Source organism: Lepisosteus oculatus, chromosome 11 (genome assembly GCF_040954835.1).
Source record: "Lepisosteus oculatus isolate fLepOcu1 chromosome 11, fLepOcu1.hap2, whole genome shotgun sequence".
In the NCBI taxonomy this organism is placed as follows: Eukaryota; Metazoa; Chordata; class Actinopteri; order Semionotiformes; family Lepisosteidae; genus Lepisosteus; species Lepisosteus oculatus.
Window position 1 is genome coordinate 28,907,133 of NC_090706.1, and position 281,835 is coordinate 29,188,967.

Sequence of the window (281,835 nt, forward strand, 5' to 3'; positions counted from 1 at the left end):
AACAGGGAGACCGAGGGCCAGGTGTGGGGTGAACAGGAGGGCCCAGGGCCAGGTGTGGGGTGAACAGGGAGACCGAGGGCCAGGTGTGGGGTGAACAGGAGGGCCCAGGGCCAGGTGTGGGGTGAACAGGGAGACCGAGGGCCAGGTGTGGGGTGAACAGGGGGGCATGTGTGTTGCACCAGAGCAGTACTGGATCACTGGCCCACAGCTCCTCCTCTTCCTCAGGACCTTCAGGCAGGGCTGGCCGTCCTGCGGAAGAGGAGAGGGAGCAGGCAGAAGGGATAAGGAATTGGGACTTGCGCTACAATGACTAGTAGAATGGGTTCTGATAACAGCAGCGCCGTCTGGCAGATTCATTGCACGGTGCTTCGTTAACGTTTTAAATAATTACCCGATTCCAGAGACTTATCCTGCTGCAGCTGTCCCCTGGGTGTCCCCTGAAAGAACAAAAGGAAAACAGCACCTCCATTGAATAATCGCTTTAAAAACTGCCCAGATAGATTGGAACTACAAGCTACACACAAAAGCACCCCACAGATTTTATTCCCAAACATAAAAAAGTCAGATGTTGAATCCCAGAAAACAGGTGTTCCCAGGAACAGAATGTTTGCAGTTTGAATAAATGTGCAGATTTAGGTGTGGATTGTGCAGAAGGGTGTTTTGGCTGGGATTTAAACCCAGGGATTAGCTTTCAGTACACCACAGGAGACGTCAAGAGACAGTCCCTACCTCAGCGGGATATTCAGGCAACAGCTCCCATTCTCCTGTCTCCTTAACTCATAAACACGACGGGGATGGAACTCCTGTAGACGACAAGAGATAAAGTAAAAATTGTGAGATTACTATCCAGACGATGAGTAACAAACACCCCAGCTGTGCTACTGACTGCAGCCCCGTGGTGTGATCTCACACAGGGACTGGCTCCAGTGGGCACGCTGGGCCCTGCACTTTTCTCACAGAAGATCAGGCACTCGACAGGGTCCCATATCAAGAACCCTTTCCCCAAAGACAACTGTGGAAACCCAGTCGAAAAGCTTTCCTGATGACCACGGGGAACGAGGATGCCCACTTCAGAGGGACAGAGAGCTAATAATATGTCAGGAGCATCCGAGTCAGTCCCTGCACACACGTACGCACAACCCACACGCATCTCCACACACACACACAACCCACACGCACTCTCACACACACCATTATTATTATTATACACTGAATAGCACTGATAATCTCCTCAAAGATCTGCGTTTTCAGAACCATGTTGTCCCTACAGGAAAGCATTCAAAGCTGAGAGCAGGTATAAAGACCACACTACTGTAGTTTTGAATAAGTGTGTATATATACTGTATTTTATATTTAACCCATCTCTTCTGGCATAATTTTTCAGAGGCCAGGTTGTGAATTATTGGATAAAGAGCCTTCACAGTGTGCGCTACAGAATTCAGTACTTAATTAGGATAACCTTGCAACTCACAACACACAACTGGAAACCCAATGAAGCTCAGCAGGTGTGAGCCTGGTCAGTACTTGAATGGGAGACTCCTGGGAAAGCTTAGGCTGCTGCAGGAAGAGGTGTTAGTGGGGCCAGTAGGGGGTGCTCACCCTGCAGTCTGCGCGGGTCCTAATGCCCCAGTATAGTGATGGAGACACTATACTGTTAAAGAGGTGCCATCAGATGAGATGTAAAACTGAGGTTCTGACTCTCTTTGTGGTCATTAAAAATCCCAGGGCGTTTCCTGAAAAGTGTAGGGGTGTTACCTCAGTCTCCTGGCCAAAATTCTCCCTGGCCTTTATCAATCATGACCGCATAATTTATAATAATATGAACTGGCTTCATCACTCTGCTCTCCTCCCCATTGAAAGCTGGTGTGTGTTTAGTGTACTGGTGAACTCTGGCTGCCATCGCATCATCCAGGTGGGGCTACACACTGGTGGTGGAGAGGAGTCCCCATTACCTGTAAAGTGCTTTGAGTGGAGTGTCCGGAAAAACTCTACAGGAGTGTAAGGAGTTATTATTAATTACGTTAAGAATTTCTTATAACTTGACTTATTTATATTAAACATATATATTATTTATATGACGTATTTATTCCTTTATTATATAAAACCCTACAAGGAAATGTGGTCAGGGATATTTATTGATGCATCAGGCATGAGGGTTAGGATGAAGGTTCAAAGGGTTCACCCTCTGGCCTGTACAGTACACTGTGCAGTACTGTTAACAGCTCTGTAACACAGGTCTGTACAGTGTTCTATGGTAAACTGCTGCAAGATTGATTGATTGATTGATTGATTAGCCAAGGTGATTCAGACCCCCCAGTGAGGCAGAGGTCGGCCTGAATAAGGGGGCTACACTGTGCTATTCATACCTTTCCAGGAAGTGACATCAGTCAGGATTACAAGATACTGCAGGAAAGGCAAAGAACCTGCTTGCTGTCATCCCTCCCGAACCTTCATTCAAAAAACCATTCACTATTGACGGATCTACAACCTATCCTTTTTGTGCTCTGGCTTTTTTCATAAATAGTGGCTTGCATGTGTCATGACATTACTGGCATTACACACTGTGGTGTCGCTCCCAGCAGTTTGATTTCATTGTCTCCGTTCCGCTGATCCGGCGCCTGAGCTCTTCGTATTGTTTGTGCAAGCGTCGTGCAGACGCTCAGCAGCAGTGGCTGTGAAAGGAGAAGTGTGTTTGGTGGTTCCGGTGCCGGACGAGGGGAGCAGTCTTGCGTCCACCTGGACCGGGCCATGAGGAAGTAGTCCGTCTGTCTGGCGCTGGGGTGGAGAACTGGAGAGTACTGCTGTCGGCTCACAGCAGCATGGCCCTGGCCCAGAGCCTGCAGGGAGAAGAGACAACCAGCCATCTGGCCAACCCGTACAGTCCTGGGGGGTCGTGACGGACACCGGGGTGGAGTACTGGCTGGGGGTCCCAGCTAGAAGGTTGTGGGTTCGAATTCCAGGTGGATTATTATGGCTGCCAAACTGGCCTGATAAACATGCCTGGCTGTCCAAAGGATATCATACAGACTTTTCTTTGGATAAAATCAGCCAAAGAAATAAATATTAGAAACTTCAAACATCCGCACAGCAAAAGTGTTTGGGGAAATAAACTATTTCATATTGCAGGTTTAAAAGGTATGCTCTCAAGGCACTTATTTGGCTTAATTAGTGATTGACTTAGGCCTACAGTGGACCACATTTGTGCCCTGAATGAAAAATGCTAAGCAGATCGATGAAGGAGGAACTGACCAGGAATCCCAGTGTGTTTGTTTTTTTTGTCATCGCTGTCAGCACCTGTTTCTACAGACAAGGCCCAGATGCTACAGCAGATCTCTGGCCAGCAGCCTCAGACGCCTTAGGAACTTCAGAGTTCTGTGATCATTGTGTAAGACTTGAAACGCCTACACATTTAAATAAGTAAGTTTAAATATAGATATGATCTCCCGATAGCGAAAGCTAAAAATACTAAAATCATACAAATTCAAATTACATCATAACTGTATTTACTAGCAATAGTATAAACTATTATATAATATATAATTATAAATTAAGGCAAGTAAATGAAAGCATGATGATGTTTATTATTATTATTATTATTATTATTATTATTATTATTATTATTATTATTATTATTATTATTTTATTATTATTTTACACAGATTGTGAAAGACGATGTTATCTCATTCTGACACAGGGAGTATTTCTTCCACATGCTCGCAGTCCTCGGAGTAGTCCACACAGCCTTCCTGCTGGCCGTGAGCACAAGAATTCAGGCTGAACAGGCTCTCCCAGCCAGGTATCCTGCCGCTGGGAGACACAAGCAGACCAGCACCCTTCACATCCTATCGATAACTGCGTCTCTGGAGAATCCCTGCAGAGCACTGAGGCGTGCCATACTCCAGCCTGGTCTTGACTGGCGTTGCTCTTGGCATTGAAAGACTCACCTGACTGCAGGAGCTGTGCAGACAGCAACACTGGGGCGTTTGGCAAATGTCCGGCCTGTTACTGCCCATCCCAGAGTTCCCGTCTGGCTGCGACGATCCAGAGAATTAGAGCTGGCAGCTTTGGATGAGCCAGATACACCGTGGCACAGTATGACAGGAAGTGACATGTGAGGCATACCTATTCCTCCCTGCCACAGCCAGGTCCTGTTTTTTTCTCTGCGGTTCTTCATGATGTTTTCTTTGAAATTCCCCTCTCTGCTCTGCAGAGAATAGGCCTGATGCCCAGCTCTCAGTCTCGCAACCTGTTGTCCATGTGGAGCTGTGTTCAGAGTTTAGAAGCTGTTCACTGGATTGAAGGGATGCTGATCATTATAATAATAATTGCTAACACGTATATAGCGCTTTTCTGGACACTCCACTCAAAGCACTTTACAGGTGATGGGGACTCCCCTCCACCACCTGTGGATTCAATTTTCTTAATCAGGGCCAGTTATCACAGGTGCCCCAATTTTCAACGAGCCCCAGGTGAGACCGGATCTCAGTCCATAGCAAGACCATCGATTTGAGCAGGGAGAGGGGGTGGCACAGTGGTCAGCCTGGGGTACTATATGTGTGGAGTTTGCATGTTCTCCCCGTGTTCAAATGGGTTCTGTCCAGGTACTCCAGGTTCCTCCCACAGTCCAAAGACACACTGGTGGGCTAAACACCATGGGGGTCAAATTAACCCCTATGCGAGAGAAATAAAGCAAAATGTAAGTTTTAATTCCCCAATTTAATCTAAAACATTTGCGCTGCCGGTGTGGCCACTGTCATGTGGCAGCCCGTGTGAATGTAACACAACGTTTACGTCAGCACAAACACGGGGTGAGTCGAGCGGGAGCCCAGAGGAACAGGGACTTGACCAGCGGGAAGGACTGAGCGCGCCTTGGTCTGAGCTGAAGGACTACGGACTGGCAAACCTCTTCCCTGTGGCACGGAGGGTCTGCTCGTTACGGGTTTACCGGACCACTAATACTGTAGCTCTTCTCGGCTGGACAGGTGCTAGCGCTGTCAAGAGTCCTTGAAGAACCTGCCGACACTCCGACACAAGACCAGGACTGGACATGTGTTACCGTGTTGTCCTATAGCTCTGCTGGTGCTGTTTTACTAAATAAATATGTAGTTCAGGTGGGTTCACACCCGAAGAAGGCTCCACAGCCGAAACGTTGTGCTTTCTCTCTTCTCATTTCAGCATGGAATAAACCTATTACTAAATAGTAAAAGTAAATATGTTAATACTTCCAGAATTGGAAGAAGAGAACTGTCTCTTCAGTGACGTGTTTTTTTATTCGCAGAGCATGAATTATGTGAATACTCCAAGTTAAACTGCAATCTGTGGTTTTTAAAAGTGACCATAACTCTCACTCGTCACGCAGTTACATGTCAAAACGGGTACATGCCTAGAAAAAGAACAAAGCCCTGATACATTAGAATTTGTCGAACCCACGCTAGAAGGCGCCATCTTTCTTACTGCCCTCACCCCCCCGTTGCACCCTGGGTATTGTAGTCGCTGTTGTGTGCTGGGATATGTAGTGCAGCGGTTTGTATCATCATGCCCTGAGCCAGCGTTTGCTGTTCACAGGCGAATATGGCTATACGCTATCTACGGACTGTTCGGAAGAATTTGAACGATTTAAATAGATTAATAGCGCTCTCTGCAAGGAGCCACAAGTAAGTATTATCTCTTTCATTCTACCGAGACTGCAGGCCAAGTTTTGTGGATCTTGTGTTGGGGGGACGTGTATATTTTTGGTGGGTTTTGTGTTTCGCTGCTAGGACGCAGTCGGCTGCTCTCCAGCCTGCCCTGCAGGTCTCCGAGCCGCTGCAGGGGGTGGGCAGGTTAGGCTGTACGCTCGCTAAGAGCGTTTAGCACAGTCCCAGGTTCGCATCATACGGTTTTTAACAGACGAGCATGAGATTTTGGCCTGAGGCGCCGACAGGAGCAGAGCCGGGGCCGCAGAGACGATGGGATGTTCGGCTCTCCGTGCCGCCGGCGAGCTCGGCCGCCTCACCAGGTGCACTTGGGTCTGGTATAAATTCTCCCCTTTCGCTTAGGACTGCGGCTTTTAGCTAGATAGCATAAACGAATCTCGAAACTTCACAACTTAAATGGGATTCCGCAACACCTGGTGTCATTTTGCATCGGGTGGCTCTTTAAAAAAATTAAACGCGAAGCTCTTTTTTTTAATCGCTATGTACCGAAGCTATTGTGCTCATTCAGAGGGGTCCTGCGTGGTCCTTTCGCGGCTCTGTTTTGGTCAGAAGCGGTGATATGTGGGGCGATGCTGTGAAATGGGAGAGCTGCGGGTGCGAGTGTCCGTGGGCTCCAGCCTCGTGACTGCGAGCTGGTCCGGTCGGGGTCGCGCACCGCTCCGTCACATGACGGGTTCATCCCCGGCGCTCGGGCCCAGCTCTGGAAAGGTTGGCCGCCGTTTCAGCTAAAGTATTTCTGAAGTGAAAACACGTTTACGCGTATCTTGGGGGTGTTTCTGTAGAATATTTACTTTTTAAAGGGAATTTCTCGCCTGGTTTAAATCGAAGAGTGATTTAAGTGTATGCCAACGTTTAAAAAAAAAACACGTCAGTGTGTGTACCCAGGTCAGGGTAAAGAAATCGGTGCCAGTTTGCTTGGTCTGTGTGAAATCGGCTGCTGTTGCGGTTTTCCCAGTGGAGGAATAACGGCCTTGTTGCCGTGGCTGTAGGAGTCCATTCCAGCAGCGCCGCGGCACACGTAGGCTCGGGGCGCGAGGCTCTCTCGCTGCTGCTGCCCCAGCTGCTCCGGTGGGCTCGCGGAACTGCACGCGCGCCGGGCTTCTTCTGCACTGCGCCCGAATCCTCTCCTTTCGCGAGCAGCGACGGGCGATTCGGGGGATGTTTTGCGTGTGTTAACCGTAAACTGGGGGCTGTGGCCGGGTCGGGTAGAACCAGCTAGCTTCAAAGTCCAGAATCAGGTCCTTGAGGCAGGACCTAGTGTCCGAGTCTGAGCAGCCAATTAAACAGTTAGTCAGACCCCTACACAGTGTTGCTGCCAGTCTTTAGCAGGTGATTACTCCCAACGCTCACGTTTTTAAAGCTGTGGCTACTTTCGATACACCTCAGAGCCGGGTTACGGATATTACTTACAAATACCGTTTGCAAAGGAGAGGCCGCAGGCCGGCAGGTGCTGTGAGTCACCCTCAGATCGACTTTCTAAATAAGGGGAACAATTTAGGATTTATCACTGACGCAGGTAGGTTGTGCACTGAGGAACATCAGAGATCACCTGAAATTAAAATCCTAATGCCCTGCAGCTCTTGGAGGGACACAGCTGCATATTATGCATTTATGTTGAGCTGGTTAAATGATGATGCTGATCTGAACTTGTGTGTGTGTGTGTGCCCATTCTGAACACGTTAGGGCTAACCGGACCTGTCGGGCCCACTGGACTGTGGTTGTCCAGAGGCAGGGCTCGACTCGTTGAACACCGATACACAAATCGGACAGCCTTCAAGGTGTCCCAGTCATGGCGCACTTGAACTTCGAAGGTGTTGTTGGCTACTAAACAGCACTCCCTGCATTCTGGAGGAAAAAGATCATTTTTAATGTGCCCCTCCGCATTTTAACCGGCGTGTGTAATTTAACTTTTCATTGCAAGAAAAAAAAAATTAACTGCAAATGAAGGAAGTTCCACACGCCCCCACACTGTGCTGCAGTTGAACCCAGTGGGCACAGTGCAGGAAGCAGGACACACGCAGGAAGTGGTAGCAGTTTAAATACAAGTGATACGTTTATTCCATGCTGAAAAAAAAAGAAGCAAGAAAACACAATGTTTTGGCCATTGAGCCTTCTTCAGGTGTGAGAAAGGGCAGAAAGCAAAGGTAGTGGGAGAACAAAGGCTGGGAGAGAGGAGGAGTGAGAGGCGGGAGCAGGGGACAGAAAGAGAGGCCAATCAGGAGGTGTGAAGTCAGGATAGGTGTAGAGAGGTGTGAAATCAAACTTCCAATGAATAGAGAGAATTTAGAAGAAAAGTAGTCTGTCATTAAGAGAAGGGGGAAGGTGTGATCCTAGCTGCAGGATAATTTTGATTTTGGTGGTCTTTCTGATGTAGGAGTTGGGAAAACCGTCTTTGAGAACACAGTCGGAGAGATTACAGTGGTCGTGGCCATCAGAGGTGAAACGAGAAACAATGGGCTTGGAGAGATCTTTCATCTTCAGTTTAAATACGCCAGGTTGTCTGCAGACGTACAGAGGATGAGCTGATTCTTGTGAGACTGTTGCTGATGTCAAGCTCAACTTAAGAGTCCAACTGTTTAATGTTGATTTGTCTGCTGGTACTTTGCGTGGGTGGTGAACAGGTTAAATCGGTTGGCCTTGTGGTTGAGCAATAAATTAGGATGGGCTTCATAGAAAGTTTCAGCAATATTAAACCATTTTTAGGCAAAAAGAGGTTATTCAATCCATTTGGCCTGGTGGTTAGCATATTGATCTGAGGATTATCCACCTGTTTTTTGAAAGGGTATCAGCCTCAACAACATGGCTGGAAAGCTTGTTCCACTCTCCCACCACCCTTTGTGTAAACAGTTGTGTCGTGTTCTCAGTTTTCAGTGCATGTCCGTCTAGTTTCTTCTTGTGCCCCCGATGTGTTTCACTGAATGGCTTGACTTTGTTGAGGCTTTTGGTGGCATTTTAACCAGTGTTTTGCAGGAATGCTGTAGGAATACTTTTGAGATTGATGGTCTTGACAGAAACAACATACCTTGGGAAGCAGCAACCCTGACACATTTCCACAAAGGGAAATTTAGATTTTCATGTTGTTGAAATGTAAGCACTTTCCGTATGAATAAAAACTGTCCGAGAAATATTTTGGGAGCAGTTTAATGTATGAAACATACTTACTGTGTATTGATAAAGTACATCTCACTTGTTTTTCAAGTGAGATGTTGTCAGAATTGTTGTCTTGTTGTCAGAATTGTTTTTATATTTGGATTTGTGGTATATTAGTCTCTGGTTTGAGGAAATCACAATGCTTTGCAATTAAGGACAGTAATCCCTTATCTTAAAGGTAAATATACTACAGTACCTTTTTATTTCTGTCTGAGTCTGTGAACTGAGCTGTGTCCCAGGCACACAGACCAGCCTGTTCTGTAGTTTATTTCTGTGTAGGTGTGAGTCTGTGAACTGAGCTGTGTCCCAGGCACACAGACCAGCCTGTTCTGTAGTTTATTTCTGTGTAGGTTTGAGGCTGTGAACTGAGCTGTGTCCCAGGCACACAGACCAGCGTGTGCTGTAGTTTATCTCTGTGTAGGTCTGAGTCTGTGAGCTGAGCTGTGTCCCAGGCACACAGACCAGCCTGTTCTGTAGTTTATTTCTGTGTAGGTCTCAGTCTGTGAGCTGATCTGTGTCCCAGTCTGAGTGTGGGCTGTAGTGTGAGAGATGGTGATGGAATTCCTCGCATGGCAGGGAGATTAGCTCATAGCTCGTGCTCCATGCTCTCAGGAGTGTGGGATTTGTGTTCTGGAAAACAGCTCTCTCTTTCTCCTGTTTAAAGGCCTCCATAGCCGTGTGCAGGACATGAGAAATGGGACAAGCACTGCTGCTCTCACCAGGGAAGTGGGAGCTTGTACAATGACATTTCAAACACTTGGCAAAGCTGTAACAGCAAGCGAGAGCAATTATAAACGCTTATACTAAAGGTATTATAGACGTTTGCGAATCCATGATCATTTTTTTGAAGATTCACTGTCTGCAGCTCTATTGAGTTTCCTCCCCCAGTAGGATTGGAAACTGTTGTGGTTCTGGCAAGAATTCAGACTCTGGAATTAGATGATTTTAGGAAAGATTGTCTAATCCCAGAGTATTTCTCACGGTGCCTCAGAAAGGGCATCTCTGGCTCTGCCTCTCTTTGTTGGCAGTGGGATCACAGCCTCACAGGATCACAGTCAGGTCTGCCTGTGTCCAGTTTCTCTGTTGAGGCTGTGGTCATGCCTGTCCTCTCTGGGTTGCCCGGCCTGTCTGTTTCCCCTGATTTCTGTGGCCAGGCTGTGGTTAACGCGTCTGCTGTCCTGTAACCTGGTCAGATACCCACCTTTCTAGGGTGCTGTAGCATTCCAGTTTGTGTTGTCTGTGTGTCCCAGTGAGGTGAGCTAGAGCCATTTGTATCTGTCATGGTGGGGGTGCTGGCTGTTTGTATGCTGACCTCAGAGGAGCAGTTTGCACTGCAGGCTTTTATCAGTTCCTGTGCTCAGACCTCTGACACAGGCCCAGTGATCTCTGCATGACATTTATCAGTGTTCATTTATCATTTATCAGGGTTTTGCATTCCGTAAATATTGCACGGGTGTGTTACCCTTCCTTTGCATCAATGCTTTTTCCCAGCTTGTTAATTTTCAGGGGCAGAATTGCCTTTTACTGTACTGCGTCGTTGGGCAATAGTGGGTGCAGAGCAGGAAACGAGCAGCTTTTTCCTGTTCCAAGCTTAAAGAAACAGTCTCATAGTCTCCTTGGCTGCTGCATTTCTGAGCAGAATCCCCCCTCGGAGGGTTCTGGTGACCTTGTTGTGTGGCTTACTGACACTCTCCTGATCTTTTTGGATCTGGAAAGCTAAGCAAGGCTGGGACTTGTTAAAAGCAGGCTGGTGCTGTCAATTGTTTGTGGACCAGTAGGTGGCACTCTTCCCTTTGCACCACAGTCTCCAATCAATTGCTCCAGTATGATGACTGGGGACTGATGCCCTGTCCATCAAATGAGACCTTAAACTGAGGTCTGTACTGCTTGGTCAATACAGATCCCAGGGCTGTTTGTAAAAGTAGGGGTGTCACCCCAGTGTCCTGGCTGAACCCCACTCCGGTCTTGTACAGTTTCTCTCTCCTCCCCTGATCTGTGTGCAGTGGGGCTACAGGAGGACTGAACCCCACTCTGGTCTTGTACAGTTTCTCTCCTCCCCCGATCTGTGTGTCATGGGGTGTAAGCAATTATTATTATTAATCTTGTATAGTTCCAGCTTGCTGCCGCGCAGTAGGCTGTGACAGTGCTCATGGAGGGCGAGGAGCTCCCCCCAGGAGAAATGTATAGTCTGCTGGGGCGGCAGAGGGGGCTGAGGGGGGGCGGGCACCTCCCTCATTCTCGAGTTTCAGATGGGAGGCATTTCGATTCCTTTGCAAAGGCTGGGTTTGACCAGGAAGCCCAGGTGTGCGCGCAGCTCCTTGGATCCTTTTACAAAGCAGCCAAAGCACTGTAAACTCCGTCGTAAATTCCCCTGTGCGTGCGTGGGCCAGATGTCTGCTTCAGAGTTCAGTGAATTGCACAGTCTCACAGGCACTTGAAATTTCAGTTCTGTTTGTCTGCACGCTACTGTTGTTCTTCCCGCAGGAAACACGTTGACTGTGACAAACAGCGAGGCACACACCAGTCACGGGGATCAGGCTTCTTGAGATGAATTGAGGTTCCTTTAAAGTCCCACCCTGGGGTGTCTGGGATAGAAAGGCCTAGCCCTGCTGGTGCCAGCCTAGATCAGTGGTCCCTGCGCTTGGGTTGGCTTGTTTCTCTCTCATCGGCAGTGTAGCTCTTGCTTTAACTGGATCAGCTGCGGACACAACCTGCTCCACGGAACTGCTGTTGGGCCGTCACGCCTGCTTGATCCTGGCTGTTCGGTGCGAGTTCAAATGTGAAGCCAACAACTCAGCTGTAAAACTGCGGGTGCTTTCTTTCAGTGTGTCTCCGGTTTTAAGTGTTTGATCTCCATGGAGAAGGTTACTGATGCTTCTCAAGTTACAAGGGAGACAGACCTGCGCAGGGCAGGCCTGGTAGACCGGATCTCCACATTCAGAGAGGCGCTCTGAGCCGATACAGACTGGACACCCCAGAGCAGCCACACTTGGTTTCTAAGGGACAAGTATTTCAAGACGGGGGCACCTGGGCTGTCCCCGAAGGACGTGAGCCTTTGGGGATCGTGCCCTGGAGAGCTTTACTCCTCTTCCACGCGACGGGGCGAGGCGCTGATGGAGCAGGAGCTGTGAAAGAGCAGTGAGAGCAAAGGTGCTCCCTCTCTGATAGCCTCGAGGTGTCCTCCAAAAACAGGGCTTCCAAGTGGAGTCGCTTCCATGAATCTTTTCAAATATTTTCATTTGTCGCACCTCATTGAGAAAATGGCTCAAATAAGTAGTGAGCCGAGTCCTGAGGAATGGTTTTGATTTTCTCCAGTCTGTTTCAGTCCGAAGGCCAGTGGCTCCACTCTTTGCGGGCTGGGCTGGGCTGGGCTGGGCTGGCTCGTTCAGCCTGCTGCCTCGCTGGCGTGTGATTTACAGGAATGAGTCCTGCCCCCGCGAGGGCAGCGGCAGCATGAGCTCAGCACCCTGCGCTGCAGTGTCGTCTCGCGTGCAGCTTCCTCCTTCCTCCTTCTGGCAGGACGCCCTGCCCGGCCTGCGATGACCCTTGACAACCGCGCCGCGCAGACCGCTTCTGCCCCACTTCCTTGTCTGCACGCTCCCCGCTGGCCCGCTGTTTCTCTGCGTCAGCCTGTGGGGGGGCAGCCGGCGCCGAGCTTGACGTGGGTGTCTGGGTCTGGGGCAGTCGGAATTGTGTGGGGGCTGCGGATTACCTTGGGGGTCCGCAACCCCCCCACTTTGGAGACATCCCATCCGCCGAGCTGACAGTCACCCAGGGAGGGCGTGTTGGTGTTGCACCCCTGGGTGCTAGGGGGGCTCCTGTCCCCAGCGGTGCCGCTGCCACAGCGGGGTGTCTGGATCAGCAGGCGGGGTGGGGGGGGGTAATCGGGGTTCTGGAAATGCTCGGGGCGCGAGATCGCGGTGTTCTCGTTTCTCGGCGCTGGGCCGAGAGGTGGTAGGGGCTGCCCTCTCTACCCGCACCTCTTGGCTGCGCCCGTAGTCCTGCCCGCGGCTCCGGCGGGTTTCCGCTCAAGCCCAGACAGTCGGAATCGAGGGTGTGAAGGCTTTCATGTGGGAGCAGCACCTTCAGCATCAAGCTTGGATCCATTTCAGTTTGTGATGTTTTCTCTATTCTTCGCCAGTGTTTTGTGCTGGGCAGCTCCCGGGTGATGTGGGAATAAGGGGGAAATGTCCGTGGCCCAGGAATTGTTCTGCTCCGAATTGAAGTAGCGTCTCTTGAGTGATCTGTGTCTTACCTGACCCCCCCCCCGCCCCTGTCTCCACAGTGCCCCCTTGTGTCTGTACAGCACCGCGGCCCACCAGCGCAGCACAGGCGACGAGTGCCACGTGGACGACGCCCCCGAAGAGCAGACCCAGGCGCTGACCATCAGGATGCTGGAGATCAGGTCCAGCAAACTGGAGGAGCAAGTCCGCGACCTCACTGTAAGAGCCCAGCGCTCGGCCTGGTGGGGCGGGGGGGGGCTGGCAGCCCACTGAAGCCCATCAGGTGTGAGCCTGGCTAGTACCTGGATGGGAGACTCCTGGGAAAGCTGAGGCTGCTGCTGGAAGAGGTGTTAGTGGGGCCAGTAGGGGGCGCTCGCCCAGCGGTATGTGTGAGTCCTAATGCCCCAGTATAGTGACGGGGACACTGTACGTTAAAAAAGCAAGGTCCTCTCTGTGGATTTTAAAAATCCCAGGGCATGTTTCAAAAAGAATAGGAATATTACCCCCAGTGTCCTGGCCAAACTTCCCCCTGGCCTTTACCAATCATGGCCTCCTACTAATCCCCATCTCTGAACTGGCTTCATCACTCTGTTCTCCTCCCCACTGAGAGCTGATGTGTGGTGAGCGTTCTGGCTCACTATGGCCGCCGTCACGTCATCCAGGTGGTACTGCACACTGGTGGTGGTGGAGGGGATTCCCTTTACCTGTAAAGTGCTGCAGTGTCCAGAAACGCACTTATATTATTATTATTAATATTATTATAATCATTTAAGTGCTGGTGGAAGACACACTTCTAATGTAACCCCTGCTTTCAAGCACTTATTTGCATGGGCCTGAGCAGAGAATGAAATGATTTAATATTCATGTATTGCAGTCTCCTGGGTTTCTCAAGCCCCCTGTCTTCTGGGAACAGGAAAGATTGTCCTTTTGATTGTCGACTTCTCAGCTCAGTTGTGCTGCCTGCCTGGGGAGAATCAGGGTGTGAGACTGAGCAGATGTTGTTTTTGTGTGGTTGAATGTCAAAACGTTTTGTTTTCTAGGAGCGTTACCAGAAGGCCTTGGCAGATTCCGATACAGTTCGGAGGAGGACTCAGAAGTTTGTTGAGGACGCCAAGCTGTTTGGTAAGCAGATTGATTTTTTTTTTTTCAGGAAGCACTTATTCATCTTTCCCCCTTGAAGAGGTGGCAGGCGAGGGTGGTGCCTTTCTGCTCAGGCTGATCCTGTGGAGCCTTTTAAAGGGGAACCGCAGTCATCATTTCTCAGACTGGTTCTTAAATCTCGGGAACAAAATGAATTCATTGACGTCACAGACAAATTTTGCACATTTCAAATTAAGCATAAAATTGTAACCTTTGTCAAAGTACTGTAAGTCACAATGTTGTTGCAAACTCGCATTCAAGCTCCCTTCCTGCTCACTGGTCACTGTAATGACTGGTGTACTGTGATGTACGAGCACATAAGTACAGGTTGTGTAGCAGACATTTCACTGCAGAAATGTTCCAACATGATCTGCATGCAGAGTCTCGAAATGGAAAGCAGTATTTCTGTTGGATTAAACAGATGTTTACAATGTTATAAGGTGCTTCACCTCACCGGAAGCTTTGTTGCCTCATCTCAGAATATAGCGCTGCACTTACCTGGAAGTAAGACCTATTCTGTGATATAAATTGGAAGTTTACTGTGTACATTTCACTTTTACTGTGGTTTGAAATTCACTCTTCAGTGCTGATTCTTTCTAACCCCATTCGGCCCATCCAGACCCTTTGGTAGTAGTTCATTGATCGCAGCATCTCATCCAGCTGTTTCTTAAAGTAAGCCAAGGTATCGGCTTCAAGCATGTGGCTGGGCAGCTCGTTCCACTCCCCCGCCACCCTTTGCGTAAAGCAACGCCTCCTGTCCTCCATTTTAAATGCAGTTTCCTCTTGCATCCTAGGCTCTCTGTATCCTTTGTCGTTCTGAACTCGGCTGGGTTGTCCGTGTCGATGGCTCGAACCGGAAGGGTGCAGACTCGCCTGTCGCAAAAGAGCGAGAGAGAGAATAAGAGCTGATTGGCTGAGCCGGGCGTCGGGCCAGTGGGTCCCCCCCCCCCGGCCTTGTCTCACAGGCTGTGCTCTCCCTCCGCCTTGCAGGGATCCAGAGCTTCTGCCGCGACCTGGTGGAGGTGGCGGACATCCTGGAGCGCACGGCCAGCGGCGTGGCGGCCGAGGCTCCCGGGGGCCGCGGCCCCTCCCTGCAGCGCCTGTGCGAGGGGCTGGCGCTGGTGCAGGAGAGGCTGCAGGGCGTCTTCGCCAAGCACGGCCTGGAGAAGATGAGGCCCGTGGGCGGGCGCTACGACCCCTACGACCACGAGATCGTGTGCCACGTGGCGGCGGAGGGCGCTGTGCCCGGCACCATCTCGGTGGTGAAGCAGGAGGGCTACAAGCTGCACGGCCGCACCATCCGCCACGCGCACGTGGGCGTCGCCCTGGAGACGCAGGAGCGGTGACCCCGATCTGGACCTGGGGGTGCCACCCCCCCCCCCCCTCCCCCCGTCAGTCTCTGTCCGTGTCTTGAGTTTATTTATATTTAAGGATTTTTTTTCTCTCTCTGTAAATTTGCTTTTTGTCCTTCTGTACAGTTTTATAGAGAAATGTGTATATTTTTTCTTATTTTGGGGGAAACAATGCGTCTTCCTTTTTTTCTTTTACTTGTGCAGAATAGCTGCTGCCGTCTGACCCTCCTGCCCCTTGTGCATGGGGGAGACTCTTGTCTTTACAGTCCAGTCGAGGTTAGTTGGGAAATTGAATTTATTGCACCGAATAAAAGTTTTTAGTACCAAGCATTGAAAAATGTGTGAGGAATGTACAAGTCAAGATAGAAGCAGCTTGTGTGGGTCTCTCACATTCAAATCCCTGTGCCACAGGCTTCTTCAAACACATTCCTGAGAAGCTGAGATGCAGTAGGTTTTAATAACCAATTGAATCAGCAGTTTCTAAAGGCTCTTCTGCTTGTATGTTTCTGTAAAGCTCTATAGTCCTGTTTACAGCCCATAGCACAGAGACCCTGATTGCTGCTGCTGGGCTCTGTAATGTTCAGATGGTGTGGTTTTCCACCAAGTCGCTCTGTATCTGTTAGAGCAAAGGGTTAATGGAATTAGACATCTTCCTGTCAGCTTCATGACACCAGATCCCTAACTGGGCTGACTTGATCCTTGGTGTGAGCGTGTTGTGTGATTAATAAGGGCTGAGCAAGCAGTAGCAGTCATCTGGACAAAGTTTGCTTCTTTTTTGTGCGATGTTCTCAGGAATGAAGTCTTTAAAACCAAAAGGACACTCCAGTTGCTTCTAGACTCTTGTGGGTGGGACAGTTGAATAGGGGGGTGGGGGGGGATACTGGAGGTTGTTAAACTGGAATAATTTTCCTGCCATCCTAGAATGATATGGACTGTCCACTGCTTCACACTTTTGTACCCTTGTGGGATTGGAAAGTTTCTTTAGCATTCATCTCAGGCCCTGCATGCTGCTTTACACTAAACTACAACAAGCTGGTACAATTTGTGCCAAAAACTTTTGCTAAACGGCAGGGCTTCTACAGCTGGCATCTTCTAAGAGGCATTCCACTCTGCTTTTTTCCTGTGTAAGGTTTTTGAATGTAGTGGTTTTCCCATTTTCTGGAATTTGTAAATGAAAACTGTAATATGTCAGATTAATCTGCAAGATAAAGCATTTAGAAGGACAAATTGCTCCTTAGATGAGATCTTTAGGTGCAGAACTGGTAATGTCAACTGCCAGGGCTGTCCCTTTGGTACAATGGCTTGTACCAAGCCTCTTTCATGGACCAGTTCTTTCCAGGAGCTGCAAAAGCAGAGTTGCCAGTTATATTAACTCTTTCTGGACTGAACCAAATCACTTAATATAGTGCTTTCCAGTTTGTTTTTGGTTTATGCTTAAGCCTCTTTGAGCATAGTGGAAACAAATTCCTCGTGGTCCATACCAACAGGCATTCTTACTTTAAGGGGCAATAGCTAAACATTACCAGTTTTGTTTAAATGTGTTCAATATTTTATTTATAAAGCCTGTCTTCTGTACATAAACTTGTATATCTAAATTATGAAGACTTTTGTTTGTACAGAGATCTCCAAACCAAAATGGAACAAAGTGACTTTAGTACTACAATAAAAGCAGAGACCATGGAGCTGTGTGCATTGTTATCATGGGCAGAAACAAGGAAGAGAAACCAAACTCAGAATAATAATTTATTAGAAACTACAACAAATACTAAAAATGAACAATGCCTGTTTAACAGGTGGGCATCACAACTTCGGCCAACTGGGTGGTGTTAAGTGCCACAGCATCCAGAAAACAGATGAAGGATCTCAGTCTTCCTTGATCTCACTTAACAGTGGTTGACAGTTTAATGTAGTTTAACTATTAAGCAGCTTACATGAAAAACTCATTACCAATGCTTAAAAACAAACAAAAACAAAGCTTCAGTCTTCAAACTCCATTGGAGGCAGATCCACAGTCAGCTCACTCACCGTCTGCAAGAATGAGTCCAGTTCCGCAGACCAGTCCTCTGCAATACAGATATCACTCCTAGTCTTAGCCCATTCACAAGAGATTAAGACTGGAGTAGCAAAGTCAAAACATTAAGAACCTTTCTGGTAAAGGTCACTGAATTACCAAGCAGTGCACAATAAGGTTTATCACTTCCAGTTATTACAGCTTGACTACAGTTTAAAGAGGTCAGGTCATTGACCATAGGTCACTCACTAGATCAGCACCTGCAGCAAAGCCAGTTGCATATCTAGTCTTGTGAACTGGAGTCTTAATTGTGCAGGAGGCAAAACACTTAAACAGGTGGATTACACCTGCTCATGGGCTGACAGCATGCAATCTGGTCAACAGCCAGCCCTGTTCACCATTTTAAATCAAACGGGGTTTGCTCACTTCAAAACCTACGGCACTGGTTTCTGCAAGAGGGTGGCAGATTCCCCACTCTACAAAACACCACCCCTACCCCCCCCCCCCCCCCCCCACACACACACCTTTTGGTAAGGTCAGAGGCGACAGCTGCATACAGACATCCAACAAGTGAAAGTCATCCTCCTCTTCCACAGTGGGCGGCACTGCCAGCCCTGCCAGGCACAGGTGGCTCAGGCGCTGCTCCTCGGGCACATCGAAGCTCTCAAACTCTGATGGGAGACCAGGACCATCAGCCCCAGAGAGCGAGTAGGCAGGAACCCAAGCAACAACAGTCATGTACAGGTACTTAAACAGATGGAACAGACTTACCGAGTTCAGGAACAGGTGTTCAACTAGGGGGGTTCAGGAAGAAGCTATCTGGCACATATCCCTTCATAGCCCCCCCCCCCCTCTCAAAACACACAGGAAGGGGACCTACCCAGTGGGTTATAGGGAATCATCTTCTCCACCTCGGGGTACTCCTCTTTCTTCACCTGTCGGGGGCAGGCCTTCACCTCTTCTTTCAGCTGGGGGGCCAGGCAAACGGCTTGATTAATTCAACTGAAACCCAAACACCAGCCAGAGGCTTCGACCCATGTGAAGCATCAGTAGGATTCCTAATGCAGGTGACCAGTGCTTTCCACAGGATACGAGTCCTTAGCAGGCTGGGCCATGCCATCAAAGGCAGTGCTGGGTTTGAGCGGCAACCGGAGTCTTCATTAAAGGGGAACTGCAACACTTTTTATATTTTGGGGCTAGAAAGAATCCGCATGGAGAAGTGTATTTCAAACTGCAACAGTAAAATGTACACAGTAACTGCGATTCAAACGAGGCAACAACTCCTGGTGAGGTGAAGCCACCCTTTTACATTGTAAACAAACAGGCTTGTGAATACATCTCTTTTAATCCAATAGAAATATTGCTCTTGGCTTCAAGATAGTTTTGCCAACCCTGCATGCAAAACACATTAGAACATTTCTGAGGTGAAATGTTTGCAGCTCAACTTGAACATTACAGTACGTGTCTCGTTGCAGTTAATAGTGAGCAGGACCCAGTCACAGCACCAAATTTTATACACAACCTTTAAAATTTATGAAGTGGTCAATTAGGGAGGTAATTTGTCAAGTCACATAGACTGGAGCTCTTAAGATCTTTTCTAAAGAGCTTTCAGTCCTTAAGGACTATGGTTCCTTTAATTGATCAGTAGCCATCTGATCCAGAACCTAGGCTGAAGAGTCCAAGACTTGTTTAAGATATCAGGCACAAGAGCAGTGTCAGGTTTGTCGATGGACTCCAGGTTAGAGCAGGAGTGAAGTATCCTACTGGCACTGCAAGCTGCCTGGTAAGTGTACCTTAGTCGAACCCACACGTGGCTCCTTCTTCCGGACAAGAAGGGGCAGGGAGGGAACTGAGCCAAGCGCATTGACTGTCTTCCGAGCCGAGAGCATGGGGGCGCCGGTCAGGAGCTTCCCAGTGTGAGGCGTCTTCAGGCATCTGTCAGCGAGCAGATCTGCCAACAGAGAAGCTAGTATGCCACAGACTTCATGATAATCCCTTACACTAATATAGCACTTCTCTGGACACTACTCAAGACGCTTTACAGGTAATAGGGATCCCCTCCACCACCACCACCAGTGTGCAGCCCCACCTGGATGATGCTCCAGTACCCTCCCTACACACCAGCTCTGAGTGGGGAGGAGAACAGAGTGATTAAACCAGCTCAGATATGGGGATTATAAGGGGGCCATGATTGGTCAAGGCCAATGGGACATTTGGCCAGGATACCTCATATTGAATTGGTTAAAGGGATCTCATCCAGCCACTTCTCCAAATAAGCCAAGACATGGATGCAGTAAATGAGACATTACAGCAATCTAGGCTTTATGAAAGAGATGCACTTCAAAAGATACAGCCATGGAGTGGGTTTATTAACAAAGAATTAATTTCAGCACCACTGTTAGTCATTTCGTTTTACAAAGGACACATTGGCAATGGTCCTGTATTCATCCCAGCACTATTCAGCAGGTAACGATACCTCCGCTGATGTGGCTCGGAAAAGAATATCGCCGTAGCGACGCTCTGAAACCAAGTACCCTTCTTCTAATTAGTTACCCTCGTAGTCTATCAATCGAAATCGATGCGCAATGAATAACACGGGAGGGCCCGACAGCGGAGCGGGGGTCTCACCTGGAGCAGACTGTAGCCTCACCCGGTTCTTCGCGGGAGCGGGCGTCGAGAGGGAGCCGTTTTCCTTGTCGGTATAAATCGCCAGGGACATCTCTGAAGAAAAGAAAAAAAAACGAATCTGTAGTGCACAACAACAAGACGAGTATTAACAGGTAGGACACTTAAAACAAGCGATTCCAAAAGAACGTCCCACGTGGGGTAATGGATAAAAAAAAAACTAATCTTATGTAGTTCAAGAATGTAGCTGCGTACGTCACCATGCGTACGCGGCAAAGGAACAAGTTAAATGTTTATTCCACGCTTAACAGGGAAGAAAGGAAACTCGACGTTTCGGCTGTGGACTATATCTATAAAACTATACCTTTGCTACTACCCGCCTCATAAGGACGTATTGCAGCTTTATTTTTTGCTCCAATACTGCAAAAACGTTTCGATTTCATTACAGAGAACATTTTTAAACCCCCCTCCTCCCCACTGCGTTACTTACCAGCGTACTAAATTCAAAGCTTCACCACACAAGCGCCACTCTCCGTGGGCTCTCGTTTTAAACAATAATCCGCGCTCCCATTGGCTCTCCGGGGAGCACGAGGATGCAGCTGTTTCGAGGAAGTGACGACTGTCCGCACCGCCCCCTTGCGGACCGGGTGTGTAACGCGACCGACTGAGGCTGTTTTCATATCGCCGCTTTTTTATTGCTTTCACACAACTTGCTCGGTGCAAGCCAGCGCCTCCGCTTGTCATCTTAGTGAAACCTGACGGAGGGGTAGACGCCCGGGCTATTGGCTCCAGTGCAGTTCATCATCGCCCAGCCGACTGTTCTCCTACCGGTGTAATTCCTGGTGCGACACACTGCTTTATCACTTTTATCGACTGGCGCAGGAAATAATTTCTTAAATCACCGTGTAAATCAGGACCCGCTTGAATAGCGGAATGGTCCTCAGATCCATTAACAGCTGGGTTGCGGACAGTATAAAAATCACTCCATTTATTTTTAAAATTCTAAATCACTGGGCAGTAATTATGAACCTGTAATAACAACGAAGTGGTGAAAAGAGCAGATTAGAAAGATGTAAACATTCAAGAACTATGGTATAACTTTAATTGAGTCAAACGAGCAGTTAAGACGGGAGTATACGGCTCTTTCCAGACAGCGAAACCGGGGGACCGGGAGCCCTTACTGACGCAACAGTTTGGTAACCGTCGGATGAGCGGTTTTAAACAGCCGGCGGATCTCACTCGGGTTTCATCTCTTAAAGTTAAAATCAACGCAAGGAGGCCAGTGGGCATTCTGATAGCACACCGATGGTGGCGAAGCCGCCGGAAACAGTATTAAAGTTACCAATAAAGTTGCGGGTATTACTAACATTATCACTACGGTTTAGTTTAAATCCTCCAGCACTATAGGTGCTTCATTTGCAGATTTTGCCACTAAGACATTAAAAATAGAATAAGTCAAATACAGATTTTCACGATAAGTGTAGGAGTATTTATAGAATTTAATTAAAAAATTTAAAAATGTATATTTTTGTGTTACTGCTGAACAAACTTTAAAGCACCACCACGCAGACGCCCCCCTTTGAATGACGTCAGCGCGCAGGGTATCCTGGGAATATGGCGGCGTTGTGCGGTGGACTGTAAATACGACACTAGGAGACGATAAACTGACCTCAAAATATATTGTCAGTCGAGTTCGGTAAGACATATTTCTACTTATTATGTATCTTACACGTCATGTTTTACGCGGATTTCGCGTCATAACGTCATGTGTTTCATTTGAATGCGCTTCCCCAGGTCGTTTACGCACAACGGTTGTGTAGCTGTAGACGGAAGGCCAGTTTGTTATGGATGAACGCTTGTGAATTTAATGTAAATCTATGGCATTTGGAAGTACGTCGTTTGTTTTGCAGTATTCGAAGATAACTTTCCTGTAACTGTTAAATTCCAGTATCGCTACAGAACACGTGTTTCCCCCTGTTAGCCGGGGAAGTAGCTGGTTTCAAACCTCGGAGCTTCTCCAGTTTCTGCCCAGAAGACGGAGAGGAGGCTGGTTTATGAACAGTCTGTTTCTGTATTTGTCTTTCTCGGCCTCTTGTTCATCTCCCAAGTCCCCTCCCTTTCTCTTCGAATACTGCAAAGGAAATTATCATCTCTCTCGCTCTGCGACTTCGTTCACGGGACTCAGTAGGTCAAATTGGGGAACTGGTTATCTGACATTTGCTATATTTCTACATGGCTGTGTTTTGTTACAGCTGGTAAAAGCTCCACAGCCGAAACGTTGTCTCTTTTTACCAGGAATAAACCTGTACCCGTTCCTTTGCAGTCTACGTATGCTGACACTGCTACCTACTTGAACTTCTGTATATTTTGTATACTAACGATTGTAAAAGCAAACGCACAAATACATATCTCATCGATAAAGTCCTGGTTGGGTTATTAGGGGACTCAGAAAACCATTATGGACCCGTTCTAAATGACTGTACTAAATGGTGTAACGAGTTTGCACTTAAATGTTGTCAAAACGAAAGGAGCTGGTCATTGATTTTCAGAATAATGCAACATCTCTCCAACCTACAGTAATTAATGGTCAGACTGCAGGAATCGTCACTGACTAACAAGTACTGGGGGTGGTCATAGACAAGAACCTGAGTTGGGACAAATGCTGTGAAACCGTTTATAAAAAGTACAACAAAGACGTTTGCTAAGAAAAACTAAGAAATTTCTAGATAGATAGGACCATCCTAACAATTTCTACAAGTCTTTTATTAAAAGTGTCTTGGCATACTATCTCACTTGCTAGTGTTGAAATGAGTACCATTGATTGTAATAGTTTTCCCAGCCTAGTCCAAATAAATAGCAAATTAATTGGAGGAAATCAGCTCACCTCACATATCCTCTACAAGCAAAGCGTGCAAAGAAATGCTTTGTAATGCAAAGAAAGCAAAGTGTATTATGGATTGTGTCCCCAGTTGTAATACTCATAGACACAGGAAATCTTTCAACCCCACTGAAATATCTAATATCGTAACTGTCTTGCCGTAACAACCACCACTTCTTGGTTGGTAAAATTTTGTCTGTCCTTGTGTTATGTTGGAGTGTGGGGTAAAACTAATTTCCCCAGTGGGACTTGAAAGGTTGAATTGAATTGAATAATCCAGTCTCTCCCACCCTCCTCCTGCAGGTGGCGCTGAAACAGAAGAGCCATGTCAGCAGGGACTGAGGGGGTGGTGGGGCTGGAGGAGCCCAAGAAGATGACCAGGGAGGACTGGAGGAAGAAGAAGGAGCTAGAGGAGCAGAGGAAGCTGGGAAATGCCCCAGCCGAGGTGGACGAAGAGGGGAAGTACGTCACGCAGGCCAAAACCTTACAAACTGTCAAATAAAGGGTGGAAATTTGGAGCCGAAATCCAAAAGCATTGATGTGCTGCTGGGCATCCTTTGGGGAAAGCCAAGCGACAGGAGAACAAGAGTTTTTTTTGAGGGGGTGCCGCAAGATGCATGCTGTAGGATTTTGTGTGTAAGCTAAGGGCTCTTTATATCCGCAGCTCAAGAAGAGCTGGGAGATGCTGTGAAATTAGTCTAGTTAAACCAGATGGTTCCTGGCTTAGCTCTTAAACACTAAATTAGAATGACAACCTACAACACACCAGCCCTCCAGGACCAGATTGGCTGGCTGTAAACCTGTTTAACTTTAAATATGAATTCATTACATATGCCCCTGCTGATACTAACCTACAAAATACCGATGAGGGGTTTTGTGCAGAGGATAGTCAGTGGAAGTTCGTGACTTCCATTGCTTAGATATGTTGCCTTTTCCTTCTTGATACCAGTTCTAGTAACTTTCCAGGTGTTTTTTTTTTAGAACAAAGATCTTCACATCTCCAGCCCATGGCTTTGGTATCCTCTGCCATCTTTGTGAAATTTTTATACTTAGCATATATGTGATCAAGACACGGCTCTTGAGCATCGCGTCGCACCATTACAGGTTTGCAACGTTGGTCTAAATGAAATTGCTGACCTTTCATTCTTTTTCTAGGGACATCAACCCGCACATTCCTCAGTACATCTCCTCCGTGCCTTGGTACATCGACCCCTCCAAGAGGCCGACCCTCAGGCACCAGAGGCCACAGGAGGAGAAGCAGCCGCAGTACACGGCCATCGGGGACTGGTACAAGCGGGGCGTGCAGGAGGTGAGTGCTCAGCGCGGCGCTGGGGTGCTGCTCTGTAGGTAGCCCATCCCCTCAAATCACACGAGCCTTCTTTCCCGTAGGTATTTGCCCCAGGCGAGAATGTGATTCACTGTTTTCTGAAAAGTCACATTAAAAAAATAATAATAATAATAAACGTTATTTTATGTAGCGCCTTTAAAGGTGGTTTCTCAAAGCGCTTTACAGGATGACAACAACAATAAATAAGAAGAATACACAAGATGAAACACAATTACAATATATAGAGGAGACCGTGGATGGTGGTACTAAGAAAAGCAGAGGGGTGAAGAATGCAACCAGTTCAGTAAAGGCTTTTCTGAAGAAGAGGGTTTTGAGCCTGGATTTGAAGGAGTTCAGAGAAGGTGACTCTCTGATATCCTTGGGGAGACAGTTCCAGAGCCTTGGGGCATAACAGGAGAAGGCCCTGCCACCCCTAGAGTGTAGACGGGCTTGGGGGACAGTTAGGAGAGCAGAATTAGAAGAGCGAAGGTTGCGAGGTGGGGAGTAGGGCGATAATAGTTCAGACAGCTACTGAGGTGCCAAGCCTTATAAAAATGAAGGGGGGCAGAACTATCACATTTAAGGGAGTGGCAAAAGAGAGAATTTCTGGGGAATGATAAATGTAGTGTTTATAACTGATGTCTTAGGCATTAGGCAAAGAAAAGTACAGAATTGGGACGCTTGGCTTGTTAAGCTGAAACAAAATGGTCTATTAGAACATTTTACTGCTCAAGCACTACTTGTCTTGTAATCTTCAGTCAGGCCATTTATTATCATAAGACTGAAAAATGTTTTTGCTGTGTGAGGGATGGTATACAGCATTTGTGAGTGTTTTTTCTTTTGGCGTAGAAACCTGTTACCACGAAGTATCGGAAAGGGGCATGCGAGAACTGTGGGGCGATGACGCACAAGAAGAAGGATTGCTTGGAGGTAAGTGGGAACCAATATTCCATGGTCCTGGTCGGGGGGAAAGATAGTTGGCTGTTTCGTTTTCTTTCGCCTTCTGTTTCTCCTTCCTGAGCCTTCCCGAGCTGGCCTCCGTCGCCGGGTGGCTAGTCAGAGCGAGGCAGAAGAAAATGGCCGCGCCGCTGTCCAAACGATCAAACGGGTTGTCTTTGCGCCCCGTCTCCCCAGCGGCCCAGGAAGGTGGGAGCCAAGTTCACGGGCACCGACATCGCGCAGGATGAGCACAGCCAGGTGCAGCTGTCCCTGGACTACGACGGGAAGCGGGACCGCTGGAACGGGTACGACCCTGAGGAGCACATGCGCATCGTGGAGGAGTACTCCAAGGTGGATCTGGTGAGTACACTTCTGACACTGTGTAAACATGGATCTAACTCTTTATACGGCTGTACCTCTGTCTGACACCATGTAAACATGGATCTAACTCTCTATACTGCTGTACCTCTGTCTGACACCATGTAAACATGGATCTAACTCTTTATACCGCTATACCTCTGACACATGGTACACATGGATCTAACTCTCTATACCTCTGTCTGTCACCGTGTGAACATGGATCTAACTCTCTATACCTCTTTACTTCTCTGTCACAGTGTGTATCTTTAAAAATATGTACAACGCCTCTACACCTCTGCCTGACACCACGTGCATCTGTAAAAATATGTACACCCCTCTACGCCTCAGTCTGATGCTGTGAGCATTTTTAAATATATACATATTTTAATTATGCTCCCGGTTATCCGGTGCTTTTTTGAAAACATGAGTATACCAATTAGGCATTTTGTGCTAAGGATAATTTCACAGTCAGTTTCTGATTTTTGTTGCCTAATTATGTTTTATTTTCCTTTTTAATTCCAGTTGTAATAAGCTTCATAAGGGTTTTCCAGAACAAAGACTTGCAAATCGCCAGACTTGTGTGTCTGTTCTGTGTACGTTAACAGATAGACGGTTTCACACTTGTAGCCCCGGGGACTCAAGAAAGCGATGCCTACTGCATAGCAGTTTTGAGCATTTTAGTGATTTCCAAGTTGCAAGTTTCAAGCTGATGTCTTATCAGCGGGGTTAATTAACGAGGGAACAGTTGGCAGCCAAATTGAGGAGCATGTCAATAAAATAATAGCTGCAATGTCTTTGTTGCTACCCTCCTGTGAATTGCCTGGCTGTGCAGATGTTTAGTGTCTAAAAGTGGTTCTCCTGTTGGTTGCTTTCAGCTGACTTGGATTTTTTTATTCCATTATTCGCATAGGCTAAACGCACTCTGAAAGCACAGAAGCTACAGGAAGAGCTGGCTTCGGGGAAACTTGTGGATCAAGCGGTATGTTTGTTCACTTTCATTTTAAGAAGCTCCTGAAAAAAGCTGGGAAACCTGCTTAAGGCGTTAGAGTTAAATTGAGTACAACAGATGAATGCCATTGTTTCTGCCCTGCATGTTGCCCTTACTGTTAATTGAATGGTGTGCGTGTGATGTCCCTGCAAAGGCGCACATAATAGTCATGCATTTTAAAACCCGCTTTGGAATAATCAGATGTTTTCTTGTCTGGATTATTTGACTTTCTCTTAAAAATATATAACAAAAAAGCCTACATTCCAAAACCATTCATGAAAGTAACAGGTCTCACTGGCCAATATAAAACATGCTTTAGCGAGTGTTGTGTTTTCATGTTCATGCTGATTGCGAAGCCTTTCTTCCTGAATGATTTCTGACTGTGAGTTTTGTTAGACTGGATTGTTTGTCTCTGCTGTCAATGCACCAACATGCCTCAGTCTGTTTTCTGTAGTGTGACAGCTGAGCATGCATGGAGAGTTAGTGCTGGACTTTCCCAAGGTTGAATGCGTTTGCTGACAAGCCTGTTGAACGAGTTTGCTTTCCCCATGCATGTTGATCAATCATGCTCTCCTTACTGCAGAGCTCATCCAGAAAGCAGTGGGGAGAGGATGAACACAATTCGCAGACAGTAAGATGGTTTAATTCAATCAACCAAAGAAACTGTTCTTCAGAAAAAGCCTTGGCTTCTCTTTATGTTGCAAATGGGGGGAGGCACTGCACAGAAACTGATGTTTTAATATGGAGATCTGCCTTTTAAATAACTACAGGTGGACACTTAGCAGTATACGTGCTTTATAATGAATATTAACGTTAGCTTGTGCTGTGTTCCACCCTTGGAGAAACTAATTGGAAGGAGAATAAATCTTGTTGCAGTAGTATTAAATATATATATATATTATTTAAGGGTGTGATTTGAATTTATTACATGCAGTTTGCCTCTCAGTGTTTAAACTTGGGGTTTGACGTTGTCTCAACATGTCTTAGCTGTTAAGCGGTGCTGTAAACTGTGGTGCCTGTCTCGCCATGCCTGCGGGCAATACTGTGGTGTTGTGTGGACAAAGGGGGAATTTGGCCTTGGCTTCTCTGCAGGAGAGGGAGCACAATAGCGAAGATGAAGATGAGGACAAGTACGCTGATGATATCGACATGCCGGGCCAGAACTTCGACTCCAAGAGACGGATCACCGTCAGGAACCTGCGCATCCGAGAAGACATCGCCAAGGTGACTACTTTTCCCTGGGTTTAACACGGGAAATGTCACTGTATGGGTCGAGATGCTGTTTGATCCTTCGTCCATGTAAATATTTGTGTGTGTCATATATTTTTTTTTTACTGAATGAATAGCAGCTGGAGGAGTCACAGTTGGCTAGCCATGCTTGTGTAATGAGTTAAAATAATTCAATGCAGATGAATACATTCAATACAGAAATCTTAAGGGTACAGTTTTACAAAGGGTGTCAGCATCTTAAGATGATGTTAATGCTACACAAATTTACCTTTCCATGTTTTTAAATGATGTCAGTTTATGACAGTGCTTAGCATTGCTGCCTCATAGCACTGGGGCCCCGGGTTCAGTTACAGACCTGTAGTTTGTATGTTATCCCTGTGTTCCAGTCGGTTTCCTCCCACAGTCCGAGGACGTACTGGTAGGTTAACTGGCTTGTGGGAAAACTGACCCTGGTGAGACCCTGTGATGGATGGGCGTCCCATCCAGGGTGTACCATGCCTTGGGCCCAATGCAATAGGCTCAGGCTCTCCCGCAATCCTGAAATGGATAAAGTGGTTAGAAGATGGATGGATGATGTCAATTAAATTTTGTTACAATTGTTACAATTAGCAATTACCCTATTGCTAATTGGTTTTGCTTTCTTTTCCCAGTACTTGAGAAATCTGGACCCCAACTCTGCATACTATGACCCCAAGACCCGAGCCATGAGGGAGAACCCTTATGCAAACACTGGGATGAACCCAGAAGAGTGAGTGCAGTGCTTCGTCTCTCCGTGTGAGACTGCATCCTTTCAGGGCACATTTTATTCCAGGTTTTTGTTACACTCTGCTCATTAACCAGTGAATTAGACACGGTTTACCCGTGCAGTAAGCCACAGATCTTTTCTCTGGCGTGTTTCTATGTCCTGCAAAACCTTCAAGGTGTCCGTTCTTGATTTTTGCAGAGTGGGCTATGCTGGCGATAACTTTGTGCGCTATACAGGGGACACCATAACCATGGCCCAGACGCAGTGTGAGTATTTCCTCAGCCCTGCTGTGCTGATGCAGTGTTCCTTTCGGCAGATAATAAATTAGATTCCTACCCAAAAACTGCTGATCAAGACATTGGAGCCTAATTTGTACTGTGGTGTTTATAGTGCCAGAAATGGAATAAGATCTTTGCCGCAAATAAAATTTGATCATATGAGGTGCAGACTATTGCACTGAATAAAAAAACGTCTTTATGCATATCATAATATTGTTTGAGCTACTCTTTCATCGGTTGTTTTTCACTCTAAGTAAAGTAATGGGCCTATCCAGAACCTGGTGCTGAGTTCTGTGTTAGTGTTTGCAGCCGGTAAGATCTGGAGTGTATTGAACCGCCCTGCAGTGGGAGTGTTGTTTCCACCTGGTGCAGCAGTGCCCTGGGTGTTGAGGAGTTGCAGGGTGGAAGATCTGGGCACAGCTTGTGCATGGGGCTGACGTGCTGCTGTCCTCTCTCTCCCCGCGGCAGTGTTTGCCTGGGAGGCCTACGAGAAGGGCTCCGAGGTTCACCTGCAGGCCGACCCCACGAAGCTGGAGCTGCTGCACCAGTCCTTCAAGGTGAAGAAGGAGGATTTCAAAAACCAGCAGAAAGAGAGCATCCTGGAGAAGGTACGGTGCTTTGGAACAGCCACTCTTTCACATCCGCGTGCCGAACCGCGGAGTCCATCCGGGACTGGCGCACAGGAACTGCCTTGGCTGCCATCACACAGTTTTTCTCACCCTGAACAACCCTGCAGAAAAGGAACTCAACTTAAAAGTTGTGTTTTGTAGGGGCTTAACATCACAAACCCAAACTCATGTTGTAGTAAAAAGAACTTTCTAGTGTAAATCACAACTAAGCGCTGATGGAGAAGTTAGTATCAGGGTGAGCATGGGTAAGTCACTGATAATTTGGGGGTTAAAAAACAGCTGTTTCAGCCAAGCAGCATTTCTCCACCCATGGTCGCTGGGTCTTCTATAGTCCTGAGGCTCAGTTATGCAAATTCTCATGTGCTACTGAGTCCTGTCCCGTTAACCAAGAGAAAAATGAAGATGCATGCAGACAAAAGCCCCAGTACTTAGGAGAGCAGACACAAACCTGTCCTAGTATTTGTGCCTCATGGCTGGAAAGCGCCCCCTGTGCGCGGCGTCAGGTCCGCCCGGCCGTGCATGAGAACACAAGCAGCGACGAGAGTTTGTTCCTCTGCGCAGTACGGCGGAGAGGAGCACCTAGACGCGCCGCCCCAGGAGCTGCTGCTGGCACAGACGGAGGACTACATGGAGTACTCCCGGCACGGCGCCGTGATCAAGGGCCAGGAGAAGGCTGTGGCGCGCTCCAAGTACGAGGAGGACGTGCTCATCAACAACCACACTGTGAGTCACGCCTATCCCCGCTGTTCGCAGTCACTGGTGTTTGTAGTCGTCTTCCTCATGTGAAGCACAGTCATTCCCTCGTCTGTTCCAGATCAAGACGCCACCAGGGTGAATGACAATTATTTCCAAGAGCCTCAAGCTGAGGAAGTGTTCTGTTCACTTCACGTTGGCATCTGGGATCTCTTTCACTGCAGTGCCAGGCTGTTCTCTAGCATGTTAAACGATTGGGGCTGGAGCTGACTTAAGGAGTTGCAGCTGAGGCCCAGGTGGTTTCTGTGATCCGCTCGGAGCAGTTTCCCCAGTGATTCAGATTGGTTTCTCCGTCTAAACTGGAAGTGGCTGGACCTGGAAGAGCCTCCCTCAAGCTGAAAGACCTATGGGCCGTGCGTCACATTAAAGACATGGCGTGGGTGAACTTTTCAGGCTGCTGTTGTCTTTCAGTGTATCTGGGGGTCCTACTGGAAAGAGGGCAGGTGGGGCTACAAGTGCTGCTACTCCTTCATCAAGCAGTCCTATTGCACCGGGGAAGCTGGCGTACAGAGTAATGTGAGTACAGTGCAGCAGCACCATTCCTTTATTACAAAACACCTCTGTATTTCGTATGTGTACATCATGTAACCTGCAACAACAGTTGGTCTGAATAATACTGTTGTTGCTGCAGCGGATGAGTTCTGTCTGCACTTGAGAAAATGTCAGTCAAATGTTAGTTTTCCTCTTGTATCTTTTGGTTTCTGTTTCACTGTTCATGCAGGAGATATCTCTGGGCTGGCTTGGTCAGTATCCTTGCAGATTTTTATATTCTACAATCTATGACTAAAAAGGTTCAGCCATGCCTGTCAGTGCATAGCATTCCTTTAAGCTTCAGAATGTATCTTCTCTGGATCGATTTGGAGAGCAGTGATATCTTTTTTATAAGTTATTGGCATTTGGGAAAACTGGCCCTGATGTGTGTGTCCGTGTGGCCCTGTGATGGACTGGAGTCCTGTCCAGGGTGTATCCTGCCTTTAACCCATTGCATACTGGGAATAGGCTCCAGCTCCCCTGTGACCCCTTATTGAATAAAGTGATGAGAACAAGGAAGAACATGTGAGTACCCTTTGACTGTTTGACAGCACAGTTTTCGCTGACCTGTGTGCACCTGTCTTTTTCCAGACCAACCCTGCCTGCGTGCCGTTTGAGGAGGAGATGAGTCAGCAGCAGGAGGAGCCCAAGTCATTATTGGAGGTCAGTCTCGGCAAAGCAGCCTTCCCAGATCAGAGCTGGAACGAACCTTGTTTCTGCTGTGTTAGCTCGGGGGCTTAATCCAGTTTCAGTCATGAGCTGAAGTCGCTGTCATTCTGGCTGTCCCACAGATGCACCAAGAGAAGATGATGAAGAAGAAGAAAAAGAAGAAGAAGCACAAGAAGAAGGACTCGGACAGCAGTGACGAGGACGATGAGGCGACGAAGAAGGAGAAGCTGAAAAGGGTACGAGTGTTGGAGGGGGGAGTGTTGGTGTTGGGGTGGGGGCTGTCCTGTGTGTCTTCTGGGAGACGAGCACAAATGTTGTTGGGCTCCGTGATGAACATCAGCCCCGGGCCCTCATCTCTCTCGAGAGGTGTAGCGTCGTCTGTGTGTGCACCCTTATATGCATGCCCACATGCTGCTTACTGCTTCTGCTCACCTGGGTCACAACGTGCCATCGTACACATCGGCACGATTGTTTATTCCCAGTGCTGGTCCTGGAGGCCACATACCTGCTGGTTTTCATTGCAGCCCAGCTTCTTTACCCGTTTGAATCCTTAATTAAACTGACAGGAGGCTATTGTTTGGAAATGGTCAGACAGCTCAAATGAGTCTTACTATTAATTGAATTTAGAGTTCTTAACTGAGGGCTGGGTTAGAATCCAATCCGGCAGGTGTATAGGTCTGCAGGACCTGCACTGGGTTCCCCTGGTTAATCGTGTTGTTGCTGTCATTCAGTTTTCTGGGTGTAATCCAATCACTTTGAAGTTACAGACACTGCCTCCACGTGGGCTAAAATGGACTTTTGTCCAACCTATTCTGAGACTTGTGCCCATTTAGGTGATCAGTCTGTGTTTTTGGCTCGAGTCTCTGCTGTTCTCAAACGCTCAGGCATTCTCTTATGGGTGTTTCTCTGCCCAGTGGTGTGCTTGCTCACTCTGCACCGCTGGCTTGAAGAATTCCGCCATCCTGCTAGCAGACGTCATGACCGGAGTGACATCCACATTAAGGCTCATCACTTTATCTACTTGGGTTAGATTGACACGTATAACTTTTGACAATATTCCCCTTTGCACATGTAATGCGAAAGAAAACAAATAACAGACAAACAAACTTTCTATATGCCCTCTCACACACAGGAACAGAGATGGGGGGGGTCATATAGAAAATCCAAATAACTTGAATTACTTTTTCGACAAGTTCTGATTGTTTGCTGTGTTCTAGCTGGGTGAGTACCAGCCAGAGGGCCTGAATGGCCTGTTGCAGCCCGTTCGAGAATGCTTTGCCACTGCGTCTGTAGTATTCTTTTAGGGGATTAATCGACTGAAAGCAAGGCAGAATTAATAGATCATTCCTTACACTTGTATAGTGCTTTTCTGGACACTCCACTCAAAGCGCTTTACAGGTAATGGGGACTACCCTCCACCACCACTAATGTGCAGCCCCACCTGGATGATGTGACGGCCATAGTGCGCCAGAACGCTCACCACACACCAGCTCTCAGTGGGGAGGAGAACAGAGTGATGAAGCCAATTCATAGAGGGGGATTATTAGGAGGCCATGATTGGTAAAGGTCGGGGGAAATTTGGTCAGGACACTGGGGTAACACCCCTATTTCTTTCAAGAAACACCCTGGGATTTGTAATGACCACAGAGAGTCAGGATCTCAGTTTTACATCTCATCTGGGGCCTTTTTACAGAATAGTGTCCCCCTCACTATACTGGGGCATTAGTACCCACTCAGCCCGCAGGGTGAGCGCCCCCTGCTGGCCCCACTAACACTTCTTCCAGCAGCAACCTTAGCTTCCCCAGGAGTCTCCCATCCAGGTACTGACCAGGCTCACACCTGCTGGGCTTCATTGGGGCTGCCAGCTGTGAGCTGCAGGGTGATATGGCTGCTGGCAGAACAAGCCTCTCCCGCGAATAGGTAAGATATACCCATGGGGGTCCCCCGGCCTCACCCTGCGCTGGGCTCATTGCAGGCTCTCAGCGCGGAAGAGGCCCGGCTGAAGCAGGTGGACGAGCTGCTGCAGCTGGACGAGCGCAAGAGGCCCTACAACAGCCTGAAGGAGGTGCGCGAGCCCACGGAGGAGGAGATGGAGGCCTTCCGCATGAAGAGGTACAGGCCCGACGACCCCATGGCCTCCTTCCTCGGACAGTGAGGCGGGGGGGGCGAGGAGAGGACGCCCGCGGGTCCCAGCCCCCGTCTTGGAAGCTGGGCCGGAGGGTGCCCTTCTCCCAGGTGGTCACCAAGCGACCGATTCTTCTGACTTTCGCGGAGGCAGACGTGACCTCACAGCACGCTGTCGGCCAGGCTGCTCCGGTTTCTCGCTGGCTCGGGGATACTCGCTCCCATTTCCTCCAGTGTCCCCGGAGAAGGAGCGAGCCGGATCTGGTCTTCTCCGATTTTTCTCTCTGTACCCGCCTGCCATTTGTAAATCGCGTGTGTGCCAGGAGATACCGTGCTTCGACTGGACACTTGGATGCTTTTATTTCCCCCCAAAAAAACTGTTATCTCACAGGTCATCTTACCAAATGGAATTAAAGCATGTTGTTTACGATGTGTTGTTTTTGCTTGTGTGGTTATTAAACTTTTATTTTTTGTAAAACGTTTAGCTAAGAGTGCATTTCTAGCGGGAGAGCGCGGCCTGTCTCTTGAAGCGGCCGTGACACCCGACAGTAAAATAAGTGTGAACTTCGCAGAAGTGAGGCGGAACAAGGACGGCTGCATTTATGATGATCAGCTCTCTGACGCGGGTTGCTTCCCCGGGCAGAAAGCGATGGTCAGTAAGCGACATGGGGCCTTTTTCCCCCCTTGTGCAAGCGAGTTACACACACAGGGCGGCGCGCACCTGCGGACCCGGCGGAGACGCGCGGTTCTGCCGCTCAGCGCCGGCCTGCCGCTCCCGAGCCCGGAGCCCGGAGCCCGCCACGTCACCGCTGTCTGCCAGGACGAGAGAGCAGCCTGGTCGCCTGAGCTGGAGTACGGATGGTGCTCAGTCCACTGTAACACAGTAGCCCCTTTTCGGTGTGGGCGAAGTTGCATCTATAGAAAACGAAGCTTAAAGTGGAACTCTCTCGTCTTTGTCTAAGACGTGTTTAAGACCGGTTCTCAGAATAGAAGACGTTTTGTTTTTCCTCCAGATGTTTTTTTTTTCCCCTAAATCTTTCCTTGGCTAGGTTTCCGAAAGCCCTGCGAACCTCTTGACAGACATCTGGTGAATTTCTCTTTCCAGCTGAGTCAATTAATTCCAGCTTTCTGGGTTTGGCGATGTCCCTTCGCAGTTGCTTCTCTTTTTACCCCCGTGTTATTTATTCTTACCCACCAGAAACGACAGCTCGGGTAGTTTCCGGGTGTGAACTCCGGATTTGGGTCCATGAGGTCGCGTTTACACGCTGCCCGTGAGGTGTCCTTGTCGTCCATCGTCAAGGACGATCGTTTCGATCAAACTGAGCGTGTCCAAAATGTGTGTAGAACAAGCTCATCACCGACGATTTGAAATAAATATAGTTTTAAACAAAAATCGTAGATGACACGATTTCCATCGTCTTGTATTCAATCTGGCTGGATCTAGCTACGCGCAGAGACACTGACTTAAATAGATGGGATAATAATAATACGCTAAATCGCAGACGGGCGTTTTAATGATAAAACTGAGGCATTCTTAACTCGGATATTGTTCCCTTTACCAGTACATGCGGTTTCTATTCTACAATCATAATTTCCAATCCCCTAAAGGCTCGGAACAGCACTGAGCTGTTGCATAATGTTGAAAGTATTTGCTGGCAAGAAGGCAACGTAATTATAATAATATAAAAAAAAAGCCAGGAGAGGGGTTAGGGTTGCTATTCGGAGGTTGGCGTTTAACATTTGTGCTTTGCAGAACCGGACCCGTAGGAACGAGAGCGCCTCTCTCCCCTCCCTGTCTATGCGTAAAAGGGGGGCCCGGGCTTTGCTTTCTCCAAAACGGTTTCAGGGCTTGCCTCTAGCCCCCAAGGATCCTCATCTTATTTATTTTTTTAATTCAGAGCTGCAACAACGAACAACTTAACCAGGTGAAAGGTTGACCGCTCCGCCGCAGTCCCGCGCTGTTGTATAATCTGTGGACAGGACTGGTGAGGTATGTAGCCTATTGGTCTCCAGCTTCAGGACGCAGTTTAGTTTTGACTTTTACAAGAGGAACTTTCATGCAAGGTCTTTTCTGCTCATGTTCTGTTTCGTACTAAAAGGGTTTTATTTTTTGCACACTTAACGTTGCGCCTCAGTGCAACCAAGCTCACACTTGGGCTCCGCGCGGGACGTGAAGAGCTTTCTTTTGAAACTCCACAGGGTAATATCGCATGGAGCATCCCTGTCTTCACGGACTCGAGTGTGTTCGACAGATCCGCTCGAATTGAACATTGTATTCTACGGAACGTGCGTAGAATATATTTCCTAGCAAATATTTGCTAGGAAGCGGTATGTTTTCGGCATTTAGCACACATAACTCATTCGGGTGTTGTAGTTGTAACCCACATACTGTACTTATGGCTAAATAGTTCATCAGGGTGTCTAAACGGTGTGTTTCTTGAAAGAAGCCACGATGCCAACTTCAACAACACGGTCCCACAACTCTTTGCTTAGAGAATCGCCTATAAAGCGTTTCATGCATTTATTTATATTATTTCCTGCTCTGCCGAGAGACACGTTGTATTTTCAATTTACAGAGCGCCCGGTCTGTTCGGAATGACGTCTTGTGTTATTTGAACAATGTGTCTTTAAAATGCCTGTAGCATCACGTCACTTCTCAGAGCGTAACCCCCTCCTGGAGATCTCTGGGAGCAAGCGGCTGAGCTCGGCCATCTCTTCATCTTTCAGCGCGAGTGAATCGTCCTGGGTGTGTGAGAGGGAGAGATCTGTGCGCATTTGTCCAGCAAAGCAGGACACAAAACAATCTCGTTCATTTAGCAAACTGAGCACAGAACTTCCTTGAGCTAGTTCTCAGGAATAAGCAGCAGGGGGCAGCACAGGAGCAGCGCCGGGCGGTCAGTGTGCTTGCTGTGATCTGTTGCTTGCGCCGAGACCGTTCTGTGTGTTTCAGTGACTTGCCCGTCTCCTGCCGCAGCTCCCATGATGCTGTGCCCCGTCGTGCTGGCCTGCCTGCTGCCCTTAGCAGCCCATCAGATCGTGAGCACGGCCAGCAGGAAGAGCAAGGTGCTCACCATCGACTCCTCCCAGCTGGCCTGCAGCCTGCCCGGGCCCCCGGGGCCCCCCGGCGTGCCCGGAGCTCCAGGGGTCACGGGAACCATCGGGAGGATGGGCTTCCCGGGCAAGGATGGCAAGGACGGGAAAGACGGGGACAAGGGAGAGAAAGGGGAGAGAGGTGAGGAGGGAGGAATTGTGGGTCTCCCGGGACGAAATCTGCCCCCCCACCCCTGGGCTGTTTCCTTCATTTTGCACCTGCCTAAGTCCTGGAAACCCATGGTACATGTGTCTGGAGTAGCAGACTATGGGATCTGTAATTCGAGACAAGGATGATCCATCCGTGCGGAGTCTGCATGTTCTCTCCCGGTTTGGAGCAGGAGCTCTGGTATCTGCCCATTTGCCAGATATGCTGGCTGGGTTAATTCTCAGTTACCCATGTGTGTGTACATGCATGTGCGTGTGCGTGTGAGTGCCATGCAATGGACTGGCCTCCCACTGAGATGGTTGTCCTGCCCAGAGCCCTGTGCCTCTGGTATACGTCCCAGGTTGCTGCACCCCTTAGCAGGAAGAAGTGGCAGGTAGGTGATGGGTGGTCATCAGGTGATGACAGTTCAAGCAGAAAGACCGCGGACTGAGCCTTTTGGCCTCGAGCAGCCGTGTTTTCTTCCTCTGGGGGGGTGGGTGTACACTGTCTCAGACTCTGGGGGCTGTGCCAGGCTCAGACACGAGGTATGTTTGTTTGCATATCAGCAAGGGGCCACAGCGCTGATCAGTGCAATTAACCCAGGCTTCTGTCTGAGACAACTCGCACTTAAAAATGCAGCGGGAATCCAAGAGTTACATAGCCTGGAGTAGCATGTTAAAAACTTTACAATTTACCTTTAAGGTTTCTGAATTTTTTCACTTATGTGCTTCATTAATTATATATGAGCATCGTGGGCAAGCTTTTTGGACTCATGGCCCACAGGTTGTGGGTCCGACTCTGTTGTACCTGTTAAGTGAGGTACTTTACTGCAGCTGCACCAGTCCAACCAGTTGTACAGCTGGGGACCAGCATTGCTGGGGGGGGGCTTTCAGTCCTGGGGGCAGTTAAATGCTCTCTGGTCCGACCCCAGATCGCTCCCGGTCGATCCATACTGACGAGCCTGAGCCTCCAGTCTGGACTTGAGCTCCTCCTTTGTGCGTGAGGCTCCTGACGGTTGAAGCCATCTTTATTCCAGGTCAAGGACCATCCCTGACCAGGACAAGAGGCCTGGCCGGGGAAGGATGCCTGATTTCCTATTGTGTTGATTGGTTTCTCGTGAGAGGATCCCTATAAATCCCAACCAGATCACAGCGCCTGTGGAACTGGGCTCGCTCAGCTCTGAGGTGCCTGCTGTGGTCTTCAGGAACGCCCCGCCCCCCATCCTCAGAGCCCCTCCCGGGGAGATCAGTGACGCGCGTCTCTTCTTGCAGGGGCACAGGGGCGGCCAGGGAACTCTGGGAAGCCTGGCCTGAAGGGCCGTCAGGGCGTGGTGGGGAAGGCGGGACCCGGCGGCAAGAAGGGCCCCCGCGGTGATCGGGGGCCGGCGGGGGCCGGCGGGGCCAAGGGCGAGGCGGGAGACAGCGGCGGGGCCGGGCTGCCGGGGGGCTGCCTGTGCGGCGCCACCCTGGCCCGCTCGGCCTTCTCGGTGGCCGTGTCCAAGAGCTACCCCAAGGAGCGGCTGCCCATCCAGTTCGACCGGGTGCTGCTGAACGAGGGCGGCCACTACAACGCCAGCGACGGCAAGTTCGTCTGCGCCATCCCCGGCGTCTACTACTTCACCTACGACATCACCCTGGCCAACAAGCACCTGGCCATCGGGCTGGTGCACAACGGGCAGTACAGGATCAGGACCTTCGACGCCAACACGGGCAACCACGACGTGGCCTCGGGCTCCACCGTGCTGCGGCTGCAGCGCGGCGACGAGGTGTGGCTGCAGATCTTCTACTCGGAGCAGAACGGGCTCTTCTTCGACCCCTACTGGACCGACAGCCTCTTCACCGGCTTCCTCATCTACCCCGACCAGGACTTCCTCAACGAAGTGGAGGGCAGGCCGCCGGGGACGGCCTAGGGCCTCCGCCCCCCCCCTCCCCGTTTTCCCCCCGCGGCTTCTTTCAGTGACGTGCGGAAGGACTGGTTCGGCCCAGAACCGGAGCAGCGGACGATACGTAGAAAATTATTTCGAGGGGAGTTTCCGCGCAGGGGGCCCAGCACAGCGGCTCCGGCACAGCTCAGTTCTGCAAGGACGATCTGCCTGCAGCAGGCCTGGTGCCTCTGGTCGGCTGGCTGTCTGTACTGTAGGGGAGCACCGACAGCGGGCACAGGGCGGGTGAGAGGTTTGGCAGTGCAGAGAGGACATGGTACATTTAGTTTCCCTGCCCCCCAAAACTGCAGGGGTGCAGAGCCCCTCAAGCCGGGAGCTGCAGTCCTTTCTTGTTAATTTGCCAGTCGATGGAAATGTAAAGTGTAACAGATCATTGCAAACTAGAAAATATTATAATCACAAGGTATCATGACACCCAAGAATGATGTGCAACTTTCAGTTCTTGTAAGAATGACTTACAGACTTCTTAAGGTTTGTCTTCTTGGTTGATTTTCCTGGTCTGAAATTTAATTGTAATTGTTTTTCATAATCATCATTTTAAAAAGCCTTTGCAAAATCACAACCCAGAACTGTGACTTAGATATATATACTATCCTTCCACTTTCTGACCAGCCCACTTCGGGTTTGCAGGGGAACCAAAGTCTGTCCCAGAAAGCAAGGCAGGGTACACCTTGGACAGGACACCACTCAACTCCACAGCCACACAGACCCAAACGCGCACACACTCACAACAGGGCCAAATTTTCCAGAAGCCAATTAACCTGCTTTTTGGATTGTGGGAGGAAACTGGACCAAACCCACATGAACATAGAGAGAACATGCAAACTCCACACAGACAGCACCCCAGGAAATGAACCCGGGGCCTCAGAGCTGTGAGGCAGCAATGCTAATTATGGTGCCACATGCTACATATACATAGGAACAGGTGAAGGTTTATTCCATGCTGAAAATAAAAGAAAACAGACACAACATTTTGGCTGTTACATAATAATAAGTTACACTTATATAGTGTTCTTCTGGACACTCCACTCAAAGCGCTTTACAGGTAATGGGGATCCCCACCACCAGTGCGCAGCCCCACCTGGATGATGTGATGGCAGCCAGAGTGCACCAGTACACTCACCACACACCAGCTATCAGTGGGGAGGAGAACAGAGTGATGAAGCCAGTTCAGAGATGGGGATTATTAGGAGGCCATGACTGGTAAAGGCCAGGAGGAAATTTGGCCAGGATGCTGGGGTTACACTCCTACTCTTTCTGAGAAACTCCCTGGGATTTTTAATGACCACAGAGAGTCAGGACCTTGGTTTTACGTCTCATGCGAAGGACTGTGCCTTTTTATGGTATAGTGTCCATGTCACTATACTGGGACATTAGGACCCACAGAGACCGAAGGGTGAGCGCCCCCTGCTGGCCCCACTAACACCTCTTCCAGCAGCAGCCTTAGTTTTTTCCCAGTCGGTCTCCCATCCAGGTACTGGCCAGGCTCACACCTGCTGGGCTTCAGTGGGGCTGTGAGTTGCAGGATGATATACTACATGCTGCAACCTTCTCATTTTTGAGGGGAGAGTTTTGTTTCCATTTATAAAAAAGCACACATGGCTCTTATGTTGAGGAGCAAAGATGAATAAGAAAGGTTTCCAAGGCGCCTTGTTCAGCCTGTGGACTTCGCTGTTTGGAACCCTGACCCACCCAGCAACCATTTCTGTTTGTGAGAGCCTCAGGGCTCTGTCGACAGTCCTTAGCCACGCCAACAGCCCCCCTTGAGCTCTCCCCCTGCCCAGCATCATCCAAATCCTCAACCCAACCTGTAGCGTGCAGGGCGTTCACCCACGACTCGAAACAGTTCACCTCCAGATCGCAGCAGTGCTGAGTCAATCCTAGTCTTGTAGCACTTGTGTCAGCCTGGCTGATAGCCACTGTTGTGGCGTCTGGCCTTTGCCTTTCAGCCAGCAGTGAGTCAGAGGCAGGGCCAGTGCCAGAGCTCCAAACTGAGTCCTCTTGTCTCCCTCAGAGGAGATTACGAAGGGGTTTGATGCCGTCAGACCAGGACAACAGTGAAACTAACAAGTTACTAGTACAAGTGAGGTTGGGTGGATTAGGACTGGAAATGATCACACTTCTGTACTGTGGTGCTGGGGAGTCTTCTCTGGAACAAGTTGCTCTGCTGCATTTTTATGTATATTAAGGGCTGGGAGAGTGTGGAATGAGCTGTCCAGCCACATTGCTGAGGCCAAGAACCCTGGCTTTCTTCAAGAAACAGCTGGATGAGATCCTTCAGGCAGGACAGGAGGCACAGCCTTACACAAAGGGTGGTGGGAGTGTGGAACAAGATGCCCAGCCATGTTGTTGATACCCTGGTTTCCTTCAAGAACTACAACTATAAAACTACCAAACTGGCTAGCTGACACACATGGCCGTCCTCTCATTTCTAACATTGCTGACACTCTGGGAAGGCAGGTTGGGCAAACTTCTGGAAACTATAAGTTAATGATTATAACAAGTTCTGGGATGGGAGTACTCTATGGAAAAGCAAGTTCCTGCTCTCCTCCCCTGATCTGTGTGTCGTGGGGCTGCAGGAGGACTGAGCCCCACTCTGGTCTTGTACAGTTTCTCTCTCCTCCCCTGATCTGTGTGTCGAGGGACAACACTTCAGTGGGGTCAATGAAGTGGGCCCCCTATATGAAAGAATAGCTCTGGACTTTATAGATTTTTGTCTACGAGAGGAAAGGTTTGCGTATGTGAAACATGGGTTTCTGGGCGATGCTTGACCGAAGCCCTGGAGCTGTGTTTGTAGTCTGCCGAGCTCTTGAAGACTACAGTTCCCAGAATGCCGTGAACGTCCTTCCCATCCCCTGCTGTGCAGGTTCATTCGCCGGCTCCTCGGCGCTGCGCTGGAAACACTGCCATTCCCATCCACAGCGAGTAGAGGAAAGGGTCGGGAGTGGGGGGGGAGACCACGGCACAAATTCTTGGAAAAGTACAAAATCTCCCACTACCCCGTGTGGAACTCGGAGCTCCGGCTTTGCGTCTCCCGGGACGGAGGAGAGTTTTTCCGCCCGGTTTTCCCTAAAATCAGGAGATACAAAGAAACTTCCACGCGGGGATTGGTGATTTCAGGATGTTGGTCTGAGACAAAGGGTCCGGCGCTGCGGTTGTCTGGCTGGGGAAGAAGGGTAAAGCGTGCCTTTTCTCTCTCCTCTCTTTCTTCGGTGTGTACGTGTGTTTTTCTTCCTGCCTAACGACCGTGTTGCCCGAGCCAGCCAAGTTGTATCCCCGTGTTTCAATCTCAAACTCTTCAGAAGAGCAGTTTTACAGGTATTTGCGCGAAGGCAGCCCTTCAGTGGGTAGGACGGCTTTTGCGAAATAAATAAATAAAACGCCTGTAGTTGGACAGAAACTGCGAATTCTCACAGGCGCACTTTTAAACCGATCGAGCGAAGCCTATATTCGTGCTTAATTTCCAGTTTTGCGAGACGTAGGTGCTCATTGCTGTTCCAACTTCATAGTTATGCGGTTATGGTGTTAAATCCCATTTGTAAGCACGGACCGGTTTAAAACGCCTTTGGCGTGGCCGTGGGGGGTGGCTGAGGGCTTCAGTAACAGCTGTGAGTACTTCTCCCGCACGCCGGAGCCGGGCAGCGTGAAACTCACAGACATTTAAATGCCGAGTTGTGTGAGACCCAGGGGGAGGAGGAAGGGGTGTCTAAGATCTAAGCTCGCTTGGGACGCTTCAAAGGCGAAAACTTGTGCGGGTTGATCCGCGTCAAGAGCACTTTGACCATTTCCGCTACGGCCGTAAAAACAAAGCACTTAAACTTTATGAACGTGTGTTATTCAAATGTTTGTTCGGGGTTGTGTTTTCTGGCGGAATAAACGTCGGCGGCCGTTGTTTTAAAAGACCGAACAGCACTTTTCGGTGGCGAAAATGGTTTCGACGCGGTTATTCGGGATTTTCACAGTGAATGACTGACGAATCTGGAGCTCGTCGCGGTGTTTCCTAAAGCAAGCGAGGTTTCAACCCTGGAAGTACAGGCGAAGTGGTCCTTCATGTGACAAGGCCAGCGGGCTCCGCCACTTGCAAGACCTGCTACCGCGCAGGTTTAGCTCCGAGCCGCGGCGGGCCGGTTCCTCAGCGGACCTGGCGCCCCGGTCTTCTGTGTCCGGCCAGCGCCGCGCAAAGAGCGCTCTGACGCGGCCTCCCCACGCTGTGATCTCCGCAGGGTTCACCGGCCGTCCTTTTCCCCCGGGCTGGATGGGAAGGATGGAGACGGAAGGGCAGTGGTGGAAAGGGCAGCTGGCGGCGGACATCCATCAGGCTCTCCGCATCAAGGTGAGTCGGACCCGCCGGCCCGGAACGTCTCGGCGGGACCACCGGTGTGGCTTGACCGCGGCCAAACGTGGCTGCGCGTTGAATTCTAAAGAGAAAACTCACGATAAGTGTTTTTTCAGTAGCCCTGTCGGTCCTGGCTGGTTTTGACCACTAAAATGAAACGCGCAGTTGTCAATACCCCCTGTCTGACCTTAGTGGTGGTGTTTGCGGATATTTCTAACTTCGTTGGGTCTAAAACGGCGCTAAACTCCTTGGTTCGGCTGACGGTTGGTGTCGTACTTTTAATGTAACATTTCTGTTACAGAGGTGTTGGGGGTCCTCCCCCGTTTTGCGCAAAACATTTTGAAGACGAGTGACTGGAGGCAGAAATGTCACTACAGAGACAGATGCGAGCTCACAGCCGCCGTCGCCTCCTCCTCCTCCCTTCCCCCCTGCTTTGTGAGAGGTCCGGCGTGCGCCGGGCAGGGAGGTGTGAGGGCAGCTGTGTGGTTTTGCGGCGGCTGTCTCGTTGCGGCTGAAGTGTGAATTGTCTGGGGTCCTCACCCCTGTGTGAAGTCACCGCTCTCCTGAGGCCGATTCGGTTCGAAGACTCCAAAGCCCGCCAGCTTTCACTGAGGAGCCCTGCTCACGGCGGCGGTTCTCGCTGTGCGCGGTAATCCGTAATGCCCCCCCCGCCTGACCGGGGGCCGAGCCGAAGGGAGTTAGACGTGAGGGAATGCGGAGGGGGGGGTCTCCGCTCACCACCACGCAATTGCTCGGTCCAGACGGAGAGCTGGGGCCGAGGCAGAGACCCAGCGCTGCAGCTGCTCATGTCCTTCGGGCTGGGGAAGCACGCGTGTGTTTGTTCAGCGCGGTGGGCCGAGGAGCTGTCGGGAAATATATTAACGGTTCAGCCGGGGAGGGGGTGGCTCTTTCCAGGAAAGGAGAGCAGAGGGTAATTGAAATGACCCTGGCTGCCCCGTTTGTTCTGTCTGGGACGCTGGGAAGCTGGAGCTGACGTTGCCCTGTGACGGACGGCTGGCGCGCACCAGTGAGCAGGGCGATGCAGTTGGAACAGGAGGGCAGAGTAGAGTTGGGAGCCAGCCTAGGGGATGTTTTTTTGTATGTTGTGGAAAGCTGTCAATCGAGAGTTGTGCTGTTTGAGTTTTCTTGTCGCCGTGCTGAAGGTACTGTCTGCGTGGAGTTCGCATGTTCCCCTTGTGTTCGTGTGGTTTCCTCCGGGAGCACCAGTTTCCTAAAGACAAGCTGGAAGGTCAGTTGGCTCCTAGGAAAATTGGCCCTGGTGTGAGTGTGTGCCCTGAAACAGTCTAAAGTCCCAACCTTGCGCTTGTTGCTTGCTGGGCTAGGTCGCCCTGTACTGGACTCTGTACTGGATGAAGGGGTGGATGTATGTACGGTGCTGTATTGACTCTGTATTGCTGCTCAGTTGTTTGATGCGTTCGGTGCCGGTGTTGAGTGTGCCTTGCAGTCTTGAGAACGTCAGAAAGTCCGAATGCTGGGGTGCTGGTCCAAACCTGGGTGATTTTCTCTGATTCTCTGATTGTGTTGGGAACAGCTTCCATCTCCCTGAGGAAGCAGGAAACGGTGAATTCTGGCTATAACATTCACCCTTTACTCAGATAGTTGCCCCAAAATGGAATTGAACCCAGATCCCTTGAGCTGTGAGGCAATAAAACATTTTATGAGAAAATGGTCTTCAGGATGAGGGTACTTGTCCCATCTTCTTATAACAATATACAAACAATACAATATATTGTCATGCTATATATATATAATGCCAACATAGTTACATTATAATCCAATGTTATGGTGCCTTTCATCTGAAAGTGTTTGACTTGCTTTATCCCAAGGTGAGTTAAGGGTCAACTTTAGGTAAGACAGTGCACAGATCAGGGGAGGAGAGAGAAACCAGCTGAATGAAGGAGAAACTTGAGGAAGGATAGATTGTATAAGACCAGAGTGGAATTTTACAGCTAGTGCCATGGGATCTATGATGACCTTTTTCTTCGTGGTCTTTTAGTAATCTTCATTACAGTGAAAGTCCAATAAAACATCACAGATCACAGTGTGAGTGTGGTAAGGCCACATGATAGCCAGGCGTTGTCTGTTGACCTGAAGGGACAGGAAGGTTCATTCTGATAGGCTGTCCATCCCTGCAACTCTGTTTCCCCGAAGACTTCACTTTGATCGGGGAGCTTCTTCCAGTTTGACGTAATGCTTCTGTAGGACTGATGGAAAATTTCGGGTATCTCCTGCCTGTGGCCTTAAAAAACCCTGTGCCCTGGTTAAACTAGCGTGCATCTACCCTCACCACCAACAACAGTGCAATACACACACACACACGTCCGTGTGAGCATCTGCGTCAGGCCCTACACCCTGCCTGCAGCTCCGTTTGCAAGCGCCTGCAGGACAAGAATCATACTTCAGTGTGAGCGTCTCTGTCTGGCCCTGCTCTCAGGCCGTGGGTGAGCTTGGAGTTAGTCTCCTTTGCTCTGCTCCATGCAAGGTAGTGGGGAGGAGGATATACGTTGCTGGGTTTCTGGTGTGTGACAGTAGCCACAGAGTCTGGACACCTATTAGTGTTCTGCTGCCGGGAAAATGTTCCGAGGTTCAGAATTCAGGGATGTGGCCTTATCCGTTGGTGAGTTTACAGTTCTGTTAAAAAAAAAACTTGACTCCAAAGCGAGAGCACCAGCACTCAGGCATCTCGGAGACGGATGGGATTTTTTTTTCTTTCCCGAATACGATTCCTCTTTCCTCAGCCCTTTTCCTGCTTGGTGTGGTCGGACTGAAGCTTTTCCCACAGACCCCTGAAAAATGATGGAGTAGGTAGCAGGGGGTTGGGCTGAAGAGGCCGACACAATTGGCAGCTTGATGCCAGAGGGCTTTTACAGTAACTCTATATTATAATGACGGCAACTGAACCCCTCATGGGAAGCATTCAATTCTAACGCACTGTTTCCACATAATGAACTCTGGTTTTCGCCCCCGAGAGGATTCGTGTGTTTTAAGAGGATGCAAGTGGCAGATTGCCTTAATTTAGACTCCCTTTTGTGTTCCACACTTCTCTTAAGGGAAGCCTCTGCAGTTGGCCCAGGGAACTCTTGCTGGGCATCACCCAGCCCATGTTTTTAGATGGGCTTGGGGATTCAGCTTTCTCTGCAGACTGTGGTTCAGACAGTGTCCCTGCCTGGGTGTTTTGACGAGCCAAGCTTTTTTTTTTTAAATTCCCCATCCGGGGGCGTGCCAACTAAAGATGTCCCGTCTCTCTTAAGGACAAGCGAGAAGTGTTAAAAAAAATCCAAAGGTGGGCTGCTGATTGGCTACCTCCGGCCCCCACCCCTTAATGAGGTGCATGGAGGCAGCCCACATACAGCACGCACGTCGCTGATCTAAACATCGTTAGTGCTGTGTTGGCACCGCCCAGAGAAGCCTGTGTTGCATGGGTCTCTGGGATGTTTGACCCTCTGCCCTTGTAACCAGGGGGTTGCAGGTTCAAATCCCAGGTGAGAGCCACTGCCGTTGCCGCCTTGAGCAAGGTGTTTTGATCAAGCTATTCCCACAAAATGACCAGCCAGATGGATAATCAAACGGTGATGCTGGCTGGTGTGCACACAGCAGTGAACCGAAACGATCCATCATCGCCAGTGGCGCCTCTCCTTCATAAATCGCACCCTTATAGTTGCTTTGAATGGCACTCGGCAATGATGTGCCACTCACTGTTCGCAGGGCATAGTGTTAACACTACGTAGCTCTCTAAATTATGTTCCATTAGTAAGAAACCCTGGGTTTGATTCCTGGGATGCTATCTGTGGGGAGTTTGCATGTTCCCCCTGAGTTCACATGATCCAAAGTCACTGGTAGGTTAATTGGCTTCTGGAAATATTGGCTCTGGTGTGCATGTTTTGCGTCTGTGTGGTCCGGGATGTATCCTGCCTTGTGCCCGTTGCTTGCTGGGATAGGCTCGGGCTCTCAGTCAGAAGACGGCTGGAAGGATAGTGAGGAGTCGGGGCTGCCCTGGCGGTGCAGTGAGAGAAGTTGGTAGCCCTGCGCGAGATGGTATCGGCCGCGCTAATCCGCCGCGTCCCAGCGCACAGCTGTGCGATCCGCCACTTCAGCTCCGTCACAAAAGCACCACTGTGCGCGAGAGAGAGTGACAGATGGCGAGTAGAAAGGACCCGGGACGGACGGCAGCCGGCTCCCGCCGCCCGGCCTGGCCAGGCGGGACCTGCCAGGCGCCCCCGGCTCCGCTGGGGCTCCGTGTCGGGGATCTGGGTCGTGGAGACGGGCTGAAAGACCCGGCTCGGTGGGGGGGGGGGAGAGCAGACAGCCCAAGAAGGGCCTCCCGTCAGTGCGCGGGGGGGGGACTGCACAAGGTTTGAGCTGCAGAGCTTCAGTCGGGTGCTGAGCCACTGTCACCTTCTCAGGGGTTTGTGGGTAAACGATGGGAAAGCAGACCACTGGGATAGACGAAGCTGGAGGAGGGTACAGCTGACCTACAATGAGGCTACACGTGTGGTTAGAGGTGTTAATTTTCGCAGTTTTTCGTCTTGAAATTCAGTTGAGGATTAAGAATCTGCACTCCGCTGGCTGTTACCATTTTTCTAACCTCGGAATAGAATACCAGAACTTGTGTTGTGAGCGCAGACGTCCGAATCTCGGCTTATTGGAGCTGCTCTGCAGGCTGCCCACCTGTTTCATGGCCTCTAATTACAAGGTTTGCAGGAAGCGGCCTGCAGTGTTCAATCATGGCCACATCGGCTTGTCTTATCAGAGGCAGGAGATCACAAATCCCCCTACAGAGAAATTTTCTTCTTTTTACCGTCTGGTGCTTCCCTGATAAGGTTACAGAGACGCTGTAGGTTTTTTTTTTGTCCTCTGCAAGTCATGACAATACTGTTTTAAAAAAAAAAACCGTTGGAAAACAGCCATTTCCTTTCATCCTTTTAAACTTTTTAAAGCAGTTTGTCATTGGACCTCTGAGTGAAGTGAGAAACTCCAGATGTGAATGAGCTCCATGTTTAAATCATTATCTCGAGATCAAGGATGCTGAAAAGCCCTTGAAAATCTACCATGTTGATTGAAAGAAAAGGCACACTGTTTTAAATGCAGCGCATTGCTTCTTCTGTGTACATTATTTATTTGCAGTCTCGTTACTGCTTATAAGTTAATTGCTCCCCGATATGAACTGGGAAAGTATTCCTCAAAGTGACTAGGAAACCGGAGTTTTCATCTCGAAGAAGCACATTTCTTTCCTGGATTTTTAGTGAGCCAGTAATCCATTTTGAGGCTTAAACAAATGTGCCCTTTGAAATCTGTGTTTTTTTTCGAAGTAGCTGTGATTAGTATTGGGGCGCCTCCTCATTTCCTGCTCTGAAATGTACACAAGACAATCCATTCAGCGACCCAGTTGCTCGAACCCGAGACCGGCTGCCAGCTTTCAGAGCTTATTCAAGGCGAAGGGCGAGTCGGGTGTATCCAGTCCCGTTAGGGGAGCCTGAGTTCCTCCTCTTAACGGGTCGAGCGTGGTTTTCATCCCAGGTCCTGGAAGAAGATGCTCCCGGGGGTCCCTGGACTTGGGTGCAGTTCGCATGTGCACCCCAGTTCTGAAAAGTGCCCTCTTGAGCATCAAGCAAGCCAGTGTCCTCTGAACAGCCGAGCGGATTCTGACCCGCTGTATGATGGAGATTGAATGGAATGACATCAGGCCCGCAAGGGGCTAATAATATCCTTACACTTATATAGCATTTTTCTGGACGCTCCACTCAAAGCGCTTTACAGATAATGGGGATCCCCTCCACCACCACCAGTGTGCAGCCCCACCTGGATGATGCTCCAGTACACTCCCCACACACCAGCTCTCAGTGGGGAGGAGAACCGAGTGATGAAGCCAGTTCAGAGATGGGGGGTTATTAGGGGGTCACGATTAGTAAAGGCCAGGGGGGACATTTGGATAAAAACATGTTGAAACTTCCTATGAACAGGATGTAGAGAAGACTCCCTTTGCAGAGAGTTTTAACCTGTGCCATCATTAGTAGGCCTGCTGTCTGTTGAAAAGCCATCCCCTTTTTGAGAGTGAGACAATTCTCCAAGCATATTGCATTTCATTGCAGTTTGTACACGAACCTGACAGCTGCTCTGTGATGGGAGTCTGGTCCGTTTCCTTGGGCCGGCTGGTCTGCCGATATCGTACTGCCCCGGGTGGGCGGTGAACTCTGTCAGTGGTCAAGAGGGGACGCAATTTTAGGTGGGGACGTTAGTGCAGAGCTGGTCCTGTCCTGGTTTCGCCAAGGGATCGTTGAGAGCAAACTGGGTTTTGTTAGTCCCCGGCCCCGCCAGTCTCCTCCCACGTCATCGCCGTGTGCTGTGCTCGAACCCGCTGCCGTTCCCCTTTAAGCCGGCTTCGTTGGCCAGTCGTAAGGGTGTCCTGGCTGCGGTCTCGATGGGAGCCCTGAAATCCCGAGGATGGGGTGCAGTTTGTCCCAAAGCTTCCCCAGCAGTGAGCTGAGGTCCGCTCTAGACCGCTGACCCGTCTCGTCTTGGTTCCGACGCTCGATCCCGCAGGAAAGCTCGAGCGGCCGTCTTCCTTTTTGCAATTTTATCGAATGTTTTATTTCTTCCCAGCAGTTTGAATCTATTTTTCCTCGAGCCTAGGCCCTGAAGAGCTGCAGAACGGGTTACTCTTCAGTCGCGGCTTTGGCGGAGAAGTCCCCGCGCGGGCCTGAAACACGCGTTGCGTGAGGGTCTCCACCGCAGGCAGGGTGTAACTCGGATTGCCCCCCCCAGTCCTCTCGGCACGAGCCCGGGAGCAGCGCGGACAGCAGACCGGAGCGAAGGACTCCGAGAGTCTGGATGGGCTGGCAGCCGTCCGCGCTGGGGGAGGGGGGGTGGAGGTTTTTTTTTTTACTGCAGCCTCTGCTTCTGTTGCCTTATCTGCTGGTGGAAGCGCCGCCCCCCCCCCTTGCACCCGGCTCTGAAACGGGCTGGTATGTCAGGAGATGGTTGAGTGAGGAGATCAAAGATAACAGCAGCTAGCGAGGGGGGGTCTGACGAGCCCAGTTGGTTGAGTCTGGGGGGGGGCGGTGGTGTGTGTGTGTGGGGGGAGGGAGCCGCCAGAGAGCCCTTCCAAAAGTCACCTCAACAGAGCGTTGGCGAAGCGTTGAAGAGGCTGACCGGGCCCTTCTCTCTGCTCTGCCCGGACGCCTGCTCCACCAGCCCTCTGCTTGATTCACTCCGTGTTTGCAGAGGCATCCCTGATGTTGGCTTCCTGCCTGTAAAGTTTGTAAGTGTTGGTTTTGAAAAGGAGGCCCAAGTTGCTCGCTCCTCCCCGCAAGCACACACACACAGACAATTAAGGTGGTTGTTCCAGAACTTTCCCCATGTCTCCCACCGGGCCCCGTCTGTGCGGCGTTACCCCCTTGAACAGCCCGCGCTGTCGGGGCGCCCTGCCTTTTCTGTCGATCTGACGCGCACCGTCTGCTGCGAGAACCTCCACGTGTCTGTGGAGTCTTGGGGCGCGGCTACACCAACACTCCTGATGACCCCCCTCGCCTCCAGTCTTGGGGTGCAGCCGGACCACCTCTCCTGACCCGCTCGCCTCTCTCTCTCTCTCCCTCCTCCCCCCACCCACCCTTGCAGGAGCTGAAACTGCCGGCGTACCGAGCCCACTCCCCGCAGATCGGGATGCGGCGCTACTTCGCCGACCTGCTGGCCATCCTCAGCAACCGCTACCAGCTGTGCCCCACGGCGCGCCACCTGGCCGTCTACCTGCTGGACCTGTTCATGGACCACTACGACGTGGCGGTCAAGCAGCTGTACGTCATCGCGCTGTCCTGCCTGCTCCTCGCCAGTAAGTGGGGGAGGAGGGGGGGTTCTCTCGTCTCGGGAAGCATGGCGCCAGTTGTATCGATCGTTCCGAAATCGGTTGCGCCTGACGTGATTTTCCATAAGGTTTCTTGCGTTGGTACAGTTTTATTGATGTTAAAAAAAGTACTGTGGCTGAAGGGTGAGATGGCTGTGCTGCTTCTGGGATTTGAACCCGCAGCCACAAACGTGTCCAGAACCCTCACCCCCATGGTGCTACAGCTGTGTTGGGAGGGAGGTCGGTCCGTAGATCCTTACTCTTTCTGGAGAAGCGCTGCTGTGCAGTACAGCATTCTTGCTTATGTCCTATTTCGTTTTGTGCAGTTGCTCATCAGCAAGGAGAGCTGTAGATTGGGGGTGGAGAGCTCTTGAGTGCAGTGTGTACAGTGGCGCCGTCTGACGAGTTGAAGTGCAGAGCTTGTCTTAAAGTCCTGCAGGAACGGACTTGTCTGGTCAGCTCGTCTAGAGCACGCGCCGCTTTAGTCTCTCTTAATGCTGCCCTGCTGCAGGGTGTCTTAGCTTTTGCAAGTTGCTGCACTGTGTATGTGGCTGGACTTCCCAAAAACAGAAAGAGTAGGCCTCCAAAAAGGCTAAAGGTAAAGTTGCTCACCTGATCCCAGGTTCAAGCCTGAGTCAAGTCACTAGGCTGACTCTGACTGGGGTTCCCCACGTCAAGTGGCATGCAGCTGTCCCCCGAGTGCTGTTAAGGAATCTCTGTGCTGTCAGAAACACAGCGCCCCCATGTGGCAGGCCAGGGGCTTGCCTCTCCTCTGGTGGGGGGGCTGCGCTGCCTGTGACTTCTTAATAAAACAAGAGGCTGGAAGGCGGGCAGGGCAGAGCAATCGCACGTCCCATGCGTCTCGGGGTTTGTCACTCTGAGCCCAGGCGTCCGCAACACAAACGTCGTCTCCCCTGGATCTTCCAGATGGGGTGTTGGTCAAAAGTCTGTTCTGAGCTTTTTCAGAAAATACATCTCAGTGTGGCGGTGGACAAGGAGTCCCAGGATAGTGTCAATTCTGGCCTTTGTCCACACACAGTGGTGTGTAGGAGCCAGTTGGCCCGTTCAACAATAATTGCTGTCTTGGCATTTTGCAGTAGTCGTTCGCTGCATCCCTTGCCAGCTTATCTGACCCTCTGGTTTGCCCGAGTCTGAGATGTTCCTCTTCTCCGGGACACCAGGAGCTCGTCAGTGTCGCCATGTCGGTGGGCGGCCGGCCTCGGCGGTGGCGCTCCTGACTGGGGCTTTGTCTCCCCTGACAGCCCCCGTTAATCACGCGAGACTCTTATCACAGACGCGCACCAGAAGGGAAACGCGGCTCTGGGAGCTGGGTAATTAGCGTGGCAGGGAAACGAGGAGGGTAATAAGTTATCCAGCAGACACGCTGGAGGACTGCGCCGAGATGGGGGAGGCCCGGCTGTGGTAGCGAGGAGGGAAATGCTATGGCTTCCTCCGGTCCAGGGTGTCTCATTTTTCATGCGTTTGCAAATGCAAAGCATTCCGTGCGTCTTGAATTCTTAAAGATCGTTCTGCAGGAAAAAGAATGCACAAAGGCACTAACGGTATATGCCATTGAGTTCCTGCTCAAGGTGTGAAAGTCGAGTCTCGGAGCCTGGATTAAATCAGGGCTGCGACCCGTCCTGACGAGATCATCGGGCTGGGAATTTGAAGCAATCTGGCCTGCCCGCTGGAAGTCTAGGGACATCAAGTGTTCGGTGCTACTGGACTGTGGAATTCCAGTCCCTCTGGAGTCTCCAGGCTCGGGAGATGCCTTGCTGATCTATAGGGTTAAAGCCACACCAGTGTGGTTAAATCAGGGCAGGATCCAACTGGGAGATCCTGCTTCTCGGTGAGGGCTCGAGGCAGTTTTCAGGGAGTCTTGTGCAACTCTTTAATGGGGGAGGGGAGAGGTCAGGCTAACAAACCGTGCTCGGCCCGAAATCCCCCAGTCAAAAATTGGACTCGAGCGCGTTCTTCGCTTTGCACGGAGAGTATCCGTCGGTTCTGCGATCTCGGCGGAGCTCCTGACTTCCTGGGCGTCTATGTTAGATGGTTTGGTGTGGCTGGGGTTTTGGCATTTGCGTTAATGACGGCCTCACTGGCTTTTCCGATCCCCTCCCAGAGCCGATGCAGTATGAAGGGCGCCATGTTTGTTTATTTGTTTTTAGTTGGCACCTTGTGGGCAGGGCTGGCCGTGCCAGCGCAGCTGGTTAAGGCCCAGGGTTTTGCCCCGCGGAGGGGGCGGGCGCAGCGTAATTCAATCAGTCTGTGTAGGAGCGGGTCGCGCCTGCTGCTGGCTGTGTCCCCACTCCCCCCTCCATTGTCAGCCCACCGTCTGCGCAGGACTCTGTGATGGGTCTGATGAGGGGGGGCAGCTGGAGGCGATCGGAGTGGCTTTCACAGGAGGGGCGGGGGGCGCCGGGGGCGTGCAGGGGAGGGGGAGAGTGTTGGGCTGGGGGGCTTGATGCTCATCGTGGACAAGCCGATCGGATGTGGCAGAGCTGGAGGGAGCGAGAGTCCTGGGGGAGCTGGTCCGTTTTCTACTCCCAGCGGAGCTTGTAGGCTGTTTCCACCCTCGCAGGAGCTCCGTTGAGCTCGGAGCTGGGGGGGGCGCAGGGCTCTGTCTCCACTGAACTGAATCCCCATCCGGCTGCAGTGTGCCCCCCTGGCGGGGGGAGGGGGGGGGTGCTCGGGCTGTCAGGAGCAGCTGGGGGGGGGGGCAGGAGTGATGGCCTATTTAAGGCAGCGAAGTGGGGTGGCGCTGTTATTGCTCAGGGGGATTCAAAGCTCAGTTTTGCTGCAGTTTGGATTTTGCTCCAGCGTTTTTACAAAAAGTGCCTAAGAATCCAAAAGGCTGGCCAGAAATCCTGCTCCGTTAGCCCAGCGTGGACAAAGAGCTCCTTCTGGAGAGCTCCTAAAGAGAAGCTGATCTCTCTGGCGCCTGCCCTTCAACAGTCTTAGTCCTGACGCTGTAATGGTACCTGCGTTAGGGAGGGGAAAAAAAGCTACACTTCAGAAAACCCTTGTCCCCAGACCCATCAGATACACACACACACCTTCCTCGCGTACTGGAAACACAGCTTTTTAAAAAAAAAAACACGGAATCTGGAAATGAAAGGGAGACCACCCCCCTCTCCTCCCTGTGTGGCAGTGCGGCTGGCAGCAGCGACTCCGCCAGCCGCCGCCGCCGCGTGTGGACGGGGGCAGGCCGCTGTTTTTGTTCCGCTGACGGGGGTGACGAGCTCAGAAAGAGCCCAGCCTCTGTGAGGGTCCAGGGGGGCTCCAGGGCGCCCGCCATGTGCTTCCGGGCCCCATTCTGAACAAAAGAGCGCCTCACGGGGAACCCCCCCCCCCAGCCCCTCTTGGGTGGGGGAGCTGAAGGGCAGGATGTGTGCCGGTGGGGGGCTGGGTATCGTCCCGGGCACGAGGAGAGAGGTTCGGGCCCTGGGTTAAGTGACGTGCCCACCTGGACCCCTGTGTGGGACAGAAGCGGACCTGTGCAGTCTGATACATTTTCCCCCAGCTCTGCACGCCTCCGTGAAGCTAGTGGCGGGAGAAAGGGGGTTTGTGGGGTGACTTTTATTTGCGTTCTCCAGCATGCAGATATTTGTTTTGTTTCCCCTCGGCTCTTTAACAAAAAAAAAACGGAGGGAATTTGACCAGAAATTGAAATGTTGGCTTCAACCAAAACGGGCGTTGATCTTCCAGCAGGCGTCAACATGCGTACCTCCGTATCTGGGGAGGGTCTGGGGGATGCAGTCCTGTCTGCTGCTCCCAGCTTGCCAGTGTCCGCCCGGCTCTGCCCTGACCAGGAGCTGGGAAAAGCCTCGATCCCGCTGTAGAGCTCCAGAGATGTTCTCTCCGATCGGCCGGGAAGAGAAAAGGGAAAATGCTGTCTCCCAGCTGCAATTTCAGTTAAAACTCCAGTTCGTTTCTAGCTGCCTCAAACACGGGCGGAATAGTGGAGCTGAGGGGGTGGGCAGCTGTCCAGGGCTGGGCTGAGGAGAGAAGGGCCAGGAGAAACTTGAGTTTAAAGTGTCCCGTCACGAGGTCGTCCACCCTGCGGGAAAAATGGCAAAAACAACAGGATAAAAAAGGAAGGCTTTTAAATATGGGCTGTTCCACTGCTTGTTGCTCCTGTTGAGTTGTGGCGGGGGTGGGGTTGGTGGGATTTCTGTGTTGAATTTACCCAGCGGGGAGCCGGAATATGTAGATTAGTCTGACCGAACTCCACCGTGCCTGTTAGGGAGATAATCAGCTTGGGGCCCTTCGGAAAATACTGCACAGAACAAGTTTGGACAGCTCTGAAGACCCTTTTAAACGGACTGTCTGGAGCACGCTTTTCCCTTGGCTGCTTGATCTGTTTTTAGATTTTGACAGCGCGGTAGGAGTGGTAAAACCGAGATTTGCAGCTCCTGAATCCAAGCTCCGATCCCGCTTTCCAAAAAGACGTCCATAATCCTGGCTTTGTTTTGCGCTCAAAGTGGCGGGCGCTAATTGGTTTCAGCAGTCTCGCCTTTGCAATGCAAATGAACACGCAGAGTGGATCAGGGGAGCATTCCCGAGGCAGAGCGTCCGAAAGGCGTGAAGGTGTAATTAAAACAAAATCGCTGCATCGTTAAATAGGCCTGGTGTCTGCAGAGGCTGCAGGAGGGGTCTTGTAAAGGGGGTTGTTTCCTGATCTGGGGAAGTTTTGCTGCAGTCTGGACTTGGCTCCTGCGTTTTGCAAAATGTGCCCGGGCGTCAGAAAGGCACTGGCCGGAAATTCCGCTCCGTTAAAGAGCTCCTTCCTGAGAGATCCTAAAGAGACGCGAGTGTGGAAGATGGAGAACAGTAGATGAAGGTGAAAATAAGAAACCTCATTGGGGAAAACTGGAAATTCCTAACTGCTGCAGGGGGGTGGGGGGATTGCGGGACAGGTCATTAATTAGCTGGGAAAAGTCGCTCTTCGTTGAGAAAACTCATCATGGAGGGAATGCTGGGAGTCTAGCCACATGGGAAATGAGCCTGCAGCCCCTAATATCTGAACTCGAGAGTGTTCTCTGGCCTGGATGTCCTCAAGTCCATAGCCGTACACTGGACCTGGTTTGTGCGGGGTGTACACATCGCCCCGGATCGGGGCATATCCTTTCACGCCCCTGTTTTAAACCTTCGTCTCGTTCCCTGTGCACTCCTCAGACCTCCTCTTCCACCTGGAAAACACTTACGCGGATGCACAACTTGTATTCCCTGTAGATTCGAGTGTCCAAGAGAGAGTGCTCCTGATGACGAGTAATGTTTTTCTTTCTTGGAGGCTTTCCTGGAGCACACTATGCGTTTTTGAGGGGGGCCTGTAACGACTCTGTGGCCGATCTCCTCCTCTTTGAGACGCCGATGTCTGTCCCCTTGTGCAACTGCAGGAGGGCGCCTCCGTCATCGGCGCCTGGAGCGAGGGACAGGCCTGTCGGGGTTAAAATGCTCGACCCCTCAATGAGGGTCTTGGCCGCCAGCGCGCTGGTACAGTACAGATTCCCTGTGATCACGCAGATGTGTGGAGCAGACCAGCGTCTTTTGTGCAGAACTGTACCCGGTTTCAGAGATGACGGTGTCGCGTTACAGCACACATTCCAGGTGATGTGAGGGAAGGTGAAAGGAATGTTACACCCCCACACACACACACACTATCTGTCTCTGACCGGATCTCCCGCCTGGAGATTCCCTGTAGGAGAGCTCGGAGCGCGGCGGGGCTGTGCGGTCATTGAGAATGCTGTCGAGCTGCCCCTCTCCCAGGAACGGGATGTTCACTTTTTTTCATTTCCAGTCTTTCACATCTGCCAGCTGCCCTAAGAACTCGTCAGACATTGAGGCGTTTTGTGGTGATAGAAAAGGTCATAATATCCTGATTTTAATGCAAGGATATTTATTTTTGCAACCTCACCTTGAGGTTGTTGGGAGGGCTGACAGAGAGCAGTAGAAGAAGATGTAAACGGAGGACTTAAATGAGAAAATCGGAAATTCCCAGTTGCTGTGTGAGGGCCTCTCCACAACTGTTCCGAGTTTTTCCTGGTGCTTCTTTCTGCTCTTTCTACACTCTTTGCTAGATTTGCAGATTTAAAACATTTTGGGCCATTTTTGCTTCTCAGTGGGATGGGGTGGGGTCTGTTGTCGATTCCTGTGTCAAGGCCTGTAGCTTTTGAACCGCACTTGAAGCTCACTGGAAGAGATGGGAGCGATCCAGCTGATCCCTTGCAGTCCCGCGTAAAACAAAACGCTTTTTCTGAAGAAGCGTTTTCCCTGTTGGCAACTCCCGCAGCTTGAAGGTCAGATTTGGAGTAGATTTGTGCCCGTTTCCCCGTAAAATGGGTTTGAAACCTTCCACTGAAAAGCAGATGAACAAAGCACAACGTTCATTCCTCTAGGGACAGGGGTTTTAATTTTTCCAGCGGTGGTGGCGGGAGAAAAAGCCCGCAAGGGCCCGGAACAGTGGACCTGGTTCTGAAGTCCTGTCGCCGGGCCCTGCTGGTCTCGTCTCCCGGATTCTGCTGGGCCGTCTCGGACACGTTCCGAAGCCTTGGTGCGGGGGGTTTCGCTGTTGGGAAGCCCTCTCCTCGGCTCGGATGAGTCGCCCAGTCGCGCAGCTGCTGGGAGGTCATGTTACAGCGGGTTTCACAGCCACCTGCCGGAAGGGAGGGACTTTCTCTGCTTGCCGATAAGAAACGGGCAGATGTGGGTTTGTGTTGGCAGCGAAGTTGCTGCTAAACTGGGCTGACTCTCCCCACAGAAGATGGAAGCGTTAGGCTGATTCCCCGAGGAGGAGAGATGGATTGGTACCATCCATCCATCCATCCATCCATCCATCCATCCACTTTCTAGCAGCTTCGCCCAATTCATGGGGGAGCCTATCCCAGCAAGCAACGGGTGCAAGCCGGACCACATCGGGGGAGCCGGTGAGGAGGCTGCCAGTCCAGTAGGGGTTGAAGAAGAGCCCGTTCTGCTCCGAGTAGAAGATCTGCAGCTGAACGGGATGGGCAGCCTCTCCTCCGGGGAGAAGGCCGAGCGGGAGGAGCAGAGCCTCTTCCATCTTGAACGGAGATGCATCACGCCCCCCCCCAGTCATCAAGTCATCAAAGACACTGACGCACCTCATCAGAATCACCAGTGAAACTCGGGCCAGAGGAGAGGATGCGCGCTACATGGAAGACCATTTCAACTTGAGAAATGGAGGCCCTTCTTTACAGAAAGGGTGGTAGGAGTGTGGAACAAGCTCTTGTTGAGCACATAAGCCATGTTGTTGACGCTTCTTTTAAGAAACAGCTGGATGAGATCCTGGGATCAGTTAATGTACGACCAACCAACAGGCTGAATGTGCCGAACAGCCTCCTCCTTGTTCATATTCATTATACTGTGGAAGTTTTTATTAGTGAAAATTGGAGTCATATGGTCATAATTGTCGTCTACAACCAGCTGTCTTTGACTGCTAGCCTCAGTACCCTACACAGCCTTTTGCCCCAGCTCTGCCCTGCCCTTCCAAGGGTGAGCTGCTGTTTGAGAATTCAGGCTCAGGGTGGTCTGGATGGCTGATCCTTCTCCAGCCTGCCTGGAGCCTGCACTCCTCCCTGTGTGCAAAAGTCCCGGTCCGCACTACAGACACCTGGCACACGTGACTGCAGTCTAAACACGCCTGCTTTTACATCAGCCACCGCTTGGCATCTTTTTGATGTGTAATTTTCAGCCTTCGTCATTTGATTCCCTTTTTTTTCTCCTGGAACCTCTTAAGTTGGAGCTTGACATGTTTAACCATTTGCAGCGACGCGTTACTTGTTTGCTTCCTGTGTTAAAAAAAAAAAATGATTTCGCGTTGGTAAGCCCTCTGGGATTTCAGCCGGTCTGTGTGGGACTCTGGACCGGCTCCAGCGACTGGGTTCTGCCAGCTGAGGAAATCCCAGCGAATATTCTCGCTGGTTCTGGGGCTGCCACCCGAACGTGCGGACCTCACGCTCTCTCTCGCTGGGTGTCCGCAGGAGTCTGGACGCCCTGGAGCCCTACGGGTTCTCAAAACCCTTTCAGGACGGGGTCCTGCCTGCATCCTGGGGCCGAAGGGGTGAGAGCTGTCCACTTCCCCCTCACTCCACACAGAGCTGCTGGCCACACCGACCAAAGGAAAACTGTGCCAAGAGGTCCCCTTTTCTTCCTTGAGTCCATCTTGGTCCCAGAAAATACGCCCTGATAGACCAGTCCACTAGCACTTCCACCCCAGCTGTTTCCTGACCAGAATAGCACAGCACACGCTGCAGCGGTCTGCCATCAAACAGACAGCAGCACTTTAATACTTGTAGTGGCTGAAGTCAGCATGCGTGACTACAGCCCCGGAGAACCCACTGAGTCGTGTATTACAGCTTTATCAGTGGAACAACTTGGCAAGAGCTAGTAAATGTCCAGTAGGAAAAGGGTATCTGAGTTATTAGCTGTTGGACTGATGGGGGGTAGTAAATACCTCATCTGATTTACTCGGAGATCATCCTGTTTGTTAGTGCGTACGCTGGAGGGCTGTGGTCTTCTGGGCTCTGGATGGCTTGGGTTGAATCGGCTGTCGGCTGCTTGTCTGGACAGTCCTGGCTGCCATGTCCTTACTCCCTGAGGGTTGAGTGGACAGAGGGTATTGCGTCGCTGTGCTGGCTGGTGGGCTGGGTATGACCGAGACTTTGCCCCAATGCATCATGGGCCTCTCGTCCTAAATGTTGCCCCTGCTTTGACAGGAATACGCTGCCCGCTCCAGAAATGTCCCCCACACACGTGGCAACGCAGGTTGAGGGGCCCCTGGGGTACAGCAGTGAGGCTGCACCCCTCCCATGTCTGTTCGACACTCCAGCTGTGCCAGGAAGGAGAGGAACCTTTTATAAAACGGAGCTTGAACAGATGGGGCATTTGTTTACTTTTTCTAGGAAAATGAGAGAGGAAGCCACCTGGCCCATCAAAACCATTTGGTTTGTAGTCCTTTTTAATACTTAAAAAGACATGATCTTGGCTACACACCAGCTTGTTCCACACTCCCACCACTCTTTGCGTGAGGTGGTTCCTGTCCTCTGGGTTTACCGTTAGTGTCTTTGAAGATTTTGAATACTTGCATCAGGTCCCCTCGTAGTCCCCTCTCTTCAAGACTAAGGAGATTCAGTTCCTTTAGCCTCCCAGTAGAGGATATATGAGATTCAACCGAGACGCTGTTCCTCCGGGAGCAGGGCTGGGAAGCACTCTCTTCCGCTATCGCAGTGCAGGAAATAGACGCCTGCAGGGGTTCATGCATGTTAAGGTTGTCCACCATGGAGTTTGTGCTGTACGTCCCAGCTGTTCACGCCAGGATCAAAGGGTCCCTCCAGCCTGTGCTCGAGCTTTTATTGCCTTGCGAGTTGCTGGACGGTGTGAGCCGAGCTGGCACTGTAGGAGGAGGAGGAGGAGTTGTAGTGTAATAAACCGCGGCCTGTGTGCAGGGGCGAGACTCTGGGCAGCTAACAACACTGGGAATTTGTTAGGGTTGGCCAAGGTGTGGCTCCGGAGCCCCAGAACTGCTCCAGGACGTGGAGCTGGACATTTTTTGTCCTTGGATGAGCGACTTGACCCACATTCTGCCACGCACAGGCCTGGTGTTTTTCAGTAAGGGAAGAAAAAACGCACCCTGTCCTTCTGTGACCTTCTGTACTACAGCACTGAATATTCAACACCCCGCATTTGTAAAAGACGCTCGATGAAGGCTGAGGGTGCTGTAGGACATGTAACGGCACGACAACACGGTTGTTCCGCCAGCACTGAAACGGCGATCGTGGTAAATCCCTAACCCGACTCTGGCCCGAGGCGTTCCATTTCACGGTTTGTGAGCTGCGGGGTTTTGTGAGCCGGTTGACAGCAGAGGCATCGTCGTTACCTGCCCTGGGTGAGGGCAAGAGGCCCACTCCTGAAGCATCCTGCCCCGGGGGCATCCCCCTGTGATGACCGTGCCCGGCCTGGGAGAGGTCCGCGCCGGTGTGGGTGGAGCAGAGCCAAACGCGAGAGCCCTAGCTCTTGTCTGGCTCCAGCTCCCCCTGTGGTCCCAGAGTTGCCGCTGGCTGTACTGGGAACAGGCCACCATCGGGAAGGGGCGATGTCGAGCCGCCAGTCCCCAAGAGAGAGGAGGGAGGCAGTGAAACGGGAGTGCCCGGAGAGGAGCTGTGCACGTGTGGGAACGTGCAAGCTCCACACAGACAGGTTCCCCCGATCCAAGAATTTTACCCGAGGGCCTGGATCTGGGAGACTGTAATACTCATCACCTGACCCTGTGATTCGCAGTGTGCAGACCTGAGCCTGCATCCTGTGCTGCTCTAAATTGTGAGGTTTTTTTTCACCCATCTATAAGAAATTAGCATTTTATTCTACAGTGCCGGCGTTTGTGCAGTTTATAGGGGACTGTGGATCAGTAATTGGATCACAAGACCCCTCCTCCCCCCTCCACTGCTTTGCCTAAGGGAGCATTAAGGAGCGCAGGGGCCATCATTAGGGGGTGGCTGGGGTGTGCAGGTTGTGTAATCTGACCCCCCCCCCCCCTCCACTGGGGGGGGGAAGGGGCCCCGGCTCTTTCCCCACTTGGGTTAAAAGGCTGAACTCTGTAATCTGATTGGCCGTGAGGGATTGTGAGGTCACAGAGCTGTTGCTAGGAGAAGTATATATATGAAGAGAGCCCCCCCCCCTTTCCCCGGGGGGAGTGGGCGGAGCTATAGGATCCTAATAGTTTTCATCCTCATTGAATAATCAAGTAGGCTTCAGCTGGCTGTCTCCCAGCTTTTTTTTATGCCGTTTTATTTTGAATGTCCCATTAATTTTAATATCTTCAGCCCCTCCGGGGGTTTCCAGACTAATACATTCCAAATGAATTCCTTCAGTAGGCGAAGAGCCACACGCCTTGTTTGAACTCGAGTGCTGTAGGGGTCTCTCGTGGGTAAAAAAACCTGCTGTGTGTTTCGAAAGCTCCCCGTTTGTACAACGGGAGAGTACTAATTGCCGTCTTGTTTACAGTGTGTGGACGTGAGCGCTGTAGTCCTGGGCCGGCCGTCATTCAAGAGCTGTTAATTAAAGACAAACCGGCGCCGCGGTCTGTGTGAAGGCTTGGGCACGCCTGTTTGGCGAGGACGGACATCTCCGACCGTGAAAAGAGGGTTGCCAGGAGAAAATGCGTTCCGTGTTGTCGGGGAGCCGGAATTCCCCCCTTTTAATTAACATTCACGGCCACGCACGTGCCCTGTGCTCGCTCCCGCCCCCCCCTGCACGCTGTTCCGCGAAGGATCAGATGTGAGCCAGTGAGTCGCCCCTATTTGCCTGATCGATGTCCCCGCATTATTTAAAAATGCAAATGGCGTCGCTTCTTGCACCTGCCGGCGGGGCGGACGGGACAGGGCCGCTCCTCTCGGGTGACTCGGCTCTATTGTTCGGGGCTCGCTGGCCTCTTTCAGGCCGTCCGCGACGTCACCTCGGCGGAAAGAGCGCGCCTGTGAACCGGATCAATAAGGGGGCAGTGGGCATATGTGCTTTTACAGCTGAGAGGGGCCTCCCCCGCTCCCCCCCGTTTTATGTTCGTCTGAGTAGAGAGATTGGGGAATTAAACTCGCTTCGGCTTCATTCGCCCTGCGGACTTTATTTAATTATTATTAATTGTATTTGACGCTCTTATCCGAAGCGACTTCCGTTTATACGGCTGTTTTTTTTTTTTTACCGGAGCAGCTCAGATAAGGCAGTGTGCTCAACGGTATGACAGCAGTTTCGAACAACCAGCCTACCCTGTACACCTCCATAGCCCTGAGCACTGCTCCACACCGCTGCCCGTGAGAAAGAGACGTGTTCATTAGGCTGGCCAGGATCTTGAAAAAGGCCAAGAAGGACGTTGATGAGAAATGTTGGCATGTGTCTCTTAAATGCCCACAAACTCGCCTGGTTGGTGTTAAGCCTTTTTTTCCTTCCTGGGTGGTTCAAGCCATTTTAGGTTGGCCCAGAAGGTGTTGGGTTCTGCCAAAGCCTGGAAACCTAGAAAGGCTTTTGCTCGGTTGTTGAGCACTCACCACGCCCTTAGCCCGTGCTGTTTGTAGTTCCCTGGACACCTGCGCTCCTGCTGCGGTGTGAAATCGTGAACCTGATCTAGTTCTCTCCTTGTTGTAGTGGGATTTTTTTAATTACAGGTCTTGCATGTGTCCTGCCTTCATGAGGCTGCATAGGCAAAAGGTTGATGTGGTGGGTCATGTGATGAAAATAAAAACCCAACCTAACATTGACCGTTATCAAGAGGTTGACTCACGGACAGTGGGTCACAGATGGAGAGGTTTACACAAAGGGTTGTGGGAGGGTGGAACAAGAAACCAGGGTATCAGATTCAAGAAACAGCTGGATGAGATCCTCCAGTCAGGACAGGAGGCACGTCTTTACACAAAGAGCAGTGGGAGTCTGGAACAAGCTGCCCAGCCCCGTTGTTGCATATCCCGGGCTGGTCTGACCACGGCTCCCTCTCCCCCCGGCAGGTAAATTCGAGGAGAAGGAGGACCGCGTGCCCAAGCTGGAGCAGCTGAACGCCCTGGGCTTCATGTGCAGCCTGAACCTGGTGCTGACCAAGCGCGACCTCCTCAAGATGGAGCTGCTGCTGCTGGAGACCTTCAACTGGAACCTGTGCATGCCCACCGCCGCCCACTTCATCGACTACTACCTCCACGCCGCCATCCAGGACAGCGACCTGCACAACGGCTGGCCGCTCTCCTCCCTCCCCAAGACCCGGGCCTTCATGGAGAAGTACACACACTACTTCCTGGAGGTCTCCCTGCAAGGTAGGAGGGCCAGAGCAGGGCCCGCACGGAACTGGTCTCTAGGAAGAGTTGTGGAGGCACTGGGCTGTGTCTTCACAGCACAGGAGTAAGTGTTTAGTCAGGCAGGTGCAATCTAATAACGTTCAGCACTAATCTGGTCCAATCTCAGGTGGCTGCTGTATGTGGCGTGCGTGGACCAGTAGGTGTCACTCTTCCCTGTGGATCAGCATTAGCAAAGGATGGTGACACAGTGCAGTAGGAGGTGCTGAGGTCTTGACCAGTGTCTTTGCTGAACCCCACTCTGGTCTTGTACAGTTTCTCTCTGCTCCCCTGATCTGTGTGTCGTGGGGCTGCAGGAGGACTGAACCCCACTCTGGTCTTGTACAGTGTCTCTCTCCTCCCCTGATCTGTGTGTCATGGGGCTGCAGGAGGACTGAACCCCACTCTGGTCTTGTACAGTTTCTCTCTCCTCCCCTGATCTGTGTGTCGTGGGGCTGCAGGAGGACTGAACCCCACTCTGGTCTTGTCCAGTGTCTCTCTCCTCCCCTGATCTGTGTGTCGTGGGGCTGCAGGGGGACTGAACCCCACTCTGGTGCTGTACCCCCCCCCACAATTTGATATTTCACTCAATTGGGCCCTTTATCTTTAGACAGCCCGGCGCGCATGCCCCCCGACACTACGCTGTTCTGTTGACGTTGCCGCGTTGTTTGCATCTGACTCACTGGAGTGCGTTTGTCTCGTGTGCGTGTGTGTGTGCGCTCGTCCGTCTGTCTCCGCCCCAGATCACGCCTTCCTGAGTTTCCGGCCGTCCCAGGTGGCGGCAGCCTGCATCGCGTCCTCCCGGATCTGCCTGCAGATCTCTCCCAGCTGGACCACTGCCCTGCACCTGCTGACCGGCTACACCTGGGACCACCTGACGCAGTGCATCGAGCTCATGCTGCTGTAAGGCCCCCTGCTCCCCCGTCTTCCTCCTTTTCGCTCCAGCGCACAGCTTGCTCTCCGTCCTCTCCGAGGAGGGTGGATCCGTGGCAGGAGGAAGGAGAATTGGAAAGAGCCGAGCTCGTGCGCTGGGGCAGAAAAGCGATTCATTAGAACAGAGTAGAACAGAACAATTTTACTGGAAGGTGCTCGAAGCCCCGATGTCTCGCTGATGTCCGGTGCATCGCTCAGCGCGGTTCTGCACAACGATGCTCGGGCCGCGGTGAGGGTTCAAGCCGCGTTTTTCTTCCCGTTTCCCCACAGAGCCCACGACAACGACGTCAAGGAGGCCAACAAGACCAAAACGGCCCCGCCGGCCGCGCAGACGCCCCCCCTGGCCCCGGTGCAGAGGCAGCCCCCCGCCTCGGCCCCCCAGCAGCTCCTCTTCCAGCCGGTCGGCTACACGCCCCTCTCCCAGCACGCCACCCCCCTGTCCCAGCTGCACGCGCTGGCCGACGCCCAGGCCCTGGGGCCTCTGGCCTCCCGCGACTACCTCCAGGCCCACCGGCCCGCCCTGCTGCCGGGCGCCGCGGGGGCGGGCGCCTGCACCTTCCACGCCTGCCCCGGCCTCCCCCCCGGCCTCCCGCTGCCGGGGCCCGTCTCCATGCAGGTCGCCATCGCGGCCGAGCCGCGCCACTGCCTGTCCGTGGCCTACGGCGGCGGCTACCTGGGCGCGACCCCGTCCTTCGCCGCCGGCTGCTTCGACAGGTGACGCCAGGAGAAGGGGGGGGCGCGGAAACGGAAGCGGCCCCCTCCCCGGGCCCGGGGCACGACCCGCCAGCCGGTTTCCGCGGCCGGAGCCGAGGCAGTCATCGTTCTGACGTAGCGCCCGGCGAGCCGTTCACGTCTGGCTCCTGTACTGGTGGGAGTGGGAGTGGGGGGGGGGCATCATCCTCCGTGCTTGTTGGGATATCGGCGGAGGGCAACTCGGACACTCAGTTACCCCAGGTGGCAGAGTGCTCACACCCCCGCCCTCTCTCGGCGCAAATCCTTCCGCTGGAGAATCGACTCCCTGCAGTGGTGGTGAACTGAAGGGCCGAGGGTCTGGGGCCTGGTGGGGGGGTCTCCAGAGTGCTACAGCTCTCTTTCAGCTGTGGGGGAAGCCCTGGAGCAGCCGTCTGTTCTGTTCGTCCGGAGCAGGAGGCGGGCCTGACTGGGGAAGTACCCCCTCCTCATGGTCTGGCCTGGAAGTCCTGGCATTGGGAACATCTTATGGGGGGGAAAGGATTCCTGCTGAAGCCGTTTCGGGGTTTTTAGGCTACTGATTGAAGGGATCTGTAAACTCTGCTGGTTTGTGACCCCCTGACCTGCATTTGGCTCAGAAGCAGGGTCCTGTACCCCTTCTCCACCTATGTGCTGCTGTGAACACCCCCAAACTACCCCAGAAGGTCGTCCTGCTGGAGGGGCAAGTGCTGTTGTTTTTATTGAGGGTTTAACTGGAGACCCTGATTTTGTTGGAGTGTGTGTGTGGGGGGGGGTTCAATTCAAAACAGTTGTTCCCAAACCCCGCCCCGCCGGTAATGCCCAGTCTCTCACTCGCACTGATCCAAAAATGAGACTTAAAAACAAAAGAAATCAACAATAATACCTCAGGGAGCAAAACTGTTCGAAGATCGATTTCGCACTAAGGCGACGAAAACGAAACTCCGCCCGGCTCCTCCGCCCACACGGAGGCGGAGGAACTGCGGGACGTTTCTGGGCGAAGACGAGCGAGGGGCGGTTTGAACTTTTCAGAACCCCTCGGCATTGAGGTTCCGTGAGTGTGTGGACGCGACACAGGCCTGTGGACGTGGCAACGTTTTCATCTTCTGGGTTCGCCCCCACCCCCCGCGCTCCCGTTTTATTTCAGGAGGAATACGGAAATAACCGGGACCACACAGACTCTCTGTCCCGGGAAAGGTTCAAAGACTCTTCAACTCTCGATGCCTTAAGGACTGTCAGGGAGCGAAGGGGCGGAAGCTTGCTTTCTTTGAAGATCTAAAAAAAAAATGAAATGGATATTTTGAGGAGTCTCTTTTTTACAAAATATTATTGTACTTTTTACAAATCCCGTGCTGCTGCCTTATGATTGAACTGAACGGTTTATTACTGTGACTGTTTTCTCTATTGTTGTTTACAGAACCTCGCTGTATCAGGGACCTAACATGTTACTTGAACACAATGCCATTTAAACTTTAGCCGTTATTTATAATGTTACCCGTATGGGAGATTTTGTAGTTTTCTTTTTTTTATAACTGTTCGGTAAACACTGTCTGTCCGTGGATATACAACGTCCACGTTTTTATCCCGGCCTTTCGAGAGCAACGCTGTACAGTCTCGGGCACAGGAAGTGACTTCCTCGCGTCCTCGCTCCGCTGGTAACCCTGGAGACGAGGTCAAAGTGCGCGCTTCTCTTCCGGCCCAGCGCACATCTGTAAAAAAACAAAATCCAGAACAGAAAGGAAGGAGGGTTTTAAATTTTTCGGCATCTGCTGCAAAAAGATGGGCTCCTACACGGCTATCTTATTGACTGAGTTTGAATAAAATCACAGTGGGATGCAGAGCGGGCAGTTTTCTCACTGGGAGGGCCGGAGAGGAAGCGGATTTTTGATTGGAGAGGACGAGGAGGACGTCATGTCGGTGCCAGTGGCTGTCCAGGGTTTCCGGTCGGTTCCTTTTTATTTGCCTCCTGGGTGTGAAATGTACCCTAGGCTCTTCTGCTGCAATGCTCAGGCGTGCTGCGCAGGGGGTTCGACTCTGTGGCCTGGGGCACAGGCCTAGTGCCCCATCACACTGGACTGCAGAGTGACAGTCTACCCAGCTCCCCAAAGCAGCCCCTACCACGCCTCCCTCCAGAGGAGTCGGGAACTGTGCTGAGCTCCGGCAAAGGGCGAGATCAGATTTATTTTGTGGAAGTCTGGTGATTTTTAACCACATTTTTCTTAGTGAAAATGAGCCTTAAGGCGATTGAAACCAAGAGTTTGTCATTGTACTGGTGCCCATTGCTCTGCGGAGCTCCTGTGAATGTATTTCACTGTGCACGGTGCTCTTCGGTTCAGAATTTCAGCCTTCTGGGATACCGATGACAGGGAGTCCCACCATGCTCGGAGACCTCCGTTTTCTGGGCCACCTGTCTCGCCTGGTGGTGCTAGCTTGGTTTTGCACTGTAAAAGGAATACATGCTTCCACTTTTTATAAAAAAAATCTTAGCTGCAGTTCAAAGGTATCCGTCTCTCAGCTTCCATAAACTGGAATATTTTTCACTATTTTATTTTTCCTCGATTAGCATCAGATTAGTCTTCGTTGCTGAAAGCAGAGCTCCTGGTCGGTTCATTTGATTGGATTTTTCTTTGAAGCCACCAGACAAAACAAAATCGCACATTCCTTACCTGAAGAAAATTCCCTCCCCCCCTGTCATTTTGACTCATTGGAGGGTTAGATTCCAGAAAGGGGGTGGGTGGGGGTTGTCCCAAGTACCTAGTGAGACCACGTTCCAGCCTCATCAGAAGTAGCAGCAGCAGGAGACATAAGAGAATCAAGCTTCCACTGTTTTTTTTTAAATTTCTTACGATGTGTTTTAGTTTCAACATTTTGCTTGATTTTGTAGCTGTCCTGTCTGTGTGTGTCCAGTTGGATTGTTGTTTTGTTTGCTGAATGCAGTCTGGGTGAGTTTCCAAGCCATTGACCGGCCATCCTGTTACAGTAATGAGAGCCTCAACTACCGGAGGTCTCCGAGTGCAATATACTGAGTCACTGATATCTCGGAACAATAGCTATTCTGTTTAGACTGACGTTATACCACTAGATCCTCTTCTGTTTTTTTGTAACTTATTCTTGACAGATGTGAGATTATTGCTTTTGTTGTATGATAAACTGTAGTTTTTAAGTTCTTTGCCTGCTGCCGGGGGACAGTGAGTTTTGATCCAGTCGTGAGAATATGTTGCATGTTGCAACACTCCGAAATGTGACCCGGAACGACGGCGCCAAAGTCCTCAACGAGACCCATGGCACGGATACTTCGGAACGCTGGTGTTTTAAACTGATTTTTTTCATAATTATCGTTTTTTTTTGTTGTTTTGTACATGAGAGGGAAGAGAAACATGAAACCTCAGAAGCTCAGTTGTTTTTTTTAACCTAAAGCGGGTCAAAATAAAGACTGAACAGATACCGAAACGAAAGCAGGCTGCTGCTCGCGTCTTCTTTGGAACATAGAGGCCACGTCGGTCACCACGCACCCCCCCCCTTCAAACCAGGGCTCCTCCAGCTCCGATCCTGGAGGTCTGGAGTCCAGGTTTTCCAGGGCTCCCTGGAGAATGAGTAAATGAGTCCATGAAGTGCTGATGCGATCGGTTTAGCCTTCCTTCCTGGAGCAGATATGTTGATAAGGAGATGTGCAATACTCGGCTCTTAAGGAGCTAATTCTGCTCATTTCTGTCTGTACTGGGCCTGTAGGTCAGCAGTGGAAGAGCTGGGAGATGCCAGTGTCCTGGAGAAATCCGGAGTCAACCTCGGCGTGCCGCCCAGGACCTGTCTGCGCCGTCTCAGGCTAGAAATGTGGGATGGGCAAGCTCAGGGGGTTAGGGTCCAGGGTCACCTGTGACTACTTGCCTTTGCCAGCAGCCATATCACTCTGCAACTCACAACTGGCAGCCTCACTGAAGCCCAGCAGGTGTGAGCCTGGTCAGTACCTGGATGAGAGACCTCCTGGGAAAACTAAGGCTGCTGCTGGAAGAGGTGTTAGTGGGGCCAGTAGGGGGTGCTCACCCTGTGGTCTGTGTGGGTCCTAATGCCCCAGTATAGTGACGGGGACACTACTGTAAGAACAGGTGCCGTCCTACGGATGAGACGTAAAACCTAGGTTCTGACTCTCTGGTCTTTAAAAATACCAGGGCGTTTGTTGAAAAGAGTAGGGGTGTAACACAATTTCCCATTGGCCCTTACTAATCATGGCCTCCTAATAATCCCCATCTATGAACTGGCTTCATCACTCTGCTCTCCTCCCCACTGAGAGCTGGTGTGTGGGGAGGGTACTGGAGCAGCATCCAGAGGGGCTGCACACTGGTGGTGGTGGAGGGGAGTCCCCATTACCTGTAAAGAGCTTTGAGTGGAGTGTCCAGAAAAGTGCTATATAAGTGTAAGCTATTATTATTTGGAAAGCGGCTGGCCTCATCTAAGGTTTTTAAGCCGAGTTGGCTTACATAAAGCACACAAGTACACTGAACGATTGAGAACATGCCTGAAAACAAAAGGCCCTCCTTATGTGGTAGCTGCGTCAGCATGCGTAGGCTGCAAAGGAACAAGTAGAGGTTTATTCCATGCTGAAAGAAGAAAAGAGACAACTTTTCAGGCGGTGGAGCCTTCTTCAGGGGTCAAAGTAACTTTAAGATTTTAGGAGATCAAGTCAAGACCTCCATCCAGCTATCCAATTAAGCCCATTGTTTTGTTTCCCTTCGGAAGGATAGTTAAAGGCGCAGCTGGAATTAAATGGATGTCGCAGGGCTTGAGGCTAAAAAAAGCTCTTTAATTAGGGTAACAGGCCCCAGTCTGATGACTCCTGCACTTGTGTAATGCACAAATCGCATTACAGCACAGCTCCTTGTGGGAGCTGGGGAAGAGCGCACTACAACACAGGCCATCTTTGAGACTTTCATGAATAGCCCAACGATCGGGGAATTTCATACTGCATAGCTCACAGTGGTGAGGATAGGGCACCGAAGAAAGGCCCCCATACAACACGGGGCTTCCTACAATGTGTGCTTCACAGCGATCCTTGGGGAACGGCGAATGAAGGAGGAATTGTGTTTGTGTAAAAACAAAAAGCACGAAATCGCAAAATGCCCTCTTTTGTCTCCGTCCTCGTGTATTTGTCAGCAGCTGGTCACGGAGAAAGAGGAGGGGGGCGGGTAGGGATTCCAGATTATTTTAACCACGGAAGTCGCCACCGGTCAGGACTAATATTTGTCTTTTTTATCAGTTTCCGAGCCGTGAAGCGAGACGCTCCCCGATCTCAATGGTCCAGTTCGGCGTCTCTCGGCCCCTCGCGACCACCGGAAACCGTTCCCCCGGCTACAGGCGAGCAGTAATTGGACTCCCCCTGCCCCCGCTGTTGTTGGGGGAAAGTCTGTCTTCGCCGGCCCCCGCCAGCGTAATGGCGTTTTAATGGTTTGTTTAGCAGTTAGAGGAAGAGACGGGGGATAACAATCGGAACTATTGTTCCGTCTGTGCGGGGTGAGGCTGGGTCGTAGGGGATATGTAGGGTTAGGCTCTCTGCCATGGGGCTGCGTTCATTTTGTGGATGCAGATGTAAACCATGATGAAGGAAAAAACGTAAATTAAGATTTATTTTTTGGGTAGCGTTTTTTAGCCTCATTGGAATCTACAGTGGAACGCCAAAGAGAGGACGCCAGGGGAAATTACAATGAAGAGCACTTTACACTGAGAAAACAAGAGTCAATTCTTTATAATAATAATTCTTAGACTTATATAACGATTTTAAAAGTGCTTTATAAGGCACTTGTTACTTTACAAGTAATGGGGACTCCCCACCACAACCACCTGGATGATGTGGCTGCAGCCATAGAGCACCAGTACTCTCACGTCACACCAGCTCTCAGTTCATAGCTGGAGATTATTAGGAGGCCATGATTGGTAAAGGTCAGGGGGAAATTTGGACAGCACACTGGGTCAACACCCCTACTCTTTTCGAGCAACGCCCTGGGATTTTTAATGACCACAAAGAGTCAGGACCTCGGTTTTATGTCTCATCAGAAGGATGGCGTCTTTTTTACAGTATACCGTCCCTGTTACTATACTGGTGCATTAGTGCCCACACAGACTGCAGGGTGAGCGCCCCACTGTGAAATTTAAAACTGTAATTATAACTTCAATGTTCCGAAGACGTCTAAGATTGGGATAAATTACAGCAAAGGTCAAGAAAAACAAATCTGTCGATTGGGACAGGGTATTCAGGTTGTTGCCCCAGCTTGATCTAGGCAGAGTCTGGGTCCCTTCTGGCTCTTAACGACTGGCCACTCTCAAAAAGATGTTAGTGATACATTGGAATGTTTTCATATCCTCCGGATCTCTGCCTTTATACAACTTTATCCCTGGTTTGTTTTGAAAACTCCTAGGACTTCATGTTTAAATTTTTGCTTGCCGCTCACAGAGACAGGTGTATTTCACCTGCAGTCATGTGACCCATCTCAATACTGCACACAGAAGCCGCTCCGCTGATGGCGTGGTACATTAAGGTAGTGCACCTGAATTAATTTAGGCGTGCCGCAGCGGAGCGTCTGGATACTTTTTGTTTATAACAAATATTGCTTCGTCAAAGTGCCATGCCAATGAATCAACACAATATGAAAACTGGGCAACTCTTTTGCAAGGCATGTATGTGCAGTGAAAAAAAGGATTAGCAATAGAGATCGAGGGCTACTAACTATAATTTATTGAAAACTGCACAACGTAATGACGTGCCTGGAGTGAGTACTGCAGTCCTTCATCTGTGAAACATATGAATGCATGACTGATTTCTTTCATTCTACACGAAATTCAGAAGTCCTCTCGTATTTAGCATCTTTCCGGATAAAAAGAGCAGGCAAGGCAATCAGAAGTTAAACTATTCACCATTTTATAAAAAATTTTGAGCAATCCCAGTTTTTAGGCCACGTTTCACGTGATAAAGCCTGCTATTTTTTTCCCCAGTAACGACTTCAATCCGCCCGAGAATCCAAGACACCTCAAGCCATCTCCGAAGTCAGAACCGTGCTAAACCAAGAGGTGTGTGCTCCCTCTTGTGGTTTATTAGCGTTACTGCACCCCTCGAGTCGACAAGAAGAGAGGAAACCGGTATGTGGACTATGACTATATTTGAACTAATGGGAAACAGCGCAATGATGTTCCTTCTCACAACAGGAGTTTTAAGTACCATTTGTTAGCCTATTATGATTTTTATATCAGCGTTATTTTGTGTTTCCCCACATTTTCAACTGGTTCTGCAGGACGGCCCTTGGCCCAAAGAACACAGTTATATGGACAGACGTCTGAGGGGCGCTGTTATTACCCACAATTCAAAGGAGGCGCTCTCCCCATGAATTTCAATCGGCTGTCGGGCGGAGGTGAAAAGTGTGCAGTACGTTGGCTGGGGGTTTGGATTCTTATCTTTATTTAGCGGGACAAGAGCTCAATTCACCTGAAAAAAATGCATTTAAAAGTTTATGGTAACTGGCCCCTACCGTGTGCTAGTAAATGTGAGCATCAGTCGAACAAAGTTGTTGATCTCAGTGAAAATCTTCTGAGGGGAGCTTTAAAAGCCCCGGGGCTGGGATTGTTATCTTCGTGATGTTTGGAAGAGCTAACCTCGCAGAGCTGAGACGTTCTTGCTGGAAGAAAAGCAACAGGAAGTTCCGCTTCAGCACTGCTGCGGAGCCTGTGTTAGGAAAGCTGATGAGGAAAGAGGGCTTCTGTGCTTTTCCCTTCCGTCTCATTGTGCACGCTCCTCACAGACTGCGTCTTGTGAGCTTCACACCCTGTCTCCGAGGCGCGCGGTGTTTCAGCACACTATAGCCCTGAGCTGAGGTCTCACGCAAGAGGCAATGAGCACACAGGTACCAGAAAATGCTGGAGGAAAGCCATCCTTTTATTTCCCACACTGACCACAGGGAGCTCATCTTTACACATGGTGAGAAGGTAAGAGTGCAGGCGAGGCAAAGGCATCGGCTCTTCTGCACATAATTTACACCCTGGATATACTGTATGTTAGCCTGTGGTAACCCATTAATTCCACCACCCCAGTCAGAGCATCCACCCCTGTCTGTCCTGTCTGCTTTCTATATAATAGCCAGTCCCCAATTCCAATACACACATTCCCTTGCCTGTCTACTGCCAGCAACTTAAGAATTGACATTTCAGCAGCAGCTTTATGAAATGCTTTGGAAGGTTAAGTTTTACTACATGACGTCCTCAACAAGTTAGCTGGACTGTTTTTTGTTTTTTTTGGGGGGGTGGGAGTTATGGGAATTTGAATGAATTTGGGACAGGAGGCGTGTCTTTACGCAAAGGGTAGTGGGGGTGTGAATCAAGAAGCTCAGCCGTGGTTGTTTAACCTGGCTTCTTTCAGAAAACAGCTGGCCGGGAGTCTGGGATCAATCAGATACTATCACCTAAACGGAATGGATGCCTCTCTTGGCAGTGCCCTTCCTGATGGTCTTCTCCAGCTTTTCTTGCAGTCTGGGGTTTGCAGTGGCGGCGGCGGGGGGGGGCGCAGGAGGTGTTAGATCCTCTTGCTGATCCTCTTCATCGTGACCGTACCCTTGGCCCCACTGGCGGTGGAGCACTGGAGAGGAGGAACGGACAGCGACAGAGCTTGTGAACGAGCAGTCCCTCTTCCAGCTTGTTTTATTTGTATGTTTTAATTTCTCACTTTGACCAGCGAGAAGAAGAAAACACGTCTGTTTTTTTTTTTTGGCAGAAGACACCTAGGATGTGAAAACTAAGCAACTGAGACAAGTCATTTTGGGGAGGTGATGGTGGTGATTGTAGCAATAATTACACAGAATTACAGTGTAGTTAGCAATAAGTTTCTAATTTTGCAAGCGGACGAGTGATAGGTTTATTCCATGCTGAAAAGAGAAGAAAGAAAACACAACGTTTCGGCTGTGGAGCCCTGCAACAGAGCTCGCTGTCTCATCTGCAAGTACGTATCTAACACCACACTCATTCGAGGCCCCTCAGGACAATTCCAGATCGCACAGGCAACCTCCTGTACCTCCAGCAAACTCATTGACTGTATCTCTTGCAGTAAATGCCCAGCCGTCTACATTGGGGAAACAGGAAGGAGACGCTTCAGAGGACGTGTTAGGGCTGCGAAGATTAAAGATCTCTCCAAGCCCATCGTTTCTCATTTCACCTCTGACGGCCATGATCACACTGATCTCTCCGTCTGTGTTCTCAAAGTAGGGTTTCTTTACTCCTATAGCAAAAGGAAGGCTCCACAGCCAAAACGTTGTGTTTTCTTTCTTCTCTTTTCAGCCTGGAATAAACCTTTTACTTGTTCCTTTCCAGCCTATGCATGCTGACGCAGCTCCCCACCTGAACTAATTTTGCGAGCTACTTCCTTCCTGCAGGAAGCATGCCACTTCATCTCAGCTTTTACCGTGATATCACTGTGTTTCGTGCATCATGTACCAAGCTAGGCCAGAGTACTGCCACTGGAGGAGACGACCTCGCAGGGGGGATGCCCACATGAGCTCTGTACTTTCCTGGCTCAGGGGACCCAGGCTGGAACAAACCACAAGCTTCTCCACCAAGGCTGTGTCCCTGCTGTAGCTGCAAGGCGTGTTACTACACCAAGAATGAACTATCATTACAGATTTCTAATTATCTTTCTGCTGCCCTGATCACACAGCCCGGGCCCTGTGTTAGAGAGACTAGGGTTACAGCTGGAAGGGGGGGCTCTGTACCCCACGTCTTTGACACAGTCCTGGTCCGTTCATAACCTCCATCCAACCACTTCTTCCAATTCAGGATCATGGGGGAGAGGGAGCCTAACCCAGCAAGCAATGGGCTCAAGGCCAGGTACAGCCAGGATGGGACACCAGTTCATCACAGGGCACACAGACACTCACACGTGCCGGGGCCACATTTTCTCAGAAGCTAATTAACTCCCCAGCATATCTTTGGGCTGTGGGAGGAAACTCGAGCACCTAGGGGGGACCCACACAAACACGGGGAGAACTCCACACCTCAGGTCTGGAATTGAATCCAGGGTCCCAGTGCTGTGAGGCAGCAATGCTACCGACTGTGCCAATGTGTCGCCCCATTATCACCCTCCCTAAACGATACATCGTGCAGCCTGGCTCCCCTCAATCTGCTACCCTCTTCGGCCCAAGACAAGAGGTCAGAGGTCACCGTCCATCACCCAGAGGTTGACCGGCCAATCAGGAGCCTGTGGGGCAGGCAGAAGGACTCACCTCGACCAGTTTGTCCCCGCTGACCTCGGCCGTGTGGTGGTAGTTGGGGAAGCGGACGGAGATCTTCCCGCCCTCCATGGTGACCGTGGCCTGGTGGAGAGAGGGATTGGCGCAGGTCTGTTAGACGCAGAGGAGCCTGGGAGTCAGGGCTGTCTCAAAGGGGGCGGCCGCTCAGGGTCCCCACAACTGGCCAGCCCCCCCCAACACCAATCCCCAGTCCCGCTTCACACATGCATAAAAATATAAATACATACATGTTTAAACATTTGAATAAGGCGACACACAAAACTCTCATTTGAAATCTAAAGTCAGTGGGAGAGCAGATGCTGTATTCAGAACCGGAGGCCTGTCCCGCACTCACGAAACTAAGAATGGAGTTTCTTGCGAGTGTCCTACAGTCTCAAAGACCCTGATCGGACTAAGAGGCGTCCCACAGGAACCAACGTTTCGAACTCTGTCTTCTTCAGTGCGGTAACACATAACCGGGACAGGAAGTCCGAGCTGCAGCGTTAACCCCAGCGGGAGTTTCCTGCCCGGAGAGGAAGCAGAAGGGCCGGAAGTGTTTGCTTTTTCCGAACGGGACGCGACTCACCTTGAACTTCTTGCCGGCCATGGTCTCCATCTCGCACTCCTTGTCAAGGACGAACCTGTTGCTCATGGTCTTGGTAGGGTACACCTGCGACCAGGTGAACTCGTTCCCGTTCTGCTCCACCTCCGTGACGATCTTGAAGTTGCGCCCCTTCTCGATGATGTCCTCGGGGATGCCTGAGGCCGAGGGAAAAGCGGGGGACGTTCAGGAATGCCTCTGATGTCGCTCTTTCGGAAAGCTCTCCGCATTATCTGGCTTTTGGCTTTCGACACCCAACCGGAATTTCTTTTAATTACCACCGTTATCATGATTTCAAATTACATCACTTACAATAACCTCTTTATCCCATTCAGGGTCATGGGGAGCCGGAGCCTATCCTCACAGGCAAGGCGGGATGCCAGTCTAACACAGAGCAGACACAAACACACACTCACACCAGAAACAATTTAACCAGAAGCCAATTAATCTACCAGTGTGGCTTTGGACTGTGGGAGGAAACCCATGCAAACATGGGAAGAACATACAAACTCCACACAGACAGCACCCCAGGTCCAGAACTGAACCCAGGATGGGACTCTATTGCTGACACTTGGCATGCTTTGATTCAATTTGTACTGTTGTACTGTCACACGCTTTACGAATTTGCAAATCTGGATTGAACTCCAACATCAGGTTGGGTTCTGTCTCTTCCAGGTGGGCAGAATGGCCTCCTCTTGCTTATTGCCTGTTGTTTTGCACAAAGTCTGGAGAGAGACAAATGACTGCACTGAATTAAAACTATAGAAATATACAGAGAGCACAGTGTTTCTCCGGGTGACACACTGTTGAGGCTATGAGATGCAAGAGATAGACAGGCAAGCAGAGAGACAGGCAGATGGGGAAAACAGACGGTCTGGCAATTAAACAGACTGGCAGGCAGGCAGACAGGCAGGCAGGCAAGCAGACAGACAGACAGGCAGGCAGACTGGCAGTGAGACAGGCAGGCAGACTGGCAAAGAGGGACAATCTGGCGGAGAGACATAGGCAGGCAGACAGACAGACAGACTGGTAGTGAGACAGGCAGAGCACCAGATAGGCAGACTGGCAAAGAGGGACAATCTGGTGGAGAGACAGAGGCAGGCAGGCAGACAGACAAGCAGGCTCTTACCGATGTGCTTGAGGAAGTCATCATAGTTCTCCTGGCTCTCAATCTCATACTTGCCCGTGAAGGCCATGACTTCAGTGCTGCGGGTTCGAGGGAGGTGAGAGGTGGCAGGAAGCGGACAGGTACAGAGGCAGCGTTTCTCCCTCTTTAAATACCTTCTCTGGCTGCACCCCCCCGTCACGCTATAAAGTTTTATGGAGGCACCAGGTCTCTGGCACGGCTTCAGGGGTGACCAGCGACGGTCACTAACCTCAGTGTCAGTCACCGGAGAAGCTGGCAGGGGGGAAGTAGATTTCGTCACGATCAAGACAGAGGCATCATAAAATGCCGGGCTCAGTTGCACATCTGCTATGGGTTAATGATTTAGGAATATGAAATAGATGAGCCACTGCCATTTTCCCAAAGACAAATCCCAGCAAACTAACTGATGCAGCACAAGTCAGTCCCTGGAGCTACTCTCAGGGGCCCCAGACCGATTCACCCCCTGGACAGGCTGGCCTTGATTTAAAAAACTAGCATGAATTCTCACGTGCAGGACAGTAAGAGGCAGGTCAGATAGGAATACAGTAACCCTTTCAGATACTGTTTTTTCTTTTATTTTCAATGGCAGCACTGCAGAGGGGTGCTGCGATGATGAGGAGGTTAGGGCTGCTGCCTCACAGCTGTGGGGTTCCAGGTTCTATTCCAGCCTTGGGCGTCTGTCTGCGTGGAGTGTGCACGGCTTACCAGTCTTCCTTACTGATCAGTCAATGATGAACACACACAGGGGGCACTAGCACTGTCACTGCACAGTAGTTTTGCACAACGGAGAGATTCGCAAGAGGTCCACCCATCCAATTTCTAACCACTTTATCCAGTAGAGGAGCCGGAAGCAACAGAGGAGCCGGAAGCAACAGGCACAGGGCAGGACACACCCTTGACAGGACAGACGGATACAAGTACACCTGGGCCGATTTTCCCAGAAGGCAATGAACAGGCCAGCATGTCTCTGGACTGTGGGAGCAAACTGAAGCACCTGGAGGACACCCACACGAACACGAGGAGAACATACAGACTCCACACAGACAGCACCCCAGGTGCAGAATTGAAGGAATTTGAGGACTTGAAGATGCTGTGAGGAACCAATGCTAACCACTCTTCCACTGTGCTGCCCTTGACTTTTTCTCCAGATAATGAGATCAACCCAATCACTTAGATCAGAGGGGGGGGGGTGGTGCAAATCTGAGGGCGCTATCTGACCCCCAGGGAGGCTATTACACACTGTGGTCTTGAAGTTGCCCTGTACAGTGGGAAACATCATCTGGAAAAACATAGTTTGGTATATAACACTATACCCTTCTCTGTGTGTGCTTCGTGTGCAAGATCTCCTTGACCGAACATAAATAGAGGCTGTCTTGGCGGATTGTGTGCGCACGGCTCAGAGGTCAGTGGCCCCCATCTTGTTGTAAAACAGCCCGGCTCCTCCCGCTCTGTTACTCATTGACACGGTGAGGGTGTCTTCAAGGCTAAAGGCGGGTCGCAGACGACGTCCTGCACGGCCGCCGTAGTCTTTGGATCCGCGGTTACGAAACCTCCGAATCCTAAAAGCGAGGCCCAATTTGTTTTATTCCTCTCCAATAATTAACCCCCACCCCACACACACACACACACACACACTTCCCGACTAGCCCCCGCTCACAATTCACGGCTTGGTGAAAAAGCAGCTTGCAGCGTAGCGACATCTTCGGAGGTCGGTTTTTTTAGGCGTTTTAAGTGCTGGAGCAAAGGTTAGGGCTGTGTACCCGTCACTGGAATATTGCAGTTCCTGTATCCCCATACCAGTGGGGATATTGGCCTAGATTACCCAGTTAATCTGCTGGTCTTTGGTCCCGAATTGTCCGGTTCGGTAACCTACCGAAGACATCCCGAACCATCTGTGAAATTGTCTGCCACTTTTGTCCGAGGCAGCGATCCCCGGCCCCCAGTTAAACAGCTGGCCATGTTGCTGGTATGGTTGCTGGTATGGTCTAGAGACGGGCAGTACAGGACTCTGATGGGCGCTCTTGCCTTGTCTCACTCCCTTTAGAGTGAACTCTGTCCCAGAGCTCTGAATATACCGTTTGTATTCAGCTCACCTGGAATTAAAATCAGCACACCGCGAGTTTTCCCCGACCGGGGGCTGAGAGAACAGTCCGGGACTCCTGGCAGTATCATCGTGCCAGGGCGCAATGTGCAGGACCAGTGTAGGAAGAAATTCAAGACTTTAAACGTTGCATGTTAATAGGACCACAACGCGGAATGGTTTACTTCCTCATCGCAGCGGGACAAACATAAGGTCTGATTTTAACATCTAATTTTTCCTTATTATGCAAATATGCTGAACAAGTTACTTGTTTTTGTGCTTAGACGCATGTATGCATTTTGTCCCAATGGCACAATGTATTCTGCTGTTGAATTACTAACTGGGATTTTCTTCGTTTTGCTTTCAGCTTTTAAATTTAAGGCAGTTATTCATAAAGAAGCGTGAGATAAGTGTTTTTTTTAACAGGATGGTTTTAAATACATGCAGTGATTGCTGCATGAAGCGATATCTGGCAAATCTTCGGTATCGGTCTTGTCCGGAAGACCAGAGCCGCGCGGAGTCTCACGGACGGAGGGGGGCGAGTTTTACTCGGCGTGTTTTACAGCTGCTGTCGAGGACACACGCGAGAACCGGCCTTGACTCCGGTTTTATGAGTTTACAGTCCCGACCGAGATGATGCAAGCGCCTGGCCGGGTGAAACACATTCGCGCTGGGTGGAAAGGGCGAACTAGGCCGGCCCGGGATGTGGTCTGAGTTCTGTGTGTCTTATATCGCGAGGCAAGCTGGGGTCGCGAAATATAATTGACCAGATCGAAAACACTTCAGCACGCTTTAACATCGCAGAGTGGTCTGAAAATCAGACTTCTCAAATTATAAGAGACTGAGAACATAAAACTCGCTATATAGCGCCGATGGCCAGTTCCAGTTTTTTATCTGGTAACTGTAAAAGCTTCAGGTTTGTATTTCATTTGATTTTTTTTATCGAACTCGGGCGGCATGGTGGCGCAGTGGTGAGCTTTAGTGCCTGTAGGCTGGAGCCCTGGGCTCCTTTCATGGGGTGCTATCTGTGTGGAGTTTGCATGTTCTCCTCGTGTTTGCGTGGGTTTCCTCCAGGTGCCTTACTCTGTCTTTGTCCAACAGAACAAAGATGGCTTGTGGATGATTTAGGTTCTTGGCCCTGGGGTGAGTGTGTGTGTGTCTGTGTGTCTGTGTGTGTGCCCTGTCATGGACTGGCGTCCAGCCCAGGGTGTATCCTGCCTTGTGCTCGTTGCTTGCCGTGATAGGCTCCGGCTGCCCCGTGACCCAGCACTGGATAGCAGTCATTGAAAGGTATCAATGTGATGATAACGACGTAACACAAAACTGTATCGACAGAGCCCCCTAGTGGGAGAGAAAAGAATACCAGGCCAGATGAGCTCACTGTCGCAGCCGTGATGTGACCCATTAATCGCGACGGGCGGTGCAATGGGTGCAAGTGCACCCGGGCCCAGATCTGAGGGAGGCCCGTTGCTAACGTCATTAAAATGACAGTGTTTTTTTAGAAAACACCATCCGTAAAATAAACGAACGAGAGTTCGTATGTCAGGAACGCGGTGTATTATCCAATAGCACTATTAGTCTCGCATATTTTAAAGTAAAACACAATGTTCTATTGAAAAACACGGCTTTGCGGATGATTTGCAATTGGTCATTGGCGCGTTCATTCCAAAATATGTCGAATTGAATAACGCGACCTGCTCCTCTGCAAGACTGAGCCACAGACAAGCTGACATTCAGCTAAGCTGTGTTCGGTAGTGTGCAACACGAAAGCGATCCAGAAATGTAAGTCGGGTAGCGAGAAACGCAAAGAACAGAAAGGAGAATTGGAGAGGAAAAGTTTAAAGTGGAGTTTTTCAGTTGCTTACTGGACACTGTCGTCAGTGAGACAGAAGAACGTGTTTATTTCAGCCGTCTCTTTGGCATTTTGTTTGTGACATAAAAATACTGTCTCATCTGCTCCCCAAAGAAGTAAACACTCAACAAAGATATGAAATCTGCGTTCCCAAACACAGTGATAGCATTCCAAGTGTTTTTAGCGATTCATCACTGTGGTCATCACTCTGCTCTGTGCTCTGAGCTGGTGTGTGGGGAGCGTTCTGGCGCACTATGGCTGCCGTCGCATCATCCAGGTGGGGCTGCACACTGGTGGTGGTGGAGGGGAGTTCCCATTACCTGTAAAGCGCTTTGAGTGGAGCGTCCAGAAGAGCGCTATATAAGTGTAAGGAATTGTTATCATCATCCCCGTTTTTACCACTTCACGGTCTGAGAAGCTACAGTAACCTCTGCTCAGGCCCTCAGTGCGGCGGCTTTGTACAGGACCAAGTGGGCCGGGCAAGGTACTTCCTCCAGGTGCGGCCACGTGGTGCCCGCGGGCTAGCGCTGGGAGCCCACCCCGCTGGGAGAGGGCAGACTCGGGTGGTACACACCCAGGGAGAGAGGAACGGCTTCCCGCCGGTTTCCCAGCCACTGCGTCAGCAGCGCCTCTCACCCGATGAAGTCATACGCGGCGGGAGATCCACAGCATGTCTTTCATGCGTATATGATGGAGATACAATATTACTTGAGCTCCACTAAAAACCCGAAACATATCAAAGCAAAATGAAAAACAATCGATGTATGTAGAAACGTCTCGCTTTTGGTGTTCTCTGATGTGGAATGAGCCCTGCCAGCTGTCACTGAAAGGTATCAATGACACCAAGACAGCGTAGTGTTTTGTGTTTGGGTTTTGTTCATTTTTGGATACCTTCTCTCCTTTGTTTGGAAGATGGAAAACCGGGCTCTGTGATCCCCGTACCCTGCTGTTCGGCGGGGGTGAAATGTATTCGGTACTTGCAGTCTGTCTGAAAAGATCCATCCGTTCAGTGTTCAGTTCAGTTTACTGTCATATGCACAAGTGCGATGAAATGCTTATTTGCATGTATGCTCCAATGCAAAGACATTGAGGAAACACCAAATACATGAACACGGAACAGCAGCAGCAGCAACAACGAGTTAGTTCTAGGGGCAATTCTGATGTCTGCCTTAAAGGCGGTGTGCATTTTTTTTTGTAATGATTATTTCACAATGATTTTCACTTGACGTTGTGGGGACATAAGGCACTGACGGGTAGTGGAAAAGGAAACCTGCGCTCGGCCCTGGAGTGTCGTCGGGGTGAGTTTGGGGTCTGTGAGCGCTAAAACTATACTGTATGGAGACGCTCCATAATGTTAATTACCTCGAGGGAAAAAAAAGGCAGAACTCAGCACAAATTTCGTTATCACGGGGGATCGCACCCCTACTGACTTACACGGGACATGCTGCGCGCTCACATCGTCGCAAAAAAAAAGTTAGCTATAGTTGCACATTAACAATGCTCACACACCGTGACGAAAAATCAAGAGACAACATCGGGATTTTACAAGATAACTCTCGCGAAAAGAATACTCATAGTAAGCACACCACGTCAATATTTCCAAATAGAGATAATACTCCTGTTCTTCATGTAGATGTCGCCCCCTGCGGCACCATTCGCACATTAAACCCCCAATTCTTTGACAATAAAGGCTCAAATTTATTGACAAAAGGTCTATCCAATGATAGGGCGGATTTCGAGAGCCCGGACTTGATAGACGTGGGCAAGAGCCAAACAGAGACAGGTTTGTAGTTTGTCGGCCAATCCCAAGTGCCTGCAGGGCCCGGTGGGCGGGCCTAAGCCCTATCTGTGAGAGAAGGCCGAGCGCTGGCTGGAAAAGCGGAAAGAAAATGGCGGCCGTGGCTGCGGAGCCTGGAGCTGCTGCGGCATCAACGACAACAGCGGGGGACGGAGCGGAGCCCGAGCCGGAGATAGTGCAGCCTGCCCTGGCGCAGGCCCCACTCGAGGCCGAGGCCAGCGAGGAGCGTGCCCCAGGGATGAACCTGGCGCTCCTGCCCGAGGACGGGGATGCCGCTCAGGAATGCAGCCCGGTGACCGCCGAGGCACAGGGCAGGCCGGACCGAGAGGCCGCGGGGAAGGCGCTCGCTGCTCTTGCGGGAGGCGAACAAAATGCAACGGGGAGGCTCGGGGAAGGCGAGGCAGGAGCCGCGACCGCCTCCACAGACCCCGAACCGGACCCGGAGAGCGCGGGGGACCCCAGCAGCGACGCGGAAAGCGGGGAGTCGGGGTCAGCCCCGAGCGTGGAGGCGGCGAACGAGGTCAGCAGCCACAGTTCCCACGCCTGTTCTCCTCCAGGTCCCAGCCCGGATTCACCGCGGGCGCCCGGCTCGGACCCTGCAGCAGACGCGCAGCCTGAGCTGGCGAGCCCCCCGCGTGCTCCGGGGGATTTCCACGGTACCGACGAGCACCTGCAGCACCGCCCCGAACCGGACCCGACCGAACCGACTGAGACTGGGGGCGAAACCCAAGCCCCCACAGAGCCACTGACGGGACCGCAGCCCGCCCTCGAAGGCGGCGCTGAAGTGGCGGGGTCCGAGTCCTGCTCCGGCGATGCCCCGCCGTGTGCCGATAACGCCGGGTGCGTCAAGATGGACCCGGTTGCCGAGACCGAGGAGCCGCTCGGAACCGACGAGGGGCGAAAGCCACCGCAGGCGGCCGTTGTCGGCCACGATCCGGTCCAGGCTCCGGCGTCGCCTGTGGCGGATTCAGCTCCTCGGCTGCCTCCCGATCCCACGGACCTGCGTGCGCCCGGTCAGCAGCGTGACGCGGAGCCCCCGGAAAGCGAGCCCGAGCCGAAGCCCACGGGGGCCGGGGGAGACTCGGTCCTGATCCGGCCCGACTGCCTCGCCCACCTCATCCCCGGCTCCGAGGTCCGGGTCTCGCTGGACCACATCATCGACGATGCCCTGGTGGTTTCGTTCCGGCTCGGCGAGAAAATATTCTCCGGGGTTCTGATGGACCTCTCCAAGAGGTAACGGTATCGTAATTCTCTCCCAGGACACGCCTTTGCACGGGGAATAGCTCAGTCACCCAGCACTGACACCGTGCACCTACCTTCCCTAATTATTTCTTAATCCCTTTCTCGCGACCGAAGCTCACACACCCTCTTTCCGAAATTAACCATTGAGCACTTTTAAAAAAAAAGTTTGGCTGCTTGTTAGGAGTTTTATTTCCCCCTGTTCTGTAGCATCTTTTTTCATTTTTAATCGATGCAGCGGTGGCACCTAGGGGATAATCCCAGGTGTCCCAGCAGGCGACGCGTTGGCTGGAAAGGAAAGGGGGAAAAAAAAGACATTTTCAGGAAACTTCTGCGGTTTATAATAACGGGGTTCTGGTTCCGCCTCAGAATTCCAGATTCTGCTGGTGGTTCCGGGTGTTGGACGGTTTTGGTGGGAAATGGGACGTTAAGATTTTTCTTATTGATTGAGGTTGGTGATGGAGCGGTGTGGAATATTTAATAATTAACCCCTTATTGCGGTTGCCGTGCTGTGGTCCGCACTAGCGGAACTAGGAAATACAGTGAGCACCCGAAGCACGTGTCTGCCTCAGTGACTCGCACAGGGCTGGAAGGGTTTTATTTGGTCGGTGAATGTTCTCTCCCCGGAAAAGTGCAGTGCTGTCCCACTGGTGTGTGCCCGCTCTCGTGTACAGAAACTAATGGGCCCCCACACTTCTCTGGGCCTTGTGCAATCTGTCAGGGGCTCAGATCACACTCTTAACTCGCTAAGAGCACCTACCCCCGAGGTCCAGAGGGGTCCCTTTACAAGAAGGGTGGGGGGAGTGGGGAGCAGGCGGCCCAGCCTTGGCGTTGCAGCTGATTCCCTGGCTTCCTTCAAGAAGCTGCAGAAGCAGATCCCCAGGCGAATCATCCACTCGTGGTCAACCGGGCTGCATGGGCTCCCCTCGTTTGGAGCTTTTCTGAGGGCAAGTTGGCTGCGCAGAGAGGGTGGAGATGTGCAGTTGGCTCCCCCGGTTCAGTGCTTTCTGTGCGCGTAACCTCCTCCGGACAGTTGGCTCATCCCCTCGGGTGTGCTCTGCCTGCTGTTCTGTTTACAGGAGGTGGAAGGAGTCGCTTGGGAATCGTGACATTCAGCCGGTTGTGGTTTAGGGCGTAGACGAGCTGTTGCTTTCTGTGGTCCTGTCAGCGTCGTTCCTCAGACACCTTGTCCCCCCTTTAGTTAATTCTTTAACCCGTTTTAGCCATTTTGTTTTTTTACACCGTCCTCGGCACCCTGATGGGTGGGTGTGAAATCACTTTCAGTTTTAAAACCTGTGCAGTGCACGCCTTGCCAACGAGCAGCTTGTCATCTCCCTGATGTCTGAGTTCTCTGCTTTGAGCGGTGAAATATGAATGGGGGGACACCAGTGGAAACTGCAGGGAACAGCATTTAAACCTGAGGGCAGAAGGTATGTCTTTACGTGGTGGTGGAACAAGCTGCCCAGCCATATGGTTTTAGCCCATATCCTGTTTTCCTTCAGGAAGGACCTGGATGGGTCCTTAGATCAGTTGGCTACTAACTGCCAAACATGCCATATGGGCTAAATAGCTTCTCTCACCTGTGACTCTCCTGATGTTCTTTTCCTGTGCAGATATCCAGCCCCGTGTCACAGGGTCTCATTTATGTGGGGCTCAAGGGGCTGAGGAAAGCTTTGGGTTTTGAATACGGACGGCCTGATTACGGACCACCTGAACCCAAACGCTTCCGGTTCATTAGTGCCCCCAACCTCGCGAACGGCTTGCTTGTTCAGGGCATCACTGTGGTGTGGTGCTTAAATGTGATGGCTCCTGGGCCCTTTTGAGGTCCGTCTTAGTGGAGTCTGCATGTCCCCCCCCCCAGCTCAAAGCCTCATGGGTTTTTTCCTGGGGTGCGCTGGTGTCCTTCCACCTCCCAGGGAGATGCAGGCTGTCTTTGATTGGTGAAAGTGGCGGGCTTTTCTCCCTTATTGTAAGTCTTAACCACCTCCTGTCTTTTCTGGCCTTCCTGATGTGACTTGGCGTGAGTGTTCTGGCCCCTCTCGTTTTGCTCTCTTCCCCTCTGTGTTGAAAAAAAGGTGGACAGCTGAAAAGGGAACAAGTAAAAAAGCAGAAACCTTCGCTCACGGTTCTGAAGCGTCTGAAACCGGCGGCGTTTTGTAAGCCGTTTTCTGACTTCGTTTTCTTGAGATTATGAGAATCTTTTCAGATCCCAAAGTGCAAACCCAAATCCCGTGAAACTGAGATAAAAGCCTTCTGTTTGGCAGTAACTCTAGTTTTTTTTAAATAAGACTGAATTCTCTGCACGTAGTGCTGTGGATTCTGCTTGGCTTGCTGTAGAGTGTTAGACCGGTATGTCACTGGGGGGGGCGAAAATCAACTGGCTGAAACTAAATGTCCGAGATAAATGCAGCAGATCTCTAGTCCTGCGCTTCCCAGCCTTGGTCCTGGTGGAAGAGGGTCTGCTGGTTTTTATTCCAGCTGAGCTCTACGTCTCCAGTGCTAATTGATGATTTAATTGATCTGTTGACTCTCCTCTCAAATGATCTCCTCCTTCAGGGGGGACAGTTTAGGCAGCCTGTCCACAGCCTGATGGCCGTTATCTCTGACTGGACAGCTCTTCCTAGCTGATGACGGAACAGACAGAGGTGGTACTGACACTGTATCGGACAGTAGTTTTTCCTTCTGTGGTGCTCCACCCAACCAATCATTTTCTAACTGCTTTATGCAGTACTTGGTCGTGGATGAGCCGGAGCCTATCCCAGCATGCAACAGGACACCAGTCCGTCTCGGGGTACACAGACAAGCACATGCTCACACTGGGGCCAGTTTTCCCAGAAATCAATTAATTTGCCCGTATGTCTTTGGACTGTGGGAGGAAACTGGTGCACCTGGAGGACACCCAGGTGAACACGAGAACATCCGGACTCCCCTCAATTAGCGCCCCAGGAATCAAATGCAGAAGTCTAGTTCTTTGCGATTCAGTCAACGCACCTGAATCACGGACAGTAGTGACGCTCGGAAATCGTTACAGGGTTGGCAACGGTGACATATTACAGAGCAATTCTTTTTGAGAGGTCAAAGCACATTTACCGGTCTGTCCCGGACAGAAACCTGCTGTCAGTGTGGCTGTAGTGAAGAACTCGACTGGTCCCTGCAGCACCGGGGTGGGGCACCGCCGATCTCGGCTTCGGTATGGGAAAGGCCGAGCTATAACTGGACGATACGGCCCAGCATCTCGGTCCTGCTGTGGACTTGACCTCCCCCCCTCCCTGCTGAAAGTGCCCGTGAGGGGTGGTCTGCGTTGGGACGGCCTGCCTGAGGAACGAGACGCACACATGCATGCTGCAGGATGGGTGAGAGGCTACAGCTGTGGAGCAGCCAGATCCGCTTCGGATTTGCTTTCCTTGCTGGATAACGGCAGGGAGGCCGGTTCCAAGAGCCGGGATCAGGTCGAACGAGCTCGCTGGCCTCTGGTCAGTCAGAGCCGTGCTTGCTGTAGGGTGAGTGGGTGTTCTTTTATACGGAGCGCCGTCTTCTGTTTATCCCAGTGTCCCTCATGTGATGGGCCTCTGGAGACGGTAGATCATGCGCCATTGGCTGAAGACGGTGGGGGGGGGGGGGTTGTTTTTTGGGATGGGGGTCGAAATGATGGAATAGCACCGATTTCTCCCCTCCCTGCATTGTTATTCATTCGTGCTGGGTCATCTTGATCTGACCCAGTCACTTCCGGAGTCTTGAATGTCACCGAGATGATAGCTCTGCTGTCGACAGGGCCGAGAGACGAGAGTAAAAATTGAAAGGGGAGGGTGAGTGAGGAGTTCCTAGGTGAGTCACTTCCTTCCCCATCCGCCCACGGAGAGCCGATGAATCGGCACAGACTCCGGCAGCAGCCTTTTTACGCCCGAGGTGTTAGTCACCCAGCAGTCACCTCTTGGAAGCGGCCGTCCGCAGGCTCGTGTCACGGGGCGCTCGCCGCCGGCAGGGGAAAACAAAAACAAAACCCGCCCTTCCCTAGAAGTTATCCTGTTGGCCTTTCCGGCCAATTATCCCTGCTCGTCTCCCGGACTATGTAGCCGTGCATCCGGGACTCGCTCCGCCGTCTTCGGGGGTGATAAGGCATTGGCGATTTTCAAGCGCTGCTCCTCTCCGTGCTCCTGCTCCGGCTCTTGCCAGAGATGGCCTGTTTTATTTTTAGCTCAGAACAGAACAGACCCCGTTTGATTTGCATTTTCCGTGCAGGCTCAGCAAACGCCTGCGCTGGCTGTCTCGGATTTTAATTGCTTCCAAGATGAAATGGACTTTTCTTTGGCTCTACTGAGTTTTGTACCGGTAACCCCCCTTTCCACCCCCCCCCACCTCCTCCACCACCCTCTGTGCAGTTCTTAACAAGGTGTGTCGTTAAGGTTAAGGGATTTCGAGTAAATTAACCGACTTCTTCAGGAACCACAGAAGGAGTCAAGTCCAGAGCCCCCATCCAGCTCCGGACCTCAGCGCTGGCTTTCGGTGCTTTGCTTTATTGCTCGTAAAAGACGCCACCTGAAACCTGGCCTTGTTGTAGAGAGGGACGTGGAAGCCTGGTTTGACCCAGTGCCGCGTTCTTCCTGGACACAGCGGAGGCCTTCTTTCCTCTGAAACGGCCTTGACCTTTGCTGTAGAACGAGCTCCTAAAATCTCTTGACGGCTAATGATTTGCCACTGGGTCCCCCAGGCGCTGTGCTGACGAGGCGTTTAGGCAAACTCCCCTGTGCAGGCAGATGCGGGTGTAGCTCCTTCACCCTCTCTTCCAGTGTGAAGGTTGCAGTTTGGCACAAAAGCAGGGGCAGAAGAACATCCCAAATGTGAAAGGCTTCCCCGCTGCTAATCTGCGTAATCCACAGCGAGGTTCGGTCTCCTCTGGTTTGACGTTGCGATGGCACTGGGAGGACAGAATTGAAAACCATAGGTGAAGCTGCACCAGTGCCCAGTCACAGGCTCGTACAGGGAGAAGTTAAGTAACAGGGTTGTACGCCGGCCGGCGCTTCAAGATTCCCAGGATACAGGATCGGAGAACGTTTTTGTTGAGGTTTCGTTGCACGTGTTCACAATTTACCTGAAGGGCTGGTGGAGGTCCAGCTGAATTGGGCTTGCCATGCTTTTAGCTACCAGCCCTCTGTGTCTCCATGTGATGCCACATACCGAGCCGTATGCTCCCCCCCCCAACAGAGAGCCTCCTGACGTACCTGTAGGCTCACTTTCAGGGAGGCGTGGCCTCTCCACTTGTCACATTAGGAGTTCAGATACGTGGGGCCCGGTCAGCTCTGACAAGTACAAAGCAGAAAGATGTCCATGTCCATTTGCTTTCAACTGTGATTGTGATGCCGCAGTGGAGCGGCTGCTCAGCTTACATTTCCTCCGGCTCACAAGAGGCATAACAAGAAAACGAAGACGAAGTTGGAGCAGCAGTTGGGACTGCTGTGCCGTGAGCTCGAGGTGCTATCCTGCAGCCGCCAGGTAGGAAAGTAATTGGACTGTAGACTGCAGGATGTGTGACACGGGCTTTATAGCCACATTACCAGCACGGCTAAGAATCTATCCTCTAGATTCTCGCCCCAGAGGAGACTAAAGATTTGTCTTGGTTTAAATGTCAACGGGGAGTGTGCTAGTTCCTTTTTTATTCATGTGTCATTTGCTCTGTTACAACCCCCCCCCCTCCCCTTCTCGCCGCGAGGGGCGTTGGTGAGCGTCCGTTGGGGCAAAGCACACACCCTCTGCCTCCATTTTAAAGGCCTGCAGTAGGAAAGCTGTGGGCTTTGCTATCTCTGTGCAGGTTCTTCTCTGTTGACGAAATTGCGCACATCTGGTGTGGCAGTTATGACCAGAAAGCCATGGGCTTTGATATCTCTGTACAGTGTCCTCTCTGCAGAAGAAATCGCACGTCTGGTGTGACAGTTGCGATCTGAAAGCCCTCTGCTTTGCTATCTGTGTGCAGGTTCCTCTCTGTGGAAGAAATCGCACACATGTGATGTGGCAGTATTGAACAGGAAGCCCTGGGCTTTGCTAGCAGTACTCTGTGGAAGAAATCATACCCGTCAGGTGTGGCAGCTGTGATCAGAAAGCTCCGGGCTTTGCTATAACTGTACAGTGTCATCTCTGAGGAAGAAATCACAAGTCTGGTGTGACAGTAGTGACCTGAAAGCCCTGGGCTTTGCCATCTGTGTGCAGGTTCCTCTCTGTGGTTGTAATCCCACATGTCTGGGGTGGCAGTAGTGACTTATTCCCAGGAAGGGCTCTGTATTTATTGTTCAGCCCTGATGTCTTTCTGTTCCTCATTGTATGTTTTTTTGTTAATCTTATATGTCATCCTAATTTGCTAGTTTTACGCCAGGAGCAGCCGAACCCCTAGGGGAACACGGTGATAATTTAGGAGGTCCCTAAAAATGCAGAGAAGGTTTTCACCCCGGGTTGTGAAAAACGCGCTTTCTTGCAGCAGATGTGCTGTGAACAGGCTCCAAGGAGCACGTTCTTGTGCTGCTATTTGTTCATACACTGTCTTGCAAAACAATTTGGTCCTTTGCCCAGTTTTATAACATTTTTTGCTTTAAAGCTTGCAGTCACGGCACTTTGATGTACACGTTAATATCTATGTACACAACCCACTCAATGCATTCAAAGCAAAAAACCGAACAATAAAGTAAATAGGTAAATAGGGGCACCCTCATAAAGCTCTAAATACTTTTGCAATGAACTGTCAATGCGCCTGTTCAAATTTTTCTTTTATCACATCTACAGTTAAACTTCCCGTTTTTAAATGTCTTTATATTTCCGCTGGGGCAGTTGGTGTGTGGAATGACCTTCGTCTTTAAACCTCGGGCCTTTCCTTCTGCTGAGAAACATCTCCTTCAGCCATGGTCAGCCTGCGGTTTTATGTCATGAGCCCCATTATCGTTTCGCTGCTGCTTGTGCCGAAGGCAGATGGGGTCCTTCTTTCAAACGTCTGCCCAGTGCCCGTTTGCACAGCCGTGGTGCAGCAGTCGTAAAGATTCAAAGATAAGAATTAAAATCCCTCAAGCAAAAGGCCTCGAGTCTAACTGTGGTCTAATAAAGACTTCCAAAGGATCAGCTACAAATGGACACGCAAATCCTCGTGTCCTTTCTCTACCCCACCAGTACAAATGTGACCCTGTTCTTCGCTGGGTGTGCAGTGTCCCCTCTGCCGAAGTAATCGCACACGTGTGTGCGTGGCAGTAGTGATCAGAAAGCCCTGTGCTTTGTTATAACGGTGCAGTGTCTCCTGCGGAAGGAATCGGACACCTGGTGGGCCAGTAGTGATTGCAGCCTGGCGAGGGGACATGGCAGCTCTCGGTGTCGGCCTCCCTCAGGTGGTATTCTGTGCGGCAGTGCCCACGCAGAAGCAGGTGCCACTGCAGAGTCAGGGCAGGTCCTGTTGGCCCAGCAGCTCTGTAGACGAGCGACAGGGGCTGCACAGTAGGGTGTGTCGTAGTGGTGAGAGCGACTGGGAACTGCTCTTCTGTGCAGGCGCTACAAATAACTGCAGCACGGCAGTGAAATCGCCAGCATTTATCAGGTTAAAATTGGGTTTGAATGGTTTATTATTTTTTTGATTAGAATAATAAGTCTCTACTAATGTCGCTGTAAACCTCTGCTGCTCTGTTGGAGGATACTCCTGTAGCAAGTTGGTCCACCTCCAGCTCCCTTGTGCCGCCATATTGAATCCCATTAGATAATCGTGAGCTTCACACGTGTCCGTGGAGCTGCGGTACAACCCAGCCTGCGGACGCCAGTGTGCTCAGCATTTCGGTTCCTTCTTGCAGAATGAATCCCTCTTGCTGTTGGTGTTAATTTTCTTCCCGTATTGACCAGTGCCTTAACAGAACGCCTTCTTCTGAGTCTTCTATTGCTCTCAGTGGCGCTGCAGATGAAGGTGGCACAACAACCATACCTCTGACACCTTCTTTTCCACAGTGCAGCACGCAGGGAAAGGCCTGACTGCTGATTTATAATTTAACATTACTTGATTAACCCTATACAATTTCATGCATTAGGAATTTGTCTTTTCGCATACCCCAGCTTGCTCTCCATGAGACACACAGACACAGACAGGGAGAGAGCCTGGGGTCAGAGCGCAGGGTCAGCCAGTGTACAGCGCCCCTGGAGCAGTTGGGGTTAAGGGCCTTGCTCAGGGGCCCAACGGCGTAGGATTGCTCTGCCGGCTGCAGGACTTCAACCGGCAACCTTCCAGGCACAGGCGCAGATCCTTAGCCACAGAGCCACTGCTCCACCCATTTACAGATGTTGAGAAACATGGGATGCATCTCCTGCTGGGTCTCTCCTGTGTAACATTTTATAAAGACACCATGGATTATACTGTTGGGATCTTAGGAGTCCTTTTAGAAAGGAGATCCTCTGGATAGAGCATCGAGGGCCTTTACAACATGTCCGTATGGTATGTAAAGAATCCAGTCCGGCTTTTCCGTGGGCCTTCACGCTGCTTGGTTTGTCCTTCAAGTGCTGTGCGCTTGAGAAGGCTCCCCGGCTGCTGTGTGCCGTGACCTTCACCCGGTCTATCAGCTCACCCCTGCCGGGTCCAGGGGTGCTGGGTGCGGGGAGGCGCGATTAGCGCACTGATGGATGACGGAGGAGGTAGAAGCGTCGAGGCCAGCAAGGCCGAGGCCGACTGAGTCGACTCTCGCGGCAAGGACACCCTCCGCCGTCTCCAGTTAAGATGCGAGATCGCTCTAAAATCGGTGCCACATTGCCATGCTTGTATCATGACGTGTAGGATTGTGTGCGGTCTCCTGCAGCAGAGCCTTGTCTTACAGGGGCACATGCTGAGGAGGAGCGAGGCCCTTTTATTGTGATGCTTCATCGTAAAAATACAGAACTGAATTCCACTCGGGTCTGAATGAAAGTTTTGCTTTGGAACTTAATTGCTGCAGAATCCAGGCAGAGAGGAGTTTGCAGAAAGGTCTTCAACTTTTCTGTCTTCACTTTTGTCAGCCCCTAGTGCCAGGGGTGAGGGGGTTCCTTTTTCGTTTGGAAGGACCACAATCTTTCACCCTGTATATGGGATGCAGGATAACATCTGGGCTGCTGTGCTTCTTGAGGTGGTCACCTGCCAAGAGAGCGCGGGAGATCTGTGGGAGCAGTCTGCTCAGGCCCGCTGCTGTCAGATTTAGCAGCAGGCACCAGTCTGGAGAAGCTGAGTCCAGCTTGTGCTTCTCAGTTCTTTTCAGATTCCTTGCCTCCCCACCTCGCCTTTTGCAAGCAGGCCTTACACACTCATGAGCCATGTGCATCGTAGGAGAGGCATCTGAAAGACTCTCGTGCAACTGCTTCTGAGGGTGACCAGATGGCTGTACTGGTCTGCTGGTGACAAGTTGGGGTGAGCATGTGTAGGTTAGTGTAAATGATAAAAAGGGGGGATACCAGGGACATGAAAGGGTATTAGTCACTGATGACCTTTTCTGGTGATGAGGAAAGAAAATCTACTTTCCTTAAAATATATTACTAAATGCTCCATGGCCAATGGGCCAGGCTAACTGGGATGTGGGACCAAGAATATAGTGCCAAATAATCCTGCAAAACCATCTTATTTTTGGCAATTTCTAATTTGCTTGCAGTAAACACAAATCAGGACACCATATGGCTGACGTTTGTGTGGAACAGTCCTTCCCCTTTCCCCATGAGGTCTGTGTGGAAAAGGACCGCTGTCCTCCTCCCTCACACAGCGAGCGCAGCGGGTGAATGCTTGGCTGCTGCTGATCGAAACGATTCCCTTTGCGGGAAGTATTCACTGTGGCCTGCAGGAAAATGGGCTGAAAGAGAGTGACCTTCACAGCACAACAAAAGGCAAGCACACAAGACAGCGGGGTGAAGGGGGAGGCAGCCATGCTGTGCTGAGCCCTGAGCTGCTGACATCCATATCTCTGTTGCTCTGTACCTTCGGAGAGGCGTCCCCGCACAGTCTTGTGTGGGCCTGGGGCAGCAGGGTCCAGTCAGGGACCTGTGAGTGCCTGGTGTACAGATCCCAAGGTGGAGGCCCTGCGCTCTGTCTTTAAATCTTTTGGGAGCGCAATGGGCGAGAGGCCTGCAGCTCTTGTGCAGGTAAAGCATCTGGCTCGACTCCGAGTAATTTCGTTTTGGGAGCGGATCGTTAAGGTGTCATCATTGCTTTTTTTTGCCAGATCGCCTTAGGGAAACGAACAGGAGGTGAAACTCGAGAACCGAGACGATCAATCGGGTTAGTTTGAGCACACCCCCTTCCACAGGGATGCCGATTGGCGTTTGTTTGCGGCTCCAGCAGAGCCGCGCCCGCACCCTGGGGTGGTCCGTCTCGTTCCGGTCGGACCAGGGCGCCCTGGCGATCGCCCCGCCCTGCCCTTGACTTAAGTCGCGTCTCGTTCCCGCTTCTCTCGGGGTCTCCCTCTGTCCGAGAGCGGGGGTGCGCGCTCTGCTCCCTGAACCTGAAGGCAGTTAGGCGGTAAAGAGCGTCTGGCGTGCTTCGCTTTATTTGGAGCTGGCGGGTGCAACTGGCCTGTCTGGAAACGAGGGAGTTGGCGTCGCTGCAGGTGAAAGACGGCGAGCAGCAGGCATGCTGATGTCTTACTGTTGCAGAAGTGCTCTCGCACACAAGGAATACCGGGGTGCTGTCGTGCTTGTATTGGGAGTGAGAGTTTGCTGTGCTGCTCTAAGTGCGTCTCGGTGATCTGGGCTTTCAAGGACAAACAGAAAGGCTGCAGATTGCTGCTCACCTGGTGCACCGATTTCTCGTGGGGGGGGTGATGCTGTCAGCGTGATGACTCCAGTGCACTTCGAGCACATTAGGATTGCTTTTCAAGGTGCTATATAAAACAGTCAGCTGTTATTCCACCACCTCTTCGAGCACAGTGGGTTCCTACAGATGGGTGAGGCGGGACTGGTGAAAGTCTGGGCTGCAGTCATCGCAGGATCATCGCATCACTTTCAATAACCGCTGATCCTAGTCAGTCTCATGGCGGCCCGAAGACTATCCTGGGAAGCACCGGGCGCAGGGCGGGATAAACGTTTTTTCCTCCCGGTTTCTCTCAATAATCCAAAAACGTACTGGTAGGTTAACTGGCTTTTGGGACCGTCGGCCCTACAATGAACTGGAGTGGAAGAGACAGTTCATTGAACCCAGGACCCCAACACTGAGCGGCAGCAGTGCTAACGACTGCGCTGCCGCGTTGCCCAGAGGGGGGTCACAGTGATGTTGTTCATCTTCCCTGGTGTTTCTGTTTTGTTTGTTTGTCCCCTCCATGTGTCTATAAAGCTGGTTGGTCTGTCCAGGTCATAGTGTTGAACATTTTGACCCTAGGGCAGTGAAATCTGGGGTGACATCACCGGCGTCCGCCTTGGGGATGCGTGCAGGCCGTTGTGGGCAGTGGACAGGGGTCACACGGTGCCTCTGTGGTTGTGCCCGATGACCATGTTCCCCATGCATCTTGGTCCTGCCTGGACTTCCGTCGCGCGTCGCTGCTCCCCGAAACATGGCCACCCTACCCTCGTCGATTGTTTCCCAGTGTGTTCGCTGGCAGCCGGTCGGCACCGCAGGTTTTTGCTGCAGACATTCCAGTCTCTGATTCTGCTTATTATATGTGCACAACTGTTCTTGTGTGCAGTGTTTTTTTTCCCCAAAGAACAAAGTGCACTCCCGTGTGTGTGTGTGGTATATCTTGAAGCAGCATTGCTGTGGGCTCAGCAGGCTGGCTTCGGGCACAAGTTTTCCCTGGGGCACGGCTTTCAGCAGAACTGTGAGCCCCCGTCCCCCACCCCCCGCCTCCCCTCTCTTCCTTGCATCCCGTGTCCGGCCTCTCTTCGCCAGGGCGCCTTCCCCGGTGGCGTGTGCCAGGCGTATGCCAGACTGGACCCCCCCAAAGTCTCAAAAGCAGCCAGAGGTTTTTCAGATGGGCTGCAGCAAGAGCTCTCAGTCTGCAGGATGTGACTGCTGTGGGAGAGATCAGCACGTTTCCTGCAGCTGGCTGCTTTGTGTGTGTGTGTGGTCAAAACCACAAACCCTAGACCTCAATTACTTAAGCTTTTACCTCTGAATTCTTTCCAATCCTGGGGCTGCTCTGACCGAGCCAGTGGCTGACAGCTCAAGTGATGCGAGATGAAAACCTTTAGGGGGTAATAAGAGACGATGACAGCTGAGTTAACTATAGTGTTTGCCTTTTCTGTATTTTTACCATGGAAATGCATCAGCAGATGCTGGATTCATCATGCGTGTCGCTTGTCTTTTTGAGTGTGAATGCAGTCTTCCACACTGTTCTGCATCTAGTTTTCACTCGTTAATAGTGATTTATTAGTCTTCTGTATTTTGATAAATTTAGAAGTGTTCTGTACCAACATTCTGTTCATATTCCGTCTTTAATTTCTTAATTATCTATATCCATAATTGTAATGATTTTGGCACAGTGGCTTGTGGTGTGTATATATAGAAGAAATGCGTATTTTTCTCTGTCTCAAGGCAGACAAGTTTACCTGTGAAAACGGGGTAGTTAACATACAAATTTTCACATGCATAGGAGGAAAATCGTTTTTTTTTTGCTGTTCATGGCAAGCTTTGTTTGCATTATGAGCTTGTTTTAGTATAAGCAGTGGGAAGTGGTCATGTGGAAAAGAATGGGCAGCAACTTCCTCCTCCGATGGGTCCGACAATAACAAATCTTCGCCATCGGACTTGTCGCTGGTTAGAAATGACCTGGCTGTCAATCCCACCGTCACGTCCGATAAAGTCTGGACATTTCTTCCTCGCTTGAATCCCACAAGAAAATCCTTCTCCCGACTTGTTTGGAGTGAGGTTACTAGAAAATCAAGATTTTTAAAAGCTGTTTATAAAAAGAACAGGCCTGCCCATATTACACTTTCTGTGAGCGCTTTTTCGAGGACAGTGAGGGGGCGTGGTGGGGAGTGAGGGTGTGCGTTGAGGGGGCGGGGCGTGGTGGGGAGTGAGGGAGTACAGGGGCTTGGTGACGAGGGTGAGCGGGGTGTGCAGGGAGCTGACGTAGACCAACAAATGTTAGGATCACCCCAGCAGCAGCAGCAGCAGCATACGGCCAGCCTTGTCGATTGAGCGTGCCACCATTACACAACTGGCCCCGACCTGTAGGGTTCCCTATGGGGCAGATCTGTCTCCCCCCGAAGGGTTTCCCTGGGTTTCTCTGTCGTGTGCCTGTTCCAGCTGGGCAGACATGTGACCACACACTCGCCGTCAACCCTGTTAAAGCTGATAAACTCTCAAGGCCAAGCAGAGACCCGTTGGAGATCCGAGCTAATTAACGGCAGCCAGTTGCTTGGGATTTCATCATCTCCAAATCTGTTTAGCTCGAGGGGGGTGTCAGCCTCCCAGGTTGGATCAAGTCGGTGAATAACAAGCAGGAGCTAGATAGTTGCAGGCGCAGCTGATTTTCATTGCCGTGAATGAGCTCAGTAACACAGCTGTAGTGTCAGCCCCCGTGCAGCTCAGTCACTGAGGAAGGAGTTCTCCTGGGACGCAGCACGTGTTTTGTTGGAAAAATAACTGGCCTTTTTTTTTTTCCCCACACAATTTTTGTATATCTGTTAAGGCTGTCAAAGGAAAATAGTTTTCTCCTTTTCTTTTGAATGATACCGGAAGCTCTTGGGAGCTGCTGAGTTAGTTGGCCGATGATGGTTGCGGCTCTAGAAAGTGCGCAGGTATTTCAGGAAAGGACAGGCTCCTGCAGTGGCGTCCTTCTTGGAAGCTGGCTAGTTGGAAGGTGCTCTGTCCCCCTACTGTCTCGGGATGATTCAGAACCGGACGTCCCGTTCCCAATCCCTAGATAAAGTCCCCTCTGGAAGGTCGTTGTGGAGAACAGGAGCCGAGGTCAGGAGGTCAACTTCAAGGAGAGGAGGCTGAGCGGCGGCCCGGACGATGATTGGCCGGTGGCGGCGCTGTGTGGCGTTAAAAACGGGCCTGTTTCTGACCTCGCCCCGGAGGCAGGGCTGTCGGCTCGTTTTCCTGTGCGCAGCTCGAGGCGTGGCAGTGAGATCGAAAGTGGCACGCGGCTCGTTCACGGTGCAGTCCTCCAAGATCAGAGGGCCTGCAGCAATGGCTGAGACTGCTGGGTGTCCCTGGACTCTCGTCCTGCAGCGGACCTGCAGCAAGGCATTAAAGAAGGAGCTAAGTATGTTTTAAGTAAAGGTGGATTCTCTGAGGATGAGTTTTGTCAATATTTTTTGTTACTATTAAAAGTGCATATAGTTCACCAGTAAAAAAAAATGATTCTCAAAGAAGTCAGCTCTCGGTTCTAAACCGATGTATCACATGTGCCCACTGGAGAGGCACACAGAGAGGAGAGATCCTTCAGACAGCGTTCTCAGGTTTTGCACACCATGCACAGGCAGTATTTTACAAAACAGACTGCACCAGATTTCCCAAGATATCCTCAGTCATCTCTGAAACCCATCCAAGACAGGAGACTTGCCCCGCGAGCAGCAGTGTCGGGGGTCACAGGCCACTGCTTCCGGAAAGAGCAGGGAGCGCTTCTGTCAGGAAGAGAGGGGATTGGAGTGACGGGAGTGTAGCAGAGGGCAGCCGGCTGGCGAGGGGGCTGCCAGCGCAGGGAACACAACGTCTTCAGTTTTGGAAAGTAGCCTGTCAGTATACACTGTAGATATTGCAGTAGGGCAATGCTCAGCTCTCGCATGCGTATGTGCGCATGTGAGTAAAGAGCACGTTTTCCCCGATCTCTCCAACGATCCTAATTAACCCGTTAGCCCTTTGATATATAGTCTTCTAGACCATGCAGGCTCCCCTCACAGCTACCTTTCCTGTTGCAGTACATACATGCACACAGCGTGTTTCCGATATGGGCTTCAGTGGTCGGAGGTTTGTTAGAAGGATCTTGCAGCTCGTTCTGTTCGCGCCTTTGTCTGCGGTTTGTTTGAGGTGATGCCCCCTTGCGAGAGGGTCCCCTCGCCGCTTTTAGAGCTGTGGAACAAGGAGCCGAGCCCGTCGTGACATCGGCAGTGGCCGTCCGCTGGTGGGCACGTGTGGTCTTGAGCAGTGGGAGTGTCGTCTCTCCGCCTCCTCTTTCCTCTTGTTGGTGGTGTTGACCTTGTGCTTTATTCATGCCCCGTCTTCTCCCTTCCAGGTTCGGACCCTATGGAATTCCGGTCACCGTGTTCCCCAAGAGGGATTACCGGGATAAACCCGAACCTATGCAGCTAAAGACGGAACCATTCCAGCCGGAGGCTCCGGACACACAGGACGGCCCCTCCCAGGAGCCCCCCGCCGCCCCCGCCGCGCCGCACCCCAGCCTGTGGACCTCAAAGCCCCCTCCCCTGTTCCAGGAGGGGGCCCCTTACCCCCCGCCTTTGTTTATCAGGGACACGTACAACCAGCCGATACCTCAGCCCCCGCCCCGCAAGATCAAGCGGCCGAAGCGCAAGCTGTACCGCGAGGAGCCCACGTCCATCATGAACGCCATCAAGCTGCGGCCGCGCCAGGTCCTGTGCGACAAGTGCAAGGGCGCCGTGGCGGGCGAGAAGCGGGAGGCGCGCCGGGGCCCCGGGGCCGAGTGCCGGGGCGAGGAGGCCAAGCGGCGGCGCGGCGAGAGCGCCCCGGCCGTCGGCAAGAGGCCGCGCACCGAGCCGCGGGCCGAGGAGAGGGGCCGCGCGGCGGAGGGCTCCAGGCGGCAGGCGCACGTGGTGGCCCAGGCCCGGGGCGCCGGGGGGAACAGGGTGGTCAAGGTGGGGCCCGCGACGACGACGACGACGGCCGCCGCCGCCGCCGCCTCCTCCCGGGTCCAGCTCAGCACCAAGAAGGTTCTGCAGAGCAAGAACGTGGACCACTCCAAGGCCCGGGAGGTGCTCAAGATGGCCAAGGCGCAGAAGAGGCAGCGGGAGCTGCCCGGCGGCCGGGCCAACGCCAGCATCGCCGCGGCCGGCGCCAAGACGGCCGCGCCCCGGCAGGACGCCCTCCCGAAGGTGCACTTCACCCGGCGGCTGCACCAGATCAGCGGGGGGGGCGGCGGCGGCGCGGGGAACGCCGCCCCCCTGCCGCCCCGGATCCGCCTCAAGCCCCAAAGGTACCGTAACGAAGAGAACGACTCTTCCTCTTGTAAGCCGGCCCTGGAGAGAGTGCAGGGCGGCGGCTGTAGAGGGGCGCCCAAGGCGGCCCAGCCGGTCCCCCGCTGCCCCTCCACTCGCTCCTCCTCCTCCCTCGTCCCGGCGGGCGAGGCCGGCGCCTCCTCCGAAAGCCAGGGCCCGGCCCGGGGGCCCGAGCCCCAGCCCAGAACGGACCCCCGGCCCCAGTCCGAGCCCGAGCCCCTGCCCCTGCCCCATCCCGAGCCGGCCGAGGAGAACAAGGACACGGTGGCTCCCGAGGAGCGGGGGGGGGACAGGCGCGAGAGGCGGGGGGGCAAGGCGGCCGACCTCCCGGCCTTCGTGGCGCTGACCCCGGGCAAGCCGGACTCGTCCGACGCGTCCGTGTGCAGCGTCGACAGCGCCGACGACCTTAAGTCCTCCAACTCGGAGTGCAGCTCCACCGAAACCTTTGACTTCCCCCCGCCTGGGGTGTTCCACGCCCCCTCCGCGCCCAGCACCTCCTCCACCGCCCCCAACACCACCTCCTCCTCCTCCTCCTCCTCCTCCACTTGCTCCTCCTCTTCGGCCTCCAAGGAGGACAAAAAGCTCAGCAATTCCCTGAAAGCGACGGTCTTTTCCAAAAACGTCTCGAAGTGCGTGACCCCGGACGGCAGGACCATATGCGTAGGGGACATCGTCTGGGCCAAAATTTACGGCTTCCCCTGGTGGCCGGCGCGCATCCTGGCCATAACCGTGAGCCGCAAAGATAACGGGCTCCTGGTGCGGCAGGAGGCCCGGATTTCCTGGTTCGGGTCGCCCACCACCTCTTTCCTGGCACTTTCTCAGCTCTCCCCCTTCCTCGAAAACTTCCAGTCGCGCTTTAACAAGAAGAGGAAGGGGCTGTACCGTAAAGCCATCACCGAGGCGGCCAAGGCTGCCAAACAGCTCACCCCCGAGGTGCGGGCCCTGCTGACGCAGTTCGAGACGTGAGCGGGCCGGGGGGGCGGGGCGGGGGGGGGGGCGCGGGCTCGGAAAGGTAGGCAAAAAGCACATGCTCTCCCCCCGACGAGTGCCAGCCCCTCTGCAGCCCCCCTCGTCTTTTGTTTTTAGTTTTATTTCCCCCCACCACCACCACAGTGGTGGGGGTTCTGAGAGTCGGGGGCGACGAGAGAGTTGGGGGGTGGAGGATACAGCAATGATCTCCAGATGGTCAGGTGGATGGGCGGGGCACCCCAGTTGTGTTATCCGTTCCCCCCCCACCCCCCCCCCAATTTTGAGACGTGGTGCTAAAAAAAAAAAAAGCCCGACACTCCAGCTTTCTCGGAGCGAGTCGGCCCCTTGCCCCAGCCACTGGCCCGGCTCGGACTTACAGTAAAGGCGCTGGCCGACCACGCCTCTCTCAGGTCTGTGAGTCCACCCGCTGGCGACTCTCGGGGGTGCGACAGGACGAGTTCCGAGTTCCCGAAGGGGGAAACAGATGTTCCCGGAAGCATAGGTCCTAGAGGAGGCCCGACTGATCTGCGGGGTGGGCGTGTCAGGCAGTGGGTTTCAGATTGTGCGTTTTTCCTCTCCTGAAAGCTTCTTCTGTACGGGTTCCCTCTCCCTGAATTGGCGGTGCGGAGCTGGTCTGTCTGCAGGGAGGTGCGTAGGAGCCCCAGTGTGTCTAAAGTAAGGCTCTGCTCTGATGGCCGAGAGCAGGGAGAAGGACTGGAACCCTTTCAATACCGTTGGGAGTTTTTAAAGAGACTTTAAGTCCCGGATATGGTGCAGCAGGGTGCTCAGATTTTCTTTATCACCTGATAGTGTGACGTTCAGCACCGGTTTATCCAGGATGATTGCGTCATTGCCCAGGACTTTTCAAGAGCTGTGCGCATTTCAAAGCTTGCATCAGACAGAATTTCCCATTAAACACCGGTTACGATTTCTTTGGGGGGTCTTATCCGTGTCACAGGTGCATTAATTTTAGGGGAGGGAGATACACTGGGGAGTAGGGGGGTAGCTATCTATCACTCTCTTGTTCTTAGAATGACTATTTTAATTCTTTTTTGAATTTCCTATTTTTCGGTATGTATCTGCCGACCAGAAATTGTACACTACACAGGCCCGTAGAGCAGACAGACCCCCTTTTATCTTTTGGGGAGCGCTGGTGTACTTGACCGTCACCAGAGGCCTGCCCGACAGCTCCTGCGTAGCTGTGGAGTGCCGGCCTTTAAAGACCACTTTAAACCGTCAGTCCGGTGCATTAACAAACACTAATTAAGCAGATCAATCAGCCCATTTACGTCATGCATGCTCCTGCGTCAATGAAGGGCCACCTCCTTTCTCATTTCCTACCCCAGTTTCTGAAGCACCTGCTTCGGTTTCAACCAGGGGGCTTCTGCGGTATGGGTAGATTTTGGGCTGAATCCCCCCCTAAGCTCCTCCCTGGTCTGTTTGAACCCCTGGGAGAATAGCAGATGCAAGGTCTGTGCGAGCTGGGGGGAGAGGGTACCCCCTCATTCCCTTGATTTTGTATCGCTGACCAGTAGATGGCACTTTTTAGGGTAGAGCATGACATGGGGGAGAAAAAGTTTGAATCAAAGGTCAGCAGTTGAGGACACTGGACGCCCAGTGATAGGACCCAGCGGTGTAATGTCAGGATGACCAGAGTGCTGCTCGGATTTGTGAATTTCTACAGTGATCCTTGCACACAGTGGCAGCTTGGTTTTTTTGTTACAGAAGGTTGGGTGACCAGATGTTTTGTGTATTTAGGGAAGTGATTGAATGGGAAGGCTTACACTAACAAGTTAGTGGAGTGGACACACAAAGAACATGTTTTATGCGTCTTCTCTGACAAATTGGGATGTGCTTTTGAGGCCTTGTGTTTCTTTAAAGGTCACTCTTCTTTAGAGGGGGTGTTTACCCCCAACAGGACAGTAAAAGATATTAAAACACTAGATTCTGGGACAAAATCATCCGTTTTCCCCTCAGTTTGTTTTCTCACAAAAACAGTTTTTCAGGCTAATTGTAGAGCGTATACTTTTGGTCTTGGCAAATGCGTTATTATATGTAACCTGACTTGCAATTTGTATGCGCTTAGAATAATTGTAATGCTCCCTTTGAAAATGTACTGCAGGGAATGATTGGCTCCTCTCAAAACCTTTTTTTAGTGTGTCTGTTAACCTTGAAGAGCTTGTCCCGAGGAGAGGAAGGGGAAATGCATTTAAAACCGAGAACAGTAGACACTCCGTTACCCAAAGAGTGGTGGGTGTATGGAACACGCTGCCCAGCCATGTTGTTGAAGCCTTAACCCTGGCTTCTTTCAAGAAGCAGCTGGAGGACTGAACAGCTAATGACCAAGTTGGATAGGTGGGCAGGTGGCCTCCTCGTCTCATAACCCCTCTTCTGTTTTTAAGTGACGCCTGACTGCAGACCAAGCAGCGCTGTGTTCAGCTGTGTTTGCTAGAATAGTGAAGAGCAGTGTGGATGCGGGTCACAGGGTAGCTGTCCTGAACCAGAATTAGAAGGGAACAGGGGCTACATGCCCTCGAGACCTGAAACTGGGACCTTGGACCTAGTGAAGACAGCAGCATTTTTGCTAGCGGTTGCAGACAGGGGTGCAGGAGGTCCCGTTTGTTGTGAAGTGAGATTCGCTTGTCTTTGTCAAGTCCCCTCCGTTCAAGCGGTGTTGCGCCTTGGCGTCTCTCGTTGCGAAGCTCCTGAATGATCGCGCTTTCGGTTTGCCCTCCTGGCGTGTGTCTTTAAACTCCACATGCTGGCTGGTTCCAAGTCCCGCAGCCCAGTGGTGCCCAGCTGTGGTCCCGGAGAGCCGCTGTCCATCCAGTTGTGTGCTTCAGCCATTTTTACACACACCTGGGGCGCTTTCTAAGAAGGTGAGCTCTAAGAGATGGTTTCAAACGAAGATATTGACACCCCATAGCTCTCTGGGACCGCAGTTGGCCTTTCCTGACATAATTGAGCCAAATCAAGTGATGGAGACTCGCTTGTGTCCCCCGTCTTTCTGAGTTGATGTTTCACGAGCGGTCTGGAAAAGCTGCTGGTCTGTGGCTCTGCAGGACCAGGGTGACTTCTGTTCCTCAGCTTCCAGTGGACATAGCTGAAGTAGCATTCAGTCCGTTTGCATATAAGTAGAGTTTCTCTGTATAATTAATTCATTTAGGGTTAAAACATAATTTAACCGCTGTCTGTAAACAGCTTAATGGAGCAATATCTTAACTAAGGTGTAAAAGTAGTATCCAAAGGAAAATCAAGGCAGGGCATCCAAAAATGTTACATTGATTGGTGAAAATAATTGGATTAGTTCATTATCAGTGTAGTAGATCATTTTTCTCAAGTAGTGGTTAGCATTTCACCCTGGGTTCAATTCCAGGAATACTATACGTGAGGAGTTTGCATGTCCTCCCTATGCTGGCGTGGGATTCCTTCTGGTGCCCCCGTTTCCTCCTACTGTCCGTGACATACTGGTAGATTAACTGGCTCCTGGGGGAAAAATAGGTCCTGGTCGGTGTCTTTCTGTGCCCTGTGATGGATTGGCATCATCCGGGATGTATCCTGCCTTGCATGCCGTTGCTGGGTTAAGCTCCGGCTCCCCTGTGACCCTGCACTGGATAAAACGGTTAGCGGATGGATAGATGGGTGTTTTTTTCGTGCCTCAGTTCCAGAGCTCTTTCCGGATCCCTCGTAGGGACCGCAATTCTGCGACCGTTGGGGGCCACCTTCTAGCTTTTATAAAAAATGAGAGCCTCAATGAAAAGATGCTTGTCGGGTTAGTTAAGAGAGTGCCCACATGCTTCATCAAGTACAGATTGACCGTCTCTACATCAAGCAAAGCTTCTGCTCTGTTGTGATCTTGATCAGCTAGACCCTCACAAGTGGTTCCATAGATCCAGATTATATTGAGAATTATTTTAAGTAGGCTGGATCGCTACTGTAGTTAACACATAGACCAGGCCTACTCTAAATCGAATTAAAAATTGGTGTGATTAGGAATAAGTATGCATGATGTAGTTACTGATGAAGGGAGTCTCTGATACAGGTAGTTGAGGGACAGTTTAGAGAATAAGATGACCTGCAGAACAGTTACAGGTGACAGGCCTGTCATCTGGCCTGTTTGGCTGCTAAGAGCTGTTTGGTCCAAGGATCTTATCCAGCTGTTTCCTGAAAGAAGCCAGGGTATCGGCTTCAACACCATGGCTGGGCGGCTTGTTCCACGTTCGCACCACCTAAGATTTAAACTCTAGACTGCTTGATCCGGAGTCCAGAGCGCCAAATAATACAGCCACAGAGTCACTCTGTGGCCTGAGGTGCAGAATGTGCGAGGGATTGAACTAGGAGAGGAGAGAAGCCGGGGCTAGCTTATGACTGGTGCTTCAGTAAGGCTGCAGTTTGGCAGTCTGAACGCCTGTCCACAAAACACGTGTCCAAATGCCCTAAGCTGGCTCCTCTGACTCCCAGTGATTGGATTAGACAGCAGCATAAAAAAATCCTTCAGTTATATCCTAGAGCGTTTGCTCAGCCAGCCAGGAAAAAAACGAAGACTCAGATTTTCCACGTGAGATGGGCTCTCATGTTGTTTGCAGTGTGTCCTACATTATGGTTATTTAATAATGGCAGGTAGAGCGCAGAACTCCTTGTCTTGCAGAAAATTGACTGTTGATGCTTCTTGAAAGGAGTTTTTTGTATCTCAGTATTTTAAGAATTTGTGGTGTTTGTAGAGGAGGTAGCTGACATTTACTGCTGTTCCAGGTATCAGGTAAGCTGGATGCCGTTAGAACAAACTGCCCAGATTCTGGGACAGGGCCGTAATTAGCATAAATGCGGCAATCGGTGTTACTTAGGGGAGTCATTGAAACTAACTGCAACATGCTGCTGCCAGAACGATAGCTCTGTTTTTTTGACTCATCCATAATGAGAAGGCTGGAGGTTAGAGAAGCAGTGGTGAGGGTGGGTTGCCGAAGGTTTGTGCTGCGGTGGTGAAAAGGGGGATCAGTAGTAGTGTGGCACTGACGTCCCCGCTCACCAGTGCGATCTGCCCAGATAGCTCAGCCCTTAAGCCAGAGTCACCTCGGGCCCCCTTCAGCTTTCCTCTGATCCCTGAAGAGGATAAATGAGTGGGGAAGGTCAGGCTTGACCTGCACATCCGGCTTGAGTGCTTTGTGAGCCCTGAGCTCTCCCTCCCTCTCTCTGTCAGCCTCATAACATGCTGTTTCCCCTCCTCTGCACTTCCACAGAGGGAGAGCAGCTGTCTCTTGGAGTGGTTATGTCATGCGTGTGACATGACATCCTGGGGTAGTTACGCCATGCGTGTGACCAAATGTCCTGGCCATACCTGAGTCATCTGCGTTTTTACCTCCCTGATGAAGGTGTGTCCCCCCCGAATTAAGGAGAATGCATTACGGGCTCAAAAGCAAAGTGAAATCTCTGCGACATGGTGCGAAAACAGGGCACTCTTCTCTAAACCATGAGCCTCCGTTGGTTTGGGGCCTCAGAACTGCTGCTGTGCCGTGTTCTGTCTGGCACCAAGATCCCTAAAAGTAATTTATTTTTTAAACAACCGTATCTTGTCAACAAAAATCAGGAGTGGTTCTTTTCACTCTTTATATTTCCTTTCTTTTCATTGCTGCAATATTTCATGGTGCAATTAACGCCGTCCAAGGCAAACCACACTACGATTGTTGATGCTTCTTTCTTCCCGGAGAATCGGGCTGCGTGTTGAATGGAACGTCAGTTTTGCTGCTGGAGTGATTTTTCTGATCATATTTATCGCATCCCACGTTTCTTGCAGCACCTACAAACCTGTTGACATCTCAGATTGAACAGTAGGGTGTTGAAAGAACTACTCTCAATTTCTCTGCCTTTCACTACTATCGTTAATTGTTCATTATCACATTCGTTTTCTTAGTTCTCTTTTCTTGCTCACAGGGGTGTGTTCTTGCTTGAGTGTGTTGGATTCGGAGAGGGGAGGGGCCCTATTGCAGCTGTTAAGGGAGAGGTAGCCGTAACGCTCCCTAGCGCGGTGCACAGCACGTCATGATCCGAGCATTGAACGTCTTCCCCAGCCTGCACCTCTGAACGAGAGCAGGTGTGATGAGGCAGCCTAAGCTGGAACTGTCGGGGACAGTGTCTGCTGTCAAGGGTGAATGTGTCACTTTTGTGCAACAGAGGGCTTTTGTCAGAAGCTGAGCTTGGTAGAACACAGTGCACATTTAAAATTGATTTTCATTTTCACACATGCTGGAGTTAATTTTGAGTACCGATTTTTTTTCCTGTTTTTACAAATCTATGGAGGGGAGGGAACGTTACACCCTGTTTTCTGTAGTCTTCTGAAAGTAATTTATTTACCTTTAGTTGTCCGTTAGGGGTATTGAAATAGGAGTCCCTGTTGATTATTTCAGTACTGCTTTGGAGTAGCCAGTTAGAATCAGAGCTTTTTTTAGTGCACTCGGGATGTGGGGGGTTCTGTATGTTCCTGTTAATCTCCAAGCATCAGCTTTCTCAGCCTGTCCTCTGACCACTCCGGCATCGGTGCTAATTCAAGATCAGAGTCCGCCGCGCTGACTTGCGGGACAGTTCTGCAGGGCTCTGGCTGCAGGTGGTCTCGTTGGTCCTGGATGAGAAGGTTTTCGGTCTCTTCAGGCCAGATCGACTGCCAGATCGATGAAGTGCCCTGGGGTGTTGGCCGGAAACAAGCTACGAGTGTCGCTCCCTCAAAACGCGTTCCCCTCCCACCTAGATGTTGTGTATCTGCAACAATCTTCCACTTCCCTGGTAGGTCCTGTGAGGCTGTGTGCAAGCCATCCTCATTTAAACTCTCCTGCTGTGTGAAAGCATCCAGTGTTCTCTCTGAAGGAACAACAGGCACTTGATAAGTGACATGGCTGCAAGGTGACGTGCTGAGATTATTTTTGTCTTTAGCAGAATGACAACTATCTAATCATGTTTTCACAGCGGGGGTGGGGGTGGCGGGGTTAGGCAGGTATCATTCATCTGTTAAGACTGCAGGCATCCATTTACTGTATATCCTCTGCAGATGAAAGCAAAGAAATGACCTTGGCGAATCCTTTGGAAACATAAAAAAAACAGCTAGTTCCTAAACTCTTCCTAAGGTGTTCTTGTGATATTTTTCGTCTTTTGAACAACTAAAAGCAATGCAGAGCTTGTGTCCTCAAGACCCCAGCCTCCCCCAGCCTGCTCTAGGACTGGTTAACAAAGCTGTCTGCTGCCCCTGTGGTTCACCCCTCCTCCTTAAAGAGACTCTCGCCATGGCCCACTGGAGTGGACATCTTGCTGGTAGAAACACACTGAGTGACTGTCAACCCCAGTGAGAATCAATTCTATTTATAATGGTGGTTGGCTTTGTATTTTTTATGTTCCCTTCCTTATCTGTTTGCAGATCAGAGAATGCTGTATATTGAACAAGGAAAAAAAAAAGTTAAGACATTATTTGTGTAAATGTTTTCTGATGTACAAAGATTATGTAAATAAAATGTTAACTACAAGGAATCTGACCTAGTTGTCATTTTTTTCCTCCCCCTCTTCCTCTGCCCCTGTATTCCCTCAACTGTTTTGGTCTCTTTTTAAGAAAAAGAAGAAGGAATAAATGAACAAAGCTCCATTTGCTTAGGTAATGGTCGTTAGTCCAGTTGGGCGTCCCGGTCACTTATCCTGTGTTGATCTGAAGCATATAGAAGGCTCTGCCTTCGTTGCAGCCGATCCATGCCTTTTAACATTGGGCGAACGGTTCTAAAATCGCTCCCAGTCGGGAGTTTGGATGAGGCGTGACACCTTTTCAGACATAGCAAACTGAGAGGAGAAAGTTGAGGCTTCCTGCTTGCCCTGGGGAAGGTCGATTGCTCGGAAAGCGTAGCTGCATCTGAGGAGGCGTGGAGACGCAGGCTTTGCTCTTCACTAGATGCATGGAGGGTTACTGGATGAGAGGGTCGTTTGGTGGTTTTGAATTCTTGGCACAGTTTATTCTCTCACCTGCAAACAGAATTTCTTCTCCCCTTTTTTTTTTTTTTTTTTAAAAGGCCTCCCTGTTCGAACATTGGCCTCGGTGTGATTCTGGAGTAAGATTTTCACATTGTTCTGGACTTAATCTTCGGGTGCTGAGCACGAGCAGGGTGTGCAGCCGAGTCGCAGTAGACAGTGGCTTTGTTCCCTTCTTCATTCTTTTTCTACTGCACGTAGAAACCTGGCGCCAAAAATATCTCAAGCAAATCAGCCCTGGTACCTTGAAGTTTGTGTCACTAGAGGATGTTGAACCAAAGGGAGTTTTCTACCTTGATGCAGGGTGAGTTTTTTTTTTTTCCACAGTGAGGTTTGAGGACACTCTGATGGAAGAAGACTAGTCTAGAACTGTTCAGCTTTTGGAGCGTAATCAGTGCTGTCGGTTTGGAACTCAAGTGGCCTCTGCTGAGGACCCTTTTTTAAAGCCTTTTTTAAATTGACATTGAAGCATGGAAACCCAGAGGATTTCCAATGGCAGGAGATATAGGTCCTGTGTTTCTGCACTGGCAAAAGTGCATTGAACTGTAGACCCCTCTGGGAATGGCTAGTTGCTCAGAGTTTGAAATGGGAGCTGGGGTGGCACTACGACATCGTGATCCCCGTAACACTAGAAGGGATCAGTTCTTGACTGGGTCACATTATAAGGCAATGTGTCGCTAGGCAACTGACAGTGGCCACCTGTTGCTAGATAGCTGTGTAGCTGTGTCACTGGCGGACCGTGACACCGGCTGATTGTGGTGCTAGCCGACTGTGACTGGCCAAGTGCGACATTGGCCGGCTGTGATGCTGGCCGACTGTGTTAGCTGAGGGACCGTTAGCTGACTGTGACACTGACCACCTGTTTGTAAAGCAACTGTGGTACCGGCCAGCTGTGGCACTAGCTGACAGTGCTGCTAGCCGACTGTAATACTGGCCAACTGTGACCGACTGCGACCAGGATCCTCCAAGCAGTGGGGCATGTCCTGGGGCCGGACTTGCCCTCTTCCCTCCCCCGTGGCTTCCCAAGCGCTTGCGGACTCCATAAGGGATGCTGCTGTCTTCCAGTCATGACGTGTCAAAGGGTCGGGGAAGTCATGGCATTTCAAAGGGTAGGATAAGTCTCTCATTACTATATTCCTCGTTCTCCTTCTTATGGGTGCAGAGCTCCTCTCTGCAACTGGGTACTCTACTTTCCATAGGTATGTAATTAAAAATACACCTGTCCCTCAATTTACAAGTAATATCACCCGATATTACTTGGGTTTACTCTAACAGAGCACTGAATTCTGAAAGAGCACAATTGTTTATTCATGTTAATTACCCTGGGGTAAATAGAAGGAGCCCTAGTTGCCCCTCTGCTTCCAAACCTCCACAGATAGCTCCCCCCCTCCGCCCTCCAGCTCATTAATGCCACGTCCACAATAAACAAAGGCCTTACAGCTGCTGTCACTCAAGCCTCATTGCACGTCTGTGCTTCAGAAGAGCTTCACAGTTAACAAGATAAGCAGACAAGTGAGATGTGTTAAAATTCTCAGAACGCAGACGCGCCAGGGAACTGTGTTGTGGGAGGTCACGCTTGTCGTTCGCTCTAGCGAAAAGCTCTTTGGGACTGCAAAGGACAGGTTTGTCAGAGTGAAAATCTCTACACCAGGCATTTGTGGATAGAGGGCCGGAATAGCAGGCGATTATACATTTTCAAGAAATATTTAAACACTTTCAGTAAGAGACATCACTGAAACCCCTGAGGCCCAGTTATATCAGCAACCAAAGCCCATGAATGTTAGGAGAATTTGGGGGGAGAGCACTCCCCAAAACCCCTCTTCTAAGAGGTGAAACCGGAGAGGGAAGGGGTTTTAGGTTAGAGACTGCAGTCTGACAGCTGCTGTGCCAATGGGACCTGGAGATTGGGACATTAGGAACACGCGTCCTGCCCTCCACGCCAGAGGGGGCGTTTTTGTGGTGAGCCTTAGTGCTGCTGAATTATTTTTGAACATCCCATTCATTTTCCCTTGAAGTAGTTCCTGGCTCCCGTCCCTCACTCCTGTTCCATGCATTCTGAGCATGGTTCAGTCTTCGAAGAGCAGGCAGCCTGCAAAGCTTGGGCAGCGACTTCTGTTTGGCCAAGAAATACTAGACTTCCAGGCAGTGCAGTGGTTAGTATTGCTGCCTAACAGCACTGGTGTTCAAGCCTGGACCTGGGGAGCGATCTGTGTGGAGTTTGTATGTTCTCCCTGTGTTCGTGTGGGTTTCCTCCGGGTACTTCAGTTTCCTCTCAATGTCCCAAGACAAGCTGGTAGGTTAATTGGCTTTTGGGAAAATTGGCTCTGGTGTGTGCATGTGTTTGTATCTGTGCGTGCCCCGTGGTGGTCTGATGCCCTGTCCAGGGTGTATCCCGCCTTGCAGGCTCCAGCTCCCCCTTGACCCATCCAACTGTATTGGATGAAACCGTTAGAACATGGATGTGTAGGTACTGGGCTCCCTGTTGGGACCAGTGTGTGCTGCCCCCTGGTGGCAGCTACAGGACTCTCATCCTATTGCAACGCAGCTGCATGTCCGCACGCCTCCACTGAAATTGCAGCACTCTTGACGCATGGCAGCACAACTTGTGCTCCATCGCTGCAGTAAAATTCTGCTGGTGCCCAGGTTGGAAAGTCTGCAGTCCTGTGAGCACTTGCCCTGCACTTCACAACTCACTAACGAAGACCTTGAATAAATGATGTGTTATGGAAAATGGCTACAATTGCATTGTTAGATACAATCTCTGTTACAAAGGCAAGTGCACACCATGGTCAGAGGATGGCTTTTGTGCCGGAGTCTTTCATCAGTAGCAAAATCCTGTGCACACAGATGGTGGCCAAGGTTTCAGCTATTTATAGCCGTTCCTCTATCTCACAGTCCCTTTGGACAGAGAAGAGCACATTCATGTGTTTTATGTTTTTGGCATCTCGTCCTGCACCTGTGAGGCACAGGACTGGAATCTGAATGTTATGGATGATATAACCAAGAGTCTGGGAACAAGGATGTCACTTCTCCTTGTTCTTCATTACTCTTCCCTGAGAACAAGGGCGTCACTTCGTGTTCTCCATTATTCTCCCCTGAGAACAAGAGCATCACTTCTCCTTGTTCTTCATTATTCTTCCCTGAGAACAAGAGCATCACGTCTCCTCATTATTCATTACTCTTCCCTGAGAACAAGGATGTCACTTCTTGTTATTCATTACTCTTCCCTGAGAACAAGAGCATCCTTTTATTCTTGTCCTTCGTTACTCTTCCCTATGAACAAGAGCATCACTTCTTGTTCTTTATCACTCTTCCCTGAACCTATAGATTACTGTATGAGATGGGCTATAGTCAACAAAATATCTCCCCCTCCAAAAATTATAGCTCTTCAGCCTGCAAAAACTTTTGGAACAAAGTGTTCCTTCTAAGTTAATCAGACCTATAAGAGCTCCCTATCCTATTTCTTTTTTAACAAAGGAAATGGTTTATGTGTTCAGGGATTCCCAGGTTTTTTAAAAAATCCAAAAGAATGATCGACTGACCCAAATTCTTGGCACTTGTTTCCAAAGTGGTGATGCTGTACTGTCGTAACCAACACATAAGCTTCTCGAATTGGAATTCCTTGTTCGGCACACATTATGTGTTTCTTAGCTGCTGCCTGATTGGTGGGATAATTAATTGTATGGAAGAATCCCTTCTTTGCACAGAAAATATATACCTGGATTGCTGAATAAGGCATTTCTGAGACTAAAGAAAGTGTGTGAAGGCTGTTGGTTATTTGGCTCCATGCTGGACATCAGAGAACTGAGATTACTTTGCATAGAACTTAGATGGTCAACTCTGCTGATTTAACACTTTAATCTTTCACCCCCTGTGAGGCACTGAGCTCCCCATCTGTTTGAGGAGTCCAAGCCTTCTGATTTTAAACACACTGCATTTTTTTAGCACGGTTCGCCCTCACACTGGGAGCTGTGATCATTGATTTTACTTGGCCTGACAAAGCTCTTCAGAGTCAAAGTGCTGTCTAATGCATAATTTATATGCAGTCAAGTCTAGGTGGGATGCTAGTGGCCTCTTCCAAAAATAAAACCTGCAAAAGTTCCCAGCATTGTATTTCAGAATCATTTGAAAATCAAGATTTACCAACTAGCCATTTCTTGCAGCTGTATGGCTCTCCTAAATGACACACCAATGCGTGATGCAGATATTGTGTTATAGATGAGTAGGAGCTCAGTGTGAGAAGTCTTTGGGTCCTGCAGTGCACTGTGGGGGAGATGACCATCTCTGGCCTTTGCTGAGAATCTCCATGGCCCAGGAACTATGACCTGTGTGACATCTGTATTCTTCCCCCTGCAATTTCCTCCCCTTCAGCTCCGGGTGTGCCACTCAGAAGCTGGTATGTAGTTAGTGTGCTATGCAGACATGGAAGGAGCTGTCTGCTCTCTGTGCTCTTGTGTGCGTTTCCTTTCGTCAGTGTGCCCTGCAGAGTTTGTCTTCTCTTTCAATTATGAGGGAGGTGTTATGTTAGGGACCGAAGGCTGACTTCCTTGTTATCATCAGATGAGAGGGAGAGCTCACCTGTGAGAGGAAAGACTAGTTTCTGAAAGCAATCCTATCTACCTGGATGAAGATTTGTGTCTTTCAGCCCTTGGTGATCTAAAGCTGACTAGATTATTGCGTTGGGTTTATTCCATGCTGAAAAGAAAGGAAAGAAAACACAACGTTTCGGCTGTGGAGCCTTCTTCGGGTGTGAAGAAGGCTCCCTCACACCTGAAGAAGGCTCCACTGCCGAAACATTGTGTTTCCTTTCTTTTCTTTTCAGCATGGAATAAACCCACTACCTGTTCCTTTGCAGTCTACGCATGCGGACCTACTTGCACCAGATTATTGCATTGCCTGCTATCAGCCTTGACTTTGAAGAGGGCTCTCCTGGCTGTGTGAAGGCAGTGTTTATTTGCAATCAGGACGGGCTGGTATAGTTGCCATACTATATGATATACGCCAAGCACACAAATTAAAGCTGGAAGGCTGCAGGGGCTCTGTGGTCCTGTCTGTTTTGGGAGGAGCACTAACAGCAGCTCCCTGTAGTAGACAGCCAAAAACAAGGCAAGACACCTCCTTATCTCTCAGAGGAGACCAAAAGAAGAGGATCCGTAGGGTGCCGTTTCCTTCCAGGAAAGATCCACCTTAAATCTGAATAAACACACGAGAAGAGGCCAACAGAGTTAGCCAGGTTCCTGTGCTCTGCAGAGGAAACTCGGACGTTTCTAATCATTTCATTCTAATCCTTTACTTTGCCTTCAGCGGCGCTAGCTGACAGCTCTCCATGAGTTGCTACTTCTCTGTTTTTGATGCCTGCAGGGTGATTTCTTCTTTTATGCTGAAATTGCATTGTCTGGCTGGAGGACAGGAGGAGTGGAAAGTTTTCTTGGTTTGGTATCTTGTGGTCAGCGCAACCCAGGTTTTAGCTGAGTCGGAAGAACGGGGCTGTTCTTCGGTGTCTTGTTTCCCACAGAAATAAGGCCTGTGAGCTGCTGCCCTGGAACTGTAGCTTGCGCCCAGTGGACTGTCGAATTCCAAATTTGAGCTTTCTTGGCGTGACCGATGAATTGCAGTGTTGCCGAGGCAGAAACAACTGACACGACATCTCCAGTAAAAACTCTGTCCATTTCTCTGTGGCCACTGCATTCATCCCTGGGCTGGGCTTGTGCTGGAGGCAGGTTTTTGAAGCGCCCGGCTTGGTCTATTTCTGAAGAGTCTCGAGCTCCCCCTCTGGAAGGTGGAGGAGTCGGCAAGCCTGCCTGAGCCGGAGGGCTTGTGGATGGAGGAGGGTGATTGACCTCTGACCTGCCTGCACACCTGCACGCAGATCTGGGGTCGCTTGGCCCTGTTCGACCCCCTCCCCCCCAGCTCCCACATCCCTGGACAGATCAAGGGTCGTGACCTCTGTGGCCTTTAATGGCAGTGGGGCGGGCAAGTAACTGGGGAGTGTGTGTGAGGGGGTGTGGAGCAGCAATCCGCTGGTTTCCGAGCTGGGAGGCTGCTCTGTCGGCCTGCTAGCAGTGCCGTGTTCGTAGCACCCTGTCCGTATTCACGCCGGGGCGGACGTCCTCGAGTTGCAGGTCTAGGCACTGAACTCCCGAGAGCCGCAGGAAATGAACAGGCTCATCTCTCGGGCGGAGCCGCCGGCGGGGGGCGTGCGTCGGCCTCTGCTCGCCCATCCCGGGTCTGACCCCCCCCTCTCTGCTCTCTTCCAGCGCCGCGACACTGAAGGGCTGCTGATTGGTCCGCGCCGTCCACGCGAGCACTGCCATTGGTGGGGAGCCAGCGGCGGGGAGGGGGGTCGCCGCGGGGGACGGTCCAGGATCCCGGAGCACGCACCTTATCTTCGCATCAGAAGCCAAACGGACCCCGCTCCCCCCCCCCTCCCCCCTGAATTCCCCTCATCTGGACCCGTCTGTATAACCCTCTGAGCCCCGTCGGTGTGGGACAGGTGAAAGACAGACCTCACAGGTCAAAGGTCAGGAGCGCAGCGAGTGCTGGGAGACGGCCGAGTGGCGCAAGGGGCTCAGGACTCGCGATGTTCACTTCCTGGATAATTTTACTGCATCCGCCCCTCCCGGTGACTGTCCCAGTGACGGACGCAGACAGCAAAGAGACGATGTTTTATTACGGAACAACTTGGCAATAAAACGAAGGACCGTGAGCGAGTGTGGTGGGGGAGGGAATCTTTCGATCGAGACGGTCAGACGGGGACAGAGGCCTTTCACGTGTCCCAAGACCCGTCCCGTCGCGCACTAGCCCACCATTCCCCTGCAGGGGGCGCTGTCTCTGCTCTGCTAGAAGGGAAAGAGAATTATGCTCACGTCAACGAAGCACAGGGCTGACTTCCGCTGTTGCCGGGTTTATGGGTTTGTTTTGCCTGTCTTAATTGCACATGTTTCAAAGTATATATATATAGCGGGGGTCATCGGTCAGAAAGTAAAAGCAGTAAAGTTGCAAGGTTATTTCCATTTGCTTTCCTGATGTGCGCGCATGTATATATCTGTAAAGCGCCCTGCTCAAGTCTGCTTGTGCACCAGGACTCTAGTTCCTGTGCAGCTGTGAGTGTGTGTGTGCACGTCGCCAGGTCTGTCGCATAGGTCGACGGTACGAGTGTCCCCGGTCGCAGCCGCTCCCGGTTCGGAACAGAACGGAACCCGGGGGCGGACAGGAGGGCGAGTGTCGCAGATCGTACCGAATAACCAAAAACAGAGCCTATCTCCAGTCGGACAGGCTGGAGGTGAAGAAGTTGGGCCGAGGGGTGGGAGGTGGTGCCTTGACGTTTTTTGTTTTCTTAGAAAAAGAACCTAATCGAAAAAATAATTTATAATCACGGACTTCAGCTGATCGTGTTGCTTTCACGCCTCAGTACACCGCCGCTTCGTTTTTTTTTTAATAATGTTGTTGGAACTTCATTAGCAAGATGATGTGGCTGAAAATTGTCTATGCAACTGTTTCATTTGGTGACGTACAATGGGCTTCAGTTGTTGTTATTATTTAATTGTTGTGTTAAACACACGCACTAGGATGGATGAACCTCCCGAATGGTCCAAAGACTCCGGTAGCAGTGTCGTCTGATGTGTTCTGCTCTTGTTAAAACATTGTTGAAGAGGTGTATTCCTGTTGATGACTTTGATACAAATCAAACTGAGAGGAGGCGTTCAGTGGTCTCTGCATTTAAGGCGAGCCCTCACTTGTGATGTGACACTTCGCCACAGGTACAAGGAGAAATGAGAGTTGTGCTTTTGTTTTTAAACAAAACAGAAAAATCATCCTGCCTAACCCATCAGAACAGCTCAACACCCCAACCACTTTTTATAGAATCCGCTTTATAAACTTTCCCAGTTCTGGGAACAGCTGTGCACTCTTTTCCAATGTCTTGCAAAAGGCGAGGACTTGAAGTATACTGTTAAATCGAAAAGTTATTATCTCGACAGCTGTATTCATACCTCCAGCAGTTTTATCTCATCTCCACAGTGATTTGAATGGTTTTTCAGGGCTCAGGAATGGACTTTAATTGTCCTTCAGCCCCAAATCCCATTGTGTGAGTCTGAGGTGAGAAAATCAACAGTTACAAGTGCTTTCTCCATGTCAAAACAGTAGTTTTTTATGTTGCAATCACTGACACTTTATTGGCAGTGGGTTGGTTTAAAAGACCTTTCACATTGCTGTGGAAAAACTGGGTTATCAAACTGTTCATCAACTTCTCCTTCCCTCAGTCAGCTGTGTAGCGGGGCTATGGGCACAGACCGGTATCCCCCAGAAGTGGGTCTGCACATCCATGGGGTGACATGGCTTCCTTTCTGTTTGCAAAGCATGCTGGGCTTCTGTGGGATGAAAAGAGCTCTGCGCCTGAAGGCATAATTGGTAATTGTAGATTTGAACTGCTTGGCAGCACTGCGACCCCTGCAGCTTCAGGGGTCAAGTCTGGGTGGGGGGTGCCTGTCTGGGTGGAGTTTGCATGGTCTCGCTGTGCAGTCCTGGTGGTAGGTGGTTGTCCTCAGGACTCCAGTCCTGTCTATAGGAACAGAACCAGCCCACCAGCCTCGGCTGTATCCTTCCCGATGTTCACGAACAGGCACTGTGATATAACAGCAACACACTCGCATATTTACCCCCCCCCACAGCTGAACCTTTGCCCCATAATAATCTGTAGGATATGCTTATTGAGGCATAACTGCAGTGTCTTTAAATTCAGGTATCATTCTGAAGACACCTTTTGACATGCAGTTGAGACGCAAATAGAACTTTCCTAGTTCAATTGGTTCACCTTGATTCCACTGGGATATTTTTTGTAAGTATACTGATGAAAAAAATAGCAGTGTTTTCTAAACTGTGCTACAGCCTCTCCTGGTTTTCTATGTGTGTTTTTTTTTAATTTTTGTTAAAGTGTAAAATCGAAGGTTTGTGTCAGGGAAATTTTTTAGAGTAAAATTGACAGTACTGTATTGCTTTGGGGCTTTTTTTGTTTTGGGCTTTTGAGTTTGCTTAATATTTAAGCTGCAAATCGACCCCACTGTTTCATTAGATTCGTCTCCTTTATTTTGTGAGCTTGCAATGAAAACAAAAAAAAATCAAAAACTGCTGCGTGAGTCATGTTTAAAGCTTCATCCAGACTGTGTTTGATGAATCTTGTCTCTCAATTACTTAAATAAAGAGGATTCTTTGTTTTTGTTGATATTTTCTAGTTCTTGGTAATTTTTTCCTTTTTTGTTCCAGTCACCTCTCTACTGTGTCTCCACACCACAGCTCATAAGGGATCCCCTCATTTTCCGTCCACATCCATCTTTAAATTAGTTTATTGCAGTAAATTCTTTAATTTACCACTCCCAGATACTGAGAACCCCAGGCCTGTGGCCCTCAATGACTCGAGCCCTGGAGCTGGAGTTTAAGTCTCAGAAGGATGTCAGTCTGTGTAGATAACCTTACTCTCTCCCTGCTGGTGCTGCCCAGGAAGTGCTTTGCCCGTTTCTGTGCTGGAAACAAGAGGGTGTAGTTATCAAAGGACTTGGCCAGTAAAGATCAATTTAATCATTAGGAGCTCAGCTGAAATTGCAGGTTTGTTTCTCAGAGTGGAACACTGGAAATAGGTAAAGGCACTGGAACACATACAGAGCACACACACACGCACAAACTCACAAATATACACACTCACACGCACACAGATTCGCATTTACACACTCGCACACAGACACGCATGCCACGGGAAGTTAACTTCGAGTAAAAAAGTAATAAAGAGCTCCAGGAATGGTTTTTTTCTCTCCCTCATTTTCTTTTATCTTTTGTGAGCTGCTCTGGCACTGCAGATAACAGCATTGAAGAGAAAAACGCAGGCTGGAATCAGCCGGCTGTCCTCGAGTTCCAACGAAGACAGACAGACCCCCTGGGAACGGCTCGATGGCCAGACGAGGAATCGCACGGTTCGGCCGCGGTAAAACAGCTTCCTGCGCAGAGGGGCTGAAACGCGTTCTCTCCCCAGAGGAGCGGAGGAGAGCTGGTGAGACTTTGCCTGCCCACCCCCGCGCTGTGTCCCCACCAACTTTTATTGGATTTTAGTTCTAAACTGAACTTTTTAAAATAAAATCCAAAGAAATGAAAAAAATATATAAATTCTCCTTTCTTTGCGTCCTTATATTTGTGTTGCTCGGTCTTCACTCCTCCTCACTCTCGTTCTCTGGCTCCAAGTCCGAGTCGCCATTGAGCTTAATTTCCACTGAGCACCGAGCCACGGCGGTCTGTGTCTCACAAGCACAGAGACGCAGGGCTAAGCCCCCCCTGCCCACACCCTACTGGGAACAAGTGGCTTGGGGGTAGAAACAGGCTCCCCAGAGCACCTTTCACAAAGGGGTATTGAAGGGAACAACGCCCCTCGCAGGCTGTGACTGAAAGGAGACGGGGCTCTCAGGGAACAGAGGAATGCTGGTGAAGGGTGTGGAATTCAGGCAGACCGGGGCAGATGGTAGACTCTGACTGGAACCAATTTAGTATTTAGCAGACTTGGTGATTTTTCCCATGCAGTCGGACAACAGAACATTGCATTTGGTCGGTGCTTAAAAATATTGCCGTACCACGTGTGCAGTTAGATATGCACTCTGCGCTTGTCTAGACATTTATGGTGGCTCAGGGTGTCTGCTGGAACTTGTATTCTCCAGATCTTGGATTACAAAAGGTTGGATCTGGAGCATGGTTGTGCTGTGCTCTCTCAGCAGGCGGGGTGGGAGAAGACCGATAATACACTGGCTTTACAGTTCACAGCAGTCTGATCCACTCCAGGCTTTACAGTGCTGTCAGTCACCCTCCCAGTGCACAGCAGCCTGATCCACTCCAGGCTTTACAGTGCTGTCAATCTGACACCCAGTGCACAGCAATCTGATCCATGTTGCTTATCACTAACTGGCTCCTTCATGCTAATTGCCTGACTCTATAAATTTGAAAAGCTAGCACTTAAAAAGAGTTAAAAGTGTTTTTAAATGAGTAATAGTAAATGTTTGTGTTTTTTGCACTTTTGCCATTCTAATAAGTTTTAAAACAAGCCTCCTTGCCTGTCTTCTCTGAAACCTGGAGTGGATCGAACTGCCACCCACACACACGCGTGCTTTATTTCCAACTCTCCTCACTACGGGATGACAGTCCACACAACAATCATGAGTATAAAAGTGAGGGACTTTGCAGCTCCTGTACTTTATTAATGGAAAAAGAAAACAGCTGAAAAAATTATGATGCAATTGGCCTCTCGTGGAACCTCCTGACCTTAAAACAAGCACACACACTCACACACACTCACACACTCCTCTTCCAGGCGGCTCTGAGAGCAGTGAACAGTGTCCAGCTCTGGGATAGTCTGTTAGACACACTGTGTGCAGTCGGCGCTGCGTTCGGGCCCTGCGGACCTACGTGACGCTGCCCATAGGGGCAGTCCAGCGGTGAGTCTTTGGGATGGGGGTGTTTGGAGAACTGGGGTTCGGGGTGCAACGCAGCCGGACCCCCCGATGCTATCTGTTGTTATTGGGGTTCTGAACAAAGTTGATTGAGTAGGATCCGCTGGCGGGGTCCTGCTGGACCTGGAAGTTCTCTGTGGAGAGGCCGAAGGGGCGCAGGAACAAGTTCCCCAGGTCTTTGAGTTTGCCTGTGCAGGACAGAGAGGGAGAGAACAGGGATGAGCTGCGTCTGCGCGGCCATACAAACTATTTTTCTCTAACCAGGGATTTTCTGCTTGCGGTTTCTTGCAGACATGCTCATGTCAGCTCTGCTGAGCTCCTCAGGGACATACTTTACCCCAGGCTGCTCTCTGCAAGTGCAGTTACTCTCACGGCCATGTGAGGAAGGGGTACTGTTAATTCAGCTGGCCTGAGCTGAACCCTGAGCTCAGCTACATCCCCCCTCTAGTCTGTCTTCTCCAGGAGCTCAGCTAAATCCGCCCTCTAGTCTATCTTCTCCAGGAGCTCAGCTGCAACTTCCCTGTCTTTGTGAACACAAACAGAATAATTCTTCCAGGAGGACAATCATGCTAACAAGCGCAAAACTATGGTTCCTGTTCCATTTCTAACATCCCCTCTGCCCCCTGAGAAACAGCGACTCCATTTTAATCACAAACTTAGGAAGCAGGAACACAGGTGATGGGGTAAACCCCAGCGGCTTAGGGAGACAATAATGTCAGAATTGAGAAAAATATACAAATTAGGGCTGCTGAGCGTTACTCCCTCTGTACAAGTATTTATCACGTCTCGCCCACAGCAGCAGTGTGTGGCTGCAGCTGTTAAATCGATAAGAAATGTTGCTAAGCAGCCCAAAAAACCCAGAAAAAATAAAAGCTGGTGCCGCACACTGTAATTTGCAGCTCCATTCAGACAGCAGAGCAGTGTTTTGATGTTGCCTCTCTGAAGAAAGAGAGAGTGGGGTAGGCAGTCAGGCACAGCTTTGTTTTGTACGATCTCAGCACTACTCCTCACTTCTGCAAAGCCCCGCTGCTCGAAAAGCACACGTGATTCCCCTCCAAAAGTTATACCAGCTCTCTGCACGACCTTCTGTGTCAGGCCCTGCACTGGTCACACGCCAGGCAAAGAGGGGTGCGTGTCTGCTGCTCCCCTGTCAGGGGTGTGCGCCGCGGGTTGCTCTTCCCCTCTATGAGGGTTGGAAAATCACGTCCCCCCTCCTCCACAGCCTGGTTTCCCTCCTCACGTAGTACTGTGGGTGCCTGCTGTCGCCTGAGCTCATTTACAAGTCTCTCTCGGGCTGGCAGCAGGAGTGTCAGAAAGCAACACGTTCTGACAGGGGAGAGGAAGCTGGTGTGAATCTGATAAAAAAAAAGCACAGCGCCGCGATCCCAGTGTGTCTCGAGAGCTCTCCGCCCCCAGCCAGCCCCCGGCACTGGGAATTCTAACACCCACGGAGCTCAGAATGGAAGCAGTGCCTTTCGCGAGATTTCTCATCCATCAGAACAAGAGGAGTTACGCGGATTGGCGGGCGATGCGCTCCTTCAGAAACTGGCCCTGTGAGGTTTGCATCGGGGTGTCAAAGTATTGCTTCTGGCAGATCTGCTCTTCCTAGCTTGAGAAGGGCAGACCCGCGTGACGAGAAGCACAGTCTGTGCACAGAAGACTAACGGAGTCGACAATGTGAAGGCCACAGACGGGTGGGGGAAACTCTCCCGGTGTCTTTTCAGAAATGGAGGGTTTACATTTCTGCCAGGCTATGTAACTGCAGCAGCCTGACAAAGTGAGCTCCGCAATGCTCCCAAGTCGTGCTTCATTCTTTGTATTTATGCACCCAGAACAATTCTAAAAACCCTCTGTTACACAGTTGCAAGAAAAAGTTTGTGAACCCTTTGGACTTACCTGGATTTCTGCATTCATTACTCATAAAAATGTGGTCTGATCTTCAACTAAGTCTCAATTATAGACAAACACAAATCTGCTTCAACTAAGAACACACAAACAATTGTACTTCTTCTTGCCAGTACTGAACACATCGTTTAAATATTCACAGTCCAGGCTGGAAAAAGTCTGTGATCCTCTAGGCTGATGACTTCTCCAAAAGCTAACTGGGGTCAGGTGTTCCAATCAATGAGATGAGATTGGAGGTGTGGGCTGCAGGTGCCCTGTCCTTTAAAAAAGGTACACAAAGGGTGGTTACTGACAGAGTCTGCTCTTCTCAAGGAAGAGCTGTTCATGTGAACCATGCCCCGAACAAAAGACATATCAGAGGACCTTAGAAGAAAAATTGTAGAGATGCATAAAGCTGGAAAACGCTACAAAAGCATTTCTAAAGGCCTGGGTGTTCATCGATCCACAGTAAGACAATTGTCTACAAATGGAGGAATTGTCTACTCCCTAGGAGTGGGCGTCCTGCAACGATCACGGCGAGCAAGGCATCCCAGAAATATCAATGATCCGAAACAGTTTTGTAAGGAGGGAGGGTCTAGAATTCCTCCTAACCGTGCAAGTCTCATCAGCAGCTACAGGAAACGTTTGGTGGAGGTTCTACCAGTTACTAAATACAGGGATTCAAATACGCTTTCCTGCCTGGACTGTGAATGTTGAAACGGTGTGTTCAATATTGACAAGAAGAAGTGCAATTGCTTGTGTGTTATTAGTTTAAGCAGACTGTGCTGGTCTATTATTGTGACTTAGTTGAAGATCAGACCACATTTGTCTAATTCATGCAGAAATTCAGGTCATTCCAAAGGGGCTCACAAACCTTTTCATGTGAAATGCTTAAAATCCAAATGAGTTTAAAGTGAAGGGGCTCCTTTAATGCAGAGCGCAACTATGTTCAGCGCACTGCAGGGAGGTGGACTCTAACTGGTCAAGAGCGGCTCTTGGCACAGGAGGTCTATCTGCACATTAAATGTTAAAAAGCAGCAGTTGTTCACCCCAGAGGCACTTCTGGCTTTTAAATACCACACAACTGGCTCCTGCTACTTCACATGGGCTGAGAGTCTCGAGTTCAGATTGATTAGCCTTTCAGGGCGCTGCACAGCAAACTGATCTTTTTATAGCTGTGCTGCTGCAAACAGAAATCTGCACTTGGAGACGGGTGAGAGGAGAGAGAAACTGACACACTCCCACACACACTCACACTCACCTCCAACCCCCACACACTCACACTCCCCCCACACACATCCCAACGTCTGCTTCATTCACCTCTTCTGCTTTTATTTATTCAACTGTCTTTTCTCCAGTTGTTGAACTGGAGTGTTTGTCTTTGTGCGTCACCCCCTGTAATAGCTTTCTAAATGCTTAAGAAAGAGGAAGAACCGGTGCACTCACCCATCATCTCCTCTTTCAGCTTCTCGTTCCTCTCCGTGATCTGCTCGGGCAGGCGCTGGGAAGACAGACAGGAAGGGAGTGACTTCAGGAGGCCAAGACCAATACCAGAACCGGGACAAAGATCAAACCCCAGACCGGGATCAGAACCAATACTGGGACAGTGACCAAGACCAGAACAGGACCAGGTCCAGCTTAAGGGACCGGGGACACTGGGCTGAGGGGGTACGACTCTCAATTGAAATACAAATCAGTTTGACACTTAACATGTACTTCAGTCTACAGCACTAACGTTCTGCACAAAGGGAATCTAAATTAAACCTAATCCTTCAGCCATCTGCCAATCGGTAAGTCCTGATTAGTATGGATGCAATGAGTGGATTCAAGCAGCCTCTGGCAAATCAGAGCTGGGCACCTACAGACACAGCTGTAACACACCTAGAGAACATCTTAGGAGGACTGCAGCTAGAGAAAGGTTGGTACTTTGGGAATGGAAGAAAAGAGAGACACAAGACTGGCGTTACTGTTAGCAGGCTGCTTGCTTCATCTCCTGGTCCAAACCAAGAAGTGAGAAAATCGAGGAGGCACAAGGGTGGTGGGAGTGTGGGAAAAAAACTCATTATTTTAAGAAACAGCCAGGAAAGGAGGCATTTCTTTACACAGAGGGCGGTGGGAGTGTGGAACACTTTGCTCAGCCATGCTCATATGTCCACAATGGAAGAGAATATGCAGTTTTCCTGCTTGAGCACTCTCTCCATCCAGGCACTGCTGTTTTATTGCTGATCCTCCTCGCCCGACAAGATGGCCCCCTCGCGGTCCGTGTCAGGCAGGCCGGCTGTGGTTTGCATGCACAGAGCAGTGTACAGCACCGTGACAAAAAAAAAAAAGAGAGAAGCTCTTGAAAAGTTTGAAAGTCAGCAGTATAAAAAGCCAAGGCTCCTCCACCCCTCCCCACCCTGCTTTGTACACCAGACACGTACGGAGATGCTTTTGAAATGCCAATCCTGTAATCTCAGGCTTTACTCCGGCAAGCCTTCCAAGACACAAAACTGCAGGCACTTTCAGGGGAAGGTGGGGGTGGGGGGGTCTGAGAACTCCCCTGCCCTCCCCTCAGTGCTTCTAGCTGTCCTTCTGGCAGCTTCTGTATGGGCTAATTGATAGTTACTGGTGATCAATAAGCTCCCAGGTCGATCTATAACAGAATACTGGAACAAAGTGAAAAGGGGCAGACCGCGGGTGTCTGAGAAACACCGTGCTCAGAGAGTCCACATGGTGGACAGAAACCGCCAACGACGCATTGATCCCGATCTGACCTCTCGGACTTTCATTCCTCCAGCAAGTGCCAGCTGGAGGAATGAAATAAGAAGGTTTTCCTCCTTCTTTCTCCTCCGCGTTTCCAGGTTTCAGTGCGAAAGGGCCAGGACTCCTGACCCCCACGCGTTCAAAGGAAGATTGCAGATTGCCAAGGCAAACGATGTGCCCTATGCTTCACATCAGATACGCCCTCTACTGCCCAACTACCACTGGATGGGCTGGGTGTTCAGGAACTTCACCAGGCAAATAAGTGTCTAAAAGATCAGCTCGCTGGGCACATGCACCATCTCAGTTTTGTATCGACACACTCAGCGATCGGTCTGTGTATTGTTTGCGTAGGTTTGTTTCTTCACTACTGGTGTGCAGTGCTGGGGCACTGGGTTGAATTCCGGGGCCACGGGTGCTGTCTGTGTGGAGTTTGTTCATTCTCCCACAGTTTCCTCCCACAGTACAAACACATGGTGGCAGATTAACTGGCTTCAGGGAAAGCTGGCTCTGGTGTGCGCGTGTGCCTGTGTCTGTATGTGCCCTGTGATGGACTGGTGTCCTTGCCAGAGTGGATCTTGCTTTGTGCCCACTGCTTACCAGGACAGGCTCCAGCTCTCCCACGACCCTGAATTTGGACTCAGCAGTTAGAGAATGGATAGAGAGATGGTTGGATGTGGGCGGAGCGGTGGCTCTGTGGCTAAGGATCTGCGCCTGTGACCGGAAGGTTGCCGGTTCAAATCCCGCGGCCGGCAGAGGAATCCTACTCCGTTGGGCCCCTGAGCAAGGCCCTTAACCCCAACTGCTCCAGGGGCGCCGTACAATGGCAGACCCTGCGCTCTGACCCCAAGCTTCTCTCCCTGTCTCTGTGTCTGTGTCTCCCTGGAGAAAAAGCTGGGGTATGCGAAAAGACGCATTCCTAATGCAAGAAATTGTATAGGGCTAATAAAGAAACATTAAAACATGTTTTTGACAAGATGCAGAAACAATTAGCCACCTGTTTGTTCTCCTTCACCCTCACATCGAGTTCTTCCCTTTCTATTTCTGAATGGACGAACAGACAGAGCATCTATTAAGACATGTATTATGATACATGAGAGAAAAAGCAGGCACTCATTATTTCACATGCAAATGCACGGCACTCAGGCATTCACAGTACAAGAGGCCATCAGAAAGATCACAGACGACAGGAGACCATCTGGCCCCTCTGATCATAATTGGCTAAATGATCCAAGAAATCTGTTCTAGCTGTTTCTTGAAAGAAGCCAGGATATCAGCTTCAACAGCATGGCCAGCTGGGCAGCTTGTTCCACACTCCCACCTCCCTTTGTGTAAAGAAGTTTGCATTCTATTTAAATGTCCAGGAGTGTGTCCATAAAAAATTTCCCTCAGGGGACAATAAATCTTATGATATTTCCTGTCCTGATCCAAGGATCTTATCCAGCTATTTATTAAAAAAAAAACAGGGTATCTGCTTCACCAACGTGGCTTGACAACTTGTTCCACACTCCCACCACCCTTTGCGTAAAGAAGCACCTCCCGCCCTGATTGGAGGATCTCTTCCAGCTGTTTCGTGAAGGAAGCCAGGCGTTGGCTTCAACCACTTGGCTGAGAATGCCGGAAAAAGAGTATATCTCCACAGGACGATCCGTGTGACAACACAGTTAGCTCTCTCTCCAGACCAGTGGGAAAAGATGTACAGCAGACACAGAAGACAGTACTTCTGGATCCGACATCAAACCACCCCCTCCACCATGACCTCAGGAAAATTCATGTGAATGGGGGAGGGGGGTTAGTTAGTAGACACAGCTGGAGAAGGTAATCTGTACCTGGGACACCAGCGGACACATCGGTAGGCGATGCCGCTCAGACTCACCATGCAGGCCTCCCTGGCCTGGTGCACTGTGGGATCCTTCTCCAAAACGGCCTTGTAGTCCTCTAGGGCCTCGTCCAGCTTGTCCGTCTTCTCATACAGCTCCGCCCTGCGGAGAATCGCCCGGACGTAATTGGGGTTCAGGTCTATGGCTGTAAAGAGAGGTGGATCAGAGGGGCAATGCGGCAGGCAGGGACTGGGGTGACATACAACAGGTCTACTGTGTTCACTGAACCCCACTCTGGTCTTGTCCAGTTTCTCTCTCCTCCCCTGATCTGTGTGTCGTGGGGCTGCAGGAGGACTGAACCCCACTCTGGTCTTGTCCAGTTTCTCTCTCCTCCCCTGATCTGTGTGTCGTGGGGCTGCAGGAGGACTGAACCCCACTCTGGTCTTGTACAGTTTCTCTCTCCTCCCCTGATCTCTGTGCCGTGGGGCTGCAGGAGGACTGAACCCCACTCTGGTCTTGTACAGTTTCTCTCTCCTCCCCTGATCTGTGTGTCGTGGAGCTGCAGGAGGACTGAACCCCACTCTGGTCTTGTACAGTTTCTCTCTCCTCCCCTGATCTGTGTGCCGTGGGGCTGCAGGAGGACTGAACCCCACTCTGGTCTTGTACAGTTTCTCTCTCCTCCCTGACCTGTGTGTCGTGGGGATGAAGGTGTACAATAACAGGTGCATCCACACTTCAGTGGGGATGGGATTCTCTCTTATCTATATGAAATTCTATGGGATCCTTTGTGATTAAAATTGTATAAATGCAAGGAATAATTATTAATTAGAATTGAGTGCTTTCTGGGGACAAGAGGTTACTGCACTTCTTTAATGGATGAAGTGTGTCCCCTCCTTAATGTGAAACACTCAGAGATGAGCAATTGCAGAAATCTTATTGGGCCTCAGGACTACAAGTACCAGAATGCACTGGGTCAACACCAGCTTTAGTGTTCCGCCTCTTCCTGTTCAAGATGGACAAGACCGGGCATGGAATTTGCACAGCAACACTGTGTACAAAGGGATACAGAATTTTTTCCCCCTACAAACAATAAGACAAGAGGAACATGTTCTTACCTTTTGTGCAGTCTGATATAGCTTTCTCCTTCTTATCCTGCAAAAGGAAAGCAAAAAGCATTTTGGCACACACTGCGACAAGATGATCTGTACCTGACTATTGCAGGGATCTTCATGGGCCTGACTGTGCTGAAGGACTGTAAATAGACTTGGATAAAATGCCCAAGAAGCAGCAATCTGTCAATCTAAACTTCAGACTGTGAAGATCCTGGAGGAATCTGTGGGAAAGTCAAGGATCATAGGGCAGAAACACAGAACTAAATATCTTAGCCTGTAGGTTTTATTGGGAAGTCAAACTTCACAATGACTAAAGACTTGGGAAGAGCTTGAATTAATTCAATTAAATCAATAATTGATTCAATTAACCCATTAAGAGTTTGGGCAGAATGAAAACCTGGAGATCACTGACCTAGAGTATAAGAATATTAGAGAGGTGGGCCTCTGCTACAAAAAATAAAGCACCTGCCCAACAGCAAACCAGAAACTCAAATCGTCCGGCTTTGTCCGAAACAATTATGCACCTGTGCCGTAACCTCCAGACTTCTACACAAGCTTCTGCATCAGGGCTGCATGCAGTGCAGCTCCAGGCTACCAGCAATGGATGGGTTCGGCCTAATATACTTGTGTCACGACTGTCCCCTTCGCCTGTTACTATGCTTTAACTGGGGATCCGGAGTAGCCTGGCCCGATAAATTGCTCAAAGCACCAGAGGAGCCCTGCAGTCCACACACTGTGTTTAAATAGCTACGAAGAGGACGAGGACACCAAACAGTGACACACGAATGAGCGAGTGTCTCCCAGAGTCTGGGGCCTTGGACTATACCACAGCATTAGGGCGGAGCGGTGGCTCTGTGGCTAAGGATCTGCGCCTGTGGCTGGAAGGTTGCCGGTTCAAATCCCGCAGCCGGCAGAGGAATCCTACTCCGTTGGGCCCCTGAGCAAGGCCCTTAACCCCAACTGCTCCAGGGGCGCCGTACAATGGCCGACCCTGCGCTCTGACCCCCAGCTTCTCTCCCTGTCTGTGTGTCTGTATCTCCATGGAGAAAAAGCTGGGGTATGCGAAAAGACAAATTCCTAATGCAAGAAATTGTATAGGGCTAATAAAGAAACATTATCATTATTATCACATTATCATTATCATCAATGACTCCAGATCTCCCATCTACTTGCGCCTGCTGCTCTGTGAATACAGTGCACGCCTCTCCTCAAGTTACTTCTCGTTTCTCCCCTATTAGGCAGCACAGAGCCCGTGCTGTGTCAAACAACGAGTGCGAGGGCGCGGGTCTCTGTTCCTACCAGGCATCGGAGAGGGCTTGACGGAAGGGGGAACTGTGGGGAATGACCTGCCACCCTAAGTCACCTGACCAACTGCAGGTAGACAACTGGCTGCCTGACAAGTGAAATCCAGGAAGTGGGTCGTCAACCTCTGCTCCCCAGAGGGAGAGCGGAGCCTCCGAGATCCGCTACACCAGAGGGAGCGCCCGCCAGATGAGCCTGTGAATTGTCTCAAATTGAACTGACTTTGGAAGTCTAGTCGGAACTCAAATTAAAAAAAAAGGGGTTTTCTTTAAACCCTTAAGGGAACCAAGTGATTTAACCCCAAGTATGCTGTTGTGCTCTGATACTCTGATAAGCTCTGATACTACAGAAATTATTATTTCTTAGAATAATTATTATTTTGCCTATTATCTATTACTTTAGCATGGGTAATGCTGGGGACATTGTACATAAAAGGCACTTAACCTCAGGCCTGCCTTTGTGCGTCTTGTTTTCTGATGTCGCTGCTACGGTACCACCCCCCGGGTGTAATTAAGTGTGAGACTCTTTTTACCAGCTTCAAGCGAGCGGCCGCGCGGTTGGAGAAGAGGATGGATCTCTCTTTGCTGTAGCAGACCGGGCAGATCCTCAGGGCCGCAGTGTAGGACTCCTCTGCCTCGGAGTGCTCTGGAGACACAACACACAGAGGGGCTGGAGACAACATCACCACTCCCCACGCACACAACACCACACAACAGCGCCCTCCCTGCCAGGGGAAAGAAAGGCGCAGGAGCCCCAAGAGCTTGCGACACGTCCGATGAATCAACACATCAGCATCTTTGATTCAAATCAAAGGTCTACGGTGGATTTTTAGGTCACCGAACGGCGGTTTGACTGCTTGCCTGCCAGTTTACTGACATCAGAGAGAAAGCGATTCACATACTGAATTTGTAGAAAGCTTGAGGAACGGAGCCTGCCGACACATGTAGATTCTAACGGTCTGTGTTAATGTTTCACCTTAAAATGAGCTCAAACCATGTCCTAAGCTGAACCTGGAAATGTGTCAAAGAAAGCTACAAGCCAGCTGGACTCATTTCTTTCCAGAATGCATCATTTATACTTTATACAAGGGGCTGAGTCACACATCTGCTAATGTGAGTCATACTGCTGTTAAACATGAGACTAGCATTTCAATGTTAAAAAGAGCTTTAGCCACACACAGCTGGAAATAGCATTATCTACAGATGATGCCCCCCCACAAACAAAATACAGAGACAGACCTAAAGTGAACCATTTCCGGTTTGGAAGGAAGCGAGGCCAAGTTCAATCACTGCTGCATGGTTGAATTATTGCCGTTTTAGCTTGTGTGCTGCTTTCACATATTAAACGCTCAAGAGGTCTCAGACGAGAACAATCACTTGTGCCAAGACCCTGCTGGTGTTCTATCCCAGCATACCCCTCACTGCCAAGCAGACAGGAAGTGGGTCCGGTGCAGTCCGGGGGCTTCTGTCCCGAGTTCACAAGTCGGCGGGCCAGAACTCCGGATCTTACCTCCTTTCTTGAACTGCTCGTTCCCTCGCTCCTTCAGCTTCATGCCTTCATCTCTCCTGCTCTGGAAAACCGGGAAAGCAATGTGAAGGAAAGGTGAAGAGACCATCGGTCACCCCTATCACAGTGCGTGGGGTCTCGGGAGGTTACTGTCCCTGCCCGATACCCCAAAAAAAACAAAAAAACAAAAGTTTAATTTTAATTATTCTACCAAGAGATTTTATGATGGGTGGAGGAAGTAACTTCTAAACCAAGAAGCCTGCTGGATAACCTGCGTAAAAACATGTTCTCCTGTTCTCCTGTCCCCCAACGTGCTCCTCAGCAAAACATGAACATGATTACTGATGCCAAGTGTGCATATTAGAAAAATACAATTTCCATAATAACCAGATGGGATTAAGCAAGGAATGGGCTTTTTGATATCCTTGAATACAAGGATGTTTGAATCCTGCTAAGGCGTCTTGAGTGGCTACAATCTATGTACACGATCAGCTGTGTTTGAAAACCTCGGTAAATGAAATTGAGTTGACTGTCAATCTCGTTTTGAAGAAGACCGAAAAAATCCCATTGTTCGGTCTTTCACAAAGCCTGCGGTGTCTGACAGAGGAACATCAGACAAAGACATCAAAGCCAGTGTTTCGTTTCTGACACGTTGTCAGCTTCCACATGCAGGAATCAAAGACAGGCGCAAGCTGCAGGCTTCTCAAATCGTGAGCCTTTTCAGCCTCCATAAAAGAAAAAAAGAAAGAACATAAAAACATTTTAGGTGATAATGGCGTTTTCTTCGGCGCAGGGGATTATTTTGCTATTAAAAACCCCTTTCGAAAACAATTTCACTGAAAGTTACAACTGCACAGATAAACGTTCAGAGCCGAAGTCAGTTTTTCGAACAGATAACTTTGAACATTTTGCACATCAAACACAAACCACAGGCTCTGCTCAGTTCTGACTGGCTTCTCCCTCCCCATCAGCTTCAGCAAAGGAGACACTAATTCTTGGGGGAAAAGCATGAAATGGGAATCTGAATTCTTCCTTTGATACTCTAAAATCACAAAGGTGCCCTTTTCAACGAAGGGGGAGGACATTTCTCCTTCAGTCTCCCTGCAAACTTCTGCACCCCAGCACGTTGCTACCACCTCACAGCCCTGTGACACAGCGATCGCAGGACACCAGTTGGGGACATGAGGAGGTGCGCATGCAGAACTGAGAACAGCAGGCACTTCTTTACACAAAGAGATTGTGGGGGTGTGGAACCAATTTCCTAGCCATGTCACTGATGCTCTGGGACGCATTAGGAAATGGACAGAGGAGTCTCAAAGCTGCAGGGGCAGGACTCCCATGGATGAGGTGTACACTGTGGGTGCACTCCCCAGCAGGGACACTGGGGCTCATTCACACGATAGGTGTGACCGGACCCAGTGGCCTTGATGATCTATTGATAATTGATTATATAGAAGCAGTATCAGCCTCCAAACGTCTGGCCGCTGCGCTGTGGCTCTCAGACCAGTCTTCTCACAGAAAGAAACACGACCCTCACCTCCTTCTCCTCCTCGGTCAGGTCTTTCTCCAGCTCCCTGAGGTGTTCCTCGTCGAACTCCGGCGCCTCTTCCGGCTTCAGCTCCAAGTCCTCCTCCTCTTCCCCCCTTGCCTCCGCCCCCTCCAAGCACTCTTCCCACCTCTCGGCGCCCTCGCCGTCGCCCTGCCCCTGCTCCGCTCGGTTCTGCCCGGCCCGGCCGCGCGCAGCGTCCTCGTTCCTCTCCTCCTCCTCCTCCTCTTCTTCCTCTTCCTCCTCCTCCTCCTCCTCCTCCTCCTCCTCCTCCCTCCCCTCGACCGCTCGGTCCTTCGCCTCTGTGGACTCTTCCCACAATGCCCTCTCCCTCCCTGCCGCGCCAGGCTGTCCGGCCTCTCCGGCCTCTCCCCTCCTCTGCCCTTCCTCTGCCTCGCCCTGCAGGGTCTCCTCGCAGTCGAAGAAGCACTCGTCCTCTGGCTCGGGCCCGCTGTGCCGCTCCGAAAGGTCCAGAGTCCGGGCCAGGGCTTCCGGCAGCCGATCCCTGTCGCTGGGACACTCCGCCATGACAGCGCCTATACGGACACAGCACACGGGAAGATCAAAACTCAGCAACACAGCCTCCTGCTGTCAGAACTGAGGAGGGCTTCTGGTGAAGGGTTCTGACTTTTTACTAAAATGAATGAGACAAATATCCTACAGCAAGAGCTGAACAGGGCAGGTTTACATCCCACAGGCTTCTGGGTCAGAACAGGCCTTTCCTCAGGGCAGAGAGCCAGAGTGACTTCCTGGGTCCTGTGGAGCTGAACACACACAGTTACAGATCCCTGAGGAAGGGAAACCTGAAACTGCCAACAGAGTCTAGCACTCACCTCTAATTAATAATCATGCCTTGCATTTATACATCATTTTTCATCACAGACGATCCCATGGAATTTCATATATAAGCCCCACGACACACAGATCAGGGGAGGAGAGAGACACTGTACAAGACCAGAGTGGGGTTCAGCCAGAACAGTGGGGTGACATACGTTATTTGAACTTTTAGTGTTGTGTTTTCGCACAGAGAGATAGAGACACTTATGAAAAGAATTAACTGCTCATGCTGACACATTATTTACATCTTCCAGAGCAGTGCCTCTCAGTCCTAGCCCTGCAGGACTCCCCTGTCTGCTGGGTGGTGTTGCAGATGGGCCCTTAGTAAGCAGTGCTAATTTATGTCAGCTAACTATCTGAGGCCTTTTTTAATATTTACTTTCAGCGCCTGAAAAGATGAATGTGATTTGTAAACGGTATGACTCTGTGCTAATTAGTGAATTTCAGGACTGGTCTCTTTCAGCTGTGAGCTGTGATATAGCTATATATTATTGGACTTATTATTATTTTATATATACATATGCTAATATGTAATGTATTTATATATTATTGGACTTAAACCACCTCAATGGTGGCATGTCTGATACAGAATCATTCCCAGCTGTCTGTTCTTCGTCAGCTGATCACCTAGTAAGAGCTGTTTAGTCAGAAGGGACCAAATTCTTCGTTAGCAAGTTGAAATTCTGCATAAAGTGCATTAAAGATGTTGAAATAATATATTCCAGGATAGTTCTGAAACCAAGGACTGAGTGCAGAAAAAAAAGTCTAAACCAGTTATTAACACCAGTTAGCACTGGTGACTAAGGACTAATTATTTCTAATAGTGTAAGACCTCATTTGAATATTGTGTGCAATTTTAATCAACGTGTTATATAGAAGATATTGCTACTGTTGGAGTCATTTCAGAGAAGGGCAAGCAGGTGTATTCCAGGGCTGAAGGGACTGTTCTACACTGGCAGGCTAAAGGGACTGAGTCTCTTCAGTCTTGGAAGTAGCTAAAAAACTACAAAGCAGACCTGATACAAGCGTTAAGCGTCCTCAAAGACACCGTCAACCCAGAAGACTTCTTCAGAATCAACAGTGAAATACAGACAAAAGGGCACCAGTGGAAACTACAGGGAAGAACATCTAACACTGAGAACAGGAGGCACTTCTTTACACAAAGGATGGTGGGAGTGGGGAACAAGCTGCCCAGCCATGTTTATGAACGTTGGATGAGGTCCTGGGATAATTAGATACTAAATGCCGATTGAACTGAATGAAGACGAATGAGCTCCTGTTCTTGTGTTCCCTGTTCATAAAGATGTCGTTGGCTCAAGGAAGCTCGTCTCTCTGAATAATAATCGGATCAATCGATTTCATCACAGGTCTACTCTACTAGTTTTAAACTGCAGAAACGTGAGCCCACCGTAGCCACAAGACAGAGCGAACCATACAGACACAGACCCCACAGTCTGGGGGCTGCTTGAATCACAGGTGGAAGAGCGGGTCAGTTTACAGAGATTCTTCCGGGGAAGGCCCACGACTCCGAGCCATGCAGAACTGTTCAGTTCAAGAAGGCTGGTCGCAGCTCTTCCTTAAAACTACAGTAGCGAATAAGCACACAATTGCATTGTAGATAAAAGACACTTCAAGTTTAAAACCTATGCTATTTACGCTGTGAATCGGAATGTCCTCCAGAACTCGAAGGGCTGTTCCACAGTCACGCCAATGAGCACTGCCTTCTGAAAATTATTTTAGGACTGTCAAGCTTATTTCATGTGTTACTATTTTTCCAACACGCATATATGCACATGAACCAATGTGTGCCGTTAAGCCAGAATGCCACTCGAGACTACCTGCGCTGTCCCTTCCAAATTTCCTCAGAAACATGTTAATAGAGAAAATAAAACACTTGCTCTGTCATTCCTACCTTTACGATGAAGCCAAGCAGTCGCTTTGCAGAAACACTTCCGGCCCTTTTGGCGAATCATAGCTTAAAATACAAGGAGAGGGTTTAAAAGAGCCTGCGTGGGATTCTGGGAAATGTAGTTGCTCACAAGAGAGAAGAGGGTTCTGGAAGCTGTAGTTCTTCGTCGCCCTCGGGGAAAATGCATATCTCAGGATACAGCCCAGAATGCCTGTGCTCGCTAGTGACCGCAGGAGCGCGCCACCTGGCGCCGCTCATATTAAATATTTCACCATTTACTGGTTGCTTTATTACATCAGACGAATACGCTGATAATAAGAGCTTCATGCATAATCGCGCGTAAACATGTCAGCAAATCTCACATCTCACTGGGTTCAGCAGACGTCATTCTTGGAAAGGAATGTTTTCTAATACAAACCCATCTTTAGAGGCGCCTCTTTGTTCAAAAAGTAAAATAAAAGCCGCTGAACTTATTCCTGCTTTTTGTTTACGTTTATCTGTTCTTATTGTTTCAAATTGCTCTTGCTTATCAGAAAAAAATCTCGACAATGTTCTGCTTAGTCCACGCAGAGCCTGTCGGCTCCTGACCGAACTTCTTCGCTCTTGAAGGATCAACTTCTCGTACCGTGTCGCTGTTGTCTCACCGTACTGAGCACGGGGGCGGAGTCACACCCATCTTCATGCGGTCATAGATTGAAAACGTGTTGGTTTGGGTCTTTTCCAGCCAGTAAATCTATACGGCAGCTCATTTCGGAGTTCTATTGCCTCTATAAAACTGGCAGTGGGGAGCTTTGAAGTACTTGGGGATGAGGGAGGAATCTGTTTGCGATTCCGGGCCCGGGCTGGTCTAGCTTCTGAGTCGGTTATTGCCGTGGGTGTATAGTGAATTAATATTACTGTAACGCAACGGGGGCTCAGGCGGGCGCCCTTGCCGCATTAGGTCGGCCCCCCACCGTCGGGGGCTCGAACCCGGGAACACAGGGAAGGGCGGTGACGTCACCGCTCTGGTAAGCCGGCTCTTACACAGTGCCTGTCGGCCGTAAGCGTTACATTACTATTATTCGAATGAAAATGTTTTCAGATCGAATTTCTATCCATCCGTTTTGTAACCACTTTATCCAATACTGCGTCACAGGGGAGAGATGCTAGCATGCTAGAGGGAAGATATTTAAAAAGTGGTACTTTGGGGCACTGTGTTCAATTTTGCACCTGACGTGTTGTCTGTGTGGAGTTTGTATGTTCTCCCAGATTCCGTGTGAGTTTGCTCAGTGCTCCAGTTTCCTCCCACAATCCTAAAATTGTTATTGGTGTGATTGTGTGTCCTGCGATGGACTGGTGTCCTGTTCACAGTGTACCCTGTCTTGCATTATTTGTGAGACTCGACCTTGTTGTTCTACAACACTGTGATGGAAAGTTTCCACTGTGAAAACATGCTAAACGGGCAAAAAACATTCAAGTGTGTTTCAGAGGTTTTCACCAAAAGATGTGTTCTTTAATGATTTGCTCCATAAATTCTCATCCTAGCGTTAATCCCGCATCAGCAGGGTCCGCTTGTCGGCACGCCCGTCTCCATTTGGTGGTTTGAACCAAATCTTTGAGCTGACGTTGCCATTAACTGCGACCGAGAAATACTCCAACCGGCACATCGGTCCGCCTGCCGTCGGAGTTGGAGGGGGGAGGAGGAGAACAAAGTAATGAAGCCAATTCAGAGATGGGGATTATTAGGAGGCCATGATTGGTAAAGGCCAGGGGGAAATTTGGCCAGGACACCAGGATTACAGCCCTCTACTTTTCAAGAAACTCCCTGGGATTTTTAATGAGCACGGAGAGTCAGGACCTCTGTTTTATGTCGCATCCGAAGGACTGTGCCTTTTTACAGTATAGTGTCCCTGTCACTATACTGGGGCATTAGGACCCACACAGACCGCAGGGTGAGCGCCCCCTACTGGTCTCACTAACACCTCTTCCAGCAGCAGCCTTAGCTTTCCCAGGAGTCTCCCATCCAGGTACTGACCAGGCTCACACCTGCTGGGCTTCAGTGGGGCTGCCAGCTGTGAGTTGCAGGGTGATATGACCGCTGACAATAGCGCAGTCGGGTTCTAAGGCTTGTGCCCTCGCCGCTCCCACCCCAGTTCGTCCCTCACCGCACGGGCACGAACCCGGGTCTCCGGTGTCGCTCCACAGGGGTCTTGCCGGCTGAGCTAAAGAAGGTCTCCTTGAAGAAACAGCTGGGCGAGATCCTCCTTGGATCAATTAATTGCTGACATTTACACAGACTGGATGTCCCCTGAAAACTTCCTTCTGTCCGGAGGGGAGGCACAGGGCGCTCAGCCAGCAGTCCCTGCATGAATGTGCTGAGCCTTCTGATGCTGGAGACATACCCCCCAGAAACACGAGAATGACAGATAGCTTGAGGACGAGAAATACGGCAGCGTTCGTAAAAAATACTTTATTCCCTTCTCCCATGTAAAAGCATAAATAACATTAACACGTATGTAAAAGTATGTCTGCTTTTGTATCGTCAGTGTGAAAACGGATACAACAACTCAACCACTCCATGGTATGGAAAGCTATTGGAAGCGGGTTTGATTTTTCCCGTACTGGAAAACGATGATTTGAGTGGAAACGGCAGCGGAGGCGGCAGGGGAGGCTTGAAGACAAGCGGAGATCCACACTGCGGAGTCTACTCACCTCGACTCCTCCGGCCGAGACGTCCGTCGGTCTCGCCCAGCTCACACGGCAGAGGCAGCGCGCACTGTAACGGGTGAAGCCGGGTGACGTCAAGCGCGCCCCCTGGTGAACACAGCACGGCGGCGCGCGTTTGTGAAACTGCGGTCACCGCCCTTATTGGGACAGCGCGCTAATCCTAAACCGGTCTCAGGATGCTCTTTTCAGTGTCTCCGTAATCTTAATGTTTTTTTTTTGCGACATGTTGCGACATGAGATGTTTTGGAATTTTCCGAAGAGTTGCCAATTTAATATGATGGAAGACAAGTTTCGGGTACAATCCTGCAACTTCTTCCCTTTCCAGAAGGAGGAGTCTGTTTTGAAAAGCATTTTGCTCTGCCTTTACTCAAAGACTGATACCTGGAAAACTTTGACCCTGCTGTGCAAAAACACTCTGCACTGCTCTGCACTCAGTGACCCCTCCTTATGCAGAAGCACCAGTCTGTGCTGATCTTCCACTGAGACTGCAGGCTGTCTGTGCTGAGCTGACAGATCTGTGGGCTCCGGTACACAGACCGGTCTTCAGCTCTGTGGGTGTGTGGAGGAACAGCTGATGTTAATGTTGAGGAGAACCTGACAGTGAGTCAATCAGATCTGATGGGGAAATGAGATTAATACAGTAGCTAGCATAACAATACTGGTTTATTTACAGTTTACCTTCAACTGTTGTGGATCAGTGTGAATTGATGAATAAAAGGCTCTCTTCTCACCCAAATTAACAAAATATGTTCTAACAGTAAAAAAAACCCGCTGTCTTTAAGTAAATTATTTCAGCTGATAATATACATACAGTACACTGCAACTCTTGATGGTGTCTAAGATGTTAGAGCAACAACACAACCTCATATGCATCTTCAGGAAACTTCATCAAGATTTAATTAGTCTCAAGTCTCTTAATAATTTGTGTGCATTTTTTAGAGTGCATCTCAAATCACTCTACACCTGAGAGCCCTGAACTGGTTCCCTTTAGGTTTCATACATAAAATGCCCAGTATTCTGAAGAGTCACACTATGGTTATAAAGTCAGCGACTCCATTAACCTTTATCGACCAGTGCCGGTCCATATCCTGTGCAATGCACGAATACATTCGTCTATGCGTGTTTGTGCGTATAACGGGGAAAACAGAAGACGTATTTCAGAGACCACAAGGACGACGTGTCTCCTCCAGCAAAAATCAAGAGTCACACGGACACAAGTTAAACATCTCTTGCCTCAGCCCGCAGTTCCCAAGAATACCGTAGATTTACAGACTCGCAAGATACAAGTGAAATGCGCATCGTGCAAGATGCGTTCACTTATTTCGGTGTGTCCGTCGCTGTTAGCTCAGACATCGATCTGTCGAGGCTCTCGTGGGCAGTTACCCGCCAGCGTCCGTGTCACAGCTGCCTGGCGCAGTCCAGTCCTATCCTATGTGCAGCGGGGCTCTCACCCTCTTCTTCAGGCCCGCTCAGTTACAGCAGTGACGTCACCGCCCTCTCTGACAGCGGGACAGTGACGAACCCTGCCGCGGCCTGCAGGCGTCGGACTCGCTCAAGCGAGCCCGGTCCCGGCTGCAGCTCGACGGGTCCGCGCTACGACCCAGAGGCTGCGGGCTCGAGTGTTACCGATGGTCTGCGCTGAAGGGGGTGGCGAGTGCGCGGGGGCTCTCTGGGCTGTGCGCCAGACGCCGACTCCGGCTCACAGCCCGTCTCCGTCCACCCCGGCAGGCTTCGTTCGCAGACAGCCGAGTTCCCCACCCATTGGTCATCCCAGACTCGGTGGGTTAACAAGGAAACAAAGGGCAGGTCCGCTAAAACAACAAGAAACAACCAGAAACACAGCGCGGCCCGGCGTGCGGTACCCGCCGCCTGCGCCCCCGAACCGCCGGACCGCTGGTTCACTCCGACACCAGGGCGAACCCGCCCACACGGCCGCTCCCCGCTGGCCCCTGGCCATAGGGGAGGCCGTGGGCCTGAGGGGGCCCCAGGCAGAGGGCGTAGGGTCTCTGCAGCGGGAGCGCGCTGCTCCCGTTGCGCTCCGGGAGCCCCCGGCACAGGCAGCCGCCGTCCAGCCTCCCCGCCAGGGGCCGGAGCTGGCTGTCGGTCGGGCTGCCGGGGAGGGAGGAGGTGCAGGGCCGCCAGGCGTGGGGGGCGCCCGGCTCGTGGTGTCGGTCCGGCCCGATGCACAGGCAGCTGGGGCTGGGCGAGGACAGCCTCCTCTGGCTCCCGTTGAAGAAGATGGAGTCCACGGAGTCTTTGCGGGAGTAGTCGGAGGAGTCGAGGTGGGAGGTGCGGTAGTTGGAGGCCTTCCAGCCCGGGCGTTTCCTGCGCCGGCACTGGCACCGGAGGATGCGGATGAAGGCCCTCTTGAACTCCTTGCTGGAGCAGGGGTAGATGATGGGGTTCAGGCAGCTGTTGAAGTAGCCCAGCCAGAAGATCACCTTGAACAAGGTCTCGGGAGGCCGCAGATGGGTGTTGAAAGATCCTGGAAGAGTGGAAGGATTTGTTTTTTTTAAAAAAAACGTATTCACCCCTGGCTCAGGCGAAACTACCAGTAGCACAAAATCAATCTGATTGGCGTGTTCAGCTCCTGAACTCGCCCCGTTGGCGGCGCTGCATGCAAGTCTATATTTGAACAGCAGGTGGCAGTACAGGCTCACTAGCGCGGGATATTCTTGCAAGTCACTGGTTGCTCTCGGGATGTGTCGATCAAACTGCAGATTTTGTGTGCCTGCACTGATTCTGTCCTTACCATTAACAAGGGTGTGTCTAATATCCAACTCGGATAGGAGCATTCCCTATATTCATCGTGAATTTACGGTCTGCATATCTCTGCAGTTAACCACTCTGGCTAATCTGATCCGACTTCATAAAACAAAACGGCAAATTGTTACTTTTCACCCTTAATCATGTACAGGACACATCTAGAAATGAAAGTCTTTCCCATGATGCAACTCCCTGTTTCTTTACTGTAAATATACTGATGCACACTGAAAATGCAACACTGACAGCTCAGTGTGCACATAATACAGTATTATTATTTACACTTGAAACAGTGAGCAGAAATGTTGAGCAGTATCGCTCCTGAGGATAAAAAAAGGTGGCGCTCACGTCATGTGATATAAAAAAGGAAGGAGTTGTGTGTTAGAGTCCATTTTCAAACCACTTCTTCCAATTCAGAGTCATGGGGGAGCCAGAGCCTCTCACGGCAAGCAAAAGACTCAAATTGGGGTACACCCTGCACAGGACACCAGTCCATTGCAGGGCACCCACACACAGACACAAACATGCACACACTTACACCAGGGCCAGGTTCCCAGAAAGTAATGAACCTACCAGTGTGTCTTTGCACTGTAGGAGGAAACCCACGCAAACATGGGGTGAACATACAAACCCCACATAGATAGCACCCCAGAAATTAAACCCAGGACCCCAGCTCCATGAGGCAGCGGTGCTAAACACTGTGCCACCCCTGTGTTAGAGATAAACTACTAGAAATAAGCAGATTAAGAATGTGTGTAGTCACTCAAAATGACAATGACAATTGACTGCATGTGAAAGCAGTGAGAGGTAGATGTGCACCACGCCCCATGTCAGCAGCCGAGATGAACTGCTTGCTGTGGCTTTGGTTCATTATGGTTTTTCTGTGAGCGCGGCTATCTGGAGAGTGAGGCGCTCTGTATGAAGCACTAGCAGACCAGTCCAGAGAGACCAGGAGACCGGTTCTGTGAGGGACAGGGTTCTGGAGGGCAGAGGGCCACCACCCAGGCTCGGGACTCTCCTGTCCAACCGATTCGACCTGTGTATCAGTTTTCAGCAGCACGAGAAACTCCAGGAAGAAACAGCCTGCATTTCAGCTGCGTGACTGCAGCTCACCATCTGCTTGAAAATGAACTGCAGAGTTAAAGCTGACAGCCGGGAGATGAAGTTGCTGTCTTTTGCAGGCCGGAGAACATCTGAAGTGATGGAAGAGAGAGAGCTGGAGTGTTGTAATCAGTGATAAACTGCACTTTGCCCTGGCCAGACCTGACAGAAGATAGGAGGACTCTCTTTTTAACAGAACAGTGCCCTTGGTGTAGACTGGGGAGGAGCAGCTCACTGCAGTCACAAGACTGATCAGGAGACTGTGCTTCAGCACTAACAGGACTGTGTCCTGTGTTGGTGTCCATGGAAGTGATACCTGATATGCTAAATGTGCAAAGGTTTTGAGAGATTGCTACGTTACATACTGTGAACTCACCACGATTCCTTGAGCTTTTATTTTTGTGCTCATTTTCTGTGACGTCAAGTGGCTGAAAGCACTATTCTCACTACAGCTGGCTCGTACAACCCATAAACTCACGAGCCTGTACACATACAAACCAGCTCTTTCTCACACACACGAGCCTGTACACACAGACGAGCCCAATCACACACAAGCCCATACACACACGAGCCTGAACACACACACAAGCCTGAATTCATGAGGTGGGTGGAAGCTGAGGCACGTGGGGAAAACCTACATGAATACCACGCAAACTCCACACAGAAGGCCCATGCCAGACTCAAACCTAATCCCCACACCTAACTTACCATGTTCTGCAAGGCAAGCACTGGTAACTGCCAGGCCACTGTGCCTCCCGTTAAATATCTGAAAATGCTCAAATTTCAGGACCATTATGTCTCAGTGAGGCCCATGTATTTTATGCATCAGTATATATGTATTTAGAAAGCAGGATGGGCTGTTGAATGTGACCCAAATGGAATTACCTGCCTATTACCTGTTATTGTTTTTAAATGCTCACAATGAAAAACAGACACCTGACTTTACCAGACTGCACTGGTACCTGCTGACAGTCATGGCGCTCAGGACATACTGGGGCTGCAAGCAGAGTTAGCGCACAGCTTGTGTGGATCTCACATTCTTTTACCATTACACACATGTAGATGGCTGTGGAATTAAAAACAAATCTCAAACCTTGGCAATAAGTCCATCTCTCTGTCTGTATTATTTCTCTTCCAGGCTCTGAATGTTTCCAGAACTGGAACGGTGACCAACAGCTCAGTGTCCTGCAGTCTGAAAGATGACAGACACTGTTGCACACTCCCTGAGCAGAGTGTCAGGGTGCAGAGTCACAGCTGGGTGATACACACTCCCTGAGCAGAGTGTCAGGGTGCAGAGTCACAGCTGGGTGCAGCACACTCCCTGAGCAGAGTGTCAGGGTGCAGAGTCACAGCTGGGTGATACACACTCCCTGAGCAGAGTGTCAGGGTGCAGAGTCACAGCTGGGTGCAGCACACTCCCTGAGCAGAGTGTCAGGGTGCACAGTCACAGCTGGGTGCAGCACACTCCCTGAGCAGAGTGTCAGGGTGCAGAGTCACAGCTGGGTGATACACACTCCCTGAGCAGAGTGTCAGGGTGCAGAGTCACAGCTGGGTGATACACACTCCCTGAGCAGAGTGTCAGGGTGCACAGTCACAGCTGGGTGCAGCACACTCCCTGAGCAGAGTGTCAGGGTGCAGAGTCACAGCTGGGTGATACACACTCCCTGAGCAGAGTGTCAGGGTGCAGAGTCACAGCTGGGTGATACACACTCCCTGAGCAGAGTGTCAGGGTGCAGAGTCACAGCTGGGTGATACACACTCCCTGAGCAGAGTGTCAGGGTGCAGAGTCACAGCTGGGTGATACACACTCCCTGAGCAGAGTGTCAGGGTGCACAGTCACAGCTGGGTGCAGCACACTCCCTGAGCAGAGTGTCAGGGTGCAGAGTCACAGCTGGGTGATACACACTCCCTGAGCAGAGTGTCAGGGTGCAGAGTCACAGCTGGGTGATACACACTCCCTGAGCAGAGTGTCAGGGTGTAGAGTCACAGCTGGGTGATACACACTCCCTGAGCAGAGTGTCAGGGTGCAGAGTCACAGCTGGGTGATACACACTCCCTGAGCAGAGTGTCAGGGTGCAGAGTCACAGCTGGGTGCAGCACACTCCCTGAGCAGAGTGTCAGGGTGCACAGTCACAGCTGGGTGATACACACTCCCTGAGCAGAGTGTCAGGGTGCACAGTCACAGCTGGGTGATACACACTCCCTGAGCAGAGTGTCAGGGTGCAGAGTCACAGCTGGGTGATACACACTCCCTGAGCAGAGTGCCAGGGTGCAGAGTCACAGCTGGGTGATACACACTCCCTGAGCAGAGTGTCAGGGTGCAGAGTCACAGCTGGGTGATACACACTCCCTGAGCAGAGTGTCAGGGTGCAGAGTCACAGCTGGGTGATACACACTCCCTGAGCAGAGTGTCAGGGTGCAGAGTCACAGCTGGGTGATACACACTCCCTGAGCAGAGTGTCAGGGTGCAGAGTCACAGCTGGGTGATACACACTCCCTGAGCAGAGTGTCAGGGTGCAGAGTCACAGCTGGGTGATACACACTCCCTGAGCAGAGTGTCAGGGTGCACAGTCACAGCTGGGTGATACACACTCCCTGAGCAGAGTGTCAGGGTGCACAGTCACAGCTGGGTGATACACACTCCCTGAGCAGAGTGTCAGGGTGTAGAGTCACAGCTGGGTGATACACACTCCCTGAGCAGAGTGTCAGGGTGCAGAGTCACAGCTGGGTGATACACACTCCCTGAGCAGAGTGTCAGGGTGCAGAGTCACAGCTGGGTGATACACACTCCCTGAGCAGAGTGTCAGGGTGCAGAGTCACAGCTGGGTGATACACACTCCCTGAGCAGAGTGTCAGGGTGCAGAGTCACAGCTGGGTGATACACACTCCCTGAGCAGAGTGTCAGGGTGCACAGTCACAGCTGGGTGATACACACTCCCTGAGCAGAGTGTCAGGGTGCACAGTCACAGCTGGGTGATACACACTCCCTGAGCAGAGTGTCAGGGTGTAGAGTCACAGCTGGGTGATACACACTCCCTGAGCAGAGTGTCAGGGTGCAGAGTCACAGCTGGGTGCAGCACACTCCCTGAGCAGAGTGTCAGGGTGCAGAGTCACAGCTGGGTGATACACACTCCCTGAGCAGAGTGTCAGGGTGCAGAGTCACAGCTGGGTGATACACACTCCCTGAGCAGAGTGTCAGGGTGCAGAGTCACAGCTGGGTGATACACACTCCCTGAGCAGAGTGTCAGGGTGCAGAGTCACAGCTGGGTGCAGCACACTCCCTGAGCAGAGTAAGGAGTCTAACAGTGTCTAACACTGCCGCTTGGAAAAACAAGACTCTTCCTTCCCCATAGAAGACCCCGCCCTGCCCTGCAATATTCAGACCTGCACTGTTTACACACAGGTGTTTATCCTGCAATTCTCCTGGCCGGCTGTAATCGCTGAATCACCCCTGCGCTCCGATTACCCCTCTGTCAGCAGCCTCTGCGGGCCCTCAGACCCACGGGCGCGCTCCTGCTCGCGCCTCGCGCCAGGGACGTGACACGAGGCCAGGGGAGCAGGAATTTTAAGTGCCGTTAAAATAAACTTCGAGCGCGGACGCGGGGTTGCTAAATGTGGCTTACAGGCGAAAGAAAGCGGCAAACAGAGATTCAAAACCAGTAACAACAACAACAACAATAGTAATGGATTGGCCTTCTTCCTAAAGAAAGCACGCGTTTTTTTTTTGCAGTTACTGCCTCCGTTAATAGACTCCCAGGGAAAACAAAACAGGAACAGTCGAGCAAAGAATGCGAGTCGTGCGAGACGGAAATCCAGCAACAACCAACAACAGTTATGTGTAAATGAAACACATACGTATACAGTATACCGATTCGTTTAACTGCGCTGTTCCACTTGTGGGGTGATTCGTGGGGTGGCGCGGGCCCTCCCTGTCAATCCACCCCCTCTGCCCCCTCCCGAACGCCCTGCGTGTACCCCTGCAGGGGGGGTGGCGAGAGAGGCAGGAGTTGGGGTCACATCTCGATAATCCCCGCCGCCAGAACCAGGAAATTCCTTGCCTTCCCCTCGTGCCAAAGCCGAGCTGAAACCAGAGCCTGCGAGCGGGAAGATTAATCGGCGCGGAGCTCAGACACCGGGAGCCCAGTCTGCGCTTGCATCTCGAAAACCTTCACAGTCCGCACCGTGTGGCGTCTCTGGTTGCCGTCCGAGAGCCGTGGCAGCCACGGTGGGCTGCGTGACAAAATCCAGCGGGCAATCGACGCCGTTCATACCGATCATTATTCAACCCGCAGGACATCCAGTCGTCCAGCGGTTTGAGCGTAAACGATTCCTTAACAACGCTTGTTTTTAACCACCTTGAGGGCCCGTCGCGTCGCGTCGTTGGCGATTTCCCCGATCAGTGTCGTGGGAGCGTGTGGGAAGGCCGAATACCTCTCTCTGTGTGTGTGAGTGTGTGTGTGTGTGTGTGTGTGTGTGAACTTGGGAAGGCTGTGTGAACGTCTTCTATTCTCACAGCATTCCTCAGAAAGTCGCACGAAGCGGCTTCAATATATCACGAGAGCCCGGCCCTACAGTGAGGGCGACGATAGGAAAAGTGCATATTTGGTTTCATGAAGGGAAGACACGGAGAACCAAGGGGTTTGAGCCGTACTGGATTTTGATTCTTTTTTAACGCAACATGCATCAAGCGCATGTTGCAGCTGCGGATTGTCTCGTTTACCGAAGCGGTGCAGACCGGCCCTGTGTAACCCGAAAGACCACCTACGGCACGACTGGACGGGTTTCTCTCGGGGCTTGTGTGTTGGCGAAACACGCGGCGCAGAGATCAAAATAGTTGTCTAGGAATCCCATCACAAACACGACAGAGCTGGAACAAAGCTTACTGCTCCGTCCAAAATCGTCAGAGCACATCCTTCCTTCCTTCAAACAAACAGGTAACAAGCTTCACGCTGTGCCCCCTCAGAAGAAATAGCGCTCTGTAAACACAGCATCCTGTTTTTCTCTTTGGCTACTGTACGGTATTATTTATATACTTGGCAGGCTTCTTTCACCCCAAGTGAACAGCTTGTATTCCCATTCAGTGTGGTGGGAGTTCAACTGCAGTAACCCCGGAGGAGTGGGGGGATTCGAACCCAGGGCTGCTGCACCATGCGGCTGCCTCGTGGTGCTTGTGCAAAAACAACTACAGAATCTGTTTCGGGCGGCAGGCCCTCACACCAAAACAGTTTCCTTTGCAGGCCCCTGAGATCACCATTCCTTGGCAATATGAGGGCAGGGCTGGAAAGCAAATAGCTCCACTATCACAGAATGTAATCTTGCAGAACCCTCTGACTTCTGCCAATTACAACAACCGAACGTGATCCAAATATGGATCTCAGCAGCTTTAAAACGGAATCTTGTTGCACGGTCGTTTATAATCCTGTGCCTTGACCCATCCTTCCATCTTCTGACTGCTTTGTCCAGTACAGGGTCAAGGGGGAGCCGCAGCCTATCCCAGCAAGCGATGGGACAAGGCAGGACACACCCTGGACTGGGACACCAGTCCATCACAGGGCCATACAGACACCCGCTCACGCCAGGGCCAATTTTCCCAGAAGCCAATTAACCTACCAGCATGCCCTGGGACTGTGGGAAGAAACCACAACACCTGGAGGACACCATGCAAAAACTGGTGAGAACATGCAAACTCCACACAGACAGCACCCTGGTCTGGAACTACACCCAGAGCCCCAGTGCTGTGGGGGAGCTGTGCTGACCGTTGCATCACTGTGCAGCCCCCAAGTCTCGATAATACCACTTCATCAATGCTGTTTGTCTTCAAAAGCTTTCTGAAGAAAACTGTTTCACAGCTGCGTACCGAGACGCACTGAAGCAATTTTCTTGTCAATACAGTTCAGTGGGGTTTTGTCCAAGAGGCACAAATGAGTTCCGCATGTTTGGCAGCCCCAAACTAATACACTGATACTGTAGAGGAAATACCCGTTCCTCTGATCACACAGCTGTGGGAGCAGCAGCAGGAGCAGTGAGTAACCTGGAGCTCCTGTCATATGAAAATGAGCACCCAAGCTTCTCAAGCGGTTCAGCTATCCAGCAGTTGGGTTCTTCCTTGAGCATCTGCATCAGGCCCTGCGTGGCGCAAGAGTGGGGTGGTGGTGGTGGGGGGGGATTCGTTCCCAGCCTGGATTCAATCTCCATTCCCCTAAAGCACAAGACAAGAGAGGATTTCCAAGCGGTGGGGAAATCCACTGTCCCAGAAGGTTAAAACCCCCGGGCTGTATCAGGGCGCTGATGGGTTTGTGCCAGCTCAGGTTTGTGCTTGGTGATGTGTCGAGTGCCTTTTATGTCAGTCTCTGGGAAGGCAGCTGCTTCTTAGGGCTTCTTAGGGCTGTGCTCTCTATAAGGAGAGGGGAGCCCGAGCCACAACATTGTCAGATGAACCTTTTGAAACTGTGGTACAACAAGGCACACAGGCCTGAGAGCCGTGCCCTGAGTAGCACAGTGCCTGTTGGACGAGGGGCAGGCTGGTGGTGAGATGGTTAGCTCTGGGTTTGACCCTGACCTCGAACACCTGCCTGTGGGGAGTCTGCATGTGCTCCTTGTGTTTTTCGGGGGTCTTCGATTGTTTCTCATCGCATGTGCTCTCCCTCCTGCCTGGCCTACTGTCCACCAGACAGGGACTCTGGTTTTCTGTGACCTTCATTGTGAGGGTACATGACTCTGGTGGATGGAGGAGTGCTGCAGTGAATGTGGACATACAGCCATGCTGCGTCCAGAATGGGTTTATGATGGACTTCATCTCACCTTGAAACTCTAACTGAGCTCAGAGGGCACTCAAGCCGCTGTGACTTAAGAGTGGAGACTCCTGAAAGCACTACAGCGCTGCTACTGCGAAGGCCAAACATGACGGCCGGCCACAGGACCCGTGGGAATTGTCTCGCGTGGTTTCTTGTGACGGACGGAAAACCGCGACGGAAGGCAGGAGCTGCGCCTCAAGCACCGCGCGACTCGCCCCGGCCGCGCCGAGCCCCGCGAGGCACTCTCCGGCACCCTCTCTACCCTGGGTCTCACGCAATGACGTCATTGGAGGACGCCGCCAAGGCGCTCGGCGGACGAGAGCAGCAGGCGCTGAGACCTGGCGGCCGCGGGGGAACCACTGAAGGGGAATAAAACATGGTCTAAAAAAAGCTACTCAGACTTCCTAGGAGGTCACTAGGTTATGTGGTTGTGGGATTTGGGTATCTCCGGGAAACCCCCCAAATAATCTTTGGCTTATTATATTTCTTCTAGAAATTAATGGTTTGATTAGCTGATCGGGAATTTCTTTATCATTCCGTCACGTAGAAGCGCTGGCAAAAGCAGCGTTTTTCTAAGTTTCTCGAACCGGGTCGCGAAGCTCTAGAGTCTTTCCGAACCCAGTTCGAGTTCGTTTCTCAGGTCCCGGGCTCGTCTGGAAGTGCGGAGTCTGGGGACTGACGGGTCAGAAACGGGTCTCTGGTGTGTTTCGCAAGTGTAGGGGACAGGCTGGGCTCTGGTTTCGCACCCCCCCCGCGATCGCACCGCGCTGAAGTTACCTCTGCCTAAAGATCACTGGGAGTCGACGACCCCCAGAGAAAACAGTTCACCGATGCCTCATCTTCAGCGTTACTTTCCTTGTCCTCCTGTCCTTTTCCCAGCAGATCCAACACAAGTCCTAGCAGATCCGGGGCTGAATACGACCGCTATTTATTTCAGCATACCGAATGGGTATGCAATGAGAAAAAACGTCGCATTAATCGCATTTAATAAAAACTTTCCCTTAAAGAGGCCGAGAATGCTTAATGCCGTCTGTCCTCAATTGCCCGTTGCTGGTGTGGTTTTGCTGTCTGGGAGGCCTGTTCCAGACACCCACAACTCTTGATGTCAAGTGTTGCCAATTTTTAAAATCCCAAATGAGTTTTAGTTTCCCGAGTTGACAGGGTGTCTTTAATTCTGTACTCAGCTGGCAAACACAGGCTTGAAAGTCTCTCCTTAGGCAGGTTTGTTTGTCTTCCCTTATGAGCAGAATGCAAAAAAATGTTAAAACCGGATGACTATACTTTAATTACTCAGACAGGATCTCATCAAGCACCTCAGCTTAACTGCTGTCCAATGTACCCTCAAAACTGTCAAAATCAATTGAGAAAAACAATAGGTTTCAGGCCTGCCCAGTCTGCAGTGGTATTAGAAATTATCATCTATGCAGAACTCAAAGGAGCCTGAATTTGGAACTCAACCACCAGGCAGTTAAGCCTGTCCAAGACACCCACAACTCTTTGTGTAAAGACATTATTCATTCTCTGTGTATTTGCCTCTCCCCATTTTTGTATCACCTGCATCTTTAACTAGATTGCTAACTGTTCTGGAATCTGAATTGCTAACAATGAGGAAGAGCAGATGGCTTGAGTATCCCTGCAGTACACCACTGCTCAACATCTGCCCAATCACAACTTACTGCTCTTCAGATCTGTGCTGTTTCCTGTTTGTCAACAAGTTTTTGATCCACGTTCAACATAACCTTGGATTCCTGTTGCTTTAGCTTGTGCATTAATCAATGAGCAACCTCATCAACAGCTGGCTGGAAAAACAAATGTATCATGTCACATGGGTTACCAGCTGTCCTTGATGCTTGATCAAAGAACTCTAGTATGTTAGTTAAACAAGATCCAGCAGGTTAGCTCAACAAGATTTAGAAAGTTAGTTCAACAAGATTGTTCCTCACTAACTCAATGCTGGCTGTTAATTATTAAAATGACTATTTTCTGAGTATTCCTTATTGAGCTCTGTTATTTCCATAAGTTCATCAGTAACATAAGTAAGACAGATTGGTCTTAGTTATGGGGGATTAGTTATGGTGTTACAGTTATAATTCTCCAATCTGTTACTCTTGGCTGAACAGATGCAGTCCTAAGTGAGAGTAAAATACAGGGGTCTGATGTTATGTGCAGAATATATATTTAACATACAGGGGTGGGGGGTGGGGGTCTTTTTATAGCAAAACCTCAAATATCACCTGTTCAGCAATTCATTAAATAAGGGAAGACCCATCACTCTGGGCATGCATTCACTCATTCACTCTGGGTGCATGTTTACTCATTCACTCTGGGTGCGTGTACACTCACTCGGGGTGCATGTTCGCTCATTCACTTTGGGTGCGTGTTCACTCATTCACTCTGGACAAGTTCTGGCACAAATCCTGGAAACACTGGTGACTGTTTTTACAGATCCATTCTCCTTAACTTTCACTCCATCCCTCACAGTGTCACTAGCTGACCGGATGGCACCCTGCACTAAAAGTTGGAAAAAAATCACAAGCCCTGACACCCTCTTTCTTGAACATGTTTATGCACTAATTTTGGGAATTAACTAATTTGAATTAAGGGTGGCAATGAACATGTATTTCTTGGATGACACAGAAGGGCAGCAGTACGTGCTAAGCAGCTTGCTGTATGTGTCAGGCGGCTCTTCTTCCAGCCCTGACAGAAATTGCACAGGGCTCCCAGTGGTCCCAGTTTGTTGAGCTTGTGTGACGCAATGGAACACAACAGGTGTGAAATACCCAGCAGAGGGAACTGCATAACTATACAAAAAAGGTTCCAGACGAGAGGAGCCATTCAGCCCATCTGGCCTGATTGGTCTTTAGCGGCCAATTGTTTCTTGAAAGAATCCAGGGTATCGGCTTCAACAACATGGCTGGGAGGCTTGTTCCACACTCCCACCACCCTCTGTGTACAGAAGTGCCTCCTGTTCTCAGTTTTCCATGCACATCCATGCGGGTTCCACTGAAAACTCTGAAATCTCAGGGTCGGGTTGAAACTGCGTACGCAGCAGTGGACAGGGGTTTCAGATGAGTGCTGTCCACTGGGCGATCATGCGGTACCAAGCAACACCCTGATAGAGATCTGCTGGAGATCTGTGCCATGCAGAGATCGCCGCTGTCAGGACAGCCTGGGCCTGGCTGTGCGAATGCAGCCATGTGCTGAAACTTCTGTGAGGAAGAACAGGCCCTGGCAACCTCTTCCTCTTATGGTCAAGAATCTGGCCTGTTTCCTCGCTCTGCTGCCTTTGCCAGACCCTGTCCCATAAATTTCCTGGGATAAAATTTCCCTCTTCCCAGCTGCACTCACATACCTGGGTCACGTCTGGCCAGCTTCAAAGGCTGTTAACATGATACTGCTCGGCCAAAGGTCTTCGGAGGTGCCAGTATTTTCATGTCAGATCAGCGGTCTTGAACACAAGTCCCTTCTCGTCTCTGGGAATCCAGATCAGGGTTTCTTCAAAGTTTTTTTTGTTTTCTGGCTACTTTTTGTCATTTTATTTTAGGGTCGGAGAGCCACTGGCATCGTGAGGAGCTGGGGATCTGCGAGACGCGGTCACAGAGGAAAACTGGGCTCTGCCGGCCTGCTGGACAGCCCCGCCCCTGCCGGACTCATCGAACGTTGATGAGAGCGCCTCGCCCGTGTGGCTCCCAGCGCAGTGTCCGTTAGCTGGTACACTGTCCAGACTCGCTCCCACGCGTCATTCCGGGCCGCAGAAAAAAAAAAGACTTCATTCCCCGACTCCTCCTGAGAACATTCCTAGCATCCAGTGGGAAACTCTGGCAGTTTGAGCACTGTCTGTCTGATCTCCTGCAGGGCCCTGCGTTGTGTGCCCATTAATCCTGGCTCTCCCTTTTGCAGATTCTCAGGGCTCCTACAAGGCACAACTGCCCATGTTCGCTCTGCAGCCCTTGTCCAGTTAGTTTTCTCCTCAGAGCTCCCTGAGTCTAGGGTTGGAGTTAGGGTGAGGGTGAGTGGGGGGAAGTTTAGGGTGAGAGTGGAAGTGAGGGTTGGGCACAGGAGGGCTAATCTTCACACACCCCTGAAGCGCAAACGAACCAGATTGAATGAAGGTATTTCACTCTGAATGTATTTATTCCCTGCAATGGCTTTTGTAATCATCCCATTGGAATGAAGCTCCCAAGTTATGGAATTTCTAGGTTCGAGAGAAAGGTCCTGAAACCTGGCACCCAGAACCTCCCTTCGTGCATCTCTCTCGCACCCTCCCCCCCCCCCACCTCCTCATCTACACCTTTGGAGCAGCTCCCTGGCTCATTCCTCACAATAGTGAGGAGGGACGGGGCAGCCTGTCCTCATTGCCATTCACTCAGCTAGGAGAGTCATGCCAAATACGAGTTACATATCTCATAGCTACACCGCATTCACGAGGACCTACACCAGCGGCTGAATTGAAGTTGATGAGAAAAAGGATGTGATGTCCTGTTTTCTAAGCCTTTACTCAAACACCTAGCCAACCAGCAGGTCCAAACAGAAGCTTTACAGCATTGCAACACCTGGGCGTGTTTTCCTGTGAGTTTATTTTTCAGACGCAGCATGATTAGTATCGACCCCCCCCTCCCCCCTCCTCAGATCATTAGGACTCCCCAGACTGCGTTCCTGTTGCCTTGCATGAGACGGCCTCCTTCTGTTTGTTGAAAAGCTCTCTACAGCGCAGCGGAGTGGCTGACTGGGGCGCGCGTCCTGTAAACTACCGCCATGAAGAAAGGTCAGGGGGTCACTGCAGTTTTCCCTTGGCCTGCCCGGTCACAAGACAGGTGCACAGACGGATCTCGATCATGAAATCTTTATCGCTGAAAAGTGGGTCTCCCAAGGACAAAATCTCAGACATCCTCAGATGCTTAGTGGCACCAGTACTTCTCCCAGTCCAGCATTCCTGACTCTGAGAATTCGGCTGTGAGAGGCTAGGAGCCCACTGGGACTGCCTTACAGAATCAAGAATCAAATCGAGAGTCTTAACTGTCTGAAGCCAGTTGAGTGGAATGTCTGTCTGTAATGCGTACTGCTCTCCCAGCCCTGCTGGGATTCGATTCCGGTCCCTCCCAGGCTCTGGGACAGCAGTCAACTCCACCACACAGAAACACTGACTCTCACACAGGCTGGATTCCAGACGTGGGGAGGTGTTGTCCCTTCTGTAACATGCACGGCGTGCTGAGCCCCGTTTCATACAGGATCGCATAAATATCATCGATTGAGAAAATCTAACACAGGCCTGCCTGGCACCAGGGTTTCGTTGCTGCTGTTATTCTGATTTTCTGTAAGATATACTTCTGTGAGTATATCTCTCCTGCACTTTGGCAACACTGCTAGCTTCCCTGCCACATTGTAGAAATAGCTACCAATAGTGTATTCAATGAATTCAGTGCAAGCAGTTGCCCGTGCATACAGCAATGGAAATCTCACACTGTGCCTTTCCTTTACCCACGCCCCTGCGCTGTCGAAACATGTCTTCTTGAAAAAGACTCATTTTAAGTTTGATGCTCAGCTCCAGTCCCTGAAACAGGGACACGGGATCCCAGCACAAAAGCATGACAGGAAGAAATGTAAGAAGACCAGCAAGCAGGGTGGTGATGAGAAGGCACCCTGCCCTGGCTGAGACCGCTCAGGCTGAGCTCTGCCCGGCCTGCAGGGCTCTGTCTCATTTTCTGTGGTCAGTCTCTCTTCACTCCCAATTCGGGGACAGCAGGGAGAGGAAACGGGAATGCGGCCACCAAAATGGAGCACCGTTTAGTCCAGAAAACAAATACCTTAACAACAAAACGCGACTTCTGCTCCTGTTTTTTCTTTCAATTGCCTCTACTTATCTGTCTTTGAAACTGCTGCTTTGTCATTAACAGTACAATTACAGGTACGAAGCGCTGCCCCAGCGCACTCTAGAGCAGACGCTACAGTAAGGAGTGTCGCTGTGCCGCGCGCTGTTCTCGGTTATTAAAATACCCGGAGCGTCGGGGGGCTCATTCGCGTGCCCTCCGATACAGTTTCAGCCTCGCTCCTGCCCTGCGGAGGGCAGCCGGCGCCCCCGGGCACACGGCGCGCGCTGCCGCCCTTTGCGGACACGAGGAGGGTCGTGGTGCTCATGACCGCGGGACAGCTAGGCGTCGCGGGGTGAAGGATGGGACCCACGCGCGGTCCGACCGCCCCCCCCCCAGGAACCCCGAGCCTGGCTTTCTGGGGGTCTGTCCGCAAATCACTATCACCGCACAAATCCCTGCCAGTAAGAGTTGGGAAGGCGAGAGAGGGCAAGTTAACAAGAGTTGGTATGTCGCTCTGAATGCCAGTATTCTGTGCTGTAAACAGCTATAATACACAACAGTCCAGTTTGCGAACGTGAGCGTGTGAGTTATTTGTACAAGAAATGCAATTTGATCTTTCAGTCTTCCAACGTGAAGAAATAATAATAAGAAACATCCTGCCCAACAGCCTCCTCCCCATTTTATCTAGGACAGGAAAGCTGTATAAAACTGTGGAGCACGGAGACGTGCATTTGTACCCAGTGATCTAACGCGCGCTATAAATGATGCTTATAGGTACCACAGCAATGCCACGCCCCGGCTATCGCTTTCCCACGTGCGTCCAGACTCTCCTGCTCGGACCTGCAGCACGGGGTTCTGCTCTCCATCCTGGCGCTGCGGGGTTTTCCCAGGAATTCTCCACACTGAGCGCCTCCAGCCTGTCCTGAATCTGGAATCCCTCTAGAGGTGAAGCCACGCACCTCAGTTTATGCCTGATGGATTATTATCCTAGTTTATTTGAGCGATAGATCATATTAATTCTATATTTCCCCGTATTAGACACTCACACTTTGTCTCATGGCCGAGCTACTTCAGAATACGAAATAGTCAAGTCGTTCACAAAACGTATGAACATTTGGATTTTTGGGGGTACGCGCGTTTCTATTTCTTGTGCTCTCTCGGGAGGTGGTACCGTGTCTTACCGACAAGTTTCTTTTACAACACTGTACGCAGGTGCAGCTTAAAGACATGAATCTTGAAAGACTATAACATGGGCAAGGTCTGTTCTAGGAACGAGTCCTCACGAAAACGCATTCTACACAGATCTTTTCCACGCAGCTTCCCGGAATATTGACCCCCACAGCCTGCTCGGGGTCTGTGGACATCTGATGTCCCGGCGTGCACGCGCCAACGCGTCCCTCGTGAGGTTCTCGGCTGTCCTTGCCGCGAGACAGAAGCACCTTCTTCCGCTCGCGGGCTGAGCGCACCCCCGCCTCAGGACACACAGTCCAAGGCCCGCCGGTCGGACGGGCTCTCGTTTCAGGAATTGAGAGGGAGAGAGATCCCTGGTCTCCTTTTATGTTATTTTCCAAGCCATAAGCTGATAGCGTTAAATGCCACTGTCGCCATTACTAGAATGAACCGGTTTGGATGAAACTAAACCTCGCTGGTTCGAAACCGGGAACAACAAAACCCGACTGCGCGCCGCCGCAGTTCGAGCTTCGAAATACATCGTGCATTAAAAGCCCCCCCTCCCGTGGTGCGACGATAACATGCAATTTAAGAACTAAAAAGTAATTTCAAACTTTACTTTTGCGTACCCCAGCTCTTACCATCAAAGGTGGTGGAGGGGAGTCCTCATTACCTGTAAAGCGCTTTGAGTGGAGTGTCCAGAAAAGCGCTATATAAGTGTAAGCAATTATTAAACCCATTATTACCATTATCACAAGCCCAAGCCAAACAGTTCGCTAAAGGAAGGACTACCCTTCACGTCCATACCTACGATTATCGTCTAATTCAAATGCAGGGCTGCTTCATCAGCTTGCTTTGTCGTTGGATGCGATAAGACAAGTGAACGGACCATACAGAAGAGCACTTCACGGAACAGGAAGCTGAAGTATAGCGCCTTGCGAGCACGTCCTCTATTGACCGCACGAGGCGGAAGTCATAACAAACTGAGCTGGTTTCAACCGCAGAGAGACGAAAAATACAGCCTCGCGCCAGAGGTTAATTTAGGATTTTTAGATTAAGATCCTATTTTATTGTTTACTTCCTGTATGCGCATGCCGTATTTAAACTGTATCTATATTTGCAAGTTCTATATATGTACAAATGGTTATATATATCTACATATTTGCGAAGTGTTTTCTAAACGGAAATCCCACCTTTCACCCGGCTAACAAGTTTTTATTCTGCTATTTTTTCTACACTCGAAGAAGGCTTCACAGCCGAAACGTTGTCTCTCTTCTTCTCTTTTCAGCGTGGAATAAACCTTTACTTGTTCCTTTACAGCCTACGCATGCTGACTCGGCTGCCTGCTGGAAGTTTTGATTCTGTTACCTTGGTCATATTGACTTTTATTTCCTTATTGTCTGCGATCGTGCCTGTGCTCCGCGCCAGAGCAAGAGTTGAGTCCAGCTTGGCTGAATGTGTTTAGTGACATCTCAGCGCGTCAATCAACACCTTTCTCTTAAAGGCTGCTGTTTTCTTAAAATAACCACAAGCAAATATACGCGTCCTAACCACATCGAATTTACGCAGTTCACACCCATTAAAACATTTCAATACATTGAAAAAAAGGGAGGTAATGAAATATCCTTAGTATGCATTAAAATAAAACAATAGGAATAGTTTTTTTTTCCATTGTTATTCACAAAAAAACTGCCTAGATAAAGAAACGATTGCTCTTGTGATATCGGATACGGGAGCTGTTAGACAAATGTTCGCTGTCTCCAGAAAGATTTCCGATATTTAATCAACAGAAATAGAAATAAATCAACAAACTAAAAACTGCCAATGCTATATGACCTGGAGGTGGAGGGAGAGGAATAAAATCTATAAGGGCATCATAATCTTTTCTGACAGCAGAGAGCCCACCGCCAATTCCGTGGAGCCGGATCGCCAGACTTCATCCCGGGGATGTAACCCCAGCACGCCGCCGAGTGCGTGACAGTGGGAGTGGGTCCGTGTCTCTCACGCGCGTGGGTGCGGGTGGGGGGGGAGAAAACGGACGGGCTTTTAAATCAGGGCTCGATAAAGAACTTGAGAAGAGGAAAAAAAACCCCAAGAGAACACATCCCCACCTACCGATGGGCAGGGCCAGGAAGAAGGGCAGCCAGCACAGGATGAACATGCCCACCACGATGCCCAGAGTCTTGGCCGCCTTCTTCTCCCGCGAGAACTTGAGCAGCCGGACGGTCAGCGAGCTCCGGATGTGTTGCGCTCGGCCCCTGCCGGCCCCCGCGCCCTCCTCGCTGGCCTGGGAGCCCCGGTAGTGGATCCGCAGCGTGAATTCCTTGGCGTTGCTCCTCTCCTTCATCACCCCGGCCTCCAGGTTCCGGGTGGTGCGCTTGGCGACGATGTACACCCGGCAGTACATGGCCAGGATGACGGCCAGCGGGATGTAGAAGGAGCCCAGGGAGGAGAACAGCGCGTAAAACGGCTCTTCGGTGATGACGCAGACCTTCTCGTCCGGGGGCGCCGGCTGCTTCCAGCCCAGCAGGGGCCCGATGGAGATGACGAGGGAGAGCCCCCAGACGCCCAGCATGGCCAGCACGGCCCTGCCCTCCGTCACGATGGTCGGGTACTGCAGGGAGTACCGGACGCCGATGTAGCGGTCGATGGAGATGACGCACAGGCTCATGATGGAGGCGGTGCAGCACAGCACGTCCACGGCCGCCCAGATGTCGCAGAACACCCGGCCGAAGACCCAGTAGTCCACGATCTCCAGCGTGGCCGAGACGGGCAGCACGGTGGTGCCCAGCAGCAGGTCGGCGATGGCCAGGTTGATGATGAAGTAGTTGGTGGGCGTGCGCAGGTGACGGTTGCAGACCACCGACAGGATGACCAGGATGTTGCCCACTATGGCGAAGGAGATGAAGGCGCCCAGCACGATGCCCAGCGCGGCCGCCCTCGTGACGTCCAGGGAAGGGAACAGCGTCTGGTTCCCGGAGGTCCCGTTGGAGAGATTGGCGGGCAGTTCCCCATCGTGGGGCGCAAGCCGCGGCGAAGACGCGTTAACCCCGAGGGCATCTCTAGCGTCCAGACTCATCGTGAGAGGCGCGACCCTCCATAGCAGGCAGGCGTGCGGCGGGGCGGCAGCAGACCGGGCAAACTTCGACGATCGACGACAGACGAGTAGCTTTCTTCTCCTCTGCACGCACTTAATCGGAGTGTTCGTTAATCGCACGGCCACACGCAGGGTCCAAAAAGTGCGTTTGCTGTTCTTTGTCGACTCGGCCCCCCCAAAAAAAGCTTTAAAAAAAGTTTACCTTTTGCGCTATATGGTTGTTTTCACTTCAGCTGGACGCAAAGACCCTCTCTCTCTCTCTCTTTCCCGACCTCCGTTTGAACTCTGCAGTCCCTGTTGAAATTGGCCCAGGCAGCAGAATAGGAGCGACAGATAAGGCTAAGCCCTCCTGACTCCACAGAGCGCCGATGCGCTAGCGAGCTGCGTGCCTGCTCCCCGACCGTGCCTACACAGCTATGAATGGAGAGGCCAGCGTGCGCTAGCTAGAGACCAGTGTGTGTGTGGGGTGGGGCGTACACAACAAATGACGTCACGCATTCTGAAAGCTATGCCGCGAGGGAGCCGAAGGTGCGGGCGCAGACCGGGCAGGCGCCCGTGGAAGGTGGCGAGAGCGCCCGTGTCCGGCGGCGCTACTCTCAGAGCCGCCTCCGCCGCCCTCCGACGGGACCGTCCCGACGAAATCACTCGCCAGGTAGCAGCCGAACACGGACGAGGTCTGCAAGGGACCGAGCGGTCTGCGATTTCACTGGTCACACTGGAGCAAAAAAGCAGCACACTGATAGCACTGGCTGTTGATCAAGCCATTAGCGTACTGTGTCACTGATAGCCAACTACACACGTCTTTTTGTTATTATTATTATACAGAAGGAATGTTCCTATATATTTTATATTGTCGTTTGAAAGCCTGGTGGCAGAGGTTTGTTGGTTTTAGAGGAACTACGCAGCCCGATGACGTTCTTGCCGGGAAGACACGTTATTTCGCCTTATTTCAAGAAAAACACACATGAAGCCCTTCCCTGTGAAGCAGGATCTGTGTGAGCGCGCGGAGAAGAAGATACACGGAGCTGACTCAGCGCGGTGCTTACGAGCCTGATTATTGTTGATGTTAAAAATGAAGACGTGCGTTGAGTTTGTTTTCATAAACTTTAAAAACAAAACACGCACGACAAGCTATCCCACCCTTCTGTTATTTTAATAATCAGCGCTGGGGGCCTGTGTTTAATTCCGGACCTGGGGTGCTGTCTGTGTGGAGTTCGCATGGTCTTGCCACGTTTGCGAGGAATTACTCCCACAGTCCCAGGACCTACTGGTAGGTTAATTAGCTTCTGGGCTGATTGGCTCTGGTGAGAGAGTGTGTTTCTGTTTCTGTGTCTGTGTAGCCCTGAGATTCCCTGGCGTCCAGTCCAGGGTGTATCCTGCCTTGTGCCCGGTGGCTGCGGGGTTAGACTCGGACTCCCACGCGTCCCACGGAGAAATAATAGATAATAAACAACAACAAGTTGTTTTTTTTGTATCAGTGACAGAGAAGCGAGGAAATCCAGGAACAGGGCTTCGCGCACAGAACCCCCCCGAAAAAATACTAAAGTTGCTAAACTGTCTGAAAAATAAGGGCCAAAACACGCCCATTGTCTTTCTCGGCTCTACTTTTCCACTGCCAGTCAACAAGATTCCCCGCACACGCACAACACGCTGCGTGGTGTTTCGGTGTGCAGGCAGCACGTAAAAAAAAAAAAAAGTTGACATTTCCCACGCGTGGTTTCTAAATTCCAATCTTTGTGTTTTTTCCCTGGCTCTCACCAGCGGGCTGTGGTTTCAAACCGGGGGGGGGGGGGGGGGGGTGGTCCGTCTTTACTCACGGCGGGAGAGGGGGGGCCTCTGGACGCGCACGTGGTTCTCATTACCAGGGGCCTGGAGCAGCGCGGGGACGCGGATCTCTCGCTGTCTGTCGGACTCGCGGGTGGCGAACCTCCTCGCGGGTCCACGCAGGGTAACTGCGAATGACAAAGGGGTTCTTCACCGAGGGCACGCAGAGGAAACGTCTCGGCACTACCATCCATAACCTCATGCAGCAGCCCCGTCGGGAACGCCCGGTTAATGAGAAGATGCCGTGTGGGTCGGCCTTGCCTCTGGCGCCGGCGGTACCAGATCCCTTGACAACAGGCGACAACGCGATCGGTGTCTATTTAACCCACCTCCACCCACGAAACACACCCCCACTCAAGCCTTTTCGAAGCGGGCGACAAATAATCAGAAGCTCCTGTACCTCGACTCCTTCACAAATGCGGTTAGTGTTCAGGCGCCTACATGAGGAATGAGCTTTGCGTGAGACATTAGCCCCGCCTTCGAGGATAGAAAAAAGATATTTCATGTGTTTTCTCATAATTACCTGATAACACATTACGATATCTAATTCCGTCTTTGACGGCAATACAACAACAATACAAGCCCGTTAGCTCCCACTCTTTCGTGCGAGACTCATGGCGGTATTATGAATTATTCTTATTAAAAAGCTGACAGGGTTCGCTCATGAATCTCGGAACATTCCTGGACCTGCGAAGGGCGAGATGTTCTAAAACAACATTGTGTGGCTCTGGTGCCGCCCGGCGGGATAGGATTAAACGTGCTTTCTACAGGGGAGGGTAGAGGGTGTCTATGGAGAGGCGGGAACTCAATTACAGCGGAACACTTCATTTTTCCGATGGCCGGCTGGCAAGATGCCAGAGAGCACAGGAAGTGGAGGCCTGTGGCGATTTGTATGTTACAGCACACATGTCCCAGACAGGGTGTGAGAGAGAGGGGGGCAGCTGGAGAATTGTAGAGCTGTCCACCAGGGCCGTCTAGGTCCTGACCTGCTGGTCCTGGGATCAATCCCAGGAAGGGGATTGTACTGTAGCTTGCTCTAACTCCTTCCAGACTGTTCCCAGGTCCACTCAGCCTGCGAGTCCCAGAGGTTAATCCCTCTGGGGGTGATAGGCTGGCCGGAGCGTGATGCTGACCACATCACCTCCACCTCCAGTGTCGGATGGTCAAGAATCATGGTGACCCCTTGCCCCCACCATTCCCCATGGGAATGCTCCCACACGCACTGGGTCCTTCCCACAGATCCGTGTTCCAGGGCATACGTCTGACTCTCCCGATTGGGAGCCCAGGGAACCATTTTTCTTGGTTAAATAATGTCTTTTAGAAAAAAAAATCTGGACGCGCCTTCTAACCCCAAGGACGCCGTGCATAGTGATGAAGAAAAGACAGAAACGGTCACGACAGGATGTAAGAAGAAAAAAAGGCTGAAGGAGAGCAAACAGGCCCAGACAGAGAAGGGCGCAGGGCAGCCAGACACAGGCCGGGCAAAATCGGGAGCTTTGGGTTTGGATTTGGAGAGAGGCGGGGACATTGTCTCTCGTCGAGTTTGAGGAAGGCCATTCTGTAATAATGCATCCACTGGGACACACACACAAACACAACACAAACTGGACTGATACAGGACCCTAAACACACAATACACTCTAGCTGAATATCTGACCAGGATTAAGATACAGCAAAGGAGACTCTGACAAAGTTCAGGCTCAGTGACCACAGCCTGGCCATAGAAACTGGACACAGACAGACCTGACTGTCCAGAGAGGACAGGCTCAGTGACCACAGCCTGGCCATAGGAACTGGACACAGACAGACCTGACTGTCCAGAGAGGACAGGCTCAGTGACCACAGCCTGGCCATAGGAACTGGACACAGACAAACCTGACTGTCCAGAGAGGACAGGCTCGGTGACCACAGACAGACCTGAAAGAGAAAGGAAGACTGGGCTCAGGCCCGAGCTTATGCGATAACGCCTCTCTGGCCACGTGGTTATCGCGCACGAGCAAGAGGAGCTCGCAGCGACGGGAGTCAGGACTCCCTCATCGATGAAGCCACGGAACAGTCTCTTGGCCCATCCGTGCAGCTCCCACACACCCCCCGAGCACGTCGGCGCACGTGTGAAAAGAACAAGCGGTGCCAAAATCTTGATTTCGCAACAGCGCCTGTCCAAGCAGTCGTCTCCAGGCGCTGAACGACGCACGCCGGGTCGCGAGACGCGAGGCTGAAACTGCGGAGCCCAGGAACACACGGCACGCGCCGGGGCGGAGCCGCTGACAATAAAAGCGTCTGTAAAACTCTGTCAAGCGAGTCCGACTCCCTGGTTATCTTCAGGGCGGAGCGCTGGAGCTCTGGGGGTACAGCGACACGGAGACGCACAGTGGGGGCCGACACACAGTAAGCCTAAATCAGCTGAGCCCGGGACACATGAAGGGAATTAAAAAAATATTGGCTAGATTCACAAAAGACTATGATGAGGGTTTTTAAGCATTGGGCCAGTGAAGTAAAATCTGTCATTTCTGCTCTGTACTAATCAAATGTATATTTCAGATTGAGAGATGAATAAAAAGGTAAAAGCACGCAATTTCAGCATTTGCTTCTGGTTATTTTGTGGTGTACATGTGTAGCCATGTTAGACCCATGTCATTTGCTGTGTCCAGTCCCCCCACTTCAGGTAGCATAAGTACAGGGAGAAATGTCTGGCAGGTGTTCCTAATTGCTCAGATTTTCAATGTTGCAATTAATTGTGAAAACACAAAATACAGCAGCTGTGGATGTACGGCCTCGGTTCCAGGCTTTGGTGTTTACTTTCTGGGTCTGACTCTTGAGTTAGAAGGCGAAACACAAGATCAAGGCTAGTTGTCTGTGATGGAAAAGCTAGCAATTTTGAAGATGAGAGCAAGCAAACAGTAAACAGTATTGTATATACAGCAATGCAAAAGTAAATAGTATTCTAATTAACTGTGTGTATTTCCACTGTTTAGAAAGTCTAAACGGGCAGATAGACAGGCATGTACACACACAAACACACACACTTGCACAGATAAACACATACACACACAGACTCATAGTCATACACATACATACAAACAGATAAATAGGTAAACACAGACACATGTACACACATACATACACGCACAGACATACATACACACACAGACACACGTACACACACACAGACACATCACACACCGACACACGTACACACACGCACAGACACATTAAACACACACAGACACATGCACACAGACGCACGTATACACACATACAGATAGGAACAGACTCACACACAAATCGACACACACACGTACAGGCACACACACAGACATGCAAGAACGCGCAGACGCACAAACAGATGATGCTGCAGCCAGTTACATTCCTAAACCAACAAAATCTAGTGTAAATTTGTGGTTTCCATCTGAAACCAGTGGAAGTCATCTGGGGGCGGAGAGGTATCAATAATAATGAGATTAAAATGAAAAGATTAAATTGGATGCGCAAGGGGAAGATAAAACGTCTATTTTCCTGGGATATTTTGACCCACAGACGAGGTCTGTGGTCTGTGAGACTCCTGTCCAGGAATAACTCTCGCGTTTGTGAGTCACCGTGTCAGACAGGCGTGGGGGGGTCTGCTTTTCCGAGCGGACAGCGGAGAGAGAGACACTGTCCAGTTGGCTTCCCAACCTGCGCGCTGTTAACCCCAGGAGCACAGCCGTGTATTCGGAGAGGGAATAATATTCCTTCACCGGTGCGGGGAGGAAGAATGGATCATGGGGAGGCTGCCCGAAGAATCTGGAAAAGCTTTTAAAATTGTCTGGAATGTCACGTGCGTGCATGGCCATCCGTCAGGAAGACTGGGCAGGGCTGGGTCCTCATTCCTCATTCCTGCTTCCTCACCGGAAGGGATCACGGCCCAGGCCTGGAAATCTGGAGCTGGGCGGGGTTTCACTCTGGGTAAAGAGTGGGGAGCAGCTCGCGACCTGGGGCTCCTCGTGGCGAGGAGAGAGGGTGCCCGGAGGAACGGCAGCCCTGAACCTCACCCTTGTGCAGGCCAGCTCCCATCATGCAGCAGGCAGGCAGCTGCCCGGGGAGAGGGACGGGAGAGTCTGTGTGGCTCAGCCACAGCTCATGGAGGGGAAGTCTTGCAGGCGTTTGCCTGGATGAAGTCATTTATTTTTAGCGCGCTCTCCCGGGGGCACACTGGCATGGCATGCTTGAATTCGACAGTGCTGTTAATGTTGGTCCCAGTGCATCTGTGGGCACTTCCTTCCAGATGTGGCTCAGATTGGCACAGGCTCCCAGTTACTTATAAATAATGTGAGCTTCCATTCGGATATCTGGGCTTCCAATCGGAAATGGCACTAACAGACCGAGAGGGACTGCCAACAGCACTGCCAGATAAGGGGGGGTGTTCAGGGACCAGGGGACTCTGGAGAGAGATTTGAAAGCCCCAGAAACAGACCTGAACTGTGCGAACCACTCAGCACTCATCTTCTCAGTGGCTTAAGAATTAATCCGCAGCTTTTCTGAGGGCCGTAAAACATCCAGGCTCTGGCGCGAGGCATGCCAAGTCTCCGGTGTCCCCCGGGGGAAAGGCAGAATAGTTCAGGCCGTTTCACCGTGACCTCAGGGTCAGCCGCTCATGGGGCTGCCAGAGTGGTTCGCCTGCAGGCTTGTCAAGGATGTGCAATGGATTGTGGGAGGTTAAAGGCCAATGAAAAGGCAGCAAAACCTTAGCAGGGAAAGGGCGCAGGGTGGCATTATAAATCACCCGCGGCCACTGCCAGACGGAGGCCTCTGCCTGTGTTGACTCACTGTGGGTTCAGGAACAGTAGCAAAGGGGACCTCTAGCAAACGTCCCGGCAGCAGAGCGCGAGCAGAGGCGTGCCTGGCCCAGCCTGACTCTCGGAGAGGTGACTCGATTTTGATTTTCCGATTTGATGCCCCTGCTCTATTTACCAGATCCTAAGGAAATGGAGGCAAAGTTGTACATACTCTCTGGCTTCTCGGAGAGGAGAGAGGCACAACAGCATGGATGCAAAGAGAAGGAAGCGTCTCTAGGTCTCTAGGTGTGTGTGCCACTCCACATGTGTTACACCTGATGGCAGGAGACAGGCGACTGGTCCCGACCACCTGGGCAGGAGGGAGACAAGAGCAGGACCTCCTGCAAAGGAAGGAAACGCCCGTAAAAGTCTGTGCGCCGCTGCAGCAGCTCTGTGGAGAGGCCACCCTCCCGATTCTTCTGGCAGAGCGCAGAGAGGCCTCTTCGGGTTTTACAGCCTCTCGCCTCACTACAGGATGAGGCTCCGACTGCAGAGGTTTTGAGAGGAACCGGCTTTCAGGTCAGGCGGTGCTTCCGACGATGGAAAGATTGTGTCTTGTAAGGACCGAGAGAGGGCACTTGAGGGCCATGCCAAGCGCTGGCGCAGAGAAGGTGTGAAATGCTGATCGGAGACTCGCACAGCTGCTCCGCGCTGAGGGACCGGTGCCAGGTCCTTCACTGTGTCGATTGCACTCATTGATGCCGAAATCAGAGCTCCGTGCAAGTCAAAGCCTGAATCTCTGAACGGCTCTTGAGTTGATGTGGACATTGAAAGAGGCATTTTTGCGTGCGGTCCACCAATGCATTTACAGGCTCCTGATGCTAATCTTTGTTGCACAGATTTCTATCTCAACTGGAAAAAAAGTCTCATTCTGTCGTGTGTACGCGCTCCAAATTGTGGAAAAGGCGTGGCAGCCCTGCATTTATAAATCACTCCCGCTATATTTCCGGCCCTGTACTTGGGAAAACAGAAGCCTCTGCAGACAGCCCTTCTGGCCTCTGATAGGTTTCTGAAATCAGAGCAAGCTGGCCTGTCTGCACATCGGGAAGGATTTCCCAGCTCAGGACACAGCGCCCGCGGTCTGCTGGGAATCATCAGGGAGCCTTCCTGCACAATCGGCTGGGGGCTTCCGACTCCACGGAGAGCTGCGAGACCACGGGGATGAGATCCTAAACGCGCCATCGGCTTTAATCTGAAGAACAACAGAGGAAGGTAAATGTCAGAAAACAGCAAGACTGTGACCTCTCTCCTAGGCCCCATCTCCTGCCTCGTTAGGATTCTACTTCTGCGCAGGCAGGGGAGTTGGAAGGCAGGCCGACCCTGCAGCAGACTCCCCCAGGGCCTTCCTAACACATCAACACGCTCGCTAATCCCCCACAAACGTTTACACAACGGCTCTTCTGAAGGGAGGCCGCGACCTCCCCCATGCCAGCGATACGCACTGTCACTGTTCTGAGTGTCAGGCCAAAGCCATGGCACGGAACAGGACCATCCCTACAGTCACAACCCTTTCCTTTTCTGCGTATGCAGTTAGGTTTGATTTTCATTCAAAATGCTCGCGCGCTCCCAGTCTGCTGCTGAATTCACAACTTTCGAAAAGAGCGCCCGGGGGCTTGTAAAGTATTCCACTGCAGTTACAAATGATTAGCAGAAAATGATATTCCAAAATTACATTGGGGCAAACACGTCAGAACATAAGAAATGCAATAATTGAGATATTCAGCCATTCGAGCTTGGTAGTTAGTCCAGGGTGTTGGCTTTAACGTCATGGCTGTATGGTTTGTTCCACGCTCCTGCCATCCTTTGCGTAAAGACGTGTCGCATGCTCTCAGTTTGAATTGCCAGATCCATGCGTTTTAACCGCATCTGTGACAGTTTCAAGCTTGCCCACTCTTTGCGTCATCAAGAATGAAGGATGTTACCTACCAGGCAATAAGGCAGATCGGTGTGACTTTGCTGCATCAAGAACTGTCTACAGGAAGACACCAGCTCCCAGCAGGCTGTAACACCTCTGAACTCCAACTCATTCACTGAAACGAACACCTCGCCGTGGCTCCTGGTGGACACAGCTCGAATGAGAAGGATCGACGGTCACCTTTTGTGGAGTCATGTGCTACTTTTCAGAATGATTCCAAAATTAGGTGAACTGCTGGACACCAAGATGGTCAGGAAGAATGCAGGCATGGCCTGGACCGACTAAGAAATGGACGCTCTCCCTTGAATCCTGAAGGGTCCAGGTACTGTATTTAGCAGGTCACTTGGTTCAGCGACACACCTATCAGGCAATGTTGAACAGAGAATCACCTGCACTTCAGTAGAGGAAAAACCCAAGACTAGAGAGTTCAGGTTTCCACCATCACTAGCAACAGTGCAGGGCTGGGACAGGACATCAGCTAGGAGAACACTGCCCTGCGCCAGGTCTCCTTCTGTATGGCGGGACTCCGATCTTTTGGGAGGAATTCTGTGCAGCTCCTGCAAGAATGAGGTGCCATCCAAACACTCGGTGCTTATGTTACGGCGGAGTCTGGCTTGGTCAAGCGACGGTGGTCAGTAGGCCTGAAAGGGACACTCGTGTCCAAGCAAGATGTCCGACTGGATGAAAGGGTATCCAGAGTACTGGGCAGGATCCCTGCAGATACCTGGGACCCAGAGAGAGAGATGTATCCGGGCTGCAGGGATGGAAGAGGAAGACCTGTGTTAGGAGTAAAGTCCCACTGTCCTTCCTAGTGCAGGTGGCAGGAGAGAGCTTGGCCTTGTTAAAGGCATTAACGCACTGCTGACAGTCAAAGCCCATGGAGCTGCACCTATGATTAAGCAGAGGCTGCTCGGTCACTTAGCTCATTTAGGGGCAGGGGTCTGGGGAGGGAGCAGACCACATTCCCCCGCCTGGTGTTGGCTCGCTGATTGCTTGACCTCTGACCCAGCTGGCAGGTCACAGCTCAATAGTGCTGTCTCCCACCGGACCTGTGGAGGTGATTCTGGACGGGAACGCTGTCTAATCAAACCTGTCACACAGACTGGGGCCAGAGTAGATGGCCCTGGCGTGGCGTATATATGGTGGAATGCCTTGCTGAGAACAAACCCAGTGCCACCACCAGGGCGACACCAGGGCGTGAGGCAGCTTACAAAATCCGAGCATCAGAACGGTGACACCCAGTTAATTTTCTTTGCCAGCAGGATATTGAACTCACCCACGCATTTCATCGGGAACCCGGGAATCTTCTTCAACAGAAAGACTAGGGACATTGTTCCCGTCCCCCGCCGCCCTGAGTGTAAAAATGTCCTTTCTCGTCTGAATCCACCCTCAAGCACTTTATAGACGCCAAACGCTCATAATAACACCCGTGATTAACCTGGATGCCGGAGTGTTTGACGGCTGTGACGCTTCGGAAGCCAGGATTAGAGAAATGGTAGAACTGCTTCCAACAGAGCCTGTCTGTCCGTGTCCACTGAGCTCTGCTGCGCCAAAAACAAAATCCTCATGTGATTGATTAGGATGAACTGGTCGCTTGCTCGAGGTCAGCACGGGACTCGAAGAGCGAATCTGTCGTTAATGCTTTCTGGATTAAACCCATCCCTCTGCCCGTTTTTCATCCGTCTAACACAAGATGCATTTCACTTTAACAGGGGAGAAGCGAAGGAAAATCCATTCGGAGTCTCCTCACAAGATACTCTGCACAATAAGCGTGCGAAATGATATATGTACCATGTAGGTGACGTATCATGTGATCTATGGCGTGCACAGGGTGAGCTTGTAAAGGAAGGATTTACGCCTAAAACGAACAGCTCAATACATATTTCATACTGTACGCAACAAGCTCAAGCCGAGGGAGTAATTCATTCAAGATGGCAAAACACGGAGAAACTTCACCTCCCGAAGACATAAGGTCAACACCCCTCCTCCGCCAAAAAAAACAAACCCCAAACTTCGGCACTACCCAAGCCCAAACAGAAGTTTACAAAACTGTGCGATTTTAACTTCGTTATTTTTAACACCCCCCGCCCCGTGTTGTGTAACAGCTTTGCTTCGGTGCAGCGCTGCGCTTTGAAAAGACGTGGAATCGATCTTGAAGCTTAACGGAGGCCGCTTACAAAGCCCAATCTCCTCTGGTCAAGTACAGTGAGATTTCAAACCAAATTCGGAGACTAACGCCGAGAAGTATTTTAATGTCTTTTTTTAAAGAAGCCTGTAGCCCCGTTTTCATCGCGCTGTTACTTTAAAATGCGCTTCAAGCAGTGCGGAGCAATTAGAGTTGAGGGTCTGGAATGAAAGTCTTTTATTAATTTCAGATGAAAGCTCCAGTTTTGATCGCTCGAAAAACAGTCTTCGCCTGGGGGTAAGTTGTAGGATATTGTTTTTAGAAATCACAGCCCAGTTTGGAGCCGCTTCGCTGGCCGAGGGAGACCAACCGCGGCTCCAACCGAGAAGGTCTGATCTCGCCGATCGCCCTGAGGACCTGAAAAACACACCATCCTTCCCAGCTGTGAGGATGATCACAGACCCGCTCTCCAGAGGTTAAACTGCCCAAACGTAAAAGCGATAGCGAGGAGTTAACTGCACAGCGGGATTGCTTTAATAGACTAACCACTAGTTACGAACCAAAATGAAAAAAAAAAACACGCAGTACACGAAGACGATTCTTTCCATCCACCGATCCGTTTTCTAGCCGTTTCCCCCCCAGAAGCAAATTAACCTCCCTTCGTGTCTTTGGTCTGTGGGAGGAAACCCACGCGAACACGGCGGGAACATGCAGGCTCCACACAGACAGCACCTCAGGAGCTGACCCTCAGGACCCGCCCTGCGAGGCAGCAATGCGCAGCACTGCGTTTTCATGTCGTACACAAGAAAGTTATCGATGGTTTAGAATACATCGGTGTGAGATATCGGCTGCTGCCGATTTAGAAACAGGTAGTCTTGCAAGTAACTGCATTTACAGGATTCGGGACAGGTTGCTTCGGGATGATTCGAGTTCTTGTGTATTTAAACAAGCTTGGCGAAATCCCAGCCACGCGAGTGACATACTCCGGACCAGTCCAGCACGGACAGGACCATAAAACAAGTTTCAGGCGACGCTGGCCTAATACGAGTCGAGGGCAGAGAAGGGTGCGATTCCCTTCGGCCCAGTGATTCTGTGGCTCTGCTTGTTGATCCCTGGGCTGGGGTCAGGTTTCTAGGATCATGTAGCACACGAAACATTCTTCCTAGAGCGTTCACGCGAGCTAGACAACAGAAACCAGATGGCGTCTGCATCTTCTCAACTATAAAACGCTTCATCCGCTGCAGTCTAGAACTGCAGTCCGGGAAGCCGTAGTAGAGCATCGATTTGCTCCAGAAAATATTCCAGTTATTTTCCTGAACGGCGCGTAACTCGTAGCCCCCATGCAGTCCGTTTCTATATAAAATAAGCCCCGTTGCATATACATCGCACTGTGTCCACCTACAAGGCCTTAATTACAGCAAAAGCAATCGCGGTTTTAAAAGAGAACAAAATAGGTCCGGGCAGCAGCAGGGGAGCGAAGGTTTAAACGCGGAAGGTTACAGGACGAGAATCGAGAAACGAGGAGAAGACACGAAGGGGTGACGCTCCGGGGCAGGGACGTCAATAGTCCTCTTGTCTCGCTTCCAGCCGGCGCTGCCGCTGTTGGCGGAGCGCGTCGGCTCTCGGGCGGGCGGCCTCGGAACGGACGACACGGTGTCTTCTGTTTCGCCGCCGAAAATAAAAACAGGAACAACTGGGCCCTGAATGTAAACAGGTGAAAACCGCGCGTCCGTTCCTCTTTCACCAGCCCCAGTAAGAACAGAAACAGGGCTCGGATACATTGCGGCTTTAACCTTTCCAGGTGCCGACAGAGCCTCTCTGCGCAGGAAAGAGAGGAATCTTTGACTTCCCGAGGACGACACAGCAGCTGGACGCTGAAATTAAGCACTGAGCCTGGTAACTCGTGAGTTTCTGCACTTCCCCGATGTTCCGAAAATCCAACCTGCTTCGCGTGTTCGACTTTTCCGTTAGCGCATTACCACGAACTCTCTCTGGAGCTCAGCCCACTTGGCAGAGCTACTAACCCTGCATCTGCCCGGTAAGCCATGTAGTTAGAAATGTGCCTTTTGTCACCGGGACTGGAATCAGTTTCTTGAGCAGCGCGATGCAGAGTGTCTCATTGTCAGAAAGCAAGGCTTCGCTTTGACAGCCCAGCGGACCGCTCAATTCCACCGGCCTCACAGGGTGAGGGTCCAGAGTACCAGTCCCACCCGGCGATCCTTCTGTGCGAAGTTCGCATGGCTCCACTGGCTGGGTACGTTTTTAAGTTTTGAATAAACACCTGTTCATTTAAGCGGCGCCAAAAGCAATGACAAACCTGTCGTTGTCCCAGAGGCCTGGATGAATACATCTTTTGCGCAGTTGATCATTTGGCACATTTTGTTTTCTCAGCACCAAGCGGGTGAGAAAAAAAAGGCCCAGATCAGATGAGAGAGACCCAGCAGCACTGCGAATCTGCAGTCAGCCCCCTGCTCTGCCTCTCGCCCCCGAAGGCCTACAGGAAGCTCCAGCCCAGTTTTCCTTCTTGACTGCCTCCCCTGTTGTCCGGAGAAACAACACTGTGCTGATGATGTCTGACTGGGCTGGGAAAGTGGGAAAAGTGCTCTATAGCCCAGCTAGAAACCCTCACTCGGTGCTGGTGGACATGTCCCACATACTGGGCTCGGTTCCGCCCATCCTGCAGAATCCAAGACACGAGGATAAACAGCAACAGGGTACCTGCAGAGCGATAGGCTGCTGCTCATGATCTGACCCATGCTCCAGCCAGTCACATCGGGGGTCAGAGGACTCGAGCAAACACATTTACTGGCTTAACCACTCGGGAGCCCTGCGTACCCCAATTGGAACCCCAGTTCTTCCACTCAGAACCGTGACCTAGTATTTGGAGTTCAGACGCTCAAGACTTCAGTCCTGGTACATCTGTTCTTGTCAGCGTCATCAAGCAAGGCCTTTCCTTAGATGGGAAATGACTGCAGATGAAAAGGAGTTTTTTATTTTAGAACCCCAACGAAAAATTGACCATGAGGAGCCTGATCACACATTTCACTTGATGGGCTGGCTCCAGTTGACTCTCTCCCTACGCAAAGGAATCACTGAAAATGAATTCACAACGTGAAGAAAGCTATTGATGTCTTCCACCTGCTCGAGGAACCCAGACACTTCATTATGGCAGAGTCCATGTTCTGCGGTTTTAAACTCCATCTGCACTGCTCTTGTGATCTCTGGGCCAAGTCAGCGCCCTCTGTTTTGTTCACGATTCCAGAACAGGAAGAGTCTAAACAAGACCTGTCTGAGTAATGTCTGAGTGTGTCCCAACCCAAGGAATTACAGCTGCAGGGCTGGGGGGGCAGGGCATTTTGGGTTTTATGTCTAGATGACCTCTTATTTTGCGAATTGAACGCTTTTCAAGGTTTAAGAGATCAATAAAATCTGCTGGACAGCGGTTCTTGAGGACCAGAGCTGAACTCCTGCTGGTGTAAACACATCTGTATACTGTATTCCAAAGATTTCCCAGCCCTGCTCCCTCGTGCTCTCGACACTGGGAGAGTAGTGCTTGTGTTCACAACACCAGGGTCTCCTGTGATGGGGGGGGGCACTGTGTTTTCCCTTAACACCTCCTGCCTGCTTTGAGCTGAAACATCAGAGAGGAAGAGTGTGAACAGTCTGTCTTAATTCTGCTGAAAGACATGCCACGGGGGGGGGTCAGAGGCGGAGCCCTGGGGGCAGGGGACATCTGATTGGAGGGATTGCAACCAATCACCTCCTGTTCCTCATCAGTGCACCACATGATAGGGATACCCATATCAACCCTTAGGAAACAAAACAAGTTTCCCTCTCCTGGGATACCCTTGAACAGTCCCATTAGTCCAGTAGGTTTCATGAGTAACCATTAAACCAGAATTTCCACAGACTTGCAACAACGTAACTGCGATCAGTTGGACTTGTGATTTGTTAAATGAAGCAGATCATAGCCCATTTAACCCATTTAGCACCCATTTAACCCATAACCCATTTAGCACGCTGAAAACCCTTCAGGTCCCATTCATCACATTTCCCTTAGTTCCACCCATTACTAATGTTCATTTTGCAGGGGGGGCCTGTGTGGTATAGGGTGCCTATGACAATCCTGGTCCCAAGACCTGCTGGTTTTCATTCCAGACTAACTCTCCCACATTCAATCCTTTAATTGACTTAATAACGGGATTTATTTGAACTGTTCAGATTTCTTCAGCTCTTAAACTCAGCTTGAAGCCTGAGTTCAGCCTTATCAAGTTAAGGTTTATTCCATGCTTAAAAGAGACAACGTTCTGACTGTGGAGCTTTCTTCAGGTGTGAAGGCTTCACAGCTGAAACGGTGGTTGTTTTCTTTGCCTTTTCAACCCGGAATAAACCTTTCCTTGTTCCTTTGCAGCCTACGCATGCTGACTCGTACGTATCGGGTGGAGAAGAAGGGCACTCCAGGCTGCTCTGAAATGAATGGTACATTCAAACGTGCACACAGCAGCTCAGCAATGTCTCTGGGCAGGTTTCCTATTTGCAGGTCAGCTCATCCTTCCTTGCTCTTTTACCCTGAATGAAACAGCTGGACAGCCACCGAGAGAGAGACTGTATGCTATATTTATTTATGCTTTTTTGGGAAGTTTTGTAAACAGGCCCATAAACAACAGTTTGTGCAGACAGTTCACATGGCACGGACCCCTCCCCGAGTGGAATCACGCTGCTCGGCATATTTTCATCATGAGAAAACTCTCACCGGGGGGTGGGGTGGTGATGTAAATATAGGAAAACAAAAATCCGATTTGCCTGACAATCTGTACAGAACGTGGGTATTTTGGTCTCTCCCAAAAGTGAAGTCAGAGCCTTCAGCAGAGATTATACCTTGAGCCGAAGGAATAAGCAGCGGCAAAAATAGCCCAAACCAAAACAAAATCCCAACTGCAACTGATTAAAAGAGAACGAGATCTTCCTGCTGTCTGAGATTTTCTACACTATTGATCCCTGCAGATCCTTCACTCTTGCGATTTAGGCACGGCAGCGATGGACAGCCGTGATCTGGGAAGAGCTCAGCCCAGTGGGGATCCTGGATTGTCTTTGAATGGTCACCTGCTTCAGACCTGGGAAAACGAGCAGACATCCCACAGTATGACTACAGTACACAACCAGGTAGACTAATCCCTCCCGAATCAGGGGAAACGATGTACCAGTACAACCTAGAGGGAAAAGGGGGGTCGATGGAGTTGCTGTGGTGAGCTCTCTCTCGAGCTCTGAGTTCCTGGGGTACTATCTGTGCGGAGTTTTCATGTTCTCCCCAGGTTTGCATGGGTTTCCTTAGGGTACTCTGATTTCCTCCCCCAGTCCCAAAAAACACTGGTTGCTTAATTGGCTTCAGAGAAAACTGGCCCTGGTGTAAGTATGGGCAGAGGACACGAGGAAAAGTACATTTCAACACCAGAACATGTGTCACTTCTTTCCACACAGGGCGGTGAGAGAGTGGAAAAAGATGGAGGAGATCCAGAGATCAATTCACTAATAATGACCCAACAGGCCAGAGAGGCTCCACTTGTTTGTAAATTGTCCAACCAGGATCACTGAACAGAATGTTTTTTGGGACGGAAGATTCTTCTGAAGACTGTCAGTGTGCCTCTCTGTAATTCCACGGTAATATAATGCCCGATAGTTTTAATGTTAGGAGACATGAAAGGGTGAAACTCAGTTTAGTTTGTGAAATGTCCAGAAAACAGAACATTTCATTCTAAACAGAATGTGGTAAATTTACAGGACATACAACCAAACTCGTGAGCACTGTCTCTGTCCTGACATTCTTAGGGTTTGAACACTTTATCGTTTTATAGGTTGACTTCTGTAGTCAAACTGTATGGAAATAGCAGCATGTTCTGTATGGATTTCAAGAGATTAGTGTTACAAAAAATACCCAACCATATCTCCGCAGTGCTGACAGAGCAGCGATCTCCCCCACTGGAATTAGTCATAACAACCACAGATTCTTCCTATTATTACACATGTGGTCCCACTTAGGAAAATACACACGAAAATGGCATCGGATTCAGATGAATGCGCCACACGGTGTGCGCCCCATTTTGTCAAGATCTTCAAAAGAATCTCGAAGCAGAATTTATTTTTTTTTTCCGGAGTACGACTTTTATTGATTGGCGATTTATTTCAAAGAAATGCTTCACTCTGGGCGTGTTGGGATTTTTGTTCTGTAAACTCTTGGCTAGAGGCCCCTCCCCCCCTCCTTGCCCATCCCGAGAAGTGTATTCTGGGAAAGCATGGCCAATTAAGTTCTGAATTAGACTTGTAACGAGGAATTTCATTCTAAGCGAAAACAGCACTTCTTATCGGATTTGGCTCCCCCTGGGTGTCGACAGAGAGCCCGTGGATGTGACTGTTATTGATGAAAGTGATGGCTCCGCAGCTCCAGTTAATGCAGTTAAGACCCAGGTGAGTCCTGCGGCCGGGCTCCGAGCGGTGATTACCGCTGATGCTCTTTGGCAGCTGCACTGTCACGGCAGGCTGGCTCAGGCCGAGCGCCGAGCGCCTGTGCTGAATCAGCAGTCGGGCCCCGTCAATCTCATTCTCCCTTTCCTCCCTGCCCCTTGCTCTCCACCTCCTTCTCACGGTCACTCTCAAAAGTGCTGACGCCTCTGGACCTCAGGGGCCGCAGTCTGCCAGACTGGTAACTTTTTTTTTCAAGCCTCAGTGCTTTAAGAAGCAACCTTTCACAGCACCAGGGCCTCTTGCCCCCACGGCTGCTGGGTGCTGGTTTCCTCTCTGGACTGGGAAACCTTCTGTGAGGAGCTTGCATGTTCTGTCCAGGTTGGCAGGGGTTTCCCTCTGTCTTCCAAAAAGGATGGTGAATTGTCTTCAAATGGTCCCCGTGTGCCTGTGATGGGGTTTTTGTGCCCCGTGATAAACCTTAGTCCCTCCTTCAGCTGTATATTTCCTCTGGGACAGGGTCTGCGTTGCTCCGACCCTAAACAACGGGGTGATGGACAGTCTAATTTACACTCCTCAGAGCTGTGGAAGAACCCTGGAGGCCTGCTGGACTGGGACTCTCAAGTCCGGGCTTAAGACCACCACTATAGACCTCCTTCTTAAGCCACATTCTGTATCTGCTAAACGAATTAAAAGCTAAAGCCCAGGCTCCCCTCCCTGTGTGCCTGATGTGGCCTCATTGGCAAAGCTTTGGTCAGCAAGGCAGGCTTGTCCTGCCTTGATCACATTACCTGCACGAGGGGAGAACAGCTCTCCCTTCCCACAAAACACAGTCGACGGTCCTCAGACAGCACCAGGAGCCAGCACCTCCGAGGACGCCTGCTCTCTCCATTCCTGCGATGAAAGGGGAGCCCAGCTCTTTGATCCAGCAGCTGCCAAACTCCAATAAGTCACTGCTCATCTCCACTTCCTTCGCTTGCTGAATCTTGCAAAGATGGGGGAGGACCTTTGTGCGCCCACAAAACGTTACTAACGCACACGGCAGCGAAACGGGTCGAGGAGCTCATCCTGGCCCTTTCTTAAAAGAAGCCAGGCCATCAGCTTGGACACCACAGCTGGGTGGCTTGAGCCACACTCCCACCACTCTCAGTGTAAGGATAAAGCGAAAACTCCTTTATCCTTAAATTGCACGCCTCTGCTTTATCAGAGAAGACTGAGGCAGCTCTAAAACAAAAAAAAAGATCCAATTTCTCTAACGGAAGGTCCCGCTGGTGCCTGATGATGAGCTGCAGACGGCCTCGGAGCCCGCTATCTCTTTGGGGCTCAGCGGTTTTGCCAAGGCAATTAAAGTAGAGCATTTATCTTTCGCATGAGGCGGGAGAGAGCCTGAAGCGCTTTTGTTTGCCGGTATCTGCAGCAAATGAGGTTGTGCATGCTAACTGCCCTGCATAATTGAATATCGATGCCATTCGAACCTCAGGTCACAGGCCATTGCTCTGGTGCCACAAAAGCAGAGTACGACCATTGATCTAAAGATAAAGCAATGCACATGAGATCTAAGAAAGTTCTGAAGGAAAACAATCCTTATTCTTCTGCCCAGCATGGGGATTGTTTACTTCAAATTCAATTAGTGCAGCATTACAGTCAGTGTAAAGTATAAAAACATTGTCTGAAGCAGTGAACAGTAATGAAACATCTACTCTAATGGACTGTTTTTTACTGTAAGCTTTAAACAGCGTCCCAGGAATGTCAAGACAGTCAAAGGTATCCCATGTCTATATTAGGGACTATTTAAAATTAAGTTGTAAAAATTCCAGGAGCTTGGATTAAACATTAAAAAGGCTTACAGGAAAAAAAACAACATTTGGAAAGAGCAATAAATTGAAAATGGGATGGAAGAGTACCTGGTGGGCACAAGTTGCGGAAGTGCCTTTAAAACAGAGAACAAGACCCTTTTCTTTACACAGAGGGTGCCGGGGGTGTGGCACAAACTGCAAAGCTATGTTATTGAAGTTGATAACCTGGATTCATAATATAGGACAATAAGACAGGCCACAAAGACAGAGGAAGCCATTCAGCCCATCCAAACCATCTGTTTAGTGGCTGATTCATCCATGATTTTACCATTTTCTAAAATAAACCAGGGTTTTGGTTTTAACAACATTACTGGATAGTTTGTTCCAGACTCACACCAATCTTTGTGTAAAGAAGAGCCTTCTGTTCTCAGCTCCTCCCTTTTGTTTCCACTGGTGTCCTCTGGTTCGTGCTTCTCCGTGGCTTGTGAAGGAGTTCTCTGGGTTGACTGTGTCTGCGTCTTTCAGGATTGTGAACACTTGTGAACACACTCTCAGGTCCTCTCATAGTCATCGCCGTTTAAGACTAAAAAGGTTCAGTTCCTGCAGCCTGTCAGTGTAGGACACTCCCTTCAGGCCCAGAATGCATCTGGTTTCTCCTCTCTGACCGCTTTCTAGACCAACCATATCTTCTCTACAACATGATGGCCAAAACTTGTACACAATATTCTGAAAGAGGCCTTACTAGTGCGTTAGACCATTTTAACATGGCACCACCTGATCACCTTTCCCCCAGGTGTGACTGGAGCGATGGCGATGCTGTCGGCCTGCAGAGGCCTGGGAGCTGCTCTGGGGAGCTTCCTGGGGGGATCTGGGCTCGGCTATTGAGAGGGAGGACTGCCATCTCCCTTGGGGCTGTGCTGTGGGGGTTCTCCTTCTCTCCAGTGGGGGGTCAGGAGCTGCAGCTGAGGGGTCCCCGAAATAACAATTTAAAGAGACCCCGTGTTTATTCTGCAGGAATGTGGCCACAGGGTGCTGGAACCGGAGAATACGGAGGTCTTCGGTTCCCTCCCTCATCCAGGGAGCAATTGAGATTGGAAGGGTCTACCAATCGAAGGTCGAAGGTCAAAGGTCCCTTGCCAGCCCCCTGCCTGTGCTGTGATCTGCTCCGACATCAATTTTTTATTTCATTGCCATACAAGACACTATACAATCAATCTCCTCTCCTCTGTCCTCTAGCCTGGTTTGCTTCCCCTCTTTAATGTTAGTTAATGGACAGCAGTGCCAGGAAGTTTTTTCTGCTTTGTCCAAGTTCTCTCTCTAATCCCTGTTCTGTCCTTTTGATCCTCGAGCGAGGCTGACAAACTCCCCTTCCCGTGACAAGAGAGATTTGCAGCATCTATCGATTGCTTGCAAAATGACTTTTTATTGAAAATGCTGGACCTCTCTGTGATCTGACAGCTCTGCGTCTACTTGTGATTCCCAGAATGCCTGTGGTGAGGCTGAGGGGCACTTATGGGGCAAAACGCAGACGTGGCTGCGATTGATCTAGGCCTGCTGACGTCATCCCCCCCGATCAATCCTCTGTTCAGGCGGGCGACTGTGGCCCACCACTGTACAGCCGAGGCAGTCCTAACCTTCCTGAATAGACTGATAGATTTCCTGGACCTGCCCTCTGTAGCTTCACTCCTTGCCTTAAGATCAGACAACTGCACACTGGGGCCTGATCTGCATTGATCTTTGAATCGGCTCGGGGAACTGTAGCCATGTGGACACGGAACAGCTCAGATACTCGCTCCCCCCCTCCCGCCCCCTTCTTGTCCAGTTCAACCGCAAGAACCTAAAAGCATTTCGCTCAAAACACCAGGAAAGTGACGAGCCCCAGCTGTGTGCTCTCTTGGGCTTTAGGCGATGCTTTGTTCTCTCCGATGTTTACCACAAAAAAAGCGTATTTTGCAGAATTGGCCGCTTTTATTAACATACCCGGGACGGTCACTCTGGCCTTGATCGGGGGCAGGGTGTCGTCATTGAAAGCACTGCCCGCACCACGGCGCAGATAACAGGCGAAGCACAGCTCGGCGTCCTCCTCTCCCCTCCTGCGCTCCGGCACTCGGAACGCCGGCCGTCCGGATCGGAATTAGTTCCGTACGCGGTCTAGAACGGCCGCCCCCGTACAGCGGCACGCGTCGCCGCGGGGGGGCAGTGGGGTGCCAGTTTGTTCGGCTGCTTCCTCGTGCTGAAGCCGGAGCCACCTGCCGCAGACGCAATGCCCGGGTGCGAGCCGAAGTCTTGCCGCAGCGACGGGGCGAGCATCGCGAGAACCTCCGATATCCGGGTTCGAACATGGAGGACTAGGTCTCTGGACGAGCTAGAAGTGAAGACATGAATTTTACCTTCCTGGCTTGCTTTTCCCTTCTTCTTCTTCTTCAAAAGACACAGCAGATAACTGAGACGCACAGTATCCTGAATCACCCTCCTTCTCCAGCGCAGGTCTAGATTTAACGCGCAGTGGAGAAGGTTTTAATCCCATGAATACTAATTAGCTCTTCGATGGCAATGCAAAGACAGACCAACGTCTTAGGGCTATCCCACTCTTCTCACCATTTAACGTCTTTATAAATCTTTATGTACATGGCTTTGTTGCGTTTTTACCAACCACACAAACGCAAAAGGCCTGAACGTCATCACGTAAGAGCGCTGTTTTGGAACAGACGACTAATACTGTCCATACCCATAATACAGTGCGTCAGCTGCTTTTGACCTCTGCTTTAATCTGGAAAGGTGTTCAATTTAATAAAAGTCTAATATGCACTTGCTCATGACCTTTAACCAATATGCATTAGCTACAACTTACATTTACAGACCCTGTAGTGAAATGCGATTTATTTCGCTTGGTTTAAAACAAAGGGCTTTGCCAGTACAGTCTCCAGAACCGATTCTTCTGATATAATTAGCGTTCGTAAACAGGATTTCCCGGCTTTTACAGAGAAACCCTCACACAGCACATTCCCAGCGTGTCACCCACGTGTGCGCGTCTGTCGCGACCCGCGTTCGTTCAGAGCTCCTAGGCGGCGAGAAACAAGCCCAGTTTGGAAAAAGAGCAGACCGGTGTGTTCTGCTGTCGGGTATCAGGCTTATCACTGATGACTTATTAGCCATGTAATTAACGGAGAACTGCCGCTGTCCGGGAGAGAGAGAGAGAAAACTGCTGTTTCGACGCTACAATTAACCGCTCTCTTCATACACCGCTGCCGCTCCAACGAGGGTAAAACACTCACGTTATAAACCTTTCAGCTAGCGTCGTAAAACTTGCATTTATATGCATTTAAACTATCGAGTGGATGCCAGCAGGGGCTGCACATATATTTCCACAAATACTCGGCAGTTTATGGAGGCTAAAACGCCTTGGCATTCCTTCGTCAAAATGCTTAAATTACATTACTAGCGCGCAGCAGCCCCTTGACAGTGCGAACACATTCATTCCTGCCCAGTCAAATAGCATTAGAGCTGCCCGTTTGTTAAAGCGTTAACACATGCTGTTAAATTCCCCTCAAGAAAACGACCCCCCCTCCCCCTCCAGATCATTAAACCCCGGGTGAATGCAATGTTCTCGCAATTACAGCAGACATAGATCATCAGAGATATGACTGCGCCGCAAATGACCACGCTGACCCTCCTCACAGCTCAGCCGCAGTCGATCCCGCTGAACAGAGATGAGGTGGCAGACGCGGAGGTCGCCGTCAAGGCAGCAGCTAATTTAATCATTAAAATGCAAATCGCGGTACCCGAGGAAGCGCAGGGGCCGCGTCTCCCAGGGAAACGCACATGATCCTCTCTGAATCTGTAGTAATTAAGGTAATTAAGGCGATTTCTGCCGGGCCCCCGCACAGGGCAGTAGAGGGAGGAGGAGCCCGAGAGACACCTGGAAGAGGCTGAGGGCTCCAGCCAATGAGAAGGTGTTCGAGGTGTGAACTTCCTCTCTGTGCCCATCCCCCCAGCTGCCTGCCCTTAGAGGGGAAACTCCCCCGCCCTGTCCACTCCACCCACCTGTCCAGGCCCTGTGGAGCACACAGGTGGCACACAGGACCCTGGTCCTGACATGAACGTATTTATGTGGTCTGGAGCCAGGGTGGAAAGGAGAGACGTCCATTTACCCATCGTCCAAACACTATATCCAGTGCAGGGTCGCAGGGGGAGCCAGAGCCTATCCCAGCATGCAACAGGCGCAAGGCTGGGTACTTCCTGCGTGAGACGCCAGTGCATCGCAGGGCCACACAGGCACACACCAGGGCCAGCTTTCCCAGAAGCCAACTAGGCGACCCCTGTGTCTTTGGACTGGTGGGGGAAACCAGTGGGGAGAACATGCAAACTCCACAACACCTCCATACTGCCCCCGATAGACGATGCACCCATCTGTTATAGTTCTGTACCGAACGGGGGGTCTCCAGTCCTGGTCCTGGAGAACACAGGTCCACTCTACCTCGTTTTTCTTTAAGAATGGGACACTTCTGACCATTTAATTAGGCTAGTTATTTGTTCACATAAGGGAACTCGGGTCCTTAAGGACTAAAGAGTATCTCGGAATTGTTTTTCTTCCCCATGATCTCTAAATGACTTGATTTTAAAAAACTGCAGTTCACTAGATCCAGTAAGTGTAATGCAGTATAGTACTACTGTTAGTCAGAAACTGATGAGTTAGTGTCGACCTGTGAGAAGGGCAGTATAGGGGCTCTCTGTGCCCACAGCTGGGGGCCCCTACCACAGGGGGCCACAGTGACCCACAGCCTGACCCGGTGGACACTGCGCAGGGCTGGACCACACCCGGCAGTGGACCTCTGTCGCTCACACAATGGAGAAGCTGAACGTTGTTTTCTCTACTGACACTGTACTTTATTCAGGGGGAGGTGATCATATTAAACACAGTCTTTACTTCAGCAGTATGTCAGCCCTAATTTCCATCTACTGAAAGGTCACTCTGCATTGTCTCAGACTAGTCAGTCTTATCGAAGGCGAAGGGGTGGTTCCTTAATTATTTTCCTTCGGAAGATTAATGCTCTAAATGCATCCCACGAATCGATGTCGTTTAGCCGCCTTTGTAATTAAGCACGGCTCAGCGAAGTGTTGCGCTCTCCAGGCTAATGACAAACAAATGTTGGAAAATGACAGCCCATTAAACTGGAAGATGACTTTAGCATTCCTCTAAAACAATCCAAAAGTAAATAGAAGACTGTAAGAAACATGGGCTTTGGCTCTCTGCATGTGATTTGCATTTTGTGTAATAGCAAAGCCAAGACGTTGTCCCCAAAACAGAAAAATATGTTGGTTTCTTCCCCAAAGGGAGTGCAAACTGGCCTGCTTGTACAGAGAAAGCCCAGAGAGACAAGCTGGAGGTTGGAATGGGCAGGAATGCACTGTAACACACCCATCTGACCATGTTCTCACCACTTCATCCCATCAGGGTCACGGGACAGCCAGAGCCTGTTCTGTCAAGCAATGGGTGCAAGGCAGAACGGACCCTGGACAGGACACCAGGGCAGCCCCCTGGATGGGACACTAGCTCTTCACGGGACAGGACAACATGTAGAAACACCAGTGAACACCAAACACCAATTAACCAGCACCAGAGCGTATCTTTAGATTGTGGGAAGAAATGGAACCTAAAGAAACCCCATGCTGGAGAACATCCAGACTTCCACACAGAGGGCATCTGTGCAGTCTGCACTCGATCAACTGCCAGCAATAACCCGCCTTCATGTGTGGTCCATGCATCTTTTGAGCTGGATGATAACGAGAGTCACAGTCGTGCTGACTGTGAGAAGACTGTGCAGCTTCAGCCCTGGGAGACCCTACAGTATGTTGAATATGTGCAAGAGTGTTATGAGCCCAAGGTGCTCAAGTGCCCCAGGGAAAGAAAATCTAAGTCAGGGGCTCACAGGGGTAATTGGTGCTTTGTAGCTGTCTAACGGCTTGAAATGAGGAGCTGCCCTTTTTGAAGCCTGTTGTCCTGTCCGATACTGTGCGGAGAGGCTTTAATTAACAGCAAAACAAAACGGCATTCTCTAAAACGTATTAGTTGACAAAATTCAGGAAAAGCTATTAAACACTCAGCACAAATCAATCTTAAAGCATTTACTTTTCCACCCCGCGCTGTAATATGCCTAATCGATGACACTGCTCCTGCCAACTGTTGACTCAGTCATTGAGTATCGAGCCCTGTTGTCAGAGTTTATTTATACCTAATGGATTAGTGCTCCAAGCAGTCACTAAGCTGTATTGTACTTGTACAGTAAGCAACACCTGGCTGACCAATATTTTCCCATGTTTAGAGAAAGGAAATCTTGCACTATCTAGACATTTCAGAATTTCTTCCCCAAATGCTGCTCCCTAGAGAGCTCTACAAAATATTTTTAAAAACGGGATCTTGTGAAACTCAAGGACTTGTCTTAACTTAACTTTCCATTATTCCGGAGCCTCCCAGCTCCCATCTTTGGTTCTAATACTTAATTTTCGAACTGTGTATTAGCTGTACTTTGAGCTATTAAGCCTGCTGGGCCTTGGCTTTTAGCTTTGACGTGCTTTCAATGTGGAATTGTATGATAAATGAATAAAAAGAACACGTAATGTGCTCAAGGGGAAAAGGGCATTTAAAAGTATATTAATTCCGTTGAACGGGACTGTTGTAGAAATGATTTCTGAAAGCCCTTTTTGCCTCTTGGTTATAAATAGTTTTAAACTGCAGAGCAGCACTTAAGCATATTGACTGCTTCATGTGCTTTTTAGCAGAGTGTATTTGAACAAGGGAAGCATGGTGGCACAGTGGTAAGCATTGCGGCCTCACAGCACTGGGGCCCTGGGTTCAATTCTGGACCTGGCATGTTATGTGTATGGAGTTTGCATGTTCTCCCCTGGTTTGTGTGGGTTTCATCTGGGTGCTCTGCTTTCCTCCTACAGTCAAAAGTCGCACAGGTAGGTTAAATGGCTTCTGGGAAAACTGGCCCTGGTGTGAGTGTGTCTGTGTGTGCCCTGTGATGGACCGGCTTCCTGTCCAGGATTTGTCCTATCTTGTGCCCAGTGTTTCCTGGGATAGGCTCCAGTCCACTGTGACCCTGAATTGGATAAACAGACAGCAAGCTTGTGTACCAGCTCATAAGACAGTGAGGACACTAGTGTTTTCAAATTGCATTGGTTGCAATATAACATCATGTGGTTGGAAGACCGATAAAAACCCTCTTACAAGTAAAGAATCTGCAAGCAAAATGTCTTAATATCTGTGCCTGCTGAATAAACTTCTCTCAGGAATAGTTTTAACAAAACGTCTGTCTTGTGCAGACTGTACGTACAGTACGTCAGCTACACCATCTCCATTTGCGTTCTGTCAAGAGGAATCCCCAGGCCACGCTGTGTGTGTCTGGGATCTTACAGGTTGCTTAAGACTGACCTTGACCAGCCCTGGCTAGACCCAGCGTAGAGAGCTGCTGGTCACAGGAACAAAGACACCTACAGCTGCCTCCCACCGAGCTCCCCAGTCCTGGTCCACAACCAAACCCTTAACTGATTTAACGACAGGTGGATTGATCGTTTTCTCCTCTTCAACATCTCTGGAGGTCGTTTCTAGCTATTGCATCTTATAAGCAACATAAAATTTCACATTTTGAAGGAGAAGAATGCCTGTGTTCCAATCAATCAATTTGTGAGTTCAATTAAGGCCTCGGTTAAGTGATCAATCTGGGCTGGAATGAGAAACAGGAGGTCTGAGGGACTCCAGCACGAAGGCAGGGCTCCTCAGCTCCAATCCACTCCTCTCCCTTCCTTTACTTTGATGTCACCAGCTGCTTTATTGCTGATGGTCAGCGTGCTGTAAGCAATGAAGGAGCTGGTCCTGGCGAAAGTGTGTAATGGAGTCGATGGGATGGGCGGCTTGTTGTGTAGCTCTCTGATTTGGAGGCGAGAGAGGCATTTTGAAATTAGCCATGAAACCGGAAGTGTTTATCTGGACAGAATATGCATCCCGAGAACCATCCTAAGAGGTTGTGGAGAATAAACAGGGCTTGGGTGGTCCTGCTTGAACTGGATGCTCGACCCGGCTCTCCCTTTAAGAATCCGCGTAACGCCCCCGCCCCCTGGCGCGGTGGGAACAATCCGTCTGACGCAGTGTTCCTGAGAGCGAGGTAAACAACAGTCATAACAAGCAAGCAGGTCAATGAAAGGCATCGATTAGCAGCAGTGATTAATGAAAACCAGCAGACCGAGGGGTCCCCCGGGCCCAGGATCGGGGATCCTGGCTTAAGATGGTCTGCTAATCCGCTGTCCTATCATAAGAAGCTCATGTGTTGATCTTCTAGCCTCCAAACAGGCAGCTGGGATTGAAGCATCTGCAGACGAACTTTCTCCCTGTGTCACTGTGATCTTTATCGGCACTCAGAGCCAGTGCCTCCACCTACACACGAGCAAAGACGTCAGAAACAGAACTGGAATTGAAAGAGGTTTTTTTTTTGTAGCGCCTGAGTGAGACCGTGCAAGTTTGAAGACGCGGTGCGATCTAGGACTGTCAGCAGAGATGCTGTCACCCCCTCCCAAAGCCCAGTGGGGAAACCAGCACCGGAGACCCCTTCCAGAGACGAGTCGGGCCATCTCCTGAGACGATGTCCAGGAGAGCAGTGCACCAAGGTCCTGCTCACATGCAGGCTTGGCTTTCAGAATCCCCCCTCCCCCCCCTTAGCTTGACTGGCATGAGGTTCCTATTAAAACACAGCCCGACCCCCTCACAGTGAGCAAAGAGAGAGGAGACAGCTCCAAACCGGCTCAGACACAGCGTCGATACTGCACTGCACTGCCTGCCACCTCACGCACAGTATCCAGACTAACCCATCTTTTATAGCTTTTAAGCACAGGGTCAGAGGAAGACGGCCATGAGGCCTTTGGGAGTAGGCAGTTTTATTAACTGCTAATTTTCGTGCCGACATGTTGCATCTAATTGACCTGCAATTACTTGTGCAGCAGCCTGTGCTCAGTCCCACCCTCAGGTTCCTATTAAAACACATCTGTCCCTTGGGACTAGTAGCTTCCTGGGGAACAAATCGCAAGCCCTGCGGCTGTCACACATTAGCCATCAGACTGATACTGTCTGATATTGATGCACCTGAGGCCACAGCAGGACAAGCTGAAGAAAAAGCCCTGTCTGTTGCCATACTGCTGTCTGTAGGAATCTTGAGAAACACCAGCTGCTGGTCAATTCACACTGCTTTGGGCAGAATACTTCTCTTCACTGATCTCTATTGATAATGTAGGGCGGTGAGCGTATTGATCTGACTACCTATGGAACATGCAATATGCAAATATTTAGACAGGGCAGTGTACATCAATGCAAATGCCATGCTGGGACCATAAACACATTCATGACAAGAGGTTGTCTGATGCTTTTAGACATTCACCTGTTTTTTATTTCTTTATTTCCCTGGATGCATCAACTGAGACCACGTTATCACTTACGACAAAGACCTGGAGACCCACGAATGCAGCAGTGCACTTGCTGGAACCAACCGGATAAGGTACCTTAGTCAGCGGCACAGCAGTGTGCCATCCGGCTCTGAACCCGAGACCCCCCCGTCCAGAGTGCGAACAGGTACAACATGCTGAGCTTGAGAGGCTGGAGGTGAAGCTCCTGGTGGGGCAGTGGGAGGCCAATCCACAGGTATGCCTGAGATTAATTCTCTGAATATTTCATGTGCAATTATAATCTTCCTCTCAGGTAGGAGTTAACAAAAAACATGCTGGAAAGTCAGATGCACAAAATACTTCTACTTGCTTGGTATAATGGATCTGGGATCCAATCTTTATTGCGATTTTCGATAGTGATATTGATGATAACAATAATGATGACGAGCATTCAAAATAAACCACATTATTAAAGATTAAGGGGAGATTAGTGAACTGTTCACCATGTGTATCCATTAATCTGGCAGCATGCGGTGACTCATTTGAAACGGCTAATGCTGAGATATGCTGGGAGCTTATACACAGATACAGAAATATACACAGATAGAGATATACAGAAGAGTTTATTGTTTATTATAACAAAACAAGAAGGGATATGACCCTTTAAGGTGCATTAGGAATAACATCATTATATGATAATCTATTAAAATACGATACGTAGGCAGAAAACTAAAGGAATATGAAAGACTATGAAAAGGAATATGAATATGAATATGAAAAGGACTGCCAGTAATTCCTAGGTAAGCCTTTAAAGAGCAGAGTGACCCATGGTCACATTAGGTATTAAAACTGAGCCCCCCATCCAAAACAGGGTTCATTCAAACTGAGCCCCCCATCCAAAACAGGGTTAATTCAAACTGAACCCCCATCCAAAACAGAACAATTTTGTCCAGTTCACTCACAGCCCTTTATTGACTGTTGTCTATACTGCTGCACAGAGGGCTCATTCTTAGTGCATTAGTCTGCTTTTTCACTTAGTGACCCCTCTTTATACAGGAACACCAGTCTGTGCTGATCTTCCACTGAGACTGCAGGCTGTCTGTGCTGAGCTGACAGATCTGTGGGCTCCGGTACACAGACCGGTCTTCAGCTCTGTGGGCGTGTGGAGGAACAGCTGATGTTGAGGAGAACCTGACAGTGAGTCAATCCGATCTGATTGGGAATTGAGACTAAAAGCTAGAATAAACATACGGTCTTATTTTCAGTTTACCTTCAGCTGTTGTGAACAGGTGTTCAGAGACCCTGATCTGTGTGGATTGAAGGTCCAAGTTAAATGACAAGACAGGTCTCCTAAGGCCCACCCTAACCTGCAATGGCATATTATGTCAGAACTGTTGCAACAGTAGAACACACTTGTGGGGTCTTTAAATAATTTGTTAACATGAATAATATGCAGTATATATGGGTATATACAAAGAGGTGAGGGGGCATCTGGTCGCCGACGAAAGGCTGCGAGTTCCCAGACAAGTCTGGGAAAGGACGCAGCCTAAAGAACTGGACAACGAACTGAAGGACCTCAACTGGATGGCCGTACACAAGAGACTGGCTACCAGAGAGGTCCTCTACAGACACTCGCTTACCAGGAATCCGCATTGCCCCCGGGACACGTGTTTCGCCAAGGAGACTCAGGAGCACGTGTTCTGGAGCTGCCCCTTCGCCAAGGCGGTGTGGGGCAGAATGGACAACACCATGCAACTCCTGGAGACGGGTGCGGTGCTCAGTTACCAGTACGTTCTGCTGGGGCTGGCACCTACCGGACTGGACAGGGGGACGCAGTTCCTGTTGTGGCTGCTGCTGTCCCTCACAAAGAAAGGCCTGTGGGACGCGAGGAACAATCTCATCCGGCACAACATCGAGTGGGGAGCGAGGGAGCTGGAGGAGAGGATCCTGGCGGACCTCAGGAGGAGGATGAAGCGCGACGTTGCTAAATGGGGTTTCCCCACGGCAAAGGAGCGCTGGAAAGGCCTATGGACCCTGTACAGGGATTAATGGGTTACAGCAAGCGGTAGGGTTTGGAGGGACACTCATAATAGCGCAAATCCGCCCACCCTTGCAAGGATTGAAAACGGACAATCACCGCCGTTCCGCCGTTGTTTTAACTTGTGGAGTGTTATTGTATGAGATGTTTTCCTTTTGAGATGTGTTTTTTTTCCGAATAAAGTATATTTTATAAGAAAAAAAAAATATATGGGTTGTAACTCTGGATTTTGTCCAAGTTGTGTAGGGCAGCAAGTATGTGTAGTTAGCAGGGTATGTGTGTGTGTGTCAGGCCCTGCATGCAGTGCGAGTCTATACTGCTAGACTTTGTTGCACTGGTGTCTCCTCTGTTTTGTGCCTGGTGATGTGCCACTCAACACCACTCCTCTACAACCACACATGGTCAGGCTCTGTCGAAACCCTTGACAACTGCAAAATAAACAACAATTCATGAACAAATACTTTCCATGACCCATTGACTCCCAGTTTCTGTGAGATTAGCCTGGGTATGACTTTTCCTGAGTGCAGTCTAGCTTGAAAGAACCGTTCTCTGGAGGCGCGGGGGTTTCCTTGAACCCAGGCAACGCAACATGAACCTGCCCTTGAATGATGGAAAGAGACGTGCACCCAGTTCTCAGTGATAAAGTGTAGTTTCCTCTGGTTCCTGTGTCTCCGTTGTTTCTGAAGACGTCCTGTGGGTTGACTGTGTCAGTGTCTTTGAAGATTGTGAACTCCTGTATCGGGCTCCCCTGCAGTTTCTGTTCAAGACCAAAGAGCTTCAGTTCCTTCAGCCCGTCACTGTGGGACTCTCCCCTTGTCCACAGAATGTAATTAGCTGCTCTTCTCTGTCTGGATTCCAGAGCAGTATATCATTTCTCAGCTAGAAATTCACCTTTGGCTCAGTGCCCCGGCTGATCCAGAGGCATGAAGAATGTTTTATTCACAACAGTTCAGTACAGGTGACCTTTGACCCTCCCCCCCCTCCCCCAGCCCCCACTGTTTGGGATTTCCTGCTTCTCACTCCCCCACAGCCGCGCCATGTGGCTTGGCCGCCACTTCCCATGTGAAAGCAGCCGGGCGCTGCGGTCCGAAACGCGGCCGCCTGCCCACACGCGGGCCCGCAGAGATGCGGGCTGGGTAATGAGGCCGCATGTTCGCATGCTGCCAGCTCAGCCTCTTCCCCTCCTTTTGATCCGCACTCTCTCCCCTGGGGACAGTTTACCACGGTAAACCTGCTCATACCTGCACTCTGCATTGACACTGCTGGATCCTGGTTCCCAGGGCAGCACAGTGGCACAGCAATGAGTTCAACTGTTGGGGTGCTGTCTGTGTGTAGTTTGTATGTTCTTCCTGTGTTCATGTGGGCTTCCTTCTCTGTGCCCTGGTTTCCTTCCACAGTACAGAGACATGCTGGTAGGTAAGCAGGCTTCTGGGAAAATTGCCCTGGTGTGTGAGTGTGTTGCCTGTGTGTGTCTTGTGATGGACTGGCGTCCTGTCCAGGGTGTGTGTGTGTCCTGTAATGGACTGGCGTAGTGTCCAGGGTGTGTGTCCTGTGATAGACTTTGATAGGTGTCCTGTCCAGGGTGTGTGTGTGTCCTGTGATAGACTGTGATAGGTGTCCTGTACAGGGTGAGTGTGTGTGTCCTGTGATGGACTGGCATCCTGTCTAGGGTGCGTGTGTGTGTCCTGTGATGGACTGGTGTCCTGTTCAGGGTGTGTGTGTGTCCTGTGATGGACTGGCGTCCTGTCCAGGGTGTGTGTGTCCTGTGATGGACTGCCGTCCTGTCTAGGGTGTGTGTGTGTCCTGTGATGGACTGGCATCCTGTCTAGGGTGCGTGTGTGTGTCCCGTGATGGACTGGTGTCCTGTTCAGGGTGTGTGTGTGTCCTGTGATGGACTGGCATCCTGTCTAGGGTGCGTGTGTGTGTGTCCTGTGATGGACTGGCGTCCTGTCTAGGGTGTGTGTGTGTGTCCTGTGATGGACTGGCGTCCTGTCTAGGGTGTGTGTGTGTGTCCTGTGATGGACTGGCATCCTGTCTAGGGTGTGTGTGTGTGTCCTGTGATAGACTGGCGTCCTGTCTAGGGTGCGTGTGTGCGTCCTGTGATGGACTGGCATCCTGTCCAGGGTGTGTGTGTGTCCTGTGATGGACTGGCGTCCTGTCCAGGGTGTGTGGGTGTCCTGTGATGGACTGGCGTCCTGTCCAGGGTGTGTGTGTGTCCTGTGATAGACTGGCGTCCTGTCTAGGGTGCGTGTGTGTGTGTCCTGTGATGGACTGGCGTCCTGTCCAGGGTGTGTGTGTGTCCTGTGATGGACTGGCGTCCTGTCTACGGTGAGTGTGTGTGTCCTGTGATGGACTGGCGTCCTGTCCAGAGTGTGGGTGTCCTGTGATGGACTGGCGTCCTGTCTACGGTGAGTGTGTGTGTCCTGTGATGGACTGGCGTCCTGTCTACGGTGAGTGTGTGTGTCCTGTGATGGACTGGCGTCCTGTCTACGGTGAGTGTGTGTGTCCTGTGATGGACTGGCGTCCTGTCTAGGGTGCGTGTGTGTGTCCTGTGATGGACTGGCGTCCTGTCTACGGTGAGTGTGTGTGTCCTGTGATGGACTGGCGTCCTGTCTAGGGTGCGTGTGTGTGTCCTGTGATGGACTGGCGTCCTGTCTACGGTGAGTGTGTGTGTCCTGTGATGGACTGGCGTCCTGTCTAGGGTGCGTGTGTGTGTCCTGTGATGGACTGGCTCCCTCGCGGCCCTCAGTTGGAAAAAGTGGTTTGAAACCAGATGGATGGTTTCCTGCAGTCTCAGGGGTTATTACTCATACTGTACCTCCCCATGCTTCGCCTGGATTTCATTGTGCTGTACTGTACTTCACTCACTTTTTATCACAGTGTGCACAGCAGTACTGGACAGAAGGGCCCAGCATTGAGGAACATAGATAAACTACAGTAGCTCAGAAGCTCTCCTTAGCTCTTCAATGATTGCATTCCCAAGCAAACACAGTAGAACTCGTGACCACACTGTGGAATAACAACAACTGTCTCCGACAGTTCTTTTATCTGCAGCTGAAAGGTCTTAAACAAGCAAGTGGCTTCATCTGGATTTACCAACAATGAATGATTGGATTGAGTTAATAAATTAAAATAACATTTTCACTTAAATTACAGATGAACAAATTTGTCAAATATTGGTCTTACATTAAAAGACCTGTAAAGTCTGAATTTGCTGAATCTGTTTCTGTACCTTTCTCCCGCTGTATAATCATAAAAATGTATGCATCTTCCTGGTTTTGAATGTACATGGTTTGGTAAGAAGCAAGTGAAAGAAAAACAAGAAATATCAAGGGAACAAATAAGAAGAGACTAAACTCTCCTGAGTGATGTATATTTGCAACTGTGCATTGTGAAAGGATGGCTGGATTATGTCATCGGTACTTCACTTGGTTTTATCTGTTCTCTTAAATAAAAAAGTGGGGGTCTCCGTGCTGACAGTGAGCCTCATGGAAAGGCAGTTACAGGAATAGAAAGCTGGGTATCCAGTGTGCTTCAGTGGAGCTCAAAGTGGACATCAAGGGGAGAAATGTGTGGACCGCCAAGCCAAGATTAGACAGGGGGCTTTGTGGGTTAAAGTAATTCATTAGGAGTTCGGGGCTGGCATGATCAGGGGCTGCTCAGCTAATACTCCATGGGAACTGGGGAACTCAAACTTACTGATTTCTCACCTGGTTTCACACTTTTCTCCCCCCTTCCCTCTGGTAAGCGTTACAGGAGCATACAGGCACGAACCTCCGGATTCAGAGCCAGTTTCTTCCCGCACGCTGTCCGATGTCACTGGCTAAACTCATCGACTATGCCTACATTACTACTTGCACTGCTTGTCTGACCTGCCTTTTTTTTTAAGTTGCAAGTTATTTAACTTGGTGCTGTTGCTGTTCTGTTCTTTATGTTTTGGCGATTCTTGAATATCTTCGCATCGGAGCATACATGCAAATAAGCATGTCATTGCACTTGTGCACGTGTCAAACAAACTGATTACCTCTGAAGACTTTGAACCAACTTTGGGCACTTTGTCGCAACACAGATTGCCTGAAGACACATCCAGCGGGAGAGAGGTGGTCCAGTAAGTGAAGGCCCTGAATCATTTTCGTTTTTGGGCACCGAGCCCTGTTTTTTTTTTCATTTACTCGTGTTGGTGGGCCAACAAGCTGTGAAACCACCTCCCGGAAAAAAAATAAAAAGGGAATGGAATGGAACTCGGTGTGGATTTCAAAGAGGAACGCTCCTCCTCGAAATGCCCAAATCCTCTTTTCCCATCCCTGCATTGCACAGAGGAATATTTAATGTCTTGTTGAATGAGACTCACTGCATGATCTGGCAGAGACTTGCATTCTGTAAGGGTCTCTGGTCGCAGATGAGCGTCTCTCCCAAGGCATGAGGACCAACCTGGACAGAGTGGGCTCCTGTGCTCTCCCCTCTGGTGGCAGACGGTGGAGTTTTAGCTGTGTGGGTAGGGATTTATGCACTTATAGTCCTCTGTCTCTGCGGGCCGCACTGTGTGTATCAGGTAGCGGAAACAGTGAAGGGACTCAGCCAAGGAATGGTGAGAAGGCCACACCAGCGGGACACAGGCATTCTGATGAGGGGTGTGTGGCACGTCCACATGTGGGAATGTCTTCTTCCGAAGTTCTCTAGGGGTCCCCCCCCCCCCCCGCAGGGCCACTGAGATGGTGTACGGGCAGTGTGGGAATGGCAGTGTGTTCAAGAGTCCACACACTTGTGGGACTGACAGTCTGGGCACGTAGTAGGGGATTTTCAAAGCTCTTCTGAAGCTCCACTCTGTTCCTTATTTATTCCCCAAACATCTAAAAAGCCGAAAGCCGAAAGGGGGTACGTGCCGTTCTTCCCTCGGAGCTAACCACAGAGCAGGATGTGTGCTGGCCAGCACGGCGATACGTGGTGAGAGCTGCAAGAGCCTCACAGCTCTTGGGGGCTCGGGTGCGAATCCGGACTGGGGTGCTTTCCGTGTGGAGTTTGCACGTTCTGACCCGGTGGGTTTCTTTCCGGGCGATTTCATTTCTTCCCACCCGCCACGGACGTACTGGCGGGGTCGCTCGGTGCCTCAGAAACTCTCCCTGAGTGCGTGCAGAATCAGAGACAGACAAGGACACAGTCGCAGCAGCTAGGATGTGAACCCGCAACTCCCCACTCATTACATAAGGCTGGCTGTGGAGAAATTAATATCGTTTGTCGTGTTTTTTCTTCTATCTCAGCAGAGGAGAGAAACACAAGATCAGACGGTGAGCTGCTCCAAAGGCACTACTGTCTTACGTTTGTTTATGATGCAAAGGTATATAATAATTCCTTGCACTTATATAGCGCTTTTGTGGACACTCCACTCAAAGCTCCCTAACTGGTGGACGCCCCTCCATCACCAGCAGTGTGCAGCATCCACCTGGATGCTGCATGTCCATCAACTTTGCAGAGAAAAGGGCTTTGCAATCGTTCTGTCTGTTTGAAATAATGAAACACGTGTTAATATACAAACCCCTCTTTTCCCCGCGCCTGCCTTCCGAGCCAGGGAATGGGTTTTGAATCCGGTCCAAGAGGATTAAGAACAGTTCTGGAGAAGCTGTTCCTAGAACCGGCTGAGATCCCAGCAGCACATTAGTACCGGAGTATAACTAGATGTTTTGCAAAGAGTTAGAACTATACCATAAGGCAGGCTCAGACTCCTAGTTTTTAAAGGGTTAATGAAAAATGTACAGTCAACACGCCCAGCCTACGGAAATAAAGACACTAGGAGATTTATTTTTCTCCTTTTGGTTTTTTTTTTGTATTTTCTCTTCCGTTCCCTTTAGTTACACTTAACGCCGTTCTGCATTACACCCACTTACACAAAATCCCTTTTTATTTATCGTATTATATAACCGCGTCTGTACAGTCAGTGTAAATAACCGTGGAGGCGCTCTGGGACAACTTGTTTTGAAGGTCGATAAAAAAAATCAAACTGAACTGGATCGGCTTATATACGGCGGACTTTAATCTACTTTTTTTGTTATTATCTTTTACAGCATTTGTAATTGTAAATACCTGAAAATAACAGGACTTACGAGCGTAATGTCAAGGCTGTTGGGAAAGTAGCCGGGAAAGTAAATGAACCGGCTTGGCCTTCCGTAGAATGAAATCGCGAACGAACGTCGGAAATGCAAATAAGTATCCAGTTGACTTTCTTTCTCTGTCATAAGCAGCCACGCTCAATTTTCCGCGTTAAAAAGGGAACTTGCCTCATATTTTAAATTTAATTTGGAAAACAATTGATGTGCTTTGATTTCCCGTGTACAAATGCACGACGATCCTGCCGGAAGAGGTTCTGAACACACCGTGAACGGTCGCACATAACTCACACCGCCTCTCTCCGTCGCCACTGTGCGAAATGTCCCCATCGTTTGAACAAAATGTTTTCATAAATCATTTTAAATGCACAGGAAGCGATCCTTTGTCTCCCTCCCTATTTAATACTGCTGGCTTGATGCCTTAATGTCACTACCGCCGTCCGAGGGACTAACAACATTGCGAAACGACAGTCTTCCTGCGCCTTATATCAGCCTGGAGGACGCGAGTACACGGGACAATTGCAGTCTCTTCTTTTGGCCCAGTTCAAGCGCTCTGTCTTGTCTCTTCTCACCAAACTCTTTTTCATAACTCCAAAGAACGTTTAACACATTTTCCAAAATCGTTTTTTAATCATGGGATTTCGTTTTTTTTAAAATAAATTTGGCTTTATCAATAATAATAATAATTTATTTTATCGTTCTCATGATAGGGACCGCAAGTCGTAATTAGCCTATGGAAGCCCGTTTCCGCCAGTGAGTAAACATTTCCTCGGGAAGGGGGTGTCGGGGGGCTTCACTGACCAGGACTCTGCCGGGGTTACAGAAAGTCTAACAAAGAGATGAGCTTTAAACAAGCGCCCTAGGCTTAGCGGTAGCACAGAAACGAGACCCTATCATCTGTGTCGTCACCAAATCGTTTTTTTTGTCGTCACAAAATATGACCTGTTTATTCAGCGTTGTGGCGCAGAAGCTGCTACTGCGCAAACAGATGCGTGTCCTTTCGACCTATTTCCGAAAACCCAAACAATATTTTTTAAAAAGGGAACAAGTAATAAGTGTATTGATGTGAGCCTCACACCTGAAGAAGGCTCCACAGCCGAAACGTTGCGTTTTCTTTCTTCTCTTTTCAGCATGAAATAAACTTATTACTTGTTCCTTAGCAGCCTACGCATGCTGACACAGCTACCCACCTGAAATATTTTTAAAATGACGATTTTCAGTTGGTTTTGCTTCATCGTCATTTTCGTCTTCATCCACTACAAATGCATCGCGCCGGTGCCGCTGACGGCACGCATTGCTATACATGAGCTACAGCCGCGCGTCACGAAGGTGCATTCTTGCTCGGCTGCCAGCGAACCGCACGGGCCCGCGATGTCTGGGTGCCAGTCGGTGCAGCTGTGTGGGGTTCTGCCGTGTTTGCAGTTGGCGCGGTTCCGGGGACCGATAAAGCAGGGTCTTAATTGTGATCAGACTGATTGAAAGTTCCAGAAGCAAACAACCGCGCTATATTTAGACTTCCTTTAACAAATCGGCTCCAGGATGCTATTTCAGATTTGGCACGAGGAGCTGGCGGTTTTGCAGATGTCTTAATCTTTTGTGTTGACGCTCGCGACCTGTTTTTCAATGCCTGTGGAGAACACAGTGGACCAATGAGGGGGTGCCGAGATGAACTCAATATGCCTTTTTTTGGTCTGAAAAGCCTGATAATAAAACCACGAGGACTCTGGGCAGAGCTTGTAAACTCCGAACAGTGACTTCCCACACACTGCTCCACATGATGCGAATTTATTAACCTTTCCTAAAGTAATAGTACAGTACGTGTTGAGTCACTATTTTCTCTGTATGTGTGCTCCTATACATGTGTTTCAGAGTCCATATGTGTGATAATAAACTGTCAGACACCTATTTGAAGATCCATCTGTCCACTTTCTAAGCGCTTTAACCAGCACAGGGTTCTTGTGGAGCCAGAGCCTATCCCAGTAAGCAACAAGGCAGGCTACACCTTGGACAGGACACCAGTCCATTGCAGGGCACACACTCACACCAGGGCCAATTAACCAACCAGTACAGTATGTCTTTGGACTGGGAGCGGTGGGGTGCTCAGTTACCAGTGCCTCCTGCTGGACCTGGCCCTGACCGGGCCGGACAGAGGGACACAGTACTTGCTCTGGCTGCTGGTGTCCCTAACAAAACAAGGACTGTGGAGCGAGAGGAAGACTCTCATCGGGCACAACGCAGAGTGGGGAGCGAGGGAGCTGGAGGAGAGGATCCTCAGTGGGAGGATGAAGAGCAATGTCGCCAAGTGGGGCTTCTCGACGGCGAGGGGGCGCTGGGAGGGACGATGGGCCCTGTACAGCGACGAAGGAGGAGATCCCTGTTCCCCGCGCTCCTGCGGAGGAGCGGACGACTGCAGGTTCAGAGCCGGGACAGGGGAGAGGCCCGGACGACAGGGAGTGGCAGGGCTTAAGGAACTCTTTCACTGTGCAAATCCAGCGCCAGTTTCCTCTTGCACAGATTGAAAACGGACAGTCACCCGATTTCGAATGTTTTCTTAACTGATTCGAGTTTTATGGTTTGTTAGAGTGTGTGCTCATTGTAAGATGTCTACTGGGAAATCAAGTTAATTTGGTTAGAAAAAAAGTCTTTGGGCATGCAAACACAGGGAGAACATGTAAACTGCACACACACAGCGTCCCCGGTCCAGAACTGAACCCAGGGCCCCAGGAAGCAATGCTAACTACTGGGCCACTGGGCCGCCCGATATTTAAATACACATGTGTACAAAATGACTGAGGTTTGAGAAGCCCGTCTGAGTAAGTGCCGATAATTTGTTCTACATCTGTGTAAACTTCGCAGCACCATAATTAGGCTGGGTTTGCCATACTGAAACGATTAATCGTCCACATGGAAACGGAATCTGTCATTTTCGTTTACACACGTTGAGCACAAGGGCCTGTGCCCTAAACCTCCTGCCATCTGCTGTGCAAACGCACCGCGAGAGACACCCGCAGCTAACGTCTGTGTCCCGCGCTGCCTGCTGTCCAAGTTCCAGGTCTCCGTCAGGCTGCTCGTGATATCCCGCAGGATCGGCCTCGAGTACAGTCGGGCTCTCGGGACGAAAAGAACATGTTTATTTTCCTGTCTTCTCGGTCGTGCGAGAGAAACATTGCGCAAGAGGCGTCAAATCAATAGCGGCCATAGGGAATAAAAGAAGAGACGCCTTTTCAAGCTTTAGACCACATTTATTATTTCCTTTTACGACGCATTGACTGCAGAGGAGGATGTTACTAACAACCAACGATTTAAGGCCCGTCTATTTGCTGTCAATCAAGAACGCATCTGCTGGGGATGCATTTCTGAGAATTTTGCAGGCGAATATCCGCGCCACACACCATCTGTAAGACCCCACAGCCTCACACCGAGCGAGACCCATCCGTGAAAAAGCAGGAATTAATATTCCCTGGGCTCGGGAGATCCTCACACCTCTCCCTGATCTCTCAGCGCGGTGGCGAAAGAGTTTGGTTCCAAGTGCTTTAACTCTCGTTTTCCCGAACAAATTGTTTTATTCATCTTTTTTTTTGTTTAGAAACAAATAGCGGACAACTACAATCGTGGACCTAGAACGTCAACCCAAAAGGCGGTTCACAGAAATAACTCCCCCTCAACTGAGCTGTCCCGCCTCCTCAGTTTTGGACAAAAGGTGTTTTCAACACTTTCGCTTACATAACTTAATGCCCTAAAACATAGTACTAGTTTATAGTACTTGTAGATAGTACTTGGTCAATGGTCACATAACTATACCAACCCCGAATTCACAGTTACTACATCGGACTGTTTGATGTGCAGGAGGGCTATCCGTCCAGGAACGGCACATATTACACAGTGTCTATGTTATTGGGTATCAACATTATTACGATCTTGTTTGCTCAGGTGGACCGATTCCTCGCAGTAGTTTATCCTTATACTTACAATCGTTAAATAACTAGGGCTGTAGTTGTAGAGGTTTGTGCTTTCTGCTGGTTTTACAACTATTTTTTTCTTAGTGTTTCAGAACCTCGTTACCGTCGATGTTACAGCCGATAACATGGACGCGACTGGTCTTTTGTCGCTCCGGGCAATGATAATCGCGAGGGTGCTGATGAACGTGAAACTGTACTACATCGCTAAATCCCAGATGGCTCGTCGTTGTCTTCTGACATGAAGCACTAGTCAGTGGCGTGGCTGCGAGATTTCACTTGGGTAGTTGCAACGGCTCCGTTTCAGACGAAATATCACCGCCCCCCTCAGAATTTCAGACGCCCCCCTACAGATTTTTCCACTGGCGCCGGCCCTGATCAGAACCTGCTGTGAGTGGACATTATCTGGTGAAATGAACTTTTATATACTATGAATTCCACACATGCGTATACAGTATGTATTACTAGGAATAATCGCTCAGAAACCCATTTGCCAGATGAAGGTCAGCGTATCCTTTTAAGCACACGTGCAAATTACAATTGCTTCGCCCGCAGCTTTCGAAGGCTGGAAAGGCGCTCTTTAAATAGCGCGGACATTGCTTTAGCGTCTGCGTGCGTGCGAGCAGCTTTCCTTTTCCTGGTAAGGCCGAGCAGAATGCCGAGGGGCTCGGGGCCGGCGAGCGGGCCGTCAGCTGACGTCAGGTCAGCCAGTTGCCTCGAGGCTGACAGCGGTGCGCAAGGCGCGCGCGCGCGGCGTGGGGGGGGAGGGGGACGGCACGCGGGAAAGGGCGAGCCGCAGTCCGCGAGGATCGGGTTACTGCCTGTGGTCGCCAGGAGTTTTGTACAGAGCGGATCTGAAATTCAGTCCTTGGCCGGTTGCCAAACCGAAGCGCTGAGAGGGTGGTTAGGCTGTGAAAATCCCTCACAAAGTGTCAGTAGAAATATAAAGGTTTGTTTGGAAACAATGCCCAGGACTGTCTTGGGGAGGGACTGTAAATCTTCCTACGTGTCATATGTTAAAGGATGCACATTTTATGTCACAATGAAAACGTCCAGTACTGCAGGTACGAGAATTTTACACTACACAACTACAATTTTTACTTTACCATATTTTCGATACCAATATTGTGCTTCGCGTGATTTCTCCCAGGAAACTCTGGCTCCCGGATTAAAAGGCAGTTCTCAGCAAAACTAACGAGGTTGTTCTAGATATCTCGCAGTCCTGCTGTGACATCACAGAAAACACCGCCGCAGAGGCTGAGTGGAACTGCTGAGCCGCAAAAGCCCCAGTGGTGAAAACGGAGCCAAGCCTCAGTTCCTTCTGATCTCTGAGCGCTGGGAGGGTGGTTTCGTGTCCCCGGTCTGCGTGCAAGCATCGTACTCGCCGCTTTGATCTAAATATCCTTGCGTTTAACCAGCAGCTTGCGGAGCGAAGTCAATCTAATAGGATTGTATCGTACTCCATTTAAACATTCACGTTACATGACAAGATGCGTATCTTCTAATGCACACTAATCTGTATCAAATAATAGTTAAAGATTCTATAATAGTCAAAGGCTGTAGTGAGATTCCAAACGTTGTTGATGCTGATGAAATACACAACAGCTCCTGACAGTATGAGAGATACTTCACTAAGACTTTTGCACACCAGTGTGGACTGTATGGGTGTTCTGTTTATCTCTCACATGCACTCTGTATCATCAGCAGAAATCTGCAGTAGGAGAGATGTAGGATTCTGCAGTGCGGCAGATGTGGAATTCTGCAATGGGACAGATGTGGAACTCTGCAGTGATGCAGATGTGGATTTCTGCAGTAGGAGAGATGTGGAACTCTGCATTGGTGCAGATGTGGGCTTCTGCAGTAGGACAGATGTGGAATTCTACATTGATGCAGATGTGGAATTCAGCAGTGGGGGAGATGTGGAATTCTGCAGTAGGAGAGATGTGGAATTCTGCAGTGATACAGATGTGGAATTCAGCAGTAGGAGAGATATGGAATTCAGCAGTGGGGCAGATGCGGAATTCTGCAGTGATGCAGATGTGCAATTCTATTCTATTGCCAGGCTCAGCATCATGAGCCAGACGCACAGAAAGAAGATTTTGATACAGATGTTGTTAACAAATTGTTAACTCGGTGAAAGAAAGAGAAGAGTTACCTGACAAGTGACAAACCTTTTCTGCCCATAGCCCTGAATCTTTACACGCCCAACGTCTTCCCTGTGAGAATAAAAGAACATCATGATGTACGAGGACATAACGTATTAAATGAAGTCTTTGCTGGCATTAGTCAAGTACAATTCAGGGCACTCTCCTCCGATTGATGAAGACAGAAACGGGCCGAAATAGCTAGATGTTTTGTTATCCAGTTCCCCTGGTAAAATTAAATTAAATTTTAAATTAAATTAAATTAAAACATTATTGCATCGGGTATTCTGTCATTGCGCTACACAGTGCCCTTTTCTTCAGACGTGGGAGAAACAGGATCCCTCTGCTTGGCAGAATCTCTTAAATGGGAAAATCGGCCGAATGTGAAGAAAACACGTGGAATCCCACTGACACCTGAATCGATGTCTATTTAAAATTGCAATTATATTTTTTGATATTTTCGCTGCGGATCTCACGGTGTTGCCCCCCAGTGCGGAAAGAGTCAGCCTACGGTCTTAATTACAAGTCACTTTTGATTAAAAGACACGTTAAACCGGCGTCAAAACAACCGTCTATCGGTTAAAGCAAGCCGTCATCACCTGCTAGGGTGCGAGACGGCAACTGCTTCCACAGGACGGGTTATTTCACACGACTGTGACTCCTGAATGCCTGACAGTCCCGGCAGCAAAAATCTTTTACCTCGATGACATGTTAAATCCTGACTGACAGATCTAAAAAAGCTGCCAATCGTACCAATCAATAAACACTCATAGCCGGTTGGCTCAGCCTCCTGTGTGATATTTACCCCCCTTCATCTCGCCTCCTACATTTCGTCCACCTCTAAAAAGTTTCTTGACCCACCGCTTGAATTCTGCTGTTTGCGGAAGTATTGATTTCCCTCATGCGAAACTGGAGGGACTCCGACTCTGACCCAAGTCTCTTACTTCCTGGCCAGTCTTCATAATAACTCCCGGCAGCGTTACAGCGCTGTCCCATCAGGAGCGTTGATTTAAAAGATAATTACCTCACTTATTTTTGGTCTTTTTTTATTGTGCCCCACTTCCTACTGCGTGGTAAATATAGACTGGGATATGACAAGCCAGGAAACGCGGCACGGGTGCAGCAAACCGCGATGCACGACTGTAGTTGACGGGTGATGTGGTACCAAAAGTCCGTTTTTAAGTCGTTTGTTTTTAAGTTTTATGTTAATCCACAGTATCTCCGAACACCTGTTCACAACAGCTGAAGGTAAACTGTAAATAAGCCAGTATTGTTATTCTAGCTATTAATCTCATTTCCCCATCAGATCTGATTGACTCACTGTCAGGTTCTCCTCAACATTAACATAAGCTGTTCCTCCACACACCCACAGAGCTGAAGACCGGTCTGTGTACCGGAGCCCACAGATCTGTCAGCTCAGCACAGACAGCCTGCAGTCTCAGTGGAAGATCAGCACAGACTGGTGCTTCTGTATAAAGAGGGGTCACTGAGTGCAGAGCAGTGCAGAGTGGCTTTTCACAGCAGGTCATAGGTTTCCAGGTATCAGTCTTTGAGTAAAGGAAGTTGCAGGATTGTACCCGAAACTTGTATTCCATCATATTAAATTGGCAACTCTTTGGAAAATTCCAAAACAACTCATGTCGCAACTAAAAAAAAACGTAAAGATTACTGAGACACTGAAAAGAGTGGAAGATCAGCACAGACTGGTGTTTCTGCACCAAGAAAGAGCACTGCTGTATCCCAAGAGCCCTTTGGACTGTTTAATATTTTTTTTGTTTAAAGAGATCTATCTGTGTTACATAAACACTTAAGAAAGGTTACGAAAGAGAGAAGACCACTCCGCCCATTAGTGACGGTTTGATCCGAGGATCTCTTCCATCTGTTTCTTGGAAGAGCATCGGCTCCAACAACATAGCTGAGCGACTTCTGTGTAAAGAAGTGCCGCCGGCTCTCGGTTTGAAATGCTCTTTCCTGTGGTCTCCACTGGTGTCCTCCGGTTCCTGTTTCACTTTGTGCTCTGAAGAAGTCTGCTGGTTTGTCCCTCAGTGTCAGGATTTTAAATACCGTACCAGGAGTCTTTGAAACTGCAATAACTACACATCTATAAAGCATGTACTGTATAAAGGTGTGTACGCCAGTGTAGCCCTGCAGATGGTTCACTCTCCAGTTTCCCATCTTGGCTCCCCATAGCAGCGAGCTGTTAAAAGTACAAGTCCTTTCACTTTGCAGTGCTTTATGATGTTTAAAAGCCCCTTTCACTGCGACAGGGAAAACCCCTCCCTTTTCCGTTTCATGGAAGTTCAGGGTAACTTAATAAAGAGCCGCTTCGATTGCATTAGGGAAAGGTAAAATACCTACAAAAAACGCTGTTCAAGGACGAGGATAAGTGCAAGACATGATCAGGAGACAGCGCGCTTTTTCATCCTGTTACTATAGTAACGTTCCCGAGAAATCGAATCATTTTCCAAATCAAGAGGACATTACTGCCCGCGAACAAGAGAAAAACGGATTTGCCTTAAACAAGTCCCCGAGAAGGGCCAGAAATATTTCAGCACGGCTTTTCGTTTCAGAAGGTTTGCTCTGTTATGGCGATAATTTAACTTCCAAATCCGAAACAAATGTTCTTTTTTGAAATTGGATCCTCTTTAGTATCCAGATTACATGATTTTCTTTCTGCGGAGGACGGTGAATTATATGTGCAGCACATACTGTATTTGGGACCGCTGCCAAGCCCAGAGATTCATGAGTAAAAGGCTTGCAAAGCTCATTAATTGCGGATTCCCACAGAGATCGTCTGTGGCACAAACAGCTTCGCTTTGCTCTCAATGGCACCAGAAGATCAGCATTCATATAATTAATCATAAATTACCCGTTAACACTTAAAAACGGAAAAGAACGCAATGTTTTTAAACTTACGATACATGTCTTACAGACACCCACGACCTCATGGTCACTATTTACTTAACACATCCACACTAATGAAAACTGTACAGATACAGTACACTTCCGCATGAATTATTTATGAATGGAAACACACTAGGTTTCGTCTCCAATTAATGCTTTTTGTGTATTTTGTGTTTGTGTTTGGTAGTTCAGTGGTTGGGTGAATATTAATATTATTAATAATAATAAAAATAATAATATATTTAATGTTTCCTGCAGAATATGCTTCTGGTTTATTAATCTTCCTTTTGACTCAGGTGAATTCAGGTAGATACATCGTTAGAATCCCTGGTGCTCTCATCGAACATGAACAAAAGGGGTAAAAGTGTCGCTCGTGACAGAGCCACACCTAAGATGCCTTTTAAGAGTTCAACGGCTCTTATTAAAGTAATAAAAATGTTCACAAATAAAATAAGTGCAAACAAAGCCTAGATCTTAGTCTGAGCTCCTGTCTGACTTCATTATCCCAACCTGAATATCGGTGGTAGGTAATATTCTGCCCGTACGATTCTTCCTTTAAAAAGGAAAGAAGAAACACCTCCACACTCGCAGGCCATTTCTCTGTGGTAGGTCGGAGCTGTGCTCAGCATGCTCCTCATGGTCTCCAGGCCTGGAAAAAGTCAAATCCCCTTAAACTGTGTTTCCTGGAGTGTCAGTTCTTACCTTGCGCCTGATAATAGGGCATGAACGTCGCAACACGGAGAACACATTAAGACTGAGGAAAAAGAAAAATAGCTTGTGTAAAAACAGAAATATAACTAGGAGAAGACAGATCTAAGAATCCTTGAGCCGAGTTTTAAAATGATTTCTGCAGTCTCTGGACAGTATTTCATGCGGACAAGAGATGAGAATCAGGTAGATATAGAGATATGTCTCCCCAGCCTGGTCTGGGAAGAAGTTTGCCAGTGTTTGTGAGGTGGTATGAATGCAGAGAGTGCAAAGACTGAGCCCTCAGAAAGAGTATCAGGAACTAACTCAGCTCATTTCTTATTAAAATCTATCATGTATCAAACCTATGAAGATTTTGATCAATTCAGCAATTACATCATTTAACATATCACCTGTTTAATTCATGACAATGGAATTGGTCCTCAGCTTTAGAAACTGGTGGTTTTAATGGTGACCCACAGAACCTGCTGGATTGGACCTCCCCAGGAGCAGGGCTCGAGATCCCTGGATTACATGTAGACCTCTGGTAGCTAATGAACTAATAGTATTTTTAAAACGTGCGGTTTCAGTTCTCTAAGGTGGCCAGAATTGGCACGCTGGGCTAAAAGATGGTAATCTAATTAACTCTGATCGAAATAATCTATAATACCAAATGTCTTCTGTGAAAAAGGCTGTCCTCAGCCCCTGTGAAGGCATCAAGGTGGTCTAAAATGGAGCTCTTAGAGTTTAAGGACAGCAGAGGGAAAGTGTGGTTGAGAATTCTGCTACCGGAAGCTGGGGATTTATGATGAATTGTCGTCCTGTCGGACACAGTTAAACAAAAACACGAAGGAACAGATTAATAGCAGTCCAGCTGGATAGAGCAGGCTTCTGTGAACTGAGTCAACTGTTGTCGTATGATAATCTGCCAGATTACAAAAAACAACAACAACTAAACAATGATGTATGAAAGTGAACAGGAAAAAAAAGCTATGGTAACAGAGAAAAACAAAGGCATTTTAGTTGTTTGTAAAAGAAAACAAGTATTACAGAATTTCAAGTTTAAAGCAAAAATCAAAAAGGAAGAAATATCTTTCACAAGTCTCATCAGTGTCTCCTGTGACATTAGCCTGACTTAGTGATGTTATCGGAAGGATTTATGCTGGTGTTTTTTTTGTTAAATGTTGTTCTTCTGGCGGTTTACCCTAACAGGAATGATATGAGACTTTCAGCTGGGATGGGACTTAACTGTGCTTTCACCCAGTGACACAGGAAACAGTGGCTAGTCCTGCTCTCTTAGCGCATCCTCAAGCCACTGTTGCATCCACCCACAAATCCACTCATCCATTTCCTAACCACGTCTTCCAATCCAGGGTCGCGGGGGAGCCAGACCCTATCCCAGCAAGCAATGGGCACAAGGCAGGGAACACCCTGGAGGGGACGCAAGTCAATCACAGTGACACAGTACACCCTCTCACTTAAAATACCACACTACCCTCTGGGAATCGACCCCTCCTGTGGACGTGACATGCTGGGGAAAATGGTACACAGACTTTGTCCACAGCCGCAGAAGAGATGGCAATGTGCCGTCTCTAGGAAGAACACTATGTCCCAAAGACGCTGAATGGCATGTAAACAAAAAACAGAAAGCCAAAGAGAAGGAGCTGTAATACTAACTGTGGTTTCCCAGCACATGTGTTTTTGCATGCTACTGTGCTACTTGTTGTCATTTGTCTTTAAAAACCTCCTTTGCACTATTTAGAGTTTGGCTTAACCCACGGAGGAAGTTCTGTCCTGCATGTTGCTCTGCGAAACCTGGTACACCTCGCCAGCGGCCACAGGGGAGCAGTGTGGCCGTCATTCTCCCAGTGGGACAAAGCCCACCTCCAGTGTGCTCAGTTGTAATGACTTGGACAACCTTTGATATGCTGTCGATTGGACTGTATTGTTCATTGATGGTGGGTGTAGAAGATGGGATTGTGAACATGCTATGGCAGTGGTGTCCTGTTCAGAGATGGACAGATTTAATTCTGGTGTTTTTCCAGGATTCTGGATCACACAGGTTGAAGTATCGGTCAGTTTTCCTTGCAGCTCAGTTCTTAACAACCAGCGTCCGATCATTAATGACCTACTTCCTGCTCTTCAGGTGTCCTCCAGGAGTCAGATGGACAACCATGTGTCGGAGTAATCTTGTGTTGTGTGTAGCGAGCAGGTGAGAAGGAAGTTGTACAGACCCCAGCAGTCTGACCAGGTCCCTCTGGTCTGCTGCACAGTATAACAGTCTCAAAATGGCTAAACCTTTAATAGCTATGTTACTGATAGTAAATGTCCTTAATCTGAACGTCTTTCATTCACAGCCTGGTAAAATAAGCACACAGATTAGGGTATGAGGAAAGACTAATTCTTTTGCACTTTACGGTAATGCTTTTGTGCTTCTCTCACAACAGAGCATGCCAGTGAGCCACACATAATACTAATACTAATAATTTCATGTCACCTGACTTAGACCTTCTATATAATTCTGAGTGATTGTGGACAGACAAGAAACAGACACCAATGACAGACTCATCACTCCTTCTGTCAGATCTGGACAAATTTGGCCTCCAACTCTCAACTTTTATTCCCACGGACCCCAGCTTTCAGTCCTAGGATTGCTTCCATGCAATAAAATAAAACGTGCGTTGCCCAAAATAGCCTAAAGATTCCTTAGACTTTCACAAGGAGAGCTATTTCAAACAACATTAAGCAGGGAATTAGCACAAAACCAATTGCATCACTTTGCTGCCAAAGTCAATCTCATATTATAGCACTGGTGGAGATACTGTGGTCTCAGTTCACTACTGGAGTCACTATAGTCATCTACAGTTCACTGCTGAAGTGCACAGAGACTCACTACTGTCACAGTGAGACATTGAGGTCTCAGTTCACTGCTGGAGTGCACAGAGACTCACTACTGTCACAGTGAGACACTGTGGTCTCAGTTCACTGCCGGAGTTCACAGAGATTCACTACTGTTACAGTGAAACACTGTGGTCTCAGTTCACTGCTGGAAAGAGACTCACTACTACCTCAGTGAGGCACTGAGGTCTCCGTTCACTGTTGGAGTGCACAGTGACTCACTACTGTCACAGTGAGACACTGAGGTCTCAATTCACTGCGGGAATAAGACTCACTACTGTCATGATGTTTTAACCACTTTCAGAAGCTTAATTTGCTCAGCTGCATCAATCCTAGCAAATTGATTTGGAAAATATTTTTTTTTGTTTTGTTTCAAAAAGTCATAAATGTTCTTGACTTTCGACCGTTTAATACTTTTAGGAATAACACTTTCATTGTGACATCCTGACAGTCATCAATTAACAGCACAACACCAAACCGTCCATTTAATTAAACAGGGGAGCTGTTGTTTTCCAGGTAATCCAGTTGTCTTTGTGTTACCTGGGCGTGAATACCACACCCAGATGATCACCTCTCAGCCCGGGGTCATTATCTGAACAACATTAAGGGATGAAGCCACAGAAGGGGTTTGTAAAGAGGAAAAATGAGGAAGAATGAAACCTGTAAAATGTTTGCTGTTATTCTCTGAAAATGCTGAACTAAATAAAGAGACAAGAGACAAATCCACATGACGGGGCGGCTGTGATTTTAATCTGTGCAGTTGTGCTCAGAATGCCTACGGCAGGAACTTCCTGTGTTCAGACAAAAGTGAATGAGATGGTAGTGGACAGTCTGAGAGGACACAATCTTGATTAGCATAGACAAATTGGTATTCTTTGTTTCCTTCTTCATTAACCTGTTTTTTTGTTGTAGAAAATTAAAGCGTTCTGGTCTGCTCGCCTGATACATCGCTGCAGGGCTCTCGTCTGTCAAAATCATCTCACAAAGTCAGCAAACCATGAAAGTCACTGCAATCGGATCTCGAATACTTCAAGTGTATTATTACTTTTAATTTAACTCCCCTGCTCCCTGTTGCATTACATATTAAAACCTCACTCTTGAGTCGCTGTCACAATAACACTCATGCCTACAAGTGGTGTTCGCAGCGGAAATGTAGAAAATTATCCGTATTAATTAGTGCCATTAATGTTTTCAATACAAGCATTTAGTTTATCACCATAGATAATCCCCATCTCTATCAGTACCCCATGTGGACACTATAGATCTTCCCCATGTGATCTCTCGCCCTTTATCCCATGGGGACACTATGGATCATTGTCATGCATGGGGACACTATACATCTCTATCCCATGGGGACACTATGGATCATTTTCATGGGGACACTATACATCTCTATCCCATGGGGACACTATGGATCATTTTCATAGGGACACTATAGATCCTTTCTCTAAGGACACTCTGCTTTTCCCCATGTGGTTTCTCTATTTCTATCCCATGTGGATAATACAGATCTTTGACTATATGTTTTCAAAAGCTGTTTCTAATATAGTGATGAGACTTGTTATTAAAGTCAATTTTTTCAGTCCATTGTAAAGTACCGGGACTGCGTTAAGAGAGAGGTGAAAATAATGTAGGTTTTCCGCACAGAAGCTTTTCTTTGTTATACTTGATTGAGGGAAATTGTGCACAGCTCACAATCCATATTGCTTATTTCCTTGCTCTGCGATCTGATCGTTCGATTCTCAGTCAGGCAGATCCCAAATCGCACTGTACAAAAAACGTCTGTAATCTGATTGAAATCATTTTGGGTTGGTGGCTGGGAGCTGAATCACTTCCCATGAAATAGAGCTTCATGCAGAGCCAAATTTCCTCCGTTACCTCTTACAGTACAAACCTCTGCTCCAATTTCAGCAGCCTGCAGCCTCCAGTCCCATCCTGTTCTGTTTAATGGATATTGGCTTCTGTTCACGGGACACAACACATTCACTTGGCAAATGATGCAGTAGCGAAGGGCAGGGATGTTGCACAACGCTCAGGACTTTCAGAGCTGCTCGACAGACAGGAAGTAGCGACAAAAGTGGTCAGTAAGCGAGGGCCAGTCACAGGCCTCTGGGGTCAGGGATGCCCTGAAGAGCTGAGTTTTCAGTTTCTTCAAGAAGATGGTGCCTCAGGCCACAGTTCTGACGGCACGTTTCACCACTGGGGGGGGCACTATAGAGAACTGTCTGTCCTTTTTACTTGTGCATTGCCAGTCAAACTGGAGGAACCAGATCTCAGTGCCCCAGCAGGAACACAGGGCCCAGTGGGCTCCAGAGCTCATGTCCTCTGATTTTTCCCACCCACGATCTCCAGCCGCCAGAATTAGTCGCCACCTGTGGGGCACAGACTGATCCGGCTCCTATCCGTCTTTCTGTGGACACCCTCAGCTCCTGAACAGTTTTTTTGTGGGAACGCACTTCCATCACAACCTCCTTTCCTGCCTCTCCCTATTTTGGGCCGTGATAAACTCGCGCGTGGGGAGGCGGGTGCAGGAAAAGCGAGCTCCCAGACAGCCGCGGAGGTTCCCTTTCCCACAGAGCCGGAGAAGCGATCCGGCCAGCCCGTCCCTCCCGAGACACGGAGGAGGGTTCAACTGCCCGCTTCTACATGCTCAGACTTCCAAATACCGATCTCTCGTTTTATCGCCCTCGTTAATTCCTCAACAAAAACAAGACGCCTTTCAAAAACAACAGCAGAGATTGTTGGACGCACTTTTGCTCCTGGTTTAACAGCCAGCCCGCCCCCGCTCCTCCTCCCTTACCTCCGAGACCTCTCTCCTGTTCAGTGTTGGGGCTAAGATGTCGGCTTAGTGCTAAAGAAGAGAAAACAAAACGCACCGGGACCCACCGTGGGGCGTCAGAGAAACAGCTCAGGACCACGGCCGAGTCTGCCCCGGTTCTCGCGATCGGGATTCTTCCGCGCCCGTGCCGCGAGGCGGACCGAGGTGGGAAAGGGTGTTCAGACCCCGTGAGAACTCGCTTAGACTTCTCAGAATAAGGAATCACGATAGAACAGCTCCAGGAACAGCAGCACGCCTCTGGGAATGCACTATTCCTGTAACAGTTCTGCGTGAGACTGCAAATGATAAAGATTTTCCTCGACCTGCGTGCGGTTGACCGGAGCACCTCGCCTCGTTGTGTTGTCTCACTGTGCTGCACACCACGCTGCCTTTCCACGCTCCGAAACGCGCGTTTTTAAACACAGGGGACCCTCCCTTGGAGGAATACAGAGCCTTTCGACTTTTAGAAGGGCTGAAGGGGGCTTCAGCCCTTACAAGACTATAATCGCGTGTTCTACAACAGGCTCACAGCGACCTCCCCCACCTGGCCGGACCTTCGTGCCTCCCTAAATCTTCGTAGTCGTTTCGCACTTCTGGGGACCTCAGGCGCAACACAACACAACCTTTGGGCAGGAAAACCTCCAGCGCTCCGCTGTTCGGAACCGGGCGAGGCCGCCGGCGGGGTACAGGGAGATTCGGCCTCCGGGGTCGCGCGCAGTCAGCCGGGCAGAGCGCGGCCGCGAGAGGCGGCGACCTCGTGCCCGTTCCCAGGAAGAAGCCGGGCTGATCCGTCTTCATCCTGCGCGCGCTCCCGCCGCAGCACACTCCGCCAAAATACGGCCCCTGTTTACAAAGCGCATTTTTCCCCTTCTAATGACGCCTCGGGATTCTGACTTTCCGCGACCTTTTACAAACAGATCTGTCTATTATTAGTATTCATATATATATAAACACTACTTATGTATAGGCAGCGTTTTACATTGAACATTAAGTTTTGTTTTGCTAAAACACTGACATTGAATCTTGGAAAAACATCTCAGGAAAATCTGATTAATGACCTTCACTTCTTCGTTCTGGAAAGCCCCAGTCTTTCTCAGGCCGTCAAGGAAGTTCGCTAGATGGCAGCGATTAAAAAAAATGTAAAAACGTCCACTAGCACCAAAGCCCGCCTTTGCGATCCACAGAGGGTTCGACGCGGCTGTCTGGCCGGGGTTCGTGAATGATCTTTCAATTTCCACATCATTCATCATCATCGCATGTCTTGTGATAGGCGGAGTTTTGCAAGTGCGAACAGCCACTATAGATGACGAGAATCAGTATTAATTAGCTCCTACGGATTCACGATGCCGGGAAACAACCATCCGAATAGATTGCTGAACCACATAAGGGTGTAGGTCGTCCGCGTTAGCCGCCATGGCCGGCTGGGGTTCTACTCGAGAGCGGGGCACAGGGACGAAGCAGGAAGTACCAGCGAACGTAGCTTTTGGAGTTCGAATCGGAACTACGTGAAAGATGCACATCGGGTTTTTTAGGGTGGCATATTAAAATGATATTATTGCCTTCTAAAATAGGAAGTTCTACGAAAAGGTGTCCCCCCACTTCTTCACTGCGGTAGCCCCAGAGCCCTGGAGACCCCCGGTTACACCGCGGGCGAGAGGACCGAGTCTGCTCAGAGCTTGTATTCACACCGGACACGACACAAAACGACGAAAGGCCCCGCTCTTCCTCTTTCCTAAAGAGAAAATAACTCTCTAACGATGCCTTAAAGACCGGCGATGTCGCCCTGACCCCGAGGCTTTCCAAATCCCCCCTCATCTTCCAAAGCCCCGGGTCAGAGTGACCAGTACCACTCTGCCTTTGATTAGCCAGTCCCTGCTATTGCACAAGAAGTCTGTGACAGGAGATAGCGTTGCATCAAAACAACTCAGCAATGTCTGCAACCTATATTGCACCCTGGCGTGGGCGCAGGAACAGGGAAAGAGACCTAGTGCACAAAGCCCGGGTCTCCCGAAACATGACCCCGCCGCGCTTAGCTCTGCCCCGGGCCGAGAGACCCCCTCCCGCAGGCCTGGGCGAAGCAATCAGACACTCTCTGACGACGTCTTCTGCTGATCCTGAGCCACTGCTCTCTCCTCAGTCCTGGCAGCCTTCCGCAGGAAATCTTTCTTTAACTAAGAACGCTTCTGCAAAAAAAAAAAGTAAAAAAAAAAACACTTTTTTGTCCTTCTATGGTTTAGTTTATCTAAGCACTATACAGTATCTGTATACAGGCATATATTTTACAGACTCAGTGCTGTCTGCCTCTATGTTTGTTCCTGTACACAAGTACAGTTGTTTGCAGATACAATACTGTGTCTTCGTCTGTGTTTCTACAGACAGAGCAGATATGTACGCAGACGAAATGCAGTATCTACATCGGTAGGAGTATTAAGCAGGTTACAGACACGAAGGCATGCTGGATCTTCGGATGCAATCAAAACAAAACGCAAACACGTGATGCAAATCACTCCGTTCTGCCCCTTAAATGTCGTTTTTTAAACCCAACAGCGGTTTGATGTCTACAAACCGGGGAATAATTTGCACCATCGGTAAATCGATCAAAGCACAAACCAGAGCAAGAAAGCTCATCCTGTTGCATCATCGAATGTTATGAAATTCTAGTTCCAGAGTTTACAGTTTTATTGTTTCGGCTGAAAATTTGTTTTTGTTTGAAAATCGTGGTACTGATCCCCCACGATAATCAATGCTTTATATCATAAACGTTCTTTAAAGCTGCCTGGGTGATTTCTGGTGCGGAGCACTGCCCGTTTCCGCTCCTGGTGTTAATGTGAACTGTTAGTCTTTGACTCAAGGAACTCACAATACCCCTCATCCTGGAGGAACAGGGTCAGAAATGAGTGTCATGAACTCCTCCTTCAGAGGGACGGCTTCTCCTCTCTGACCGGACAGCTCTTCCCAGCTGATCAGCTGGTGATGAAGAGGCAAAGGTGAGAATAAGGACAGTCTGTCAGACACACCCACAGTGGGAACGACACTATATTAGACACGCCCACAATGTGAATGCCTCCGTATCAGATACGCCCACAATGGGAATGGCTTTGTGTCAGACACGCCCACAATGGGAATGGCTTTGTATCAGACACGCCCACAGTGGGAATGGCTGTATCAAACACACCCACAGTGGGAATGACTCTGTATCAGACACACCCACAGTAGGAATGACTGTATCAGACTAGCACACAGGTGGAATGACACTGTACCAGACACACCTAATTGGTTACTTTTCAGGCAACACATCTGAACTGGGGTAATTCTGAAACTCCAAAACTGGTATAGGGTTGAAAACTTGCAGATCACAGTTGAGCACATTTAGAAATCCACCCCAGACAGACAACTCAAACTGAAATCAATCAGCCTGTGATGAGGAACTGAGCTGGAGCTGAACCCTGAAGCTGCACTGTTCCTCCAGGAACTGGCAGAGCTGGGCTCTCTCTTTGATCTAAGGCTTCAGCTCACCAGCATAGTATCTACATCGGTGGGAGTATTAAGCAGAATACAGACACGAAGGCATGCTGGATTTTCGGATGCAGTCAAAGCAAAACGCAAACACGTGATGCAAATCACTCCGTTCTGCCCCTTAAAATTCGTTTTTTAAATGAATGCTGGCTGCCTCTGAGCTAGTTGACCCCAATAGCTGATACTCTGCAGTATCCTGTCTGTCATCTTGTCTTCTGAAGTGTCCTATCTGTCATCTTGTCTTCTGCAGTGTTCTGCCTACTGTCTTGTCTTCTGCAGTGTCCTGCCTCCTGTCTTGTCTTCTGCAGTGTCCTGTCTGTCATCTTGTCTTCTGCAGTGTCCTGCCTCCTGTCTTGTCTTCTGCAGTGTCCTGTCTGTCATCTTGTCTTCTGCAGTGTCCTGCCTCCTGTCTTGTCTTCTGCAGTGTCCTGTCTGTCATCTTGTCTTCTGCAGTGTCCTGCCTGCTGTCTTGTCTTCTGCAGTGTCCTGTCTGTCATCTTGTTTTCTGCAGTGTCCTGCCTGCTGTCTTGTCTTCTGCAGTGTCCTGTCTGTCATCTTGTCTTCATGGGTAACGAGGGACACAGAAAGAAGCTGACAATGAGCTGTGTGGAGCTTTGAGCAGGAGGCCCAGACTGACAAGGGCTCCTCTGCACACTGGTTCAGCATGTCTGGGAAGACAGGACGTATGAAACTGAACAGTTTATCTCAAGTGCGAGCTGCTGGATGGATGTACCTGTAACTCATTGCACAGGGCTAAGAGCAAGCACAGTGCAACACCAGCTTTGTTTTAACGGCCTTAAAATGAGCACCGGCTTACTTTATCTTTCTCTCTGCACACATGAATAAGCCGGCTTGAAATAGTCAATTTCACAAATGAATGGCTTCCCTGCAGTGGTAGCAGTTAAAAAACAACAAAGTGTCACAGACACAGATGGCTGATATAAACTTTGAGAGGCCTGCCACCCCCCTGCAGGAAAGTTTATTGAAGAACATGAGGAGCGCTTCAGTGACAACCCTGTCTCTCCCTCTCCAGTCAACTTCATTCACATCTGCCCTGCGGGAGCCAAGCTGATCGCCGTCATGAGAGCATTTCCAATCCTCAGGAGTGAAATACAAACACAAAGAGATACACATATACAAATGCACTTGCTGTATACACATGCCTACACGCACAACAACACACAAGAACAACATCTACAAATAGACAAATATATGCACATATATACTGTACACAAGCACACACATTTACATATATACAAACACATATAGTACACAGTCACAAGCTCACATATACACACAGATACAAACATGCACACATATAGAAACATAAACACACACATACTGTAACTATACACATATACATACACTCAATGGACCAGTGTGAGGTTACACAAACTTAAACACTTACATACTGTATACATAAAAAGCTAGGTGTCTTTCTAGAAATAGCTGGATGACATTCTTAAATTCATTAGCCACTAACAACTGAATGGGGTTAAGAAAACTAGCTGTTTTTGTGTTGGTAACCTATTTTGTGTTAAACACACCACACACCTGAAGAAGGCTCCATGGCCGAAACGTTGCGTTTTCTTTCTTCTCTTTTCAGCCTGGAATAAACCCATTACTTGTTCCTTTGCAGCCTATGCATACTGACGCAGCTACCCACCTGATCTTTTTTAAGTCCTTACACACACAAATAAATATGCAGACTCTTGTTTTTACTTGAGCAACACTTTTCTGTCTTCAGTTGTATAAATATCTTTAAAGAACAGCTTCCGTTTGTGCAAACATCAAGCTTTAAATAGCAATTTTCACTATTAGATAAACTTCCGGGTTTGGCAGATGTTTCGATAAGGAAGTGTTGCCACAATTCCGCGGATACTAAAAAGAAAACTCTCAAAAGACGTTATATTGAAACGTCCATACGCGGTCCCAATGTTACCGCTAGCACGGAGTTCAGTGATCTTGCTGCGCCCTCTGCTGTCGAAACAGTCACTGGTCACTGTTCATCGCGATGGTTCATTGAAGGTCGGCTAAAGTAAGCAACTGTCTGAATTCAGCGATAGGCGGTATTTAGGGCTGCGGGCTTAAATTCTCTGAATGAACACCGGGTTCGCCTCAGTAGTCAAACGCTCCGCCGTAAAAGTGGTTACGCGCTGAGAAGTCAACGCTAATGACGATTTGTTCTAAACCGATCAATCTATTTAAATAAAGGTCCGTGTGCACTTTCGCAAATACAGTTCAGTCAGTCTGCGTTGTATAGCCGAAGATCTGCGCGTTGTGCATTCTGATTAAGGGGGATATTTTCGTTTCCACTTTCTTCAAAGCTTGAGAATCATTGGCCGTTGTTACGGTCTGGTCGGTGTTGCCGGTTAGACAGGCGGTGTGGGGCTTTTTAACTGAAGAACTCAATGAATAGATTCTTTACTGAACACACGGACCCCGTACCACACCTTCCTTCAGTGAATTACATTAATATACCACACAGCGTCAATTCAGATGTACTGAATCTGCCTGCTTTGACCAGGCGCAAACACTAACATGCGCACGCCAGATCAATTCTGTTACTTATTTATTTGATCTATTATTATCATCATATTATTTATTTTTAATATTCAAATTATTTAAAATAAAAACAATTATTCATTTTACCACATTCCCAAGTTTGGACTCGCTCACGTACGGCTTTGTTCCGATTTCTAATCCACGTATGATCTTGTTTCTGAAACCGTTCCTCTAACGCAATGAACAGGAGAAGGAAGTTACTTCGAAAAAAATGCTTTGGGGTGAAACCGCAGAAACTGGCCAGGAGGGGCAGAAGCCACGGACTGCATAAATACCCCGACGCACAAAAGAAATTTCCTATAAGCGGTTCTATCACCTATAAGGTTCTTCCGAAAGAGCATGAAGCTGCCTTGTTTTGCCTCACACTCCGTTATCGCGGTGCTACTGTCAGGTAAGACACGGGTCTGATTGCTACCTCGCCGTCATTTACTGGTTGTCTGAATTAAGACCAGGTTTTCCTCAGCGAAACTGATTCTTGCCGTTCACTAAACACAGCGTCAACTGTTCCAAAACGTACATTTAAAATCCCGTTCCTCCGGTGCCCTACAATCGTGACGTCAGGAATTATAGTGAATAATGTCATGCACTGACAGGTAACAGTGTTTAAGCAGGTGTTGGTTGCAATGGCTGTGCCGGACGCCACGTCCACCAGACCTGAGCCCAGGACCCAGGAGGAAAAGCAGAGAGGCGGCAAAAGACGTCACGCGGACCACAGAGATCGAGACAGAAAATTAAAACTGCCGATGTGACTTTGGTCTACCAAAATGACCACCGTGTGCCTCTAACATTGAAGCCTCAGGCGAATACAGACCCAAATACGCCATTTCTTTCTACAAATTCACTTTGGTCTTGCATTCCGGCTGTGTGATGTCCAGCGGTAGCTCACAGGCAATGGGCTTGATAACTAATTCGGCTCACCCGTAGCGGAAAGACCTAACCCGTCTCCTACGCCTAGACTGGGGCCCGAGTCGCCCGGACACGAACCCTCCATCGACAACCCTCTGCCGAGAATATGAACGTTCAAGGTTTGAAGAAAATATAAAATAGCACCAGATATTATAAAAAAAACACTTAAACAAGGTAAATTTGAATCGTTTCGAAACACAGGCAGCATGCATGCCGAATTTTTCGAAGCCGTCTGAACGAGAAACTAACACTAGACTCGTTTGCGACCCGTTCCTCAGCATGGCGGTATGTATTTGCTACACGTCATTCAAGGTTCATTCTTCACTTGCCCTTCGAAATGAAAGAGGACAGGAACGTCCTTCGAACAGCGATTGAGGCAGTGTTTTGAAATTCTCTTAATCCATCATTTTCTGCAGTGTGCCGAGTCTCTGCTCTGACGGTCAGAGGATCCGTCGGCCAGGAAGTCACTCTCCCCTGCAGATACTCTGTGAGGGATCTCGGAGTGACGACGATGTGCTGGGGGAGAGGAGAACTACCTCTTTCTGGGTGTAATAATATGATAATTTCCACTGATGGACAGAGTGTGAACTCCAGACTCTCAGAGAGGTACCAGCTGCTGGGACAGCTGACCGGAGGCGATGTCTCTCTGACCATCCTCCACGCTCAGGAGAGCGACTCTGGGCTCTACGGCTGCCGCGTGGAAATACCAGGCTGGTTTAATGACCAGAAACATACAGTTAACTTGATCGTTACAAAGGGTGAGTAAACTGCTCAGCCATAGTGAGCGACTTCCTTCTCCTCGTGTCTTTAAAAGTGAAAAGGAGCCGAGTGAACATTGTACTGTTGTGTTTCAGCGTAACTCTTCTTCCAGATGTAATACATCAGATACAAAGCAGCAGTTCTAACAACTTGTGACCTTGAGCCCTGTCCCCTCTGTCTTACTGCACTGCAGGCTGTAGTGTGGGACTGTTCTTATGGTTTAGCACATGAGCACGTATTGAACACTTCTAGACTAGAGCTAGTTGGCGATGCTATATAACTATTAACAATGAACATTTAACAACAGGTCGGTACCAGAACCGCTTAATGACCAGAAATCCACAGTGGACTTGATTGTTACAGAGGCTGAATAAGCTCCAGCTGATGGTGGAAGAGAGCAGAGAGCACGTTTCACTGTCATGTCTCAGAACCTTAAGGCGGCGCACACAGGAACCAAAAACGCCTGTTGTCCCGTTCGTAATTAGTGGGGTGTATTGATTCACACCTTTTTCACACGGATTCACACGGATGGCGGAAACGCCGAGGAATGAGTCCGGTCCTTTCTAATGCTCAAGAACCGTCCTCGAGCCGACTAGCAGCCCCGGCTGGTTTTCCCGTGCTACGTCGCTGGTCACCTAGCGACGCGGGCACGGGGCACGGTGTCAGTCACGGTAGAACCCTCAGGGGGCGTCTCTGGCACTGTGCCCTCTAACCTTCAAAAAATAAAGTGAAAGTAAAAAAAGAATACAATCAATACAAACAATACAATATTAAAAATCAGTTTATAGGTTTATGGTAAATTCAGACATCTGAATCTTCATTTATTAGACAACAGGGAATCAACAGCCGGGTGGACATCTATGCGCCGAAAGGAGCGTTAAATACGATTTTGGAAAAAAGAACTGAACTACGCACAACCCTGTGTTGGAAAAAGCAGTTAGAAAATTGATGGATTAAATTAAACTCTATTGCACAATATGTATTTAATAAGTCGCCATAAATTAATGATATAACCTATTGAGCATCAAGAAAAAATGACATTTTGCCGTCAGATGTGTATTTTAAAATGATTGTGTTGGTATTTGTTTCTCCTAATGGATAGTATTAATAAATGCAGCAGCAGGGCTGTGTTAAAAGTAATTATTAGGAGATTCCTGCAGCTTTGTCAATCACAGCAGTATAGGATAGTGGTCGGGGCTCTTGGTTTGGGGCTGAAGTGTTTTTTTCAGGTTGCAAATCTGAGTGAGTTGTTACATTTGAGGTTCACTTTGCATCGGTGAACAGTGCAACCTGTGACATTTATTAAAGTCAGTGCACCAAGTGTTTCACAGACTGTTTGTGCCAGAGCCTCTAATGAGTCTGGGTTGTACAAGACCAGAGTGGGGTTCAGTCCTCCTGTAGCCCCACGACACACAGATCAGGGGAGGAGAGAGAAACTGTACAAGACCAGAGTGGGGTTCAGTCCTCCTGCAGCCCCACAGCACACAGGAGAGAGAAACTGTACAAGACCAGAGTGGGGTTCAGCCAGGACACTGGAGTGACACCCTTGCTCTTACTAACAGCCCTGGGATCTGTATTGACCAGTTAGTTAGGAACTACTAGTCCCTCAACACCACTTACAGCAGGAGCCTGGTTGTTCTTAGCAGTCTCCCCCAGTGCTGAACAGGCTCAGCCCCATGGGATTTTTCTCAGCGCATTAGAAAAACATCCTCAGAGTGCAAATTGTTTCTAATTTGCTGGATATTAAGCTGAAATATACTTTTGATCTCTTTCTCCATCACAAGAAGCTGTTCCAGCTGTGCCAACGGAGGAGTCCGGGTCTCCAGCTCCCACAGGTGAGCCAGACAGCAGGGCGCTAACTGTCGGAACCAGAACCGAACCGCATCATGAATCCCAGACGACCCTCAAGCAGACAGTTAACTGCAGACTCCTCGATTCCAAAAAGTTTTTTCTACCCATCTGAAGACCTTAAACTCCCATTTCGCGGAAGTATTGGGATGACTTGCTATGTGTTCTCTTGCTACATGAACATCTGAGGGGAGAAGACTTTTCAAAATCTGCACTGGGGTAGACAGCTGGCCACACGCTTTGTTCTCAAGATTTTACAATAATAGATTGCCGTCCCTGCAGGCTATTTCAGCCCTTATTAAAAGCGTATTTATCTTTAGCTGACCAGGTTTCCACTTGGTCAGCTTTTAAGATCACATGGCCTCAGCTTTCATTTTTCAGTTGACGATACTCATACATCAACCAAACCTGACACCGATGTGGCTGTCTCTATTCTATCTAATTGCATTGCATCTCTGACATAAAAATGTGGATGACTCAAAAGTTCCTTCATCTTAACTGCGACAAGACTGAAGCCATGCTTATTGGTACCCCCCATCAACTTTGTAAAGCCAGTCCTGTAACCCTATCTGTAGATGGTTCTGCACTTGAGCTTCAATCTAAATTGAAAAACCTTGGGGTTATATTCGATTCTGGCTTAACATTTGACCCATATGTGCAGCATATTGTCAAAACCTCTTTTTTTCACCTCAGAAAAACCGTTGGACTACTAGCGACACTATCCATCACTATGCTATCACTATCTGTGGCTGAAAAGCTGATCAACACATTTGTGATCTCTCAAATTGACTACTGTAATGCTCTACTCGCTGGGGGTATTTAAATCTACTTTGAACAAACTGCAGTATGTCCAAAATTCAGCAGCCAAAATCCTGACCAGGTCTAGTGCAAGTGTTCACATTACTCCTATCCTGGAGTCCTTGCACTGGCTTCCAGTCAAATCCCATGTAGACTTTAGAATCCTCATGCTCACCCTTAAGGCTCTGCATGGCTTGGCACCACAGTACCTATCTGAACTATTATTGCCATAATCTCCCCACCTCGCAACCTTCGCTCTTCTAACTCTGGTCTCCTAACTGTCCCCCAAGCCCGTCTACATTGTATGGGTCGCATAGCCTTCTCCTGTTATGCCCCCAAGCTCTGGAACTCTCTCCCCAGGGATATCAGAGAGTCACCTTCTCTAAACTCCTTCAAATCCAGGCTCAAAACCTTCTTTAGAAGAGCCTTTACTTACTTCTTCACCCCTCTGCTTTTCTTAGTACCACCATCCATCTTAGTCTCCTCTGCGTGTTGTAATTGTGTTTTATCTTGTGTATTCTTCTTATTTATTGTTGTTCTCATCCTGTAAAGTGCTTTGAGAAGCCACCTTTAAAGGCGCTATATAGAATAAACTTTATTATTATTATCATCTTGTCTGCAGATCATTATCAGTACAATGCGCCACACCGTCGCAGTGCGGAGCAGAGGGTCTCATTGCTTGTGCTGTTGCAGGTGGGGCCCCTCACACCTCCTATCCCGCGAGTCCGTCTCCAGACGCCTCCGCCACTACAGGACGGTCGAGGAACAGCGCAGTGGTGGGCGGACCCTGCTGTGTGGACGGTACAGGTGCTGAGGTAGGGGGGTTCTGTACTGTGTGTTGTCTCCAAGTGGATGTGTGTCCATATGTGGAGTAAAACGTATGGTAACGATACACAAGAGCGACTTACTGTACCGAGAATGACAAGAAAACTCCTAAACCACGCGCTTATTACTGTTTTAAAGTTGAATTAACAAAACAAACCGTATATATAAGAACAGGATGTTATAAATAAATGCAGCCGGAAAACATACGATCGACAGACGATGTCTTAAAAGTGTTCATAGCAGTAAATAGTAGAAGCAATATACGAGAAGGATAGAGAAAGCTGGCGCCCCTTTGCGCTGCATCGTAGTAAGAAAGACCCAGTTGTGTGATGAGCCGCTGTAGCATCTTTCGTGCTGCGCAGAAAGGAGTCGGAGCTCTCTCGCCTCTTAAGGCAAGTGGTGAGTTTTACAGGCCGAGATCTCACCCGTCTCTGTGGGTTTGGGGGTTACCAGCCTATCCCCCAGAATTGATCGGTTTCAGGGGCACTGAACCACCGCTTGTTACAGAGCGAATGTAATTAATTCAGTGGTTGGTTGGGAAAAAAAACACAGAGACGTTACGAGTAATTGTAATAAAACGTCTCCGGTGAATTTCGGGAAATATTCACAGTCCTGCGCTGCAGTTCACTTGTTAATGGTCTGATTTGGTGCACAGTGTAAAGTTAAAGTGTTCAACTTCAGTCCGGGCTGGGTTTTAAAAAAAATATATTTCTCTCCTTGATTTTAAGGACAACGCCCATCTGTTCAATGAAGATATTATTCGACTGGTGTCAGTCATTGCAATTTCCGGATTGATCCTCTTGATCATCTGTGGTGAGTTCTTCTCCTTAAACAGAATCCCGTTCTATTCTGGTGGAACACGGCGCTTTAGAAGTCGAATCATAATTACAGTTCAGTTGCTCGTCCATGATCTGATATGTTCGCCCGTTCAGACAGCTGTGCATTCCAACAACTCATACAGGAGTGACGCAGAGTGCTCGGAGCTCCAGCTGCAGTCTCTTAACCTGGACTCGAGCCCGCAGCCCTCTAGTTTCAAACCTCAACCAAGCCGCTACACTGCTGTCTTGTCTCTGCGCTGCTTGGTCAGACGGATGAGATTCAAATCGATTCCATTTTTTTTTTTGTGTGCGCCTGGGACAGTATTACACATCCACACAGCTAGAATCATAATTTCGTTGAGGCTTGTGGTGCGAAATGAACTGGATGTCTATGTAGGTCAGCGGAAAGCAGGCTTGTTTGGACGCTGGCTGAAAATCACAGCTCTCCACGCGGAACTGAAAATAAGGTGATTCATTACAGTGGCGGAAGCGCGGAGCCCGGGCGAATCTACAGAACTTTCCCACTTTGCCCTGCTTTCACAGGAATGAAGCGGGCCGGCGAGGCAGAAGCGGAAGTCGCGAACTCCCAGGCTGCAGCGCCCACGGCGAGCCGCACGTCAAGAGTGGAGTCGGAATATGTGGAAATACCCCTGCGCGCCCCGCAGGTCCCCGCGGCCAGCTGGCGTGTGCAGGACGTCACACATTCGGGCAATGTGGTTAATTCATTGGCAGTCTAGGAAATGTTTCTAAATGTCGAATTAAGCACAAAGTCGTGAACTTTTTCACGAGAGTTTGCGAGACCTGCAACGTCACGCAGCCCTGTAATGACTGGTGGACTGTGACGTACGACCGAATCGGTACAGGTTGTGCAGCAGACATTTCACCTCAGAAATGTTCCAACACGATCTGCGCGGAGAGTTAAGAGGAAAGGAGTATTTGTCAACAAACCTGGAAACGAACAATGTAATAAGGTGGCTTCACCTCGACAGAGGTTTTGTTGCCTCGTTCTGAATCACAGAACACGGCGCTGCACATACCTGGGAATTTAGCCGATTTTGTGATGTAAATTGGAGGTTTTACAAGTTACTGTGTACATTTAGCTTTCATTGTGGTTTGAAATGCGCTCATCGATGCTGACTGTTTCAAATCCTGAAATATTAAAGTAGCGTCGCAGTTCCCCTTTCATGCATTTCAAATATTTCAGTACATAAAACACGAACAAATTCTTCAAAGGAAGTGATGAACAGTGAAACACGAATCAGAGGACACAAGTGGAAACTATGAAAAAGTGTACTTGAGACCAAGAACAGGAGGCACCACTCTTTACGCAAAAGTGGAAGTGTGGAACAAGCTCACCAGCCATGTTCTGATAATAATAATTACTTACACTTATATAGCACTTTTCTGGACACATCACTCAAAGCGCTTTACAGGTAATGGGGACTCCCCTCCACCACCACCAGTGTGCAGCCCCACCTGGATGATGCGACGGCAGCCATAGTGCGCCAGAACGCTCACCACACACCAGCTCTCAATGGGGAGGAGAACAGAGTGATGAAGCCAGTTCAGAGATGGGGATTATTAGGAGGCCATGATTGGTAAGGGCCAATGGGGTTACACCCCGACTCTTTTTGAGAAACGCCCTGGGATTTTTAATGACTGCAGAGAGTCAGGACCTCAGTTTTACATTTCATCCAAAGGACGGCGCCTGTTTACAGTATAGTGTCCCCATCACTATACCGGGGCATTAGGACCCACATGGACTGCAGGGTGAGCGCCCCCTGCTGGCCCCACTAACACCTCTTCCAGCAGCAGCCTTAGTTTTTTCCAGGAGATCTCCCCATCCAGGTGCTGACCAGGCTCACACCTGCTGAGCTTCAGTGGGTTACCAGCTGTGAGTTGCAAGGTGATATGGCTGCTGACTTGAAGCTGACACCCTAGCTTCTTTGAAGAAATAGCTGGATGAGATCCTCCAGTGAGGACAGGTGGCACATCTATACACAAAGAGTTGTAGGAGTATGGAATAACCAACCAAGCCATGTGGTTGAGGCAGATATCATGGCTTTTTTCAAGATATTGTTAATGTAAATAAGATCATCAGATCAATTAGGTACTAACTACATAACAGACTAGATGAGACTGAATGGCTTCCTCTCATTTGTAACCTTTTGTATTGTCTTAAGTAGTGTGTATATGAAAAAACAAAATCCCGAGCTGTCTCTAAAACTGGACTATTATCTTCTTCATGTGACCTCTGTGTAACCTTCATGATGCCCCTTTGTGAATACCCCGGGCTTTTTACATTTTTCTGAAATGTTTTATGAACTCCATAAGAGTGGTGCTGTTTGAGATCTGTTTTTCTGATTAACAAAAAGTGCCTTTTACTTCCTATTGAAAAGCACGCTGTGGTCTCACAGGTTGAGATACCACACTGTCACCTGGTGGAGAAATAAAGTAATTATACAAAAGTCTTAGATGCATATTCATTTAAAGATTGCAATTAATTCTTATGCAGTTTATGATATAATTGTGCATGTATTGGGAGGCATAAGAGACAGATACTGGGGAAATAAAGTTATTTCCTATAAAGAAAGGCAACATGATCCGGTTTTCTAATGTGTTCTTCAGTGAGAGAGGAAGACTTTGAAATGCTAGTTACCACTCCTGTTCCCTCTGAGACAGTCTGCCTCCTCACAGCGAACGTTGGCTCTAGAAGTGTACCTGAACTCTTCATCGTCTCTGCCTGTTCTGCACCGGCATCTTCTTCACTGTGCCGAGCTGGAGTGGGGCTCTGATGCAGTGATTGTACCGTCTGTCACTCTGCTCCAGAGGAGGCATAAAAGCAACAAGCAAGCAGACACATTCAGCCCTGGAACTCTGGTTTCGGTACTGTGTCTCAATGTATGACAGGAGTATTGAAACTACACTGACTAGATGAACATTCTCATCGCCTCCTATAGCAAGACCTGAGTGGTCACCTTCAGCATGTGTCAGCATGCAGAACTCCTGCTGTCGATGGGGACACAGCTGGCGTTAATACACACAGAAGAGATCAGACAGTGAAACCAGGATGTGTGTCTGGATACCCTCTCTGCTCTGCACTGCACTGATCTCTCCCTGTGCTGACTGATTTGCTGTGGATGTCAGTGCTGCCATTGAGAACAGCAGCTACTGTTCCTATTGAAGTAGTTTACTAATATGGGTTCCTTATCCTGATTGTTTCTCTCCCTCCACCAACCCTCATGTAGCAGTGCTGTTAATAAAGCCACTGGGAGGAAGGAGTCGTTTCCTATGTTGTTTTGTCAAACTGCTGGAGATACGAGCAGTCTTTCCTGCTGCTCTCCCTCAGCCAGTCCTGTCCCCATTCACATACCGGCAGTGGAGTCTCCTCTTTCATAGCCAGTTCTCTGGTCTTCATGCTGGTTTAGGTCTCCTGGATTTAAAGGCTACATCCAACACTGCACAACCACAGCCCTTGTACCTGTGCACAATCAATGCGAAATAAGAAACACCTGATCAATATGAAACACCTGATCAATAAGAAACACCTGGCAGTCAATTGTCCCCATACGCACGCTCAACTGAAGTGGGGAGATGGTACACAAAAAGTGTTTGATTCTAAAATGTTAAAGCATGTGCAGAAATACCCAGAAATAAAAGGTGACATTCTATACTTGTGTCTCATATTCATGTTTTCATCTCAAATCCGAATTGCTTGATTAAACAGCAGACATATCCATTTTGACTTCACTGTCCCTTATGGAGGGCACTGTATGTGCAGTACAAGTACCGCACACTTCACAGGTAGGTAATATCTCATCGCTGCTCATGAAGGGTGAGCTTGTTTGCTGAATGCTGTTGTTCACCTGTCGTGGGGCAACAACTCGATCAGACTGCTTCAGCCCTCCAGAACTGCACCAGGTGATCTCTTCCTGGGCTCCACCATCCTAACCTACAGGATTCATGCATGAATGACCCAAGAGCTATTGCCCACATGTGCAGTCCTGCAGTTTCATCATACAGTAGCAGTTAGTACAGGTAGGAAAACACGACCCAGATGACAACATGCATGGGAATGCAGATGCCCAAAGGAACTCAGTACCTGCTCAGTTCTGGACTGATTCCTGTGGACAAAGGGGACGATGTATTCCAGCAGCTGTGTGTCTTTCAGCATGGGTCTGTGTTCCTCAGCGTCTTCGCGAGCGAGACAGCTGTCAAGCGCCTGCTTCTGAAAATGAGTGCAAAGCCCAAGAGCTTTAACTGGGGCACTAACCACAGGTGTGTTAAATGAAGTGCACAAGGACAAGCTTGGAGCAAACAGCATATACAGAATAAAATACAGGACACAATATGTTGTGGAAGTGTACTAATGCCTCAGATCCTAATATCCATACGGTGGATATATATATTTATAAATGTGTGCTCTTTTGAAATAAAATCTTTTGAAAAGTCTGAAACAAAATATTTTTTGCACTTGCGAAAGTAGTTAATTATAACACAGGAAACTAGACAAATACAGTCTGTAATGACGATAGGACCGATTTGTCTAGAGCCAAAATTCCAGAAGGCTCCAGGAGAGGGCGCTGTGCTAAAAGCTTTTGGTTCAATAATGAGAGTGTTTTTATGTACCCCGAATGCACAGAGCTCAGTAAGCAATTGCTCTTTTCTGAAATGCAGACTCTGTCTTTTGATACATCACAAATAAAGACAACAGTAAAACCGAAGCTTCCAGAAGCGATGAATTCGGAAGCTAAAATCTCAGGCGAGTAAAAAGAGAGGAAACTAAAGTTTGAATTGTTTATGACTATCAAGAACATTACGCAAGCTACCGTGAAGCAGCTCTGGGAATACACAGTACATCTGATTTATTTCTGAAGGGGGAAAACACCAATTGAATATACTGATAAAGAAAGCTTTACAACAGCAAACAGACTGTGATGAAGAACCCCACGGCACGCAGACAACACCCCAGCACCGGAATTAACCCCGGGACCCCAGCCCCGCGTGTGCCTTAATTCTAATGGCTCCCTAAAATCGAGCTGTACGGACTGAAAATGCAAAAGCCAAACTCGGAAACAAAAAGGACTTCATCTACGCACAAGGCAGCGGAGTCGGTCTGTTCAGTGTCTACAGTGAGAGAAACTCGCTGGACCACTTGGGACCTTCACATATTTCACACGTTTGGGAAAAAAACCCAGATGTTATGCGATCTTTATCGAAGGGCTAATAAGATCAAGCTACTCAGCTATCTATTCGAAGCAGTTTTTCCCTTTCCTCTCCACTGCAGGGGTGAGATGCAGGGGAGGGGCTGTATTGTGTCATCAGGTTGACTTCTCTGTCTCTCGCCAGCCCTGACAATGGTGTGAAATTATTATTGGGGTTGTAACTGTTCTTTCAATTGCCTGATAAGTGTGTATTGATTGTTGTGGCTGTAATCATTCAGCTGATTATCTGCTAGTGATTGAGAGGATGCTGGGTTTCTGCATCACTTCCCAAAGGTGTTTAATATGGACACATTCATTTTGTTGTATATGCTTGCTGGAATGCGAATATTTGCTAATTGGTAACTGAGCTCTCAGTGTTTTCTTCAGTGTCCAGTTAATCTGTTACATTTATATATTATTTATAATAACATATAATATCATCTTGTTTTTTTCTTCTAAATTTTATTAGATGCTAATTACATGATGAAGTTTAGTTGATTGTCTTAATCCTCGTTCTACGCTTGAGCGCGTTTGAAAACATCAATGTCCTACTGGCGGTTTCCTTAGTAAAATAACACGTGTGCTGCCTCTCTGGTCCAGCGTGCCACTCGATAGTCGTGTCTGTCCTGGTACGGTATTGTGTGTTTGTGCAGCGTGTCTGTATCCTGCTGGGCTTAGCCATGTTCATGAGTTTTACCTCATGAAATATTCTTACTACATAACAGATATAACATAACTCTTCCTACATACAATACATCCTCAGATATCACCCGTGCTCCCAGGGAGAGCAATTCATCGCCCTTCGTCGAAATCAAATAGCGCCCTTACGTTTTAATTTTGGGGTCTTTTCTTATTACAGTGCTAATAAATCACTACCCTTTATCGTTATAAACGATTGGCCTTTATTGCGATAAAATGCGTGTACGTTATATCTCCCTTTTGAAAAACGAGGCGCTGTGCTGAGATTAATGACTTTGGAATTATATATCCGTCATAGTTCTGGAATGAAGGGTAGGGTGATGTGTTCAAAGAGGATTAAAATACTCCGATTTCCTATGCACCGTTTATGCAAAGTGTTCAATAAGCCAGGGCAGATTTCAGCAACTCCAGATTTCTTGTAACACAAGCGTATGCTTTTTTTTTTTACAATTTTTCATGACTGGAATCCGCCTACTTTGACCCATTAGGGCGCGCGTGTACAAGGCAATCTTTAATAATTTCAGGCCTTTCCTGAAGCGCCGCCTCCGATATGACCAGTATTTAATCGCCTGTGTCGGGAGAGAGAAAGACCGGTGTCGCAGGAACTCGATTTAGAAAAGACAGAAAAATCTACGAGCAATCGACAAATGGAGTCGAACACGGTAGGTCGAATAAAATTTGTCTTAAACCAATTTTTCCCGGTTGGAAAAGCAGAATACGCAGCGTGTTCAATGATGTTAAAATCGGTGCGATCTCCCAATAAAACGGAATTTACCATAATAGACTTCACGAAATATCAACGCAGATGCGGCAAGTGTTTTAATGTGACTCGTTGTCGTTATGTTTTAGACAAAGGAAACGACGCAACAATGTGATTATCGAATAATTTAAAACAATTTATTATTATCTAATAATGTATCATACCTATTTGTATTGTGTATCAGTTAATTTAATCTAACATTACCAACTGCATATACATTTTTATCTTTATCTAAATTCTGTAGAAATTATTGCAAAATAAATTGTAAAACATTGTTCATATTGGCGTATCTTATATAGTACCTCCAAAAGTTTTGTGCGTACAGGGCTCGACTGCATGCACTAGTAATTAAATGCATGCGATATTTATGTTTTTTATTCTGTCTTGTAATTATTGAAGACTAAAAAAATCAAATCAATTCAATATATATATATATAAATTGTTAATCAATTTCCCCACATAACGGTCATTCTTCACTTCATGCGGTAGTGTTTCGAATTTTGGACTTAAGCATTTACATTTTACATTTCCTGAATTCTCCTTTAGACTAGAGACCTTTCACATTTAATGTTATAATGTGTAATATTTTTCTGAACGAATTTCACAGACATTAACATTTCACAGTATTCTAACAATACGTGAAGATATTCCAACACGAGTTTGAATATGTGCAGGCGAAGCAAAACATTAAAAACTCCAAATTTAATAAATGCCCCGCATATGTATTTTCGAAGTTGTGATTGAAATTTATATTATTCTTTATTCATAAATAATTGTTACTAACAGATCAATTTCCTCTCAATTCAGTTTGAAGTGTGCTACCGCTGTCTGGTTAATAAAGAATGGAGTCTGTAATATTATTAAGCGCTCTTCCAAACAGAAGGAAGCTGATCAACTTTTATATGAGGTGACTTAATACATTTTAATTTTGCTTATATATGTTAATTCATTTTTAAACAAGAGGTGATATCGAATTTTCGTTAAAGCTACCATACAGGACTTTCCTCCAGTTCAAACCAAGATAATACTATATCGTTGTAAATACTGTTTCAATTGTTTGCATTTGACGACATTTTGAGTAAGCTTTTTCTTCCTAGTTTTATAGAATTTTTTTTACCTAAAAGAAAAGCTCTCAAGTATGAGTCTTAACCTGTTTATGCCTTAACCTGAGGAATTATGCTACATAAACCTAAAACATTAACGTATGAAGTGAAACAAAATGAAACGATTCAGTGCAAAACAACTTGGCATTAAACCTGTTATGAAAAATCGTATAATCGATTTTTAGGTTAACAACGGAAAATCTTTTACTAACATACGGTATAGTTTTGACCTTAAAGGAAACGCTCAATTGCAGTTTGAGTTAAATGCTGAACTCGGAACTCGCATAATGAACAAATGCGTGCCGGTCTCTCAAAAATGAGTCCGTAGAAAACCCGCATTTTTCAAGCTTTCACAGAGTGAAATTAATTATTTTTTATAATTATTATTTGCGACCTTTTACATGCCCACTGTGATCAAGAACAAAAACCTTAGATTTGTTAAACAAGTTACTTTAATATAGACTTTTGCAAGCCTTCCATTATTTTGAAGGCTAAAAACAAATTTCAACGTTCCTCTTAATTTCTCAAGCCAAGTTGTGAAGGTACCACATGAAATCACAAACGAAAAATTAATTTAATTAATAAATTAATTAATTAAAGTGTTAGCATTTTTGGCTTTTTAATTTGACATGCCTTATGTATAAAAAGTGGAAGAAGATTATAACTGAGCTCTTCAGAATCTGTGGAGCCGTTTTTAGCAGGTAGGCTATCAAACGGGATAATTTAGGAATAATAAGCGCTTTTACACTTTTCATAATGGTTTAGACTAACTTTTCTGGCCTTAAACAAAATGACTTTTCCTAATTATTGTTGCATTATTATGACTTACCGTTCCAGATAATGTGAGATGGTCGATGTTGTGTGTGAAATGAAATTCTTTGCGTTGATTTATTTCTAAGACAGTATTTGATGAAATTTAGAAGGTTTACTGACAATCTGAGGATCATTAGGCAGTGTTGTAGCCTAAGATTGCCAGAGGCTAAGCGGGGCTAGACCCTCGTCATTACTGGGACGGCAAACCCTTGCTGTAAAGCGTCCTGGTGACCAGTAGATGGCGCTCTTCTTCCTGGGCCAAAAACCTACACTGCTGATCGCGGACTGGGAGAGGATATAGAGCACTCGGGGATAAAGAAATAAAAAAAGAACATCAACGCGCGGAATTCTTATGGTTAAGATAATGTGAGAAATGTAATACCACCTGACCATTTTAGTTTGAGCTTATAAAGGGAAAATACAAATGATTAAATGTAATCCACTATCTTTTTAACTATTCATTAACACTTTTGATAATGCTAAAATGTATTGATGTGCTCCTTCATAAGATCGCCCATTTCGATAGTGTGATGCTGCGGAGGGCAGAGTTTGAGAGAGCGGGTGTGATCTGTCGCGGATGTGTGTGAAGCGCTCTGGAGTTATTCCTGATTTGAAAGGAATCGCAGCAGAGGTAGTGAAAGCTACTACTCCCCCAGCGCTCGAGACAGACTCTAGAGAGCTACACTGCAGAAGCAAAACACAGAAGCAATATGTCCCTTGGAAGATGATTGATGATGATTTGCTTTCCGATTTTCCAGGAGAGCTGCCTCGGTATTTTTGTGAACGAGAAGAGTCTGGCCTCCCTGGAGTCTTGGAAAGAGAGTCAAGGCGTGTCCCTTGTGCAGGTCAACGGACAGAGGATATATGGCAGTCCTCCGGCAGGTCAGTGCAACTTGCCTCTTCTAAATCCAGGCAAGAATTTAAAACACTGTGCAATTAAGAAAGAAAGTCAGGATTTGGCATACACGTTTTCCTAATGCTATTGCTGTATTACCTAGGAATGAAATATACTTCTCCCGAGACTGAAATGTTAATTGATCCAACTGGTGATCTGGACCTGGGGTACTATCTGGGTGGAGTTTGCATGTTCTCCCCGTGTTCGAGTGGGTTTGCTCGGGGCGCTACCGTTTCCCCCCACAGTCTAAAGATGTGCTGGCAGGTTAATTGGCGTCTGGGAAAAACGGGCCCTGGCACGAGTGTGTGCGCCAGCCCCGTCCAGGGTGTACCCTGCCTTGCGCCCAGTGCTTGCTGGGATAGGCCCTGAACTCGGGTGACGCGGTGGAGAAAACCGCCTCCCGTTGTCTCCCCAGGTTGGCGGGGTCCCGCCCCCTCCCACATCTGCGAGGTCTTCATCAGCAACATCCCCCGGGACGTCTTCGAGGACAAGCTGGTGCCGCTCTTCGAGAAGGCGGGCCAGCTGTACGAGTTCCGGCTGATGATGAACTTCAGCGGGCAGAACCGCGGCTTCGCCTTCGCCAAGTACTGCGAGCCCCGGGGCGCGCGGGCGGCCGTGCTGTGGCTGAACCGCTACGAGCTGCCCGGCGGCCGCCGCCTGGCCGTCGTCAGGAGCGTGGAGAAGAGGCGGCTGCTGATCGGCGGCCTGCCCAGGGCGCTGGGGGGCAGCCAGCTGCAGGGGGCGCTGCGGCACCTGGCCGAGGGGGTCGCGAGCGTGACGGTCCCGCCGGGGCCCGCGGAGAGCGAGACGGCGTTCGCCGTCGCCGAGTACGTCTCGCACCGGGCTGCATCCATGGCGAAGAAGGTCGTGTGCGAAGGTACCGGTTTACCCCCTTCCAGGCAGCTAGTGGCTCGTGTCTGAGCAATGCGTGCCCTGCCCTCCGCACCATCACACTGCTGAAACGGGCGGTTTTCTGAATGAGCACACTCGCATTAACACAATCGCCCAAAGCATTCACGAACAGTTAAAAAGGTGGTGGATTAAATGTAATGATTTGCACGTCCTTTTCTAATCTCAGACTAAAATGGTGAACAAGTATCCATGATGAGGTGATATTACATTTCTTGCATCTTAACAAGAATTCCGTGCATTAATGTTGCCCTTAATGATGATGATTTTTTAGTGACCTAGTATTCTGTACCCTAATAGTCCACATGTAGTACTTTCTTTAGAATTATATACTGTTATACTTTGGCAGCCAGTTGACCTTGAATCCCTACTGTAGAGGGTTTTTTTTCTCCTTCTAGAGGAGTTTTTGGTTCCTCTCCTCCGCTGTCTTCTGGCTTTTTCTCCTTCTGCATTGTCACGTCACGTACTGTCACACAGCTTTGTTAAGTGCCTTGGTGTGCAAGGCGCTATATAATAAGAAATTGAATTGACATTGAATGGTTGCTTCTGGATAATCTTTGTTTTGTTTCGTTTGCTGGTTCGTGTTTCGGGCCGTGCGCAGGCGGAGCAGGAGGCGGCGCCGGAGCTCTGATTCCTGCCCTTGCGCTGTAGGAGCACGGTGACTGTGAGCCCCCTGTCGTTGCAGGTTTCCAGGCGATGTTCGGCCTCTCGGTGGCAGTGTCCTGGCTCACCCCGAGGGCCCAGGACGAACTGCAGAGGCTGACGGGAGCCGCTCTTCCGTGCCCCTCCCAGATCCCCGAGCCCCGGGCCGCCCAGGCTGAGCTCCCGCCCTCCGATCGGCGGCCTCGGACCAGCAAGCCCAGAGCTGGGCATGGCGGCTCGCAGGCGCCCCCGTCGGGCTCTGCGAGACAGAGGCTGAGCTGTTTCATCAAGTTAAGTGGGGGTTTTCAACATGTGTAGTCCCACACTGTTCGATAAAATGCTTCCTCCTTCCCCTTGTTGATTTTTAACTTATATTTCTTGGTTATATTGTCTATCTGTACATAGTAGTTACTATTTCAGTCACAATAATAAAGTTTCTTTTTCACAAAGGAGGCTCTTTGTCGTTTACAATTTATTTGTGTGTTAACAATGTATAACAAATCCATCCATCTTCTAAATGCTTCTGATTCCGGGTCACAGGGGAGCTAGATCCTATCCATTAAGGCAGGATACACCCTGGGCAGGACACCAGTCAATCGCAGAGCACACACTGACACAGATACTCGCACAAGGGTCAGTTTTTCCAGAATCTAACTTCCCTATCTTTGGAAGACGGGAGGAAACGAGAGCACCTGGAGGACATCCATGGAGACACAGGGAGAATATACAAACTCCACACAGAAAGCACAGCAAGTCTGGATTTGAACCCAGGATCCCAGGGCTACAAGGCAGCAATGCTAAACATGGCGCCACCCTAACTAGTATCATCCCTCTATACATTTCTCAAGTCCAGAACTCTCCTCATTTAAGTGTTGTTTTAAATGCAAGTAATTTAGACCTCGGAGGAAGGAAAAAAAGCTCAATGCGGGACTATTTGACACAGTGTTTGCATCTAAGGTCTTCTCGCCTGTGTCAGTTTTCAATTGATCACCTATTAAGAGCTGATTAGTGAGTAATTTGAGTAAGAAATTTGAGGAAAGGGTGCTTGAAGTTCTGTGTGCGGAAGCTGTTGGAAACAATACCCTTGAAGCAATAGCAGTTTTTCCAATTCTAATATTTTTTGATGCACAAATAAGACCATCTGTAAAGACTCTTACTTTCACTTCAGAAACGCTGCCCACATTCAGACTTCATCTCATCTCGGCCGGATTATTGTAACAGTCTCCACGGGGGGCTCCCTTCCTGTCCCCTAAAAATACTTCACACACTCCAGATCTTCTAACGTCTTCGGGGCCCCGTGACCACGTCATCCCCCAATCCTGACATGTCCTCGCTGGCTCCCCCTTCCCCAGCGCACTCGGCTCCAGCCCCGCAGCCCCGCAGCCCCCCAGTTCCCCTCTGATCGCCCCCTGTGTGCCCGGCTGAGACACATCTTGGAGCGCCCCCGAGCTTTCAGGGCCCCGCTGCACAGCGCGGGAGCTCAGTCCCTGGGGGCTCTCTTACAGCGCTCAGACCTAGACTGCGGGCCGACCCGTTTAGTCTGGCTTAACATTAGTTTTTCTTCTTTTTAAATCTGTTTGGTTTAAGCCTGTAAAGTGTCCCCAACACTGCTGGTGTACAAGGGCCCTGAAATCACTATAAAATGTCAAGTTAATTTAAGGCTTCAATTAGCATAGGAGATTCAGAGCTCGGCTGGAATAAAAAAACTAGCAGACATGGTGTTCCAGGCTTGGGAATGACTGGTTTAGAATACTGTATATACATGTACTTTTACACCTGCCATAGCCAGGAATATTTATATAAATGTACAGCAAGCTGCCATTTGGCATGGAAGATGCAATTATATATTGACAACTCACAACTGGCAGCCCACTGAAGCTCAGCAGGTGTGAGCCTGGCCAGTACCTGGATGGGAGACCGACTGGGGAAAACTAAGGCTGCTGCTGGAAGAGGTGTTAGTGGGGCCAGTAGGGGGCGCTCAGCCTGCAGTCTGTGTGGGTCCTAATGCCCCAAGTGATTATTTAAAAAAAATACATTTAGTTTGGGATTTTAGATTTGAAGATTCAAAGCATTAACTTAAATTTAAAATATTTGATTGGTCATATTGTGTGCATGTTATTAAAATGAAATGCGTTAGGGGGAAAAGCACATTTCTAACCTAACTGATGCGTACAGATATACAGATAACGTTCTATAAGATTCGTGACCCAAACGCTGCTTGATTTATGCCTCCTCCATTGGCTATTGATAGCTAATTGATAGCAATTGATAAACTGAGCATCAGCAGGATCTTAAGGGAATCCAGGCTGTCATATGGTCGGATTGTTACATCCTCCCACAAACCTTGGTGTAAAGAGGTGCTTTTGTTGTCAGTTGGAAACTCACTTCCACACAATTTCCACTTGTGTCCTGTAAATCAGATACAGTTTCTTAACATCAGATCAGACCCATTTCACTGGAGAAAGACCTGATTCACAAACAAAGCAAAACAGACCTGTTCCCAGCAGGAGACCTGAGACAACCTGGCCTGATAAGATTAATAAACCACTCCTATTAAAGGACACAGCCATAAACCAGGACAATCATAGAACAGAGCTCAATTAACACTTCAAAAGCACCTTCCAACACCTAAATGATATAGCTCAAATCACTAGATTTGATAAGTTTTATGCTCCGTTTCCAGATAAGGACATAAACAGGCCATAAACAGGCAAGATTACAGAACAAGCAACCCAACAAATACTATATTTGGCCACAATGACAAATATGGCTTAAAACCACTAAATACAACACAATAACAAATAAGGTCACAGCCTGAGAAAAAAAATGGAAGACAGCATTTAACCTCCAATATTTAAAGTTAAGCATACAGCCAAGCACACCAGAGGCTGCTCTTTGTTTGGTCTTAATACCATGATGAAACATATCACAATTGAAAAGAGGCTTAACTCACCCATAATGTGAGTCCTCAGTGTGGCACCTGTTTCAGGGCTCAAGAACGATTAAAAAAATAGTTGTGCTGTTAACGAAGTTCAGAGATAAACTGAAGATAAGCAGGGGGCGCCGAAGCCAGACGACCCGAGAGTCTGTGGGCCCACCAGACAGCGGGGTGCCCTCCTCTGCCCTCCGAGAGCATAGGGAGACAGTCGGGGAGCCCCTCCTCCAGGCCGGTGAGGGCTGCCTGGGCTGGGCGACAGGGGGCCGGCCCCATGCAAGGTCACCGAGCGGAGCAAGGAGACGGGGAGAGAGACCAGCGCCCCCGTGTCCACGCACGCTCCACATGGGCTGATGGTTCCCTCTGTGGAAGAAGACCCCCAGAGCAAACTCCCATCAGCTAACACTAGCAAACTACGCATGTGTGAAGTGCCACGACTACTGTTTGTTGTCATGAGTTATGCAAGTGCAGTAGATGTGTATGTGTGATGCTTTGTGATGTATTCAGATATACAGAGGCAATGTGACCATAAACATTTTCCCCTAGGGAACAATGAAGTTGATCTTATTATCAGGTTTATCTTATTATAATGAGGATGTCTGTGCAGTCCAGAGCAGCTGTTACATTAGGAAATGCTGAAAGAAATGTTTAGATTATGGTACACAGCTATGGGGAACAGCTGACAGAATTATATATTTTTTATATATATTATATTTTTTTAAGATAACTTTATTGGCCATATTCAATTTCTTGTATTAGGAATTTGTCTTTTCACAGACCCCAACTTGTCCTCCATAAGACACACAGACAGGGAGAGAAGCTTGGGGTCAGAGCACAGGGTCAGCCATTTTTACAGTGCCCTTGGAGTAGTTGGAGTTGCTCTGGGGCCCAATGGAGTAGGATTCCTCTGCCGGCCACAGGACACGAACCAGCAACCTTCCAGCCACAGGCGCAGATCCTGAGCTACAGAGCCACAAGCTATTTCATGCATGCAAAAACTATTTTAGTGTAAACAGCACTTTTCTTATGGCATGACACTGTTGCTGTACTGAAGCACTCCGAGTCTCCAACACAGGAAACACTGCATCAGTCACAAGGAATCTCAAGGAATATCCCTATAAACAGTGAGAGAGTTTCTAACTGAGCTGAGCTACTACGAGCAGTACAAACCGTGTGTGGGCTTAAGAGATAGTGTAAAGTATACTTTGTCTGCAGATAAGGTATCCTTCAAATAAAAATAATCAGCAATCTGTAAATGACAATCTCTAAACTTTCATTCTCTCCGAAAACTCTAATGTCAACTGGAGCCCTGAAGAAAGTTATTTTCTTTTCCAGGGGGCTGATTGGTCTGAGAGATGAGCTCTTAAGTTTCATGAACCTTCTCGGAGGAGTAGAGACCTACCGATTGTGGGTTTAGGTGATAAGAAAGAGAAAAAGTACAAATGGATACTGACACACTGCGAGAAAAGGAAAGTATGTGGTGTGGGTAGAAGCTCTCTGGAAAGACCGTCTTGCTAAAAACGACTTCAAACGAAATAAACTGGAAATTCCCATGATTGCAATTCAGCACAAAAGAAGACGTTGACATTGTATCCATGGCCAAATTTGGTGCTCATCATTCAGACCGGACCTGTTAAACTGTTAGAAGCACTGGCAGGGCTGAAGTTAAGGTTGATACTGGAGCAGACGGAGATCTTATTCCTGAAGAACTGAAGACGTTTTCCAGAAAAGAAACGTATTCCTACAAGGATCTAGCCAGAATCAGTTGTATGTAAAAGGGAAGATTAATGTCACGTCAAGTACAAATAACAAAGCAATTGTGCGAGAAGAGTCACTAATTTACTGGCTGACTCTTTTATTTAAAGCGATTTGTATCTGCACCTATTTATGCCGGCACCTCCTATATTTGGGTCTGTCTGCCCTGCGATGGACTGGCATCCCATCCAATGCTTTCCCCAGGACCCCGACATGCATAAGCTCTTATTGAAAGGGATCGTGACAGATGTAGTGGTACCTAAAATGTATACTGACATCTAGTGGTAGGGTAGAGAAAATGTTTTAGTATAGTGGCTGTTAATTAAAACGTCTGAAACTGTTGTGCTTCCAGACAGTTTCTATTTCTGTAGAACAGGGACTATAACACAGCTGTTTTGAGCAACTGAATTTGCTGAATTCACCAGTGTTTGGTAGAGAACATAATTTAGTGCAGTTCTCTTTTTCTTGAACATTGTGTTGCTCTTCGCAATAGCATCCTGACAAGTTACTGACTCTCTGTGTGATGAACTCCCTGGAGGACAAGTATTTGAGGGAACTGACTTTTCAGAAGCACACATATAAAACATATTATTATTATAAACCTCCCTGACACACTCAGTTGATAAGCAAAATGCTCCAGGCAGCAGTGCTCTGATCCTATTCAAAGCTAGTTACTCTTCTCTTTAGCCTAGTGTTACTCACCTCCTCTCTGAAAGCTGGTGTGACACCTGACCTGGGCTCTCAAGTGGTTAACTGTTTCCCTCTTTGCCTAGCCTTGTAAATATTCTTTAATGAGCAGGGGCAGCTCAATTACAATCTCATCTTGTATCTAATGAGCTCTTTGAACCTTTACTGTCAGAGATTAGACAGAATTTAAATAGCCTGTGATAAGAGGGTTAATGATTTGTTGATGCCTTTTTGCACTGAGTTCAGTAAGCATTCATCTTCCTACGGATTTCAATTCATTTTTTTTTATTATTGCCAGTCACTGCATCCTGCTGAGCGTTATGGAAAATTATCCAGGGGCCCAAGATACCCTTCAAATAACAATATCATATGTTACACCACTACTTAGACAAAATCACAGTCAGTTCTAGTGATTAATTAATATACGGAGATACCTGCTTTTGCTGTCTGGCACTGACATCAGCACTTTATGGTATCCCATTTTATGAGAACATTATGTCATCATAGGGCTTAGAGTGTGTCCCATTTTTTATATGTTTACAGCAAAAATGCTGTTATCATACACCAAAGGCTGTTCATGTTTCTATGACCTGGGTTTTCATTTATACAACTAGAAGAAAAATGATATGTTCAGCAAATTGCAATAATGAACAACTTTGCCAAGACTCTTCATGCAATAATTCACGTTTTTAATATCAGTTTTATATTGATAACATGATCTGGTACAGCACATAGCAACACTAAAGACAACAGGAGATTGCCAGTTCAATAGCAACAGTACAATCAGCCAATAGTTGGGGCGGAGAGGTGGCTCTGTGGCTAAGGATCTGCGCCTGTGACTGGAAGGTTGCTGGTTCAAATCCCGCAGCCGGCAGAGGAATCCTACTCCGTTGGGCCCCTGAGCAAGGCCCTTTATACCATATGGTGTCGCTGGAAGCTGGAGCCTACCTGGCAAGCAACGAGCGCAAGGCAGGGTACACCCTGGAAGGGGCGCCAGTCCATTGCAGGGCAAGGGCTATTGTAATAGTATTAAATTAGTATTACAGGTTATGATTCTGCAATATTTCCTGGTAAGCAATGGGCACAAGGCAAGGTACTCCCAGTATGGGTCCCAGTCTATTGCAGGGGAAAGACACAAACACTCACACCTACTCACACCAGAACTCACTTAACCTACCAGAACGTCTTTGTGGGAGGAAACCAGAGCACTCAGAGGAAACTCATGCAAACCCAGGGAGAACATGCAAACTCCACACAGACAGCACCCCAGGTCTTGAACCCAGGACCCCAGCGCTGCCAGGCAGCAGTGCTAACCACTGAACTATTGTGATATCCTGTATATTTAACAATTCAATGTTTTGTTTGCTGCAATGTCAGTGATTGCAAAATAAGAGAGATAGATGAGATTTTATTGATCCCGAAGGGAAATTGATGATAAGTGACACCCTAGTTTCCTTGCACAATTAAGGGGACAATTAGAATCAAGTGATTAACATTAGGTAACAAGTAAAGAGGAAATAGAATTGGGCAGCCCTGTCCTATATACCTGTCAGAAACTTTGTGAGTTTGATCTTTACCACGCAAATCAGTGGAAATGGATTTAAAAAAATCTCAATGAAACAATAGGAAATAAAAAAATAAAAAAATAAAAAAATCTTCCAGTATACTTTAAAATAAATGTGAGCTTGGAGGCTTCAGCTTAAAAAAATGTAAACAATGAAGCCATAAAAAATAAAATCTTAAAGCATACTTTAAAATAGGTCTGCACCTAATTGCTTCATTTAACAATTAATTTATATGCATTTAGATGGGCAATTACTAGTTTACAGGAGATTAGCATCTGGTCATTAGCAGATATTGCTTTGTTCCAGGTCTAATATGCTTGATCAGGTGAATGAATGTGACCTCAGTTTGCCTCAGCTTGTGACACCACACTGGCTGTGCAGGGAGAGATTAACAATATATTTGGACAGTTTAACCATTTGGTTAGATAAGCACACTGCAAACTCAATAGCTATATTACAACCTCGGTCATCTTGGGAATCAAACGATGTTCTCTTTCACTTTGTAGCTGTTGTATGCCGCTGGTATTCAGATACGTTGGAAAATGTACTGTATCACTGCATAATTTCGGTAATCAGATAAAATGACAAATTTACTTAAATTGCAGAGGTTAGTGTGATTTAAGACTTTGCCAGATTTGTTGTTCCATTCTGCACACAAATTGATTCAGAAGAAACTTCTTTTCGGCAAATAATTGTAATTATTTGCTCACAATAATTGACATTAAAGCCCAAGTTAGCCTGTTGCCTAAAAGCAGGGCTCTTGGAGCAACTGTGCTTTAATGGAAAGGAAGAATTTTACAAACAGACGGTATTAAAATCGTCACTGACTGCCCCAGCAGCCCTGTAAACTGTGCAAAGAAATACAGGTGAGCACGGAAGAAAGATACTCCACTCTGCAAGCAACACTCAATGGTCTAAACACAAACTGAAAGTAAGTTACAGCACTTACATTATAATCATATAAATGTCTACAAACTACGAGAGCTGCGCGCAATCACATACTGATATCTCACCTATCCCATGAGCCTCTCGCCTGGCTCTTGTCCGACCTCTCGCGTTTTGTTGAGGGGAATTTGTGTTTTTTTTTCCCCCACAACCTCCAGTTGATCATTTAAACGCTTCATTTGCAAGAAAACACGCAGCGTTTTCAAACCACAGATGTTTAAAAGATCGCGGTTTGTGATTTTTAAAATTTGATTTCAACAGTGTCCATGACCTAATTACATTTTTTAGTACCTTAAGTTTTGGCTTATGCACAATTACGTACATGCTGGAATACGACGGTATATTTGAGTTCTGAATTATTGTTCAACATGGTATTTACACTATGCGAAATACGTTCATAAGACCACAAAAAAGCAGAATACCAGAAAGTCAAACTCAAAATAGTTTTAAGAAAGCACGGTTTGTGAGTATTGGGGTCAGCTTCTGATTTGTTTTCATTCAGCTGAGGAACAATTACCTATGCAACACTTCTAGGCAAAGATAAATGTTCTGTACTAATAGCTTTTTAAACGGAGAACCCACGAAGTTTAGCCCCTGTACACACAGTTGTGTTGTTACCATGCTTAAACATGGTAAATCGGAAGGATTTACTACTGTATACTACTACTGAGCACCGGCAGAGCGCGTGTTTTTTTTTCTGGGCGGTGTGTAGCCGTCTGCAGAGGTTTCGGTTCTCTGGTACAGGAGAGAAATCTTCCTCAGATCGGAGAAATTGGTTTGGGTCGCCGGCGAGGAGAACACATTCGGTTCTAGCATGAACGCCGCCTTGATTAGCCTCCCGCGTGATAGCTGCGCATTCCACGCGCCGTGGAGTGGGGCGTTCAGTGGGAGGTGTGGTCCATTGTCACAGTAGTTATTCGAAGTTATTCGAAGGAAAAGAAAGATTAAAACCTACGAGACGAAAGGCGAGGAGAGGGGTCATTTTAATGAGGAAGTTGGGGTTGGATGGGCGGCTTAAATGTTAAGAATTGATCACAGCCTCTTGATTGCTCTTTTTACTTTTGGTCAAGTCCATGCTGGAAAGAAAAGGGATCGTTTCAGCTCTGGAGCCTTCTTTAGGATAGTAGCTGGAATACTCCAGATGGAATACACCTTCACCTGTTTCTTTGCAGCCTATGCATGCAGACACAGCTCCCTACTTGAACCTTGATGTGATTTAAATTAAAGAAAACCGTGTCAAATTCTTCCTTCAAATTAGAGCACATTGCGTTGTATGGGCTGCCTGGAAGATAAGTCACTTGTTTGAAGGTGCTGCTTTCTGATCACAGCCTAACTTGAGCCTAAATGCTCATTATTGCAAGCTAACGAGTGTTTGCTGGAAATAAATGACTTCTGTATCAATCTTTGTGCAGACTGCAACAACAAATTAATAGGGCCGTCTGGCAAAGTTTCAAGCGACACAAACCTCTGTAGTTTAAAGTAAATTCATCATTACGGAAATTATGCAGTGCTACATTTTTCAATTTACCTGAATATCAGCGCATATAGAGTGGAACAGCTTCAAAGTGCAGGGGAACTGACTTTCCAACTTCGACTTAGTTTGAGGCCAATTTCCCAAGTTAACTGAGGTTGTAATGTAGCTGTTTGCTTATCTAACCAAATGGTTCAGCTGTCCAAATATATTGGTAGATAAAGTCTGCCTGCACAGCCGGTGTGGTGTCACAAGCTGAGGCAAACTACATTCATTCACCTGTTCAAGCATTATCTATATTGGACCTGGAACACAGCAATAATATCTGCTAATGACCAGATGCTAATCTCCTGTAAACTAGTAATTGCCCATATAAATATGTATACATTATTTGTTAAATAAAGTAATTAGGTGGAGACCTTCCATGTTAAAGTCAGCTTTAAGATTTCTTATGGCTTTTTTATTTTTTATTGCTTCATTGTTTAAGTTTTTTTTAAGCGGAAGCCTCCAAGGTCACTTTTAAGGTAAACTAGTCAGGATTCTTGATTGTTATAGATGCAGAAAGCAAAGAGTAATCCAGAAAAAAAAAACTTTATTTTACCAGAATCTTGCTCAGCTGGGAAGTTGATGTCCTCCTGATTGTGGTTTGTCACTAGACAAGATGAGTTCCTGAAGTGGTAGAACTAGCAGCAAGTTATTAATTCAAAGTGATTATTGTTCTGCTGATCACCTTTTTCAGTCTTAATTTGAGGATTACAGATTTCAGGACACACTCTTTAATAAACCTGTGTGTTCTCTATCAATCAGTGCAGCAAATGTTGGTTGTAAAATGCAGGGCAGGAGATAAAGTGGGTTTGATGATTTTCATTGTGGCAGAATGACGGATCACTGGCCACTTCCATCATTACATATGGTACATCATCTGCAGAGATGAGAGAGCCAGTAACAGAGATGGCTATTTATCACATTACCTCCACCAGGCCTCACAGACTGATGAGCATCAACTGCTGTCTCTTAGATCCTCTGAAATCTGTTTTGATAGCACCATGATATCGAAGACCAAGAACACGAGGCACTTCTTTACACAAAGGGTGGTGGGAGTGTGGAACAAGCTGCCCAGTCATGCGGTTGAAGCTCTTACCCAGGTTTTGTGTCCTTCAAGAAACAGCTGGATGACATCCTCAGATCAATTAGCTGCTAATGACTGAACAGTCTGGATGGGACTGAATGTCATCCACTTCACTAATGAATGCGTTGGGTTTCATTTTTTGTGCTGCTTGTAGGGGGAGCAGCTTCAGGGAGCTACCTTTCTTATTGTCTTATGTACTGTGTCATAAAACTGAACTGTCTGTAAAACTGGACTATATCTTCTTCATGTGACCTTTGTGTTTTTCCATTTTCCCAAAAGGTTGTATGAAGTATTTAGGAAGGGTGCTGTTTGAGCTCTGTTCTGCTGAATAAAAGTGTTTTTCCTTTCTAGTTAAAATCATGCTGTGGTTTTGGAGCTTGAGCAGGGCTGAGATTGTACTACACTGCCACCTAGTGGAGAAAAAAAGAGACAAAAATTATCTGAAATTAATTATTACAACTAATGCAATTTATTAAGAAATATATATAGGCATACATAAGAGACACATGCTGGAGAAATAAAAGTATTTACTATAGAAAAGTTTGTCTAATTTATTCTTCTGTTAGGGAGGAAGGCTATGAGGTACTGGTTAAAATTCCTTTTCTCTCTGTGAATAGAAAAATCATCATTCACCTCTGGACACCAGCTGACTGGACACCATACTGTATACAGTATAAACCATCCATACTGAACTCCAGCGGACTGGACACCATATAGTTCACATTATAAACCATCCATACTGGACACCAGCTGACTGGACACCACACTTTGTACATGATACACCATTAACACTGAAAGCTGGAAGTCCAGAATCCTTAATGAAGAGAACAGAGATAGAACAGTGTAGAAAAGCCTAAATATGTAGAATACAATTATATTTAAATTACTCTTATTTGCCAAATAGCAGATATTATAGCCAAGAATATCATGTGTTAGCAAAAACACAATATACTGCATGGTAGGTGTTTGAATGGTTGAGATGAGGTGTGAGCAGACCACACTGAATACTGGTAGAGTAGTCTGCAGGACACATTGCTGTGGCTAACACGGCTGACCACATTTAAACAGCAAAACTGTCTCTCGTCATAAAAACACAAACATTCTCCATATGCTGCAGAGTATACAATCAAAACTTCAAACGACGGTGTTTACTCCAGTCATCTGGATCTTGCGTGGTGCCTGGAGAAATAATATCTATAGTAACAGAATCCAGATACTGAATGTAAAGGTTGAAGCACAGGAGCAGGAACTACTAAAGGCTCTCCAGGAGCTCCAGAGAACTGCAGGACTGACACAACCAGCTTTCAGGGAGCCCTGCACCCTGGAGAGTCAGATAAACACAGAGTTTGACAGAAGCTGCTCATGAAACCTTCACTGCTGACCTCAAGTCCCAAACACTGACTACAAGTACTGTCAACACTGCTAAGAACACAGAAAGGGAAGTGGGGATTAGTGAAGACTCTATTCAGTTAACTGAATAACTGAACACCACAGCGTATAACTGAGATCAGCACCACAGATAGTGAGTCAATGACAGTCTGCTGTCTCCCTGGATCTGAAGTGCCTGATATTGTCTCTAAAGTCTACAGGCTTACAGGCTCTTTTCTCTGTAGCCCTTCTCCAGTCAGTTCCGGATTATACCGTCTGCACAGGGTCCTAAACTATGTACGTCACGGGAGTCAGGACCGGCTCCCATTACAACTGGAGGCCATTCCATAGCAAAGGACATCTACAAGATGTGACTGACTATGTCAGAACGACATGGGCAGAAGCCTTCTTTGCACAAGGATCCACAAGGAAATCGGGAAACTTTAAAAGTAGACGGGAATGGAGGAGAATCCATAGAATTTCCAAAATGCAGCTGCATTGGGAACAATGGCAGAAACAGAACCAGAGAGGAAAACAGCACTACTAACAGGTCCAGGAGTTTTACATGCTTGTGTTTAAATGCCAGGAGCTCTCAAAAGGTATAGGAAGCTACAATAGCTGCAGGGAATAGTAATATAAAAGGGATCACATGATGGAGAGGAATGTAAACAGTGAAGAGACAGGAAAGATGGAAGAGGGAGAGGAATGAACAATACAGTATATCAAAGAGTGTCAGGGGACTGCTATACATTACCAGATCCAAATGCTGATGTTAATCATAAGTACAAAAGTAGATGTAGAATAATGTGAGATTTTAATTGCAAACAAAGACATAGTTTTCATGGGAGACTTCAATTTCTCAACTCAGAAAAAGCTTCAGCAGAAACTGCAAAGGCAGACATGGTTCATGTCAGCTTTATTACCCAGTTTGCTGGAGCACCTACAGGACTATATCTGGCTGCTTCAGTATTTTAAAACTGCTGAAATACTTAAGAGCAGAAAAGATTTATCTTTTTACAATACAGAAGTTGGGAAAGCTGGAGGGAGGAAAACTATATTCTACAGTTTGAGTCCCAATACTACAGCATCAGTGACTGGTCATGTGGTATGGGTTTTAAATTCTACTTTAAAACTAATAAAAGCAGAAACGTTTTGGTACTTCCATTTGTGTTACTTTAAACTGCTAACCATATCTAAATCATTGCTATTGATTTGTAAGGCAACATAACCCAATGCTTTGTGTATTAAATGATGTTTCTCTTGTTGTTTCCAGGCAGCAGAGTCTCTGCTCTGACGGTCTGTGGATCCGTCGCCCAGGACATCACTCTCCCCTGCAGATACTCTGTGACGGATCTCGGAGTGACGACGATGTGCTGGGGGAGAGGAGAACTACCTCTTTCTGGGTGTAATAATATGATCATTTCCACTGATGGACAGAGTGTGAACTCCAGACTCTCAGAGAGGTACCAGCTGCTGGGACAGCTGACCGGAGGCGATGTCTCTCTGACCATCCTCCACGCTCAGGAGAGCGACTCTGGGCTCTACGGCTGCCGTGTGGAAATATCAGGCTGGTTTAATGATCACAAACTGACAGTTAACTTGATCGTTACAAAGGGTGAGTGAACTGCACAGTAAAAATACTCGAAACTAAAAAAATGTTTTTTTTTTAGCAAAATACAGCTAATTTGTACTCCAGCTTGATTTAGTTCTTGGGCTGTTGCAGTTCTCGGAAATGTGACTAAGTCAGAACAAACAGGAGTGACGTTCTCCTCTCAGAGGTAGCTTCTCTGATGATATTAGTGTTACCAATCCGGCTATTATAGCCGAGAGAGAAATCCAGACCCTATACGGGAGCTGGAAAATATACTTTGAGTTAAGATAGTTCCTCAAGCGCAGTCTGAGCACGTAGTCGAAGGTGAAAGCCTGAAGTCCAAACCAAGGAGAGTACTTGCCAAAGCAAAGCCCCAATCCGAAAGCCGTAGTACAAAGGCGAAACTAGTCCAAAGCCAAAAGGGTGTGTGAAACCAATAAAGCCCAGACCGCAGGAGTAGCTCACTTAGGAAAAACCAATACTGAGCGAGGTGGCGAGGAAATGTTCATGTATCATAAAGCTTCTTTCTTTTTATTGAAATCATCATAACTGCATCACTTCCTGAAGACAGCTGCACTACAAGTGGATGCAGTTAGTAAATGTCTAAACAGCTCAAATACATTGTGCTACAGCTAACAGGCCACATTGTCACAGGACGTTGTTATAAATATCATCAGCTAAGAAGGCTGACCACATTGAAACAGCAAAGCTGTTTCTCGTCCTAAAAACACAAACATTCTCCATATGCTGTACAGTACACAGTTAACCGATGGTGTTTACTCCAGTCATGTGGATCTTGCGTGGCACCTGGAGAAATAATATCTATAGTAACAGAATCCAGATACTGAATGTAAAGGTTGAAGCACAGGAGCAGGAACTACTAAAGGCTCTCCAGGAGCTCCAGAGAACTGCAGAACTGACACAACCAGCTTTCAGGGAGCCCTGCACCCTGGAGAGTCAGAAGCTGCTCATGAAACCCAGTTATCTGGAGCACCTACAGGAGAAAATGCTTGTATAGATCTTGTCTTCAAAAACAATTGAGACACGTTGAGGTAAACAGGTATGAGAGTTAGGGTTAGGGTAGGGGGTACTGTATAGGCTGTAAGAGACAGCTGATTAGTCAGAACCTACAGTATAATGTAAAGAGCAGAGACAGAACAGAGTAGTGGTGTAAAATAACTGGAATAAATTTATATCGCAACTGAGTACCGTAGGGGGTGTTTAAATGATGAGAAATAGCTGTATCCGACATGGGTAAACTTCAATACTTTAATACTTCTTGTTACACAAGAGGACTTAACTGTTTTGACAAAATTAAATGTACTTCATATGAAAAAAAAGATGTTACAGATCAGAGGAGTCACAGTGCTGGTTTGAACACAGACCCTTATTGATCTGAGAATCTGCTTCAAACCAGGAAAATGACTTCAAGAGCACAGGTGGGTACCATGTTCCAGACACCTGCTGCTCTTTGTGTAAAAAAGTATTTCCTGTCACATACTTCACTGTGATAGATAGATATATACACTGTGCTATACCCAAGGCTCCCCATGTTCTCCTTTGTTCCTCCACCACATCTGGAAGAGGAAATGATGAGTGAACACAGGACTCCTGTATCCAGCAACTCCTTCTAGGTAATGGTGTGTGAATTTTCCACATCAGCGATTTTAATTTGAGAAACCTGAGCTACGAATCACAAAGCAAGAGAGGAAGTCAGATGACAAACTGAGTCCACAGCTGACCACAGTAGGGGAAGTCGGAGCTGAAAGTCAAGAGTCTACAGAAACTCAGACACAGGGGCTCCAGTGTGAGAGCAGCTCTTCACAATGAGACTCTGCAGGACCCTCCCATCATGCTGCCTGGTCATGAGCCTCATGGCAGGTAGGAGCTCACTGGGCTTTTGAGCTGTGGGTCACTGACTGGGATCATCACACTGGGCTGCAGGGCTCACTGGGCTTCATACTGGAGATACACTGGAGAGATGACTGTGAGGACAGGACAGAGTCTGTCTCTGCAGGCAGGTCTATACTGGAGTTTACAGGGAAAAACACCTCAGATCTTAATAAAATAATGTACTTTCTTGTCATAGCATAGCAGAATTTCAAAAAACTTCTGTTAAAGATATTCTCTATCCCAGATCAGTTTTCAAGTAAGTTTACATTCTGGTGATTTTTCACCTTCAGTGGAATGAAGTTTCTATTCTTGAAGATCAAACTCTTTTAATATCAGAAAAACATGCCGGAACTCGGTTTTAACATATTTTGGGGGGACTTGATCAGAAGCAGTGTAATATGATTTTCTTCCTCATTCTCAGTCACTGGAGTCTCTGCTCTGACGGTCAGAGGATCCGTCGGCCAGGACGTCACTCTCCCCTGCAGATACTCTGTGACGGATCACGGGGTGACGATGATGTGCTGGGGGAGAGGAGAACCAACTCTTTCTTGGTGTAATAATATGATCATTTCCACTGATGGACAGAGTGTGAACTCCAGACTCTCAGAGAGGTACCAGCTGCTGGGACAGCTGACCGGAGGAGATGTCTCTCTGACCATCCTCCACGCTCAGGAGAGCGACTCTGGGCTCTACGGCTGCCGTGTGGAAATACCAGGCTGGTTTAATGACCAGAAACATACAGTTAACTTGATCATTACAAAGGGTGAGTGAACTGCACAGTAAAAATGCCTGAATCTAAAACAATATGTTTTTTAGCAAAATAGAGCTACTTTGTACTCCAGTTTGATTCTGTTCTTGGGTTAAGATAAGATAAGATTTTTATTGTCCCCTGAGGGACTTTTTTATGGACACACAGCACTCCTGTACTTTTAAATAGAATGCAAACAAAAACTAAAAAAAGAAAAGAAAAACATTGCACACTATTCTATTAGAAAAAAGTAATAATTGTTAGGGCTGTTGCAGTTCTCGGAAATGTGACTAAGTCAGAACAAACAGGAGTGACGTTCTCCTCTCAGAGGTAGCTTCTCTGATGATATTAGTGTTACCAATCCGGCTATTATAGCTGAGAGAGAAATCCAGACCCTATACGGGAGCTGGAAAATATACTTTGAGTTAAGATAGTTCCTCAAGCGCAGTCTGAGCACGTAGTCGAAGGTGAAAGCCTAAAGTCCAAACCAAGGAGAGTACTTGCCAAAGCAAAGCCCCAATCCGAAAGCCGTAGTACAAAGGCGAAACTAGTCCAAAGCCAAAAGGGTGTGTGAAACCAATAAAGCCCAGACTGGAGGAGTAGCTCACTTAGGAAAAACCAATACTGAGTGAGGTGGCGAGGAAATGTTCATGTATCATAATGCTCCTTTCTTTTTATTGAAATCATCATAACTGCATCACTTCCTGAAGACAGCTGCACTACACGTGGATGCAGTTAGTAAATGTCTAAACAGCTCAAATACATTGTGCTACAGCTAACAGGCCACATTGTCACAGGACGTTGTTATAAATATCATCAGCTAAGAAGGCTGACCACATTGAAACAGCAAAGCTGTTTCTCGTCCTAAAAACACAAACATTCTCCATATGCTGTACAGTACACAGTTAACCGACGGTGTTTACTCCAGTCATGTGGATCTTGCGTGGCGCCTGGAGAAATAATATCTATAGTAACAGAATCCAGATACTGAATGTAAAGGTTGAAGCACAGGAGCAGGAACTACTAAAGGCTCTCCAGGAGCTCCAGAGAACTGCAGAACTGACACAACCAGCTTTCAGGGAGCCCTGCACCCTGGAGAGTCAGAAGCTGCTCATGAAACCCAGTTATCTGGAGCACCTACAGGAGAAAATGCTTGTATAGATCTTGTCTTCAAAAACAATTGAGACACGTTGAGGTAAACAGGTATGAGAGCAATTAGGGAACTACGTGCTTTGAAGAACTGTATACTTTGAAACTGTACAGGATGTGTCCAATGCAAAAGTCTACAACCTCAGAAAAGCAGATGTTGAAGGCATGAAACAGCTCAAGGGAAAAAAATGGAACAGGGTAGATATGGTGTCAGTGCAAAACAGATGGCAACAGTCTAATGAGATTGTGCATAAAACACACAACACATTAATCCCAGGAGTTAGCAAATCAAAGGCTAGAAAAACAAAACCCAATTAGTTCAACAAATTAATTTGGAAAAATATAAGGGAAATGAAGGCACTTCATAAAATGATTTAAAAACAAGCCAGTCAAATAAAAAGGATACAGTGAACTGCTGGAACAGGTTAAAGAAGATTTGAAACAGACCAAGAGAGAGACAGAAAAGAAAACTGCAACTGAGCAAAACATGAGTTTTTTCATTACCACAACAAGAACAGCAGCATTAAGGATGAAGCAAAATGTATTCAAGCCAATGCTACTGTACGTCTTCCTTAGTCATCCTTAGTCATCCTTAGAATTCAAGACTAGGCAAATACCTAGGAGATCACAGTTTATGCAGACAAGCACAGGGTTTTGCAGGCAGGAAGGAAAAAGAAACTGTAATTGGGAAAGAGTGAGCTAGAAGAGACTGCACTGACCCAGTGAAGCCAGTGTACTTCTTCAGAACCAACAGAAAAACACGAACCAGACGACACCAGTGGAAACTACAGGGAAGAGTATTTAACACTGAAGACAGGAAGGACTTCTTTACACAAAGGTTGGGAGTTATGTCAATAGCTCCGAATACCAAAAAGATTATAAATATAGTCCAGTAATATATAAACAAATGCAAAAAAAATATAATTTGATATATTAAATTCTATATAATCAGCATACAGTGATTGGAATCAGCCTTAGTATTTTAATTGCAGATATTCCTGCCTGACTAAGAAAGGCAAATGCTCTTTGGATCTTAGCAACAAAAGAAGCTTATTAGCAGAGTTTGTTGCCCGTAATCTGTTACTTTAACTTGTCTGATTGGAACCCTGGTTGTGCACAGCTCAGAAGAAAGAGCAATGTGACAATGTGTTTTATACCTCATACATCTTTACAAATAACATCCTAAATGAGACGTCAACAATCTCAACAGAGACAAGGAAGGACATTTGATCCAATTTTGACGTGTCACATCTTTTAACACACAAGGAACCTTGTTCTGACACCCTCTCTAACGAAGATTTCCGTCTCTTTCTCCTCCAGCTCCTTACACAACTGCAGCTACCGAAGCCACTGTCTCCGCTTCCACAGAACAGCCCTGGGACAGGAGCACAGGACACACCACAGGCAGACAGCACAATTACACACAGGGTACGCCACAGCTACCTAATGAAGATCCAGCCGAAATAACATTAGTCGACTGCGTAATAATCAAACGCATTTTCTGCATAGAGTAAACCTTCTTTTGGTAATTCTAATACAGAATGTGGTCTCTCAGCATGACTGAGACTATAGGCGGCGACGCCTCTCCTCAGTGTTGTTCCAGGCTTATATTAGTACTGTAAAAGAGGTTTACATTATCAGTTACGGGCGAGAGAAAGGCACACAGGCGTCGCTGACTTCACTCCTAAAGAGCACAGATACGGCGTGTAGTTTGTATGATCTCTCCTAGTTTGTGTGGCTTTCTTTCCACAGTCCCATACTGGCAAGTTAAGTTGTTTTCCTGGAAAACCGGCCCTGGAGTGTGTGTGTGTGGTATCCCAGCCGGGGTGTACCCTGTACTTGCCCCCATGTCTCTCTGGGAAAGACTCCGGCTCCCCCGAGACACCGAATAGCAGGAGGTGTTTGGAAAACGGGGGGACTGAAGAGCACAGACAGTAATAACACACGCGAACCGGCGGAAAACCATGTCGAGGGAAAAGCTGGTGTTCTCTGCCTTGACGGGCGTTTCTTTGAATTACCCTTCTTGAAGAACATCTACATAATCTAGTTTATCAACAACCGAACCAAAAACAGATAACATTATATATCAAAACAGTTTTTAAACGGGACTTTCAGGCTCAATGGCGATTTATATAGCAAATATGTGTTTATTTACTATTTTAATTGACATTAATTGGTCAGTAAATGTTTAAAGAAATATAACTAACTGTACATATCGGATATTTATTTCGAATACGAATGAAATCGCCACATGCCTTTCACAGTTCATACTTTAATAACCATCAATTTTGCAGTGAGGTCTGATGCTAACCAGGCATTGAACCCTAGAGCTACCTGCTGGTGAAAAGGTGTAATTACAATAGGGATTTCATTGAACTGCGTCAACTACAGCACCCTGCCGTAAATCTTATCATACTGTCAGCTGCAAGACCGGCCATCGAGTTGATAGAAACTGGACTGTGAGAACAGCCAGTGCCCACCCAAACACTGACCTCCTCGCCCGTGTCCGGTTTTCATCAGTATTGCTGTGATCGGGCGCTACTGACACTTTCCCGTGTTTGTAGGAGGGGCTGTCCGGACAGGAACCCACCCTCCGCACGTCCCCGTGAGTACAGCTCCTATCTCGCCCCCAAACACAGTGTAACCGAACGGAACCGGAAACCTACAGACATTCCATAGACCGAGGCTGAAAACTCTTGTAGTGAAAATGGCTTGGAGTTTTCTGTACAAACACAAGCTTTCAACATTGAGTTCCACTTGTAGAGATACCAGGGAAGTGCTGGGCCCTGGGTTCAGTTCCGGAGGTATTATCTGTCAAGAGTTTGCAGGTTCTCTGTGTGTTTCCTTCCAGGTGATTCGGTTTCCTCTCACAGTCTAAAGACGTGCTGGTACAGTAGGTTAATTGCCAGCAGGGAAACTCGGCCCTGCGTGGTGCTGTTTCTGTGTGTGCCCTGTGATGGACTGGTGTCTGCCCAGGGTGTGCCCGTTGCTCTCTGGGATAGGCTCCGGATGCCCAGTGACCCAGACGTGTATACAGTGGACAGGAAGTGGATGGGTGGGGAAGATGGAAGCAGGGATACGAGTCTGGTGGGGTAAAGTTGTATTTTTCTAACTCTTCCTCCTTTGCCCACCAGGATGAAGTCCTCATTGCGAATGGGGTTCGGCTGCTGTGTGTCGTGTGTCTGACCGGCGCGTTTCTGTCTGCGCTCCTCTTCAGGTGCATAAAGCGATGACACCCACCATGATGAAGAAAGAGCCTTGGATTCTTCTCCATTCAGCACCACACCTGTACCACTTGAACAACATTGTTGCAGCTTTTCATTCTCTAATAAAGTGTGTACATTCAGAAGGAGTCTGAGATTAGGAACCTATTTCTGTACAAGTGAAGATCCTACAACTACTCACTTTAAACAGCAGATTAATCCCTTTTATAGTTCAGTGCAACAGCTGTACCACACTGACACCTAGTGGGAAATTCTTAGAGGTGTTATTCCTTTAGAAAAACAATTACTGCAAATATTGAAACTTATTAAAAATAGTGGAGGATAGGTATATGTAAGAGACACATGCTTTTTTCTTATTTTAATCAGTTATTATTTAAGTAAGGAGGAAAGTCCTTAAATATAGGCTAAAATTGCCTTTCTCTCTGTTAGCTTTGTGCTAAAAGTGAGGACCCATAATGTAATGTAGAGAGCAGAGTCACGACAGTGTAGTGGTGTAGGATATCTGGAATAAACTTCAATATTAACTGTGCACAAGCACTGTATGTGGTGTCAAATGATGAGAAATAACTGTATTCCACATGGGTGATTTAATACTTTAGTCATTTTGAAAGCTTCTTGTAACAGAAGAGGACTTTACGTATTGACAAAATTAAATGTATTTCATATAAAATGAAGAAGTTACAGACCAGAGGAGTCAGTTCAACCCATAGTGCTGGTTTGTACTCAGAACCTTTTTGAACTGAGAATCTGCTTCTGACCAGGAAAATGATTTCAAGTGCAAACTGGGTACCATGTTCCAGACACCTGCTGCTCTTTGTGTAAAAATGTATTTCCTGTCACATACTTCACTGTAATATATATACATACACTGTGCTATACTCAAGGCTCCCCATGTTCTCCTTTGTTCCTCCACCACATCTGGAAGAGGAAATGATGAGTGAACAGAGTAGTTCTCTTCACAGGCCAGTGTCTCCAGCTGATATTTACAGAGGACAGTTCTCCTGTCTGCAGGCACTCATTTGCACTTTTCTACACTCAACTCCATCTGCCCCTGTTCCGATTCCCTTCCTGTGATTCAATGCAACATTGACATTTACAGATCTCCTGTCCCTGCACAGGACTCCTGTATCCAGCAACTCCTTCTAGCTAATGGTTTGTGAAGACCATATTTGGGAACCCCTGGCCTAGAATACTACAACTTCAATTTTTTTAAATATAGAAACCTGAGCTACGAATCACAAAGCAAGAGAGGAAGTCAGATGACAAACTGAGTCTACAGCCGACCACAGAAGGGGAAGTCAGAACTGAAAGTCAAGATTCTTTCAGACGCAGGGGCTCCAGTGTCAGAGCAGCTCTTCACAATGAGACTCTGCAGGATCCTCCCATCATGCTGCCTGGTCCTGAGCCTCATGGCAGGTAGGAGCTACCTGGGCTTCTGAGCTGTGGGTCACTGACTGGGATCATCACACTGGGCTTCATACTGGAGATACACTGGGGAGATCACTGTGAGGACAGGATAGAGTCTCTGTCTCTGCAGACAGGTTTTATACTGGAGATACACTGGAGAGATCACTGTGAGGACAGGATAGAGTCTCTGTCTCTGCAGGCAGGTTTTATACTGGAGATACACTGGAGAGATCACTGTGAGGACAGGACAGAGTCTTATGTCTTTGCAGGCAGGTTTTTTACTGGAGATACACTGGACTCTCTGGGCAGTTGTGTAGCTGTATCATGGAGGGTTCACATTTCTCATTATAAATGTAGATTTTCTTTAAGGAATTATAAATTATAATTAAACCCTCGAGTGACGTGGTGGCACTGTGGTTAGCTTTGCTGTTTGGGGTGCTGTCTGTGTGGAGTTTGCATGTTCTCCCTGTGTTTGTGTGGGTTTCTTCCAGTTACTCTGGGATCCCCCACAGTCCAAAGATATGCTGGTAGTTGAATTGGCGTTTGGGAAAATTGAGAAAAATGTGCTGTGTACTTGTATGTAACTGTGTCTCTGTCAGTCTGTCCTGTGATGGACTGGTGTTCAGTCCAGGGTGTATGTCAGTCTGTCCTGTGATGGACTGGTGTTCAGTCCAGGGTGTATGTCAGTCTGTCCTGTGATGGACTGGTGTTCAGTCCAGGGTGTATGTCGGCTGGTGCCCATTGCTTGCTGCCATAGGCTCTGGCTCCCTCACAACCTTGTATTAGATAAAGAGGCTAGAAAGGACAGAATTTAACTTCATTAGAAAATTAAAAGTAAAAGGATTTTTCATATAATAAATTGAAAAATACAGCTACTACATTTAAAGTTGCAAAAGAGAGGAGGGGACGTTTAGTGCCACAACTCTTTGTGTAGAGAAACATTTCCTTTAATTTATGGAAACATATTTAAAATTCCAGCTGTGAGTCTGTGTCCTAGTTTCTCTGCAGGGTGTGGAACAGTCTTTTGGGTTGGCTCTGTCTGTATCTATACATTCGGATATGGTCATATGCTTTAGTCAGAACTTCTCTCCATCTCCTCTGCTCTAGACTGAAGAGGTTTAGCTTCTTTAACCTGTCTGTAAGAGGCCGTCTCCTGAGACCAGGAATCATTCCTGTTGCTCTTCCTTGAACTCTTTCTCAGGCTGCAATATCTTTTCTGTGGTTTGATGACCAAACCTGAACGCGGTTTTCCAGGTGAGGCCTTACTAGGACGCTGAAAACCTTGAGCATAACTTCCCTGGGTATAAATTCCACACTCTGTGCTCTAAATCCAAAAACTAGACTGTTCGCTTTTTTTATTGCTTCCCAACGTTGTTTCAATGAGGACACAGAAGCCTCTTCAGTAACACCCAGGTCCTCTCGTGTCTAACTTCCTGCAGGCCTGGGTCAGCCCTGTGATGTGGACAGTGTGTTGTTCTGCTTCCTGTGTGGCTCACTCTGCAAATAATGTTTCTCATGTTCTTTCCAGGCAGTGGAGTCTCTGTTGTGACAATCATTGGTCAGAACATCACTCTCCCCTGCACATACTCTGTGAAAGAGAATGGTGTACAGAAAATGTGCTGGAAGAGAGGAGAAATACCTTTTGCTTCTTTTATGGTGTGATAAAAGATGGACAGAGAGTGAAGTATCATTCAGTGGAATGAAGTTTCTATTCTTAAAGATCAAACTCTTTATATCAGAAAAACATGCCAGTACTCAATTTTAACAATCTTTGGGGACTTGATCAGAAGCTGTGTAATATGATTTTCTTCCTCATTCTCAGTCACTGGAGTCTCTGCTCAGACGGTCAACGGATCCGTCGACCAGAACGTCACTCTTCCCTGCAGATACTCTGTGACGGATCACGGGGTGACGACGATGTGCTGGGGGAGAGGAGAACCACCTCTTTTTGGGTGTAATAATTTGATAATTTCCACTGATGGACAGAGTGTGAACTCCAGACTCTCAGAGAGGCACCAGCTGCTGGGACAGCTGACCGGAGGCGATGTCTCTCTGACCATCCTCCACGCTCAGGAGAGCGACTCTGGGCTCTACGGCTGCCGTGTGAAAGTGCCAGGCTGGTTTAATGACCAGAAACATACAGTTAACTTGATCGTTACAAAGGGTGAGTGAACTGCTCAGCCATGTTGAGCGACTTCCTTCTCCTCGTGTCTTTACAAGTGAAAAGGAGCTGAGTGAACATTTCACTGTCGTGTTTCAGAATAACTCTTCTTCCAGATGTTAGTATATCAGATACAGAACAGCAGTTCTAACAACTTGTGACCTTGACCCCTGTCCACTCTGTCTTACTGCACTGCAGGCTGTAGTGTAGGACTGCCAGTCAATATGTTAATAAAGAGTTTTTATGGTTTAGCACATGAGCACAAACTGAACAAACACCAATGAACAATAGTGTACAGCTACAATTAAGATACAGCAATTAAGAACAGGTATGAGAAGTTAACCCTAACCTTTTCAACTTTTCCAACTGTAACCTTGTGGGAGTGGGAGGAGCCATGGCAAGCACCAATAAAAAGCCCCTAACTGAGGGATGGGAGCACTGGTGTGAGCTTAGCAAGAACCGAAAATAACACAGAAAAGGGTGAAAAAAACAGAACGAAAAGCAAAACGAAGCATGCCGCTGTGCATCGCGACACCCAGGCTGGGTTTGTCCTATTTAACAGGGTCCAGCCTGGGTAAAAGAAGAACCACGAGCACAGCAGTGGCCAGACTGGACTTTAACCTGTTTAACGGAGTCCAGTCTGAAAGAGCAGAGAGCATAAGCCCCAAACAAAATAGGAACTTGATGTGTGAAAACAGTCAGCCTGTACCAGTAAAGATACAGGACGTGACAGGCAAAAAGAAAAAGGAAATGAAAAGAAAAAGAACGACAGCCTTACGCTCGGGTACGATCCCCCTCTGGGACTGCCGGTGGAAGTTCCTCCCCTTCCGGGGCTGGCCCTGCAAGTCCCTTAGGGGGGTGTTCAGTGGGCTTTTATAGAGCCCTCACTGCTGTGGCTCATCTTCAAGCAGCCAGGACAGCTGTGGATACTAAGGCAAGGTGAAGCCCTGGATGAAGTGCTCCGCCTCCACACTGGACACGCCCCCACGTAATGCCACACAGCACAGGCTCTTGGCTCAAGGACAAGGTTTCCTTTTCCTTTGCCCAGTTGTATAATTTGTCTCCCTTAAACATTCTATGAATTCAAAATTCCATATTGTCACATATGTAACATAGTCTTACTTGCATGTACAGAATGTAGTTATCAAATCCGTAAGTACACATCTTTTTCATTTTTGTGCAATATTGACTTCTATAATCCAACAAAGAACATTTTCACCGTATTTGCAAGAAACCAGAAATAGAGAGTTTTTGGAGGGTGGGAATGAAGAGATACGGTTTGTATCCTCTACGAGGAATGAATCATGTTGTGCTCCAGTCATAAACACTCAAATTGGTGGTATGCTTTATTGTTCCATTTTACTATCATATAGCTTGAAAATAATTAATGTTCGTTACACATTCCTTTTAGAAAGTGTTTGCAAGTAATAGATTAAGAGAATATGAATAACATGTTAATACATTTACAGAAACTCAGATTATTCTATATTTTATATACAGTATATGATATTTTATTACCAATAGCTCATTTCTTATGTATGAATCGAATTTCTTAATCTTAGAGAATCAAATGTATTTGGATCAAATGTTACCTTTCAAATACCTTTTGTTTTAGGACTTCTCATGTCAGGTGAAGTATTTAAGTTTATATAGACTAAATATATCAATTTTAGGGTAGCACACTTCTCACAGGTCTTGGGTCCTGAGTTTGCTTCCGGACTGGGGTACCTTCTGTGTGGGGTCTGCATGTCCCCATGTCCCCATGTCCACATGGGTTCTGTCTAGTCCTGCCTAGTTACCTACCAAGAGTCTCCAAAACCATGCTGGCAAATGTAATTGGCATCTCTAAGTGGTTGTGGGTTTATTCCCAAGTCCTGAATTTCCCCCAAGTCTCTGTTTCTTTACCAAGCAGGAGTTTCTTCTGTCCCCCCTCCAGCTTCTGTGACGACCACCAACTCGCTCGTCCCCTCCTCAGTGACGCCGGAGCCTCGGACGTCAGCAGCCACCACTCAGACCCCGAGTACGGAGGAGTGCCACCCCCTCCCTAACACAGCGACAGCTCAGCACACACGCCGTGCACACCCTCGAGAAACACACCCTGGCCTACACACCCACACAACAGTCACAACCAGATTTTAAAATTCTTTGACTGCTTCACATTTATGAAGATCTTTTCAGAAGACACTCTATATAGATATCTACTGTATATATATATATGTGTGTAGATATATATCAATATTTATAATTATATGTAGATATATATTTATATAGTAATTTTTTCTAGTTTTATGTATTTGTTGGTGAAGCTGCTCGGGCCAAAGAGATGCTATAGAGTCACATCGGATTTGACAAGGAAACTGACCATGATCCTCAGTCACCTGGTCACCCTGATTTACGGCCCTCAGTCACCCTTGTCACCCTGATACATGGTCCTCAGTAACCTGGTCACCCCGATTCACAGCCCTCAGTAACCTGGTCACCCCGATTCATGGCCCTCAGTAACCTGGTCACCCCGATTCACGGCCCTCAGTAACCTGGTCACCCTGATTCACGGCCCCCAGTAACCTGGTCACCCAGATTCATGGCCCTCAGTCACCCTGGTCACTCAGTATCTTTAAAACCAGACAGCTCTCCTGACAAAGCCCAACATCATCTTCTTTCCTGCAGTACTGTAAATCATTACAACATGCCCAGGAAATGAATGAAAATGAATGGTTGTGCCTGTATTTTTAATAACGTGTCTGTGTAGGTAAATCGACTGGGAAGGCAGCAGATTCTACAATCAGCTCCACAATGTCTTCAGCTCAGCTCAGCAGCTCAGCGTACAGTAACTCGGTGAGTGAAGACTGTGGCTGAAGAGTTTGCACACTCACAGGAGAATACTGTCTGGCATTGTCATTCAGATCTTCAGTCACTGGTTGGTTTGCACATGACCAGCAGTAGCTACAGTATCTGCCTCTGGATAAACACTAAGGGTCTAATTTAACCTGTGAGCAAACTCTCAAGATCACAGAAATAAAGAAGCTGGGCACTTTGCACACAGATCTTGACCAAAATGCTGCTGTTCAAAAGGTGGTCTTAATTTCTTTCCACAAGTCTAATTGTGCTTGCATCCATGTCATTAAAAACCATAAGAAATTGTTACATGATGGGGGCAGGAGATTTTGAAATGTAAGAATAGTGGGGTGTTAAAAAATCACCATTTTTAATACGAAGCAAATAATTACAGATTGATGATTTCCTCCACCAAAGACTGGGACTACAGAATAATACACATCTTTTATGCTGCAGCACAGTGATGAAGGAATATTAATCAGGACAAAATTAGACAGGACAAACAAATATTTATCAACAATAATTTACATAATCATGACAATTTAATTTAGAACTCTACAATACACACAACGATTATTCTAAAGACAGATTATTTCAGTCAGTGTGTTTCAGAGTCCTATTCCACCAGACAGGTAATTCCACAAATCTTTCCCTGTAGTCTAGGTACATCACAAAACACTTAACTGTCTAATGAAAGGAAACCTGAGTTCTATAAAAAATGGGTCATATAAGAATTAAATCTTTGACTCTATACCATGGATAAGCACAAGTGAATGGGAACAATTTCCCTGTTCTTCTAACAGTGCGCCACTAAAACAGGAGGGATGTTTTTAGCATGAGAATTCCACTAAATATGAAATCTGAATTAAAATAAGACCACAAGCTCTCTTGGAATAATGCACAAAGTCCAGAACTCTTTAAAGTGCTTAAATTGCATGGATAGAATTTTGTTTTAAAACTGAGATGATAATGATGAAGATAAGTAATGGTAATGATGACTGATGAGGTCTGCTTTCCTCCCTCTTCTCTGCTTCTCTGTTCCCGTATTTATGTTGTGGTCCAATCCCACTGTATGCTGGCTCGGCTGGCTCTGTGACCTCACTAGGAACGATCTGGTGGCTGTTGAATGTGTTTTCTTTCTTCAATATGGTGGCCTTTATGACATATGTTGAAGTTAAATAACCTGTGTAAACCATTAGGAACAACTTTTAATCATCTGTGTCTTAAGACGATGATGATGTGCCTCCAAACCTACTGGGTGAGGTAATCAATCAGAGAAGTGCAAACATTACTAACCTAGGTAACTATGTAGTCACAGTTTCTTCTGGGTCTCCCTGTGTAGGTATGGAAATGGCCCGTTATACTGAAGACAGTGTGCTGATCCTGTTAGTAAGACACATACCAGTAACACTGTCCTCTGTGTGTCTGCAGGCTGGGGGCCCAGTCCTCACTATAGGGCTGGTGGCAGTTCTAGCTCTGGTGCTGGTGCTCCTGACCCTGCTGTTTCTCCTGCTGCGTAAGTAGAGATCTTTATCACCCCTGATGACAGAACTGTCACCGTGTTCAGCTCTGCTCTCACTCCCCCCCTCCTTCACTGAAGTGTTCAGTCACATGGCTCTTCCTTTACTTTAGGCAGAAGACAACGGAGAGCCAAGACGACGACTAGACTGTAAGTATGGATGAAATGAAAGAGAAATAACTGAGGCCTAGCCCGAGAATGTACATTTAGACAGGTTTTGTGTTTGGTAAGAGTGACTTCATGTCGTGAGGCCCACGAACTGGGCTTTATCGTGAGCTTTTTGCCAGTCTCTCCGCACAAAAGCATTATAGATATGCATCCCCTTCTCCTTGCCTTCTTTTCTGGACAGGTCATAGCTAAGAAATAATACATTGATAATCTATTGCTTTAACTCTTCACCTTTGAACTTTGAACTTTGAACTTTTGTGATAGCATAAGATATTGCAAAAGATGGGAGGATGGAGTCTGGCCTATCCACACATACCTTCAAAGTCTGGTCTAACTATCTTGAAGTGGAACATCAGTGGTTGAAAGGAGCAACTGCTTTATAATGTTCATAGGAATTCATTGTGTTGCCTTCTCCTGTCAATAAATGCTCTTTGCGTGTCTGGAAAGAAGAATCATGTTTTTGACCTGTTTCAGAAGTCAGTCATTAGCAACAATGAGCTCAAGCACAAAGATCTAATGATCACCCATCCTCTATCTGCAGGGACCCGCAGGTCATCCCAGAACTGCAGACCAGAGCCAGAGTGGAGGAGAACATCTACAGCATTGACCCACAGGATGACTATGAAGTCTGTCCTTGACATCCCCAGAGCCAGAGTGGAGGAGAACATCTACAGCAGTGACACACAGGATGACAATGAAGTCTGTCCTTGACATCCCCAGAGCCAGAGTGGAGGAGAACATCTACAACATTGACACACAGGATGACTATGAAGTCTGTCCTTGACATCCCCAGAGACAGAGTGCAGGAGAACATCTACAGCAGTGACACACAGGATGACTATGAAGTCTGTCCTTGACATCCCCAGAGCCAGAGTGCAGGAGAACATCTACAGCAGTGACACACAGGATGACTATGAAGTCTGTCCTTGACATCCCCAGAGACAGAGTGCAGGAGAACATCTACAGCAGTGACACACAGGATGACTATGAAGTCTGTCCTTGACATCCCCAGAGACAGAGTGCAGGAGAACATCTACAGCAGTGACACACAGGATGACTATGAAGTCTGTCCTTGACAACCCCAGAGACAGAGTGCAGGAGAACATCTACAACATTGACACCCAGGATGACTATGAAGTCTGTCCTTGACATCCCCAGAGACAGAGTGCAGGAGAACATCTACAGCAGTGACACACAGGATGACTATGAAGTCTGTCCTTGACATCCCCAGAGACAGAGTGCAGGAGAACATCTACAGCAGTGACACACAGGATGACTATGAAGTTTGTCCTTGACAACCCCAGAGACAGACTGCATCTCCTTGATGAGGCAGAGAGAGGAGAAGCATGACCAAACCAGAGGACAAGTGTGGGAAAAGTGTTCTGGAAGACAGCTGTGGGTTTTAAAGCAGCTTGGCCACGCCGGGGGCTCACGATGGAGAGACACCTGAGAGAGACACCCCCGAGGAGCAGCTGCATCAACATCAGAGCCAATCAAAAGTCTAAAAGACACTATCGGTCCTGCCTTCAAACGACTCAGGAACTAACTGGAGGGCTCTGCACCCACAGACAGGTTTGGAAAGACAGGAATCTGCATTTCCTGTGAGACAACTCTGCCACAGACCAACAATCGCATATTTCCCAACTCTTTTATTATTTATTATCATGTTGTTTTTTATAGTTTTACTGACTTAGATATCATTAAGTCATTGCCTAAATACTCAATAACCATCTTCACACACATCTTATTATTGGGTGTCACAGTGGCTCTTGAAGCCAAGTCTCTGTGCAGGGCAGTGCTCAGTCCCAGCTGCTCTGAGCAGGTAGAGATCTCACTGCGCTGACTGCTGACACCCAGCTGACACCGGCAGCAGCTGTCGAGCTTGAAGACGACAATAAACTTAATTACCTCTTCTGTCATATCTCTTGTCTTTTTGTAATGAGAAAAAACTGTACACATGAGAAGCCAGTGGGAAAGTTGCAGGCAGTGTATATAGTATCAGTAATTATATTGGCTGTATTTATTCCATAAATTTAATCAGTTCTTAAGGGGTCAACAGGGAAGGCACCACTGCTTTCCATAGGAATTTAAGCATTTTTATGTTTTACACCTTAGATGCTTGAAAGTCTCCAGCTCTGTGCACTAACATTAAATTAATCTTTTTAAGGGGATTGCTTACATTATTTAGCATTTGAAAACATTTAATTTAGGAACTTTAAATCTTCACCGTAGCAAATCAAGCCTGGAGCTCAATCACTTTCCTTTCTCCCTCAGTGCTTAGAAATTAATTCTTGTCAGCTATGACTCACAAAGCGAGAAAGGAAGTCAGATGACAAACTGAGTCCACAGCCAGCCACAGCAGGTGAGGTCAGAGCTGAGAGTCAAGAGTCTACAGAAACTCAGACACAGGGGCTCCAGTGTCAGAGCAGCTCTTCACAATGAGACTCTGCAGGATCCTCCCATCATGCTGCCTGGTACTGAGCCTCATGGCAGGTAGGAGCTCCCAGGACTTCTGAGCTGTGGGTCACTGACTGGGATCATCACACTGGGCTTCATACTGGAGATACGCTGGGGAGTTTAAGTTTACGTTCTGGTGATTTTTCACCTTTCACCAAGTTTCTATTCTTGAAGATCAAACTCTTTTTATATCAGAAAAACATGCTGGTACTCGGTTTTAACATATTTTGGGGGGACTTGATCAGAAGCTGTGTAATATGATTTTCTTCCTCATTCTCAGTCACTGGAGTCTCTGCTCTGACGTTCAGAGGATCCGTCGGCCAGGATGTCACTCTCCCCTGCAGATACTCTGTGACGGATCTCGGAGTGACGACGATGTGCTGGGGGAGAGGAGAACTACCTCTTTCTGGGTGTAATAATATGATCATTTCCACTGATGGACAGAGTGTGAACTCCAGACTCTCAGAGAGGTACCAGCTGCTGGGACAGCTGACCGGAGGCGATGTCTCTCTGACCATCCTCCACGCTCAGGAGAGCGACTCTGGGCTCTACGGCTGCCGTGTGGAAATACCAGGCTGGTTTAATGACCAGAAACATACAGTTAACTTGATCGTTACAAAGGGTGAGTAAACTGCTCAGCCATAGTGAGCGACTTCCTTCTCCTCGTGTCTTTAAAAGTGAAAAGGAGCTGAGTGAACATTGCCCTGTTGTGTTTCAGTGTAACTCTACTTTCAGATGTAATACATCAGATACAAAGCAGCAGTTCTAACAACTTGTGACCTTGAGCCCTGTCCCCTCTGTCTTACTGCACTGCAGGCTGTAGTGTGGGACTGTTCTTATGGTTTAGCACATGACCACGTATTGAACACTTCCAGATTAGAGCTAGTTGGCGATACTATACAACTATTAACAATGAACATTTAACAACAGGTCAGTACCAGAACCGCTTAATGACCAGAAATCCACAGTGGACTTGATTGTTACAGAGGCTGAATAAACCCCAGCTGATGGTGGAAGAGAGCAGAGAGCACGTCTCACTGTCATGTCTCAGAATTACTTTCACCTGAGCAATTATTTATATGTAAATGCATATTTATTTATATGCCTTACTATAATGTGTGCTCGCAAGTCAATTAAACACTCTGAGGGCCAGAGAGCAAGCTGGCAAACAGTCTCCGAGAGACAGATTCATTGCAAGTTGTCCTAAACTTCATGTGCACACACACACATCTTAATAATAATAATAATAATAATAATAATAATAATAATAATAATAATAATAATAATTGCTTACACTTATATAGCGCTTTTCTGGACACTCCAAGCGCTTTACAGGTAACGGGGTCTCCCCTCCACCATCACCAATGTGCAGCATCCACCTGGATGCTGGATTACTGTATTCCAAACCCCTGCTGGATTAGTGTAATTCTGCTCTAGTGTAATTCTAGTGTACTTTTTTATTTTCTTATTGTAAATCCACTTTGAGAAGCCATTTTAAAGGTGCTATATAAACTATTATTATTATTATTATTATTATTATTATTATTATTATTATTATTATTATTATTATTATTGAAATACATGTACTGTAGGCTTTGATCTGGTTGACCTGAAAACGGCGAAAGTGTCTCCAGTCCAGATGTGCCGGGTGTGTTACAGATAGACGAGCTGCGCTCTATTTTTTCAAGCTTCTGTCCTGATGGGGCTGTGAGTCAGAGTCCGCAGTACAGCGCCAGTCTCTGTTTCTTTACCAAACAGGAGTTTCTTCTGTTTCCCCTCCAGCTCCTGTGACGACCACAGACTCGCTCGTCTCCTCCCCAGAGCCTCAGAAGACAGCAGCCACCACTCAGACCCCCTGTATGAAGTTCTGTTGTCTCCTCTCTAACACAGCGGCAGCTCAGTACACACACTGTGCACACAGTACACAGGAACAGTGATTCCCCTCTGTCTGCTGGTCGTTGTTCGGAGTTCGGAAACACAGGCTGATCTATGTCAATTCTCTACCTGATGCCTTTTTTAAGGTCCTTTAAGGCCTGTTAAAAAGCTGGATAAGATTTGTAATAGGTATGAATGTTTCAGGATGGCCCTCATTCATGTGTGTGAGCTGTAATCTGACCCACTGGGCTGCAGGAGAAGGAAAACTGACTGAACACTCTGGCGTGTCTGATACAGCGCCATTCCCACCTGTGCATGCTCTCCAGCGATTCCTCACTTGATCAGAGCTCTTCAGTCGGAGTTATGGCAGCAGACTCTTAATTGGTAAACTGGAGAGAGAAGGCGTACAGTTCTGTGTGTTGAAGCTGTGGGAAAAGATGCACTTAAACTATTATAAAATGCCCAGAAAAAATTCTAAACCAGCGAAAGTTGGGATTCCAGATTCACGGCCCTCAGTCACCCTGGTCACCCTGATTCAGATTATGTTTAGCAGTTCCTCTTTCACATCCTGCTGAGGACTAACCAGCTAAGTTCTCTCAGGTTCTAACTCTGGTGTTTCTGTGGTGTCAGAGTCACACAGTCTGGTCACACTCTGTGAATGGGCACATTATTGATAAGATTTTACTGAGATTTCAAAACTTTAAAACCAGACAGCTCTCCTAACAAAGCCCAACATCATCTTCTTTCCCACAGTACTGTAAATCATTACAACATGCCCAGGAAATGAATGAAAATGAATGGTTGTGCCTGTATTTTTAATAACGTGTCTGTGTAGGTAAATCGACTGGGAAGGCAGCAGATTCTACAATTAGCTCCACAATGTCTTCAGCTCAGCTCAGCAGCTCAGCGTACAGTAACTCGGTGAGTGAAGACTGTGGCTGAAGAGTTTGCACACTCACAGGAGAATACTGTCTGGCATTGTCATTCAGATCTTCAGTCACTGGTTGGTCTGCACATGACCAGCAGTAGCTACAGTATCTGCCTCTGGATAAACACTAAGGGTCTAATTTAACCTGTGAGCAAACTCTCAAGATCACAGAAATAAAGAAGCTGGGTGAATATGAACGCAGGTCTTGACTAAACCACAGCATCAAAAGGTGGTCTTTTGAAAATTTCTTTTCACAAGTCTAATTGTGCTTGCATCCGTGACATTTAAAAACCATATAAATGTGTTGATGCTGTTAGTAAGACACATTCCAGTAACACTGTCCTCTGTGTGTCTGCAGGCTGGGGGCCCAGTCCTCACTGTAGGGCTGGTGGCAGTTCTAGCTCTGGTGCTGGTGCTCCTGACCCTGCTGTTTCTCCTGCTGCGTAAGTAGAGATCTTTATCACCCCTGATGACAGAACTGTCACCGTGTTCAGCTCTGCTCTCACTCCCCCCCTCCTTCACTGAAGTGTTCAGTCACATGGCTCTTCCTTTACTTTAGGCAGAAGACAACGGAGAGCCCAGACGACGACTAAGCTGTAAGTACTGGAGACAGTTCAGCGGAAACCTGCAAGGGCTGGTGCCTCGTGCTCTCCATGCTTGTTCAGCATCTGTTGCTCATGACAGGAAGTTTTTGGGGAAGTAGGGTGACCCTTAAACCGCACCCCTGTACGCGATCGTGTAACAATTCCAGTGCCGTTCTGGCAATTACAGTTTTTGGCCATGATGCCTGTGCTTAATCAAAACCAGTCCTTTCTAAGATACTGAAAAGTGTCTGTATTTACCAGTTCAGTGTTTTTAGGGGATGCAAGGGTGCATGAAGCAGAAAAGTGTAAATAATGTATTGGATGTGAAATAATAAGTGAACCCCTATTTTACTTAGTATAAGAATTTCAGAAATATAGTAAATGAGAGGAGGCCATTTGACCCATCTAGTCCGATTTGTGGACCAACTAAATGTAACACTTAATTTTGTTAATTAAATGTGTTATACATTTAATTAGTTCAGCTTCATCCTTCATTAAGACTCTCATGTGGATCTAATGATGTGTTTCAATTCATATGATAATGCAGACCAATCTAAAGGGTTCAAACCTTTTCTCTGTGTAAATATTCTAAGTCCGTCTCATTCAGTTTTGAAATGCTCTATCAAGAGCTGTTTTTCTGGGTAGGGTAGGACCTGGACAGGTGTAATAAAAGGATACAGAATGTACCACAGCTACATCTTTTTCAACTTAGTTTGACCTTAGATGTAAACCTTTGCTTTCTATATCAGAAAGCAGGGTTATAGCTACACGCCCCTGTTTGAAATGCAGTGAGTTTTTACAGGCAGCATAGCTCAGCAGCATGGGCTCAGGTTCTCAGATCTAATTCACTCCTCCTCCATCTGCAGGGACCCTCAGGTCATCCCAGAGCTGCAGACCAGAGCCAGAGTGGAGGAGAACATCTACAGCATTGACCCACAGGATGACTACGAAGTCTGTCCTTGACAACCCCAGAGACAGAGTGCAAGAGAACATCTACAGCAGTGACACACAGGATGACTATGAAGTCTGTCCTTGACATCCCCAGAGACAGAGTGCAGGAGAACATCTACAACATTGACAACCTCAGCACTGAAATAAGAAAACTGTTCTGGAAGACAATAGCAGAGAGGAACTGAGATCTTGTTCAGTTTTGCAACCCAAGTGATAATGTTGCAATTCCAGATTAATGCTGTCAATGCAGGTCTGGATTGTAGATCCTTTTCTCCTGGCTCTTAAGAACCACAGGTGTACTTGTTCTCTTAATTGGGTCAGTTGGTTCAATGACTTAATGGAAAGGCTGTGGCTTTTAACACAAAAAGAGGAAAGCAATAATTACATTTTTTCTTTACATACTGAGATACAATATATTTTTATAGGGCAGAATTGATGGGTGCCAGCTTAATCCACACTCCTGAAATCCTCCATCCTGTATGGCCTGAGTTTAAGGTGAACTGGCATATAATTCCCTTTGCTGTTGTTTTTACTACTGTGTAGTTCAAAAGACATCCCTGGAAGACCATTGTCCTGTACTTGTTATTTAATGCATTTGCCTTATGTACTTAAAAATACATTTTCGATTTTGACACCTCTGTTGTACGTCTGATAAAACATACATGAAATGAAAAATAACTTCACAGCCCGTAGGCTGGCAGGTTTCTACAGACTGGTCACGTCACTGAATTTCCATCTGTAAATGCGCATGTTTGGTAGCTACTGATTTTTCAAATTTTCCCAGCCCTGTACAGGCACACATTTAACACAGGAACTGCTAATTGTTGACAAGAAAATCAAAAGGCAAGACTAAAGAAATCCAGTTCCTTAAGTCTATCAGAGCAGGAATTTCCCTTGTCTCTGCTTCCAGGGAATTGGCTCTCCAAGACCTATCGGAGAAACCCTCACCTGGGTTTTAGGGTTGACACCACAGTGGGGTCTTGGGCATGGAACATGTCTGAACGTCAGTGTTGAAGATCCAAGTCTCCTGCAGGGGACTGCGTTCAGTGGGGGCAGAAAGCTGAAAAAGTTACAGCTATGTGAAAAATGTAAACACTGATGCTGGTGAGTGACAACTTCCAGCCTGATAGGGAATTTAAGTGTTAACTGGAAATGATTCATTGCTTTATGGTCTGTCCTTCAGTAATATTCAGAAATGCTGGTTTTAAGAGGTTGACGCAGGTTTAAGAGGAAGACACTGATGCTAATTGGACTCGATCTGTTTCACTATATTCAACTTAATGGATAGAATTTTGCAGCTGTGCTTCCATCCCTTGGGAATCTAGAGCTCCACAGAATTATATGCTGAAATTGCTTTTCTATGTACTTATTTGACATTTTTTAAGAGTCATTTTCACTTATGTTTTTACAGAAGGCTAATTTTAGAGGCTGTGCTTTTGTGCTAACTGTCCACATTTCCCCTGTGCTATTGTAGGAATGGTGAAAGGGGTGTGAAATTTGATCGGCTTGTTTTCATTAAAGGTGCAAAAACCACTTGATGAGCTTGTGAGTGCCAGAGACCGACGACGCTAGTGCTGCTGTACTTTCTGTTTTCTGGCAAACCAGTCTGTGCAGTAAATGGAGTAAAGAATATGTGATCAGCTTTAGCATTAACCCCAGAATGGTTTACACGACTCCCTGAGGAGCACTTGCATGGCAATGTGATTCTAGAGGACAGTCACCTTGTTTAGCTTAACTCACTTGTCAGAGTAATATGAACAAGCAGCTCCAGTAATGGACGCCGCACACAGACCATACAATCTGGTATGTTGACGTTCACAAGCTTCTCATGAACAGTAATTCTCAAACATCGGGCAGTAGGTGTGTAAAGTAATGCATGTATTTAGGCTGAGAACTGGCTAATGGGTAGAAAAAAGAGCAGATAAGGTGTTGCTGTTTCAGCACGGGTAATGTTGTAATTAGTGGAGTACCACAGGGATCTGGATTGGGTCCACTGGTTTCCTAACTCATGTGAACGATCTAGATTCTGAAATACTGTCATGGGTGTACCAGTTTGCAGGTGACACTGAAACAGGGGCCTTTAGAAAACGTTTAGAAGCAGCAAAGGAAACCCAAAAGGAGAGAATTTAGAGGGAATTCCAGATTGGGCAAACACCTGGCAGACAGATGAAGATTAATGTAGACCAGTGCCAGAGTGTTACATGCAGGCAGCACAAACAGGAATTATAAACACAAAACAGGAAACGCTGTTCTAGAATAAGATACTTGAGAAAAACACTTAAGTGTTAATTCTGATTCACTATTGATATGTTCTAAGCACCGTGTGGAAGCAATAAAAAAGGCAAACAGACCGTGAGGCTACCTAGTAAACAGTGTAGGACTGGACTCAAGAGAAGTCATGCTAATTTAAATACCACAGTAGTAAGACTTCATTTAGAATTGAACTGTACTGTATTCAGTTTTGGTCACTAGGTAATAGAAAAGATTTTGTTTCTTCTGGAATCAGTGCAGAAAAGAAAAACCAGTTGTATTCCGGGGCTTAAAGGAAATTTGTACACTAGCAGGCTGAAGGAACTGAACCATTTTAGTCTGGAACAGAGACGACTATGAGGAGACCTGACACAAGAGTTAACAATACTCAAAGACACTGATAAAGTCAACCCAGAATCAACAGAGAAACACAAACCAGAGGACAGTGGTGTACGGGGACTACTGGGAAGAACATTTAAGACTGAGGCTGAGAGGAAGACACTTCTTTTCACAAAGGGTGGTGGGAGTGTGGAACAAGCCGTTACCCTGCTTTCCTTCGATCACCCACTAGCTTTTGTGTGCTACTAATGTGAATGTAAAAGAGATTAATCCAGCACCTCGAGTGTTGCAGCTGCTGCATTTCGAACTGTTTCCTGCCCGGTTTGCTCCTTTCCTCCGGTACACGGACCTGCTCGTCACTGCTGTGCACCCTGGCAGTCGGGGGGGCGGGGGGGACAGAGAGAGAGACATGCGATCAGAGCCGTGCCCTCTCCGCCCGCTGCCCAGCGGTGGGGCGGCTCTTCGAGGTGTGACATTCACAATGGTGTGAGCAGAACCCCCCCGCCCTGAGCCAGGCTGCACTTTCCCCACCGCCCTGCCTCCCCTTCCCCCCTCTCGCGGCTCGGCCCGTCTCGGGGGGGGGTCGCCCCCGCTGCCCTTTGCTCAGGCGGGCGAACGGCAGCTTCGGCAGGAAACCCCAGCACCAAGGCGATGAGTCACGCGGGGGCCTGGGCGTCAGTGGTGACCACAGCGCAGGAGGTTACATCATCCACAGGCAGCTCGCAACCTCGGGCTGTGAAAAACACCAGCAGGCCTTTAACCCACCACAACGGAAACGGGGTCCTGTTCTTGTTTTGGACAGCCACTTATCTGCCACCCCGGCTTCCGCTGACAGCCATCCTGTATCGGATTTGTCAAAGCCCCGTCGAGCTTGGGAGATCCCAGGAGGAAAGGGTTTGGGAAGAGGGAGTTGGAGGCTCGGTGCCGAGACCCGCCTGTGTCGGGTCAGGCCGGGATGTGCTTGTGTCACCTCTGCCTGTGCTGGGGTCACCTGCCCTGCCACGAGACAGGAAGAGGCCATTTGACCTCCTTACAGTTGTCTCACAAAGTATTTCCATTTGGGCATGGGCAGGGCTACGGGTCATTGATTGCAATGATAATAAACTCGATTTTATATACCGCCCTTAAAAGTGGCGTCTCAAAGCACTTTACAGAACAAAAAAGAGGTTTTGAGTCTAGCTTTAATAGAGCCCAGGGATCAGATGTCAGGGGTGACTCTCGGATATCCTTAGGAAAGGAATGCCAGAGCTTTGAGTCAAAGAGGAGAAGGCCCTGTCTCCCATGGAGTATAAACTGGCTTGAGAGACAGGCAGGAGACCAGAATTAGGCAGACAAAGGTTGCAAGGTGATCCGATCGTCACTCTGATCTGATTCCCTGATTAATCAGTTCAGAGGACAGTATCTCATAGCTATGGAAAATGCCCCCTGCCCATCAGCACTGGTTTGCTGCCACGTTTTTCTTTCCCTCCTTCCTGCCTTCGGAGAAGGCGGAAAACAAAGTGAAGGGCCTCTGCAGCCCAGCTGCCAGACAATGGCCCCTTTCTGAGCCCCCGAGCCACAGGCTCCCAGGATGGGCTGCAGAGCCTGTGCCAGTCCTGGCAGGAGATATCCCAGCAGGAGCCCCGGGACACAAGAGGCCATTGAGGTGCCCCCTGCCCCGGGCGGCGTGAATAGCCGCTCTCTGGCAGCGCTCTCTCAGAGGGGCTGTCGTACCCTGACACCACTGCTGCTGAGGAGATGCCTCTCCGCGCTGGCCTGTGGCTGCACTGGATCCTTACCGTGGCTATAGCAGGCAAGAGCTCCTACCCACGGTTATTTCTCCATTGTCTGTGCTGGAATTACTAACCCCCAGCTACTGCCGCTATTGCTGTTATTAATGCTGCTGATGTTTCACTGCTAGAGCCGCAATAACCACCACCTGCATTTACATAGCTACAGGGCTGCTGTTACTCCTGCTACTGCTATTTCTGGTGCTGCAGCTGTTACTAATGCTGTCGGTGCTACACATGTCACTGTTACAGCCCAGTTACCTGAGCCTGCTCAGCACCAGCAATAGGGGTGCTATTGCTGGTGCTGCAGCTGTTATTAATGCTGTTGGGGCTACATATGTTACTGTTACAGCTGCAGTAATTATACCTTCTATTATTATTATTATTATTATTATTATTATTATTATTATTATTAACAGGGCTGTGGTTACTGCTTCTACTGCTATTTCTGCTGTTAATAATACTGTTAATGCTATACATATCATTGTTACAGCTGCGGTAACTACACATTCTTTACTTACAGGGCTGTGGTTACTGCTGCTACTGCTATTGTTGGTGCTGCTATTGCTGTTACTAATGCTGTTGGTGCTACACATGTTACCTTTACAGCTGCAGTAACTACTGCTTCTGTACTTACAGGACTCCTGCTACTGCTATTGCTGGTGCTGCTATTGCTGTTATTAATGCTGTTGGTGCTACACATGTCACTGTTACAGCCATACTAACTACTGCTGTTATTACAAGGCTAATGCCACCACTGCTATTATTAGTGGGCTAATGTTACTGCTACAGTACTGCCATTACTGCTAACATAGTAGTAATGATAATAGCAATAGTAGTTACTACCAATGATTACTAGAATTAAGTAAAAGCACTACTCTCATCAATCTCTACTATTGCTGGTATGTTTACTGCTACAACTGTTACAGCTCCTGCTTCTACTTTTACTAATGCTGTTGATGCAACACATACCGTTGGTACTGTGATTTGGTCTGGGCGTCTGTTACTGCACTTCAAATTCCATTACAGTAGGGTCTCAACATTTGGGAGGGTTCAGTGCAGAGAACAGTCACAAATAGCCAAATAGCATATAACCCAGATCATGCCTACACCGCCACAGAATGTATCACAGTATATATATGAAGGGTTAAGAGACATAAGTAACCCTCAATTATGTGATAATTAAAGTACTAATGCATTGGCTTTAAGTTCATTTAAATAACATTGATAATCCAAAACAACAGTAAGCACGAATTCATAGTAATCAGTTCAACACGCTGCCAAAACAGAACTGGGCTCATCAGTTACAATAACTCTCACTCACTCTCTAGCTAGATTTGTCTTGTGATCCTAGTCTGTTGCACCACTAATTTAAAACCTGGGATCACAACCTTCAGCTCGGTTTCATCCCAAGCAATAGGTGGAGCTACAGCAGTAGGTGAAGCTCAACAGTAGGTATAGCAGTAGGTGGAGCTGCAGAAGTAGGTGGAGCTCAGCAGCAGGCGGGGCTCAGCAGTAGGTGGAGCTGCAGAAGTAGGTGGAGCTCAGCAGTAGGTGGAGCTCAGCAGCAGGCAGGGCTCAGCAGCAGGCAGGGCTGAGCAGTAGCAGTAGGTGGAGCTCAGCAGTAGGTGGAGCTCAGCAGTAGGTGGAGCTCAGCAGCAGGCAGGGCTCAGCAGCAGGCGGGGCTGAGCAGTGGCAGTAGGTGGAGCTCAGCAGCAGGCAGGGCTCAGCAGTAGGTGGAGCTCAGCAGCAGGCAGGGCTCAGCAGTAGGTGGAGCTGCAGAAGTAGGTGGAGCTCAGCAGTAGGTGGAGCTCAGCAGCAGGCAGGGCTCAGCAGCAGGCAGGGCTCAGCAGCAGGCAGGGCTGAGCAGTAGCAGTAGGTGGAGCTCAGCAGTAGGTGGAGCTGCAGAAGTAGGTGGAGCTCAGCAGCAGGCGGGGCACAGTGCAGCTGTAGCTATGGGCTCAGGAAACTCATCCCTCTCTCCCTCACAGCCCCCAGGTCCTCGGCCGCGGGGTACCGGGCGCTGGAAGGCGGGGCGGTCAGCCTGGCCTGCCGCTACTCGGTGAAGAGGTACGGGCTGAGCCGGGTGTGCTGGGGCCGGAACTGCGGCACGCTCTGGTGCAGCGACACCATCGTCCAGACCGACGGCAGCCGCGTCATCTCCAAAGTCTCGGACCGGTACCGGCTCAACGGAGACATCCCGGCCGGACAGGTGGACCTGACCATCTCCAGGGTGAGGCAAGCGGACAGCGGGTCATACTGCTGCCGAGTGGACATCGATGGCTATTTCAATGACCAGAAGGTGTCTCACACCCTGCAGGTTCTCAAAGGTAGGTTACACCAGCCCTGGGCAACCCAGATACTAAATACTGATGTAGCTGTCAGAAACAGTCAATTAATTAATCAAATTAGTCATCAAACAGTTGAAGTAATTAATCAGTCTGTTAATAAAATGTCATTATAATAAAGCACTAATTACATGGAGAGAATCTGGGAGGAAGTGGAGAAGGCAGGTTTCTTTGTCACACTATATATGGAACTTTGATCCTACCAAGAGCCAAGACTGTTGAGCAACTGTTACAGGCCAGCTCTGTACCGTATTTCTCATATTCTTGAATATAAACGTTGTTTACACCAGGGGACACAACTCCAGGCCTGGAGGGCCAAAGGTTTGCTGGTTTTCCTTCAACCTGAGCTCTTAATTACTTAATTGACCAATTGGACCTATCATTTGCTTGATTGGACAAGCATTTCCTAGTTTTTGAGAAGGTGGAGATGTAAAGAGGTTTACAAACCCAGCTAGACAGAGGCACTTGCGGACTGGAGATGCCCCCCCCAACCCTGGGTTAAAACTTCTGAAACTGTAACTCCTTCCTTTCTGACTCACAGTTCTTGATAGTCCAGGCTCTTTCTCGGCATGCGCTTTTTCATATGAGTAAATGCCTGAATACACCTCCTGTCCTTCCAGCGCCAGCGGAGCCCTCACCATCAGCCAGCCCAGTGACTCCGACACCCGGACACTCCGGACACAACCAATCGGAGCCACAGGCCGCAGGTAAGCCTGCCACTACGCTCCTGGATCTCCGAGTGGAATGGGCATGTTTGTGTACCTGAGCCTCTCACTCCGCAATTCCACCACTGTATGCTCTGCCTTTCCCAGCACTAACCCGGCTGCAGCTGGCGAGCCTGAAGGAGGCAGTGTGCTTGCCTGCACACGTGGGTGCAGTTGTCTTGACGCCGTGCGCCCACAAATACCACCCACATGGCAGGGGACTCTTGGCACTAATCCGCTACTGAAAAGCCGTGCATCCCTGGAGAAGGGTGGCGCTAATCCAGAGCCTATCGTGGAAGCCCTGTGAGCGAGACTCCAGGCCAGCGCTGGTTGGACACATTCTGGGGCCTGAGGAGCCTTCTGTGTGGAGTCTGCATGTTTGGGTGGGTTTTTACAGGGTGCTGCAGTCTGCTTTTATAGTCCAAGCACATGCCGACTAGGGCATTTACTGTCTCCAAAGTGTACCTGCAGGTGTACCCTGTGTTGACAGGGTCATTGTGAAATTTGGACAGACGTTTTCTGCAGTATTTTGCAAGGGGAAGAACTGGATTGAACTGGAATGGAGTTATACTGTGTTATACAGGAACATGTGGTACAAAAGTAAGTGACCAATTGTGTTAAAATAAGGTATCTTTGGCAAATAGGGAAGAGGAAGATGAGCGTGATCCTGCAATGTTGCCAGTCTGATCGTGTGACAGATAAAACCTTCCTTTAACTTCTGAGGCGGACTCTTGGCTGTTTTTCAAGGGGAAGTGGAAATATTGCTATAGCACCTGGGATGGACTGGCAGCAATTCCAGGGTGTGTGCCCACCCTGTGCCCTGTGTCTGCGGGGTTAGCCTCTGGCTTGCCATCTGCCGTGGATAATGGCGGGATAGATGGATGTTTGACCTGTATGCTTAAACCGGGGGATAAAAGGTTCCCAGGTCTGGCTGGCGCAGTGTGGGTCCAGCTGGCATTGTGTACTGGACCTCCTTGGTCTTATCCAGTCTGTCAGGACACCTACTAGAGGTGAAGTCTGAGCTGATCTTGTCTTTGCAAACAACTAGGACATGGGTGTGGAAAACTGAGTGGGAACTCCCCCAAAGAAGAATGCTAAGCAAACCTTGCAGAAGCAGCAACATCAATTCAGGAAGAATTTGGATAACATTCTTTATCCAAGCAAACGCCTTAAGGGATTGTCCTTATCTGACAAGCAGAAAGAATTGAATTCTTGAACCTGAATCGAGCATTCAGCCTACTGGACTGCAGTTCAAGCCGGCAAAGAAAGACAAACCAGAGGACACAAGCGCTCTCGCAAGCAAACAGCTAGATGAGATACTCTGGTCAGTTACATATTCGCCACCAATCGACCCAGATGGGCTGAGATGCCCCCCGTGCACAGCTTTTCCTGTGTGCTTCATTGTGGTGGGCTGCAAGTTTTGTGGTTTTGCTCAGGTCTCTGTTCTTAAATCAGGTTAGGCTGGCGTCTTAGAGCAGGATGTGATGAGTGTTTTGGTTCTTGTCTGGCTGTGCCTGAAAGCCCTGTGCTGTGTGGTGTGGTTATTCTCGTGAAGGAGAGGCCACTAGAGGCATCGGTTCAACCCGGTGACGTGTGACGTTTTCCAAGGCCACAGGAGCCCGTTAGTCAGCAGTCAGATGACGAGCTGCGATCGGGGCTCAGCGCTGCCGATGAGACACGGGCAGGTTCTGGGAAGTGAAACCCACTTCCCATCAGCGAGTGACAGGCAGTGTCTGCCTTCTCTCCCCACTCCAATGAAAGACTATAATAATTTAGCCTTATACTTATTATTATCATAATATAGCCCTTATCTGACACTCCACTCAAAATGCTTTACAGCATCCATCCACCTGGATGAGAGGTAAGAGATGACTTTATTGGCCATAAAGCAATTTCTTGCTTTAGGAATTTGTCTTTTCGCATACCCCAACTTGCTCTCCATGAGACACACAGACAGGGAGAGAAGCCTGGGGTCAGACCACAGGGTCAGCCATTTATACAGCACCCCAGGAGCAGTTGGGGTTAAGGTCCTTGCTCAGGGGCCCAACGGAGAAGGATTCCTCTGCCAGCCGCAGGATTCAAACCAGCAACCTTCCAGCCACAGGCGCAGATCCTTGGGCACCACACCGCCACCATGATGTGATGGCAGGCAGAGCGCTCCAGTACTCCCACCACACACCAGCTCTCAGTGGAGAGGAGTGATGAAGCCAGTTCACAGATGGGCATAATTAGGGGGTTATGATTGGTAAAGGCCAAGGGGAAATTTGGCCAGAACACCAATGAAACACCCCTACTCTTTTCAAGAAACGCCCTGGGATTTTTAATGACCACAGAGAGTCAGGACCTCGGTTTTGGGTCTCCTCCAAAGGATGGCACCATCTTTTTTTTCACAGCATGACTATACTGGGGCATTAGGACTCACACAGACGGCAGCATGAGCGCCCTCTACTGGGCCCACTAACACCTCTTCCAGTAGCAGCCTTAGCTTTCCCAGGAGGTCTACCGTCCAGGTACTGGCCTGGCTCACACCTGCTGGGCTTCAGTGGGTGGTGGCAAAGATAAGGCATGAGAAAGCACGTGCTTCAGCGTTCCGAGACTACTAGGACAGGGAAATGGTGCTACTTTCACAATGACTGGGAGACTGTTGCTGGATGCAATGGAAAGTGTTGTGTAATTTGTTGTGTGATCTGTGAACCGCTTCTCTGAAATCCAAATGACTCGTTTATTCTAGCAGTTTAGTCAGCAGAGGCTTGAGACTTTATCGTCCTCCTGCCAGACTGCGTCAGTCTGCAGGGTGCGATCTGACCTGAGTCAGATCCAAAATAAAGTCTTCCGTAATTAACCCGTTTCACCCTGTTTCCAGCAGATTTTCCTCCAATTAACATTCTCCCATGTTTCTGAATGAGACACTGGCTCTCCAGTTTTGCAAAAGCCCGAAAGGGCTTACTATTATTCTTAAGAGACTCAAAGTCTCCTCACTGTCTGTCCTCAGGCAGTGACAGGAGATCACACACTGGGCTGCAGCTCTATTGAGTTTCCTCTCCTAGTAGGATCAGAAGCTGTTCTGGTTCTGGCGGGTGTGGAGATTCTGGGATTAGACTTGTAATTTAAGGGAAGAATGTCTGTCCCAGCGATGGTGCGTCTCTGGCTCACTGGTAATTGCAGTCGGCTCGATGGGGTTTAATCTAGAAGCAACGAACTCTTCCCGGGGGTAACCCCTGGTTTCAGTCTAAATAGTTGTTACAAAAAAAAGGTCTCCCTCACCGAGAGTCCTGTGATTCAACCCTGCTTCACATCATCCCACCCGACCCGAAAGGAAGTTGAAAAACAGACCTCAACTGTCTGTTTTGTACGGCGGGCGTATTAGCGCAAATAACCGCATTTAAACACCATGCACGTCATCTGAGAGTCGTGCATCTGCGGTCGGAGCTAGTTAGGTAACCGAACAGCACTTTATTTCACAGTTCATCACCAAATGCGACTCCCGTGACTCAGTTTTCAGCATTTGTATACAAATTGAATTGCCTGGGTTGTTCCATAACGTTGAAACTATTCAAGACCACTCAGTTCCTGATTAACATTTTTTACACGGCTCCCCAAAATGCTTTATTCCAAAAACGCAACTAAATGATCAGCTTCATCTAGGCCGAGGTAGTTATCGCACACTATACCCCTGAACCTTGCGGTGACTAACAATGTCACAAAGTTACTTTCTGTGAGGTTTATTCAGAAACAATCGGCGATGAAGTGAAGAGCAATTGAAACGAACTATATTCTGCCTTGCTTTGGCAATATCTAATTATTTGGCAATATTGAAACATTGGATTCCCGAAAACCACAGCAGCAGTCTCCCTCGCACATTATTCTGCGTAGGAGCGGGAGTGCAGAACGGCTTTCCACAGACTCATACACGCGTGTCAAACGGTGTCAACTGTTCTCTCAGTGTTAAAGGTCTGTGTAGTCATGAATGCGCGGGCGTGCTCGGCGCCTTGTTACAGGTAACAACAGCGGGAGCTCTGACCCTCCTGTGTCTTCTTGGACCGGAGTTCGGGTCATCTAGAAAGGGCGTTCCCAGTCCGGGTCCGGGTGACCCACACACCTGCTGGGATGAGTTCCGGCCTAGCTCCCAGTCACACAGTCGAACAATTAAGTGACTTGATAACAGTATTAATTTGAACTGCTTAACTGTCTCCATAGTATATCGCCAAGTTTCTGTAGTGTGATAGTTAATCACTTTCGCATCATACGGGAAAAGTCCTCGATTCGAAACCGGGCGGAAACATGCTTTCTGTGCACATGACAACTGAACTGTTTTCAGCTCTTAAACACGTAGGGGGTTGCCTTTTAAATTTTGCATTTCGTATGTAAAATCCTAGACTTTTGAGTTGCCAAAAATACTCCAAAAAAGCCACATGTTTGTTCAAGTAAGGCTTCATCAGGTCACTGGGACCTCTGATCTAGACGAAACAATACGCACCGGCTCCCCCTAGTGGCCGCGCTCTCCATTCTCAGGGGCCGCTGCTCTGAGTGTCTGCATGCCTTTGCTCGCTCCCGTGTGTCGCGGCGCCTCTCGCGTTGGTTTCTCAGACCGGTGCTGTTCGGGCTGGGACCAGGCTGGTCTTTCTGTAGTCGGGTGATGGCAGCCAGGCCGCTGTGCCCCGTGTCTGTCCCCTGCAGGAGGCCGGGTAGAAGCAGAGTCGCCCCGCCTGACTGAGGATGATGCCGCGAGGAACCCCAGCCTGCCCCGCTCCGGAGGCGTCGTGAGTGCATTCTCGCCGTGCCCGGCGCTCCCATTGACCCCCACATTAAAAAAAAAGCGCGCTCGGTATATATCGTTATTTTCTATTGATTTATTCTATTATATATTCAGCATTAATGATGTATTTTACGTCTCCTATATAGTTGAAATCGCATGACTCGTCAGAGTGTGTGCTCATTGTAAGATGTCTGTTGTGAAATAAAAGTTTTTTTTAATAGAAAAAATACGGCATTTTCGCTGTTTGCAGGAGGAGAGCGC

At 48.8% G+C, this 281,835-nt stretch overlaps 13 protein-coding genes and 1 long non-coding RNA gene across 25 annotated transcripts in view; 10 read left to right on the forward strand and 4 right to left on the reverse strand.

The window, feature by feature from the left end:
* Positions 1–5,505: 5,505 nt before the first annotated feature.
* Positions 5,506–17,241, forward strand: grpel2 (GrpE-like 2, mitochondrial). Of its 3 annotated transcripts, none has more exons than XM_069196015.1 (4): positions 5,506–5,654; positions 13,132–13,288; positions 14,110–14,191; positions 15,200–17,241. In XM_069196015.1, the coding sequence occupies exons 1-4, from the start codon at positions 5,572–5,574 to the stop codon at positions 15,553–15,555; spliced, it is 678 nt and encodes a 225-aa protein (XP_069052116.1). In that variant the 5' UTR covers positions 5,506–5,571; the 3' UTR covers positions 15,556–17,241. The 3 variants fall into 3 exon arrangements, with proteins under 3 accessions (XP_069052116.1, XP_069052115.1, XP_069052117.1); XM_069196014.1 differs by lacking the exon at positions 5,506–5,654 and adding an exon at positions 5,733–6,008; XM_069196016.1 differs by lacking the exon at positions 5,506–5,654 and adding an exon at positions 5,736–5,998.
* Positions 17,242–17,291: 50 nt separating this feature from the next.
* On the reverse strand, positions 17,292–20,794 carry pttg1 (PTTG1 regulator of sister chromatid separation, securin). Its single transcript, XM_069196017.1, has 6 exons — positions 20,688–20,794; positions 20,201–20,293; positions 19,366–19,523; positions 18,453–18,540; positions 18,097–18,243; positions 17,292–17,624 (listed from the first exon to the last, which is right to left on the reverse strand). Exons 2-6 carry the CDS (start codon positions 20,289–20,291, stop codon positions 17,539–17,541), a joined length of 570 nt encoding a protein of 189 aa, XP_069052118.1. The 5' UTR covers positions 20,292–20,293; positions 20,688–20,794; the 3' UTR covers positions 17,292–17,538.
* A 92-nt stretch (positions 20,795–20,886) lies between these two features.
* slu7 (SLU7 homolog, splicing factor) lies at positions 20,887–34,080 on the forward strand. Of its 2 annotated transcripts, none has more exons than XM_006631731.3 (16): positions 20,887–21,039; positions 23,379–23,537; positions 24,231–24,384; positions 25,252–25,332; positions 25,537–25,701; positions 26,612–26,680; positions 27,273–27,320; positions 27,782–27,913; positions 28,570–28,667; positions 28,863–28,930; positions 29,411–29,550; positions 30,133–30,294; positions 30,736–30,840; positions 31,447–31,518; positions 31,647–31,760; positions 33,500–34,080. In XM_006631731.3, exons 2-16 carry the CDS (start codon positions 23,401–23,403, stop codon positions 33,677–33,679), a joined length of 1,725 nt encoding a protein of 574 aa, XP_006631794.1. In that variant the 5' UTR covers positions 20,887–21,039; positions 23,379–23,400; the 3' UTR covers positions 33,680–34,080. The 2 variants fall into 2 exon arrangements, with proteins under 2 accessions (XP_006631794.1, XP_069052113.1); XM_069196012.1 differs by lacking the exon at positions 20,887–21,039 and adding an exon at positions 21,769–21,893.
* Positions 34,081–35,351: 1,271 nt separating this feature from the next.
* On the forward strand, positions 35,352–39,640 carry c1qtnf2 (C1q and TNF related 2). Of its 2 annotated transcripts, none has more exons than XM_069196019.1 (3): positions 35,352–35,638; positions 36,599–36,880; positions 38,158–39,640. In XM_069196019.1, the coding sequence occupies exons 2-3, from the start codon at positions 36,628–36,630 to the stop codon at positions 38,793–38,795; spliced, it is 891 nt and encodes a 296-aa protein (XP_069052120.1). In that variant the 5' UTR covers positions 35,352–35,638; positions 36,599–36,627; the 3' UTR covers positions 38,796–39,640. The 2 variants fall into 2 exon arrangements, with proteins under 2 accessions (XP_069052120.1, XP_069052119.1); XM_069196018.1 differs by having other exon boundaries at positions 36,623–36,880.
* Positions 39,641–41,689: 2,049 nt separating this feature from the next.
* On the forward strand, positions 41,690–68,945 carry ccnjl (cyclin J-like). Its single transcript, XM_069196020.1, has 6 exons — positions 41,690–42,004; positions 43,052–43,161; positions 50,800–51,010; positions 63,532–63,831; positions 64,593–64,752; positions 65,053–68,945. Exons 2-6 carry the CDS (start codon positions 43,084–43,086, stop codon positions 65,498–65,500), a joined length of 1,197 nt encoding a protein of 398 aa, XP_069052121.1. The 5' UTR covers positions 41,690–42,004; positions 43,052–43,083; the 3' UTR covers positions 65,501–68,945.
* Positions 68,946–73,421: 4,476 nt separating this feature from the next.
* fabp6 (fatty acid binding protein 6, ileal (gastrotropin)) lies at positions 73,422–77,609 on the reverse strand. Its single transcript, XM_015349305.2, has 4 exons — positions 77,474–77,609; positions 76,330–76,502; positions 75,738–75,827; positions 73,422–74,101 (listed from the first exon to the last, which is right to left on the reverse strand). Exons 1-4 carry the CDS (start codon positions 77,538–77,540, stop codon positions 74,039–74,041), a joined length of 393 nt encoding a protein of 130 aa, XP_015204791.2. The 5' UTR covers positions 77,541–77,609; the 3' UTR covers positions 73,422–74,038.
* A 5,370-nt stretch (positions 77,610–82,979) lies between these two features.
* Positions 82,980–118,738, forward strand: pwwp2a (PWWP domain containing 2A). Its single transcript, XM_069196022.1, has 3 exons — positions 82,980–84,454; positions 99,595–101,485; positions 115,774–118,738. Exons 1-3 carry the CDS (start codon positions 83,313–83,315, stop codon positions 115,987–115,989), a joined length of 3,249 nt encoding a protein of 1,082 aa, XP_069052123.1. The 5' UTR covers positions 82,980–83,312; the 3' UTR covers positions 115,990–118,738.
* A 1,982-nt stretch (positions 118,739–120,720) lies between these two features.
* Positions 120,721–136,091, reverse strand: ttc1 (tetratricopeptide repeat domain 1). Of its 2 annotated transcripts, none has more exons than XM_015349341.2 (9): positions 136,073–136,091; positions 135,658–135,720; positions 132,900–133,444; positions 131,366–131,426; positions 130,389–130,501; positions 128,558–128,594; positions 127,499–127,647; positions 124,327–124,381; positions 120,721–121,184 (listed from the first exon to the last, which is right to left on the reverse strand). In XM_015349341.2, the coding sequence occupies exons 1-9, from the start codon at positions 136,074–136,076 to the stop codon at positions 121,051–121,053; spliced, it is 1,161 nt and encodes a 386-aa protein (XP_015204827.2). In that variant the 5' UTR covers positions 136,077–136,091; the 3' UTR covers positions 120,721–121,050. The 2 variants fall into 2 exon arrangements, with proteins under 2 accessions (XP_015204827.2, XP_015204828.2); XM_015349342.2 differs by lacking the exon at positions 136,073–136,091 and adding an exon at positions 133,570–133,672 and having other exon boundaries at positions 135,658–135,697.
* A 4,082-nt stretch (positions 136,092–140,173) lies between these two features.
* LOC102682711 (alpha-1A adrenergic receptor) lies at positions 140,174–159,521 on the reverse strand. The gene is made up of 2 exons (XM_006631736.3): positions 158,114–159,521; positions 140,174–140,845 (listed from the first exon to the last, which is right to left on the reverse strand). The coding sequence occupies exons 1-2, from the start codon at positions 159,075–159,077 to the stop codon at positions 140,259–140,261; spliced, it is 1,551 nt and encodes a 516-aa protein (XP_006631799.2). The 5' UTR covers positions 159,078–159,521; the 3' UTR covers positions 140,174–140,258.
* A 14,667-nt stretch (positions 159,522–174,188) lies between these two features.
* Positions 174,189–175,898, forward strand: LOC138241874 (uncharacterized). Its single transcript, XR_011191148.1, has 3 exons — positions 174,189–174,313; positions 174,778–174,936; positions 175,252–175,898. It is a non-coding gene; the product is annotated as an uncharacterized lncRNA (long non-coding RNA).
* A 41,511-nt stretch (positions 175,899–217,409) lies between these two features.
* On the forward strand, positions 217,410–263,253 carry LOC107077637 (hepatitis A virus cellular receptor 1 homolog). Of its 6 annotated transcripts, none has more exons than XM_069196028.1 (7): positions 217,410–217,475; positions 218,407–218,748; positions 260,028–260,111; positions 260,841–260,926; positions 262,358–262,442; positions 262,559–262,595; positions 263,155–263,253. In XM_069196028.1, the coding sequence occupies exons 1-7, from the start codon at positions 217,424–217,426 to the stop codon at positions 263,249–263,251; spliced, it is 783 nt and encodes a 260-aa protein (XP_069052129.1). In that variant the 5' UTR covers positions 217,410–217,423; the 3' UTR covers positions 263,252–263,253. The 6 variants fall into 6 exon arrangements, with proteins under 6 accessions (XP_069052129.1, XP_069052125.1, XP_069052124.1 ...); XM_069196024.1 differs by lacking the exons at positions 260,028–260,111; positions 260,841–260,926; positions 262,358–262,442; positions 262,559–262,595; positions 263,155–263,253 and adding exons at positions 249,824–250,165; positions 252,620–252,727; positions 253,864–253,904; positions 255,743–255,939; positions 257,753–257,965; XM_069196023.1 differs by lacking the exons at positions 260,028–260,111; positions 260,841–260,926; positions 262,358–262,442; positions 262,559–262,595; positions 263,155–263,253 and adding exons at positions 249,824–250,165; positions 252,620–252,727; positions 253,864–253,904; positions 255,743–255,939; positions 257,459–257,743.
* Positions 229,589–234,409, forward strand: LOC138241818 (dead end protein 1-like). Its single transcript, XM_069195668.1, has 4 exons — positions 229,589–229,603; positions 232,376–232,499; positions 232,928–233,389; positions 234,107–234,409. Exons 1-4 carry the CDS (start codon positions 229,589–229,591, stop codon positions 234,379–234,381), a joined length of 876 nt encoding a protein of 291 aa, XP_069051769.1. The 3' UTR covers positions 234,382–234,409.
* An 11-nt stretch (positions 263,254–263,264) lies between the features above and the next one.
* On the forward strand, positions 263,265–270,042 carry LOC102682911 (T-cell immunoglobulin and mucin domain-containing protein 4-like). Of its 2 annotated transcripts, XM_069196029.1 has the most exons (8): positions 263,267–264,185; positions 264,888–265,106; positions 265,351–265,692; positions 266,853–266,927; positions 267,781–267,866; positions 268,232–268,316; positions 268,433–268,469; positions 269,324–270,042. In XM_069196029.1, exons 2-8 carry the CDS (start codon positions 265,052–265,054, stop codon positions 269,418–269,420), a joined length of 777 nt encoding a protein of 258 aa, XP_069052130.1. In that variant the 5' UTR covers positions 263,267–264,185; positions 264,888–265,051; the 3' UTR covers positions 269,421–270,042. The 2 variants fall into 2 exon arrangements, with proteins under 2 accessions (XP_069052131.1, XP_069052130.1); XM_069196030.1 differs by lacking the exon at positions 266,853–266,927 and having other exon boundaries at positions 263,265–264,185.
* A 3,625-nt stretch (positions 270,043–273,667) lies between these two features.
* The window catches only part of timd4 (T cell immunoglobulin and mucin domain containing 4), a 10,894-nt gene continuing 2,726 nt past the window's right edge, over positions 273,668–281,835 (forward strand). The window contains exons 1-5 of the mRNA XM_069196031.1: positions 273,668–273,789; positions 275,758–276,096; positions 276,735–276,821; positions 281,496–281,578; positions 281,825–281,835. The exon at positions 281,825–281,835 is cut by the window's right edge and continues 107 nt beyond it. Of these exons, the coding sequence (XP_069052132.1) occupies positions 273,735–273,789; positions 275,758–276,096; positions 276,735–276,821; positions 281,496–281,578; positions 281,825–281,835 (575 nt within the window). The 5' untranslated portion in view covers positions 273,668–273,734. The remainder of the gene's footprint in view (positions 273,790–275,757; positions 276,097–276,734; positions 276,822–281,495; positions 281,579–281,824) is intronic.

Excerpts from the sequence above, each read along its gene's own strand:
- ttc1 (XM_015349341.2), bottom strand. Across the intron at positions 127,648-128,557 it reads TATATCAGACTGCACAAAAG|CCATAGACCTGAACCCCAAT; the intron begins GTAAGAACATGT and ends CTCTCTTTACAG. Across the intron at positions 121,185-124,326 it reads GCTGAAAGAGGAGATGATGG|GCAAACTCAAAGACCTGGGG; the intron begins GTGAGTGCACCG and ends TGTCCTGCACAG.
- LOC102682711 (XM_006631736.3), bottom strand. The coding sequence starts at position 159,077 with ATGAGTCTGGACGCTAGAGATGCCCTCGGGGTTAACGCGTCTTCGCCG. Across the intron at positions 140,846-158,113 it reads CTTCCTGGCCCTGCCCATCG|GATCTTTCAACACCCATCTG; the intron begins GTAGGTGGGGAT and ends CCACTCTTCCAG.
- slu7 (XM_006631731.3), top strand. The coding sequence starts at position 23,401 with ATGTCAGCAGGGACTGAGGGGGTGGTGGGGCTGGAGGAGCCCAAGAAG. Across the intron at positions 27,321-27,781 it reads ATGAACACAATTCGCAGACA|GAGAGGGAGCACAATAGCGA; the intron begins GTAAGATGGTTT and ends GCTTCTCTGCAG. Across the intron at positions 30,295-30,735 it reads TGCTCATCAACAACCACACT|TGTATCTGGGGGTCCTACTG; the intron begins GTGAGTCACGCC and ends GTTGTCTTTCAG.
- LOC102682911 (XM_069196029.1), top strand. The coding sequence starts at position 265,052 with ATGAGACTCTGCAGGATCCTCCCATCATGCTGCCTGGTACTGAGCCTC. Across the intron at positions 265,693-266,852 it reads TAACTTGATCGTTACAAAGG|CTCCTGTGACGACCACAGAC; the intron begins GTGAGTAAACTG and ends TTTCCCCTCCAG. Across the intron at positions 267,867-268,231 it reads GCTCAGCGTACAGTAACTCG|GCTGGGGGCCCAGTCCTCAC; the intron begins GTGAGTGAAGAC and ends GTGTGTCTGCAG.
- pttg1 (XM_069196017.1), bottom strand. The coding sequence starts at position 20,291 with ATGTCCCTGGCGATTTATACCGACAAGGAAAACGGCTCCCTCTCGACG. Across the intron at positions 19,524-20,200 it reads GAGGCTACAGTCTGCTCCAG|ATCTGCTCGCTGACAGATGC; the intron begins GTGAGACCCCCG and ends CTCTGTTGGCAG. Across the intron at positions 18,541-19,365 it reads CACGTGTGGGTTCGACTAAG|CTGAAAGAAGAGGTGAAGGC; the intron begins GTACACTTACCA and ends CTGGCCCCCCAG.
- fabp6 (XM_015349305.2), bottom strand. The coding sequence starts at position 77,540 with ATGGCCTTCACGGGCAAGTATGAGATTGAGAGCCAGGAGAACTATGAT. Across the intron at positions 76,503-77,473 it reads TGACTTCCTCAAGCACATCG|GCATCCCCGAGGACATCATC; the intron begins GTAAGAGCCTGC and ends CCTCGGCCTCAG. Across the intron at positions 75,828-76,329 it reads TGGCCGGCAAGAAGTTCAAG|GCCACGGTCACCATGGAGGG; the intron begins GTGAGTCGCGTC and ends TCTCTCCACCAG.
- LOC138241818 (XM_069195668.1), top strand. Across the intron at positions 232,500-232,927 it reads ATATGGCAGTCCTCCGGCAG|GTTGGCGGGGTCCCGCCCCC; the intron begins GTCAGTGCAACT and ends TTGTCTCCCCAG. Across the intron at positions 233,390-234,106 it reads GAAGAAGGTCGTGTGCGAAG|GTTTCCAGGCGATGTTCGGC; the intron begins GTACCGGTTTAC and ends CTGTCGTTGCAG.
- pwwp2a (XM_069196022.1), top strand. The coding sequence starts at position 83,313 with ATGGCGGCCGTGGCTGCGGAGCCTGGAGCTGCTGCGGCATCAACGACA. Across the intron at positions 84,455-99,594 it reads CTGATGGACCTCTCCAAGAG|GTTCGGACCCTATGGAATTC; the intron begins GTAACGGTATCG and ends TCTCCCTTCCAG. Across the intron at positions 101,486-115,773 it reads CCAAACAGCTCACCCCCGAG|CGCCGCGACACTGAAGGGCT; the intron begins GTGCGGGCCCTG and ends GCTCTCTTCCAG.
- LOC107077637 (XM_069196023.1), top strand. The coding sequence starts at position 217,424 with ATGAAGCTGCCTTGTTTTGCCTCACACTCCGTTATCGCGGTGCTACTG. Across the intron at positions 218,749-249,823 it reads TAACTTGATCGTTACAAAGG|TCACTGGAGTCTCTGCTCTG; the intron begins GTGAGTAAACTG and ends CCTCATTCTCAG. Across the intron at positions 252,728-253,863 it reads ACAGCACAATTACACACAGG|GAGGGGCTGTCCGGACAGGA; the intron begins GTACGCCACAGC and ends CCGTGTTTGTAG.
- ccnjl (XM_069196020.1), top strand. The coding sequence starts at position 43,084 with ATGGGAAGGATGGAGACGGAAGGGCAGTGGTGGAAAGGGCAGCTGGCG. Across the intron at positions 43,162-50,799 it reads ATCAGGCTCTCCGCATCAAG|GAGCTGAAACTGCCGGCGTA; the intron begins GTGAGTCGGACC and ends CCACCCTTGCAG. Across the intron at positions 64,753-65,052 it reads TGCATCGAGCTCATGCTGCT|AGCCCACGACAACGACGTCA; the intron begins GTAAGGCCCCCT and ends GTTTCCCCACAG.
- c1qtnf2 (XM_069196019.1), top strand. The coding sequence starts at position 36,628 with ATGATGCTGTGCCCCGTCGTGCTGGCCTGCCTGCTGCCCTTAGCAGCC. Across the intron at positions 36,881-38,157 it reads GGGAGAGAAAGGGGAGAGAG|GGGCACAGGGGCGGCCAGGG; the intron begins GTGAGGAGGGAG and ends CTCTTCTTGCAG.
- grpel2 (XM_069196014.1), top strand. The coding sequence starts at position 5,896 with ATGAGATTTTGGCCTGAGGCGCCGACAGGAGCAGAGCCGGGGCCGCAG. Across the intron at positions 13,289-14,109 it reads AGCAAGTCCGCGACCTCACT|GAGCGTTACCAGAAGGCCTT; the intron begins GTAAGAGCCCAG and ends TTTGTTTTCTAG. Across the intron at positions 14,192-15,199 it reads TGAGGACGCCAAGCTGTTTG|GGATCCAGAGCTTCTGCCGC; the intron begins GTAAGCAGATTG and ends TCCGCCTTGCAG.